At 53.5% G+C, this 235,537-nt stretch overlaps 5 protein-coding genes and 1 long non-coding RNA gene across 25 annotated transcripts; 2 read left to right on the top strand and 4 right to left on the bottom strand.

The window, feature by feature from the left end:
• Positions 1-2,817: 2,817 nt before the first annotated feature.
• BOK (BCL2 family apoptosis regulator BOK) lies at positions 2,818-12,365 on the bottom strand. Of its 2 annotated transcripts, none has more exons than XM_072797075.1 (5): positions 12,211-12,365; positions 11,433-11,684; positions 9,277-9,405; positions 5,345-5,508; positions 2,818-4,622 (listed from the first exon to the last, which is right to left on the bottom strand). In XM_072797075.1, exons 2-5 carry the CDS (start codon positions 11,653-11,655, stop codon positions 4,497-4,499), a joined length of 642 nt encoding a protein of 213 aa, XP_072653176.1. In that variant the 5' UTR covers positions 11,656-11,684; positions 12,211-12,365; the 3' UTR covers positions 2,818-4,496. The 2 variants fall into 2 exon arrangements, with proteins under 2 accessions (XP_072653176.1, XP_072653177.1); XM_072797076.1 differs by lacking the exon at positions 12,211-12,365 and adding an exon at positions 11,942-12,101.
• Positions 12,366-25,109: 12,744 nt separating this feature from the next.
• LOC140616357 (uncharacterized) lies at positions 25,110-27,638 on the bottom strand. Its single transcript, XR_012016880.1, has 2 exons — positions 27,303-27,638; positions 25,110-25,585 (listed from the first exon to the last, which is right to left on the bottom strand). It is a non-coding gene; the product is annotated as an uncharacterized lncRNA (long non-coding RNA).
• Positions 27,639-27,902: 264 nt separating this feature from the next.
• Positions 27,903-36,753, top strand: STK25 (serine/threonine kinase 25). 2 transcript variants are annotated; one of them, XM_072797065.1, is made up of 12 exons: positions 27,903-28,036; positions 28,316-28,431; positions 31,490-31,720; positions 32,473-32,529; positions 33,002-33,110; positions 33,579-33,736; positions 33,823-34,008; positions 34,203-34,348; positions 34,529-34,643; positions 34,807-34,878; positions 36,072-36,208; positions 36,331-36,753. In XM_072797065.1, exons 2-12 carry the CDS (start codon positions 28,402-28,404, stop codon positions 36,368-36,370), a joined length of 1,281 nt encoding a protein of 426 aa, XP_072653166.1. In that variant the 5' UTR covers positions 27,903-28,036; positions 28,316-28,401; the 3' UTR covers positions 36,371-36,753. The 2 variants fall into 2 exon arrangements, with proteins under 2 accessions (XP_072653166.1, XP_072653167.1); XM_072797066.1 differs by lacking the exons at positions 27,903-28,036; positions 28,316-28,431 and adding an exon at positions 28,791-28,929.
• On the bottom strand, positions 35,122-130,489 carry FARP2 (FERM, ARH/RhoGEF and pleckstrin domain protein 2). Of its 10 annotated transcripts, none has more exons than XM_072797054.1 (29): positions 130,393-130,474; positions 122,127-122,315; positions 117,122-117,351; positions 89,585-89,689; positions 88,608-88,650; positions 87,753-87,831; positions 85,493-85,590; positions 83,594-83,708; positions 77,708-77,855; positions 70,814-70,909; positions 68,982-69,145; positions 68,368-68,436; positions 67,872-67,929; positions 65,590-65,842; positions 55,445-55,623; positions 54,229-54,318; positions 53,830-53,963; positions 53,338-53,419; positions 50,796-51,033; positions 48,274-48,404; positions 43,197-43,265; positions 42,308-42,397; positions 39,818-39,838; positions 39,531-39,613; positions 38,847-38,965; positions 38,328-38,488; positions 37,622-37,729; positions 37,394-37,545; positions 35,122-37,210 (listed from the first exon to the last, which is right to left on the bottom strand). In XM_072797054.1, the coding sequence occupies exons 3-29, from the start codon at positions 117,323-117,325 to the stop codon at positions 37,141-37,143; spliced, it is 3,159 nt and encodes a 1,052-aa protein (XP_072653155.1). In that variant the 5' UTR covers positions 117,326-117,351; positions 122,127-122,315; positions 130,393-130,474; the 3' UTR covers positions 35,122-37,140. The 10 variants fall into 10 exon arrangements, with proteins under 10 accessions (XP_072653155.1, XP_072653161.1, XP_072653156.1 ...); XM_072797060.1 differs by having other exon boundaries at positions 70,820-70,909; XM_072797055.1 differs by lacking the exon at positions 130,393-130,474 and adding an exon at positions 129,342-129,833.
• A 1,339-nt stretch (positions 130,490-131,828) lies between these two features.
• On the bottom strand, positions 131,829-166,831 carry SEPTIN2 (septin 2). 3 transcript variants are annotated; one of them, XM_072797053.1, is made up of 13 exons: positions 166,729-166,831; positions 158,189-158,218; positions 156,687-156,807; positions 146,887-146,973; positions 145,981-146,104; positions 145,046-145,180; positions 144,744-144,861; positions 140,743-140,844; positions 140,208-140,353; positions 138,721-138,804; positions 136,932-136,989; positions 135,439-135,547; positions 131,829-133,835 (listed from the first exon to the last, which is right to left on the bottom strand). In XM_072797053.1, exons 2-12 carry the CDS (start codon positions 158,195-158,197, stop codon positions 135,446-135,448), a joined length of 1,086 nt encoding a protein of 361 aa, XP_072653154.1. In that variant the 5' UTR covers positions 158,198-158,218; positions 166,729-166,831; the 3' UTR covers positions 131,829-133,835; positions 135,439-135,445. The 3 variants fall into 3 exon arrangements, with proteins under 3 accessions (XP_072653154.1, XP_072653153.1, XP_072653152.1); XM_072797052.1 differs by lacking the exon at positions 166,729-166,831 and adding an exon at positions 165,715-165,931; XM_072797051.1 differs by lacking the exon at positions 166,729-166,831 and adding an exon at positions 165,341-165,443.
• HDLBP (high density lipoprotein binding protein) lies at positions 165,543-234,607 on the top strand. Of its 7 annotated transcripts, none has more exons than XM_072797037.1 (28): positions 165,545-165,755; positions 201,541-201,605; positions 203,122-203,234; positions 204,794-204,951; positions 206,008-206,223; positions 211,602-211,808; positions 211,895-212,110; positions 212,428-212,634; positions 212,804-212,911; positions 214,140-214,244; positions 214,589-214,667; positions 217,744-217,883; positions 219,439-219,543; positions 219,672-219,785; positions 220,626-220,712; positions 220,852-220,983; positions 223,364-223,582; positions 226,036-226,257; positions 226,339-226,557; positions 227,270-227,408; positions 228,934-229,088; positions 230,141-230,245; positions 230,398-230,532; positions 231,501-231,644; positions 232,969-233,154; positions 233,555-233,671; positions 233,908-234,036; positions 234,148-234,607. In XM_072797037.1, exons 3-28 carry the CDS (start codon positions 203,159-203,161, stop codon positions 234,232-234,234), a joined length of 3,807 nt encoding a protein of 1,268 aa, XP_072653138.1. In that variant the 5' UTR covers positions 165,545-165,755; positions 201,541-201,605; positions 203,122-203,158; the 3' UTR covers positions 234,235-234,607. The 7 variants fall into 7 exon arrangements, with proteins under 7 accessions (XP_072653137.1, XP_072653138.1, XP_072653142.1 ...); XM_072797041.1 differs by lacking the exon at positions 165,545-165,755 and adding an exon at positions 166,373-166,450; XM_072797040.1 differs by lacking the exon at positions 165,545-165,755 and adding an exon at positions 169,394-169,548.
• The last annotated feature ends 930 nt before the right edge of the window (positions 234,608-235,537 follow it).

The following is a 235,537-nucleotide window of genomic DNA, read 5'->3' as shown; positions in this document are numbered from 1 at the left end:
TCGCTTCACAGTTTGTGAAGCTGACGGTCTCGGGCCGTGTCCACACGGATGAAGGGCGTCCCCAAGGCCAGAGGCGGTGTGAGCGGGTCCTCGCCCACGCCCCGCAGCCCACGGCCCTGCAGCAGAACGCGGCCCGTCTCCCAGAGGCACACGAACCCTCCTGCCGTCACCACCCCCCTGGTTTCCCTCTAGCAGCTCCTCCTCGTCTGTTCTCCCTTCTATTTGCTGCCATATTTTTAAACAAATCCCAAGCATTTATCCCCAACGGCTTGTAAAAACAAAGCCGCTTTCTTCTTCCCAACACAGCAGCAGGTCTGGAGCCACACGGGGAACGTGGACGCTGCAGCGGGGTGAAGCCGCGGGGCAGCTGCAGCCACCCCCGCCCACCCGGGGCTTGGGGACCCACAGCATTACAGGGCTGGGGTCGCCAGGGCCAAGTCCCCTGCAGCTGGGATCCCCAGGGAACACCATGGTGGGTGGATGCTCCTGGGCAGCCCCGCCTGCGGGCGGCAAGCACGGCTCTGGCTCCCTGTCTGCACCCCGGACCCCACGGCCTCCCGGACGCCGTCCCGCGGGGCAGCGCAGTTCTCTGGGGCTGCGGCCCGGGTCCGCTCAGGAGGGGCGAGGGGTGCAGGCCGCTGCCAGGTCGAGGCCGAGCCTCGGGGCCGCTTCGCCCTCGGGCTGGAGGCAGCAGAGCCCCCGCGGCTAGGATTTCCGCAGGTGGGCCTGGGGGGAAACGGGCCTCTGCGCTCGCAGCCCAGGGGTCCGGGAGGGCAGCACCCAGAGCCCGGGGCAGGCAGCAGATGCCCGGCGCGACCACCTGGCCGCCGCCTCCCGGGAGGCTCGTGGGGAAGCGGTCCCGTCCCGGCTGGGTGCTGGGGGGTCCATCCTGGCGCTGTCCCGTCTGCTCCCTGCGGACGCTCTTCTGGGGGCCTCCCGAGCGCCTGTCGCGCCCCAGGAGCCTCGCGGGTCCGCCGGCCGCCCTTCACTGTTGCTAAAATGAAGGGGCCCCGCGGCGGGAATGTGGTTTCCTCAGCACCCACAGGGACGGTGCCTCCACGTTGTCCCCTCCCCACGGCTGAGGGCTGGTCCGTGCCACAGCCCGGGGCCCGTCTGAGCAGGGGGTGGCGCCCCAGGTGCGGGGACGGGCGGCGGAGAGCCATGAATTTCCTACAGCAGGTGCGTCAGGAAGGGGGTGGGGAGCGCCCCTCATACTGTGCGCGCCCGGCTCGTTCAGCCGCTGCAGTGTGGCCCCGGGGTAGGGCGGGTGTGGCCCCCAGACTACGGCCCCGCGCTCTCGGGGAGCCAGGTGACCCGGTCACCTGGCTGCATGGACCGACATTCTCGTCCTGTGGCCGGGGGGGGGGGGCGCTCATCAGAGACAGGGGGGCCTACAGAGGCCCCCAGAGACCCCCACGGAGACCCCGCACAGCCAAGGGCCGGGCCTCCTCTCACGGTGCTTAAAGCCAGGCCCCGAGATCAGGAGTGATGTGCTGTACTGGCAAAGCCAGCCGGGCGCCCCCGACCCTGGTCACATCAGCATTTGGGGACAAGTGCCCACAGGAGTCCCCGTCATGTGCAGCCGTGGGCCCTGGAACCACTTCCAGCAGGAAGCTGGCAGGAAAGAGCCGGCCTTCAATCGTCCGCAGTCTGCGCCCTGCTGTCCCCGGACACGCCACTAGGCCAGGGCGGCGGCCCTCCTGGGTGGGTGGCCCCCGCGTGCGGCCCGACCGGGAACGGCTCCACACCTACCGTGGCTGTGCCACCCGGCCGTGGCCCTTCCCTCACCGCGTAGCCTGGGAGCCCCTTCTGTGCTCAGACACAAGACACGATGCATCCGTGCCATTTCCAGCTCACATCTTGGGATCACAGAAGGTTTGACTTAAATTCTTTGATTTTAACTCTTCTGAGATGATAAGCCTTGGTTCTTCGCAAGACTAATGTCATTTGCTTTATCCTACAGATACCTGCAGTGTTTGCAGGATGATCAGACTGGGGTTAACAGCAGGACCACGCCTGAAGTTTGCAGTTTTTTCCTCTTTTTTTTGCACCTTTCCCAGCAAAGAGATAAGTCAAAATATAATGTAATGGGGGCAGCCCCCGTGGTGCAGCGGTTTAGCACCACCTTCAGCCCTGGGCATGACCCTGGGGTCCCAGGATCGAGTCACACGTCGGGCTCCCTGCATGGAGCCTGCTTCTCCCTCTGCCTGTTTCTGCCTCTCTCTGTCTCTCATGAATAAATAAAATCTAAAAAAAAGTTTAAAAAAATAGATTCTGTAGGCTTAAAGATTTCAACGTAAACTTAAAAATTGTAAAAATAAAAATATATATATATATAGTATAACGGGAATAATTCGTTTTCCCGGGTGCTCATCTCACCGACCTGACCTACATGCTCGTTTCTTTACTTAAACTCCCACAAATCAAGGGTTCTCGTGTTGGCTTTGCTTATGTGAAACCTCCCATGTGACTCCGTCAAAACTGTAAAATCAGGCCGACTTTGCTGGGGCGCGGGGGGGTGGGGGGCGCAGATGGTGCACTGGGCAGGTCCCCTCGTGCCGCACACCTGGCGCTTCCGGTCCCCGGCTGCTCAGATGATGTCACGATGACCCACCTGGCGTCCGGGGCTCTGCCGGCGGGGGCGGGGCAGGGGCCCGTCCTCACCGACCGGCCGCTGTGGTCAGCGCTGGGGCCTGCCAGCCTCCCGGGCGGGGAGACGGAACTGCCGCGTTGGGGTTTGCATTCCTCTTTTTTTCTTTTTCTCGTGGATTTTTGTAGCTGATGAGCTCTTTTGAATTAGGAACATTAATCCTGATATTCTTAATGTTCGGTTACAGCTTTTTTATTGAGGTACAATGCACTGTTACGACATAAAGTTCACCATTTTCACCATCGTAAAGTGTGTAAGAGCTAGTGTACAGTCCAGTGGCTTTCGGTATGTTCACAGTGTTGTGCGACCGTCACCTGTGTCCCCCCCCAAACGCTGTCGCCCAGGAGACCCGTGACCCGCGAGGCTCAGCCAGGCCCAGCCTGGCGACCGCGCCTGTTCTGTCTCAAGTCAAAACATTTTCGAAAAATGTTGAATGTGATAAACATTTCGATCCAGTACGTGTTCTGTCTTTTATTGTGGCTGAACGATGAATCCTCCGCAGGAGTCCGGCCCACTCCCCGGCTACGGAGGACGGCCCCCACCGCGGGCGCGCCGCGGGGATCGCCCGGCCCGCGTCCGTGAGCGCAGTGACCGGCCGTCTGCCTGTACGTGTCAGCAGGCCGCCGCCGCGTCTGGCCGGGGCTCGCGTGGCCCAGCGCCCGGGCCCCCCTCACCTCCCCTTTCCAGGTTCTTCCTGGCTATTCTTTGCTTTTTTAAAAGAATCTCCTTCCATGAACTTTTATGATCAGTTTGTTTAGATCCAGAAAAACCCCACTGCGCTGAGTTTACAGGGAGGGCACTAAGTTTATAAACGGACTCAGGGAGAGTTGTCTTCGGGTTTCGGCTCCGGACCGTGGCGGTTCTGGCTTGTGCTCACGGCCCCGGGGCAGAAGGCGCCGAGTGTGTTGTCACCCAGGCTTGCACTCGTGCGGGTGGTGCACCGACCCATGTCGTCCCTGCTGGTGAGGGCACGGGGTGGCGGGGGGCCAGGAGCTGATGACAGCCTGGTGGTCGGGGTCCCTGCTGGGCTGTGAGGCTGGGTGCGAGGGCAGGACCCCGATGCGTCACCCGGGAAGGGGCACGGCCCTGCACCCGACCCACCACGCCCCCGGCCTGAGCGGGGCAGCCCAGGAAGGGAGTGGGAACTGCGGTCGGCACAGAACCTGCCTCCCGCCCTGCAGGCTCGAGCGTGACGTGCGTGTGGCCGTGAGGCAGCAGGCCCTGGGGGGACGCCGGGCCACGTCTGTGCTTGTGCTCGTCCTGGGGGATGGCGTGCCGTCCCGGCCCTGGCAGTGCCCAGGACAGGCCCAGGCAGCGGACATGACCCTAGCGGGACCCGCACACACCAACCTGGTTCGGGTGCGTGCGTTGCCGGCCTGTCCCTGCCACACAGGGACCCGCCGGGAGGGGACACGTTGCCCCGCCAGAGCGGATTAAGCAGCTGGTGTGTGGGCCCCGTGTGCTGCGGGCGAGCTCGCTGAGATCCCACAGCTCCTGCCGCCCGGGCCAGGCCAGCGTCCCCTTCTGCCCCACGAGGCCCGAGCCCACTCCGCCCTGCCGTGGGCGCTTCCCGGAGGGGCCCCGGGCATGCGGGGGTGGGGGGGATGCCTGGTGTTCCCCACGCCCTGCCCTTTGGACCCGGGAGCGACCTTGACTTCTGGCTCCAGGAACGGGACAAGCGGTTCCGAAGGCCGGGGCCTGGGGACGTGGGCTCAGGGCAGGGCCTCCAGCCCCGAGGTGGGGCCCCGACGGCCGGCGCACTCCCAGGCCGGGCGAGGAGGCCGAGGCCGTGCGCGGGGCCCCGGGCTCGGGGGGCCTGGCTTCAGCCCGAGCGCGCTCCGGCCGCTCATCTCTCTGGCAGCAGCACGAGGAAGGCGGCCTTCAGGAAGCGGCCGAAGCTGCAGAGCGCGGCCACCAGCCAGTGCGAGCGGAAGCCGGGCTCCGTGCTCACCACACACTTGAGGACGTCGGTCTGGAGGGGAGAGGGCGGGTTAGAGACGAGTGGGGGCCGCCGAGGCCTTAGGGGAGGTCCCCGTGGGGCAGCCCAACCCGGGAGGACAGGGAGGACGGGGAGCCCGAGGCGGCCGCGGGCCCGGCAGGAGAGAAGCCCGCTGTGCCCGTGTCCCCGCAGCCACCTGCTCCTGCCCCCGGGGCTGCAGACGCCCCCGCAGCCCCCGCCTGGGGAGCACCATGGCGCACTGCCCCCCAGAACGGGTGGGACCGGCTCCCCACAAGCCCGAGCAGCAGGCCCAGTTCTTTCTCCTGCTGGGAATGAAATCTGCCCTGCGCTCTGGACCTCGACCGCGGAGCCCACTGGCGTCCATAGCAGAGGCCGCGCGGCAGGCAGGAGGCAGCGGCGTCGGGTCTGTGCTGAGGACTGGCCGCAGCCCGGGTCCCGGGGGCAGCCCCGGCCCGAGCTCCAGCGCCCTCGGCCGCCACCCATAGGGGTGAGCTCTCCTGTGGGGGCTGCGCCCGAGGCCCGGCCGGGGTGGGCGGGCGGCTGCGGGCTCGGAGGCCGTGGTGGGGGCGCCCGGCGCGGGGCCTGGGCAGTGACGGGCGATCCCTCCCGGGCAGCTCCTGCCCCGCGGGGCCTGGGCTCGGGGGAGCGGAGGGCAGGTCGGCAGGGAGCCGGGCAGTGCGAGCAGCCGAGCCCCAGCACCCCCCCGCAGCAGCGCACCCCCCCGCACCCCTCACCCATCCTCCGCGCCTCCGCAGCCAGGGCGCCAGGGTCTTGCGCACGAACTCCCCGAGGCAGTCGACAAGCGCGTGGACCAGGGCGGGCTGGGCCTGCCGCACACAGTCCACCGCCAGCCCTGCGGCCACGGAGTACAGCGACACCACCTTGCCCCATGTGATGCCTGCGGGGAGACAGACGGACGCTGGTCAGCGGGGCCACAGCAAGGGCCTGGGGCCCGGCCACCTCCCCCTGCGCCCACTCCGCCTCCCCTCGGCCCCCCTGCCCCCCACCCCCGGTGGTTCTCAGCGGCGATCTCCAAGCCCCCGACACACAGCCGCGCGCCGGGCCAGCCCTGCCCTGCCCGGCGGCCACTGGAGGACGCGAGGGGACAGCGAGAACCCTCAGCAGGAAGGGGGCTGAAAAAAAAAAAAAAAAAAAAAAAGGAAGGGGGCTGAGGCCGGGGCTGCGGGGACCCATAGGACGCCGCACGCACGCACAGGAGGGGCCCCACGGAGCGCCCGCCCCTGGCCCGGCCCTTCTCCTCGAGCCCAGACCCGGGTGCAGCCCCTGGGGGGAGGGTGCGGGCGCAGGGACCCATCACACGCCAGCGAGAACAGAAACCGTCCAGAAGTGTGCAGGGGGTGTCCGCGCACCCGGGGGAGAGGATGCAGGGGCAGCACCGCAGGAAGGGATGGGACACCTGCCACCGCGCGGGGAGCACGGAGCCTGGGCCACGGCACTCAACAGGCCACGTGGGCGCATGGGCCCAGAACAGGAACCCAGGGTGACACGGGGGGCAGGGGTCGCGGGGGGCTGGGTGAGGGGGTGTCCTTCCAGGGCGAGGAGACCGGGGGGCGGTGGCCCAGGGGCCGCTGAACGGCACGTTTCACGGTGCTTCACCGCGATGAAAGTTTCATCCCAATAAAAGAAAGACTGTAGAAGCCCCGGACCGCGTCCCTCCTGCGCCGGCCACTTCCCGACTCTTCCAAAATAAACCCAAGTTCTGGGGCACCCGCTGGCTCCGCCGGGGCGGCCCGTGACCCTCTCCACGCGCCACGCTGGGGCCGCAGCCTCCTTAGAGAGTGAAACCCCACCGGAGCCCCGGGCGCCTCGGGCCTGTCCACCACCTGGGTCCCCGAGCCCTCCAGGTGCCGTCCTGGTGGCCTGTCCCGGCCCCGCGCCAGGGGGCAGGTGAGCCCCAGGGGGCCGGGGCCCCGCGCTCTGCTCGCGTTGGGCAGGCGGCGGGTGGTTCGGCCTCCGTGGCCGCCCGGGGGGCGCTGCCCGCGGCTGCGCCGTCCTTGTGCGGGGTCACCCCGGTGGCTGAGGCTCGACGGCATCCCAGGCGGCGCCTGGCCAGACGCTCGTCCTCCCCGGAGAACCGTCTCTTCTGATCCTTTGCTCATTTTTGGTATTGGTTTCTGAGACTTGTTTATCTTTTGTATTTTCTGATCTTTCTGCGGTAAAATATTTTGCTCTTGTAATAAAAAACAAAACAAAAAAGCCTCCTGCCAGCTTCCACTCAGGGAGGGGAAAATCCCTTCGTCCCCGAAGGGGGCTGAGCAGCCACAGGGTCACAGCTGCCACGAGCGGCACCGGCGGCGTCTCCCCCACGGGCACGGCCGCTCGGAGACGCCCCCAGACCCGGCCCGCGGCCCCCAAGACGCCCCGTCACCGCCAGAGCCGGACTCAGGCCCGGCCTGCACCTCGGGGTGGGGAGCTGCCAGGAGGACGAGCGCGGGGCACCGCGTGGGGGTCGCCGTGTGCTCGGCCACCCGGGGGCCGCGGGGACGGGACCAAGGTCGGCAGATGCCACGTGGCTGGGCCGACGTGGGGCGGACGCGGGGCGCGGGGAGGCCTGGCAGCCGGGGGGGGGGGGGGGGGGGGGAGTGGCTGGAGGCACTGCGCACGGAGGGGACGTTCTCTCCCGCCTGGATGAAGACCCCGACTTTAACCGAAGCCCCCAAGTGGACGGAGCGGCAGCAGCCTGTGCCCGCCCTGCCCTAGCCCTCCCCTATCTTCCCCTCCCCTTCCCCCTGCCCAGGCCCTCCCCCATTCCCTTCCCCATCTGTCCCCTCCGCCCTCCCCCTGCGCCCTCCCCCTGCCTCCTCCCCTGCCCCTCCCCCACCATCCCCCCCCAGCGCCTCTCTGAACCTCTCAGGCCTGTACCGCCCTGAGCAAGGCCAGGCAGCTGGGGGGTGCTGCATCGGTCCCCTCGGTGTGGGGTCCTGTCCCGTGCCCCGCCCGTCCCACCCCCCCAGGGGCCTCCCCCGCCCAGCAGGCCGCTGCGTTCTCACAGATAAGCCTTCCTTTTAAAGGCAGACCTCAGCTCCGGAGACAGACACAGGGCGGCCACCCACGCGCCAGCAGCGGCGGGGACAACGAGCCCCGGAGGCCTGAGGGTGGTCCTGGCCCACATGCCCTGCACCCCACCTGCTGCCCCCTCCCCTAGGCGCCGTCCCAGGTCACCCTCGCAAGGTCGCCTGGGACCCAGGTCACCACCCAGGACACGCTGGAGGAAACCGGGCCCCCCCACTGCCCACCAGGCACCCCCGTCACGGGGTCCTAGCCTTGCTGGCCTCTGCTAGGAGGTCAGTGCTGACCTGGCCGCGGCCTGGAGACGGCCGGAGGCTACAGCTGGCAGCCCCATGTCCCTGGCCGTCCCGTGTCCCCAGCACACTGGCCACAGCTGAGGGAAGCCGGTCCCGTCAAGCGCGGCTCTGACCCTGCTTGTCCTCCCACCCAGGGGTCAGTGGAGCTTCCATGGGAAGGTGCTGGAGGTCAACACGGGCCCCCCCCGGGGGCTGGGGTCTGCCTCCGATGGGCTGAGGCGGCTCCTCTAGTCCATCTCCTCTCCCCGGGGGGGTCTGGGGGGGCCTCCGGCAGACTACAGGCTCCCTGCAGGGGTGGGGACTGTGGCTCCCGCCCGGCCCGCACCCTCACGCCCTGCCCTGCTGCTGCCCTGGTCTCCTAGGGACAAGGACACCAAGGCCCAAGTCGGGCTGGCCGGCCACAGGCCCAGAGCTGCCTCCCGGAGGAGGGGGTGTGAGGCCTCCCTGCCCCCCCGGGGCCCTTCCAGGAAGCCCCAGCAGGAGGCTGGCCCGACGCCCATCGGGAACACTCCAGCTCTGCGGCCCTCAAGCTCTCCGCCCCTGAGGGCTGGGACTGGCCGTCCCCTCATCACAGGGTCCCCTGGCTCAGAGCAGCGCCGAGAGGCACGATCGCGGGCAGGGGGCGGGGCCAGCACCTGTTATACAAGGGGATACAGGACGTGCGTGTGCCAGGATGGGACACGAGGCCGCGGGTGGGGCGGTATGGTCTGTGGACCACAGAGAGGGGACAAGGAGGGGAACACGGGGACAGGACAAGGTTCAGGGGGATGAGTCAGCCTGGGGGCGGGTGTACACACAGGAGGAGCAGGAGCAGACGTCACCTGCTCCGAGGACACAGACGGGCCACCAGGGGGTTCCCAGGTGAGTGTGGGCCAGCCAGGGGGACAGGTGAGGCAGTCCTCCCCGGACGCTCCCCAGCAAGCCACTGCACCCGGGCTCCTGCCCTCAACGTCCTGCCCTGACGCGAGGTCCCCCCGAGATGAGCCTCTGACCCAACAGAATGGGGCCGAGTGAGTGACGCTGTAACGTCTGAGGTGACATCACAAGAGCCTAGCGGTGGCCACCCAGGCTGGGACACTGCTGCCCGGGACCTGCTGCCAGGTTCCCCCGGGGCCAGGACGTGCGGGACCCACTCAGGACAGCCTGGCCCCGCAGCCACCAGGCAGCAGCACCAACGGGCTACGTGGCACGTGCAGCCCAGCTCCGCCCAGTCCCCGCGCAAGAGGCCGGCCGGGTCCCCCCAGTCCGCAGAACCCGGGGTGCCGCACGTCACGGTCCGAGTCGGCCCAGGCTGCTCTGTGCTGGTGGCTCTGGGGCCGGAGGCGCAGGGCCAGGCCTACCTCCAGAGAAGATCTGAGATGCCACCGCCAGGAAGGCGTCAGTCACCACGCTCTCGGACTGCAGGGAGATGTTCAGCTGGCGCGCCACGTTGCGGTAGACGCTGGGCCGGATCAGCTCCAGCTCATCCCCTGGGCAGGCGCACGGTGGGGTCAGGGAGGCCCGGGCCTGCGTGACCCCAGCCCCGCCCCCCCGCCCCAGGCCTGGGGCCACCCACTGCTCAGGGTCCCGGCAGCACCCGGCACCCGACTGGCCTGACCCCTGACCCCTGACCCCGCTCAGCCTGTTGGATGCCCACCCCCGCTTGACCCCACCGTGGCCCGGGGACAAGAGCGAGTGGGCACAGCGGGCACCCCCGACCTGCCCCGCGGCCCGCCCCCCCCCCCACAAGCCAGCCCCCCGCCCCCACCCAGAGCCAAGCCAGCCGGGCCGGTGGGGCGGGATCCCTGGGACAAGCCGGGCCGTGCCTGACGGTGACTCACAGCCGCTGAGCGCTCGGGGCAGGCGGGCGGGGCAGCAGCCAGGGCCACGCGGGCAGGGGCCGTGCCAGCGCCCCCACGCAGGTGGGGCTGCCTTGGGGGGCGTCCTTGCTGGGCGCGGGCACCGCTGCGACCCAGGAGTGAAGGCCTCGCCCGGGGCCCCAGGCGCCGCCCAGACCCGGGCTCCCCGAGCCGCGTGGGCGTGTGTCGCGGCCCTGCCCGCTGCCCACTCGCCAAGGAATTCCACGCGCCCGGGCGCCGCCGCTGGTGCAGCCAAGCAAACGGAAGCGCCGTGGACCGGCGGGGCCGATGAGGGCGTCTGTGCCATCACGGGCCGGGCCGCATGCCACGCAGGCAGCCCGGGGTGGATGCGGAGCAGACCGGCCAGGCTGCGGGCGCAGGGGGGCATGGGAATTCCCAGGGCGGCCGTTCCCACGCAGACCTCGGGCCCGGGTGCCGGGGCACGCTGGGGGCACGGGGGCTCACGTGGAGGGCCAAGAGCAGAGTGCAGCAGGTGGGCATGTGCAGGAGGACTCGGGGGCCCGGGGGTCCCCCTCCTTGGCCACTGGCAGGGCTGAGTGCCAGCGACCGCAGAGCCAGGGCCGCCCCTGCTCCCCACGACCAGGCCCTAGGTGTCGGGGTGCCCGAGCAGGGCTCTCCAGACAAGTTTCAACAACAGGGACTCTGGCCTGGAACAGAGGCAGCGCCGGGTGCTGCTCGCGGACTAGGACGCGGGGCGACTGGGCCCGGGCAGGACGTCCCGCTGGTCCCCGGGCGCCGGCGGCTCTTGGGACGCCATCCTCTCCAGGGCCCAGAAGGTCCCCCAGCATCACACCCACAGCCCAGCCGAGCACACGGCCGTCGGTGGCCGACCTCAGGGGAGTCCAGGCCCTCCGACCCCTGGGGGTCCCCAGGCCCACCGGCCGTCCGCACCTAGGAGCCTCTCCCCTCCCGAGGCCCTGGGGGTGAGCACCCCTCTCGGCGGGCTTCTGACGGCCCCCCCTGCCCTCCACCCCCTCCTGGGCAGCTGGGTCTACGCAGCCCTGCTCTCAGGGTCCACGCGAAACAGGAACACGGTCAGCCTGAGAGGCAGGGTGTCCCCCTTCACGGAGCCCCCCTCCAACCCTGCCCACACGCCATCGGGGCTCGTGTTTGCTCCCCACTGCCCACTCTGAACAACCTCAGCCCTGGGCCGGCGGGGGGGTCACCTACTCTGCGGGGCTGGCCCCACCCCTCTGAGGTCCAGACCCCCCAGAACGTGATAATGGTTACTGTGCTACGGGTGACCTCACTGCAACCAAGTACCCCCAGGCGTCCACACAGGCCAGCTGGGGTTCCGGCTGCCGCGACCGACCCTCGGCGAGCCCGTTTCCAACGCTAGCAGCCTCCAAGCAAGAAGCAGGCAGCGGGATTTCAGGCAGGAGACAGACTTTCCAAAACAAACATGGGGACACGTGGTCCCACAAAGGGTTCCTGTGCCCAGCTCAGTACAAGGGTCACTCGGGAGTCTAGCCTTCCGCCTGGAATCTGGGCCCCGCAGGCATCGCGGGGGCTGGGCCCGCGGGCAGGGGCCTAGGGGCAGGGAGGGGCGGGGGGTGCCCTGCAGGCTGACCCCGGCCCTCGCCCTCGCCCTCGCCCTCGCCCTCGCCCTCTCCCTCTCGGGGCCTCCCCGCACTCACCCAGGCGCAGCAGCACCGCGCACACCTCGGCCAGGCGGCCCCCGGGGGCGGGAGCGGCGCGCTCGGGCGCGGTCCAGGCCAGGCCGGCGCGCAGCAGCCGCGCGTGCACGAACTCCCGGCCCAGCGCCTTGGCCTGGGCCACCAGCTCCTTGTCGCTGGGCGAGCGGTCAAAGGCGTCCATGATCTCCGCGGCGAGGACCGAGGAGCGCCGCAGCACCTCCATGGCGGGGACGCGGGCCAGGGGCGCGGCACCTGCGGGCGGACAGGCTCAGCGGCCCGGCCCGGCTGGCGCTGGGGAGCCCGCCCCGGCAGGAGGGCGCCCCGGGGCGCGGGGAGGGGGCGCGGGGAGGGGGCGCGGGGAGGGGGGCGCAGGGCGCGCGGGGAGGGGGGCGCAGGGCGCGCGGGGAGGAGGCCCCGGGGCGCGGGGAGGGCGCGGGGCGGGGGGCGCAGGGCGCGGGGAGGGGGGCGCGGGGAGGGAGGAGCAGGGCGCGGGGCGGAAGGACCCTTGCCTTGGGGACCCCGGATCTTTAAAAATATGGTGTCACATCCGTTCGGGTCCCGAGTTAAATCGCAAAGCTCCCCGCGGCCGGGATCGGAGGGACCGCGGGGAGAGGGCGCGGGCTCTGGGGCCGCGTGCCCGCGCTCGAAGACGAGTGCGCGGCGGCGGAGGCGCGGGCGGGGGCCGGGCGAGGCCGGGGCCGGGGCCGGGGCCGGGGGCGGGGGCGGCCGGCCTTGCGCCCCAGGACGGGCCCGGTTCCCGCGCGGCGGCCCTGCTCACCTCTGCCGCGGCATGTCGCGGGCGCGGGGCCGGGAGGGGCGCTGGCCTCGGGTGTCCGTCCCGAGCGATGAGGACGCGCCCGCCCGTCGCCAGCCCGTGCGCCCGGGGCCCCGCGGAGTGCGCCGGCCTGTGCGCCCTGGGGCGGCGGCGAGGGGCGCGGGGCGCGGGGCGCGGGCTCCGCGGGCGGGAGGCGAGGCTTGGGGCTTCGCCTTCTAAGGAAAAGGCAGCCCCCGGGGCGGAGCCGCGGCCGAGCTTCCCGCCGCCTCCCCGCCCCGCTTAAGGAGGCCCGAGCGAGTTCCCGGCGCAGCTCCGGAGGCCACCGGCCGCCGCCGTCCCCGCGACCCCGGGCGTTGCCGCCTGGCGCCGGCCCGCAGCTCGCTGCGCTCATTGTTTCCTAGAGGTTCTTTACATAGTGTGGATGCGCGCCCGGGCCTGCCGCGGGCCTCCGAGGGGGGCCCCGACCCGGTCCTCCTGCAGGCGCTGCACAGAGCTCCTTGCAGTGGGGGGCGATCCTGAGTAAAGTCCAATTTATTTGTCGTTTCTCTTATGATTAGTGATTTTTCAGTAGGATAGTCTCCGTTTTCTTTTAGAAGCTTAAATGTTGGGGATCCCTGGGGGGCTCAGCGGTTGAGCATCTGCCTTCAGCCCAGGGCGTGATCCGAGGTCCTGGGATCGAGTCCCCATAGGGCTCCCCGCAGGGAGCTGCTTCTCCTTCTGCCTGGGTCTCTGCCTCTGTGTGTGTGTTTCTCTCTCATGAATAAATAAATAAAAATCTTTTTAAAAAATAAAAGCTTAAATGTTTTCCCACTGACATTTAAATCTATGATGGGTCACCGTTCTTCTGAATAGTATCTAAGGCTCTCTCTCTCTCTCTGTAAAATATGTATTTTAATATGAATATCCAGTTGACCCCACATCATTTATTGTAAAAGACCATCATTTCCCCCCTCCAACCGGGAAAGAGCCTCCATCATAAAAAGTAACTGTATATGTGACCTGCTCTGGACTCTTCCATCTCAGTGGCCAATCCCTCTTTCCATGAACCAGCACACGGTTAACCAGCTGCTCTGATTCACATTCATGCAGGTTCTTCCCATGGGCACATAGAATGTTAATCAAAATAGGGGCGCCTGGGGGCGCCTGGGTGGCTCAGTCCCTTAAGCATCTGCCTCGGGCTCCAGTCATGAGCCCACAGTCCTGGGATCCACCTGCATGCGGCCCCCTGCTCCCGACTCAGCCCACAGTCTGCTTCTCTCTCTCCATCTCCTCCTCCCCCGCTTCTCATGCTCATGCTCAAATAAATAAATAAATCTTGGGGTTTTTTTTAATATTTATTTATTTATTTATTCAGAGAGGCAGAGACACAGGCAGAGGGAGAAGCAGGCTCCATGCAGGAACCCCAATGCAGGACTCGATCCCAGGTCCCCAGGATCACACCCCGGGCTGCAGGTGGCGCTAAACTGCTGCACCACCGGGGCTGCCCTAAATAAATAAATCTTAAAGGTGGGGCAACTGGCTGGTTCCACTGATAGAGCATCTGACCCTTGATCTCAGGTGTGAGTATGAGCCCCATGTTGGGGCTTTTTTTTTTTTAACTTAACAATAAAATCTTTTTAAAAATGTTATTCAGGGCAGCCCCAGTGGCTCAGCAGTTTAGCACCGCCTTTGGCCCAGGGTGTGATCCTGGAGACCTGGGATCGAGTCCCACATTGGGCTCCCTGCACGGAGCCTGCTTCTCCCTCTGCCTGTGTCTCTGCTTCTCTCTCTCTGTGTCTCTCATGAATAAATAAAATCTTTTTAAAAATGTTATTCAGGGGATCCCTGGGTGGCTCGGCGGTTTAGCGCCTGCCTTTGGCCCAGGGTGCAGTCCTGGAGTCCTGGGATCGAGCCCCACGTTGGGCTTGCTGCATGGAGCCTGCTGCTCCCTCTGCCTGTGTCTCTGCCTCTCTCTCTAGGTCTATCATGAATAAATAAATAAAAATATTTTTTTAGATGTTATTCATTTTTTAAAAGATTTTATTCATTTAGGAGAGAGAGAAAGCAAGAAAGCACAAGCAGGGGGGAGGGGCAAAGGGAGAGAGAGAAGCAGGCTTCTCTCCCCGCCCCCCACCATTGATCAGGAAGCCCCATGTGGGGCTCAATCCCAGGACTTCTGAGCTCACAACCTGAGCTGAAGGCAGACACTCAACTGACTAAGCCATCCAGGCACCCCCCCAAAAAAATGTTATTCAAAATAGACCATATCCTGAGCCATAAAATCTCAACAAATTTCAAAGGATGAAATCATACAAGTGTGTCTTCTCTGAATTAATTAAAGTTTAATGTCAAAAAAAACTATTAGAAAGCCTCCAAGTGCTTGGAATTTAAACATCACACTTCTAAATACTTAAGAGTCCAATAGTAAACCACAAGGGAAATTGTAAAATATTTTGCAGTGAACAATAGTGAAAATATGACATCAAACACTGTGGGATGCAGAGAAAGCTGTGCTTAGAGGGAACTTTATAGCTTTAGAAGAAAGGCTGATGATTAATGTTCTATGTTCCAATTCAAGCACTAGAAAAAGAACAAATTTAACCCAACAGTGAAAGGAAATAATGAAAACAAGAGCAAAAATTACAGAAAATCAACAAAGCCAAAAGTTGGTTCTTTGAATAGATTAAGAGGATTCATCAACTCCTGGAAATATCGATTAAGAAAAAGAAAACGGGGGATCCCTGGGTGGCTCAGCGGTTTGGTGCCTACCTTTGGCCCAGGGCGCAATCCTGGAGTCCCGGAATCGAGTCTCACGTCGGACTCCCAGCATGGAGCCTGCTTCTCCCTCCTCCTGTGTCTCTGCCTCTCTCTCTCTCTCTCTCTCTCTCTCTCTGTCTCTTTCTCTCTCTATGTATATCATAAATAAATAAATAAATAAATAAATAAATAAATCATTCAAAAAGAAAAAAGAAAAAGAAAACGTATCAGGAATAAAAAAGAGGACATCAACCGATACTACAAACATTAAAAGGGTAATAAGGGGCATCTGACTGGCTCAGTCGGTGCAGCATGGGACTCTTGATCTTGGGGTTTGAGCCCCACACTGGGCATAGAGATTACTTAAAAATTAATGGGATCCCTGGGTGGCGCAGCGGTTTAGCGCCTGTCTTTGGCCCAGGGCACGATCCTGGAGACTTGGGATCGAATCCCACATCGGGCTCCCGGTGCATGGAGCCTGCTTCTCCCTCTGCCTGTGTCTCTGCCTCTCTCTCTCTCTCTCTCTCTGTGACTATCATAAATAAATAAATAAATAAATAAATAAATAAATAATTTTAAAAAAATTAAAATTCAAAGGGGCACCTGGGTATCTCAGTTAAGCATCTGACTCTTGATCTCAGCCCAGGTCTTGATCTCAGATCTGTGAGTTCAAGCTCTGCATTGGACTCCATGCTGGGTGTGGAGGCTACATAAAATCAATTAGTTAATTAATTAAAAATTTCAAAGAGGATAATGAGAGTATAATATGAACAACTATGACAGTAAATGTGAAATTTAAATGAAACACAATTTACCAAAATTGACATTAGAAGAAATAGAATATCTGGGTAGTCCTATACCAATTAAGTAAAATTAATCCATAATTTAAAATCTTCCCACATGTGCTCGCTTCGGCAGCACATATACTAAAATCTTCCCACAGCGTGCGCACCCCACAGCCGTGCGCTGCGGGCCCGGCTCTGGGCCGGCGGCTCCTTCCGGGTCTGCGGCTCCTCCCGGGCGGCAGCTGCCCTGGAGCTGGCAGGGCGCGCTGCCGGCCGGGTTTCCTTAGGAGGCACGTGCAGAGCAAAGGCAGTCCTGGCTGCAGAGGCGGAAAGCATTACTTCTTGAAAGCGTATTTGCAAAGATTTTATTTTGAAAATCAAAATACGCAAGAGTGGGCAGTATGATGAACCCTCCATACCATGGTTAGTACACCATTAGGATTTCTTGGTTTTGAATCAATATTGTGCCTTTTAATAATCAAAAAATGCCCCTTTAAGGGACGCCCGGGGGCTCAGCAGTGGAGCGTCTGCCTTGGGCTCAGGTCATGACCCCAGGGTCCTGGGATCGAGTCCCACGTCGGGCTCCCTGCAGGGAGCCTGCTTCTCCTTCTGCCTGTGTCTCTGCCTCTCTCTCTCTGTGTCTCTCATGAATAAATAAATAAAATCTTAAAAAAAAAAAAAAGGAAGATCACCAACCATACACAACAAACGTGCCCAGAGACTAAGAAGGGAGCAGATGTTCACCACTTTATTTTGCGAGGCCAACAAAGCACTGGAGGCCAAACCTACCAAGAACATGAATAGAATCTAGGAAAGCTGTTCAACCTCTAGCTGCCTTGGCTTCTCCGTCCGTAGATACAGAAAAGAGCAATACCTGCCTTCTACGGTTGAGGAGAGGACTGAACCGGTGAATCCATGTGAAAATGTGCTTGTCACCTAGTGGGGCTCAGGAACTGATAGCTGTTTAGGCAGAAAAGCTTCTAGGCCTGCAAAGTGTGAGTGTGCGTGTGAACGTACTCTTCAGCTCAGGAGCCAGAGCATCAGGACAGAGTCTGCCTCTGGCACGTCTTTCTTTCTTAGATTTTATTTATTTATTTATTTATTTATTTATTTATTTATTTATTTACTTACTTACTTACTTACCTACTTACTTACTTATTTACTTATTTTAGAGAGAAGGTAGGGGGAGGAGCAGAGGGAAAGGGACAAGCGGACTCTGCAGCAAGCCTGCCCTGGCGCTCACCCGCAGGGCTCAAGCCCACCACCAGAGATCATGACCTGAGCCAAAATGACAAGTTGGATGCTGGGACGCCTGGGTGGCTCGGCCTTTGAACCTTTGAGCACCTGCCTTCCGCTCAGGGAGTGACCCCGGGGTCCCAGCATCGAGTCCCACGTCGGGCTCCCTGCATGGAGCCTGCTTCTCCCTCTGCCTGTGTGTGTGTCTCTCTGTCTCTCTCTCGATCTCATTCTCTCTCTCGCTCTCTCTCTGTCTCATAAATAAATAAAATCTTAAAAAAACAATAGCAGTCAATGCTTAGTGAACGGAGGCTCCCAGGCGCCCCGCCTCTGGCTCTGCTGCAGAGCACTCAGCTTGGGCTTCTCTGTACTTTACAGACGGAAGTAAGGGACTTGCCCAAGGACTTGCTGTAGAACCAGGCACACACTGTGTACTTTGGAGCCTGACCCTGGGGTCCCTGTACTTCTGGCAAAGAAATTAAAAAAAAAACCCAAAAAACAAAAAACAAAAAAACGATGTTTGCGGACAGGAGACGGGGCAGGGCGGGGCGGGGTGGGGGGGGCTCCCTCCTGCTGCCTTCCCAGCATGTGGCCTCAGGCGACATCCTGCCCCACTCAGCCTCCTACACACAGCGGGACCCCGTCCGGCTGCCGCCTCTCCTGGGCCGTGTGGGTGGGTGCAGAGCGGCTCTGGACTGGCTCCAGGCCGGAAGCCAGGGGACTTCTCCCAGGACAGGTCAGACCAAAGCCACGTCTGAGAATGTTCAAAACCAACGAGGGCACAGGAGCTGGAAATGCCCACGTGTTTACCAGGAGAGGAGGTTATGCCAATCATGAGTGGTTCGAGCGCAGACCCGCATCCCGACCTTAGAAAGGCTGCGTCACGCTGGAAATAGCTGAGGTCTTCCAGTCCCTCGAGGCACGGAGGAAGCTGGCCTGTCCCTGGGGTGGGCCTGATGCTGCACAGAGACGCTGCTGAGCTCCTCTGTGCGCGGGCCGGGGGCGTGGTGCCCGTGGGCCAGAGACCCAGGACCCAGGGGTGGGGTGGGTCTCCCCGCCCTCCTTGTTCTCCTTTCAAAATGCCTCCTAACAGAACATGAAAGACTCCTAACTGTGGGAAACGAACTAGGGGTGGTGGAAGGGGAGGATGGCGGGGGGTGGGGGTGAATGGGTGACGGGCACTGAGGGGGGCACTTGACAGGATGAGCACTGGGTGTTATTCTGTATGTTGACAAATTGAACACCAATAAAAATAAATTTATTTAAAAATGCGTCCTAAGAGCTACTTCTGCCCCTTTGCTGCTGCCCCCCCATGCAGGCCAGCACCCCTCCTCCGGGTGGCCTCTCGGCTCCGCGCTGCGCGGGGGGACACCGTCCCTTTCCAGAACCAGCCGATTGCATTGCTGCCCAGCTCCCCAGCACCTGGCTTCACCCTCCTCAACCTCCCCGCTTCCTGTGCCCCCTTCTGCCTCGCTCTCAAGGCTCCGCCACCCAGTCCTTGCAGGTCATCAATGCGCCCCACACACGTGAGTCTCAGGGCCACTGTGCCTTCCTCCCTGTCACCCTCGCAGCTGTGCTCACGCATCGTTCCGCGAGAGATTTCCCTCTCCTGCCTCCCGCCTCGCCCCCGGCCCCTGTGAAAGTCTTTTGCACGCCCACATCCTCTGTGCAACCCGGGGCCCAACCGGCGTGGCCCAACCGGCGTGGCCAAGGCTAGAGTGGGCCCGGAGTCCCCAAGAGTGTGACAGAGCCTGCCACTCACACAGCAGGTCTGTCCTCGGGACAGTCCACGCTGCCACTGAGGCACACACCACGATCTAGCCTCACTTTGTGTGGGTTCCCCTGCACAGCTCACGCTTCCTCCCCGGGGCCTCGCCCCCCCCGCACCCCCCCCCCCCGGCCCCGCTCCTGCCTTGCCCAGGTGCTCCGCTGCTCCTCCTGGACCCCGGGCACTGGGCCCAGACTGGGGCTGCTGGGACGGTGGCCCTCTCCCTTTCGGTGTGTTCGCTGGGTCATCCGTTTTTAGGGGTTCATGTCCAACCCCACGGCCTTCTAGCCCCTCTTCTCGTGAGGTCCAGGACAGGCCCCTGGCCTGGGGTCCTTGCCGTGGTGATGGGGTGCCCCCGAGCTTCTCTGACAGGAGAGGAATTTATGTGCTGACCATCTGGAAGGCGGGCAGGAGCCTCCAGGAAAGACAGAGGAGGGGAAGGAGCCCCCCAGACCCCGGCCTCTCTGGGGGTCCTGCACAGGGCCCACCTCACCCTGTGAGGCTGCCGGGAACTGGAGCAGAAAGGACACAGGATCCCGACCAGAAATCCATGGCACCCTTGAACCCTGGAGCCATGTGAAGAGTCTGGAAGCAGAAGCTGTCAAGTGGACAAGTGGGCATCAACCTGCGAGGCCTTGGCGTGGCCCGGGCACCGTCCCCAGGAGGGCCCTGGGAGGCGGGTGCGCGGTCGGCCATGGGCACCCCCAGCGCCCCGGGAGCACGGTGGGCAGGTGGGTGCACGACCATGAGGGGCTGGGCAACCCTCACTGGCGGCCGAGGCCCCGCTGCAGCTGGCCGGTCCTGCAGCGCTCGGGGTGGCACCTGGGGCTCGGCTCACAGGGGCGGCCCGAAGCCCGGGGCTGAGGTCTGGGGGCACTGGGGGCCCCTCCCAGCCTGCGGCCTAAACACGCGGGGGCTCCACTCCGCCTTCTGCTGTGGCATTTAGGATCCATTTTTGTGGATGTTAGGAAGAAAGATGGTGATTTTCTTTTTTTCTTCTCTAAACTGGGTTGCCAGTTTGTCCAGCACAGTCTGGTGCTTTTCCAGGACTTTTAAACTCCACGCTGAGTCCAAGTCCATAAGGCCTCCACGCAGGCCTGCCTGGGGTCCTCCTCCTTCAGGGGGGCGGCCAGGATGGGCCCGGGGGCGTACCTGTCCCCAAGAGCCGGTGTCGTATGGAAGTGATGCATCTGCCACACCGTACGCCTAAACCTAATATTACACCGTGTGTTAACTAAAATTTAAATTGCTTTTTAAAGATTTTATTTATTTATTCATGAGAGACACAGAGAGAGGCAGAGACACAGGCAGAGCAAGAAGCAGGCTCCCTGCGGGGAGCCCGATGTGGGACTCGATCCCAGGACCCCGGGGTTATGCCCCGAGCTGAAGGTCCCCCGAGGCATTCCCCCTAACTAGAACTTAAATTTAAATAAAACCGAAACATTAAAAAAATTAATTAGGCCTTTTTAATTTTGTAAATTTTCTTTATAGATTTTATTTTTATTTTATTTTATTTTATTTTATTTTATTTTATTTTATTTTATTTTTTTCTTTATAGATTTTAGCATAGAAGTCTTCCAGATCTTTGGTTAGTTTACCCTTCACATTTTTATGTTTAAGGTAAAAAATGCTGTTTTTTTCTCTATGTGGAGTTTTTCTTTTCATATTTTGATGAATATTTATGGATGCAGAATTGACTTTTTTTTTTACACCAAGTGAAGTGGATAGCACACTTACGAACTCAATAATTAACTTACTAAATAAACAGTCTGTAAATTCTGCTGGACCTTTTATGGGCATAATGATGCCATCCACCGGGACTGGCAATCTTCTTTCCCCCTTTCCAACACTCTATTCATTGGCGCACTCCTCTTCCTCTGTGGCTTTCTTGCACTGAGTAGGATCCCCTTGTAATGCTCAGCAGAAGTGGTGGTTTGGGGCCGTGTTTCTTATCCCTCATCTCTTTTCATCTTAAGATGAAAGCAATTTCTTTTCCCCTGCGTGTGTGATGACTTACAATGTTTAGCTTTTCCGATGTTAACATCAACTTACATTCCCATAATAAAAATAACTTATTCGAAGCTCCTGGGTGGCTCGTCGGATAAGCATCTGCTCAGGTCATGATCCCAGGGTCCTGCTCCTGTTCTCTCTCTCTCTCTCAAATAAATAAATAAATAGGGATCCCGGTGGCGCAGCGGTTTGGCGCCTGCCTTTGGCCCAGGGCACGATCCTGGAGACCCGGGATCGAATCCCACATCAGGCTCCCGGTGCATGGAGCCCGCCTCTCCCTCTGCCTATGTCTCTGCCTCTCTCTCTCTCTCCCTTTCTCTCTCTGTGACTATCATAAAAAAAAAATAAATAAATAAATAAATAAATAAATAAATAAATAAAGTCTTTTAAAAATTTTATTCACAACATATTAAATAAAATTGGATCCAATTGCAACAAAAAATTCCTCCTATTTCTAATTATATTTCTAATTCTGCGACGCTTGGCGCAGTGCATTCCACATTTTGGGGGCATTGATTGTGCACTTTAATTATGTACGTCCGTGGGCAGCCCGGGTGGCTCAGTGGTTTAATGCCACCTTCAGCCCAGGGTATGATCCTGGAGACCTGGGATCGAGACCCACATCGGGCTCCCTGCATGGAGCCTGCTTCTCCCTCTGCCTGTGTCTCTGCCTCTCTCTCTCTGTGTATCTCTTGTGAATAAATAGATTAAATCTTAAAAAAAAAAAAGCACTTCCGTGATTTAAAGAGTTGAGCAGCCCTACGAGGTCAGATGAAGGGCAGCCGCCCGGGGCCTCCCCAGAAGCACCATCTCGGTCCTGGGTGAGCCCGGCGGGGGGCTGCCGTGCAGGCTGAGACCCCGCACCCGCCTCCCGGCTGCTCGGCCCTCCTGCTCCAGTGTCCTGGCCCTTCCTTCCCCTGGACCGCTCCCTCCTGCCTCCATCCCCGATCCGGTCACAGCCCCGACCGTGGCCCATCCGCCCAGGGGGTTCACCCCCGATGGGGCCTAGGCTGCCTCCACCCTCCGAGTGCCGAGTGCTAGGTCGGCAGACACCGTGCGGCCCGTCACCATCATGGGTCACTGTCCCAGCTGTGTCAGCGGCTGTCCTCCCCTGGAGGCCTCCCTCTCGTCATCTTGTCTCTGTGCGTGGGGCTCACCCTGAGTGCAGGTGGTGCCAATGGCCTGGGGCCTGTGCCAGCTTCCGGGGTGCCTCCCCCTCCCCCCACTGGTCCATACTGGTATTTGGCTCTGGTTTCTGGGAGAGTTCCTTACTTTTTTTTTTTACTTATTTTTTAAAAATTTTTATTTATTCATGAGAGACACAGACAGAGAGAGAGAGAGAGGCAGAGACACAGGCAGAGGGAGAAGCAGGCTCCATGCCGGGAGCCTGACGTGGGACTCAATCCCAGGACCCGGGGTCACACCCTGGGCCGACGGCAGGCGCTCCACCGCTGAGCCCCCGGGCGCCCCAAATACGTGTTGTTTTAAGCCGTTCAGTGTGTGGCACCTTGTTTGGGCAGCCACGGGAAAGGCGTGAGCTCGGCACCCTTGGGTGCCGAGCTCACCTGTGTGTAGGCTCCGTCAGAGGCTGCTCGGGGAGTGCGGGGCCAGTTGGGGAGCTGACCTCCCCCCACCCCAGGGGGGATCATAGTCGAAGACTAACAGCTCGGCATCGTCAGAGGCCGGAAAGTATTGAAAACAAGTACAAGGATTTGCACGAGAGATTCATAATCCGGCTCCCAGGCCACGCTGCGGAACGTTCCGTACATTTCTCTCCGGCCTCAGGGGAGGACAGGGAAGGAGAGAGGCGCAGAGGGTGGAGTGGGGGCGGTCGCGAGAGCAGAGTGTAGACATTCTCCTGCTCTCCCTTTCCCCGAGTCGGGGCGCGTGTCACCCGCCGCAGCTGGACGACTCTGCCTCTGCCCAGGTTCCCGGGCTTCCGGGGCTATGAACTGCTACCACCGCTGGGTGTGTGCGGTGCTTGCGCTTGTACCTCTAGTGAGCAAAATCGCACCCACTGTCCTTAGCGCTCACGCCTGGAAGCGGTTGCTGGCTCAGCAGCGGGGGTGGGGGGGCATGGGGGACACCGCTGTCCCCACGGAACCCCACTACCAGGGCCCGGACACAAAACAGGGCCAGGGCTCTGAGCTCGTCAGTGCGCACCGGGCAGAGCGGGCGTTTGGTCTGGAGCCCGATGCCGCCTCGTCTCTGTCCGGGGGGCCGCCGGGAAGCCGCTCGGGGGGCGGAGGCCGGGCCCCTTGGGAAGCTCCTGAAGGCGCCAGCCTCACCAAACTGGGGTTGAGTGTTTCCCCAACTTACATTCAGTCTTAGAAGGTGGAGACGTAGCGTCTGTGGGGCCACAGAGGACCTGACCCAGGCCTGGCCTCGCGGGCACCTCCAGGGGATCCCCCCGAGGCTGCAGGGGTGGGGGGCGGCCGGGACCCCCGCAGCCCAGGTGGGACGGGAGCGGGCGCCAGCTGCCCCAGCTGTGCTCCGGGCAGGAGGGGGACCTGGGCTCCGGGGTCCTTCTGCCGCCCAGTGTTTCTTTCTCCTACCTTCTCAGCACCTCCTGAGGCCCGAGGCCCACCTTCCTCCTGCCTATGTTGTTTTGAAGCAACCCTCGTTGTTCTGAGGTTTCAAAGTCATGGCAGCAGCCACAGGCCAGCTGTTTTTCTGAGTACAGAGTGAGACCTGGTCACTGAAGTACACTTGGAAGACCAGAAAAGCAAATAAAAATAAAATTGAAGATCCACGTCGCCGTGTATGGTCCCCAAAGTCCTCTCAGGTCAAAACACTCTGCACACGCGTACAAAATTGGGATGTGGTTCTACAACCTGGTCTTTCACTCACTGGCAAGCCTCCCTCCCTTCAGGGAAGGCCTGTGCCCCCCCCCCCCCCCGGCTCCCACAGACAGCTGCCTGGGGAAGTCCCGTCCTCCTCAGTTGCTGGCCTGGCTTGGGAGCGGGCTGCCTCAGCTCGAGCTGGACCCTGAGGCCTCCCTGGGGTTGCACACAGGCTCCCTCCGCTCAGGAGACAGGCCTGGCGCCCCACTGAGCCTCCCAGTCCTGGGGACCCCCGGGGACAATTAGAGCGCAGCTGGGGTTTTAGTCACAACCCGCAGAGGGCCCTGGTCTCCCCAGGATGGAGGAGACGCTGAGGCCCAGGAGGGCCGCGCCTGTCCTGCACAAAGCTACTGAGTGGAGAGCGGGATCGAAGGTCAGGGACCTTAGGCAGAGACCCCGGGGAGCCCAGGGGGGGTGAGCGGGGTGCTCACCTCCCAGGTCCGTCCCACACCTGAGCCCAGCGGCCTCAAGACCTCCTCGCGCAGGATTCCCTCCCTGCGGTCTCTCAGTTGCCCGGACGTCCCAGGGCGCCCCTTGAGGCCCTGTGACACCTGCTGTCTGAGGGCTGCCTCCACCCACGGTCACCGGTGGTCAGCATCGTCCTGAGCTGCCAGCGCCCTCCCCTCCTCCATTCTCTTCAATGCTGGGTTTCAGGGTCCAGGCTGATGGGCACCCACCGTGTGACAAGGGGGCCCCTAGGGGCAGGTTCGGCCACCTGCACCCCTCCCTCCGGTGCAGCCTGTGTCCCAGGGAGGGGGAGCAGCGCTGTCCCCTGCTGTCCGCCCTCAGTAGCCGCCGCACGCTCATATCCCTGCCTGGTTTAAGGTCTGACAGGCCTGGGGACACCCCCTGGGACCTGCTCCAGGGGGCAAGGTGGATCCAAACACTGCTCACCCCCAGGGAGGCGGTTCCGGCTCCCCTCCCGGCCCCGGCCCCACAGCCCCCCGAGCTCCAGTGGCCCCCCGAGCTCCTGTGGCCCCCCAAGCTCCCGTGGCCCCCCGAGACGAGTCGGCCTGCGGAGCCCGCGGCTCAGGGCAGAGGCTTCCGGCTCACCTCCCCCAGCCCCGGGGCCCTGACGGAGGGGGCCCCCAAATTCTGGCCCCGCACCTGCCCCCCTGGGCCAGTGGGGTGGGCCGAGGCCCCAGAGGGCACATCGGGGCCTGGAAGTGCCCGAGAGCGTGTGCCCGAGGCACTCGCGTCCCCATCTTTCTGTGAGGCTGACTCTCCAGTTCTCCGGGATGAACACCCGGGATTGGGGGGCCGGGCCATAGGCCGGGCGCACGGGCCACGGAAGCGGCCAGGTGTCTGGCGCGGTGTCCGGCGCGGCTGCAGCATTTTCAGACCGTGGCGACCTGTGAGGCTTCCAGGTTCTGCACCCTTGCCCCGAGGGAACAGCCTTTCTCCGCCGCCCAGGGCCACAGGGTGTCGGGGACGCAGGACTCGGCGCTAGAACTGCAGCTCCCGGGAGAGCTGGGGTGCTGGCCACCGTCGCGACTCTTTATTTCAGCCATTGTCACATGCAGGTAGGTAGTACCTCGCTGTGGTTTTATTTATTTATTTAAATATTTAAATATTTTATTTATTCATTCATAGAGACACAGAGAGAGAGGAGCAGAGACACGGGCAGAGGGAGAAGCAGGCTCCGTGCAGGGAGCCGGACGCCGGACTCGATCCCGGGACCCCAGGACCACACCCTGGGCTGAAGGCGGCGCTAAACCGCTGAGCCACGCGGCTGCCCACTCACTGTGGTTTTAATTTGCATTTCCCAGAGAGTTCCCTGACGGCCAGCACCTGTTCATGGGCTGTCTGGCATTGATTTATCCTCCTCAGCGAAGCGTCTATTCAAGTCTGGTCTCATTTTGTTTCTTTAATTGGGTTGTTTTCTGTTAAGTTTGGCGAGCTCTAGACACACACACGTATATATAGTTGGATGTGTGATCCGCGGTATTTTTTTCTCCCAGGCTGGTAGCATGTCTTTTCATTTTCTTAGCAATGTCTTTCTGAAAGCAAAATTTAAAAATTTGTTGAAGTCCACTTTATCACTGCTTTTTTGGATTTGTGGTAAAATGCATGTAACAGGGTTGCCTGGGCGGCTCAGTCAGTCAAGCGTCTGCCTTCGGTTCAGGATGTGATCCCTGGGGCCTGGGATCGAGCCCTATAGGGCTCCCTGCTCTGCGGGGAGCCTGCTTGTCCCTCTCCCTCTGCTGCTCCCCCTGCTTCTCTCTCTCAAAAATAAATATTTTCAAAAAAATATTTTATTTATTCATAAGACAGAGAGAGAGGCAGAGACACAGGCAGAGGGAGAAGCAGGCTCCATGCAGGGAGCCCGACAGGGGACTTGATCCCAGACTCTGGGATCAGGCCCTGAGTCAAAGGCAGACACTAAACCGTTGAGCCACCCAGACATCCCACAAATAAACAAAATCTCTTTTTTAAAATAAAATCTTTAAAAAATACACATAACATAAAATATGGAGTGTACAGTTCAGTGACATTAAGTAAATATGATGTTTTACGATCATCACTACTTTTCTTTTATCACCCCAAACAGAAACTCTGTCTCAATAACTAATAATTCCCCATTCCCTTCCCCAACCCGTGGAAACCTCTATTCTTTCTGTGTTTTGAATTGGCCTGTTTTGGATGCCTCATACATGTGCAACCATATAGCATTTGCCTCTTTGTGAATGGTGTATGTCCCCTGGCATGATTTTTTTAAAAGATTTATTGGGATCCCTGGGTGGCGCAGCGGTTTGGCGCCTGCCTTTGGCCCAGGGCGCGATCCTGGAGACCCGAGATCGAATCCCACGTCGGGCTCCCGGTGCATGGAGCCTGCTTCTCTCTCTGCCTGTGTCTCTGCCTCTCTCTCTCACTGTGTGCCTATCATAAATAAATAATAAAAAACAATTAAAAAAAAAGATTTATTCATTTACGAGAGAGAGAGAGAGAGAGAGAGAGAGAGAGAGAGAGAATGGGGGGAGGAGAGGAGGGAGAGAATCCCCGACCATGAGATCATTACTGGAGCTGAAACCAAGAGTCAGATGCTTAATGGGTGGAGCCACCCAGGTGCCCCAGGCATAGTGGGATTTAAAAAAAATTATTCACTTAAAACTTAGAGAAAAAAAGATGTATTTATTTGAGGGAGAGGGAGGGAGGGAGAGCGTGAGCTCTGCACAGGCGTTGCGGGAGGGGCAGAGTCTCCAGCAGGCTCCCTGCTGAGCGCGGCTCCATCCCGCTGACACCAAGGCCTGAGCTGGGGCCAACAGTCGGTCGCTCAACCCACGGAGGCCCCAGGTGCCCCAGCATAGAGTTTTTGTTTTTTATTCTTATTTTTTAAAGATTTTATTTATTCGTGAGAGAGAGAGGGGGAGAGGCAGGCCCCGTGCAGGGAGCCCGACGTGGGGCTCGATCCGGTCTCCGGGTCACACCGGGGCTGAAGGCGGCGCTGAACGCTGGGCCCCCCGGGCTGCATGGTTTTGAAGGCTCGTGTTGTAACGCGTGTCAGAACTCAGTTCCTTTTCTGTTTCATCGCATTTCGCGTAACTTACAACACGCAAACGATTACCCGCGTCAGCAGTTCTGAGGACTGAGCGCCCGGCGTCCAGGGCCCTCGCCTCGCGGAGAAGCCGCGGCGCCGATCGCTGACCCCCAGGCCCGGTGCCCGCCCCCGCCCCGGTCCCGGCTCCCTGCAAAGCCGACCCCGCGGGGCTTCCCCACCTGCGCCGTGGCGTCGCCCGCCCTGTCCGCTGGTCTCCCCCAGCCCGTCCCCAGGCCGTCCCGCGGCTCCAGGCCACAGGGTCCCTCCTTCCCCAGGCTGGTGCTCCCCGGCCTGCGCGCAGCACCGCTCGCTCCTCGCTCCTCCATCAGCCGCCGCGGAGATGGCCGGGCCGCGCGGCCGGGCAGGGCCTGGGAACAGGCGGCACCTCCCAAGGCGGCGGAGGGGACGGAAGGGAGGAGGGGGGTCGGGTGGGGGTCGCGGGGCGGGGGGAGGGGAGGGGCCGCGGGAGGACGCTCGGCCGGGGGCCGCCCCAACCCCGGGCTGCACGCCCCGCCCCGGCCCCGCCCCGGCCCCGCCCCCGGCCCCGCCCCGCCCCGCGGCCTGCTGGGAGACGTGGTCCGCGGCCGCTCAGGAAGCCCGACTCCGAGTCCCGGCGAGCCCCGCGACACCGCCCTGCCGCGAGGCTTACCGGGACTTGTAGTCCAGCGCCCGCGGGCACCGGGACGCGCGGCGAGCGGCGGAACTCGGTGTCCCAGAGACCCCCGCGCTGGGCCACGACGTCGCGCGCCCTCTCGCCGTCGCCGCCGCTGGGCTTTCTCCGGCCGCCGCCGTCACTGCCGCTGCTCCGGGGCTGGAGGGCCCGGGCGTCCCCGGGCGCGAGGAGGCTGCGGGTGGGAGCCTTCGCGGGCGCTGAGGAGCGGGCCGGGGGAGGCCGGGATGGAGCCCCCCGGAGGTGGGCGCGCTGCCGGGTGGGCCCGCGCCTGGGGCGGTTGGGCGGGGGCCGGGCGGTGGTCGGCGGCGGGGCGGGCGGCGGGGGCCGGGGGCGAGCGGGGGGCGCCGGGGCCGGGGCGGGGCTCGCGGGGGGCGGGGCCGGGGTCGGGGCGGGGGGCGGGGCCTGCCGGGGGCTCGCGGGGGGCGGCGGGGTCGGGGCGGGGTCGGGGCCGGGGCCGGGGTCGGGGCGGGGCGGGGCGGGCGGGGCGTGGGCGTGGGCGTGAGCGCGCGGTCCTTGCAGCGGCCTAGGCGGGCGGCCGGGCTCCGGAGCGGCGGGCGGGGTCTCGGGCCGCCGGAGGCCGCGGACGGTCGGAGGGCGTCGCGGACATGGCTCACCTGCGGGGATTCGCCAACCAGGTAGGAGGCCGGGCCGGGCCGGGCGGGGCGGGCGGGGCGGGCGGGGCCGGGCGCGCCCCGGAGGACGGCGGCTCGCGGGGCCGGGCGAGGCGGGTCCTGCCTGTGCCCGAGCCGCCCCCCGGCCTGGAGCCGCGCCTCCACCTGCTCCCGGTGCCGGTGCCGCGAGCTGCGACGCCCCGGGAAGGACACCCGCCGCCCGCGCCGCCGGCCCCGAGCAGACGCGCCCGTTTGGAAAAGAATCATCGGGTTGAAGGAGACGAGCTCGCTTCCGTGGCGGCCGCTCCCCGCCTGGGCCGCGGCGACCCGCTGCCCTGCCCCGTGACCAGAAGCGCGGCCGGCCCTGCCCGCAGCCCGGGGCCGCCCGGAACCAAGCACCGCGTCTTGCCGAAGCGGACAAGCTCTCCTAGCCCGAGAGGAAAGAGGGCCGCTGGCGGAGGCGCTCCCGGGCCCCAGAAGCAGCCGTCGGGGCGAGGGGTCTCTGTGCCCGGGCTGACCGCGGTGGGCGGCCGGGCCACCCCTGCTGCGGGGCGCAGGGCTGGGGGCGCGGGGCAGGGCCCCAAGGGGGAAGCCGTCGTCCTTTAGAGGCCAGCACACGTGGCCTTTGTTCGGGGCGGGAAGCCTGATTTTCTCAAGACACTTGTGCTGTGACCCCGTGGGGCGCCCCTGCCTAGCCCGAGGGTCCCCGCCAGCTGGTTCCCGCCCTGCCTGCTGCCTGGTGGTGGGAGTGGCCTCGCTCCCTTCATCTTGTGGGGCCACAGACCTGGCTGCTGCAGGGCTGGGGGACGAGGGTCTCAAGTCTCAGGTCACTCAAGCCTTGAGGGATCGTCCAGACCGTGTGCTGTGCGTGGCCTAGAAAAGCAGCCGAGACGCAGGAGCTACGCACCTTCAGCCAGGGGGCTGGAGCGGGTGGTCCCTGTGATGCGCTTGTGCTATCGGGCCTCGGGGCGAGGGTTGGGGTCGAGGCCTGGAGCTGCGGCTCAGGGCTCCGCGTGTGCTCCCCCGGGCCAGGGGGGTCCAAGCGCCCCGTGTGGGGTCTCCCTGGTTGGGCTGTCGTGGTGAACCGACCCAGCTCTGGGCCCTCCTGGACAGTGACATAGTGTCCTCAGCAGGGCTGACGGGAGCAGAGGCACGGGACGCGTCGCCCACGGAGGCCTGAGGGTGCAGAGGGGACCCCAAGGCACAGCGGTGCTGACTGGTGCTGCCAGGTTTTCTTAGGACAGAGAACACAGCGCCACGGCACCAGCTGGACCACAATCCCTGGGCAGCCCCCACGCCCACGCCTGGGGCGCTGAACACATGGGCCCAGGTGGCCAGGTCCCCTGTGACGTCCAGGACTGAGCAGGGGATCGCGAGCTTCCCCCCAGAGGCGGAGGGCGCTCTCCCGGCAGACGGCCTTTTCCTGCTGCCCAGGAGTTGCTGGCAGGCCCCAGCCAGGCCTCTGAGGTCGGGGTGGGTGCTAATCGTGGGATCCACGTCCCCGTCCGCACACTGCAGACAGCCAAGCAGCTGTGACTCACGGCCACGTGCCTAAGTGGCCTTGGGTTTCTCCAGAGCGTGTGCAGCAGGAACAGGTGCGTGGTGGGTGGTCCCCACGCCCGCTCCGGGCTGGTCTCGGCTCTGCTGAGGACGGAAGACAGCGCCTCACCGGCCCGGCGGGAGGCCCGCACGTCCATCGGCCCTGCCCCGAAGGCTGTGCTGCAGCACAGCCCACGGCCCGTGACCCGGAGTCCCAGCCGGGAGTCCCCGCCCCCGGCTCCCGCAGGTGCCCGGCGCGGGCGGCCCTCAGTCCTCTGCCTGGAGCTCAGCCACAGTGGGGAAGGGGCCGTGCGTGCCGCGTGGGCCTGCGCACCGTGGGCGAGGCCGCTGGAGTCCCCGAGCTCTGGCTGGCGGGGAGCCGAGGGGGCTCGTGTGCGTGGAGGACCCTCCTCGGCGCTGTGGGCACCCAGCAACCCCGGGCGGGCCTTCCCTCACAGGGCCCACGGCAGTCGGGGCCGATGGGGCTCGGGGAGCTGGATTTGATTCCTTTTCACGCGTGGCTGCTTTAGACGCCCTCCTGTGACAGGCGCGTGGGCTGTGGGAGCAGGGCCTTCTGGCGGAGGCGCCTCCTGCGGGATGGGAGTCGCGGAGCCTCAGGAAGGCCCTTCTGCCCCCGTCTGGGCAGGACGCCAGGCCCCAGCCTCGGCTCCCACACTCGGCCCCGGGCCTCGGCCCTGCGGGGCTGGGGGCTCCCAGGGACCCCGTGGGTTGCCTCAGGGCCAGTAGTGGCCTGCGCCCTGGAGCCCGGGGCGTCAGCGCCCCTCTCGGAGACCCCGTGGAGCTCTGTTCCCCGTGTCCCGGTGCCCAGGCCGCAGGGTGCTCGCTGGGCCTCAGTTTCCATCTGAGGCCCGAGTGCGGTAGTCTCCCGAGATCCAGGGTTAAGCACCCGGAAAGCCTTGGTTTGCAGCTCGTGGCCCAGGGGTCTGAGGGCCGCAAAGGGAAGCCCCTCCTGGGCCGTGGCCTCCTGGCACCACCACACGGGCCGGCTTCATATTCTGATTGATACTTTGCTGTTTAAGGGTTCTCCCGGGGTTCGGGAAGGCGGGCGCCGGTCCGCCTCTCGGCCCTGGGCTCCCCCTGCCGCTAGCATCCTGAGTCCTGCTTTGTGCCGTGTGTGGGTTCCAGGCGGGTGGCAGCGTGGGGTGTTCTCAGCCGCCGGACCCGTGGTCCACGAGGGGCTCTGGGTGCCGTCCCGCTGTCACGGGGTGGCCTCGCGGCCCCAAGTGCCCACTCCCTGCCCGCTCCCCCGTCATGTGGTCAGTGAGCGGCACCTGGTCCTCTCCACGGTGGGCTGTGGGTGGGGGAGCCGTCCTGTCTGCCTGGGCCTGCGTGTCTCGGAGGCTCTTTTCTCTGGGCGGAGGATACGTTTAGTTTTTCTGAACAAAAGGTGAAAAAAGAAGAAAGGAGAAGAGAACGTGGTGAGCTCCCCGGCTCCTCGTTTTGGGATCGCCACCTCCCAGCCGCAGGGTCCCCGCAGCCTGTGCTGCCGCTCTGCTGACGGCCCGCCCCCGTGTCCCCGCAGCACCCACGCGTGGACCCTGAGGAGCTCTTCACCAAGCTGGACCGCATCGGCAAGGGCTCCTTTGGGGAGGTTTACAAGGGCATCGACAACCGTACCAAGGAGGTGGTGGCCATCAAGATCATCGACCTGGAGGAGGCCGAGGACGAGATCGAGGACATTCAGCAGGAAATCACCGTGCTGAGCCAGTGCGACAGCCCCTACATCACCCGCTACTTCGGCTCCTACCTGAAGGTGCCCGCAGGGAGGGGGCTTGCTCTGTGCTGGGCTGCGCTTGGGTACGTGCCGCGCCCCGCCGTGCCTGGCCCCCCCCCCCGCCCCCTGAGAGGACAGTGCTGATGCCTAGTGTTCCGCAGGGTCAGAAAATCCTGCTCAGAGCCTGGGCTGGCGACCCCCCGGGGGCCAGTGGGGAGCAGAGGTCTGGTCTGAGGGGCGGGAGGCCTAGGCAGTTGAGCGCAGACCCAGCTTCACAGCTGCCCCCAGAAAACAGCCCTGAGGCCCAGGTGGGCGTGTGGGTCAGGAGTGGGGTCTAATTGCTCTGAAGTGGCCAGTGACCCATTGCTGGCTGGCGGCATCTCTCCCGGAGCTGGGGCAGCCCCCGTGGGGCAGGCGCTGGGGAGCCGTGCCAGGGCCACTCTGGGACCCCTGCAGCCGGAGCCTGAGGCCAGCTCCTGGGGGGCTGCCCAGGGGAAGGGGGCTGCCTGGGGTGCAGGTCCACAGAAGCCGAGGGCCACCTGGGCCTCCCATCTTCCCGGTCTGGTTTTTGATGGGGTCTCGGCACAGTGGACCCGGCCCCTGGACCATCTGCAAAGTGGCTGCGTGGGGGTGTGATGGGAGGGGGCTGGATGAGGCTGCTGGGCCCTTGCATGGGGGTCCCTGAGGGGCCAGGGGCCCGAGTCCGCCCTGCTGGGGAGAGTGTGCCCTGGGGGCCCGGCCGTGCCCCTTTGCTCTCCGCCACGTGCTGATAGGTGTTTTTCTGGTCCTAGAGCACGAAGCTGTGGATCATCATGGAGTACCTGGGCGGCGGCTCCGCGCTGGACCTGGTGAGGTGTAGGCCGCAGCGGGGGGCAGCTTGCCGTGGGCAGGAGCGGACCGAAGGAGGTTGCTGTGGGCGCTGTGCCGCGGCAGCCCTGGACCCGAGGACCCCTGGGTGCCTCTCCTCTGCTGTCTTGGCGTATCACGTATTAGTTAGGAGCCATCTAAGCCAGACGATGTGTGTTTGTGGTCCTGGGCCCACGGGCTGGTTGGCGCCCCCAGGCAAACAGGCCGGGTGCTGCGGCTGGGACCCCGCTTTGCAATGAAGAAGCAAGTCGCGTACGCGCTCCCCGCTCAGTGTGTGAAGCTCCATTTATTTCAGGAGTTGAGGGAACAGGAGGCCCCTGCACGCGGCAGGGCCCCTGCCCCTGGTAGAGCGGGGTCAGGTCAGGGCCCGGGCGAGGAACGTGGAACAGCGCAGGAGAAGGGCCGGGGTGTGTCGGTGGGGGTGCTGAGCCTGCCCCCCCGCTCTGCCCGCAGCTTAAACCTGGCCCCCTGGAGGAGACCTACATCGCCACCATCCTGCGGGAGATCTTGAAGGGTCTGGACTACTTGCACTCAGAGCGCAAGATCCACCGAGACATCAAAGGTCCCTGTGCCCCCCATCCTGCCCCTAGAGTGTCACGGCGTGAGGTGGCAGGGAGGGGGGGTGCTGGGCGCTGAGGGCCTCCTGTCCCCGTGCGATGAGAACACTAGCCTTGCACCTTGTGGGAGAGGGGACCTCTTTAAACCGGAAGTGTGGACCTGGGGAGGCGTGGGGGGGCGTGAGGGCAGGGGTCACGGTCCCCTCTGCTGGCCATGCTGTGGCTCTGCTCTTGGGTTTGTCATAGAAGGCAAACGCCGGGAAGGCCCTGGAACCCTGCCGGGGGTGCCCACGGGGGCTCCTCGCACTGGCGGCTGCCCGCCTGCAGCGCCTGTGGCCCCGGGTCTCTGGCCCGTCGGCTGGAGAGGAAAGCCAAGGTCCCGGGAAGAGACGGCCACGCTTCCTCAGGCAGCCGTGTGCGGGCCGGGGCCTGCGTGGTCCTGAGGGTGACATGTGCTGTCCTGTGTTGAGCAGCTGCCAACGTGCTGCTCTCGGAGCAGGGGGACGTGAAGCTTGCAGACTTCGGGGTGGCGGGGCAGCTCACGGACACGCAGATCAAGAGGAACACGTTTGTGGGCACGCCTTTCTGGATGGCACCCGAGGTCATCAAGCAGTCGGCCTATGACTTCAAGGTGGGTGTGGTGGCGGGTGGGAGGGTGGCCGCGGCACGGCTCGGGGAGCTCCGGGTAGCAACGGTGCCGCATGGCTCTCTGTCCAGGCCGACATCTGGTCGCTGGGGATCACAGCCATCGAGCTGGCCAAGGGCGAGCCTCCGAACTCGGACCTGCACCCCATGCGCGTCCTGTTCCTCATCCCCAAGAACAGCCCGCCCACCCTGGAGGGCCACCACAGCAAGCCCTTCAAGGAGTTCGTGGAAGCCTGTCTCAACAAAGACCCTCGATTCGTAAGCCCTGCTCCCCGGGCCGGCTGGGAGGCGGCTCTGCGGCGGGGCTCCGGGGGACAGCCCCACGGGGTTCCCCGAGCCCCGCCTCACAGGGCGTGGGGCCTGCACGTGGAGCACGGTCGCGGGGGAAGGGCCCCGGGAGCAGCGGGTGCGGCCGTCCCTGGCGCCTGGTGACCGCATCCTCTCCCCGGCAGCGGCCCACCGCCAAGGAGCTCCTGAAGCACAAGTTCATCACGCGCTACACCAGGAAGACCTCCTTCCTCACCGAGCTCATCGACCGCTACAAGCGCTGGAAGTCGGAGGGGCACGGCGAGGAGTCGAGCTCCGAGGACTCTGACATGTAGGGGCCCCTACGGCGGGCACGCCCCCGCAGCCCTGGGTGTTGTGCCGTGGGCACCAGGCGGGCCTCCTTGGCTGAGGGCCGTGAGGTTGCCTCCGAGACGCAGGCTGAGCGGGTGTGGGCCTCGGGCTCCCCCGGTCCCAGCCCCGTGGCCCTCAGGCCCTTCACCTTCCACCGTAGCGATGCAGATGCCGAGGACGGGGAGCAAGGTCCCATCTGGACGTTCCCCCCCACCATCCGGCCAAGCCCCCACAGCAAGCTGCACAAGGGGACGGCCCTGCACGGCCCCCAGAAGGTCTGACCTGGCGCGGGGAGGTGGGGGGGCTGCGTTCGGGGGGTGGCAGGCACCCTGGCGTGTGTGCTTCCACAGGGGGCACAGGTGGGGAGGGAGCACGCCTGCCGCCTGGGCGCGCTCTGCCCTCTCCCCTGCCCACCCTGCCGTGGCTTTGACTTCACAGTCCGCGGAGCCTGTCAAGAGGCAGCCGAGGTCCCAGTGCCTGTCCACGCTGGTCCGGCCTGTCTTCGGAGAGGTGAGGGCCGGCGTGGGGGTCGCCGGGGCAGAGGGCAGTGGTGCTTCTCTGCAGGTACTCCCCTCGGTGTCCCCTCAAGGGTCACGGTGACGTGCGCCGGCCAGCACCCCTCGGGGCCCACGGTGGTCAGGCCGGGATCTGGGGGCCAGGCCTTCTGAGCAAGGGAGCAGAAGGGGTTGCGACCACCCCGAGTGCTCAGCCTCCTGGGGGCCGGTGGGGGTCTCAGGATGACTGAACAAAAACTGTGTTTTGTGACCTTTTATTTTGAATTGCAGACACACGGGATGGTCCTGTTTAGGGAGCCTGGGAGGTTGAGTTCTTGGAGTTGGGTATCAGGCCCAGGGCGGGGAGGCCCCGAGGGTGACTCCCCTACGTGCCCCCTGCTGATGGGTGCTTGCTGACGCCCCAGGAATACAATGTAGCCAGGTGCCCGCACTCCCCACCCCAGGTGATGGCAGCCCCTGGAGCCCCAGGAGGGAAGATGGGACACTGAGTGCCTTTCCGAGACACGGGGTGGGGGGATCTGGGTTCAGGCAGGAGAGCTCCCACCTCTGGGGGCCTGTGGGGCGAGGGAGGAGGTCAGAGGGGAGCAGGTGACGAGCTGGACTGTCAGGGGGCTCAGCTGTGTGCTTCAATGGCCTGGGGCAGGTGCCCACGCCAGGATGCTCTGGGACAGGTGGGGGGATGGCTTCATCCCGCTTGTCGGGTGCACCCGCTGTGGCCTCTGTGGGCTGGGCCTGCAGTTGAGGCTGCTGGGGGGCGTCCTAGGGGCCTCCTGGAGATGCACAGGCTCTTTCCCCTTTTGTTTCTGGAGTGTGACACGGGCTTGACCTGACTGCTACCTGTCAGGTCAGCTGGAGGGCGTGGACCCTCCGTGGGCTTCTCGAGGCCCGGGTGGTGGGGAGGCCGAGCCTGACCTGGCTGTGGGGACCTCAGGGCTTCTGGGAGGGTTTCTCGAGCAGCGGACCTCCGCCGTGGCCTCTGCGGCCCGCAGTTGGGAGGAAGCCTGGGTGGCCCGGCCCGCCACTAACAGGCCGCCCTGCCATGGGGACAGGTGGGACTCGGCCAGCCCAGCTTTGTGGTGGGAGGGCTGTTAGGGCCCCTGGCGCCTGGGCTCCTGCACATGCAGCACATGCACGTGGCGGCGAGGGCCCGTGGGCGGAGCTCACGGGAGGCGGGTGCTGTCTTTGCAGCTCAAGGAGAAGCACAAGCAGAGCGGCGGGGGCGTGGGGGCACTGGAAGAGCTGGAGAATGCCTTCAGCCTGGCGGAGGAGTCCTGTCCTGGCATCTCGGACAAGCTGATGGCGCACCTGGTGGAGCGCGTGCAGAGGTGAGGCCTGGGGCGGCCGTGGGGGTCCGTCCCCAGAGGCCGGGCTCAGGGAGTGGCGCCCGGACCCCCACGCCGGCTGCCTCCCACCCGGCCAACTCTCCAGGCCTCCGTCCTCTCCGCAGGTTTTCCCACAACAGAAACCACCTGACGTCAACCCGCTGAGGCCTGCCGCTGCCTGAGGAGAGCCGGGAGGAGGGGCTGGCGTGGAGCTCCGCGGTCCGGCTGCCTCGGCCCCAGTCCCCGCTCCTGCGCTCGGCCACCCCTGCCTCCTGCAGCACAGCGTCGGGGGAGCCACCGCCGGACGGAGCAGCGGAGGCTGTCGGGCCCATCTGTCCCCCGGGCCCGCGGCGGCCGTGCTGGCCGTAGGTTTGCCTTGTGTCAATCAGGTACCGTGTCTCCTCCTAAGTACTCGGATCAGCCAGGACTTTTTTTTTTTTTTTTTTTTAAAGAAAACGGACTTCTCGCTTCCCCGACGTTCTGAGGTTGAGGTGTTTTCATAGAACATGGAGAGGCTCCTGCCACCTTCAATAAAGACCTGAATCGGAGCGATGCTGGCGGCGGGTGGGGCCCAGTTCCTGGCTTGAGTCCTCGTCGTGGCCCGCAGCGACCGCGTGGCCCGCGGGCAGGAGGGCGGGGAGGAGCCCTGTCTCGGGCTGCACAGCCGGCCGTTAGCAAACAAATAACAGTGTGTGTGTCCGTTTACGTCAGTTTATTAGGAAACCCTGGGGAGCCAGAACTGAGAGGCCCGCGGGGTGCGGCCGGCACCGCATGGCTCCTGTTGTCTGTCCTCCGCGGGCGCCGCCCCGGGAGAGGGGAGGGCGTGGCTCGGACACTCCCTGGCCGGTGCCTCCGTGGCCCTTAGGACACGCAGTCAGGGACGCGCTGACCCCGCTCTGCTTGCTCGTCTGGGTCCTCGTCGGGCAGGACGGGCTTCATGCTGCTGCCTCGGAAGGCCCGGCCCGCGCAGGCGAGCTACTGGCGCGCTCGATCACCTCCATCCACCTGGGGAAGGGGTCGGACGTCAGAGCTCCCGAGGCGCTCACGTGGAGTCGGGGACGCGCTGGGCGGCCAGTGGCCAGCTGCCAGTTTCTTCCCAAGGACACCCCCAAACATGGGGAGAACCCTGGAAGCAGCGCCGTCCTCCCGCGCCCTCGGCAGCAGACCCCGCCGCCGGCCCAGGCTTACCTCTCAAACGTGTACTTGCTCTCAGCCCGGAAGAAGTAGACGTGGGACTTGAACTGGAGCTTGAAGACGTGCTCCTTGTGGACGCCGTCGGCCTCCTCAGGGACGCTGACGCTGTAGCCCAGCAGCGGGAGGCTGGCCAGGGGGTGGTCGTCCTGCGAGGTGGCATGGGGCTGTGCAGCTGCTCCCCCGCCCCCAGCCCGGCCCGGGGAGCCCGCGGAGCACCCCTACCTGATGAGTCTTGTAGAAGAACAAACAGAAGTTGGTAAAGACCACCCAGAGCTTCTGCCAGCCGCTACTGTTCTTGAATTTTCTCAGCAGATAGCCCGAAAGCTGATTCTACAGGGAAAGAAAAAGCCGCTGACTCAGGTGCCACAGCCGCTCTGCTCCCAGGATGCGCAGCGGCCGCCAGACGCTGGCACTGAAGGCCAGGCTCTAAGTACGAGGAGCTACGTTTGTTTTCTGGATTTATACACAATCGGCCACGACTATGGCAGACCGCGTGGGGCCGAGCGAACGCAGCTCTGTCGACCACCCCCCTCCCATGCAGACAGGGTCAGCGGTGTGGGGCCCGCTCTCCTTGGGACCCTCCCTGGGACCAGGCTCATGGGCCCGTGTCCGTGCTGATGCCCACGAGTGGCCTGGTGAGCCCGCGGCTCTGACGGCCTCCTCCCCTGGCTCTGTGGCTTCATTCCGGGCCATCGCCGGCGCGCAGACACCACGCAGTGGCAGCAGCCCGAGGGCCAAAGGCCCGGAGCCCAAAGTGGCTCCTTCAGGTGATAGAGGAGTGGACTCCCAGGGTCCCGGCACCTCTGCACATGCTTCAGGGCTCCTGGCGGCCCCTGGGCTGCGCTGCTCGAGGGGACTTGCCTGACTGGTGTCCCCCACCCCCCGCCCGCCCCAGGGACCCTCAGGAGGGCGTGCATGGCGGCCGTACCTCGACAGCCGCGCTGTGGTCGGCTCTGGAGACGCTGGTGTTGCGGTACCAGCACACGTGGACCGTGGTGTTGGCCCGGCGCTGGCCCTGCCCCTCCAGAGAGCCGTGGGGGCCGCCAGCCTCTTCTGCCTCTTGCTCCAGAGAGGCCTCCTCCGAGGACCCTGGGAGGAGTGAGGCCTCTGCTCAGAGGTGGCGGCGCCCTGGGCACCAGGTCAGCGGATAGCAAACCCCCCGCTGCGGCTGCAGAGGAGGGCGCAGGCCCTCCCGCCCCCCAGGGCCCAGGACGTTCCTTGTGTTGGGGACCACGCGGCCGGAGGCAGCCTGGGACCCAGGACACGGGTTTGTGGGGGTGCCCGGTGGCTCAGGCCCTGGTCTCAGGCTGTGCTCCCTGAGGAGTCGGGGATTCCTGAATTCGCCCCCTGCCCCTCCCCACTCGCTCCCCCCCAAAAACAGGATTGGTAGAGAAGCTTGCTTAGGTGCAGTCGGGGTGCCCTCGGGGGTGCCTTGGCCAGAACTCACTGTAGGGGGGCGCGCACAGCACGCTGCCCGGCAGCACCAGGGAGAGGTCACTCCCGCGCTTGGCCATGTCGATGGCGTCGTTCAGGTCACGCATCCACTTCTCCTTTTCCAGGCGGGTGCTGGGGGGAGGGCCGAGGCTCAGAGGCGGCTCCGCGGGGCCCGGGCCCCCAGGGGCTCCTTGCTGTGCCCGCGCCCGGTCGGAGTGCCTGGTCCAGCCCCCAAGGCCCCTCCGCCGGAACGGGACGTCTGTGAGGGTGGCTGACGCCGAGCGAGGACTTAAGGGGCAGGGCTGAGATGCAGGGCTGGTTCCTGTCTGTCCTGCTGCCCCGGGGCGCTCGTGTCCGCATGCTCTGCCCTCAGCTGGGACGCGGCAGGATGGGAGGCGAGGGCCAGACGCCCACCCAGGAGGCCCCCAGCTCCCACGGGAGAGCCGTGGAGCCGCGGCGCACCCTGGAGCTCAGGCCCCTTTCCCACCTGCTGTGACCTGGGGAAAGTGGTTGCTGCGCAGTTACAGCCCCGCTGGGGGGCAGGGTGCCGGGGGGCAGCGGCGGCACCCTGGCTGCGCCTGGGGACGTTCTCAACGGTCACAAGCCGCCCACCAAAGGAGAAGCTGCTCCCGCGGTCCCGCCGCTGAAGCCCGGGGCTGGCACGCCCGGGGCCGGGGCGGACGGGGAAGGCTCTTACCTGGCTGCCACCACGATTGTTTTCTGAGCCGCACAGATGGTGAAACAGTGTGGAACAGAGCGTTCACGCTCGCCTTCTTCTACCTGTGGTGAGAAGAGGCGAGCGTCGGGGCGAGGGCGAGGGCGGGGCCAGCGCGACCGCCGCTGGCAGCACGACACGGGTCCCTGGGAGCCCTGTGCAGGTCTACGCTGACTACGAGGGGCTACCAGAGGCACGGGGACCCCCACGCCGTGGCACCTGCCACCCGGGGGGGTGAGCCCTGGGCCTCAGGGCACCCCACTACTCACCGGTGGGTCCAGCACTATTAGCTGAAAGTCAAGCACAGGAAAAAATATTGAGCATTTTCATTATTGAAAAGAGAACTGGACAATTCACTTTATAAACCTGTACTGGAACTTCCGAGCCAAAAACACCCTACGCGACGGATCGAGGTGAACTGAGGGGACTCCCAGGAAAACGCTGCCTAAGCAAGCCCGCAGCCAGCCGAGGGGGGCCTAGGACCACGGCCCCGCCTGCCCCGGGCCTCGGGTGAGCGCGGCGTCTCCACGTGCGGCCGCGCCTTCCCGCAACACTGGGGACGTCTGCCCGCAGCTCCAGGGGGGGCCGGAGGCGCGGCGGGTGTGCTGCTGCCCTGCGGAGTTCGGGGTGAGGCCAACGGACGCCCCCGCAGAGGGTCGGCCTGCGCGGAGCCTCACGGACACAGAAGACCAGAGATGAGCGGGAGCGTGGGCGGTGAGACCAGGTCGTGCAGACGTTCCCCTTCGTCACCCCAAGGTAGCACGTGACCCCAACGTGACCGCAGGAGTCCAGGCGGGTTTGAGGGGATCTGTCCCAGTGATGCCTGAGTTTATATGGAAGAACTAAACGCTAGAGCGTAGCAAGGGGCCTTCTACGGAGGACGACGGCTCAGGGACGTGCCGCAGCAGCCACACGGCGACTCGACAGGAGACACGGCCCCGGGCGGCTGCTGCTGCTGCCTGGTGCAGGGGAATGGAACGGGAGGCCAGAAGGGGCCCCACGCGTCGGCAGGAGTCCAGCCACCCCCACGGGGCCTCGTGGAGGCGGCTCGTGAATTGGAAAGTGGAACCGGGGCCAACGCGACGGTGCGCTGGCAGGGAGACCCATACTCAGGACGGGCACCCCGGGCAGCAGCACATGCTGAATTCACCCCGTCCCCAGGCGCCAGCCCAGGGGCACCTGTCCGGTGCCGTGTCAATCCCACAAGGTAAAACTGAACTGCGGGAGAAGTAAAAAGGAATCGCTAACCGGGGAACGTACCCGTGGCCCCGAGCGCGGCTGGCACCTACAAACGGGCATCGGTAGAGGCCAGGCGACAGGCACACTTGTGCCATCGCAGGGGCGGCCCCGTCAGCCTCCCGGACGTCCCTGGCTGTGCCCCTCATGGGGCCACGGGGGGGAGGTGGGTAGAGGCTCCACTGGGCGTGTGCCCTACCCAGAGCCCTAGAGGCACGTGTGCCCGGCCCCTGGGCGCTGTGCTGGGTGCAGGGAGGAGTGTAGGACGAGGTCCCGTGGGGATGCTCCTGACTCTGAAAAACGAAATGGAGCCAAAGTGTCCGGTGCAGGGAAACTGAGGAAAGCTGGTGTGTGCCCTGCCTGCCCACCGTGCGTCTCTGTGTCGCAAGGGGTGGCAGGGATTGGGGGCCGACCTGAGCAGCAGCAGCAGCAGCGCAGTGAACGGGAGGCCCGAGGAGTCCCGCCCCCAGTCTAATATCTGGGAGGCCAGAAGGGCGCGGTGCGAAGTGCCCACAGCATGTGTTACTGGGGGCGACAGTCATGGATGACTTTTATTTTATGTTTTCAGTGTTTTCTACAATGAAAATACAGTTTGTAAAAGTATTTCAAACCAGCGGGGTGTGCTTCCGGTGTGGCAGGTGCGGTCACGCAAACAGGCCCCTTTGTGCCGATGGCTCAGGTGCCCAGTGGAAGGTGGGATGGCCCCGAGAACGTAGCAGGGGGCGAGAATGGAAGGGGTGGAAATTGAGGAAGACTGGCCTGGCCAAGTGTGACAGCAGAGTGGGGTCCGACCCCCTGACACCCGGACAGGAGGCTGTCCCGACACGTCCTGGACCCACAGCACGTTCCTGTGGCAAAAACCTGGCCGCCTGTCTTTGCTGCTGTGGCAGGTGGGCCCAGGCCGAGCGCGGGCTTACAGTCGAGGGCACACGCAGGGTGAGTCAGTGTGTGGAGCAGGGTCCACGACCTCCAGCGGGGTCTGCGGGGCCGTGCAAACTGGCCGCAGGGGTGAGGCTGGAGGGACTGAGGCTGTGATGGGGGCCGTGAGCGTGCTGACAGCATGTGGTGTGGACAGAGGGCGCGCCGAGCGACAGGGCCGCGGAGGGCCCGGGCCTGCTACGGTGACGGTGGTGCCGACGCAAGGTGACCCTCCCGCAGCCAGCTCACAGCACAGGGGAGGCCCCGAGCCTGGCTCTGGACCGTAACCAGCGGCTCGTCAGTGGTGGCGCCGTCCTACCGTTGGAAGGTGTGCGTGTGTGTGCATGTGCAACGGCGGGGAGGCTGATGTGAGGGGAACATGACTGCGGGGATGAGTCAGGTACGAGCCCAGGAACAGAAAGGCTCTGCAGTCTTTAGTGGTTCGGGTTTCACTTTCAAGAGCTGTGTCCGCTCCCTCCCGCAGGCGCCCAGCTGGGGTCTTTACACGCAGGGTGGGTCGGGCCTGACGCCTGAGAGGGCGCCACCCGCTGCAGGCGGGGTGTGGACACCAAGAACGGTGACCGCGACGGCGCCCAAGCACTCACCAGCATGCCGCGGAGTGGGAGGCGGCCCCGGATCCGGAAGCGGCTGGTGCCCGTGACTCCTCTGCTCGTGTACAGCAGCACGTCTGAGAACTAGACGGGAGGCCTGATCACACACAGTTCACAAACAGGTGACACGTGTCCGTGTCCAACGGTCGTTGGTTTCAGCTCAGGTCATGATCTCAGGGGCGTGAGACTGAGTCCCATGTGGCTCAGCACGGAGCGCTTAGGTTTGTCTCTCCGTCTCCCTCTGTCCCTCCGCTCCATGCTCTCCCCCTCTGCCTCTCAAATAAATACATACATCTTTTTTAAAAATTTAAGGTATCCCTGGGAGGGCTCAGTGGTTTAGCGCCACCTTTAGCCCAGGGCATGACCCAGGGTCCTGGGATCGAGTCCCATGTTGGGGCCCCTGCAGGGAGCCTGCTTCTCCAGCTCTGCCTGTGTCTCTGCTTCTCTCTCTCTTTCTCTGTGTGTCTCATGAGTAAATAAATAAAATCTTAAAAAAAGAAAAAAAAAGCAAAAAAAAATTTTGATGGCAGGGAGCTAGTAACCCAGGAGCGGCTGGTCTCCAGGGCCAGTGCCCAGCGCCCACCAGGGCGAGGCGGTGGGGCATCGTGGCTGACGGCTCAGGCACGAGGAAGGGAACTGATGCCGGGAGGGCCTCCGCGCTCCGCGGCACAGCCAGTGCCCAGCACGACGTTCCTGCAGCGGCAGGGACTCAGGCTCTCTTGTCTCCTGGCTGACGGTTCTGCAGACCGTGCCCGGGATGCCGAGGCAGGGGGTGCCTCACCCAACTGCTTTCTGGGGTCCCCTCGGGCTCCTCTCTGATGTGGGGCTGCTCGCTGGACCCCAGCACCGGCTCCCCCAACAGAGCCACACCCGCACCACATACCAGAAAGAACATCCTCTGCTGCAGGCCCTTCTTGGTGAGCTTGTGAAGGCACCCCTCGCGGATGAACTCCTGCAACAGAGCGACGAGGCCCTTTGGTGCCAGTCCAAGGCCGCGTCCACGGGTGGCGTGCGGGCGGGGCTGAGGGCCAGGCTCACGTCACCATTTCTGCTTCTCTGAGCCCCTCAGACGAACCCCTCGCAGGCCCCATGCAACCCTCCGACGGCGCCCCCCCGCCCAGAACGCTCCATGCCCTGCCAGCCTCTTCCCTCCTGCTGGCTCCCGAGTCCGTCCACAGTCGCTCCATGTCGCTGTAGGCCTGCTGAGAACCTTCTGGTGAAGCAGCCCTGAGGTTCGGGCACGGGGATCTCTGAGCTCAGCTTTGAGAAAACCTGGGCAAGAGCAGCTGGAGAACGGCAGGGAGAAGGGTGCACGGGTCCTCATAATCCCTGACGGCAGTTCGCGTGGGCCGCGCCCCTGGCGCTGGCACGCAGTCCCTCCCGGAGCCAGAGGCTTCGCAGCCCTGCGATGACGTGGGGGCGGGGCTCCAGGAGGCGCAGGAGCTTCATACCCTGAGGACTCGCCAGAGGACACCCCCCATCAAGTGGACCGAGTGAAGGCATCTAAAGGAGAACTTCACAGAAGCCTGCGGGCAAGGCGGAGATGGGGGCGCGCTCCAGCACGAGGCACCGAGGTCGCCCCCTGATGGGCCGGGCCCGCACTAGCTCGTGGTGTCTGTGGCTTCGGTGCCAGACCCTGCTCTTTGGCCGAGGGTGAGTGGGTAACCCGGGCCCTTCCCGCGGCCGCAAATCTTATTTGCGGGGGTTCCTGCCCTTGCAGAGCCAGCTCCACCCACCCCCCAGACCCGAGGACCGGGGTCAGCAGCCCTGTCTCCAGGGGAGCATGTCCCGGGCCTGTGGGTGCCCCCTGCCCCCTGCCATGCCGTGGGCCCCCCTTGGCAGCACCTGCACTGTGCCCCAGCTGTTTCCTGGTTCTTATGCTTTGGTACCTCATCATCAGCTTCCTTCCTAGTTAGCAGCCCTCGTTCTTAAATTCCTCTGCTCCCGTAACTAGCGTGGTTCCTGTCTCGGCCTGACGCACGTATTTAACAGGGAGCCCGGGGGCCCTGGGTTATAAAGATGGGACTTTAGAGAGTTCAGCTAAAAACAACGAAGGCAGCAAGTGTCATACCAGCTACTTCATGCAAGCACTGGGCCAGGCCGCTGATGCCAGTCCTCTTGTTGCCCCAAGACCATCTATGTCACGGAGGTGGAGCCACCTGCCCGGGCCACACGGAGAGCCCACTGAACCCTGCTCTGTGGCTACTCTCCTTGTCCCCTTTGTGACAATTCCCTGGGGCCGCCATCTACAACACGGGGTGGGACGCTAGGAGAAGCCTCCTGCACGAGAGCCCTGCCGATCTCCGGGGGCTCCCGGCCAGCAGCTCCACTCCGAGCCCCATGGTCAAGGAGGGGAATGAAATGGAGCTATCCTGGCACCCAACTAAAGCCCTAACTCCGGGAGGTCAGAACCTTCCTGTACATCTCAGTGGAGCTCACTTCTTTGAGCTCACGACCCTCACTCTGTAACAAGGCTAACGTGGAAACACGACTTACACAGCCATGTTCTAATACATGTATGTTTGTGTTGAAACAGGAAACATCCCCATGCAACCCTTAAAATGGTTTCCTAATGTTGACAGTACTGAGTTCAAAGCAAAAGGCATTAGTGACAAAGTAAGCAGCGTAGACGTGTAGATCCGTGGAATAGGATTGAGAGTCGAAAACCTTGCACATCTGTGTCTGTGACAGTTCAACAAATGGTGCTGGGAACACAGGATATCACGTGGGACAAAATGAAGTGGAAGCCCTACCTCACTCCACACAAGAATGAACTACAAAGGGACCAAATCTAAACATGAGAGCTGAAACATACGAAGTTTCTAGAAGAAAACACAGACGTAAATTGTCATTCCATGGACCAGGCAGTGGCATGTCAGCTGTGACACCTAAAGCACAAGCAACCCAAGAGAAAATAGGTAAATTTGACTTCATAAAAAAAAAAAACAAAAAAACCCACAAACTTGTGTTGTCAATGATACCATTGAGAAAATGAAAAAACAAGAAACTAAAAACAAAAATGAAGGGAGATGCCTGGGTGGCTCAGTGGTTGAGCATCTGCTTTTGGGCTCAGGGTGTGATCCTGGGATCCAGGATCGAGTCCCACATCAGGCTCCCTGCATGGAGGCTGCTCCCTCTGCCTATGTCTCTGCCTCTCTCTCTGTGTCTCTCATGAATAAATAAAATCTTAAAAGAAAAAGAATGGAAAAAAAAGTGAAAAAATGACTCACAAAATGGGAGGACCTATTTACGAATCCTGTTCTGGTAAGTGGTGTCCAGGAAAGAAAGAATCTCACAACAGCAAAAAAGGCAACAATTAAAAGGTGGGCAAAGGATCTAAATAGGCAATTCTCCAAAGAAGGCTCCAAGTGGCTGATAAACACACGACAAAAAACATGCCGTTGGCCATCTGAGAAGTGCAAATCACGGCCACACTGAGATACCACTGACCACCACCGCCACGATGGCTCAAAGGGATAAGATATGGAGGAACCAGAATCCCAACGCGCTCCTGGTGGGAATGTACAATTACCTAGTAACTTTGGAAAACTGGCAGTTTCTCAAAATGTCAAACTTCATTACCCTGTGACCCAGCAGTTCCAGTCCATCTACCAGGAGACCTGAAAGCACACATTCACTTAAGGACCCGTGGACAGATGCGCACAGCAGCACTGCGCACAATCACATCAAAGGGGAGCAGCCCCAGCGTACGTTCGCCAGCAGATGGCCGGATACACAGAGTCTGGTGTATGTATCTAAGCACGAGAGCTGAACATAGAAAGTTCCTGGAAGAAAACAGCACAGAGGTAAATCGTCCTACTGTGGACCAGGCAGTGGCGTGTCAGCTGTGACACCTACAGCACCAGCGACCCAAGAGAAAATAGATACATGTGACTTCATAAAAATAAAACTTCTATGTTGTCAACGATACCACCAAGAGAGTGAAAAAACCCACAACATGGGAGGACGTATTGGCAAATCCTGTTCTGAGAAGTGAATAGGATGGAACAGATTCAGCCACAAAAAGGAGGTGCTGACCTATACAGCATGGATCTGGAAAGCGATGCTCAGCGAAAGAAGCCAGACACGAAAGGCCACATCGTGATTCCGCTTACAGGAAAGGCCCAGAGGAGGCAAATCCGCCGGCAGTGGACTAGTAGCTGCCATAGACCGGGGAGGGGGACGGGGAGCGGTTTAAGAGAGAAAGGGGGGATCCCTGGGTGGTGCAGCGGTTTAGCGCCTGCCTTTGGCCCAGGGTGCGATCCTGGAGACCCGGGATCGATTCCCACGTCGGGCTCCCGGTGCATGGAGCCTGCTTCTCCCTCTGCCTGTGTCTCTGCCTCTCTCTCTCTCACTGTGTGCCTATCATAAATTAAAAAAATAAAATAAAAAAAAATAGAGAGAGAGAAAGGGTTTCTTTCTGGGGGACTGAAAACCCCCGTCATTACTGGTGATGATGGCACAGCCTTGTGGATGCACTGGAGACCACCAACGGCGCCGTGAATCCTGTGCTAGGTCACTAAGGTCTCAGTTACAAGCAATGACACGAACGAGAACAAGGCCGGAGGCAGCACGACCCCAGGTTGCGAGCTACACCGCAGCGCCGCGGTGATCAGTGTGGCCCGGCCGCGGAGACGGCCACAGACAGCAACGGAGCACAACCGAAAACCCAGAAATAATCCCACAGTTGTATGGTCAACTACTCTTTGACAACAGAAGCAAGAATGTGCGATGCGATGAAGAGTCTCTTCAACAAATGTGCTGGGAACCTGGACGGCCACGTGCAGGAGAATGGACCGGGGCGGGGCCACTTTCTTACACAAACAGAAAAATAAATTCAAAGTGTATTAAAGACCTACATGTGAGACCCGAGCCATAAAAATCCTAGAAGAGAACGCAGGCTGCATCCTCTCTGACGTCAGCCTTAGCAGCATCTTTCTAGATGGCTCTCTTGAGGCGAGGGAGACAGAAGCAAAAAGAAACTTCTGGGACTTCATCAGCACAGGCTTCCACACAGGGAAGGGAACGGCCGGGGGGCAGGGGAGGGGGTAGCAAGTGACCCGTCTGATAAAGGGTCGGCATCCAGGTGCACAAAGAACTTCTGCAACCCCACACCGAAAAACCCAATAATCCGATTAAAGATGGCCAAAAGACAGAAGAGACGTTTCTCCGAAGAAGACCTCCAGAAGGCCAACAGACGCCCGAGAAGATGCTCAGCATCGCTCAGCATCAGGGACGCAGACCGAGACCATATGAGCCATCGCTCCGCACCTGTCAGGACGGCTAAAGTCCCAACACGAGAGGCGACAGGTGCCGGCGAGGATGTGGAGAAGGGGAGCCCTCGGGCGTGTTGGGGGTACGCAGCCTGGTGCAGCCTCCTGGAGAAAGGGTGGGTGTTCCTCAAAAAGTTCAAAATAGAAGGACTGCGTGATCCGGTGATCACCCTGCCAGTATTTCCCCCCCAACCTTGAAAAAACCACTGATTTGAAAAGGCCCCTGCACCCCTACGTTTACGGCCGCGTTACCCCCAGCAGCCGGGCGTCCGGCGGGAGGAGGGGAGGAAGGTGTGCAGTGTGCCCGGTGGAACACTGTTCAGCCGTTAGACGGCGCCTCGCCACCTGCATCACCACCGACGGATCCGGAGGGCGACGCCAAGGGACATAAGCCAGTCAGAGAAAGACACGTGCCATGTGACCTCACTCACGTGTGGACTTGAGAAATGAAACAAACGAACCAAGGAAGAAAAGAGGCCAAGAAACAGACGCTAAACTCTGGAGGACACACTGAGGTCACGGGGTTGGGTGGGGTGGGGTGACACAGGTGGTGGGATTAGATGGCGCAGGGTCACGTACAGGTGCTGAGCCGCGACCCCGGACACCAGAAACCGACAGCACACCTCGTCCACACCAGCACCAAGCGATGAAGCGACCGTCTCACAAAACTCTCTTCAAGTCACTCACCCTGCCCGGGGTGACGAGGTTGTCTACACCGACCAAGTCCCGCTGCAGCTCCGTCAGCTTCTGGAGGTTCTCCAGCCGGGCGAGGCTGTGCTGGAGTGCGGACGTCACCTCTGTGATGGCCTGGAGGGCGTCTGTGGGGAGAGGCCCCTCAGCACAGGCGCGGGCAGGTGGGCACGGGCAACCCCACCCACGCCTCTGTGACAGGAACTGTCCTCTTACTTATTCAAAGGTTTTATCTGAGAGAGCGAGTGAACCTGGGCAGGGGTGAGGGAGAAAGTCACCCCCACCGAGCCGGGAGCCCAACACGGGGCTCGACCCCAGGACCCGGAGACTGTAACCTAAGCCGAAGGCAGATGCTCCACCACGGAGCCAGCCAGCTGCCTTGGGAACCGGCGTTTTAAAAGGCAGTTTTAGGGATCCCTGGGTGGCGCAGCGGTTTGGCGCCTGCCTTTGGCCCAGGGCGCGATCCTGGAGACCCAGGATCGAATCCCACATCGGGCTCCTGGTGCATGGAGCCTGCTTCTCTCTCTGCCTGTGTCTCTGCCTCTCTCTCTCTGTCTGTGACTTAAATAAATAATAAAAAAAAAATAAATAAATAAAAGGCAGTTTTAATTCAAGGAACGTGGGACACCGGGTGGCCCAGTGGTTGAACGTCTGTCTTTGGCTCAAGGCATGACCCCGGGGTCCCGGGATCAAGTCCCACGTCGGGCTCCCTGCACGGAGCCTGCTTCTCCCTCTGCCTGTGTCTCTGTATCTCTCATGAATAAATAAAATCTTTAAAAAAAAATTCAAAGAACATTCTAGGGACGCCTGGGTGGCCCAGTGGTCGAGCATCTGCCTTCCGCTCAGATCATGGATCGAGGCCTGCGTCGGGCTCCCCACAGGGAGCCTGCTTCTCCCTCCGTGTCTCTCATGAATAAATAAAATCTTTGAAAAAAAAAAAAAATTCCAGGCCCGTTCTCAGCCTGGCTCCCCCGGGACGGCCATCTCCGGTTTGCTGCTGCCGCTGCAGCAAGTGCTCCCTGCAGGTGACCTGAACCCCGGGCTTGCTCGGCGCATGCTGCGGTCACTCGTGGACGCTCACAGCTGCTAGAGAGGGGGACGGTCTCTGGGTAGCTCCGGGCCGGGCTGCAGCCCCGTTGGTTCTGTGGGAGGAACCACCTACTGCCGTGAAGGGCCCAGCCAGCCGCGTCTCGGGACATCTGTCCTTCCCGCCGAGTGGAGGGGCGGGTGCTGACCTGGCGGGCCCGGGGTGCCCATGAAGGTTCACCCCGGGAAGGGGGATGCGCCGCGACGGGCCACCCGGGCAGCTGCTGACCGGCGTGCTCTGAGCGCACCTTGTCTCCTTGCTAGAACACTCAAAATCTGCGCTCCTCCTGCCAGGACCCACGGACGCCCCGGACCCGGGGCTCGCAGGAGGCGCAGCGGGGAAGCCCGCCCCCTCGGCTCTGCCCCCGCGGCTGGTTGCTCCCGGCAGGGCGAGGACGCCTGCCTCCTCTCAGCCTCGGGAGGACAGTCAGATAGGAAAGCACGTGCTTTGACGAGTCATTCCCCTGTAGATGACGTGTGGCACGGTGGCCACCATCGGGGCCACAGGGCTGCCCCCACACGACTGGCGCCCACGCGCTGCCCTTGGGAAGCCTACCAGAGGACAAGACCCCTTCTCTGGGCCCCAACTCGAGGTGCGGCCTCCTGCCCGGAGCTTCCAGCTCCAGCCCCCAAGGCCCCGGGTTGCGGAGCGGGAGGCCCCCGAGCCCCCTGGGCCCTCCCGGCGCTCTGCGGACGCCGGCTCGGACGCGAACCCCTCTGGGCCACGGGGCCGAACGAGGTTGCGTGAACGATGTCCCCGGCACATTGAGGAACCACCTTGCGGGGGCTTTCAGCGGCCTGCGGGGAACCCAGGCGAGCGCCACGCCCAGCCTTCTGCCCCCGCTGCGCCCTCCCGCCGCCAGCCGGAGCCTGGGGAGCCCGGGGACCGGGCAGGCGTCTCTGACAAGCCCGTCCTCCTCCAGCAACCAGAAAACACCCGCGTCTAGAGCGAGGAGGAGGACGGAGGAGGACGTCACCGCGAGACGGCCCGCCACGAACCCCGCTGCTCCCTTCCGGGCCTGGGGGACCAGCTGGGGGGGGGGCTCAGCAGGAGCCTCCGGCACAGGCGGACGCAGCCAGGCCCCATCTGTCCCTTCACCGCAGGTGACGACCGAGGCCATCAGTGTGACGATGGCCCGACAGGCCGTCCCGGCCCGAGGGTTTGTTTTAGAGGCGAGGCTCTGAGGACAGAAATGTCTGCGGCCAGCAGGTCGCTCTGAGCCACTGCCCTCGCCCGGTGCGGGGGGGCAGCGGGAGGACACTCCCGGGACCTCCCAGGGCGGCACACGCGGCCCGGCCGGGAGTGCCGGAGCGAAGGACAGACCGACCGGCCCCGCGCCGGCCCGAGCACGGCCGCGCTGGGGCCCAGCCTCGCACTCCTGCTCCCCGCGCCGGGCGCCTCCTGACCCAGGGCCCCGGGCGCCCACGCTCACCCCGGCAGTCCGCGGAGTCGGGGTGCGCGGGCGCGTACAGTCCGCACAGCCGGCTGAGCAGCAGGCGGTAGTGCAGCAGGCGCTGGACGGGCTTCAGCAGGAAGGCGTTCAGGGGCAGGTAGCAGACCCTCTGGAGCTCGAAGGCCCTGCACGCGGCCGCCAGCTTCCCGCCGCGCCGGGCCGCCTTCTCCAGCTCGCTCAGGACCTCGTCGTGCCTCTGGAAGCAGCTGGTGAAGTCCTGCGGGCGCACACGGGGCCTCAGCGGCGTCCCCGCGGGGATGTCACGCGCCAGCCCGAGAGCCCAAGGGGCACAGCACCCGGGCTGGAGCGGCCCTCGTGAGGCGGAGGCGGGACCGCGGCGCCCCCCCCCCCGCCCCCCCCGCGTTCCTGTGGCCCGGCTCGGGGCGCACGACTCCGCACACCCCACGGACGCCGAGCGCCCAGCCCCTCCCCACCTCCCGGGGCTTTCGACGTGAAGTCCTTTGTTTTACAAACATCACGCACGACATCTGGGGACGACAATCGCCAACACTTGGGTGGATTTTGATTTTAAATCGCGCAGCCGCCGTGGAGATAGAAGGGCTGACCTGCCACCTGGCTGAGAAGGCCGAGGAGCCTGGGCTCCGGCTCGCGCTTCTGGGGGCGGGGCCTGCACCCGCGGGAGGTGGCACAGGCCCGGCGGGGGCGCGAGGCCTTGGGAAGCCAGAGTCCGCGCGGGGCCGGCGGGGCTGCCCGGGACGCCCAGCCACAGCCAGCCCCCTCGTTGGCGACCCCCGTGACGCCCGGTCCTAACGAGAGGCCAGCCTGCTTCCGCCGCGCTGCCGACTCGGCTCCCACGGCCCCTCTCCCTGAGGAGCCCGCAGGGGTGCGGACACAAACCCCAACACCAGCTCAGGCTCTGCGCATCCCGCGCGGCTGCTGAGCCCGGCAAGGGCGGCAGCAACTGCACGCGGAGTGGGCGGCGCAGGCTGACGTCCCACCGCGGCTCCCGGAGGAGCAGGCGTCGGGAGTGTGAGCCCGCCACATGCTACCTCCTCTCACGCTGTCCTGAGGGAAATGCTGTCCTGAGGGGGAGGCTCCGCCGAGGGGAACCCTGTCTTGACGGTTTACAGTCTAGTTGGAACGCAGTCCTCAGGGAAAAGCTGTCCCCTTAGGAGCGGTGACCTGCGGGGAACCCTGAGCTGAGGAGAAGCGAACCCTACGCTGTACGTTGTTCCTAGGAGAACACTGTCCCGGAGGAAAGGCCACTGTCCTGAGCAGAATGCTGCTCTGAGGGGAACACCGCTGTGAGGGTAAGACTGTCTTTGGGGGAATGCTCTTGGGAGGAGGACCCTGTCCTTTGGAGAAAAACTGCTCTGGGGGAGCACTGCTGTCCTGCAGGTAACACTATCCTGAGGGAGACCCTGACCTGAGGGGGGATGCTGTCCTGAGTGGAATGCTGTGCTGAGGAGAAAAATGCTCCGGGGGAGCAGTGCTAACCTGAGGGGGACACTGTCCTGATGGGGATGTTGCTCAGGGAATGCTGTCCTGAAGAGAAAACTGCTCTGATGGAAACGCTATCCTGAGGGGAATGTTGTCCTAGGGGGGACACCGTCCTGAGGGTAGTGCTGTCCTGAGGTGAAAAATTGCTCTGGGGGAGCAACGGGGTCCTGAGGGGAACACTGTCCTGAGGAGAAAACTGTTCTGGGGGAGTAACGCTGTCTGAGGGGGACACGGTTCTGAGGGGGATGCTGTCCTGAGGAGAAAACTGCTCTGGGGGAGCAACGCTAATCCTGGGGGGAACACTGTCCTGAGGGGTATTGCTGTCCTGAGAGGAATGCTGTCCTGAGGAGAAAACTACTCTGGGAGATCAATGCTGTCTGAGGGGGATATTGTCCTGAGGGGGACATTTCTTGGGGGATGCTGTCCTGAGGAGGATGTTGTCCCAAGGAGGACACCATCCTGAGGAGAAAACTGTTCTGGGGGAGCAACGCTATCCTGAAGGGAACACTGTCCTGAGGGGGATGCTGTCCTGAAGAGAAAACTGCTCTGAACATCACACTGTCCTGAGGGGGACACTCCTCCTGAAGAGAAAACTGCTCTGATGGAAATGCTACCCTGAGGGGAATGTTGTCCTGGGGGGAACACTGTCCTGAGGGAAAAAAAATGCTCTGGTGGAGCAATGCTGTCCTGCAGGTAAGGCTGTCCTGAGGGAGGTGCTGACCTGATGGGGCACATTGTCCTGAGGAGAAAACTGCTCTGGAGAGCAATGCTATCCTGAGGGGGACGCTGTCCTGAGGGGAGACACCGTCCTGAGGAGAAAACTGCTCTGGGGACAACGCTATCCTGAGGGGGACACTGTCCTGGGGTGGGATGCTGTCCTGAGCATCAGTGCTCTGAGGGGGACAGTGTCCTGAGGGGGAACACTGTCCTAAAGAGAAAAAATGCTCTGGGGGAGCAACGCTGTCCTGAGGGTAACGCTATCCTGACGGGGGCCGCTGTCCTGAGGGGAATGCTGAGGTTGCACTGTCAGCTGTGGAGTCATCGCACCAACCCACACTACCTTTAACTGATGCATGTTCCTGAGCAGGATGTCCCCGATTCGTTGGTGACCGGCTGTGGCATGGGTGTTGGAAGACCCTTCCCTGGAGCAGAAAGGGAGACTACGGTCAAAACCTTATGTAAGCGCGTGCGCCGTGCTCTGAGGGATGCTCACGTGCCTGGCTGCCCTAGCCACGGCCACAGAGGCAGGACATGGTTGAGGGGCAGGGCCCGCATCTGACAGGAACAGTGGTAACACCCGGACCACCTGACAGATGGCAGAGGCGACAGCGACAGCAAAAAGAGGGGTCCCCTGCTTTAACTTACTTCTCTCTCCCGGGATAGGATGAACTAAGCGCTCTTACAGGCTTACTCCTCCCACAAGATTAAAAAATAGACCTGAGTGGAACAATGGTGCTTGCGAATTAGTTTCTGGAGCTGGAAGTTCCTGGGGACGGGGACAGCGGCCGGGCGTGACGGGGCGGAGCTCCTGGGGCCCGGGGCGGGGTGTTACCAGAGCGCCAGCCTCTGCTCCACCTCGCGCAGGAAGCGTCTGTGGAACTCGTAGATGGGGTCTATGTTGGAGAAGAGCAGGGTCATCAGGTCCGCGGGCATGGCGTCCTCCCTGACCACAGCGCTGCGGAACCACTGCGGGGAGAGCGGACGGTGACCGGGGCCCGGTCCCTGCGGGCCTGCGCCACACTGTGCCCCCGCGGACCACAAATGCTCTTGTCACAACGGAGGAAGCAATCCGGGGCGGAGGCTTCCCACGGACGCTCGTGGCGACCGCAGCGCCCCGGCCTTGGCCACGCGGTGAGGAGGCCAGAGAGGCGCCTGGGCTGCTCGGGAGGGGCCTGTGGCTGCCGCGGAGATCCCCGAGCGTGGGGCCGCATCAAGGGCTGAGCTTTCATACCACGGTGAGAACTTCCAAGTCCTTCAGGTACGTCCGTTCTGTGGCGAGCATCTCCTTCGCTATGAAGTAGGCCTCGTCGGCTGCCGGGCCCTGCAAGAAGCACAGACGTGAGCGCCCGCGGGCACCGCCGACCTCCCCGCGCTCTCCCCGAGGGGTTTCCTTCCGAGTAAAACCAGAAACCCGGTCGGAGCCGCCTCACGAGGGTTTCTCATGTTATTTTTTTATTTTTTTAAGAAAGATTTTACGTGCGGCTTGTGAGGTGGGCTGTGCGAGCGCATCCGCGGGCCGGGCCGGGGCCACCGCGGGACTCAGCCCTGGACGCCGGGCCCCTGAGCCCGAGGCAGCCGCTCCGCCACCGGAGTCCCCAGGCGCCCTACGTTCCTCTTTGTGAAGGAATCGTCCTGCGAACGTCAGCCTGTGCTGCAGCTCTTGGGCTTTCGCAGCGCCCCCGCCGTCGCCGCAGCTCGCCCGCCCCGTCTGCGCCCTCGGCTCCCCTCGTGGGCGGCCCCTTCAGGAGACCCACACAGGCCAACGTGTTCCCCCATCTGCCAGTGGCCCGCTCGCTGCTCGGGGACCCCCGTCCACGCAGGGGGACCGCCGCCGCCGGGTCACCGCAGCCCGCAGCCCGTTATTCCAACCACGCTGGTCCCCAGGCGTCGGGGAGCCTGCCCCTTGGTCCTACCTGGGGAGCGGAGGTGGCCGCGTGATGGGCGCCATCCTCCCCGCCAGCCTCCGTGCTGCCGTCGCTCCCGACCCTGAGCGCGTGGAGGAGCCTGCGGGCCTCGCCTCCCCTCTCCCCCCTAGACACACACGCCTCACTCGTCCCCTTCCCCCTACGACAGCCCCAGCACGGACCCCGGCCCACCCGAACCTCCTTCCAGACCCACTCAGCCGTGAGCCCCCAGATGGGGGCCCTGGGCACCCCCCTCAGCACCCAGGCCTCCCCCCAACGAGGGGGGGAGGGAGGGAGGGCGGAGGCCGAGGACGCTCCAAGGCCCACGTGCCCGCTTGAAACCCCAGGTGCCAGGAGCCGCCGCTATGTGAACCAGGAAGCCCACCCTTGCGCCAAGGCAGCGGGGAGTCCCAGGTGGCGGTGGCTCTGCGGGCAGATCCCACTGGGGGCCAGCGCCACCCGCGCACACGAGGCCCTGCCCGCTCAGGCTCCCCTGCAGACCAGGCCCACCAGCAGCAAGCCGCCTGCTGGGGCGGTGCCCACCTTGTGTCTCGGCTCCTCCTCGCCGTCCGTCCTGACTCCACCGGCGTCGCTAAGGGCAGGGCTCAGGAGGGGGGACGAGCCCTGCCCGGTCAGGCCCAGAGTCACCCGAGACGCGGGGCTCAGGCTCGGTGGGCTCTTCCGGGTGGAGGGAGAAGGCTGAGGACTCTCCGCGGAAAGGCCTGGAATCAAACAGGGCAGGGGATGGAGCAAGAAATGAGAAAGGGCCGCCACGCTGGCCAGAGACCAGTGCTCATGGCGCCCTACTATCAGCTGACTGCCTGCCGGGAGGCGTGGTGGCAAAGCCTTGGTCACGCCAAGTCTCAGTGCGACACGCAGTGAGATGGACAGGCTGGCGGCTGGCCAGTCGGCTCCCGGGTCCCACCAGGGCGGTCGGACACCCGGGCTCCGTGTCTAAGGGTTCTCCTCTGTCCACGGAAGATGCGACTGTGACAGACACGAGCGGCACGAGGCCCGTGAGGCAGAGGGCACGGTCACAGGGTGCTTCCCGCACCGTCACGGAGCAGTGGAGCGTGGGGGGGGACGTGGGGCGGGATGCGGGGTGACACCCCCGGAACACAGGAGAGCACTTAGCACACTCGCTCCTCGTCTGCTGAAAAAGACTCCCTCATGTGAACTCACCATACTGTTTTCTACTTCTCTGTTTTTTTTTCAATTTTTTATTAATGAGAGTTTTGTATTCGTTTTCTAGAATTATGTCGCGTAACAAATACTTTTTTTTTCTTCTTAAAACAATGTTGGGTTTTGACCAGTCAGAAGCCAGAACTCGGGCTGGTTCTAAGGCGGCTGCTGCGGAGGCCAAGTCCGTCACACGTTTCCCAGCAGAGGGATTCTCTCATCAAGAGTTAAGTCTTAAAGGGTCACTTCTTACGCGTTTCTTTGGGGCATCGGTCACCCATATGGCAAGTTTTAAAGATATCTTTGTAGCAGAGTTTGGAACAAGAAATTTAACTGGCTTAGAAGCTACCTGTGATGGAAGTCCACGCCAGGTTTACCACCATGTAGCGTCACGATGCCCACTGCCATGACCTGTGACCGCGGCTGAGGGAGCTCACACACGGCTGGCACAGCAGTAACTGGACCGGAGCCCCTGGCGCCTCCCCACGACCTGCCGCCGGCTTCCGCACGATCCCCTGACACTGTGGTGGAACTTGGGTGCAGTTGCCCACGGTGACAGTTTATGGAACCAACATTTGGCTTATTTGACCTAAAACGTGTACGCGTGGGGGCTGGCAGGTCAGTGCTGAGGAGCTCCTCGAGGGACACCGCCATGCCAGGCAGCGGCTCAGCAGGCGGGCACAAGCGCTGGTGCCAAGCAGCCCGCAGCACGGTCAGGGGGCCACACGGAGGGTCCTTATTTTCACATTGACAAACCGGGAGCTCCGGGGGCTGCTGGGAGCCGTCGGCGGTCCCGCCCAGACGGCAGAGCTTCCCCGTGGGATTGCTCACCACACAGGCTGGAACACAGGCGAACACTCGCCGACAGTGATAACCTGGACAAGGTCGAGTATGGAATTATTAACAACCAGTTTATTAGAATTTGCTTTTATTACATGTTTATTTAAAATATGCTAAGCAACCTTAGCATCACGAGGCACTCATCTCCCCGGCCCCACACGGCATGCAGGGGCCCGGTCACTCCGGACGGGATCAACTGGGGGACGGCTCCGCTGGTCCCCGCAGCAGGGAGGACGCCCTGCGCGGGGCTCGGGTGGGTTTCCAAAGATGAGCTACGTAGGATTCATACTCCAAACCCCCTTTTGCCCAGAATAGGCCCAGAATTGTGTAACGAGGTATTTTCTCACACAGAGAGAATTCAGAAAAAAGTCTAGAGGCTACTTTAGCGACAGCTCTCGTGTTTCCAGTGTACCGCTCGGAGCGAGACCCGACGTGTCACGCGGAACTAAGTTCGCCGTTCCAGCCTGTCCCCAGCGCCCCATGCAGTGCCTCCTTGAAGACGGGCAGCCCCCCGGCCGCGGCTGCGAGGCCGACTATGTCTACGGAGCAGAAGGGAGGGCTCGAGGCGGCGGTCCCCGCAGAGGTGTCGCGGCCAGGCTCCACGGGCCGACGGGCCGGTGCACGCTCATCGGGCCATCGAACTAGAGAACACGGCTCCCGACAACGGCCCTCGGTGATGAGCCTGTGAAGGGGGCTGCGCCGGGGCAGAGGCGGCTCATTTGGAATGAACTACTGCGGGTCCTGGAGCTCGAGTCACCTTTGGTATTTTCACTGCAGACACTTCACAAAAATCATCAACTCACAACTTCGTGAATAGACGAGAAAGTACCACAAACTACCATTGAACATTTGCTTTTATTAAATCCATCAGCTACGGTAAAAGTAAAACATCGTAAACAGACCGACCGCACGTCAGGTTCGCTCAAGTCCTACCACAGCAAACCCACGGGGAGGGGTTTCCGGGCAAGCGGCGTGGCGTGGACCTGTCTACGCTGGAGGCCGTGCGGGAGCACCACGGGCTGCGGCCTGTCCCACGCGGGCCTGCACACCGTGCGAGAGGTCAGCTGCGCACGCTCACGCGGCGAGCTCAGGCAGGGGGCACTGACCCGTCTTCAGGGCTTTTAAAATGCTAACATCTGGGGACGCCTGGGGGGCTCAGTGCCTGCCTTCAGATCAGGGCGTGACCCCGGGGTCCCAGGATCGAGTCCCATGTCGGGCTCCCCGCATGGGGCCTGCTTCTCCCTCCGCCTGTGTCTCTGCCTCTCTCTCTGTGTCTCTCGTGAATAATTAAAATATTAAAAAAAAAAAAACATAAAATGCTAACATTGTTTTGGAGACCACAGAAGACACGAAGCCTTAACTGTTGCAGAAAGAATCTTAAACGTTTGTAAAAACAGACTCCTGCGCCCTATGTCCTCCACTGAAAACCTGCAAGAATATTTTCCTGAGGGCAGCCCGGGTGGCTCAGCAGTTTAGCGCCAGCCTTTGGCCCAGGGCGTGACCCTGGAGACCCGGGATTGAGTCCCACGTCAGGCTCCCTGCATGGAGCCTGCTTCTCCCTCTGCCTGGGTCTCTGTCCCTCTCTCTCTCTGGGTCTCACGAATAAATAAATAAAATCTTAAAAAAAAAGGAATATTTTCCTGAGTCACGAGAGTCCCTTCCATCAAATCCACTTAGACACGGAGGTGGGACTCTACTGACCCCGCAGATCAAGAATGACCCATTCCTGTACCCGTGGACAAGGGATTTTGGGAAATTATTTAGTTTCTAGCATCAAATTCTTTGAAACAGACAAACACGCACGGCAGTTCTGTACTCCTGTCTCCACACTGGCACGGGGGCGAGTCCGCACCGTCCAACCCGTGGTCCGAGCCAGGCTCTGCGCGCAGAGGGGCAGGTCAGAGGCTGGTCATCTTCAAGAACCACACTCACAACACTGCAAGCTGCCAACAGTAAGCAACTCGACAGGTGACCTTATTTCCAAAAATTTCTAAATATTTGTCTTATAATTTTTGAAATATTTTAAAGAGCACAGGATCATCCATCCGTGGTCACCTTCGGTTATTCACCTAATGAGGTAATGAAGATCAATATCAATATCACAGAGCAAAATTTAAGCTTATTCTCATTTCATTCCTTTAAATTCGTTTTCAAAACCCTGTAAAATAAACAATCTTGAAGATTTTGCCTAAGGTGGAAGAAGAACCAGCTTCGGTTTGGAAAATTCAAGGCCAAGTTTGAAGGTTAACACGATAGCAGGAGATTAAGATCTAGAAATTCCCTATTTGGCTTGAATAATGGATTAATTCCTAAAAGAAAAAACCTAAGCTGTACAAAGAATACAGGTAAATCTCCCATTTGGGGCGAGGACATCACGAGTCCCTTTTACTCAAAAATACCAGCGGGAGGAGACAGATGGCCGGTAGGCAGGGAACGGGCATTAGTGCGTCCCTGCCTTCTCGGGGCGCCCTCCCCGCGGCCACACCCCAAGGCGGAGGGCAGGGGTCTGGATCGCGGGGGCCTGGGGTGAGTGTGCTGCCATCGACCACGGAGCCCCCGAGAAGCGTTTTCAGAGTCTGGTTCTGTTCTTAACAAACAGGACTCTTCCGTGGTAAGGAAAACCCGTGGCCCAGCCCCCGCCCAGCCCCGGGGCCGCCCGCCCCCCCGCATGTGGTTCTGCTAGACGATGCGTCCTGTCCACGGTCTCCTGAGCTAGCGGAGCGCCAGGGGTGAGGGACCCAAAACAGACCGCCCCGAGCCCCACAGAGCCTGCAGGGGATGCTCATCAGGAAAAAAACGTGGTGGGCATCAGCATAATCCAAAAATAAAGGCCACACAGTTTACACCTTCGTAAGCAGACACGGGATGGAAGAGACGCTTCTGGGCAGTTCCTTGGAATCTGGGTTTGTCGATGAAATCCTCCTGTTCACCCCGAGCGGGGGCCCTGGGGGGCGGGCGCGGACAGGCTGCCGCCCAGCTCCAGGAGCCCCCTGCGGTGGCCACCACCCAGGCCCCGGGCCCCGAGGGGTCTGGAGGCAGCCAGAGCTCGTGCTGGCCACGTGGAACCTCAAGTGAAGACTGGGTCAGGATCTGAGCGGCGGCTCGCTGTGGCCGGGGGCCTACGGGGAAGATTCCAGGCGGCTGGGGAGGAAGGGCTACGCGTTCTCACCTTCGGAGTCAGGACGCCCACCGCAGGGGTTCTGCGCACTACGACCTTACGGACCCCGTGTTCGTCCCCGATGCTGCAAACAGCGCGGCCCCGAGTCCAGGTCCGCAGGCCGGCTGCAGCCGTCTGGCCCGAGCCGAAGGCCCGAGAGCGCCACCACCACGCCGCACGGCCGCCCCCTTCGGTCACCTGCACTCCCGAGGACGGGCCGCAGGGCCTCATGGTGCCCGCCTGCTGCTCGGAAGCCCAGGAGGTGAAGGGGTCAGTGAAGAGGTAAAAACAAAACGTAGCTGTTTCAGGGATTCATTTAATACGTGAGACAATCTTTAACATGCGTCGATCAGAACTATGAACGCGGAGAGGAAAAGGAAGCTAAAAGGCCCATTTAAAAGTTCATAGTAAATATTTCCTTATTTTATTGAATAAACAATTAAGTTCTGAATTAGTACATATCTGCAGACTTATATGGCCATTTCAGTGAAAACAAATTTTGTAAGTACCACAACCAGGCAACACGGTGTTCTGTGGAGAATGAATAAATTAAGTGCATAAGGAAGTGCGAGTTGCTTTTCCCACATTTCCGAGGGGAGGGCGGATGCCTGCAGGTAGGAGGCGCACCCGGCACCCGCACACCAGCTGCGACAAGCCCTGTGACTCTGAAACCCCGGGGGGGGGGGGGGGGCCACAGCCTGGAGAGCACCGACTCGTCTCAACCGCAAGTGCCCAAAGGACGTTCACATTTTCATCTGTGCAGGGACTGTTCTAGAACCGGATTTTGTTTTTGAGGCTCCATGAGGCGGGAGGGAATACGCGGACCAGAGACACGGGCCCTGGGATCCAAGGTGGCGCGTGTGGCACACACGCACACACGCGCCCGGCGCACCGGGACTGCGCTGCAGCAGAGGCCGGAGGAGCTGCTACTGAAAATCAGAGGGCGACCACAGGACGCGCAACTCAAACAGGACTCTGTGAGCGACCGACGGGATCGGCTTAGCCACAGACCTACACTGAGAATTTCCCCATAACTGTCCAAAGTCTTGCGTTTAGTGTCTGTCCATCTGCATCGTTACTGCTTTTAAAATGGGCGCTGTCACAGGGAAGCAGGGGGCGGCGTGGGGAGCACCGTCAATGGCCTGGGGACGAGGCCGCGTGGGGTCACAGCACCTGCCAACCAGACCTGCTGCAGTGCTGTGGGGCGGCCAACGCCACGGGGATACCGTGCGCGGATCCTCCAATCACGCTGTGCGAGACCGAGGGGGCGCCACCCTGACTCCATCCTCGAGAGCTCCCCTGCCACACGGAGGAGGCGCAGAGCCACAGCCACAGCCACTGACTAGAGGGCACGCGGTACCGTCACCTGGCAGAGCGCGGCCGACCTCACTCACCTGAGACCCACCCTACTGCTGTTAGACTTCAATATTCGTACGTCGGCATGCGTGACCTACCTGGACTTTGGAGACTTAGATACAAAAACAGACTTGATAACTAATAAAAATAGTGGGCCTGGCGCAGGTGTACGGGAGGCGGACTTGTCAGGGGCAGTGGGCATGTGTGTGGCAGGGTGCCGTCAGGCGGGCGTCCTCCTGGCGGAGGTAGGGCTGCGTCTGGCCAAAGAGAACTGTCAACACTCTGCAGGCGCTTTTCAATTACACACTCTGCAAACTGGTCCTGCTCTAAGAAGCGCGGCCTCCCCCTCCGCGCGTCTCACTCAGATGCAAACACTCACCCCATAATCCAGGGGCGCGGGGCCACCCTCGCAGGGTGGCATCCCTGCCCAGCACGGGGCTTCCGCAGAAAAGGCAACGTCATCGACAGCCGTGAGTGAACGGAAGACAGACTTGACGCTGCTTCGGGGGTACGGAGCCTCCATCCATCAGAACTGTTCCAGATACTCCACTGTTTCTGATAAAGCCGCTCTCGCTAGGGCAAGACAGGAGGCCCAGGTCGCTGCCTGAGCTGCCCGCGACACGCAGAGTGACCGTCTGCAGCAGGCCGTGTCCTCTGGGCTCTCCCCCCAGGTCTCTAAAGAATTCCCTCAGGGCGGGGGTTTACAACTCACCCGGACACGGGGGGTGGGGGGGCGCCTCCAAGCAGGGCTTCCCGACAAATGGAAATCTGCCAACTCAACCACATCAGGAACACCCCGCGAGAGAAGCTCCCACAAATGTCTCCAGATCTTGCTAAAAAGCTCAACTTGAATCTCAACAGCCCACCCGCGGCGATGCCCACAGAGCGCCTGGGCCCCGCGCCGCCTCGTCATGCGTGTAGCGGTGGCTGGTGTGGGGGGGCGGCGTGCGCCTCCGGGGGAGCAGGGGAGGGGCGGGCGGGCGACGGCACAGGCGGGGACACGTCCCACGAGTCACTGGCACCAAGCGGGGGTCTTGTCAGCGAGGAGGGGGAGGCAGTCCCGGCCACGTGCGGCGAGCTGACTGCGTGTGGGGCCCAGGCTGAGCAACCCGGGTGTCAGCAGGCACTTCCGGCGTCAGAGGACAGCAAGGGGCCACCGATCCCGTGACCGATCGTGGTGCCACGCGAGGACGGGTCCTCCGGCCGCCCAGGTGCAGGCGGAGGTGTGGGGGCGCTGCCTGCACGTCAGGGCCCGGAAGCACCGACGGGCGGCGGGTGCTTACTCCCCTGCCTGCTTTGGTCTATTCTGAAAACTTTCTAAATAAAAAGCTAAAAACTCAGCTCCAGAAGATGAAGTTTCATTGAGGAAACCACGCGCCTCTCCAGGAAGGCCCACGAGCAGCTGCCGAGAGCGGCACGTACCCACAGGTGTGTCGAGGCGCCGCCGCCGCTGCCGTGCGGGGAGGGGGGCTCTAACCCGCCCCGGAGGGGCCCGCGGCCACACGCCCGCACCGGGACAGCGCGGCTGGCTGAGCGCACGGTCGTCAGAGGGGAGGCCGTCGGGACGAGCTCTAGGAAGAGCACTTTCCGTGGGACCGACGGCATGTCTGCGCCACAGGTCCAAGGCTGGCCTTCTGAGTGACGCAGGGCGAGCGCAGAGTCCGGGACACGCTCTTCCACCCCGCGGTTCCCATGGCTGCCGCCCTCCCGCCCAGGTCGGGGTGTCTCTTCGCAGCCCCGCAGCTGGTGTGAAGCGGCCGCAGGCCCTCGGCGTGCGGGGGGATGGGGGGCAGGCCTCGGCTCTAAGGGGCGTCACAAGCGAGGAGGATGCGCCCAGCGCTGGTCTCTGCACGGCGGCGAGACACAGCGGAGGTCAAGGCAGCTGCAGAAACGGGGAATCTATACACGTTTAGCAAAACGCCCCTGCCAGGCTTCGGTCAATGCTGATGACCAAAGGCCATCCCCCGGCCCCAGACAGTTGGCTACTCGGTGCGCACAGGCCCCCGGGAGCAGGGACAGATGGGAAGCCTGCAGTTGGCACGGGACATTTAGGAAACTTCGCCCTGAACGTGGCATCGCTCTACTGGCCGAGACCAGAAGGAAGAACTACAGAAACCCAAAGAACAAAACCCAACCTGCAGACCCACCTACAAAGGCAACTGTCCTTCCAGATGGCCACGGTCTGCGCCGTGGGCAGCGGCCCTGACCTCACAGACGCACAGGCCACGGCACTCGCGGCTGCGCCCACCCGGTGGGCACGGCCACCTCAGCCTGCCTGCTCACGTGATCTCTCCCGCAGCCTTGGAGACGGACACTGTCCAGGACGCGGCCTGTTAGGGGCAGCCGGCGACGGCGTGTCATAGGCCACCTGACCTGAAGGAAACGCCCGGGCCACAGGCAGAGTGAGCATCTGAGCCCCCGGGGTGCGGACAGCGAGCCACCCAGCCCGTGGGTCTGAGGGAGACAGCTCTGCTGAGAGCCTGCACACCCCCCTCAGGCGCACGGGTACGTCGGTTCTGCTTTTTCTGCACCAAGTACCTGATATTCCAATTAAGCTCGATAGGAGAAAACAGTTCAAACTTACGTTGCGTTTTAAACCCAAGCTCCCACGAGCGCACTATCTACACACGGCGCTGTTTCTGGTCTGAGTCAGTGGGCGAAGCCTTTGGCCAGGGGCGCCCCGGGCAGTGCCAGGGACCCCGCCACGTGCAGCCGGAGCACCTCACTGCCCTTCCCAGGATCTGGGCTCTGCAGGGCTCGCTCGGGCTCCCGTGCGGTGGCAGGACGCACCAAGCCACACCTCCGTCCTAAGGACGCCGGAGCAGCGTCCTTCATCTTAAAAAGCAGCCAAAGGCATGAAACACAGATTCCGTTAAAGATCAGTGTGAAGCAGGACCGTGTGACACCCAAAGTGTAGAGCAGCAGGTTGTAGGCGAACCCAAGCCTCTGCCAGGAAAAACCACGCTGTAAAGACTAACCCATCAGCCCCTAGCCGGAAACACGTCTCTATCTTAAGCCTTTTCCCATCATTCTAAGCAAAGTTGTATCCTTTGCTATTCAAACACAGAACCGTCAATCAGAGAATTAGGAAGAAGCGGAACATCTAGCCGTGAACACAGAATCACCTCCTACGTCTAAAAGCCAACAATCTGCACTCTCCCTGCACCTGAGTGGGCAGGTGGGTCGTCCTGGACGGAGCCCGGGGCCCGTCAGGCTGGGCTTTTATCTACCCGCTCTCCTGGAGTCAAATTCTTTATACTCTGCAAATCGAAAATGACTCTCTCTCCGCCTGTCTGTGCAAAAGGGTTGCTGAAGAAAAGGCTCATGTCTAGGGGGGCCCCAGCCTCGGCGCCCCAGGAATCTGTGTCTGTGCTGCTGGAGTCCTCGGCCGCCGTGGGAGGGTAGCTGAGCTGCTCTAACTGGTCGATGATGTCACAGAGCTGGAAGGCCGAGCTGGCCTCGGAGCGCACCGAGCAGGCTGGGAAGTTGGCCATGGAGCTGGCCTCGGACTGATTGGCAGAGCTGGGCGTGCGCACAGACAGGCCGCCGGGCAGGGGCACGTTGCTGAGGGAGCTGTTCTCAGACTGGTTGTTCCTCAGCGAGCTGGTCTCTGAGGCGCTCAGCAGGCTCTGCATCAGGCTGGCTTGTGCCTTCACCTCAAACAGCTCAGAGGTGTCTGAGGGGTGCACGTCGCCGCCAAAGCCGCCCTCCCCCTCAAACTCAAAACTGTGCTCTACGTGCACGTGCATGGCCTCAGTGGGGGACCTGTGTGGGCTGGACGGGGCGGAGCCTGGTTGACCACAGGACGGGGCCTGAGGGGCTAAGGCACAGTAAGGGAAGGAAAAGGCCTCCGAGCCTCCAGCAAAGAAAGAGATGTCTGCTGGGTCATCATCTATGAACTCCTCAGACACCTGCAGCCGGGTGTTTGTCAATGTGAAAACAGGCCCCCCCGCGCCGCCCTGCCGGCCCTGCGGGTGCTCCCCCTCGGGGGGCGGCACGGCCCCGGTCAAGCCACCGCCACCCCCACGGTCGCCTTTCCCAGCGGCTCTGCGCTCTCTGCCAGTACCCCCTGCTTCTAGGTCTACGGTGCTGTCGTGACTCTGCCCCACAGGACGACTGGGGCTGCCACTCCTGACAACACGACAAAACCCAACACCTTGGCAAGGCTGCGGTGCAGGGGGTCCAGGGGACTGGGCCCGTCTGGCGTCGCCGTCGGCTGCTGCTCCGCCGCTCCTCTCTGCAGCTGGCCTCTTGGCGTCGGGAGCCTGGGGCTCTGTGAGGGAGCCACTGCTGTCTTTGAAATCACACGGGCCTCGGGGGGCCAGCGGGGAGGTAGGAACTGAATAGAAGGAGGCGTTTGTTGAAGCTGGGGACGCGGAAGTCCTCATGCCCTCGGTGAATGAGATGCTCTGGGGATCACAAGCGAAGAAGAAAAAAGGAACACATAAAATTACAAATTAGCATTAGCAGGCCGCAGAGCTACCTGGAGCCGGCCCAGTACGTCCACACATTTCTATCCCAGCCTTTGCAAAGAAGGGCAATTGACCAGACTGCCCCGAACGAAGATTTGCAAATGCAGACAGGATTCCAAAAGGACCCAGGTCGCCTGTTTTAAATCCCTTATAATTTCATTTTTTTCTCCAATGCTACTGATGTCTACAAGGAAGAAAATCTCCATCATGAAGGCCTAGCCACGTGCACTCACGTCTCCTGGGTGTCCCTGTCACCCTGAAGTTGCATGAGGACGTGTTCTGAGGGCAAATGACAGTGAGACGGTGTGAGCTACACCTGTCAGCTAACAAGACCCCACGTGACACACACATCTAACTGCTGCACTTGGCGCTCACTGCCCAGCGGGTCACTGCCAGCGCCAGCGGCACAGGAGCCCGGCGCATCTCAGAAGTGCTGGCGTAGCCCCCAGCCTGAGTGAGAAGAGGCTCATGGGCAGGGGAGCCCGGTCCTCACTCAGGTCCCTCACAGGAGGACGCGGGCCGACCCCTCGCTACATGTTGTGTCACTTCTCACGCGTCACAAGACAGAGTTGTGCCTCCAGGAGGCTCCAGATGACACACACACACACACGCAACACTATCGAGACGGTGTTGAGACCAAAATATCACCAAGCAGTCCTGAGTAACCGCGTGTGCGAGGAGCAGCGTGCTGTGCAGGCAAATGCCAAGGTGGAAGCCACAGTGGAAACCCAGCAAGAAACAAAACGGTAGCTCTCAGGCCACAGGTTAATCTGCTCAGATGCTCACCACATCACCTTTCCGTCATCCTTCAACCACACTCAGCCTTCTCTTGTGGTTGTTGAAAGAGAATATCAAAACTGAAAGTCTAAATGCAATTTTTACACTATTTATGCTATTTATTTTCTGAATAGGCTCCATACCCAACGGGGCTCGAACTCCAGATCAAGAGATGCACGGCCCTCCCCGCTGAGCCGGCCAGGTGCCCCCATGTGTACTCTTTTAGACTATTCACAAAGCTGAACTTTGTTAGAAAAACAAAAGTTAATTCTTTTAGTTTCAACTGATTTAGAAAAAAGACTCCTAAATATCAAACATACTGAGAGAAGCTAATGAATGTTTTTATTTAAAAGACAGAGTTAATGGACGCCTGGGTGGCTCAGCGGTTGAGCGCCTGCCTTCAGCTCAGGGTGAGATCCCAGGTCCCGGGATCAAGTCCCACATCGGGTTCCCCGCATGGAGCCTGCTTCTCCCTCTGCCTTTGTCTCTCTTTCTCTCTGTCATGAATAAATAAATAAAATCTTTAAAAATAAAATAAAATAAGTTTGTTTTCTGCTTTTCACCCTCATCCTATCAGCAAAAAATTTCACTCTGTGAATATAGTTTAATTAAGTAAACTAGTTCCCAAAGCTGGCATCCTCCACCGTTTCAAGCTTTTATAAAGGTAATAGTCATTCAGTTGTTTTTCTGAATTCTGAAGGCAGAGGGAGCCCAATGCAGAAAACTAAAAGTACAAAGAGAAGATAAACTTGCCCGGAGCCCTGTCACTCAGAGGTCACGGCACACGGAGGCCTCTGCCTCCAGCCCGGCGCTCTGAGAACCTTTCTACCCCGGGCCACTTGGCCACCTGCTAGCGTCCCCTGCTAACCTATTCTGTGCGCGCCCCTTGCACCCACTGCTCTCCTCAAACAAGCACCCCTCCTCGAGTGGGCGCAGCCGAGACGGCGCTAGGGAGTCGTCCTGCACAGGTGGGGGCTCCGGATTCCTGGCGTCACACACACCATAACGCGCGGCCCAACGCACAACGCCTTCTCCTGACTTCGGCCTCCTCTTCTGCAAACAGCCCCAGGACTGGAGCGTCCCCGTGAACAGCAGGGCTGATTCTACGACGCCCGTTGTGGCAATGCCAGCTTATCTTCCCAAAGAGCAGGTGATTAATGTCATGTGTGTTTCGACCGGAAGCACTAACCTGCCTTGGCAAGTCTGCAGTCAGAGCACGAAGAGACGCCCGCGTCTTGCTGTGTCTTCTGCAAACAGAGAACAAAGTGTGAGCCACCACGCCGACGTGCCGGCTCCCGGGGCCTGCGGGGCAGGGCAATGTTCTCAGAACACGCCTCAGGCTGTCCGGCCGGAAACAGGCAGGGACTCAAACAGAAAATGGATGTCGCAGAAGAAGTACAACTGCCCCCCACACCGAAGAGAAATCTCACCCGCAAAGGAACAACATGAATTTCCAGAGTGAAAACCAACCACACTGAGCAAAGGCTCGCATGCGAGAGGACCCGTGCCCGCACGCACTACCAGGATGTTCATCCGTGATTGTTGGAAGAGAAGAGAAACAGGACTCAAGTGTCAAAATACATGTCTTTGTGTGTGAGATGATTTCTGTTCAAATAAAGGCTAAAGTATATAAAATACTGATTTTTAAAGCATATATCTTGCAGCATGAAGACCACGGGGCTTACCTTTCATATGGAACTCTCTTCACCCCACTGTCCCTGACGTAATCCACCAGCTGTTTCTGAGTTCTTCCACTGTGAATAAAGGTTCGGATTTTAGAGAAAAGAACCAATTGAGATTCACAGCATTAATTTTCCACAAAGACAAGGTAACACTTGCCGACCCTCAAAGTTCACACATACGTTTTATTTATTTTTTTAAAAAGATTTTTAAAATTTATTCATGAGAGACAGAGAGAGAGAGAGAGAGAGAGAGGCCGAGGCACAGGCAGAGGGAGAAGCAGGCTCCACGCAGGGAGCCCGACGTGGGACTCGATCCCGGCGCCCCCGGGTCACGCCCAGGGCTGCAGGCGGCGCTAACCCGCTGGGCCCCCCCCGGGCTGCCCACACGCACATACGTTTTAAAGTTACACTTTGTAGTAAGCGTAACTGAATCTCTTCAGTTTTTAATCAAAGCCATTTCCCCACGGATTCACTTGATGTGCTTCCGCCAGTCCTGCTAGCTGCCTTCTGCGTGCAATTCTCGGACACATTTCACAGCCCTGTTTCCTGACAAGAACGCTACAGCGTCAGTCCCACAAAGCCCCCAGCGCCCCGCCCGGCGTGCAGGGCTGCCCCACCTGTATCTGAAGGACGAGCCCCTGCTGAAGAAGACGGCTTTAGCTTTGGCCTTAGGTTGATCGAAGAGCCTAAAGAAGGTGTGGTACTCCACACAGATCTTCCAGAAGTTCTTACATTCATCTCTACTGCCCAACAAGAACTCCAGCGTGTCCTGGTAAGGTCCCTAGAAACAAAACACAAAGATTCAAGGAACTAATTCAAGAAGAAAATTTAGGAAGCATTCAGCATTTTACTTCTGAAACTTATCCATAAAGACTTCTGGCACCATTTACATTCAAGAGAAGGAAAACGATATGTACACATTCACTGCAGAAATTACCAGAAAAACACAGTCAGCCACGATCACACAACTGCTGACATTTCCAAGTGTATCCTTGTGACACACTCTACCCTGCAAACCAGGGCATCGTCTCTGCCGGGGAATATCTGCTGCTGCTCAATCATCTCCCTGTGGGGTCCCGGGGGTGTTCTGGTGTCCAGGACACACAGTTTCAAAGGCTCACACGCGTCCTCCTGAAGACACAATGGCGTTCTCTCTCACAGTTATTGCTCAGGATAAATTCTTAGAAATGCTATACTGACCCTAAATTATGAACATTAAAAAAAAAAATTTAAGTAATCTCTACCCCCAACATGGGGCTCGAACTCATGACCCCAGGATCAAGAGTCGCACACTTTTCCGACAGAGCCAGCCAGGTGCCCCAATAATGCACATTTTTGAGCCTTGTGACATATTTCCGAATTACCTTCCAGAGACACTATACTACCTGGACTCCTATACTCAGTCTTTGAAATCTAAGTGCCGCGGGATATAAGCTGCAGCTCTGCACGGGCAGGTGTGGTGGCCCCTTGGAGCCCCGAGCACCACGCTGCTCCGGCACGCTGCGCACGGAGTCCTCTCCATCCCGAGCTTGTAGGAACAGCCCCGGAAACAGTGCTCACACTCAGCAAAAAGCAGCCCTTTGCCCGCATTCTGTGTATGTTTTTAGCATTCCTTAGACTTTCCTTCCACCCCTACAACAGATGCTTGAGTAAGAGGCAAGCCACCCTTTCACGCTTCTACAGACAGTAGACGCACACGCAGCCCATGCACCTGCTGCGAGGCTCAGGTGGAGCCGCTCTGCCCACCGCTCACCCTCTGCGCTCAGACAGCCCCTCAGCCTCCTCCCCCAGCCGTGCGGCTAATCCACTCACAGTTCCTGACCTCCTCTGTGCACTGGAAATTGTACACCTTCGAATCGCTTCAAGTACTGGATTTTTCCTATCAGACTGCATAGATATTTACATTTTTCCACCTTTACCCATTTTCAGTAAATTCACATATAATGATGATTTTATTGATTGACAATCTCAAAAGGAAGGAGTATTTATTTTCTGAGAATCAAGGCTTCTCCAATCGGAGCCAGCGTAAGGTCAGTTTCTGAATGCACGAGAATACTGGGAACGTCCCTTACTCTAGACAGAAGCTCTGACGCTAATCTGCTGTAGGGCTTCGGATCACAGTGAAATACCTCGTGTCTCAGCCTCCTCACCTAGACGACCAAGAGGCTGCAATCGGCAGATTGTTCTAGCAGCCCCTGCAAGCTTCTCTCTCTCAGCCCAGACCTGCTGAACCTGAAAGCTGGCCCGGCCAAGAGTGGTGTGTGCAGCCCCACCCTCAGGAGCAAGGCCTGCTGGCAGGTTACCCGAGGCCCTTCCACAGCCCAATTCCAAACCCATCCTTAAATTCTTGTGGGCATGACGCTGAAGTGATTCATAAAATAATTAACGAGTCATTATCTAGCAGAAGAAATTCTCCTGGAATTCAGAAAGTCCTCAAAATCATACTTACACGGACCTCTGGGTGCAGTTTGATGAGAAACCTTTTCCTTTTGAAGCTGAGTTTTCGGACCCTGGACCAGTTGAAAGTGTTAATTTTGGTGGTGCCCTGAAATTCAAGAGATGGACACTCAGACACATTTGTAATCCAGACACACACCCATATACTTTTCATACAAGAGACAACATTTAAATTACAGCCTTGCCAGATGGCACAGCAATGCCCCCGACGTTCTATGATTGTATCTGGAATGACTCTGAATTAGAGATGTCAATACTAAGCATAGGAATTTACTTGTTTTAGAAGGGTGACTTGATGTCTTTGGCTTTCTTACAAATTATTTTTTATCCGTGCAATAGTAGACACTAGTAAACACTTCTCGAACCCCATTTCTGCAGAGGTGGTCAGGAAAGAGCGATGGTGCTGGCCAGGCAGTGGCGGGAGCAGAGCCAGATTCTCACTGCCGGGAGGGAGATGCCGGGCTGGGCCGTGCTGTGCCGTCCCGAGGGAGCTGACGGCGGGAACTCCTGACACGCCAAGAAGCAACGGGCACACTGAGTGTACCGGGTCTTGGCTTTTAATTACGACGTTCCAATGGAAAGACCAGGGCTCTTTGGTCTTTGGGGTGAAGTGGGCAAGGCACAAACCGTTCCTGGAATGTCTTGCTAAGATAGTAAATAAGTGCTCTAGGGAAGGGATGTGCCAACCGGACACGAGAGCCTGCGCGGAGGGACGTCCGAGGGCCAACGTGGGGCAACTCACAATCAAGACAAAGACAGCAGCACATTATCAAGTGTCGGATGATAACCCGAACTGTGTAATTCAAATTCTGATGCGACTAGAATTCAAATCCACGAGTCCACGGTGATGTGAAGTAAGCAAACGCAGAGAAAACCCTTCCAGAAGCACAAAAGATGGAATTTATAAAAACCATCATTTGGCAGCCATCAGAGTAATCCAACCAGGCGGGTGGGTGAGGTACAGACCTCTACAGGGCCCCAAAGTCTCTCCACAAAAGGCTTATTAATCACAAAAGACAACAAGTAACTTTAGTAGAGCAGCTTGTCAAATGCCATTCAGTGCTGACACTGCCAGCAACGGGACAGACGGCACCATGGGCCACCTCGCAGGCCGTACCAGGATCGTCGTCACTCCTGTGATTGGGCCAAGAAGCTCAGCCTAGGGTCCGATCATCAGCAAGTACTCGATGAGCCCATATTATGGTCATCACAGACTGGCCGGCCTGTAATCATGAGAATCAGGGAAAAAAGGAAGAATGTTCCAGACTGGAGAGAGCAGATGATCGGGCATGGTGCTTCATCTTAGATCAGATCTCTTGCAATAAACAAGATTAGGACAACTGGCGAAATCTGGATGGAGGGCTCGGGTGAAGGAGTTCTTTGTACTGTACTTTCCTGTACGCTGTGGGTTGTTTCAGAACAAAAACTCAGTGTCTTGAGACCCCCTTCCTGGTATTTTCCCCCTTCTCTTGACCACCATGATCGCTTACTCTTCTCTGCAAACTTGAGATAGAGCAGCAAGGTAGGGATTGAAGTTTCCCCTCAGAAAATCCAAAAACCCTTCAACCTTAGAAGGGGATAGGACGTGATACGTGTCAGCACGTGGACCGGTTCTGCAGACGCGGGAAGAGGCCCGGCGTGAGGACCTGGTTTAGGTGCGGTGCGTGGCAGGAGAGCCCGACGCAGGGTGGGCAGTGGGAGGTTAAAATCACTCTGGGTTACGCAGGCTGATGGCTGCGTGATTCCATAAACACGCTAAGAAAGGCGAACGCATCCTGGAAAGTGGTGAACTTTATCGCCTGCGAATCACATCTCCGTGAAAACAGTTCCCGCAAGCCCGGATAGCGATGTTTGGGTCTATGTGAGGACGGAAGCACCCAGATTTCCAAATATTGTGCGAACATCTTACTCTCATTTTTGCTCAAATTAAAATACTGGCAAATTTTCAACTATATTCTCAAAAAAAAGCAAGCAAAACGAAAAAAACCCAAACACCTAACAACAAGGGAACAGAAGCCTCTGTCCCTCCCCACCACTGTCTTTAACTCCAGACATGGTTTAGGTGCCTGGGCAGGGGCTGCGCGCGAGGCAGACACCGTGCGTCCCCCCAAGACAGACGCGGGGCAGCTGACAGGTCTCACGTGCTGGTTCCACCGGTCCGCTACCTTTCCGCTTTCTCTTCCGGTCAAAATAAAAAAATGTTATATTCCAGAGTTTTAAGTATTGTCATAAGTCAAAAGAAAAACCCGATGGTGACTGCTGGAGCGATCCTGGGCTGTACCACCTTGACAGACTGCGGCTTTTCAACTTTTAAAACTGAACGGCTGGCTGTAAACACTCAGAGCTACCGCTTTCATCTTAACTTTTATCCAGTAATCCATGGCGTAATTATACACGTCAAGGAGGGCTTGAGACAAAACCCAGCCATTCGGGCCCTCCTGCCGCAACTCCCATCAGCAGCCCTGGCCCTGCTGGAACTCGGCCTCCTGAGCCCTCCTACACCCCCTCTGCAGTAGCTGAATTTTGAATTTTTTTTTTAAAGATTTATTTATTTACTTATTTATGATAGACATAGAGAGAAAGAGAGAGGCAGAGACACAGGAGGAGGGAGAAGCAGGCTCCATGCCGGGAGCCCGACGTGGGACTCAATCCCGGGACTCCAGGATCGCGCCCTGGGCCAAAGGCAGGTGTCAAACCGCTGCGCCACCCAGGGGTCCCCATTGAATTTGGTTTTTACATAATTGATCATTCGAGTACTTCTCACAGGTTGAGCCATGGTGAATCATAAGTCTATTTTGCTTCTTTATTGTCAACCCTCCCTGAGACACTAAGCACCTCTTCCATTTACTTAATTTTCCGTGTTCCTATCACTAATTCAGCCCGAACTCCCCCTGCAGAATTTTTATTTTTGAGAGCGAGAGAGAGAGAGAAAGAGAGAGGGAGAGAGGGAGGGAACACACACACACACACACACACACACAAATGGGAGGGGCGGAAGGAGAGGGAGCGAGAACCCCAAGCAGACTCTGCACTGAGCACAGAGCTCCTGACCTTCCAAGATCAAGACCCGAGCTGAGACCTAGAGTCGGACGCTCAACCAGCTGGGCCTCGCGGGCGCCCTGTCCCTACAGGGTTTAAAACTCTTCAGTGGCTGTGACCCAGGAAGCCCTTCTCCCCATGCTGCTCGCATGCTGACGGGGGCTCCCTGCCCGCCGCTCCTGGTCTGCTCTTTCCTCTGCGCGTGTGCTTTTCAGGGTGCTCAGGAGTCAAACCTTTGAAAAATTGTGTATCTGGAGGATTATTTTCTTTTCTCTGCACAGAAGTCACATTGGGTGGGGCAAAGGGCCCCGGGTGGGAAGGATTTCCTTTCTCGTCTGCACCACTGCACGCCTCATCGTCTCATAGCTGCCGGTGTTGGCCCTGACGAGCCCGGTACCGTTTCCTTCGCTCTCGCCCTGGGAGCTCTCTGGGCCTCTCCCCATCCTGACATTTCCTGCTGGTGTGTCCCGCGGGGATCTCTGCTCGTCGGCTGTACTAGGAATGTGGACACACTTCCCATATGGACACTCGTGCCTTAAGTTCCGTACACGCTCCTCATGTGATTTCTGTAACGGTCTCCTCGCTGCTCTGGGCTGTGGCCTCTGGGCCTCCCGCAACGTGAATCCTCGATCTGGAGGGTTTCCTCCACTTCACCTTCCAGACAGCCTCCCCCGCCAGCGTGGTCCTCTCTGCGACCACGTTTCTAGATCTGCAAGCACCCCTGTCCTCCCTGTGTCTCCTGTTTCACAGATGCAGGTTTTCTCTTCTGTGAGGCTTTCCGGAAAATGTAAGGCAGTAATACGTCGGCGAGGTTCAAAGGCGCAGGATGCCAGGGTGAGCCAGCAGGGAAAAGCCCCCTCTCGCCCGCTGCCAAAGCCTGCAGCTGCCTCCCCAGTGGCTCCAAGCGCCACCTGTTTACTTTGTACGGCTTAGGTAGTGTGTGATCCTCCCTCTTGCCCCACGAGCAGCAGCAGACGGAGCGCTCCACACGCCACGGCCCAGGAAGCCTCCCCAGTCTCTGCACAGTTGCCTGATGTTCCAGAATATGGACGAGCCAGCCTCCTGGTGGTCAATTACCAATAGTTTACTACTACAAATAGGGCTAAAATCTAAAATTATAAGACCAAAAAATCTTACACTTCTGATCCCTACACCTCACGAGCATGACACAGTGTAAAAGCACTTTTCTGGGTCTTGCCCGTCGGACAGATAAAAGACGGAATCCCCTGTGGATCCTATACGGTTTGTTTCTGCATTCCTTCCATTCCTGGCACAGGCTGTTTCTTCTGAGCACTACTTTGGTATCTGTCCTTGAAGAGATAGATTTCCTCAAATTTCTGGTGATCCTTGGTTATCGGCCTGAGTTTGAAAGTGAGGCCCCAGGACTGCACGAGTCTGGGGCCATCTGGTGCAGAGGGTGTGAAATCTAGGGGCAGCCTGGTGAGAGGATAACTGTAAGGTCTCAAGGTGTCTCTCACCAACTGCTTACCGACTGAAAGAGAAAAACCAGTAACCATAATAAATAAGAATAGTAACTAAGACTAGTAAGAACTAGAAAGCTGGAATCAAGAATTCACACCGCCAGTGAGGCTGGATGGTGTCCCCATCGTGACCCCGCAAGGACGTGACACCACCTGGGTGGCAGTCCAGCTGGGAGTGTGTCCTCTGAACCTAATCCCAGGAAAACTGCCAACAAACCACACATGGAGAACATCCTATTAAAAATAAAAAGGACTGTGCTCTTCAACACTGTCAATGCCATAAAAGATGAGGAAAAACGAAATGCTCCAGCTCCAAGGACCCAACAGGCGAGACAGCTAAATGCCGTGTCCGGTCCTAGACTGGGACAACAGCAAGGAGGACATCGCCTGGCTGGCTGACAGGACCAGAGTACGACCAAGCACCAGCTGCCTCCGTGATAAGGGTAAGGAGTATTCCAGTCTTAGCAATACACGCCTTCAGGGTCAAGGGCTCTGGAGTCTGCAACTCACCCTCAGATGCTTCAGAAGGCCTGCGTGCGCCTGCGTGTTCACGTGTGCTTGTGCGTGCACACGGAGCGGGGGTGAGGAAGCAGGCCAGAGGGAAGCACCAACCACAAAGCGCGTGTGTGAAATGCTGTAACGGGTGCAATCTAGTTAGGGCACACGGGGGTAGGGGGGGTCTAGGTGCTGTTCTCAGTCCTACAGCTTTGCTGTGAGTTTGAAAGTGTTTCTGAAAGGAAGTCTGGAGAAGGCTCTGAAATGCTGGCTGGAGGCCCCATGTGGGCTGGGGGGAGCCACCACGTCCACACCTGCCGGGCTCCCGTAAGGCCAGGTGGACTTCTGGACAGTCTCCTGTCTCCACGAGGTCAGCCTGGCCACCTCTCCAGGGGAGCAGAGACAGGCAGGGCCCGTGGCAACACGGAGGTTAGAGGCTTTCCCTCGCCCTCCGCGTTGAGCGGGGCACTTCATCGCTCATCCGAGCCGCCCCAGGACAGGGAGTCCCGTACCTGCCCCTCCGGGACGCAGTCAGGCTGTTTCCAGCCCCAGTTGCCATCAGGGCTGCCCCACATTCCCATCTGGGGACACAGCAGCCTGCCCCCCGCTCCCTTTCCAGCAGGCCCTGGGGTTTCAGCCTTCCCCACTCATCTGCCCGTTTTCCAACTCCTGAAACGTAGCTGACACTCGCCTTCTGTGGTTTCCTTCTCCAGTCTTTGCTCTTACTAGTTTAAACTTAAAAAAAAAAAAAAAAAAAAATTCCTTCATCGTCCTACTGGTGGGGGTTTGAAGGAGCAAAAATGAATACCATCTACTGTGTTTAATCTGAAGTCTCCAATCCCTGCTTTTAACCTCTTCCAGTTATAAGTATTTATCCTTTTCTGGAAAAATCACCCAGCCGATTGGGACGGATGTGTGATTTTTATCTCTGCACGATACAGGAGTGGTCATGGGAGTGAGCAGGTGTGGGAGGCCCTGGCTCCATGAGCTCACTGGGTGCTCCTGACGTGGTCTCCCCCCCCAGTAGAGGAGAACGCAAACAACATCTTGTTTACAGAATTAGATTCCTTCTTTCCCAATAGGCAATTGAAATCCGATGCCCGGGTTAAAAAAAGGAAAAGACAAAGAGGACACGTGTGGCTTGACTATGGGGGCCTGGATCAGCGAGCCATCTCAGGCGACCCCAGGTTAAGGGCAGCCCACAGCAGAAGGAGCCGCTAACGCAGCCCCCGACTCCCAGACACCCCGCCCGCGGCGGTCAGCGCGGAGCAGGCCTTTGCAGGGCGTCTACAAGCAACTGGGGCCCGACAGCTTCGCAAGGGCCAGCCCGGGGGGCTCCCAGGAGGGGCAACTGCAGCAGCAAGGGGGCCCCTGGGCCCGGGCAAGAGGGCGAGGCGAGCCCTTCCAGCATCTCTAGGGTGCGGAGGGCCTGCGCTCTGGCAGCTGCCTTCAGTCCTTCCACGCCACACGCACGCTTCCCTGCAGGCAGGACACAGTGGCCCCTTCTGGAACCATCTGCCCCTCCATACACAACTAACGCAGATTCCCGAAGACCATTCTGACGGTCATCACGCGCCTCAGCCTCAGAGTTGCCAGTCGGCCCTATTTCGTGTGCTGACACGACGACCGCAGACTCCTCGCGGCACAGCACGTCCAGGGCTGCCGCGCGGAGACGGCAGGTGACCAGGTGCCCGGGGGCGGGGGGCAGGGGCCCTGCAGCAGTGGGGCGGGGGAGAGGAAGCAACCGCTCAGCTCCACGGGGTGAGGCGAGATCAGACGATACGCAGAGTTCCTCCTCCAAGTCCAAGACCTCACGCGTCAGGACCGAAGCTCAGCCCGCGTGTAAGGTCGCGGCGCGCCGCCCTCCCTACCTGGAACACGAGGACGCCCATGTGCGAGACAGCCAGGTTAATCCTGGCCCCCTCCCTGTCCGAGGCTGGGTGAAATCTGATGCCGTACATTTCCAACTTCCGGGCAATTTCAAGCACCTGGAAATCTGACTCGGCAGGCGTCTGGCCCCTGTAAGAAAGGACGGCATGGTCACAGCACCGAAAGCAACTTCGGGTCTTAAAAAGCCAAAACAGAGCAAAATTATCAGGACTGCTCGCTGTGGGCTTCTCCACCCACGAGAAGCGCAGCGTACCCGCGCCCCGCACGTTTCCTCCGGTCCTGCTGGTCCTGCGCTGCATTTCCTGACGGGGAGGGTGGTTTGTGTGCATTCGCGGGATGCTCAGCCGAGCACCTCATCCTAAATACTGACACGGTCGCAAACATCACATGCAGGAAGCCCCACAGAAAACGCTAGCATCTCATTCAACCCATTTCCATACTTTAATAAAAAAAATTTCATAATGTACAATTCCTACCGCTAGAACATACTTTTATAAGGATAAAATCATGAAACTGAATAAGCACGTTTCTCAAGTCCACAGTCCAGCCCCGCTCCCAGGGAGGAGCCCGTGACCTGTGTCACACGGACCAGCGTCCAGGAGGGCGCTGCTCAGACAGGGCACGGACGCCCCGAGGGGAGAGGGCTCTGGTCAGGGCCCCCACCCCCACCCGCACCCAAGGCCTGAGCCTGGCCCCTGGGGTTCTCCAGCAGCAGCAGCCCTTCTCCTGCTTCCGGATACCTCAGCTTCTGGATCTTTTTTTTTTTCTTTTTTCTTTTTTTTAAGATTGACTGACTTGGGTGGGGGCAGCACACCGTGGGGGGTGGAGGGTGCCTGAGATCATGACCTGAGCCGGTACCAAGCGTCCAAGGCTTATCCGGCCGTGCCACCCAGGGGGGCTCCCGGTGTTTGGATCTGTAAGGAACGTGGCTGTCTGGGTCGTGCCATTTCCATGGTTTCTATTCTTGGCCTAAAATCTCCATACTTTAAGTTTGAAAGGGACACCCGACATCAGCTTCCATTTTATAAATCAAGAGGGAATACCAGGGACGCCCAGGGGCTCCGTGGGTGAGCGTCTGCCTTGGGCTCAGGCCGTGACCCCGAGGGCCTGGGATCGAGTCCCACGTCGGGCTCCCTGCAGGGAGCCTGCTCCTCCCTCGGCCTATGTCTCTGCCTCTCTCTCTCTCTCTCTCTCTGTCTCTCATGAATAAATACAAGAATCTTTAAAAGAAGGGATGCCCAGTGTGTGCAATGGTGTCCTAATGGGGAAGATTTGCTTATTCCTTTTATTTTTTAAAATTCTTGGTAGGCTCCGTGCCCTCTGTGGGGCTTGAACTCCCGACCCTGAGATAGGAGTCGCGTGGGCTACTGACCGAGGCGGCCAGGTTCCCCAAGACCTGCTCGCGCCTAACACCTCCACTGCGGCAGCTTCGGAGGAGGGCGCCAGGCAGAGGCTGGGCGAGTTCTGAGGTGAAGCTAAGGGGAGTCGCGGAGGCCTGGGAAGAAAGAGAGCAGAGGGGAAGCCTTTCTTCTCAGGGAAGCCCCAGACCCTCGTGAACAGAACGTGGAGACGCGAGGAGGGTAGAGGCCGTTCTGGCGAGATCTCAGACGGAAGTGAGGAAAGTGAGATGGGCTGATCCTTCTTACGAAGCGGCACATCGGGCTGCCTTGTGTTTCTGTCCGTGTCTTGGGGGGGGCAGAACTTGCCGACAAGGGGACTGGACGTGTAGCGGAACGATCCCTAAGCCAAGTCCAGAAGGTGCGGCTGGGCTCCTCCAACTCTGGCGGTAAAGCGCCCGAGAGAAGCAAGTGTGAAGCAGAGAGGAAGCGGAATTTCAGATCAGAAAAACGCTCAGGCACACGTACCGCCGAGAACGAGGCCACGAAGGGTGCGGGCGGCCAAGTGGCTGAGATATGGGGGGGGGCAGCCGCTGGGTCAGGGCCGCCCCGCCCACCACGGGCCGCAGGGCAGAGGGTGGGGGCCCACGGCCTCCATCAGGCTTCCACGGAGCCAAAGAGGATTACTCCCGAGCCTTAAGGCCTAAGGCCACTTGCCCCGGTGGCTGTGGGCTGGCCCTGCACCTGTCACCCGCCTTCTTCCAGTTTCTCCCTTCGAAGGGGAGAGCCGAGCCCAGGCTGCCGCCCAGTGGGATGCCCTGATTCCATGGGTTCGCGGCCGCAGGACGGGCCACCGCCGGAGCCCCAGCCAGACCTCATCGGGCAGACAGGCTGCGGGCTCGGGAGGGCCTGGACGTCGGAGCTGCTGGCGTGTGTCGTGCATGTGAGGACGATGTGAACTGTGTGGCGGATGTTACAGGCTCAACGTGTGTCCTCCCAACTTCCCAGGCGCAGCCTGACCCCCAGGGTGACGGTTGGGGGAGGAGGGTGTGGGAAGGGGGCTGCGCAGAGCCCTGGCAGAGGCTCCTGGGAGCTCCCCGACGCTCCTGCCCTGTGAGGACAGAGGGAGAGATGCCACCCGTGAGGCAGGAAGCAGGCCTCCGGGGCGGGCGTCCCCCCTCCAGGGCCGTGAGAAACCAAGGTCGTGGGCGACAAGCCACCTGCCGGGGTGCTCGGAGACAGCGGCCCCGAAGAACTGAGACGCCAGCTTTCAAATTTTTTTCTTCAATCTCAAAGATCCAAAAGAACTGTGATAAAAGTAAAAAAACCTATTTCTTCAATATCTGATTCAGTGACTACAAGTGTGATCACTTCCAGGGGCCCAAGGAAGGTGTCACACACTATGTAAGAAAGTTCTCTTGGTTAAAATGAAGCTACCACGTTCTCTTTAATAATCCACCAGTTCACATTCCCACCAACAGTGCAAGAGGGTTCCCTTTTCTCCGCATCCTCTCCAACATCTGTTGTTTCCTGCCTTGTTAATTTTCCCCATTCTCACTGGTGTGAGGTGGGATCTCATTGTGGTTTTGATCTGTATTTCCCTGATGGCAAGTGATGCGGAGCATTTTCTCATGTGCGTGTTGGCCATGTCTATGTCTTCCTCTGTGAGATTTCTCTTCATGTCTCCTGCACGTTTTATGATTGGATTGTTTGTTTCTTTGCTGTTGAGTTTAAGAAGTTCTTTATAGATCTTGGAAACTAGCCCTTTATCTGATACGTCATTTGCAAATCTCTTCTCCCATTCTGTAGGTTGTCTTCTAGTTTTGTTGACTGTTTCTTTTGCTGTGCAAAACCTTCTTATCTTGATGAAGTCACAACAGTTCATTTTTGCTTTTGTTTCTTTTGCCTTCGTGGATGAATTTGCAAGAAGTTACTGTGGCCAAATTCAAAAAGGGTGTTGCCTGTGTTCTCCTCCAGGATTTTGATGGAATCTTGTCTCACATTTAGCGCTTTCATCCATTTTGAGTTTACCTTTGTGTCTGGTGCAAGGGAGTGGTCTAGTTTCATTCTTCTGCATGTGGATGTCCAATTTTCCCAGATCCATTTATTGAAGAGACTGTCTTTCTTCCAGTGGATAGTATTTCCTCCTTTATCGAATATTAGTTGACCATACAATGGAATATTCCTCAGCCATTAGAAACGACAAATACCCACCGTTTGCTTCAACGTGGATGGACCTGGAGGGTATTATGCTGAGTGAAATGAGTCAACCGGAGAAGGACAAACATTATATCTTCTCATTCATTTGGGGAATATAAAAAATAGTGAAAGGGGGGGATCCCTGGGTGGCGCAGCGGTTTGGCGCCTGCCTTTGGCCCAGGGCGCGATCCTGGAGACCCGGGATCGAATCCCACATCGGGCTCCCGGTGCATGGAGCCTGCTTCTCCCTCTGCCTGTGTCTCTGCCTCTCTCTCTCTCTCTCTGTGACTATCATAAATAAATAAAATATTTAAAAAAAAAAATTGTGAAAGGGAATAGAAGGGAAGGGAGAGGAAATGGGTAGGAAATATCAGAAAGGGAGACAACATGAAAGACTCCTAACTCTGGGAAACGAACTAGGGGTGGTGGAAGGGGAGGAGGGCAGGGGGTGGGGGTGACTGGGTGACAGGCACTGAGGGGGGCACTTGAGGGGACGAGCACTGGGTGTTATTCTGTATGTTGGCAAACTGAACACCAATAAAAAATAAGTTTATTATTAGAAAAAAAAAATAATCCACCACTAAGGGCAGCCCGGGTGGCTCAGTGGTTTAGCGCCGCCTACAGCCAGAGCGTGACCCCAGGGTCCCGGGATCAAGTCCCGCATCGGGCTCCCTGCATGGAGCCTGCTTCTCCCTCTGCCTCTCTCTCTCTCTCTCCTCTCTGTGTATTCTCAGGAATAAATAAGTAAAATCTTAAAAAAAAAAAAAATCCACCACAAAGAACAATTAAAAGAACTAAAGTAAGTGCAATAATCATCTAATGACCGTGGAAGACAGAGTCAGCACCGTGAGGGGGGCCGGCGGGCTCCGTCGCTGGGGGCGCGGCTCCTGATCTCAGGGTTGGGTCTCACCCGGTTTCTCCTCTAACGGCCACCACCCGCCCACACACCTAACACGCGCGCACACGCCCCGCCCAGGGCCCCGGAGCCCCTCGGCCCGCTCTCGCGCCTGCAGCATTCGCTCCTCGCGGTCGCCAGGCCCGGCGGCGAGCCTCGACCCAAGGGGCCGTGCCCCGTCCGGACACACGCCCTCGGCACGGGCCTGGCCCCGCTCTCTTCCCGCCGGCTCTGCCCTGTCCTCCGACGGGACGCGCAGCCTGCTGGCCTCCAGCCGCATCCCGACCCTCGTGCCCGTCGGCACCACGGCCGCGGGGGACGGTGACAGGGCGGTGCCCCGGCCCAGCTGCAGCGCTGCTCCCGCGGGCGGCCGTCGCCTCTGGGCGGGCCGGTGACTCAGGCCGCGCTGGGAGACGGCCTGCTCCCTCGGCCTGGCGTGCTCGGACACCAAGAGTGGCCCGAAGCGGGACGCGGAGGTCAGGCAGGCCTGCGCGCCCGAGAGTGCGGGGACCCGCGGCCTCCTGTCCCAGCAGCACTGTCCCCCGCCCCGCCCCCCGGCCGCCGCCTCCGCCAGGGACCCCCCGCAGCAACCGTCTGAGGCTAATTCCTCAAAGCCACCCACTGTCCTCTCGTCTGTCCTGTGGCGCACACGGCGCAGCACACGCCCCCTTGTCAGGCCAGCGCCTGCCCTCCCCCCCCACCCCCCCCCCGCGCCAGGCACAGCACAGGGACTCCCTGGGACCTGGGGGTGGCCAAAGGCAGGAGAAGCCCACGGCCGCACAGGGGTGACGTCCTCCCGTGGGAGCTTGGCCCGTGTTGTTCAACCTGCCCGTCCCCCGGTGCGCACAGCAGTGGCTGACTCCCAGGTGGCACCCAAACCTTAGATGAAGACAGGGGAGGGCCCCCGGGGAGCTTCCCCACAGGGCTATCCGACCACAGCAACCCCCACGTCAGCAGGCCCCTTCTCCAGGCTGGGCCAAGCCGTCCCACCCCCTCCCGCCCGCCTCCCCTTGCTGGGTTCCAGATCGCGACTCAGGCCCCTGGCCCCGGCCCTCCCTCCACCTCTCTTCACCCCAAAAGAGCATTCGGTGTCCAGTCTTGGAGAAGCCCGAGCGAGCGGGGACAGAGCAGGGAGCCGGGCCTGCTACCCTGGCACCCACCAGCCGCAGCCCACCTCGCAGCAGGGCGCCGGGGCCCAGCACACGGCTTGGCTAAGCACGCTCCCGCACGGCTCCCTGATGCCCTGCCCCCGGGTCACTCCTGTCAGGGCGCCACGTCCTGTCTCGCCTCCCGCCGCGTGGCACTGTGCCCCCAGGAGCCGGGGTAGGGACCCCGCTCAGGCGTGCTGGAGCCTCGGCGGCGGCGGCTCCCACAGAAGCCCGCTCGTTCATCGTACGGTGTGGCGACGGGGGCCGGCGGCGGCCTCTGACACTCACGTGTGCTTCCGGTGGAATTCTAGAATCTTCTCAAGAAAGCGCTCCTGACTGGGCAGGTACTCATTGGCTTTGAGGTGCTCTCGGTCCAGGGTTTCATCATAATCTCCTATTTCCGCTGAAACGAGACCGTACCAGCCCGTGACTCTAACTGGCAAATGAAAGCACAAGCATTCGTACGTACAGATACGTGAACAGAGGCAGAGGAAATCCCAATCTGTAGTAGAAGAACACAGCCCTCAAGCGAGATCTTGCTCCTCACGTTTCCACATACCTTAAGCTATTAAAAGGCAAACCTAAAGGCAGGTAAAGAAGTTTTTTCCTGAGTTTTGAAGAACAAGGACGCTGGTGAAGGACCCCAGGGCGGCCAACGCGGAGCCACCAGCTTATCCTGAGGGATTTGTTGGGTCTTAGACCACTTTACCCGTCTGCGGCCTCAGGGCTGTGGTGACCTGTGGTGACAGGTAGCCTATTTTGTTTCAGGATAATGTGTTTTAAATCATTTTTTTCCCCTCAGGGCCCCTCAAATTCTTGAGGAACAATGTCTCTAATTTCCTGAACCTTGAGGCCACTGATGTTTCAAGAGTCAGAGTTACGGCCCAATAATCCTAAACAGCACACTGCTTTTTTGTTTTGCGACCACCTCCAATTCACAGGAGAGCTGCCCGCACGCTGCCAGAGCCAAGGGCGAGTTGCGCACCGACCAGGACTGTCCCGCCCCCAGCGCAGCACGGCCCCGCAGCAGGACGGCTCGGCTCGGCTCGGCTCGGCTCGGCGGTGTCTGAGCCTCACGCCCTCTGCGCTTCACCAGCCGCCCCGTGCTGCCTTCCACCGGCAGACGACCCGGCACAGAGTCACAGCTGGCGGCCCTGTCGCTGCGGGTCCCTGCAGTGGGAACGCGACAGTCCCACGGGTTATCATAACTACCCTGCACAGCCGTGGAGCGGGCGGCACTGCCAAACACGCGCTGGCCCTGGAAACTCCCGTCCGAGAAGACGTCAGACCCAACAAAAAAACGTCACTTTGGGCAGCCCCGGTGGCGCAGCGGTTTAGCGCCGCCTGCAGCCCAGGGCGTGATCTGGAGACCCGGGATCAAGTCCCATGTCAGGCTCCCTGCATGGATCCTGCTTCTCACTCTGCCTTTCTCTGTGTCTGTATGAATAAATAAATAAAATCTTAAAAAAGTCACTTTGAGATCTTACGTTAACAAGAGGCGACACGGCCCCTCGTGCGGGATGGCAAATCTGTGATCACACTTGCTACCTACAGAGGTGTGTGGGGACCAAGTGAATCACAAATTAACCACATACTTATTAGCTGCTACGACTCCCCAAACTTTCTACATCCTGTGCTCAAAATTTCAGAAACTTTAGTTCTGCGCAGGGGCACTGTTTCCACCTCCTCCGTCAGCTGGGGCTCCGGAAAGCCCCGGCAGGCCGCCACCCGCGCTAGGACCTCCTGCACCGTGTTCCTTCCCGCTCTTCTGAGCCATCCCTTGCTGCGTGGGACATACTGAGGCAGGTGTTCTCTCTCCCCAGGGTCTGATGCCTAACTCATCGCCAGACGACGGCCTTCACCCCAGGGAGGTCTCTCTCCAGGGGTGCCGAGGGTCGGCTCCCGGACTGAAGGCACGTAGGGGAGCTCGGGGACAGGCACAGCGGAGACGTTCCCAAAGAAGGCGGTGGCTGCACATCTCGGCCTTCAGCCTTTCTTTCCTGGGCGGAGACCGTCTGCCTCAAGGACTCCCACCTTGTAGACGTTGATCTTCAGAGAAAACGGGCAAACCGGAGGCCCGACCTCCCACCACACGCACCAACCGTGAGGGCGCATCAGGTGCCGGAGGTCAGGGGCGTGGGCCCCTGCGGAATCGTACGTGCCTCGGCGGGGCAGGGAGATACTAACACTGCAGAAGGTGGGATGCCAGCAGCGCCGCCGTGGTGTCCGCGCAGGGCAGACGCTCCTCCAGGAGGTCTCTCTTAAGTTGCAAGGCAAACAAGTATCTAGAAGGGAGTTGAAAACACCACAGGCGTCAACTCCAAAGGCTCTAGAGCACACCCCCATGCCTCCCTCGCAGGAGAGCACAGAGCCCCAGGAAAGAGCAGAGGCAAAGCAGCAGGAGGCCCGCGGCAGGCAGCTCAGTGGGCGGGGTCACGCACAGCAGAGGCACACGCCTCCCAGACACACCACGCCTTCGGGGGGAGCTCACAAATTCACGTTACTTCTGTCATACACACAAAACTGCACGCTGCGATTGCGCTGCGAAAGAGCAGAAATATCCAATTACGATATAATTTAAAACGCAGCTATGACAGTTTTAGACCGACCGAGGATTTTGGTCTCGGCTAGGACCTGAGGGACGGGCACCCCTGGAGGGAAGACCGTACCCAGAGAAGGTAACCTGAATGGAGTCGCACATTCGCTCCACCGACAAGGAACCACTGAGCACGCACTACATCCCAGGTACGACCCCGGGGCTGGGGTATGAAGCGACACTAACTCCCCGCTGGCATCCACGCTCTAGAGGCAGCGAGCTGTGTATTCTCCTACAGTGTAAATGTGCTTACCCTCAAACTCAGTGATTTCATGTTTATGAAACTTTTCTGGAGAAATATTTTCCAGAGCTTACAGAGATATGTGGGCGAGGCTGTTTACTGGCAGCGACACCGTAGAGAAACCCTGGAAATAATTTAAGTATGCGCGGAGTTCAATGAGGGAGATGACAGCCACAAACTGCCGAGGAAAGACATCCGGGCCACGCTCTGGACATGCGGGCACAAAACAAAACAAGAAAGAACCGACCTACAGTTCTGTCTGATTGGTGGGCCTGCTTTGTGAAGTCATCTCTCTGGAGACCTGGCCCACTGGTATGTTGCTATGAATTCATCTGGAAGACACACTTCTGGGGACAGTGCGGCGGGCAGGGAGCGAAGGGGTACATTCGCTTTTTACATAGCTTTATGTTGAAGTTTCTCTTATCATAAACAGTGTATTTCTTATAAATTAAAAAAAAAAAAAGGAAGTTCTGCAGACACATGATGTGCAGCCAGGACCCAGAATTAGCTAAAAGCCTCCTATTTCATGTTATTTTCCAGGTATATTTATTTAAGAGTTATTCCTTCAAAGAGGACTTTTTGCTAAATCAGGGGCTTGATACACAATGACGATGAGTTCTGTGTTCACTCTTAAAAAACACTTTTTGCTGTCCTTGGGGTTCAGTCTCCTTACCCACAAAATGGGGGCCGGGCTAATGGGATCCCAACATCTCAGGGCAGCTGACAGCCTGTGATTCTGTGATGTTATACTGCTCTACAGAAACCTTCCAAAAAGAGGTTTGTGACATGCCTGTGATTCAGGGATGGATCCATCTGCAGCTGGAAGGGCTGTTACTACTACAGCGATATCACAGTTCTCTTTCATCTTACATCTGACCTTGGGTTTTGAGTCAGTTCATAAAACACACAGAAGAAAACTTCCATAATCTTTTGTCCAGATGAAACAACTGTAATTGTTTCTGCCACAAAAGAAATCACCTAAAATATTTCTGCTCCATATATTCACAAAGACACTTCTCCCAGCTGGGTGTATTCTGTGCATTTATGATGGGTGAGTCCTGAGAACTTCATGCACTTGCATGACCCTGTGCTCAGCTGGAGACTATAGTTCATCAGTAAACAGCACACCAACACATACCCCATCTCTGTCCCCGGATGTGCACCATATACCCTCTTCCAAGCTCTACTGGTATTTGTGTTTGTGCAGGAGTCAACTGCTCTTTTAATATGTGATCACACCTTCCATGTGTGTCACAGCATCATTCGTTCTTAGACCACACATACCTGAGGCCCTGAAGAGCCAGGTAATGTGGGAGGCACAGGTGAGTTCCAGGCCCGGCTGATGGCAGCTTCAGGTTCAGGAGGGCTGCGTTTTTTTTTTTTTTAAAGATTTCATGTATTTGACAGAAAGAGAGAAAAGACAGAAGACAAAAAGAGAGAGAGAAAGACAGCGTGCACACGCAGGGGGAACAGCAGAGGGACAGGGAGCAGCAGACTCTGGCAGTGAGCAGGGAGCCGGATGTGGGGCTTGATCCCAGGACCCTGAGACCACGGCCTGAGCCGAAGGGCCCAGACTGAGCCACCCGGGGGCCCCAGGAAGGGCTCTTTACCTTGTAAATTCTTCCTGCAACTGACCCGGATCAGGAGGGAAAAATTTCACTGCTAGACGAAGCAATGTGTTCTTTGGCCCTATGAAAAGAAACATTTTCAACTTCAAGTGTAAGGTCAATTCCACCGTTTTTTGAGATCTTTATATACTTGAGTGGAAGAAAAACGTCATCACTCACTATATTGAACCAGAACCTGATTCCTGTAAAGAAAAAGCACAAGATGCTGGCTCATCTGAGCATCTCAGTTTACTGGAATTTGGTAACAGCAGAGCTATGTAATTTTCACCATGCAGAAAAGAGGTGGTGGTGTGCTATGGAGCCACAAAGACCTAAACGGCCCTAGGTCACCAGTGACTAATGAAGCTACTGGCACCCATCCTTCTCTCCTCTAGGGGACCAAACAGATTGCAGGTGAATCTGGACCCCTGGGCACAGCCAGTAGAGTATGCGCTCCAATTTTAAAAATTTAATGGAGACTAACAAAAATAATTATGCTTATAATTACAAAACAGTATTAACTATTTTATTAAATAATGTCATTAAATTGTGTGTCAACTATACTCAAAAAATAACACTACAAAAAATAAAGTTTTCAAAATTGTTAAAAAAAATTAAGGAGCTAATTAAAGGAAGCACCTCAATGCCTTTTTATTTCAGGGGAGATGCTTAGTTTTGCATATTGACCAAAAGTTACAGTGACCCATCCAAGAGCATATCCTGTTACCGCGCAGCCGGCAGTCACTGCACTGCTCCCCAGAACGGGGACAACAAAGCTCTGAACAGAGCCGCAGTTTGAACAGTCAAGAAAAAGCAGCATAAATGAACAGAATTGTAAGAGTTAAAAAAAGGACTTACTTCGTACTTGCCTAATGATGGGCTTCATAGGTTCCAGCCAAATCTGGAGAGGATTTAAGAAAAGAGATCAAATCCATTCAATGATTTCTCTATTTAATAACTACATTACAAAACACAGAACTGTTTATAAGCAGGAGAGAGAGTTGAGGCGGGCCTGTTTGCCCTCGGCTCACACCCCGTCAAATCCTGACAGACACCTGGGAGAGGAAGAGGAGTGCCCGCCCCGGGAAGCGTGGGGGGTGGTAGGATGCCACGTAGGACAGGAGCCCTCCGCTGCTCACACGCTGGTGGTGCAGCACGGGTGCCAATAAGTACTTCGGGGCATCTGTTAAGGCCAAACAAATCTTTGGTACTCGCTGCACTTGTACACAACCACCAGACGGGAGCGCCGCTGCACGGAGGGGTGGACGGAGCCCTGCAACGCTGACACGTCCACTCAGTCGGCTGATTCTGGGTTCTTTCTTTAAGTGGATTCCACACCAGTGTAGAGCCCAATGTGGGGCCTGAACTCACAACTGTGAGCTCAAGACGTGAGCTGGAATCAGGAGTCAGACTGCACTGATGGAGCCGCCCAGGCGCCCCTGATTCTGGTTTCTTTAAAACAGTTCTACGTGTAAATATTAAAGCTCCACGCTTTTTAAGGCTGATTTCGTCTGCCAAGTAGCACGAGGGATAACCAATTAATTTAGTAAAATGGTTTGCTCAAAATAATTTTCATGCAGACGTACTAGAGGTTGTTTCTGGGGTTCCCTGGCACGTGCTGGTGGGGAGAACAAATATAGGGAGGATGGGAACTCAGCTCAGCTCAGCTCAAAGGCAAACACAGTCCCCGTCTCCGCAGTCGAGCTCTGATACACGTGACAGGGTGTCGTGCCTGCACGCGCGGCAGGTTCTCGAGGGCTCTCCGTGGCCGTGCGCGCTGTCCGCACCCAGGGCGCACCTGGAGCCCGCTTGCAAGATAAGGCAAGGACACGTACCCAGTAGGACCGGGGGTGCTGCAACTCCAGCCCGAAGTAGTCACACTCCGTCAGGTTCAAGTGCCGCCACACCTGCGTCAGCAACGCCTGGCCATCGCGCTTAGGCTGTGGGGCGGGGGGGGGGGGGGGGCACAGGAGGGTCAGGTGCTTTCCCACCACGAGGGTTTGTGAAACACTGTGTGTGCCCCGCCTCCCGCAGGGAAAGGCCCACCCTGCTGGACCCCACCTCCCTCGGCCCTCTCTACGGCTTATGGCCATCACCAAGGAACCAGAGAGCCTAAGCTCGGAACCTGGCACCCCGCGAGGCCAGACACCCCCTCAGTCACGTGCCCAGCCGTGTCCTGAGCCCTTTCCCGTGTAACCCGAAGCACTCTCAGGACGCGGAACCCATTTTCGGCCTCGGTAAACAGTTTATCAAACAATTTGATATTTACTAAAACGGTGGGGCTCGTGCTCCACCCGCGCCTGAGACCGCAGCGAATCCTTTATTATCCGGTAAGACGTCAGCGAGAACACGCGGGCTGTTCAAGCAGGAGGGGCAAGCGGCTCTCTAGAAGGAAATGCGGTTAGACCCCTGGTCTGCTGCTCACGAGAACGAATTCCAGTGGACAAAGGATAGAACAAAGCAGAGGAGAGCATTTCTCCCACCTGGGGTAAGTCAAGTCTCCCTAGTAGCATAAAGAGGGATTTGATTGAACAAAGAGAAGAATCTTCTGAGTAGAGAAACGGTGAACAACGTTACAGTGATGCTCTCTCTCTTGAATTAGATAAAGAAATACAGGGGCAGCCTGGGGGGCGCAGCGGCTTAGCGCCGCCTTCGGCCCAGGGCGTGACGTGACCCTCGGGTCCCGGATCGAGTCCCACGTCGGGCTCCCTGCACGGAGCCTGCTTCTCCCTCTGCCTGTGTCTCTGCCTCTCTCTGTGTCTCTCATGAATAAATAAATAAAATCTTAAAAAAAATACATTTAATTACACGTTTCTGTATGAACACACACACAGACACGCACCTACGGATACGCGTACATCCGCACACACACATACAGATACGAGACCCCCCTCCACCCCTACAGATACACCTACACTCCTGCAGATACGTGCACACCCATACACACATACACTCAGCTACAGATACACGCAAACCCACATACACACACCCACACCCCTGCAGATACACATACACTCGCACACACATATACACATGTATGTATGCATGTGTTTAACTCCTAAATGGGAGGACATTTTACTAAAGTAAAAAAGCTTTCTCGACTCAGTTATCCTATGTTCAGGCAACAAAAAGGAACTCTGTATTCCCCACGTCACCAGAAATACATACTGAACTTCTACAAAACTCAGCAGAATCAGGTGTTTTCACAAACCATCTAGGGACACAGATTTCCAGACCAGCTATTTATTTATTATTTAAAAAAATTTATTTATTTATTCATGAGACTGAGAGAGAGAGAGAGAGAGAGGCAGAAACCCAGGCAGAGGGAGAAGCAGGCTCCATGCAGGGAGCCCGACGTGGGACTCGATCCCAGAGCCCGGGGTCACGCCCTGGGCCAAAGGCAGACGGTCACCCACGGAGCCACCCAGGCATCCCTCCAGAACTATTTAAATTGGTCCAAAGCGTGGTGGGTGCTACTAGTGGTCTCTTCTAAATCTGCTTCACACAAACACATTTCAGAGAGAAAAATCCCAAGTTATAGGTATCAGTGAAAATATCCTGAGAAAGGGGCGCTGGGGCCTCAGTGTTGAGTGTCCGACTCTTGGTTCTAGCTCAGGTCATGAGCTCAGAGCCCTGGGATCGAGCCCCATGTCAGGCTCTGTGCTGGGTGTGGAGCCTGCTGGAGATTCTCTCTGCTTTTCCCTCTGCACCCTCCCACCTCTCTCAAAAAAAAAAAAAAAAAAATCCTGAGTAAAATATTAGCAAACATAATCCAGCCACAGCTAAGACTAATATTAACCAAGTAAAATTAATAAAAAAACAGGATAATTCAATATAGTATCAGCACATTTATTAACATATCAACAGATCTCTCAGAAAAAAAATCCTAGGATTATTCTCAGAATCAAAAACCTGAGAAGATACCTGATAAAATTCAATTTCTACTCTTCATATAAATTCTCTTTCTTTTTTAAAGATTTACTTACTTGAGAGAATGAGCAACTGAAAGAAAGCACAAGTTGAGGGGAGAGGGAGAGGGAGAAGCAGACTTCTTGCTGTGCAGGGGGCCCGATGTGAGGCTCCATCCCAGGACTCTGGTTTCCTGACCTGAGCCGGAGGCAGATGCTTCACCAACAGAGCCACCCAGGTGTGCACCCCCCTCCTTTTTTTTTTTTTTTAAAGATTTACTGATATAAATTTTTTTTTAATATTTATTTATTCATGAGAGACACAGAGAGAGAGAGAGGCAGAAACACAGGCAGAGGGAGAAGCAGGCTCCACAGGGAGCCTGATGTGGGACTCGATCCCAGGACCCCAGGATCACACCCCGGGCCGAAGGCGGATGCTCAACTGCTGAGCTACCCAGGGATCCCTAAATTCTTAATAAAAGAGGAAGTAAATGTGATTCTTTAACATTTCACAAGATGAGGAGGCCACTCCCAACAATACATTCAATCACTACTATGTGACACCAACATGAAAATGAGAGGTAAAAAAAAAACCAGAAAGAAAATAAAACTGTCATCTGTAGATAGGATAATTTACTTTGAAAACATAAGAACATCAACTAGGAAACCATAATGACTACACATACATCAAAACAGCCTTCATCTACACAGAATTCCCACCATTTTCAGGACAGAAAGGAAGACAGTCACATTTGTAGCTGCCACAAAAGAGTTGAAATATCTTGGAATCAACTTAACACAAGAAAGCTTCATGGGGAAAATTTTAAAAACACTACGATGATAGAAAAAGGGGAGCAGAGAAGGGGCGTGCAGAGGCGTCGGTCACACCATTTCCCTGCACACAAACACCTTCACAGAAGTGCCAGTGCTCCTTGAATTCAGCCAGATTCCACGTTGTCCTCATAAAAGGATTAAAAGGATTCTCGGAGGAACCTGATAGGCTAACTCTATGGTTGGTGTTTTTTTAATGCAAGCATGCCAAAGAAAAAGAAAATAGGAGAGGTCTATTCAACCTGCTGAAAAATCACAGTAATTGAAACGATCGGTACGGGTGCCTGTCCATAGAGACAAACCAGAACAGATGAGGCGGCGAAGAGATATAGCCAAATATGGAAAGTACTAGAGCGTCTGATAAACATGATGTTTCAGGTCAATCAGTGGAAGGAATGTACATTATCCAATACATACCACTTGGTGTCCCTCTGGATAGAACAAGCCTGTACCCTAACCTCACACAGTAATTTTAAGACGAGTAAGACCTCTAAACACAAAAACATCCACTCATCAAAGTTCTGCAATGAGACCGTTTTGTTTCATACTCTGGGGAGAGTTCAGGACACACCACAAGCTCAGAGCCCTAACAGGAGGCTCGTGAAACAGGGGACACCAAATAAATGTCTGCACAAGCAGCAGCTGTTGTGGGCGCCCGGCTGGCTCGGGCTGTGAGTTAGAGCCCCACACCGGGTGGCTCAGTCGGTTGAGCGGCCAGCCGACTCTCGATTTCGGCTCAGGTCATGGTCTCAGGGTCATGGGACTGAGCCCTGCGTCAGACTGCACGCTCAGTAGGGAGTCTCTTTGAGGATTCTCTCTCCTCCCTCTGCCCCTCACAACTCTTTCTCTCAAATAAATAAATCTTAACAACAAACCAATCTTAAAAAAAAAAAAGAAAAAAAACCTGTCCAGTCAAAGGCACAGAGGGAGGAAATGGCTCACGTTATATAGCAAAGTGTGAATTTCTTTAAAACACATCAGACTGGGCAGCCCCACTGGCGCAGCGGTTTAGTGCCGCCTGCAGCCCAGGGCGTGATCCTGGAGACCCTGGATCGAGTCCCACGTCGGGCTCTCTGCATGGAGCCTGCTTCTCCCTCTGCCTGTGTCTCTGCCTCTCTCTCTGCATCTCTATGAATAAATAAATACATAAAAAGTCTTAAAACACATCAGACTGCAAGGGCGTCTGGGAAGCTCAGTCAGTGAGGCAGCTGCTTTTGGCTCAGGTCATGATCCCAGGGTCCTGAGATCGAGCCCTGCGTTGTGCTTCCTCCTCAGTGGGGAACCTGCTTCTCCCTCTGCCTCTGCCCATCCCCACCCTGCTTGCTCTTTCTCAAGTAAAAAATAAAATCTTAAAACACACACACACACCAGACTGCAAACATCAGTAAGTAAAAAAGATTACGAGCTGAGGAGAACAATGGGCAAGAGGACAGGCTGTTCACCAGCACATGAGCCTGAGTGATGCTCACACACACAGACAGGCTCGCTGCAACTCATGACCAGAGATGCGTGGGTCAGAGTCAGGCTCCATCGAGCTGAGAGTCTGACATACCGTGTGGGCAAGCGTGGGCCAGGTGCTCCCACATGGGGCTGTGGGCAAACTGGCGCCAGCGCTGTGCAAGCCAGGTTGGAGTTACCTACCAAAATCTAAACGTCCACACCATTCTCTGAAAAATCTCACCCTAAGAAGGATTTCACAGGTGCAAACTCGTGTGCATAAAACAGTATTCGTTAAAATAATGCTTCTAATAGCAAATGATAAAACTACCTTAAATCTACCCGGACAGGACAGGTTAATAAACCGTGGCACATCCAGGGTTGCACTGAAATGGAAAGACCTCCAAGACACATTGTTGAGAGAACACAGAAAGGTGCAAGGCGATGTGTATGCCGCCATCCATGCGGGGCATGCACACAAAGATGTAAACACACACACACACACACACACACACACACGGTAAATGCCCTGGAAGGAGCACAGTAACTAGGAATGGTGGTTGATTCCAGAGAACTAACCTGTGTGATTGCATATCCTTCCATGTATTTTAAAATTTGTATCATGAGCATTTACTAACCTATTTTTTAAAAAGTCTATGTGATTTTTTAAAAAATAAAAACATGGGCTCAACATGGGTTAGGGAGGTGGGCTGTTTGTACACAAGGGCCAAGTGCAGGATACGGAAGTGGAGGTGGGGTGAGCGGTCGCCCCTTAGTGAGGTGGAGGCAGTAAGAGCTGCACAAGACAGCAGCCCAGGGTAGGACGGGGAGCAGCAACAGGGACTACTTCTCCGTGGGAGGGCGGGCTGGCACGGAGAGCCCCAGCCCCTGGCTCTGCCCACTGACAGGTCCTGGAGGAGCAAGACTCGGAAGGTCAGGAGCACACTCCAACACAAGTCTCCCTTGGAGAACGGGCTGATGCCGGGTCTGCGGCAGCGAGAGCAGGATGAGTCCAGAGTGAACAATGCCAGAAACCAGATGAACTGCAACCGCACAGCACGCAGGCGAATGCAGTGAGGGCCCAGCACCCCATCCGAGCTTCCCTTGTATCTTAGTCATCCAGGCTGCGATGCCACAGACTGAGTGGCCCAAACAACAGACACTAATTTCTCAAGTTCTGGAGGCTGGAGTCCAAGATCACCACTGGCAGATTAGGTGTCGGGGGCAGACCCGCTTTTGGCTTCATAGATGGCTGTCTTTCAGCTGTGTCCTCATGTGATGGAAGGGGCTGGGCACCAATCCCGTTTGTGAGGGCTCCACCTTCATGATCTAATTCCCTCCCGAAGACCCTGCCTCCAAATAACCATCACAGTGGGGGTTAGGTTTCAACATATGAATTTTGACACAAACATTCAGTAGGTAACACCCTGCCAAAGATGCACGACCCAAAGCCAGACATGGGCTACCAGCAAGGTCCATCTGAGACTAATCTACAAACCAACTACTGTGATCTTTTGTCGTGAAGGTCACAGGCTGGAGACCAGAGACGGGACTGGACACTGGGTCATTTGTTGAAAAGGACAGTAGTGGGATCCACAGGGGAACCTAAACGGGGCCTGGGGACCTGAGGGTAGTGAGGGATCCGTATTAATGTCCTGAACGGTAATGATGAAGAACCTTCTTGTTTGTAGGAAATACATTTGAAGTGCGAGAGTGTTGGGGCATGATGTTGGCAACTTGCTCTCAGATAATTCAGAAAAGAAAAAAATCTTTGTACTATTTTTTTGCATCTTTTGTTTGAGACTGCTTAAGTTTGAGACTGCTTCAAAATAAAAGCCTAAGAGAAATTTAAAATCCAGAAATTTAGTTAGCAGCTGAAAACAAAAGAACCTATATTATTACACTATTAGAATTAATAAAAGAACTTAGCAAGGTCACAGAATGTAAAGTCAATGCACAAAAAGCAATTCTATTTCTGTAAACTGATAATAAACAGCCAGAAAGTGAAATCTAAGACATGCCATTTATGGTGGAAAGACACAGAAGTCTGCTCTACCAAAAATTTTAAAACAAAAGCTAAAGTCCATCTACGAATGTGCACATTGCTCCACATAAGACATCAGTGCTCCCCATGTAATCCATACATTCAATGCCATTCCAGAGAAAATCCCAGCAGCTTGCGTTCATAGAAACTAACAAGTAGATTAATATATATATATATAAATACCAAAGCCTGGTAAGTAAAGACAACCTGAAAGAAGAGCAAAGTTGTAGGGCTCACACTGTCAGATATCAAGACTTACTCTAAAGCTGTAGTAATTAAGACAATATGGTATTGGTGCAGAAACCGACCTATGGAGCACAGGAGAGCCCAGAAACAGACCCCTGTGTGCACAGTCATTCGACTTACAGCAAAGTCACTAGTGTAATTCGGTGCAGGAGCTGAGGGAAGTGAATAACCAAATGGGGGAAAAAAATGAACAATGACCCCTACCTCACACCATACACAAATATTAATTTAACATGAATTATGGAGAGGCAAACCTTAATAAAGCTTGAGGTAAGCATGTTCTGCTCCTAAGGTCCGGCAGTGCACCACCACGTGGACTGGAGGACCCATACCCACTGCATATCCCCAGAGTAGTACAGGAAAGGAGACTCTCTCTGAACTCTACTGGAAAGGCCTTACAGACAGTGAAAGCACCGGCATCATCAACAGATACAACGGAAGAAAAACTTCCTTCACGACCCATTTCCCACTGAGATACACAGCCACCCAAATCAGAACTGTATTTCAACACTAGGCTGGAGGAGAAATGTCATTAAAAACATAATAGACAAAATACAGATTAAAAACCAGAATGTTTTCTTCAGTGTTCCCATTTTCCAGTTGGCCACAGTGTTATAGTTCTTCTCCCAGTTTAGACATAAAGCATATTGTTAAACATTTACATAGACAAAAGTACCATTAAAGATTTTGTCTGGATGGAAATGGGCTACAAAATCTCAGCTAACAAAGTACTTCTTTATTCTTTGTCTTAAGCACTGTGGGAAAATTCTGGAAAAAGCCTGATTTAGTCCTTCGACTTGTTTCATATGCCCATTTACAGCCCATTTGCCAAATTATAACTCCTTCAACTACCCAGATGCCTACTCCTATTATGTAATTCATATGTCTACCATTTCATTACTTAAATTTTTTGCCTAATAATTAGATCAACGTCAAATTTTCTTTTATAATATTATGTTGTATAATGAAAATAATCTTGAGAGCTCACAGGAAACTGTAGCTACATTCATTCTAGATTCTTTGAAAGGTCACCAACATTTTTGATAGGAATTTCAATCCCACTCTGGCACACTTTCAAATCTTAGGCTCTCACATATCCCTAAAATGCTGTGCACCAGAGATACTCAAACTGCACTGAAAGCCATAAGGACTTGCATTGAATTTGAGAGCCTGAAGATACAACTGCCACTTCTGCTTATCAGAGAGGGGACTCTATATCCTGAAAGGAGAAATGTATCCCTATGCATCCGGTGTTCCTAGATCAAAGAGATGATCTTGCACACAAATTATCTCTACCATAGGACACGGGCATAGCATGAGAGCTTATTTATCAACAGATCCACTGGTACCCAACTCTTTCTACAACAGTTTCTCTAAAAGTACTAGGAAACAGGACAATTTAAAATTCCCAAACTTGAACCTGCTAATACGGGTGAGCTAGGTATCTAATTAATGCTTCTCTGCTCCAGATCTACTCTTCTTTGCCTTGCTTTGCGACACTGGGGCAGGCCTCTGTAGACATCTCTCTTTTATAAGCTGCCCTGTCAGGAAAGGGAGTTGGGGAATACAAGAAGAAGGAGCTTCTCTCCCTGATTCTGGGGCTCTGGGCTTCCTTGCTGCTCGGGCCAGGAGGCAGCTTCCTTGCTAGCTGCGCGCAGGAGACTCCATGGCTGCACCTTCCTGGGACTTCCTCTTCTACTCCAGTCCTGTCAGGGGGCAGTTTCCTGCCTGCCACCCCGTTCCCGTGGCACCTTTGCCAATACCTCCACCATCTGGTAGGTCTGAACCTTGACCTTGGGGGAGGAGACCTCTTCCAAGCTTGTGTTGGTAGCTGTTCACTGCATCTCCTATTCTGTTTTCTTCAGGATTCTCTCTTCCCCAGTAGTTAATCCCTGTTACTAGTTAATAATCACTTTTATCACATTCCCCAGTTCAAATTACTGGTATATTTTGCCTCCTGACTAGACCCTGAGTAATTCAGCAGGGAGACCCTGGAAAATGCCCATGGTTGGCACAGCTTTAACATTTTTAGCCTGGAAAGAAGAGTTCTAAAATTGGGGAGAAAAAAGTCAGATCTACAGTGGCCCTGCTGTACTTTGTCCAAGCTCGAGTCGTAGTTAGCACACGTGCTGCACGATCATGGTAGCAGAAGCTCAGTAGGACCAGGTGAGACTTCCTAGCACCAGAGTAATAGTTAAACTGGGGTTTACTTAGGTACCTGTTCTGCTTGTTCTCCACTTAAATCCCCAAATTCATCGGGAAAAGAAAAAATCTGTGCCTTCAAGCGGCTCTCATAAATGGGGGAAGGTAGGTTTCAGTCTGAGAACAGAGAATCAGTAATAAGCTTAACAGAGGAACAGGTAGGAGTGCACAAAGGGGACCGACACAGGAGCCAGAAGGGGATGAATGTGAAAGACTCTCCCGTTTCAGGGAAGGACTGTTAAAGTCTCTTCACAGCAAAGCCAGGGCACCTCAAAAAGGATACACGCCGAGTGAATGAGGCCCAGTTGTGTGACATTCACTGTTTCCCCGCCGCATTTGCACCCAGTATACGTTATATACCAGTAGCCAAAGAAGGAAAGTGCTATTTCTGATAAGCTTTAGAAATTGGGTCAACTCATTATTTATTTATTTTTTTAACTATTTGTCTTTAACTTAGCATCAGGGAAAAAAACAAAATGAAGGAAGGGTATCTCAGGTTGGCAGTAAATCTCTTAGAGCACTCAGCCTCTTGGGTAATTCCTTTCTTTTTTTCCTCATCAACAGAAGGGTTCTGGGTGGCTTGCCTGCCCTTACTTGTGTGTACTTGTAAAAGCTCATACACAAAAAGGAAACCTGTCTGTCAGCGTGTCCTACCCACTCACCCAGCCAGGAACTTGGTCACTCCCATGGCCCTGCAGCCAGGCAACTCTCATTTTCAGAAAGGAAGCCTGTCTGGGAAAATCAACCTGTGGCCATTGCAAAGGTCAATGAAAACAATACCGGTAAGTCTGGAACCTCACATGGACAACCAAAAAGGAGCAGACCCTGGGAACCAAACTCCTGAAACAGAGATATTAACATGAAAAGCCAAGAAACTGACCCCAATGAACAGAGTGGAGTATATGAAAGAAAATGCAGTAAGAAAAATTAAGGTCCTCAAAAAGGTCAATGTAATAGGCCACAGCATTCGTGAAATGAGATTTTGGGGAAAAGAGAAGCAACTCATGAATTCAAAGGAGACATACAAAGATAACTACAGAGATGAAACCCCAGCAGCAGGCCTGAAAAACAAAATGAATAAAGTGTGAATCTGAACCAGAAGCATGAAAAACAGAGGCAAATTTCTGGAGATATAAGTAATGAGAGAACAGTTCAAATTCAGAAATCTGTCTGAGAGGAATTGCAGGATGGAGATGGTAAAGAGACTAGGGGTGTGGCGGGTGCTGCAACAATCCAGAAAACACGTGAGTGGCTTGTCTTTTGAAGATGGTACTGTAAGTTGTCATTTCCTCAATCTCTTGCTAGAATCATTCAAAATAAAAAAATAACAAAAATGTAAACCCTATTTCAGCAAAAGTAGGAAAACCGCTACATCCCGAATCAAAAAACTTGGCGGGAGGAATGTCACTAGCCAGAGCCAGAGGATGTTTGTTGGTATATATGGGAAGGCAGAAACAAGGGATGAAATTTGCCAAGAAGCAAATTTCAGCAGAAGTCTCAAAGAGCACTGATCAACAGTGAAAGGTGGAACCTGCGGAATAAAACCTAAACCCTTTGTTTGCAAAAAGAGGGGTAAGAGACATTGGTAGCACAGTCCAATCTTGGGCTTGTCTGACTTGGAGAAGCACAGGAGACAGAACCAAATAAAAAACCAGAAGTAATCTCTAAGAGTGAGACGTAGTGTGAAAGATGGCTCTGTGAAACACCCCACTGCCAGCTACTATCACTGGCTAAGATGAAGTAAAGGTTTGTGCAAGTAGCCCATGCACAAACCTCAGGTCACTGGATAAACTTCAAATTTCAAGTAGGCTATAACCAGCCACCCACAGAAGACCTCCTGAAAACAGTCATCCAGAAACAACTTATCTTCCCCAATCACGGGTAGTCAAATTAGAACCAACCATCACTGCAAATATTCAAAAAAGGAAGAAACAAAATATGAAACAAGTGTAAGATGAATGCTCAATAGACAAATGTTGCCTCTTAGCAGATGAAGTTGTGACCAAAATTTTATCATGACATTTAAAGAAGTTAATAAAGCAGCTGCCTCTGTAAATCAAGAGCACAAAGCAGAGATAAAAGAGCTCTAGAGAAGATAGTATCTATCAGAAATAAAAGGATCACTTAGGTGACAGTTCCTCTGCACCTGTTTTCTACTTGTGTGACCTTGGGCAATATTTTAACTTGGGTCATTTGTCTTTTTTTTTTTAAATTTATTTATTCATGAGAAACACAGAGAGGCAGAGAGATAGGCAGAGGGAAAAGTAGTGTCCCTGTGGGGAGCCTGATGCAGGACTTGATCCCAGGACCCCAGGATCATGACCCAAGCCAAAGGCAGATGCTCAACCACTGAGCCACCTACATACCCTGGGTCATTTGTCTTTATTATTGAGTTGTAAGTTATTATAAATTCCTTCTCAGATACAAAATTTGCAAATATTTTCTCTATTCTTTTTACCTTCTCAATAGTACTATTTCTAGCACAATTTTAAACATTTATTTTAATGAAGTCCAATCAATCCTTTTTTTTCTTTGTCATCTCTGATTTTGGTATCATACCTAAGTAACCACTGTCTTGTCTGGGGTCATGAAAATTTACTCCTACGTTTTCCTCTGAGAGTTTTAAAAGTTTTAGCTCAACATTTAGGACACTGATTCACTTTGAGCTAGTTTTTGTGTGTGGCGTTAGGCAGCGTTCAGCTTCATTCTCATTTCTGTGGAACTGGCTTAGCACTCTTTTTATGGCACTTTCTTGAACTGACCATAAATGTAAGGACTTATTTCTGGACTTTCAGTTCTATTCTATTGATATCTACATTTATATTTATGTCAGTACCACTATGAATTGACTACTGTAGCATTATAGTAAGTTTTAAGTATGAGTCCTTCAATTTTCTTTTTCAAAATTATTTTAGGCTATTCTGGATCTGCTGCATTTCCATATAAATTTTAAAATCAGCTTATTAATTTCTGCAAAAAAGCCAGCTGGGATTTTGATGGGGATCACATTAAATCTATAGATTCAATATCCATTGAGGAGTACTCAATCCATTGAGGAGTGCTGCCATGTTAACAAGGCTTCTCATCCACAAACATGGGATGTCTTTCCACTTACTTAGATCTTTAATTTCTCGCAACAGTTTAAATTATAAAACATAATTTATAGTTATCAGTGTACAATTTTTATAAAAGCTGACAGTTTCATGGGAGCTCACAGTATTTCTTTTTGGAATTCTGTTGGTTTCTCATGATCATTGGAATCTGGGCTGTCCTAAATAGGGTATGAGGAAGTGGAGTGATAAAATGCAAAGCATAACTCCTGGACCTTTACAGCTGTGCTTTAGGTTTAATTTTTATTGCCTTTTGCTAGAAGCACCAGAAGTAGCTGCAAATAAGCATTTATTATATTTTGGTAAATAATCATCCTAAAATAGGAACTAATAATATATGTTCTCTGAGCCAAATCTTTGCCTTTAATCTTTAGTATTTATTGAAGAAAAAAAAATCTCAGTGTCTTCTGACGTTTGGTTCTGGTGTTTAAAATTTCTCTTTAAAGATCATGTTTTTTTCTCGAAAGTTATGAGGATGTATCCACAAGCACTGCCTCTGGGGAATGAAGCAGAAGTCACCATGAGACATACCAGCTCCTTTCATTGTACTTTCCTAGAACATTTGAGTGGTTTTGTAAGGCTTCTGTACTTCTTCCAAAATAAACAAACTTGTTTCACTTAAAAAAAAAATAAAGATCATGTTTTTCATAAATACAGAGTTATTGAGATTATTTTTAGTAGCATGTAGGTTTTTTTTTTTTTTTTTTTTTTTTTTTTATTCCCTAAGTAATGGATCTTTTCAGAGAACACAAAATTGGGTTCTATATCAGTACTTCTACTAGACAGGCCAAATGTAAATGCAGAATCAAACAGAGATTCAATTATTTTAGGACTTTACATATATTACTGTGTTTAGTTTTTAGGAAAACAATACTGAAAAAGGTTTGAAAGAATTAAATGGGTAAGATGATCAAAATGTCAAACAGGTTATTTCTGGGTGTAAGAGAATAAGAAATTAAATATTTTTCTCTGTAGTCTTTTTTTTTTTTTTTTAAGATTTTATTTATTTATTCATGAGAGACAGAGACAGAGAGAGAGACCCAGAGAGAGAGAGAGGCAGAGACACAGGCAGAGGGAGAAGCAGGCTCCATGTAGGGAGCCCGATGTGGGGCTTGATCCCAGGACCCCAGGATCAGGCCCTGGGCCGAAGGTGGTGCTAACACGCTGAGCCACCCAGGGATCCCTCTATAGTCTGCTTTTTAAAAAAGATTTATTTATTTGAGAGAGAGAGAGTATGTGCACAAGTGGGAGGAGGAGGGAGAGGGAGAGAAACTCCAGCAGACTCTGCAATGAGCGCAGATACTGACACAGGGCTCGATCTCATTACCCTGAAATCATTACTGTGGCAGAAACCGAGCGTCGGATGCCTCGCTGACTGACTGCACCATCCAGGTGCCTCGCCTCTGTACTTTTATATTGACTGAATTTTTTTACTGTGAGAATATATTAATTTTATTATTAAAAAATATTAAAAACTTCCTAGGGCAGAAAATACAAAAGACCACAAAAAACAACATAACAACATAAAACACTATTTTATGAATCAAATTGTATAATTAAAAGTGGCATTTATTTCTAAACTGCAAAAATTTACAGCAAAAAAAATTTTTGTTTTTCCAGAGCTTTATGGAAACAATTTTCCAAAACAAGTTTGCCCTCTTCTAGTGCTCTCAGGTCTCTCTACATTTGATTCCACTGAATGAGAAAAAAAAAAATGGACCCATGGTAAAGCCTGTGTTCTTCGTAATTGTCTGTCAGTCTTGCAAGACGTAATATACTAACAAGTTTAATTTTATATGAGGTTACTACTTCTATATAATATATAATTTCATTTCATAACACAATTTGGATTCATTTAGGTCATGTTTTTATTATTTTGCATGATTTTAAAGATGTAAGATTGGTGTAAATTAAAGCCAGAAACAAGCAACTGGAGAGCTGAATGGTCTTCATTTAATAGAAGTTTGATTTAAAAGAGCTCACTGTGTATTTTCAACATGTATGTTCCAACACATTTTTCCAGGGGGATAGCACTATCTAGAGCCTTAAAGTCATACTGAGGTGTCTTAACAAAAATTGCTTTAGTAGGAAAAAACTGGTTTTTATTCTGCTATAAAAATTTGACTTCACCAGTTTCAAGTACCAACTCATGCCAAAAAAAAAAAAAAAAAAAAGAAAAGCAAGAAAGAAGGAAGGAAGGAAAGAAAGAACAAGCAAATGAACGAACATACTATCACATATAAGGACCAAACAAATCCAAAAAGTAAAATCATGAAGATATTAAGAAATATCATGAATATTTTAATACAGAATGTTAAAAAAGTATTTTTCATAATTAGGAACATGTGATTTATTTTATAAAACATATTTTTGAGTCATCAAATGAACTTATTTTTTAGAAGGCTAAATGGAAGCTTTTGAGAAGGTTATTAGTTCCAGGCAGGTGTTTAAGATTGTGGATTGAAGAAGAAAATAAAATATTTCTCTTTTTTTCAGTGTCATCAGAAAAAGCCCTTAAGTACGGGCTGGGATCCTCTCTGCCACTGTGGCAAAATGAAGCTGTGTTATATAAACTATAAAATTATACACATAAAAGCATAAGATGTGTGCACAAGAAAATTCCAGAACATTCCAATAACAGCGGTTTGGAAGCACTAACAGATGTTTTCATGTTTTTCTTTAACGACTAGTCAAAGTCTCTAAAAATAAAAGTCCACAATTACTGCCACCCAGGCACCAAGGACGGAGGATGATGCAAAGGGCTGCCTCCCTGGCCAGCGCGTCACACTTGGACACTCGCGCTTCGCCGTGCGCCAGGACGGCCAGAATCGGGGCAGCGGAGGCGCAGCGCCAGCGCCGTGGAGGGCCGCGGCCACCGGCCCGGGCAGGGGAGGCGGCCCGTCCGCTCGCACGTGCTCAGGCCCCCGCCCGCCCCGCGCCCCGCCTCGGCCCGGCGCGGCGCCCGGCTCTCCGGTTCCCAGAGCACGCCTTTTGCGCACGGCCAACCCAGGCCAACCCACCGGCTCCAGCTTCGGAAGCCTCGGGCCCAGCCGGGCGGTGAGCCCCTCCCGCCGCCCCTGCGGCCTCGCTCTGCGCTGCCCCGAGCGGCCTGGGGACCTTGCCTCCTGCCGGGCGCCCACGGGAGGACGGGGAGGACGGGAGGACGGGGAGGACGGGGAGGACGGGCACGGCCCGCCCCGCTCGCCTGCGCTCGCAGCTCCCAGAGGGCAGCCTCCGGGGCACCCGACCCGGCCAGCGCACGGCCCCAGCCACGGCCCAGCCCGCCCCCTGGGCTGCACGTCCTACGCGCCGCTTCCGTAACCTTCCTGCCCTTTTCCTCACCGGGACTGCGACCTTCTGTGGGGCCCCAGCACTCCCTCTCATTTCCCTCTTGCTTTTTTCACTTCAAACACGACGGCGCATATTCGTGGACCCTACACCTGGTCGGGCAAATACCCAGAGCCTATGGGGAACCCTGGAAACTCAGCAGCAAAACCCCAAACCACCCAATTTAAAAGTGGGCCAAGGACCTGAACAGACGTTTCCGCACACAAGATCACAAGTGGCCCAGACACGCAGACGCCGGGCAGCACGGATCGCGAGAACCTCACGGCCATCGGCGCGGCGGCCGTCACGAACGGACAAGTCGCGTCGGGAGAGGCTGCGGAAGACCGGAGCCCTCGGCACTCGTGGTAGGAACGCGGTGTCGGCCACGCACGGGGGAAATCGGCCCGGGGAAGCCGCAAAAATTAACAGTAGAACTGCCACGCGACCCAGCAGGGCCACCCGGGAGACACCCCGGGCAAGCGGAGGCGGCGTCCCCACGACTCACTCGCCCCGTGGTCAGGGCGCCGTCACCCCCACGGCTCACGGGCGGGAGCACCCCGAGCTCGCCGCAGACGAACGGGCCGCGGTCGGGCCACGGCGTGGACCTGGCTCGGCCTCGCAGAGGAAGCCAAGAGGGACCCCTGCCGCGAGCCCCGTGGCCGCGACACGCCGTGAGGGACCCAGGCCCCGGGCACGACCGCGGAGGGTCCCGCTGACACGGGGCCGGGCTGTGGTCCGCGGCGCGGGCAGGCCAGCAGGCGGTGGGCGCCGGGGGCTGGGGCCTCCACGTGTCACGGGGCCGAGCTTCAGTCCGACGGGACGAAGGGAGCCATGGAGGAGGCGACGCGCGAGCCTATTTCCGCGCCTGAGCCACGTGGTGAAGGCGGCGAAGAGGCTGCACTTCCTGTCGGGTTTTCTCACCACAAGAAAGAAACAAAACATGCTGGGGATCAAACACCAGAAAAAACCTCCCTAAACCCACAAAACAAAGAGCAACAAGTCTAATAAAACTGTAAAAAGCCGAAGCTCTTGCCTACGAAAGTGGAGATTTCATTAACAACTATTACGTGAAGAACCGACGAAGGGGGAGCAACGCGCCACGGCATGCTCGGGTGACAGAGCGGGTGTGCCCGGGTGTGCCCAGGTCTGCAGGAGCGACTCCTCCACACTAGTCACAGGCCTCAAAGGCCACACATCACCCTCGGACGCGGCATTGCCGCTTGTACGTATTTATCTGAAGGACACAATCAAGAATGTGTATAAAGATTACAGAGAAATTCAAAATACAAAACTGTGCAGCCATTAAAAACTTTAAAAAAGGAATTACAGGGGGGTCCCTGGGGGGCTCAGCGGTTTAGCACCTGCCTTTGGCCCAGGGTGTGATCCCGGGGTCCCAGGATCGAGTCCCACGTCGGGCTCCCTGCATGGAGCCTGCTTCTCCCTCCTCCTGTGTCTCTGCCTCTCTCTCTCTCTCTCTCTAGGTCTATCATAAATAAATAAATCTTTTAAAAAATAAATAAAAATAAAAATAAAAAAGGAATTACATAGAAAAATATTCATAATGTGTTAAGTTTAAAAATAAATTTTAACTATGCATGTAAGTCTGGTTCCAATTTTACTTAGCATACGTGGTAGATAAAAGGCAAAAGCAGGGTATGCAGAAAAATGTGAATGGCTGTTCCCTCTGGGAAGTTATCCTGTCATGGGCCATGTAAGTTTTTCTATTTTTCTGCAACAAGTAAACCCTATTTTTTTTTTTAAACCCTATTTGTATAATGGGAATTCAATCACCTCGCAGCTCAGCAACGCCCAGTGAGAGCGCGGTGAGCAGCAGAGCGGACCGTGGTCCGCGGAGGGACCTGAGGAGGGCGCAGCTTCACCGCGGGCGCCGACGTGCTGCCCACCAGGTGCTGCCCTGTGAACGCGTCGCTGTGAGGACAACAGGACAGCTACGCACACTCTACGGAGGTGAAAACGCAGGGGCACCCGGCTGGCTCCATCGGAAGTGTGTGGCTCTTGAACTTGGGGTCCTGAGTTTAAGCCCCGCGTTGGGCACAGAGATTAGTAAAAGAAAGAAATAAACTAAAACAAACAAACAAAAAACCCTGAAAAAGCCGAATACTCTCTTTGAAAAAAAAAGAGAGAATTCTAGTTCTACAATTACTTTCCTGGAGGACTGGTTGCTTTCTATGACTGAGAGGGATCTGTTTCCTAGAATCCCGTTCTTCACACTGCTAACGTGGGGCTGCTGTGACCTAGAAACGCTCCAGAAAAATGAAGCTCAGACGGGGCTCTGACGACGGGGGGTCATCTGTCTTGTCCAAGGAGATGAACTAACGAATGAACGGAAGAGCAGGCCCAGGAAAACAGTGTCCACAAAGGCGCTGACGGGAGTGGCGGTGGGCGGGGTAGATTCCAGGATGCACCAGCTCTTCTCCGAGCCACAGGCCGTGGTCCTGCCTGCATCTCCAAGGACCTGCTCGAGGACACAGCACGCCTGGCAGGCGCCCTGGGGCCCGAGTCTGCAGCCGGGCGTGGAAGGCCCCAGAGGCTGGAGCAGCAGCAGAAGGGAGGACTGTGATGGCCCAGCTGGTGGCGGCAGTCGGCCAGGCCCCATGACAGGCCCCGCACAGGCAGCAGCGCCTGTACAAGGGCGAGGTGAGGAGACGGCAGAAAGGCCAAAGGCTGCAGAAGCCCAGGGGATGGCTGGACAGGAGGACAGGATGGCTGGACAGGCAAACGCTCCGGGGAGGGCACCGCGCGGAAGGAGGGAACATACGACGGTATGGCCAGCTGGGAGGGCACTCCTGCGCGATCCGGGCTGGGCTACGATGGGTGCATCTCACGCCCACAGGGTCCACGCCAGGAACACCCCGGAGAAACCCACACGTGTGCCCACGACACATACAGCAGCCTCGGCATTCACCAATGGACCGAGAGCGGATTCTAGTACATTCAGAAAGCACTGGAATGAGCCAGGGCCACGAGGACCAGGGTGTGTGCCGGGCAGCTGAGGAAAGGCCCACAGAGGACGCCTGGCTTCACCTGCCACCCACAGGTGCGTCGTCCCACAGTCCCGATGGGGCACCTGACCAAAGCCGTTCCCAGACCCCACGGCACTTCACATGCCATCAAGCAGCTAAGGGCTGAGATTTAAAACTTGGTCCTAACTGGCCCCACGTGGTGATTCTTTTTTTTTTTTCCCACGTGGTGATTCTTTAGGGGCAGAGAGACGGGGCCGCTGTGGAAAGAAGAGCGAGCATGCGGGGCTTGGGGCCCCAAAGACAAGCTCCGCAGGCAAGCAGCACCCCCGAGGGGGCCAGCCGCTGTGGGAGCCGGGGTCACGGGCCAAGTCGGTAAATCAGGTCTAAGCTCAGCGCCCTGGCCCCCTGGGAACAAAGCCCACCAGGACCCAGCTCCTCCAGGTGAGGCACGGGAGCATCCGCGGGGTGAGAAGAGGGGGCGGCTCACGGCGCACCCGGGGCTCGCGCCATCCCTGCATCCCCACTCCCTGCCGGGGTCCACGATCACAGGAGAGCAAGCCAAGAGCCGCCACGCGGGGCCCTCAAAGCGGCACCCCACGTCCGGCTGGCCCATGTCCGCGGCCGCCCCGAGAACCCCGGTGGCTCTCGGGTACGGCGGTCAGGAGGACCTCGGCAGAGGCCGGGCTCGCTGCCGGCGTGCTGCGCGTGCTGGGCTGCCTGGGGAAGCCTGCGCCGGGGCTCTGAGCCGCACCCCTGCCCGGTACCACCTGCCACACGCCTGCGCACCGGGGGCAAAGCAGCGCGCCAGCTTTCTCGGACGAAATGACAGGCCCCGCGGGCGCGGACAGCCGCGTAATGGCTGCGTACACTAGACATACGGGAGAGCTTCTGTATAAAGCCTGTATTATCCTCAAATTCAGATGCCGAATTACTAACTTTTCTTCTGAGATCAGACCAAAATAAGTCCTGAGGCGGTTTATTTGCCATATTTAGGATGTTCATGTGGGAGCAATGACAAACATCTGGCTATGATACTTTCTGGAATTTTGACTATTTCTTCCTGGCCAGAAGGAAAACATTAAGTTTTTACTAGAATAGCAACTATCATGGAACTTCACGACTGAGATTTTGTCCTCCCACTTGTCACATATTTAACTAAAGCTTTTCCAATTCTTAAAAACAAGAAACAAGCCCACTCCCCAAATCCTAAGTACGATAAAAAGGGGAATGTGAGCAAACAGCTGGATAATCAAGAAAAACTTCACCCCCCACTTGCCAGCAAAGGCACAGGGTGTCCACTTCCATGGGTGAGGGCTCGCACACCCAGCCTACATCCCAGACTGCTCTGTTAATCACTAAATATCATCTCTTCCACATTATTAGCTTCCAGATAATAGAAAAGCTAGTTCACATTAGTTCTTAAACCTGGTGGTGAACCATCAATTACTACGGGTCTCTCTGTTCCAGAAATCGAGCAGACCTCACTGCACCAGGGATAACGTGCACACGCTTTCTGCGCTTACCACGGCGCGGAGCCGAAGGCATTTCCACTCCGTGACTTTGCACACAGGACAAGACAAGCTGACACATGGCTTCCAGATGGTTTCTTTTATGGTTCAGAAAAAAAAAAAAAAAGACTTTCTAGAGCTGAGGCCAGATTTCTATTTTCAAGACCACAGAATTCATTCAATCAATTGAAAACAAATCAAGACTTTACTAGATCAGAAAACCGGCCACTGGCCTATGGGCAGCTAAAACTCCCATCGGTAAATGTAAAATGTCACTTAAAATGAGATGCTACTGAAGCCGCGGCAGCAGCCCCCCATCCTCCACCACGCGGGCCTCTCTCCCTTCCTCGCACCATTAGATAAATGCTCTTCTACACAAAAAGTATCTCAATTTCGTTAGTCGTCAATACAGAGAACCCCAAGGTGTAGGTTACCTCACTATCTTACGAAGTCCTGCTAAGTGTAAGGTGGTGGCAGCGCACGATTCATATGCACGAGAGTAATCGAAGGTACTGGGAGCGGTTTCTTACAAAGGAGAGAAATAACTGATTTAAAACTGGTGTCGGGGCACCTGGGGCTCAGTCAGTGAAGCGTCTGCCTTCAGCTCAGGTCATGATCCCAGGGTCCTGGGACTGAGCCCCGCGTCAGGCCCCATCCCCTTAGCAGAGAGCTTACTTCTCCCTCTGTCTGCCGCTCCCCCTACCTGTGCTCCGTCTCTTAAATAGATAAATAAAATCTTTAAAAAAATTGCAATGTCAATAAAAGTTCCTAGTTCAATAAATTTACGTGGAGACTCCAGGAAACGTTGAGCTTCTGCTCTGGGCCAGCGTCATGCCGTCAGGTGCACTGTGGCCGGTCCTCGGCTGTGCTTCCTCCGTGGTCCCCGCGACCCCGGGACGCAGAGAGGTTCGTCCCGTAGGTGTACTGGGCTGTGCGACGGGGCTACTTCGTACCTACTCACAACCTACCCGAGGAACCGCCCTAGATGACCGCTTACTGCTCCAATTCTGATTGGCTCAAAATGGTTCTCTAGCCACTAAACAGAACTCAGAATCTCACCTCAAGCCATAATGAGCTACCGCCTCATGCCCACCAGGCCGAGGAGAATTAGAAAGCAGGTAATACAAACGTAGGTGAGAACGTGGGCAGAACGGAGCCCTCAGGCACAGAGGTGGGATCCACAGCCCGCTGCTTTGGAAAAACTGTCTGGCGGGTCCCCCCAAAATTGAGCATAGTGACCACATGGCCCAGCGATTCCACTCCTAGGTTTACACTCGAGAGCCACCGACACACGTCCATACAGACCCTTGCATGTGAAGGCTCACAGCCGTGTTATTCCTAACAGCCAAGAGGTGCAGAGCCCACCAGCTAGTGATCGGATAAACTTGCGGCTCATCCACACACCCGAGTGCTACTGAGGCACAAAAAAGAAGGCAGCCCTGATGCACTCCGCAACAGGGATCAACCTCTGAATTGTGATGCTCGGGGAAAGAAGCCGGTCATGCAAGACCACATACACCCCCCCCATGAGAAATGTCCAGAGCGGCGTGACCTGCGGAGGCAGAGTACACTGCTGCTGCTTACTGCTGAGAGGGACGGGACGGGGCAGGGCGGGGCAGCTGAAGGCTAAGAGGTTTCCTTTTTTTTCTTTCTCGGAGAGGAAGGGGGAGGCTTGCTGGGGGCTAAGCAGAGGGAGAGGGCCCAGCGGGGAGCCCGACGCAGGGCTCGATCACATGACCCTGAAATCAAGAGTGGCCTCCTTGGGGTGCCTGCGTGGCTCAGCCGGTCAAGCGTCCGACTCTTGACATGCACGCATGCACGTGCGCACACACAACGGGGCAGGGGCACTGGAAGAGAATCCTGAAGCAGGGTCCCTGCCCACACGGGGCTCAGCTCCATCCCAGGACCCTGACATCATGGCCTGAGCCAAAACCAAGAGTTGGACACCTAACTGATGGAGCCACCCAGGCACCCAGCATCCATCCGACTCTTGCTTTTGACTCACCACGATATTGGGTCACGGGATGGAGCCCTGCTTTGGGCTCCACGCTCAGTGGGGAGTCTGCTTAAGACTCTCCCTCTCCCCCTCCCCCCCGTGTGTGCTTACACACACTCGCACGCGTGCTCCGTCTTGAGTAAATAAATCTTAAAAAAAAGAGTTGCACACTCTACCAACGGAGCCAGCTAGGCGCCCCATGTTTCTTTTCAAGGCAACGAAGATGGGTTCAAACTGCTGTCCGTGCACAAATGAAAACTCGCAGAGGTGTACACTTCAGATGGGTGAATTGGACGGTATGCGGACTTTATCTTGAGATTGAATTTTTATCTCAAACACCCTCGAGAAGACTGCTAAAAAGTTTCAGCTCAACTTTATTAACACTTTAAACACTATTAAATTTTGTTTGGAAAAGAGCAGACCCCTGCTTCTGGCTTTAAGCTCTCCTGACTCATGGGCAGCAAGAATGAGACAAGGTCCTGTGATCCAGCCTTAGAAGGCAGGAGCTGAAACGAAATCCTCCCACATCCAGGGGACCCCCTGCCCCCCCAGCTCCTGTTTGGCAGTTTTAGCACAGTTTTAGCACTGGAAATACTGCCATTATCGTGGCGGTCTCACCGATGTCAGACTCTGGGAGACGGGCTACAGAAATAAAACTGCGGACTTGCAGCTCACCGATCTGAGGAAAATCTAATGAGGATGGCCAAGGCTGTCTTACTTGTTGAAGACCAACACGAAACAACACGCTGCACGGAAAGAGGCGTGGGCACCAGCAGGGAGGTCTTCAGGCTGAGCTGCTCTGTATTTTCACTGAAGCAAAATATAAGCATTTCAAAAATAACTAAATGTCCTATTCTTCCCTAGGTTAAGAAGGTCCCTCAGTACCAACCAGGGATTCTACACGACAGTGACCTGAACTCTGTGTACGCAGACGCCAGTGTTTTGCCAGGCTGGATGAGTGCGTCAACCCTGCAAGGTCACGGACACGACTGCCCAGGACTTCAGTAAAAAAACAGCCAAGTAAGCAGACCGTCAGATCCGTGTAACGCCCAAGCCCCCACACAGACCAAGCCACACACTCCCATCTGAGATCAGGAAACTCTGAGACGAGGGACAAATTCAAAACAGTCTTAAAGAAGGGTGTTACCCCAATCCACCTTTTGCTTTCCTTCATTTGACACATATTTACCGAGCAAGGAGCTGTTCCAAACACCGATGAGTCAGCGGTGCATCCAACAAAGCCTCGTCTCCTGGAACTTGCCTTCTAGGAGAGAGACCACGGGCAAGCTCTGGGACGGGAGGGTCTTCATCAAGACTCGCCTTCTGTGCTGCCCACAGAGACCCAGGCAGCGGCCTCGGAGCTCTGCACGCCCACCACCCCACACCACGAGCGTGCACCATCCCACATCAGCCAACACCACCAGACCACGGCCTGCGCCTCTTAGTTCAAATATAAAGGCCAGAGGGTGGCAGAGCCAGTGTCACCAGGTAGACCCCAGCACCTGACCTGGACCGCCCACCAGCGTGCACCCGCTGACCTCCCTCCCACATTCTTCCTGAAGCTCTTCTTTCCGGCTGGTCTCTTAACTCGGGCAAAGACCCGGCAGGTGCCGCATCCCGGGACGGACACTGAACTGGCCCCCCTGTCCCCCGCAATAACCTCGGCCCGGAGTAAGGGCTCTGGGGGCCCGACCGCCCGGACCTGCGGGAGCCGCACCCCCGACTCACTGTGCAGATGGACCACGGGGCACGGGCGACCACACAGTCGCCCTGACCTCGTATAACACTAAGACCCCTGCCCTGGGAGGACACGAGCCGCACAGACATCACACACGACGACTACGTTTCGGCAGGTTTCCTTAAGACACACACGTGACTTTACGCCTCTACAGACAATGACAAGGCTCCCCTTCCTGAATGGTCCTCCTGACCCTACATAAAAGGAAGCCATCCACCCTGGCTCGGGAGTTGGGACAAGGTATTCCCCTCGATCCCCTTACTGGCTGCAACCCAAGCTTCCTTTGTGTGACAGCTCACCTGGTGCTGCTTCTGTGTGGGACTCACCGAGGAGGGAGCTCACGGCAGCTCAGTTACCAGAGGTCAGGGGACAAGTGGTGGTGGATCAGTGGGGGGCCCCAGGGGCACGAGGCTCCATCTCCAGATCCTTTAAATCTTTGGAGCCATGGCTCACGGGAGACAGTGGGGAGAAAGAAGCAGAGCAAACCCACCTTCTTAGGCCAGCCTCTTGGAGGGCTATGGGGCAAGCACGTCCCCGCAGAGAAGGCCAGGTGGCTTGCTCTGGGACAGGCCTCACATAGCAGGTCGCCCGACAAAGGAGACCAGCCCACTGACAGGAGATACCAGAGCTTCAGAGACAGTCTCTTCCCAGAGACTACGTTCCCGATCCACTGGCAACAGCCGTTGCGTAGACTAAAAAAGGGCCACAAGTTGCTTGGCACCCACCATCAAGATAGCTTTGCTGCTCCCCACTCCTGAATCTGGGTTTGCCTGCAGCTCGGCTGGCTTTGACCCGTTAAGGTGGGAGCTACGATGCTTGAATCCCAAGCCTCCAGGCACCGCACAGCCTTCACTCCTGAGAAAGTTTTCCTTACCGTGCAGATAAGGCCGAGCTAGCTCCCTGGAAGGGTGACACTCCACACAGAAAGAGGTGCCAGCCGGGGTACCAGGCACGGAAGACAAGCCATCCTAGACCACCAAGCCCCTTCAGGCCGGCCCACACCAGAAGACCCTCCCAGGCCAACACCCCAACACGCATTCAACATTTGTTGTTCTAAGCTACAAGGTTTTAGTGGTTACTTAGCAAAACCAACTGATATGATTGTAGAGAACAGGGTGCTTGGAAGACGAACACAACTAACTTACAAAAATATACTGAATTTTAACTCTTCCTAAAAGGTATGCATCGGGGGTAACACAAGTCAAAAAGCAGCCCACCCAACTCAGGCATGTGGTCACAACGCGCTTTCATCTCTGGCGACCTGCGAGGCCTACCGAAACAGCACAGCCGCATGGAAAGGAACGTGGTGGTTACCTGTGATTAACGGAAGCCACACAGAGGCCAAGACCAGCCACCCCAGGTGGGCCACTGGGGCATGAACTCATTTTGAGTTAACAGCAATCAAAACCCAGCAGATTCAGGAAACGCTCTTTACTGCCCCATGACCTGCCTGCCCACCCGGGAGGGAGCTATGAACAGACGCTTCCCTTCACACAGGCAGCCCCTGTTCCCAGGCCTGTCCTCCCCCTGCAGCTAGTGGTCTGTCTCCCCTTCGTGTCCCAGACTCAAACCCTCTCCTGAGCTCAGACGAGCCTCCTGTTGCCCGACCACGTTTGGAGTTTCCTTGTCGGTGGATTCCCCGTAGGTACGCCACCAGGTTTGATTCTCTCCTGCAAATCTGTCTCATGTCAGTTCGATTCCTAGTCCGGCCGGAAGGACCTGGAAGGGCCAAGGAGATTCCTCCTCCCTGACACACGTCTCTACTTACTGCAATTCTGAGAATCTCTAAATAGGTTAAAACCTTTACAAAATGCTACTTCTGAGTTCCTGATGTATGATGCGACCCAGACACTTAGTAATGGTGTGTATGTGGGAGGCGGCTTACGTCTTATTTATGACTCGACAATGAATGCAAGCTTTCTTCTTTCTCGGTCCCAGGGTTAGCTCATAAAGACTAGTAAGCAGGATAAAGAAAAAGATGCTTTGAAAGCAAGCTCTCAGTAGTTCGGTTTTTCCCGTTCTTTTCTCCCCGCCCACTCCTCCTTCTCTTTCTTTCTTTTGAGAACTCTGAACCTGTTGCAAGCCTAGACCGTAGTGGGTGTGTTTATCAAAGGATGGCTCCATGGTGGAAAGTCTCATGAGCGTTTGGCTGGAAGAGATTTGGGAGCCCAGCTCACCTCCCAGACCTTTCACCCGTTTCCTGCAGGCGACTCACCACCGAGCGCCGAGCAGAGCTGGGAGCTGCTGCCACCGTGAGCCAACAGCCGACTGCCGGCTCTCTCGGGGGCAGAGGCTGTCTGTTCTGTTCTACCTTCCTGCCAAGGGCTGCCTCTGGCACCACAGGAATGACTTGGGAAGTTGGGAGAGACAGGTCCTACCAGTTTTGATTACTACTGCCCTGATGAGATGGTATTTGATTTCCTCTTCAAATAAGACGTAAAAGAAGCATTCAGGGTCCCCGGAGTTCAGATACGATGAATTTATGCACTAGTACTTAGCATCCAACGTTCACTCGAGCAAGAGAGGCGAGAGAGGACAGTGTGCCTGGAGCCCCAGGCAAGGCCTGGAGGGCAGCCCTGACCTCCAGCCCCCTCACCCCTGCACCCCCTTCCCTTCTCCCACGCACTGCATTTGCCATTAGGCCCCCTGGAGCCCAGAGGAGGCTTCCTATAGGCTCCTCTCAGCCTGGCCCCCAGCTCAACCATCTCATTTTCTGTGTAGCATCCTGACTTGACAGGTAACTCTAAGCACACATAAACGTAATGTCCTGCTAAAGTTTAATTCATTCTCTTGTCCTTTTTATGACATTAAGAACAGAAAAAAACCTTTAAAAATATTACTTTCAACCACTATGAAAATATTAGAGAAAAGAGAACATATCTATGAATTACATATAAAATAAATAATTTTTAAAAAATCACACTCATTCTAATACTATTTAGAAAAATCAGTGTTTTCTAAAGTACTATGTAGGTCTAAAAAGCATTACTTTTATATATATACACTTATATACTGTTACACTTTTTTGCTATATTTAACTGTTTTTGCCAACATTATCAGTGCGATCTATTAGGGAATTTTCAATATAAATATGTCAATACTGCTGATACAGAAAAACAAATCCTACACTAATACCGTGCAACACTGCTTGTATATGCGCCGGGCCCCCTGCATGGTGAGGACCGCGGCCACCCTGAGAAGGGAGGACTATATTCGCCCCGACGCTTCAGATGAGGAGCTAACACACAGAGGCTAACTGCCCCCCCGGCATCCAGGTACAATGGGGCAGAGGCCGTGTGGGCCCAGTCTGTGCTCTATAGCATTCAGCCAACCTCTCAGAAAAAGAATGGAAAGACCATGTTATATCAGAATTTTATTCTAAATTTTAAAAAAGATTATTTTTTTTAAAAGATTTTATTCATTTATCCATGAGAGACACCGAGAGATGCAGAGAGAGAGGCAGAGACACAGGCAGAGGGAGAAGCAGGCTGCGTGCAGGGAGCCCGACGTAGGACTCGATCCCGGGTCTCCAGGATCAGGCCCTGAGCCCAAGGCAGGCGCTAAACCGCTGAGCCACCCGGGCTGCCCAAAAAAGATTATTTTTTTTAGAAGATTTATTTTATTTGAGAGAGAGACAGAGAGAGAGCACACAGGTACATGCGCACATGTGCGGGGCCTGGGGTGTGGGGGACAGACAGAGGGAGAGAAGCAGATTCCCCGCTGAACGCAGAGCTGACTCGGGGCTCAATCCCACAACCCTGAGATCATGACCTGAGCTGAAATCAAGAGTCGAACACTGAACTGACAGAGCCACCCAGGTGCCCCCGTATCAGAATTTTACGAGAGAAACAGGAGAATACCACTTTCCAAAAAAAAGGAGAAACGCAGACTCACTGTTTCCAAGGGTCTGAGGGTTACCAAAGCCACCCTCGGTCAGCTTGATAAATAGGCAAAGTCTGATCAGCAGCATGGAACGTGGTGCGTTATACTGGACTTTTAGAAAGTAGAAGGAAATATTCTTTCGAACATTACACTTCTTACCTCGACGTCAAAGATTTCCACAGTGTTGTCCAGCAGCTTCACCCGGATGTGAAGGTGCTTCTCCTGCATCTTGGCTGACGCCCGTGTCGCTGCTCCCGACAGAGTCTGCCCAGGCTCGAGGGTGCTCACCCCCGCCAGGGTCTGGGCGCCCAAGCGTGTCCCTGGAGTCTGCAGGACTCTGTACGTTCCTTCTATCTCCCCCATTCTTCACCAGCTAACAAGGAAGAGTCCTTTAAAACAAAACAAAAAAACCCCAGAGACATCAATAGTTATTTAGATATCTAAACAATGTAAAAGAATGATCAGACTCACAGAAATTCTCTATTTCTGCAACCTCTACGAATCTTAGAGGTTATATCAAAACAAAGAGTTAAGGAAGATTACCTTCTACTCATACACAGATTGGCGGGGCATAAAATAACAAGCACCGTTCCCAAAGACCGTATATCCTGGTGCTTCTGCGAGCCAGCAGTGCGTCACCTCACCGAACTCACAAAACCGGATCCAACAGCGGCCTGTCCCTTTGTCCGGCTGCCTAGAGTCCCCTGCACAGCCTCCCTCCACCAGCCCAGAGAGTCACTGCGCTGACAACACGCGGTTATGTGCCACATGGAACATTTCAGCAAAGAGGAGCAGGTGCCACACACACCAGGCAGCGCCCAGCAGCCCACTCCCCTGTGCCGGGGGGTGGTGGTAAGTGCCGAGAACAGTAGGTGAGGACAGCCAGGCTGCTCTTGGCCGGCTTCGCACTCCCTGGATTTTTCAGTGGTGTCTTACCAGGTTGGACAGGCGCCATCAGTGACATGAGGCCTGCACACCTGGTGTGAAGGGCACTTGCCCCAGCATCACTTACCTGTCCTCACCATGTCCTTGTTCCCCTCACCACCCACTGCCCTCTGGATGCATGACAACACCAACGGCCCAGCGAGGCATCAGGCCCTTTTCACTCCTTATGCTGGGGTCACAGGAAAGGTCTCTAGTTTTAAGCCACTAAGCTCAACAGGGCTAATCTCGTCACTGTTTTTAACAAAGAAAGATGAGGGTAAGTATCAGCTAAAATCCAGTAATACTGGCTCGCTTTTCTTTGTATTAATATAGTTATCTTCTATTTATGGCAAATTTCCTTCTTAAATGTGTGTATTTTTTTTTTTAACGATTTTATTTATTTATTCATGAGAGAGACAGAGAGAGAGGCAGAGACACGGGCAGAGCGCAAAGCAGTTCCCTGCACGGAGCCCGACATGGGACTCGATCCCGGGATGGCTTGTCCTTGCTGGGCAGGCTCTTAAGTACGCAGCACAGGTTGTGTGGTGGTGACTGAGCAGCTTTTAAACTTAATTCAAGAGACAGAAGGTTCGGGGCTCCTGGGTGGCTCAGTTGGTCAAGTGTCTGCCTTAGGCTCGGGTCATGGCCTCAGGGTCCTGGGATCGAGCCCTGCATCGGGCTCCCTGCTCAGCTGGGGGTGTGCTGTTCCCTCAGTTCTCTCTCAGTCTCTAATAAATAAAATCTTTTTTTTTTTAATTTTTTTTTAAGATTTTATATATTTATTCATGAGAGTCACAGAGAGAGAGAGAGAGAGAGAGAGAGAGAGAGAGGGGCAGAGACACAGGCAGAGGGAGAAGCAGGCTCCATGCAGGGAGCCCGATGTGGGACTTGATCCCAGGACCCCAGGATCACACCCTGGGCCAAAGACAGGCACTAAACCACTGAGCCACCCAGGGATTCCCAATAAATAAAATCTTTAAAAAAAAGAGACAAAGTTCACAAGATGGTTCTTCTTGGTATCAAAATAAGCATGAAAAAAAAAAAAAAAATGAAAGGGCCAGAAGACCCAGCAGTTATGCTGGCACACAAGGGACTGGATTGGAAATTAGTGAGATTAATTCTTTATGAAATTTACTACAAATTAGTAGAAGGTTTACCAAAGGCAGATAGATAAAATAGTTTTTGTTCCATTCTTTCTTGAATAAAAATCTGACATTTGTTTTTTTGACACACTGTGTTTTACTGCTACATTTTCCTTAGGGATGCCTGGGTGGCTCAGTGGTTGAGCATCGCCTTCAGCTCAGGGCGTGATCCTAGAGTCCCAGGATCGAGTCCCACGTCAGGCTCCCCGCAGTGAGCTGCTTCTCCCTCTGCCTGTGTCTCTGCCTCTCTCTCTCTCTCTCTCTCTCTCTCTCTCATGGATACATAAACACAAAACAAAACGGAACAAACTAAAAGTTCGTTAATATTCATGCCACTAATATTAAACTTGGGACATATGAGGTTCTGAGAAGGAGAAGTATGAGACTTTTCATTTCCATTTCACAAATGTGAATAGTTAATGCAAAAGTGAAGGGATGTGAGTGAAGACCACCCACATGTAAGGTGTCTCCAACGTGCAGATGAGCGTGAGTCCTTGGTCTGCTCACAGCATTTACCCAAGACTGAGGCACCAGGAGCAAGTCCTTCTGAACCAACTACGGGACGTCTTACCCTGGGCACCAAAGTGATCCTTCCCCTTTAAGTAAAGCTACAATTCTGAAAATATATACACACAACCAAAACCTCTTTTAAGAAGTCACTTCTCTTATTTACTCCACTGTATTTTCTTATTCAGACTTTTTCTTAATAATTTTGGATGGAAAAAATTTCTTCAGGTTCTTCCTCTTCTACTCATTATAAGAAAGTCCTAAGCACATACTTCTAAAACAAAATGGGCAAAACTCACCCGTAGCGCCCAGAGGCCACAGGTGGGTGTGCATGCTCTAAGAGCACGCAAGGAGACTCCGACTAGAAAACTCAGGGGAGTGGTCCCCCTGGGTGGGAGGGGTTCTGTCTCTGAGATGGGGTACTGGGAAGGGCCCTCTGGCGTGGCTGGCATGGTTTTATCAATTGACCAGACTGTGTTCACTTTATAATCCATTAAGCTGTATATATGGTTTGTGCAGTTTTTCTAAATCTGTGTTTATTTGATAATAAACATATTTAAAACCACGTACTTTTAACGTATGTTTCTCTCCTAAGAATAAGAGAAATACTAGACAAATGAAAACCGCCTCTTGGTCCGCGAGAGGCGTGCCTTCTCAGCAGCAAATGGACCTCCTGGCGACTGTCATCAGGTCCAGCGACCTCACGGTGGCTGAAGCCGACTCAGGGCTGTGAGACACCCTGACTCTGGAGGCTCATCGAGGAACTGACCCCACGGCCCCTACTGCTGATGTTCCAAAGAAAAGCCACTTGCTATTGCATAATGGTGACGTGGCATCCGTCACACATTTAATAAGTACTTGGCTTTAAGTTTAAGAAATCTAGGTAAGTAAGGAACTTGATAGAAAACTGTCACGGAACCCCAATGCCAACAGAGTTAGCCCTGCTCTCAGCGTCTATCAATCTGCTTTACAACAAGCAGCAGAGCTGGGCTCTTCGGGAGAAACAGGAGGCCACTCACTCAGCAGTCATTCGTGGCAGCCTGGCTGCTTATTCCAGCTGGCCATGGGACAAAATGAAAGGAAAAACGTATGCACCGAATGAATCTGTTTTACGTAAATTATGACCTAACAGAAATTAGTTTTGCCTCGTGTGCTCACACATAAATATTATAAGTCCAAGAGTATGCAAGACAGACTAGAAACATGGCAAAGCCACTAAGAGCCCTCGACACAGGAGCTGTTCTGTGGTCCCGGGAGCCCTACGTGTAGATACTAGGCCCTGCTCACTCCTCCTGCCGCCAGAGAACCTCTCCAGAAATCCAGGGGGGAGCAGTGCCGTGAAGAATCAGGGCCCTACAGGGGACTCCAGCTTGTTTTCCCATCTTCCCTCTGTGTGAATGAAGTGCTTTGCTCTGCACTCTTCATTCCTAAAAATATTTCTGTAGCTGGATACAATTCCACTACTGACATTTAGTGCTACCTACTACAAACTCAGTTCCTAAACTAATTGAATGAAAAAAATTTAAAACTACCTGGTCACATATTTCCATCTTGAAGTCGGAAAAAAATTCAGCTCAAAAGCCAGTGAAGGCTTTGGGGGATGATAGGTCAATGTAGGTTGTAACAAAGGTGCTACTCTGGGGGGAGGGGGGGTGTTGGCAGTGGGAGAGACTGTATACAAGAGGGACGGGGGCATCTGGACATCTCTGTACCTGCACCTCGACTTTGCTGTAAACTCCACACTGCTCTAAAAAATAAAGGCAACTAAAAAAAATAAAAAAAAGTCTGCCACGGAACACATAACTCAGAAGTGACAGAGCCAGGACTCCAGTCCAGCCTGGACTTGGCCACGAAGCCTCCTCCCTCTCCACTGGAAAATCTGGCTCCCCAGACAAAAGCACAGTGCTCAGTCTGCAGTAAAGGGAGTGGGCTAAAGATGCTGTTGTGCAAAAAAACTCCCACCTTCCCTGAAATATTTTCAGTTGCCTCTTTCAGGAGGAATATAAACATGTTTATACTGACCGACTAAGGAAGCAGAACACAATGCTTATTTTCACTGCATTTTTCTAATGTACCTACAACGCACAGCAGCTTCGGCAATGAGGGTCAGATGGAGTTGTCACCCGGCTCCTGGCCCTGGGCTGCCTCTCCTCTTCACATTGCACGGCAAGAGATAGGTCCTTTTATTCTCTAACTAGCATGACTGGTAGTTTTTGGAACAAGCAACGAAGTATTCAATCAACATAAGAAATTAAAGACAAAAACGTCAGAACTGGTGCCATAAGGCAGTGCCTCCAAGAGCTGACAAGGAAGAGCGGGCCCGATGGAGGGCAGGCAGGGCATCCACAGCCATGCGCACACGTGCTGGCCGCACAAACACACCTCTCCCCCAGGACACAGCTCTGCTGGAAGGCGCCACGGCCGGAGCACCACAGAAATCGCGTTGGGCACTGGAAGCCTGGGGAGGAGGGTGCTGTAGAGCTCACTTGCACTCGCTGCTCCAGCAGGTGCTCTGGGATGCGGCATCACCTGTGGGAAGCCCAAGGACCGATGAGGACCTCCCTCAAACCTGAGGAAGGGCGGTCACCCACCTCGAGGAGCTCTGGTGTTGGAAGGGCAGCCCACACTGGCAGCAAAGTGTCCCCCGAACCGGGATACACTGTAGGCCCTGTGGGAAACCAGGAAGCGTGCAACCGCAGCCTGGGGGCAGAAGCTGGAAGGCAGCACAGCTGGGATCTAGCTCCAACTCTCACTTCCCCACTCCTGGCCCAGCGTGTATTCTGCAAAATGACAGGAGAAGAGTACGGTCAGATTCTCTTCACTCTAGGAATCTGTGAATCTGGGAAAGACAGCTCCAGGTGAAAGCAGAAGGGAAGGAGATATGCTCTTGACTCCAACGAATTAATTTTATTTGGTGGCCCAAAGCTAAGTACCTCCTAAAATCCTGTTATCCCATCTTTCCCAGCTAACCATGTGAAATAGACGCCACGTGTATGCAAGGAACGTCATTTTCAGACAAATTCAACACAGTATAAACATAGATTATTGGTTTAGAGATGACTCTGGACAGAACCAATATTTACAAACGTTTCCATTTTACTTTTACTCCCTAAGTTTTTAAAGGAATTGCCTTAACAATAAACAGATGTCAATAATTCAGACCATCAGTCTTCTGACTTGGTTGTTGTTGTTTTTTAAAAAAGGTTTTATTTATTCATGAGACACAGAGAGAGAGAGAGGCAGAGAGAGAAGCAGGCTCCTCACAGGGAGCCCGATGTGGGACTTGATCCCTGGAAAGGGATCACGCCCTGAGCTGAAGGCAGGCACTCAACTGCTGAGCTACCCAGGCGTTTTTTTTTTTTATGACTATTTTTTAGGTTTTAGTATTTTTTTTTTAAAGATTTTAAAATTTATTCATGAGAGATACAGAGAGAGAGAGAGAGAGAGAGGCAGAGACACAGGCAGAGGGAGAAGCAGGCTCCATGCAGGGAGCCCGATGCGGGACTCGATCCCAGGACCCCGGGATCACGCCCTGAGCCTAAGGCAGACATTCAACCACTGAGCCACCCCAGCGTCCCTGACTTGGTGTTAAACAAAAATCTATTGGCTGAAAAATAAAGTGGTTTTTTTTTGTTTGGTTTTGTTTGTTTTAAATAGGCTCCATGCCCAGAGTTGAGCCCAACTGGGGGCTTGAACTCACCGTCCTGAGATCAAGACCTGAGCTGAGGTCAAGAATTGTATGCTCAACCAACTGAGCCACCCAGGTGCCCTTCAAAAATAAGTTTTAAGAGCTGAAACGAATCTGGACTGATTCTCAACACTTTTTTCCTTTGGTATGAAGCTGCCTAACTGAACACCAAAATCTTCACAGACAAAAAGCAAGATTTCTATGCTGCTGCTTTTTTTTTTTTTTTTTTTAAGATTTTATGTTTTTATTTATTAGGGGGAGAGACTGCATGCGGGAGGAGGAAGGGGGGAGGGCATAAAGGGAGAGGAGAGGCAGAGGCAGACTCCGTACTGAGCTGGGGGCTCTATCCCAGGGCCCTGGGATCATGACCCGAGCTGCAGGCAGATGCTTGATGGACTGAGCCACCCAGGTGCCCTGATCTCTACGCATCTTTAGTGTGAAGGGAATGAAAGAGCTGGATTAGAAACACATGCATGTGCTTATGTTCCAACAATGGAGGATAAACCAAGCCTACAGACGGCGGCTGGAGGGAAGGCTCTGGGGACAGAGCACCGGAGACCCCTTCTTCCAGGGTGCAGGGCTTCCTTGGGTTGACCTGGGAACCTCTTGGATGTTTTCCATGATTAGAGAGCAACATGACATCAATGTCTTAGAAAACTCAAACTAAATGAAACATATGATCCTACTGTACATTAAGACAACAGCTAAGCGACAACGGGAATTACTTCAACTGACTTTCAAACTCAGAACCTCACTACCCATCACTAGTGAAATACATCCTCAGGATTAAAAAAACTGTAATACCACAATATAACATATTCTATAAGAAAAAAGATCTCATTTTAATAAATGGCACACATACAAAAAAAAAAAAAAAAGAAAAGGGGGGGTGATAAAAACTGGTAAAAGATGTTGTCTGCCACCAACGCCCTGTGGACCTTGTTTGAACCCTGAATCAAGTATCCGTGGGACAATCAGGGAAATGTGGGCACTTCCTGGACATCGGGTGATTTAACAAGTACTGCTAATTTCCTATGTTTTAATGGTATCGTGTGTAGACGAAGGGGGAAAGTGTCTCTTAGAGACATTCGCTAAAGTACTTACAGATGAAGTAGAATAATGCCTAGGTCTACTTTAAGATAATCCACGGAGGTGGCGATCGCTAAAGGGGATAATAGGTCCCCCCCCCCAAAAAAACCAATTGCCCATATGTTGACTAACGGAGTTGGTTTTGATATACGAACTTCTGTGAACGTTCGGAGTTTTCCGTGAGGCAAGAAAGAAATAAACAATTTTCAGAGTAGGTAAGGACCCAGAAAACCCTGGGGACAGTTGACAGGTGAGAGGAGCAGCGTGTCCACCGTGAAGGCCACAGATCCAACCCATGGAGACAGGCCGAGCACCCAGTGGCAGATTCTTTACGATTAAAAGACAAAACAGTTTGACACTAAAACAAACTGCACATCTCCGCATGAGCTCACTCTGTCCTATGTCACCTCCACTTTGTTATTGTATTTTTCAGTTCAGTTCTAAAATTCCTACAGGTTTCTTCTTACATCTTTTTTTTTTTTTTTTGCTATCTTTCCATTTGTTTCAAGAGTACCCTTACTTCTCAGGACATTTTAATAACCGTTGTTTTAGTTTTCATTGCAGCCTTTAACAACTTAGCAGCTTAAGGAAAAGCCTCGCATCCTCTCAGCGTCTGAGGGGCAGAAGTCCGGGTCAGTGTAAACCAGCAGAACACTCGACCTCGGGGCTCACGAGGCCTGCCCAACGGGACAGCTGGATGCTCAGCTGTCTGGGTGTAGGACTGAGGCCCCCGTCCCTGCTGGCCCAGCTGCTCTAACATCCCCTGTTCCTAGAAGCAGCACCTGGGGGTGAAGGTCACAGGAGCCAAGATTCTGCTACCCCAAGTCTGTCAGAGACCGCAACCTCTGCACCACCTTGGGCTTAGCCTGTCTTCTGAGCCGTGCTGTCCTGGTTCCGTGGGACAGCTTAATGCTGTGTTAGGGGACGCTGGGCCTTGTTTAAATCCCATGGCGAATGCTGCTGTGCCTGCTTCAGCAGCCGGGGGCCGGCCTGGGATCCGCCGCAGGCCGTGCACTCAAGCGTCAGCCCCACGCCCAGAGGCTCCTGCCTGTGCGCCATCACCTCGGGGCCAGTCTCTGGCTAGCGTTCAGGGTCAGAGCCACACGTGCACGGCCCAGTGCTGAGGTCACTTTCTTGAGCAATTCTTCTCCCCAGTCTCTGCCTGGAGCACCCGTCTCTCAGTCCTCCAGCCGGAGACCTAGGGCTTTACCGGCTCTGCTCTGCCAGGCCTGTGCCTGCACCCTTGCCTGGGACCGGGGCCCAGGAAAAGAAAAAAAAAGCAACAGGGTTTCCTGACTCGCTCTGGGTTTTAGGTGCCTGACCCGAGGAAGGAAGAGGAAGGGGAGAGGAGAACAGCGGCCTTCTCCCGGTCTCTACTACGGCCCAGAGTAGAGGCTTCTCCGCAGCACCGTCTGCTTGCACCTGTGGCCCCCTCCGGCTCCCAGATGCCTCAGACCAGCCTAGGGAACCCCGGAGGGAAGCCAGGAGACTCCTCGCTGGTGCAGTGGCCTTTGTCCCCAAGCCCCCGTCACTACTTGTCAGAGTTTTCCAATCCGGGCTGCATGCAGCCGTGCAGGCTTTACAGCTGTGCTCAGTGGGGGAGACAGTGTGGACTGGGCTTATTCCAGCTTCCAGGAACCAAACTTGACATTCATGCATTTTAAAACGTGTTTATAGTGGTTATTTTTGGGAGAGAGAATAGGGCTGATTTTTTTCTTTCTTTTTCCAATGTCCTGTATTTTTCAAATTGCCTTTAGTAACGAGTATGCATTACTTCTGAAATCAGATGGCTTCTCTGCAGACTCCTGCAGGAGTACCACCTGCTTTAGAAGCCGTAACTGGCAGGGTCACCCATGGTACATCACTGCTCCCCGCCCACGAGAAAGCGGCAACGACTACGGTCTCTCCTCTAGGAGCTGGGCTTGTCTTTCTAAAACAGTTCGGTAAAATAAAAACGGTTTTAAGCACTTGCTGGAATCGGTATCTTGTTAAGTTATTGGGACTTGTTTCCCCAACACACACCTTATTAACTACTACTGGGACTTTAATTATGGAAGCGACAAGACAACTTGTAAAATTCCGTAGTGTTGCTTCTTCCTTCCCAGACACACTCGCCGTCGGTGCCTGGAGATGCCGGGAGCGCCTCACCCCGTCTCTGCTGTGTTACCTGGCATCCAGCAACGGGCCAGAACTGCCCCTGCAGAAGCCTCATGATGCTGAAGCTGTTCTGCTTTTGGCTTCCGGGCCCCCGACGCACACTGGGCCCTTCCATGGGCCTCGGAAAGGCCCCAAGAAAGTGTGCCTGGGGCTGTAGCCTTAGAATTTACGGAACACACTCTAGTTGCCATCAACTAGGGCTGCCACCTCTTTCCACAATGTTCTTCCCTTTAGGTCAGGCAGGTGAGGAGGGCCTTCAGCATTTTGGGGATGCAGCTAAGGGCACAGTGAGCTGGAGATACGTTCAGTCGGATGCATTATGTTTGCAATTACTTCTTGTACACTTATCCCCAGCACCTCAGGGCAGGGAGGGCTTCTAGAACACTGGTGTCACCCACCCTGCCTGCCCACGGCTGTACGAAACGACGGTGCAGGCCTGGGGTTCTGCGACAACCTTACAGATCCAGCGGCGCCGAGCATGGGGAGCGTGGGGGCTATGGGAGAGAAATAAGGTCTGAAATGTGGGGAGCCAGATGCTCCTCTGTGGGAAAATGATCATCAGATGTGTTACACTGTTAAGTGGCCAAAATTGCAGTTCTTGTCAGAAGAATAACTTATTGTACTAGTATTTTTTTAACTTTTTTGAATGGAATTGTACAAAATAGAATTTACCAGAACCTGTGCTTCTCTGACACACGAACCTGTAGCTGCATTAGAAACAGAAATGTACATTATGTATACGTGGAATCGCGTTCTATGCATCCTAACTATCAAAAAATATTTGGTCAACTATGCTAGAGGGATCACTGAACTCTTTCTCTTCTCTCTCACATGAAGAGGCGATCTGAAAATACACAAGCCGCTGATGAACAAACAGGCTATTTAGTGATGTTTTCATTATTAGCTTTTTCAAATGTAGCACTTTTCCGCATTCTAAATACTTTCCAATTATTATAACATTGTATTCTTTTTTTAAAAAAAGACTTATTTAGGGGATCCATGGGTGGCTTGGCAGTTTAGCTCCTGCCTTCCGCCCAGGTCATGATCCCGAGGTCCTGGGATCAAGTCCCACAGCAGGCTCCATGCCTAAGTTTCTCTATGTCTCATGAATAAATAGAGTCCTTAAAAAAATTATTTATTTAAGAGACAGAGAGCATGTGAGGGAGCAGGGGGGCGGGGGAGAGTCAGAGCCCAACTCAGGGGTCGACCTCCTGACCCTGAGATCACAACCTGGGCCGAACGCCCAAGCCATATTCTTTTTCTTAACGAGACTCCCCCCCCCCCCCCAGCTGCATAAGCTTCAGGTGCTATAAAAGCTGGCACCTGCCCTTGCTTCAAATGAAATCTGACTAATTTACAAACATTTCTTGAGCACCTACTCAGTATCAAAAAAGTCTAAGTATGTAAGAACATGGGAGTTTACAGGCAAGAAGCCTAGTCACAGTGGGAGAAGACAGAAGTGTGTTCAATGGCGGCAGCACCACTGAGAAAGGACAGTGGGGCTGGCAGACAGGAATCTGGGGGTGGCAGGGAGGGAGAAGGCCTCCACAGCAGGGCACCTGGGTCAGGCCTCAAGACGGTCCTGCTGCGCCCCGCAACAGCCACAGGGTCGCACAGGTCGCGCTGCTAGGAGGCCACGCCACGCCCACATCGTCTCATTTGACCCTCAGGACCCCCGTCGCGTATATCCAGGAACTCAGGCTCAGAAGGGTTAGTGACTTGCTGATGCGCACGCAGCTCTGCAAGGGGCCTCAACCCGACCCGAGTCCGCGGTGTGCGGTCTCCTCCCGCCGTAGGGCACCCTGCAAGCCAACCGGGGAGCTCTGCATCTGTCTACCTGGAGTGAACGAACCCATTACAATCCGCGGATGCTCTGGACACACAGACCTCAGAGCACGACCCAAGTGACCTCGGCTGCACAAACTTCATAGCAGGGTTTTCCGGCATGTTCACCGCCACCTCTGCGTACGCGATGCTCATGACCCTCTGAGTGAAAGGGGCAGCTGGTCAGCTGACAAGAAAGTGGGTAAAGGAACAACAGGGACAAACTGGAAAGGCAAGGAGCAGAAAGAGAACTGTTACTGTCTGACTACCGAGGGGGGAGTGGTGACCAGAAGCCACGACGTGTGGACAGAAGGGACGATGCCCGCCTCAGTCTTCACTTTGTCAATCAGGTCCTATCCTTCCCCAAAGCAGCAGGACCCTCTTACGTCCTGCTGCTCCACTCCACTGTCCACTCAGGTTATCCTTCGGCCTGAGGACACACCGGCTAACGGTAGGTAAGCACCTGCTGTGGACCAGAGTCTGAGGAGCAGCTCACCACAGACACGGAGCCCTCGCAACAACCATGCGCCGGAGCTGAATTTTAACCCCATTTTATTGATAAGGAAGAGAGATGACTGAACGTATCGCACACACTTCCTTTTTTGGGAAACAAATTAGGACAGAAGGACGCTGAAGCCCACTCTGAAAGGACGGTCACATGCACCAACGCGCCTGCAAACTTGCGCAGTTTGGAACCTGCACGTCTGCATCCAGTCCGGAGGCCGAGTGCAAACCGCGCAGTGGGAATCTGCAATAAGGCGCGGGCACGGCAGCGGCACGGCAGCGGCACGGCAGCGGCACGGCCAGGGCGCGATCCTAAACGGGTCTCTCCACCTCCTCTGCTCCCGCGCGGGGCTAAGCGACCGGCCAGGTCTCCCTCTAGACTGTCAGGGAGAGGGCCAATGGCATAAGCAGCGTGAAGCGCTTCACAACCCTTCACACACAGTTCTCTCTCGTGCAGGAACTCACACGAATTTCAAAAAACAGCAGATGCAGAAAATTAAAATCCCATTTGGTCTACAAGTAAAGGTCAGTCCACGCCGCCTACCTCGAACGTCCTGCCCCGTCTCTCTGGCAGAGAGAAAATCTGTGTTGTCCGCCCTGACGCAGTCGGCCCAAAACCAGTGCTCTACCCCGATGCCCCTGATGGTACCAAACGTCTCCACGTGGTCCAGCAGAAGCGCCCGTGGAAAGAGAAACGAAGAGAGCAAAACCAGCCTTTAAAGATTCAGCCCTGGGTTTTAAATCTTCCATCCTCTTCTCACCCTGGGTGCTGACACTATTTCCTTCAACGCATGATTAAATGTCTGTTTTCCCAGCCCTTACTGCCCAGCACGCCGGGGAGCCGCGGGGACCCATGACCTGGGGAGACCAGGGGACGTGCACTCCCTGGGCCATGCTCTGGACGCCTCCCCCAGGCCTTAGCCCCATTCCTAGACCTCAGTGCCCTAAAAACACTGACACCTAACGTCTAGTTCCCACCTGTAAGACACGCCGTGAGGCTGGGGCCACAGCCAGCCCCAGCTTCCACCTGTGGCTCTGCCAGGGCTGACCCTCCTCTCCCCCCCCCTTACTCCAGACGCCCCAACGGACCCTCCCCTGCACCCCGGCCCCTCGCCACCCCTGCCCCGGCTGCCCCCCCACCTCAGGGCCGACTCTCCCCTGCACCCCCCACCCTCCCCTGCACCCTGGCCCCCTCCCCGGATGCCACCCCCACTCTCCCTGGCCACCTCAAGGGCCCACCCTCTCCCACTCCCCCTCCCCCACCCTCCCCCACTCCCCCCTCCCGTGCTGACCCTCCCTGCTCCCCCTTACCCCCTCCCCCACCCTCCCCTACTCCCTCCTCCCCTCCCCTGCTCCCCCCTCGCTGACCCTCCCCTGCTCCCCATCCCCCCCGCCGACCCTCCAAGGCCTCCGCGCAGGATCCCGCCCGCCCCGGGCCTCCACGCGGCCGCCGGCTCCGCAGCCCCGGGCCCTCCTCGCACGGGGCCCGCCGACCGCAAGGCCTCCGGAGCCGGGCCCGGAATCCGCCGGGGTCCGCGTCCCGAGCCCCCGCCCCGCCGCCCCGCCCGCGCCCGCGCCCGCGCCCGCGTCCTCACCCGCCGGCCCGGCCCTCGCCGTCGCGCCGCGGCCTCCGGGTCCCGCCCGCTCCGCCGCTCCCCGCCGCGCCCGACTGCCCGCGGCCGCCTCCGCGCCTGGCCCCGCCCCGCGCCGCGCGCCCCGCCTGGCCCCGCCCCCGCCCCCGCGGACGCGCCTCCGATTGGCCGGCGGACCTCCGGGCGGGGCCGCCACGGCACGCGGGGCTCTGATTGGCCGGCGGACGGCGCGGGGCGGGGCGAGGGGCCTCGGCGGAGTCGAATGCAAACCGGCCAGGCTCGCCTCGCGGGGCGGAGCCCAGTCCTGGGGGCGGGGCCTCGGCTCCTCCCTCCGCCTCCGCCCAGCCCCCTCCCCCGAGCGCTCCCCGGGCCGCCCGGCGCGGCCTCGGCCACGGCCACCGACGCCCCAACCAGGCCCCGCGGAGGCCCCGGGGAGGCCCGGAGGAGGCGGTGCCGCGGTGGAGGGTGGAGACCGGCCCCTGGGGGGGTCGCCCTTTAGCTCTCGACTCCTGGGCCCCCAGGCCCGCGACCACCGGGAGCACACACCCCTTCCTCCAAGGACTCAGCGAACTCCTACACATCCTTCAAGACCCTTCTCAACTTGCCCTCAGGGCCAGATCTGGAGGTCGGAGAACTGGCGGTCCCCAGGCACAAGGGGACCGGGGCTCAGCTTCACCTCCAGTCCCCTTGTCCCCCACCACTCCCTTGAGACCCTTCCTCTGACTGGCCCCCAGCCCCATGAGCCCACAGGGCTGTCCTGCTGCCCCCAGGGGGGCACACACACGTCTCCGGGCTGGACCCCGCCCCCCAAAGGTGTGCAGGGCTGCTGGGGGCGAGGAGAGCCCCGTCAGCGGGGAGGGACTCCCTGGAGGCTGCAGGGCCCCCACTGGCACCAAACAGGAGAGTACAGGCTGGGAGGCCAGAGAGGGTGGTTCAGGAAGCACGGCAGGGGCAGCCAAAGGGCCACCCAGCCACGGAGACCAGGCTAGCGGTCCAAGCGTTCAGCATGTCCCCTCCTAAGTCCTAGAGCGCTCACATCCCTCTCTTCTTAGAAGTGATGTCCTAGATCTTTTCCAGGCAATAGGTGCAGCTATTCCTACATCTATTCCAGTCGTTTATGCTTCTAGGTGTTGAGTAGTTACTGCTACGGTGAACAAGATCCCTCTTCCCGCTCCATTCTCTAATTTGTGAGTAGACATCACTGAACTCTGACTAGTGCTAATTTTTAGCACACGTCTCACTTTAAGTAGACGGTCAGATCCCCGCATCTCTCCCTAGGCTTTATGGCTCTCTTCTGAGCTGGGATCGCCAATGCAAAGTTGGGTACTGAGGTTATTGGTGCAAATAATTCTTCCTGATTTCATGCACAGTTGTTCTGCAGGGCTTTGAACCTTTCCCAGAAGATTTCACACCCTCATAAAGAACCACCAACTATCCACTTAATAGCCAAACAATAGTGCTTTATTGATAAAAGGTTAGTTTCAGTGAATACAAAATCGTCGTGTAAAGTAAGTTTTCAAAATACATTTCTATAAGTAAAGATGATCTCTTAGTAAAAGCAATTATCAGTAAAAGTATTTATTTAGATTTGGGCAGCAAAACAAAGGGGGATTTAGAAGTGAGACAGTGTGGGTCCACCCACCCCTGCACTACACTTACCAGGTGGCAGCTGGCCCTAGTAGTTTTACTCAAACACACACAGGGCCTTTTACGAGTGTACTTAAAGGCAAAATAACCCAACGACTGGCTTTGTACGGAGGTGCCCTAACGTCAGCGAACACTTCCTCCTGTTAGAACTTTGTACACCTGTGCCTAAGCCTAAGGCTGGTGCAACAGTGAGAAGACGAAGTTCCTGGGACACCTGATTGCTGTCTGTAGCCCACCTCCGTGACAAACGTTTCGACCATGTCACTTTATTTTGTCTGACTCAAACAAAAACCCTTCCCATCCTCGGGGGGAGACAGGGTGTTTTCTGCATCTCTATTCCTCCTGTTAGAGCAAACTGAAAACACCGCCAGCACCTGCTCCCTTCAGCTCTCCTTTCACCCATCACTTTCTGGGGACCAGTTTCCCATTGTCAGTATAAATGCTGAAAATAACAAGCCCTGGGGCCTCAGTGCCCCTTGGACGGAAGGGGAGGGCCAAGGGCACAGAGCACAGAAGACAGGTCTGATGGGTGGCGTCTAAGCAGTTGGACCATGGGGCAGATTTGAAAGGTCTCTTAGTTTCACCTGGCAGATGGGCAGGTTTGTAGGACATATAGGGAAGGACACGACAATGGCTAAAAACGGACAACAGTTTCCATATAAAATGATCGCTATTTGCCTCCTTTCAGAAAACTATTAAAAATTTTAAAGAACCAGTTAAAGGAAAGCCAAATCAGGAAAACCTGGTTGGCATTCAGGCATCATGGGGCCATGAGCCTCAGGCCAGGTCTGGGTTCAGAGGGCTTTCCACCAAGGACCCCGACGCTCACGGCTCAGGAAGATCTCGTACACCTGTAGTTACAGAAAGCACATCAGAGTGCTGTAAAAAAGCATAAAAAAGCTGGTTTCTAAATTTTCCTTAAAAAAGTAATTTTTCATGTTAGTTGAGTAAAAATCATCTATTGGCGCTCTCTGTATGGGTAAGAACGTTGTAACATGAAAACTGGAGTTCACAGACTCTTGCTGTCCACGGCGGAGTATAACCAGCATCAGTGGGGAACGCGACAAAACGTGGTTTGTGGCAGGTTCTCTGCAGAGCAGTTTAAAAAATGACCTAGCATCAGAATCCAGAGACGTCTTAAATTTTGAAGCAAACCGCCTGTTTTTAAAAGAGCTATTTTAGTATACACATATTAGATAATTCTGTTGTTTTACTTGGTAAAAAAAGTAAGTGTGCAGGAGTTAACAGTATTGGATTATAGCAGCAAAACTGGTTTCAGATGTTGTGCTCAAAGCAAAGCAAAGCAAGAGAGAATCTCCATGTTGGTGACCTGGTAAGTAAATGCCCTGCAGATGCCAGCTCACCTCTCTCTATCACTGGGGCCACATCACTAGCACCCAGGCACATGCTGGCTAAATCTGAATGTTCTAGAAATGAAATCAAGAGTGCTCCTCGACAATTATTCAGTTAGGCCAGCCAAATCAAAGAAATTCAATGTTAATTATACATACGGACTGATCCTGGAAATCAGTTCCAACATCAGTGGTTAGTTAAGGTGGAAGAAAAATGAAAATGGAAGGTTCACCTCACAAAATATAAAGTATAACAAAGCAATGAAATAGAAATGTTAAAAGTACTTCATACAAAACACATAGAAAGTTTAAAAAAAACTAAATTCTCAGGCACAGGTACTGTAAAATGTGGATGGGCACCCCCCCTCCAATGATCGCTCGGAAACACGCAGTCGTGATACTCATGCGGAATGTTCTCTGTATCTTCTGTATCTTGCAAAGCGTCTTCTGGAAAAGCAAAACACAACATAGTTCAATGGAAGTGGTGCAACAATGCTCACTGCTAAGACCATTAACATCAGTGTTCTCTGTATTAACGAAGGGCAAACACAGAGCAGAGGGTTGGCTCCTGTGACCAGAATTATTAAAATCTAAAAGTCATTTATGAGGCTCTTGGGAACCAGAGTACCAGCAAATTGCAGAGTATGCAAAAAAATAACTTCATTGTATCTACCTAAAGTGGAATCTTCATAATTTCAGGGTTGAAGTTTTCAAAAGAGAAGCAGTGAGATCAGAGAAAATGAGCAAACATCTGTCACTCCCTCCTGCCTCAAAGGAGCCCCACTGCTCAGGAGTCCTGTCTCTTTCTAATTCACCAGCCTTTCCCTGCCAGGCGCCTAATCTGCTCCTGCAGAATCAGCCTCATGGGCAGGATCAGCCTCATGGGGTCAGGAGGTACTGACATTTCACCAGTTATACGAGTACAGGCAAATAATTTCACACCCTGACACACCATAGCGTCATTAGTGCTGTGTGGACTCAGCACACAATCATCAGGACTGCTCTAAGGTGTTCACATGATGCTGAAAGTAAACCATGAACACTAGCCTGGGTAGGAGGTTATGTGGACACTTCCGTTCCAGTAACTACTGGTGACACGGAACGTATGTATTTGAAACCTTTCCCCATAAGCCACAAGGGCAGGGGCTTTGTTTGGGCGGCCAACGCTCCCAGCACAGCCCTGCAGATCCTTCCTCTACCCTCGTGTGTCTGTATGGTGCACTCCTGACAGATGCTCCAGCCTCCTTACCCTCTGTCTCCTCGATCCTGCCCTGTGGCAGCTAAGCCCCAGCTCACTCATGTCCCCATGCCACCTTCCTCCTTTTACAAACATTCTCCTGCCTTTAGGACCAGGCCCCCGCCTGTAGTGGGCTCTGCACCTGCACCCCCAGCTCCCCGGCCCCAGATCTGTGCCTGTGGCCAGTACCGCCTTGGTCTGCCTAGCCCCAAGCGACTCTCTTCCACACAGAGCCATGGGCCTCTGCCCCAGCCCCATGTAGCTGCTTCCTCTTCTGGGAGATGGTGACAGCAGTCACCTAGGGGGCTCTGAATGCACACCTGTCCACAGGACAGAGGGAAGTAGACATTGCTCTTTTCCTGGTCCCAGGTCTCTGGTGTCTGCAGATTCCCTTCAAACAAGAGGGCCTGTGCACACCAGGCCAGACATCTCCATGATCCACTGACTGTGGAGGGGACAAGCACAGCTGTGGCGAACGGTGGGAAGTCAGCAGTCCCCTTGAGGTCCCTGGCCCATCTTTGGTCTGCATAACCCGTTTTAAATAACACTTGCAAAATTCTCTCAATTGCATGACTAATAAATTTAATTTGTCTTCATTAATCGTACTTGTAAGCTCAGGGAAAAAAAGAAAGTCTTTACTAGACAGGCAGAGCTGAGAAGCTTCAATTTTATAAATGCCCAGTCTCCTTAAATGCTAGTGATAGATAGTGATAGAGTTAAAGAGCTTCAAAATGTAAGATGTTAGACTGAAGGAAGTGCCTGTCGTGACGTTACGCTGGGGCGTCTATGAGCACCCTGCCTCCTAGGCCTTACCGTTATCTTACACGTGGTGCCCGTGGACCCCACCGTCAGCATCCCCACCCTGCATCTGCAGCTGCATCTGAGCCTGCATCCTTGCGATCATCTCTTGCATGCGGCGGAGCTGTGGGCACAGGACACAGGGACACGTTACTGGGTCTCTTTCTGGGTGTTCTTTGAGTCCCAAAACTTCCATACTTTCCCAAAACATGACAAAGAGTTAACACACAAAGAACTCCTACGAATCAGTAAAAGAACAAATAGAAAAACTAAGCAAATGATAAAATACAATTCAAATAAGAAACAGAAATTACCAACAAACAGAAGAATTAGGAAAGAGAATAGGAGATGCTGTTTAGCCTAAAAGGTGGGAAAGAGGCTGCCACTCCCTGGTGGGGAGGGGGCCTGGGGCTTCTCCACGAGGCAGCAAGGCCCCCGCTGTTCCACATGGTGGATGCACCTCCTCTGCTACCCTCTTCAGTTTTCATCACTACAGTTTCCACTCGTTTGGAACAGCCTCCAGGCACACGTTATAAAAAATACTGACCTCAATTTTCTTCAAATAACTTTGTGGTCATGCTTTTTTAACATTTAAGTACTTTAATCCATATTGAATTAATTTGTCCGAAGAAGTGAGTTTTATTTTTGTTTCTAAAAGACTGGCCTATTTGAGGATTTCCCAGATATGCTTGGATTCCTCAGCTCTAACAGACCCCAATGCCACCTCTACCAGATGCTTTTCCATATTTCGGACCCACTTTTGGACGTGGATTTTATCAGCCCGTCACGCTTGTGCCACACTCTGGATTTCTTTTTTTAAAGATTTTATTTATTTATTCATGAGAAACATAAAGAGAGAGGCAGAAGCAGGCCCCTCGCAGGGAGATCAATGCGGGACTCGATCCCAGGACCCAGGACCATGCCCTGAGCCAGATCTCAACCACTGAGCCACCCAGGCGCCCCACACCCTCTGGATTTCTATGAGCTAACCCTCACTCTCCCCTAGAAGAACTTTGCAAACCAGACCACTGTGCAGGAATGGAATTCAGTTCAGAGGGAACTGTGAGCTCTGCAATTAAATTCTTGCCTACAGTCATGTGTCCATTTGCATTTTGAAAATTGTTTTCAGTAGGGTTTTCTAGTTTCTTCTCCATATAAGTCCCACACATTTCTTAAATTTTTATTAATGAATGTAAATGGCAGTTTCTTCGTTTATATTTTCCAATTCATGATTGTCTATGTATGGGAAAACGACCGTATTTTGAATACTTTACTAAATTAGTAAATTCACTAGACTTCTAGGACTAACATCACTAAATGTGCACTAGCCCAAGTTCTTCCCACTAAATGGCTGGACAGCAAATGGTAATACATGGAAAGCAATATCCATACTATACACAGTATATACAAAATAAAATAGATTCTGAGTAATATATTTCTTAAAAATATAAGAAAGGAAAACTGTAATGCTCTGTGCACGTACACCACCAATATGCCTCTCTACCTACCTCTGCTTCCTTCTCCAGCAGGATCTGATCTTTATTCATGTCCTCATTTTCTACTTTTCTAGAAGTTAAAAGGAATTACAATTACAATATTGTAACAAATTTAGGTGGTTATTTCTGATGACAAATATCCAAAGTAAAACTGGACTTCACATTTCTGAGAAAAATATTTAAAATTACATATCTATCACTTTTCGGATTAACATGAATAAATAAGAAAGAAAGATGAAAAAAAGCACATCACAAGATGGTGAATTTGAGAAACTTCTCTAACTCCAAACGGGGACTGACACTCTCGTCTTCACTTACTGGAGGAGTAGCAGCTGCCATCAGGAAAACACTGTTTTAATTTAAGTCCTTCTTAATGGACACAGGCTGTGACGAGCACACTTGAACAAGGAGCAGGGCCTGAGCGTCCAGGCTGAGGAGGCCGCTGAGCAGTGAGGACACAGCTCTTCATGAGCGCATGCTTTGCTTCCTCATCGGCCTCTAAAACCTTACTTAATATCTGGTCCCCAAGTAAACAACACAGTAAAGCAAGCCTTAACGTTCCCCCGTATATATACACAAATCCACCAGACTTCAAAAATGTGAGTATTGTAACACACTGTAGTACAGCCAGGCCCCTTGTGTGTGGTTTCAGGGACCTGTGCTCGGCCGTGGTCCGAAGGCACATGATCCTCCTGAAGTGCCGCCAGAAGGTCAGCAGGAACCGCGCTCTGCATCACAGTGCCTACGTCACTGCCCTCACTTCACCTCACCATGTGGGCATTCTAACATCTCACATCATCACAGGAAGAGGGGTGAATGCAGGGCAAGAAGAGATTTTGAGAGAGACAGACCACAATCACGTGACTCTGATTATACTCTATCGCTGTAACTGTTTCCTTTTATTATTGCTGCTGTTAACCCCTTACCTGTTCCTGATTTATAAATGCAACTTTATTGGAGACATGTATATACAGGAAATGGGTGTGTGTGTGTGTGTGTGTGTGTATAAAGTTGGACACCCTCGCCTCTTCCAAGCCACCCACTGAGGGTCACTCCTCGGAGCACTCCTGTGGATCAGGTGTGTGGAATCAACTGCTGTACAGAAAATTCTTGCTATAAATGATGCAGGAGGTCACTTATCTGATCCCTAAGCTAAGCAGAGATGTGGTGTGATCAGACATAAATCAGGTCACAAAACACAGATCTCAAATAAAACCTGTAAGATGGTGACGGAGGAAAGGCAAGGGCAGCAGGGTGCATCCGTGCTGACCAGAGAGCTGCATTTCTTTCTTCTTTCTTTTTTCTTTCTTTTTCTTTCCTTCCTTCCTCTCTCTCTCTCTCTTTTCTTCTTTCTTTCTTTTTCTTTCTTCTTTCTTTCTCTCTCTCTCTCTCTTTCTTTTTCTTCTTTCCTCCCTTCCTCCCTTCCCTTCCCCTTCCTTCCTTCCTTTTCTTTTCTTTCTCTCTTTCTTTCTTTCTCTTTTTTTTTTTTTTGAAACCTGCATTTCTTAATGCCAGGTAAGTCTGTCCTCATTTAGACAGAGCGATGCGCTTGAGACCAGTCTCTGGTCTTTACACCTAGGGCTGTTCTCTGCATGCAGATGGTCAAAGCTACGTTCAACAGGTTAAAAAAAGCACGACACAATTACATTAGCAGCAAGTACCTGGTAACAGCTTCTGAGTAGGAAACCAAATCATGTGGCTTACAGTCAAGAAGGGCCAGTAGGACAGGAAGAAGGAGGGACAGTGTGGCTCTGTGACACAACACGGACAGAGGGGGACTGCACGAGGTGGGGGCAACAACCTGCCGCCTCTCTTGAGCCTCTCAGAACGGAAGTTTTCGTAGTGAAGGTCCTGGGTCACCTCCTGGAGATCCTGCATGTGGGTGCTGAAAGACAGAAGGGCACGGCAAGGCCAGCTGTGTGTGGGAGCCTCTGCAGGGAGAAGCACCAGTACCCCCAACCCTACCCGAGACCTGCGCAATTGTCCACAAAGTTGCTGGAGTTTCAGCTACAGGGCTGAAGCTGTGCAGCCGTCTGTCTCCTCCCTCCCACAGCCAACAAGCAGAAGCCCAGCCCACAGCACCAGGCACTGCCAAGCTCCGCATGAGGCCGTCACCAGTGCACAGAGGTACAGATTTCAGCGGGTCCTTTTAGGTAAACAATGTCTGTTTTAGGTAAACGAGAACATACTTTTCTCAGAGAGCTTATGAAAAACATGCAATTTAAATACTCTTGACTTCTCAAGATGAAAGAATTGAGTAGTTTAAGCCATGGAAAAGACCATCAAAGTATTAATATTTTGGATAAACTAGAAATAGCACTTTGAATCTTCTAATCATATCAGAAAACATTCCTAATTTTCTTGGCTCAGCTTTTTCAAATACTTAAATAGCCAAGAATGAGTACAGATAACACATTCCTGTTTGCTCAGAATGTAGGGAAACGGAGTGATGGCTGAGGGCTGGTGTGCTGTCCCCCACCCTAAGAAACACCACGCACAGGAGGGGCTCCATCTGTACCTCCGAGACAGCAGCGGGACCATAAGGACCCATCCCTAGGCTCCTGTGAGGTGAAGGAATTCTATTTGATAAAGCTTAGTTAATTGTAGCTCCTGTGCTTTCTGTTCACTAAAAATTGCTAAACTAAGACATACACTTCAATTAGCTTATACATCAACTTTTAGTTACTCAAAATTTACCTAGATTGTCCATTCTTTGATGGATTAAAGGGCTTTTAGGTTTTAGCAATACCCTTTCTTCTAGCCTCCTGATTAAAGAATAACAGCAACTGCACTTATGTCACTAAATATGAACTTTACTTTTTAGAGGAAAACGTGGGTTTCTGCAGTGAGGTCTGTTGCAGGTGCTAAGAATGCACTGAAGAACGTCAGCGCAGCCCGGGGCAGACCTGGAGCGGTAGCGTGTTTCAGCCGGGAGTGCAGAAGCTGCCCTGCAGCCAGCCTGAACACCTGCCCCCAGAGCAGGAGGCGTCCCATGTTTGGTGCGGCCGTTCCACAGTTTAGACCCGGTCTATGTTCAGTGTCAAGAGAGCTGGGAGACTGGGGAGGAGGGTGTGCTAACCTCGTGAGGGACAGGCGGATTCAGCAATGTAAGTCACCGAGAGCCCCCGGGAGGGTCCCCGCGGGGAGGGCCCGCCTCAACGGGCTGCAGCAGCCCTGCTATGCAAGTACCACGGCACTGGCAGCTGTCCTGAGGCTGGGCACACCCTGCTGTCCGAAAGCTCTGCTCTTGGCGCCAGGCTCCCCGACAGGAATGCACGGGGGTCTTACATGAGCATTGTCCGCAGCTTCAGGAAGTCGTTGTGCTCCGGGTTCTCCACCTCCACAACACCCCACGGGTACAGGCGGCCTCTGACCTTCTTGCCCTTGGCTTCAATCAGCTGATTGGATCCAACCACAGAGAACGGTATACTGGCCTAGAAAGAGACACACAAGGTAGAGAGGCTCCACACAAGGAACTCGACTTTCGCTGTGAACACGAGAACCCAGGCACAGACTGTGTGCACTGCTGCGTACTACGTGCCTCCCTGGAAAGCTAACGGTATCGAACATTTTATTAAGAAGTAACAGGTATTTTTTGCATGGAAACAAGGATATGAAAGCAAATTAAACATGTAATACGATTTCTAAACCTTAGGGGACAGCTATGTCCAAATATATTTTTAGCAAAAATACGATTGTAACTGAACCTACCAGATGATCTCTCAAAGGCCAGCCTTCCAAGATGGGACCTTTGCCAACTCTTTCTACGGTGCTGATGACAGCAACAGGTGACTGGTGCTGGGTACCCGGCGACTGCTCTTACCTTGAGAAGTCTGGTTTGCTCTTTAAAGTCCTCATCTTCATCTGATTCTGCATCAGGTAAGTGGTAGATTTTGATGTTATGTTCTTCAATTTCATCCAGAATCTGAAAGAATGACAAACCAGGAGCAACCTTACCAAACCACATGATATTTCAATCAAACCCAACTATTAAAAATATATCAGAATTATCCAAATGTCAATACAGAATGAAATTGATTACTGATTTTCAAATAATTTTAGAAACTATTAGAGAAGTATTTATGCTTGCATCGAGGGGTCCACTGTCCAGAGTAAACAGCAGTGCACCACCTTTCACGTATAACGTGGCAGATGAACAACTCCAGGAGCGCCACTGAGAAAGCACACCACAAGCAGCCTCGGAACACCACATGCCAGATGCTGCAGGCGCCAGGAGAGCCACAAGCATCACCCGAGGAGTCAGGCATCTTCCAAGGACTGAGGAGGGAGAGGTACTTGGGGACCAATGCTGTTGAGGCTCAGAGGAGAGGACACCCAGAGTATGTTTCAGGAATAAGAAATAAAGGATGGCTAGAAAGTGAGCCTTCCAGCTGGGTAAGACGGAGGGACACCTGGAGTTACCAAGGGGAGCGTTCTCTGAACGCCAGGCTGGGCTCTGGGTTTTATTCAATAGGCAAAAGGTGTCAGCAGTAGAGCCACACGCTCCAACTAACCAGGTACGAGAGTAACCCAAAATCTGGGCTCAAACTGAAGGAAGCAGTGGTGCAGCAGCTGTGCCCAGCCCCCAAGCACCCTCCGCACTGGGCACTCCAGCAGGTACAGGCAGGCTGGGGCTGCACGTCCTCTGCGGGGTCCTGGACCCCAAGGACATACCCCAAGTCAGCACAAATATCCCTGCTTTAAACCCTCATCTGGCAATGGTTCTTCCTAATGGGAACTCTCAGGCCTTCAAGATCAAGGATGTCAGACTTAACATGCTGTGGGCATTAATCCGGGATTCATGAAGAGGTCCTTCTCCCTCTTCCTAATATCCCTTACCTTCCAACCTGACCATGTCCTCTCAACATTCCCATTCACAGCGGAGGCTAGGAGCCATCTCACCCGTGGGGAAGTTAGGCAGTAAAGCAGGAACCTGCTGCATCTCTTTCCCTTTCCGGCCCGTTACCCATCCCTGCTAGCCACATTTCCTCCACTCTGGCCCCATGTGCAGGGCTTACATTGAGGATGAGAATCGAGCTGAGAATGAGTCATATATAGGCTACTTTGAATTGGAAAAGAAGAAAAACAAAGTGATGAATCAAAACAACCACACATTTCTTTGGGCGACGGCACCAAAGATGGGCCCAGGTAAGGAGCCAGAGAAGCTGGGAGACAAGCTCAGGAGTGGGGAAGAGGAGACACTTGTTTACACACAGAATTCACATGCAAAAGAAGATTATCAGAGGGATAGAAGAAGCCACAGGAGTTGATATGATCAAAACAAGAACAAGTATGCTGACATTCAGGGGCTAGGCAGACAAGTGATACAACAGGCAGAAAGACAAGTCTTCCAAAAGTACAGCAAACCCCACTGCTGACGCCTGAGGTTGGTGGAGGGCCCGCTGCCTAAGCCCCAGAGAGGACAGCTGCTGCTGGACAAGGAGTCAGAGATGAAGGAGAGGGCAGGAAATGACGCCAGGAAGCATAGGACCAAAGCGGATCTGCCAGAGGTTCAGATTAGGGAGTGGGGGTATACAGGAGGCACAGGGGAGAAACCAGATAACGAGACGGGAGGAAAGAGGCCCAAGATGAACGTGGCAAGGGCAACACAGGATCTCAATTCATCTCAGACTGTGAGTTCCAGACACAGGATTAGAGATGAGCGTACAAAACCTTCTGGCTCTGACCCCAGCTCCCCTGCCTTTCTGAAACCCAGCGTAGAGTTCCCGTAAGTGGGCTTTACTAAAATACGTCCTGTCAAGCACAAACATGTCCAAGCTTTCGGGGGCTCTCCCAAAGGCCTGGGTATCTCCTAAAAGGCTGGCAGGCACTGAGACAACAGGGGAAAAGGCTGAGAAACATGCATGCATAGAACTGAAGAACTCGGGATCCCTGGGTGGCGCAGCGGTTTGGCGCCTGCCTTTGGCCCAGGGCGCGATCCTGGAGACCCGGGATCGAGTCCCACGTCGGGCTCCCGGTGCATGGAGCCTGCTTCTCCCTCTGCCTGTGTCTCTGCCTCTCTCTCTCTCTCTATCATAAATAAATATTAAAAAAAAAAAAAAAAAGAACTGAAGAACTCTACCAGGACAGGAGACATCAAGGACAATGTGGAAACGTGAAAATCAAAACTAGGTCTAAAAACATAATGCCCGGGCAGCCCCGGTGGCTCAGCGGTTTAGCACCGCCTTCAGCCCAGGGCGTGATCCTGGAGACCCGGGATCGAGTCCCACATTGGGCTCCCTGCAAGGAGCCTGCTTCTCCCTCTGCCTATGTCTTTACCCCTGCCCCCCCACCCCGTCTCTCATGGGTGAATAAATAAAATCTTAAAAAAACAAAACAAAAAAACATAATGCCCATAAGTCAATAAAAAAGCAACAAATGCAATAGCACAGGCTCAGAAACCTCAGAGAACACACTAACGGGGACCAAGCACCAGGCCACCTCTGCACTCACATCAGCAACCGGGAAACACAAACAGAAACCAGACACCACGTCCCACTTCTAGATGAGAGATGCTCCAGAAACCGGGTGACACACCCAGGTTGGTTCCAGGGGGCACAGCACGGAAGCTCACAACACTGCTTTGAGAATGTAAGTCACAAACTTGTCTTGAGAGAAATTCCAACTTTAAATGCCCACCTTTCAACACTTAAGATGCCCATCAATTTCCTTTCTAGGAACCTGTCTGACTTAAACAACAATGAGAAGACAGACAGGTGCCTACTCTGCGCCAGGTAGTGTTCTAAACTCTTGGAACATACAAGTGAGCTAAGCAAAGATCCTGATGCCAGGAATTGAGGGGCGGGGGTGGGAGGACCAACAGACACACTGAAGAAACATTCTGTGTGTGCTGGGAGTGCTCCTAGCTGAGAGTATGTGTGTGTGTTGCTCTGAGCTGAGTAAGTGTGTGGGGGTGTTTTCTGTGTGGCTGGGAATTCTTAGAAAGTCAAATGGCAGAGTAAGATGTATGCTATGGTCCCATTCTATAAAAACAACATAAACAGACTCTGCTCTAGAAGGGTAAGTACATAACTTTTAATAACTACTGCTTTTACGGATAATGAAAAGAACTTTTGGGGTGCCTGGGTGGGTTAGACAGTTCAGGGTTGGATTCTTGATTTCAGCTCAGGTTGTGATCCTTCAGGGTTGTAGGATCGAGCCGTGTTGGGCTCCACGCTGGGCATGGGGTCTGCCTGGGATTCTGGGTCTACCTGCTGCCCCTGTTCATGCTCTCTCTCAGAAACATAAACAACTTTTATTTGTAGTATTTAGCACATGAGCTTGGACTTTCTTAATAAGCATACAAATAAAAACAGGCAAATAATTAAAAAAAAAATATGTAACAAAGAGCCCACAAAGAAGCTTTATAGGATAGCAGAGAAAAAAAGCACCGGAGACCAACAGCAGCATATGGCTGCTGGGAGGTGGGGGCACTCAGGCTGGCGGATGGACGAGGGAACCTCTGAATGGTCAAAACACAGGCCCTTTATAGGAGGAGTACAACTAAAACATATTCCTAAATGGATTGTTTGTAGTAACATGTTTTGATAAACAGAACTTCACCGAGACGATCACACTCTCCCACACTCACGTTATTCACCTAGCACGTGCGGTCCCCTCTCCTCATTGAGGGTGTTCTTGGGGAGGGAGAATTACTAAGAGTAAGACCTCGATACCTTTGTACAGGGAGCAGATCAACAACCTACAAGCATTAGGTGTTCTTGAGAAACCATCAAGACTCGCCGCCTGCTCCCCCACATCTCAGACACACGTGTCCTCTTGCCGGCGCCCGGCCCTCTGCTGCCCCGAGTAGAAAGCACGTACTCTTTTCTTCAAGCGCTCCCGCTCCTTCAGGGTGAGGGTGTCAGCTTTGGCAATGACGGGCACGATGTTCACCTTATTGTGTATTGCTTTCATGAATGCGACGTCTAAGGGCTTAAGTCTGAAAGGAATGAGACAATGCCAGGAATTCAGGGGAAGAACGGGGAAATCACACATTTCTGTTCTCTCAAAATTACCTCGCTTCTTACGTTAAAATATGCAATCTGGGGGAAGCAATCAACCCATCAAGTAAAAAGGAAATTCTAAGTATGTGTGGGTTTCCATGGCGAGCGGTCCACACTTACCCATGTCCGAAGGGTGAGATGAAGTAAAAGCAGCAGTGCACCCTGTTATCGATGATGTGCCGCCGGTTCAAACCACTCTCGTCATGCAGGTACCGTTCAAACTGCTCGTCGATGTAGGAGATGATTGTCTTGAAACTGTGAGAAACATAAACACTGCTAACGATGGAACACAAAAGGCCGATAGCGCATAGCTTCAAAGACCAGCGTTTCTTCTGTTCCCTGCCTCCTTACCAAATATAATCTGATAACTCATTTATAAGATGGGCTGGAAAACGGACTCCTACGCTTGGGAAGATGGAGGTTTCTGGAAGCGTGCCAAGCATCACTTCCCCCACAAGGCGGGGGGAGTGTGTCAAAGGCCTGAACGGAACCGTTCAAAGCACCTGAGGTGACTGAGCGGACAGAGGGCCGCCAGCTCACACAAGGACCGTGACTGACTGCACAGAGGACGGGGTGGCAGGAGAGCACTGGGCGGGGAAGGAAGGAGACGGGAGGCCTTCCCCAGCCTCCCCTTTCTTCCTCACGTGCTGGCAAGCTGGTGCTCTCCGCTGAGGTAAGAGCCCACAGTGCCTCCATGACCGAGGTCCTCTCTGCGGTACAGGGGGCACAGTGCTCTTCTACCTGTAGGTCCCCTTACTTGGGCTAATGATGTCAAGGACCAAGTCTCTAAGAGAAAGGACTACGTCATAATCCTCTCCATTGGCCACGGTTCTTTCAGATCAAAGTGTTTCACTTATACCAGCAGTTGAAGGATAGTTGGTTCTAAACAGAAAAAATACCCGTTCTGTGTGAGACTCCTCACTGAAGATGTTATAGTTTCACTGCCTTATTACACAGCTGCCTCAGACCCACTCATCACCCGTAACGCTGTGGATCGTGAATGCGTCAGAACGACCACCAGCACTTGCGGGGCTGCATGTCCCCGGAGGCCATACCAGTCCCTGCAGTTGATGGCATCCCCGTAGCCGGGCGTGTCCACCACTGTCAAGCGCAGCTTGACCCCTCGCTCCTCGATCTCCACAGTCGAAGCCTCAATCTGGACAGTTCTTTCAATTTTCTCTAAAAAAGAAACAAACTTCATAAGAAAATATACCTAGTAATTAACCCAGTTTTCAAAGACGAGAGATGACCTGTTACTTTCTTACTCAGAAACAAATGACTGAGAACTTCATGACCTTCTTGGAGGATGGTTCTCAGAGGTTCACACAAGGACTGTGTACAAACGATCCCCGACCTGGCAAGGAAACCTGGCAGCTAAGATTAAATGCTGGCTTGGGAGGGCTAAAATGCCAATATTGAAAATTATGACCTCCGTTGCTAAGATAAAGAGCAATTTATGAATTTATTTAAAAACTGAATTCAAAGTTCCTGTGAGCGGGCTCCACATGCCAGCTGTGGCGGCCCAGGGCCTGGGCTCCGACCACGTGTGCTAACCCATGCACCCCAGGAACGTCCCTGGATGCACCGCAGCGCTCCCACCACAGGCGAGGAGGGCACACACCTGCTCCCACAGCAATCAGCTACGTAGACAACTCTTTTCAGGAGAAAACATTTTGCCTTGATCCTCCCATCAAACATAATACAGGCAGAAACTACTTCTATTACTTGATAGCAAAAGGAAACCAGCTCGGAGAGGATGGCCCTGCGGATTCATGCTCAGGGTCCACAAGCAGGATCCTAGGGCTGCAGGTGCAACCCCTTTCCCGACCAGAAGAACGCTGTGCTTGTGTTTACAGCAGAACAGAAGCACAAGGCTGAGGCTGAGGCAAAAACATCAATGCTGTGTTCTCAGCAGCGGTCCCGCAGAGAACTACGCGTACAGCACGATAGGGCTCTTGTACCTGCGGCTCCAGGTATGATTCTTTCTGGGTAGAGATCAGTCAGGAATAGGCTGTTTATGAGAGTTGATTTTCCTAGACCCGATTCACCTTTAAATGAAAATGAAAACATTGTCACAACATGACCCATAGGACATGGTAACCTACTGATTCACGGGAGGCCTAGCTCGGGGCTAAGTGCCTCACACACGTCATCGTCTACACTCCACACGACCCCTACCACTTTGGTATGACTCTCCTCACTTCATCAATGGGGAAATGGGTGTTCCAAGGTTAGCAACTTGCCTTTGCTCAGAGAGCTATCCAGAGCACGGCCTTGATTTGAACCCAGGCCTATCAGTCTCCAGAATTCCCACACAGTAAGACCAGAAACGCCCTCTTAGTTCTTCACGAAGGCGTGGAATGGACTTTAGCAGTGGGTCTTTATTTTTTGATGAATAGAATACAAAGTTTTCAGTGATGATTTTTGCTAACCGTGAAAGTAAGCACATTTTCAGAAAACTGTATGTGCTGCTGAAGCAAGCGCCATTTTCAGAAAACTGAACACATCAAACCATGTCAACAGCACTCTGACTTGCCAAACCGTGGGAAGTGGAAACGGAACAGATGCCCAACATTGCCCTCTAGTCTGCAGCCTCCCTCCTGTCACTGAGGCGAAGCAGGCCACCTCTCCCCCTCTCCTGCTCGCACACACACGACCCGCCACTGCTGTCTCATGTCAGACAACCTGCCCGCTCAACACTGTTGAGTGTGTAGGACCAATTAAGAAAACACATACTCATTGCAGAATGTGATGAGTTAAGAATTCTTCAACTACTGGGGCACCCGGGTGGCTCAGTGATTGAGCGCCTGCCTTCAGCTCAGGGTGGGACCCCAGGGGCCCGGGGTCAAGTCTTGCGTGGGGTTCCCCGCGGGGAGCCTGCTTCTCCCTCTGCCTGCGTCTCTGCCTCTCCCCAGGTCTTATACATTCTAGGAAGCATGCACAGATTCCACCGTTTCACTGCAGGCCATTTACTAAGGCCAAGTTCTGCAAGGAGAAGTGCTTCTGCACTTAGTGCCTGACTGTCCCCTGGTCCCCTCGGTTTTAATCTCCCTCTGCCCAGTCCTGCACCGCATGTGGAAGGGACACACATCTGTTTTAAATATCATTATTTCTGGGAAAATGAAGAACAAGAGTGAATTCGAAATGTGTAGACATACAGAATGAGGACTCTGCTTTAATTAGATCGTAACTTTCCTATGTGGAAAGGAGTATCAAAAGGACAAAACCAGAATTACACGTTGAACATGTCCAAATAGGAGGACACCAAATTATCCTTTTAATAAACTGCCTAGCAACGTCCCCTTACGTTTTTATCACACAATGAGGAGATTTTAACAAATAAGTGCTCAGTCCTTTTGTGTGCCTGGCCCAGGTCCAGGCTCTAGGACATGAGAAAGACCAGAGTAGCTAAATCCCTGCTCCCGTGCAGCCTGTGGGTCCAGTGGGAGAGGACAAGTAAGCAAAATCACTCTGTCAAGGACAAGGTGGTGACAGATGTGGGTGATGAAGCTGAAAGGGACCAGGGCACAGAAGACACCTCAACAGAGGTATATGAGTTTCTTTTTAAAAAGTAGGGATACTCCAGTGATTGATTCTAAATTATAAATCTTCATTTAAAAGGTGGAAGTATCTTCACTTGGAATGACTTTCAGACATCTATAAGTAATAAACTCATTAACTCAGAACGTGCTGCTATACTTGGGCTGAATCTGTGGGCGGCTGGCTTTGTGACTGCACGTTACCAGTACCTCCGTCCCACGGGAGTGTCTCAGGTGCCTTTACATGGGGGACACAGGACTCAAGAGATCTGGAGCGTCAGGCCCACGGCACGGGACACACCAGGCTCAGCACCCTTCCGCAGCAGTCCCGCGGAGGTGGTGACAGCGAAGGCTGACTGGCCTGGGAGGGATCCGGGTTTACAAAATGGCTCATGTTTCCACCAACCAGGGAGAAAAGACCAGGCATCAAGCACAAGGTGGCGCCACCATATGAAAAACACGTGCAGGTGACAAAGGTGAGCTTCATTTTACAACTGTATTCTCAAATCCTATTAGGCAAAAGGTCCCAGAAGCTTCCAATTAAAACAGGCTAAACTCCCCTCGCTCCCCGCCCCAAACGTAGGCCTTACCAAAACAAAACAAAACCCACGACTCTCTAACACGGGGCCCTTCACATCTTTACTTCTGAATTTTATCCAATACAACAACGTGCTCTCTCACACACGGTGCAGCCAGAGCCATTTGGGGGGGGAGGGGGCCCAGGGGGTAGCATCCGACGCGGTTCGCAGAGCCGGGCGCCGCTGAGGAGGTGCCACTTCATGGGAAAAGGACGCTCAGGCAGGCCCTGCGCAGCTCACAGTGCCCGTCCCAGGTGCAGGCGCCCTCAGGAAGCGGTGCCCAGAACGCGACTGCGCAGTTTCAGAGCACGTGAACCTGTGATGACATGGGCATATTTTTGCTGGAAGGAAGGTCAGTTTTCATTTTCTTAGCTTAGTTCCCAAGTTCTCAGTGTTCACTCCGTAGGCCCTTGTGAATTTGGCCACCCTAACCGACCTATGGACTTTCTACGAGGGCATGTATTTCCACGATACATTTTCTAATTTTAACCTTGCTTTTCTTGTGAATAGAGCCATCACCCCACATAATGGTGGGAGACTGGAAACCTGTTATAAACCACCACCAACTACGACCATTTGACCAGACTTCAGCAGCATCATGTTCCCTCACAAGTAACCCACCACCTGACCTCTGTCCTTGAAGTCTTTTTCTTTCTTTTTTTTCTTTAAGATTTTATTTATTTATTCATGAGAGACTCGGAGACACAGGCAGAGGGAGAAGCAGGCTCCATACAGGGAGCCCGACGTGGGACTGGATCCCGGGACTCCAGGATCACACCCTGGGCCGAAGGCAGGCGCTAAACCGCTGAGCTACCTGGGGATCCGCCCTTGAGGTCTAAAGAACGTATTTATGATTCTAAAATTCTTGCAAACTGTTGCCCAAACACTTAAAAGTTTTTGTTTTTAAAAAGATTTTACTTGAGACAGCAAGAGCACACATGTACAAGTGCGGGGAGGGGCAGAGGCAGAGACTGAAGCAGACTCCATACTGAGCACGGAGTGAGCCCAGGGCCCTGGAGCTCCATCTCAGGACCTGAGCTGAAACCGAGAGTCAGACACTTAATGCACTACTCAGGCTCCCCAATACTTGTCGTTTTTCATTTGCATATGATTGTTTTGTAAAATTTATTTCCTTAGAAGCATGCCACAGTTTTAAAAACAATGCCTTTTCTCTTCAATAGTCTCTGACTTACAAGTTAGGTGCACTGGCCCTTTCCCGATATAGATTTTCCCTCTACCCAAAAGTAGAGTGTTCCCAAGCATAAATGGTGGACAGCAAAAAAGCAAATACCACTAACTGGTATGGAAGCATTTTTTGACATTCTTAGATTACCCCCTCCCCCCCCCCAAAAAAATCACATCTCAGGCTTTTCTTTTTCTGATACCTTAGAATATATCTTAACAGAGATGCAAAATTAATCGAGGTGAACCCCAGATGCCTGCAGACACAGTTCAGAACTCTGGCCGCGGATGCAGAGATGCTGAGAGTGGGAAGGAGCTCTGGGGGTGTGCTATCTCTAACTGCTCATGGCAAAACCCACGCCGAGCTCTTTTGCTTGTCTTTCGGTTAGTGAAAATGGGCACTATTGTTAGGTCTTCCATAAAAGGCATAATGTGAACTTTCAGAAAGCAGGGGATACCTGTATACCATTTTTCTTAAGCTGCTAATAGTTACAATTTGCAAGTTGAGGGTTCGTGTGGTTAAGTTACTAGTTGTTTTTATTATTATTTTTTTAAATTTTTATTTATTTATGATAGGCACACAGTGAGAGAGAGAGGCAGAGACACAGGCAGAGGGAGAAGCAGGCTTCATGCACCGGGAGCCTGACGTGGGATTTGATCCTGGGTCTCCAGGATCACGCCCTGGGCCAAAGGCAGGTGCTAAACCGCTGCGCCACCCAGGGATCCCTGTTTTTATTATTTTTTAAAGATTTTATTTATTTATTCACGAGAGACACACACACAGAGGGGGCAGAAACACAGGCAGAGGGAGAAGCAGGCTCCCTGCGAGGAGCCCGACGTGGGATTCGATCCCAGGACCCTGGGGTCACACCCTGGGCTGAAGGCAGACGCTCAACCACTGAGCCCCCTGGGTGTCCCAAGTTACTGTTAGTCACTATCCAGCTCACCCTTAATCCCCTATCTGCTTTACTTCCATCCCACATTACTGAGGTGTAACTTACACACACCTCAGCTCAAGGGTTACTTGGACTCATGCGAACTGTACTGATGGGTTAGTTTGCCAAAGTACCACTCAGGTAAACTCCACCCAAGACAAAGACCTCTGTGCCACCAGAGCGCCTCTGCAGAAGTCCGTCAGCTTTACCCCTCTGGCATCACGTACCAACCTTTCTGTCCCTACAGATTGGTTTTGATTATCCTAGAACTTCATATACACAGGATCACGCAGCATGCCTTCTTGTGTCTGGCTGCTTCTGCTCAGCCAATTAGCTCTGGAGATTCATCCACGCTGCTGCACCTAGCAGCAGCCCGGTTTCTTTGGATGCCTAGCACTTTTCCCTGATACAGACACACCACAATGTGCTGATCCACCTCCTGCTGGACACCTGCTTTAAGTCCAACTGGAGCTACTGCAGGAAGAGTGGCGATGAACATCCATCAACAGTCTCTTGGACATGCTATCATTTCTCCTGGGTGACCACGTAGAATGGGAACTGTCAAGTTACACGGGAATTGACAAGAAAGCACCAAACTGGTTTCCAAAGTGGCTGCATCACTTTATATCCTCACCAACCAGCAGGAGAGTTGTTGCCCATAACCTTGCTACCACGTGGGCTGCCAGACTCTGAGTGTGTGAGGGCATCTCGTGGGGCAGTGTACATTTTCCCTGATGACTGAGGATGCCGTGTGTGTCCTGGCCACTCAGCATCTCCTTGTGGCCCTTTTCTGTCACTGGGGAGTTGCCTATCTGACTAAACTTCCTCCTAGAATTCGGACAGCTCTAGTTAGGCCAACAACCCACCTAGAGGGAACTGTGGTGGAGAGGGTGAAGGAGGGCTTCATGGTCACCATCTGCCACATGACCATCTCCGTTACAGTGCTAGCTGCAAAACGACCCAGCTTTCCCCCTCTGCATCACCTTGGCACCTCTGCCAACTCAGCTGACCGTGTGCACGTGGGTCTACTTTGGGCTGTTGTTCTCGTCAGTGGATTTCGATGTCTACCCTTACCACACCGAGGTTCCTGCTGGTATGTCTTGAAATCAGACAGCAACAGTCCTCTACGTGGTTTTGTCTATTCCAGGCCCTCTGCACTCACTGCTTACACTTCAGAATCAGATTGTCCATCTCCATTTTTAAAAAGCCTGGTGTGGGGTGTCTGGATGGATCAGTTGCTGAAGTGTCTGCCTTCAGCACAGGTCATGATCTCGGGGTCCTGGGATCCAGCCCACATCAGACTCCCTGCTCTGCCTCTGCCTCCTGCTTGTACTTGCTCTCTCTCTCAAATAAATATTAAAAAATAAAACAAATCAATTAAAAAAAACCCATGTGACGTTGGCTGGCATTGTGTTGACTCTACCATCGCTCTCAGGGCACAAGGACACCATCATGGGCACTCCCGGCACACTGGCAGCTCTCACGGCTTACATGACCTTGTTTCTCTCAGCCATGTTGTCCTGCTGTCAGTGAAGGTCACACACACATTTTGCTACCTTACCCTCAGCAGTGCACACTTCTTATGTTACGATAAATGGTACTGTTTTTTACAGTGTTTTTATTACTATTGTTTTTGATAGTCTTGTCAAGGTCATTTAAAAATAACCTGTTGGTAATAAATAGAAATCAACCTTATTTTTGTGTACTGATCAGAACCTATAATCTTGATAAAATTCACTTTATTAGACCTAGTAGTTTGGGAATTCCTTAGAAGTAACATACACAAGTCATTACACTTGTAATTAAGAATGTTCTACTTTCTTTTTTCATGTGAAAGAGTAACATTAACTATAGGTTTTTAGAATATACTCAATCAAGTTGAGAAAACTTCCTTTTATTTGTAGATTACTAATTTTTAGAATCTTTAATGGGTTATGAATTGTTACAACTGTATGTTTTAGATGACCGCATGAATTTCCCCTTTAGAACCATGGGAACTGGGGTGCCTGAGTGGCTCAGTTAGTTATGCGTCTGCCTTTGGCTCAGGTCATGGTCCCAGGGTCCTGGGATCGAATCCCACATTGGGTTCTCTGCTCCGTGGGGAGTCTGCTTCTCCCTCACCCTCCTCTCCCTGCCCCCTGCTCATGCTGTCTCTCTCTCCAAAAAAAAAAAAAAAAAAAAAGCACCACTGAAATTGGAGATTCCAATGTTAAACCACACGCTCTTGAGATAAACCCCACTTGTTAGGACATATAGTCAGCTTTATCCCAAACATGTGCCTCGAAGGTGAGAATTTGTTCCAACACAACTGATATGTTAAGAGAACAATTTCAACATAAGAGTAACGTTGCATCTCCCTATGTGTGATCTCGCTCATGACCAAACAGGTGAACACGAAGACCAGACCCAGCAGAACCAAGCCATGGAAGCATACTCCCGTAGGTGCACCCCTTGGCTCCCAGCAACCTCAGTTAATCGGGTACCATGGGCCACACCCACTCACCTCTCCCGACACAGCTTCCCATCCGTCTGCACCCAGCCCTCCTTCCACCATTTCCTGCACTCACCCACTCTGACAAACTTTAGGGACTAGTCAACCCACAATGCTTCTACTTGGCATAGTATATGGTATTTTAACCAATTAACACGTTAGAATCATTTTTATTCCGTTCCTCTCTCCCTTCCAAATGTGCCACTGAAGCAGCTTTAGAGTCTTGTGCCCCCATTTTCTTCAGAAGCCAGTGGTTTCAACTGCATTGTTGCATAATGTTTTTAAGGAACATATGTACATTGTATGATAGCAGAACTGACTGTATTAAGCATTTTTATATATTGCTGGCCTTGCCAAAATTTTATTGAGATGTCTGTGTCTATGCTCATTAAGATTTAGCCTGTATTTTTCTCATTACTGAGTCCAGGATAATGCTGGCCTATAAAACACTCTCTCCATGAAGAGTAGCTTTGGTGAATGTTCCACATGCACTTGAAAAGAATGTGTTATCTTGCAGTTTCTCAGCCTAGTGCTCTCAATGCCAATTAGGTCATACTGGTTGATAGTGTTACTTTAACACTCTGCAACGTTACTGATTTTGTTTCATAAATTACTATGCAGAATGTTAAAAACCCATTCTTAGAGATTGATCTTTCTCCTTTCTGATTGTGCACTGTGCATTGTGGAGCTCTGTGATTAAGTATGTGCACATACAGCTGCGATGAGGTCATCCTGAACTGATTCCTACATCTTTCCGATACATACTTTTTCACTTTGGGAGTACCCAGGTAGTAGACCACAAGTCCACTCCATCTGGTATGAATACAACCACTTCAGGTTCTCATGGGGGGCTTTGCTTGAGGATTTTCCACCCTGGTGTCCAGGCTCACAACTGCCTGCCTGACTGTCACGGTCACGGCTGTGTCCCTTCTGCCAGGGTGCTGCCTCATCTCTTCTTTCTCTTTCTGCCTTCTTTTGGATTAAACAGAGGTTTTTGTGTTCTTGTTTATCAAACCTACTTGCTTTCAGCCAAACCCTTGCTTTACTTTTCTAGTGTCTGCTCCAGAGGTGCAAACAGGCAATGTTAACCTCCCCTATGGAATATCCCACCAGGTCAACGCATCACAGCAGCTCCTCTACGCACCTTCCTATCTATGCTATCCTGGCTCACCGTACTCCAACATCATATGGTGTCAGCTTCGTTTAAAAGGCAATTATCATTAAAAGAAATGAAAAACCAAGAAAAGTGTTTATATTTACTGACACACTTGCCATTTCCAGGGTTCTATCCCTTCTGTCAATCTAAGAAACCTTGTTTAATAATCTTTCTTTTGGGGCACCTGGGGGGGGGCTCAGTGGTTGAGGTCCTGCCTTTGGTTCAGGTCATGACTCCGAGGTCCCAGGATACAGTCCCCCACTGGGCTCCCTGTGGGGAGCCTCTTTCTCTCTCATGAATAAATAATTAAAAAAAAAAAAAAACACAACTTTCTTCTGGTGCAGATCTGACAGTGATAAATTCTCTCGGCTTTTATCTAAAAATGCTTGTATTTCATTTTTTTAAGTATCCATTTTTCAAGGTTATTTTTGATGAATTCAGAATTCTAAGCTGATGGTTTTATTCTTTTAGTACTTTGAACTGTCATTTCACATGGCTTATATGATTCCTGGTAAGTCGGTGGTTCTTTTCACCTTCAAACCTCTGTATGCAATGTGCTTGTTTCCCACCACCCACAGCCTTACTTGTAAGACTTTTCTGTTTATCAGTGCTTTTCACCAACTGGTTATTGTGTGCCATGGAGTGTTCTTCATATTTATTCTACTTGGTATCTGGATTATTTATTTATTTATTTATGATACTTTCTATTGAACTTTTCTCTTCTGCAGTGCAAAATTTGCTGTTAGGTCAGAAAAATTTCCATCTCAGTTGTTGTAATTTCTATTTTTTTTAACCTCTAGTTCTTTCTGTTAAGTCTTTTCTGGTTATCTTGTACTTCCTTATTGTATTGCTATTCTCCTTTACGAACCAAGAGTGTATTTAATTAAAATAGTAAATATTCTCTTTTACCAATTCTATCACCTGTCACTTCTGGACCTATTTCTATTGCCTGATTTCTCTCCTGGTTATGTGCTACATTGTTTTGTTTCTTTGCATAAACAGTACTTTATTACTGGATGCTAGCAAGTATCAATGTTACACTGTAAACTAGATTTTCTTTTTTTTTTTTTAAAGATTTTTTTTTTTTTACTTATTCAAGAGAGACACACAGAGGGGCAGAGACATAGGCAGAAGGAGAAACAGGCTTCCTGCTGGGAGCCCAATGCAGGACTCGATCCCAGAACGCCAGCATCATGACCTGAGCCAAAGGCAGACACTCAATCACTGAGCCATCCAGGCATCCCATGTAAACTGGATTTTGACAACCTTTATAAACGAATGATGACTTTTACCCTGAAAAGTAATTTGTCAATCAGCTTGATTCTTCAAGACTTGTTTATAACTTTGTTAAGTGAAGGTCTAGAACAGCTTCCACACAGCTACTGGCAGGTCTCAGCTCCCTGCCTTGTGGAACTTTTATATAAAGCTGCTGGAGGGTCCTCACAACCCAGCAGCTGGCATCCCCAATAGTGATTTGAGAGAAGACAGGGGCATGCCACCATCTCTTTTATGACCTAGTCTCAAAGTCACACACCTTCATTTCTGCTGTGTCCTACTGACTACATGTATAAGTGCTACTCAGTGAGGAGGGGATACAAAGTATCACAAATACCAGGAGGCAAGAATCAGTGAGGCCATTTTGGAGGCTCACTGGCACAAGGAGTGAAATCTTGCACACGTACAAACAAGGAAGCCACAAAAATATGAGATTTTATTCATCAGCAAAATTTTCTAAAGATTTTTTTCCCCCAAATTCCCAGTTACTTGAATCTGACAATAAAGGAATTTTCCCACTGACTTCATACTATTACACCCTAAAGGTTGGGAAGGAGAAATAGGCACATATTTAATAAGCCTGAAGGTGTAAGTTAATTTCTTACCGACCACCATTAGTGTGAACTCAAAACCTTTTTTCACTGATTTTCGGTGAACTTGATTGGGAAGATTCGCAAATCCGACATAGCCAGGAGTTTCTGGATTTATAAACTGAGTTGGTTGTTGCTAAAATAAGAACAAATAAATACCCTGTTAGTTGCTATTAAGATATAATCAAACCTGTGACAAAGGTGTCATTAGTTCTCACACACACACACGCAAAATACATATATCCACTATTCAAAAAGGCATCTCTATCAGAAAACTAATGGTATTCACTTAAGAACATTTTTTTTCAAAGAAAAACTAATTCAGTATCATTCCACGCCTAAGTGCTAATCTAAAATTACATCTTTGTTAAGGAATTAAGCAACACATAAGACAAAATCATCTTTGTACAATTCAAATTTCGACTTCGGAAATTATCTATAGAGTTCCAGGAAAATCAGTCAAAATTTACAAAGTAATGCCGCAATCGAAAGTGGTTTCACTGAACAAATTTAGCAGAATGGCTTCCAAAAGTAAATCCTTCTAGGTATCAGATATGATGCATTTGTGAAACATATCCAGGAACAAGCCATAAGCTATGTCTCTTATTTATTTCTAGCTTTATGGGACAGTGCCACCAAGGGTGAAGCAGGCAACTTAGGGGTGGGATGTGAACATCTAGCTTCAGACCAAAGAGTAGACGGGAATGAGAAACGGAACATAGCTGATGACCGTACAGGGAAGCATCAATATTCCTCAACAGGTGGAAGGACCGATGGAGACGCAATAAAGCAAGTACAAGTACAGTAAAGCTGTAGAATCTAGGTAGTAGCACACTAAAAATGTGAGGAAATCAAAGATACACCAACTGATTTATTAATTTAGAAATAATATTTCATTTAGGATTACCTTTTAGAAATGCATATTCAAATACACAGATGTAAAAAGAATATTCACAAAATGTTGCTAGTGGTTATTTCCAAGTGATAGAATTACAATTAATATTTGCTTTTTTGCTCATCAGTGTTCCACATTAATACTTGCATAAAAGTTAAAACTAGTATAAATGATTATGTATAACACCCAAACACTCAAAAATAAAAGCAAAGTAATAATCTTGCAATCATAAAACAAGTTCTGCTTTTCTCAGCATGTCTTTTAGAGGTAATTTATTTTCAGGGCTCTGGGCTAATTTGCAAGCTGATATAAGCCAATTTATCAAATATAAGAGCCCTATAGATTTCATGATGATAAATTATTAGAATTTGAAATTATTACTTGATTGGTCTCCTGGGAATGATGTAAAGGAGCTTAAACGGATTGTTACTGATTTATTTAGAAACAAGAAATTGGAAATCTGAAAAAGGAAAGCTCAAAGTTTTTAGAATGTCAAATTAGAACTGTCTCAATGAATCAAATATATCAGTTGTATTAAAAATGAGTCACATAAGTCTTGAGTATAAGCAGCTTGAAAACATAAAGCAGTTTCTCTTTATGCATGAGAAGTGAGATCTCTTACCTTAGACATCTTCAGTGAAGATTTCTCAATCTGTTAAAAAAGAAATACATACACATATATCCATGTATGCATGCACACACATTAGATTTAGCATGAACTGACACGTAAAGACTTACACATAAAGCATAAACAGCTTCTGTTTCACTTACCTTGTCAATTGCGTCAAATTACAGAAATGAAGAGATTATCTCATTTTAAATTAGGTATTAAAAAAGTAGGTCAATTCAATCACCCATAAATACATACATATATAGATATATATAGATATATATATATATATATATATATATATAGACATTCTGAAATTCCAATAACATGCAAACTTTCTTTAGTACTGATGATATGCTAAGCACCAGGGACACAACAGGAGAAAAAGACATTCTCATGACCCCTGGAATTTCGATTTCCTTCCTCTCTCTGAAACCTGTCCAGAGGAAAGGGTGCTTGTAGAGCACTATGTGCTATTGGAGGTTCTTTGAGATCCTGAGAACTGGTTTTCGACAATGGGGCACACAGAGCAACATTTATAAGTAAAAGAAAAAGGACCTGAACACCCTGGAGTGCTGGAGGAGTGTGACAATAGCTTCAGAGACATTTGGAATTTTAATATGAATTTTAGAAAACTTGGAACATGGAGGGAACATGGAGTCTATTGGCTAACCTTTGGTAACAAAGTCAAAAGATATGAATGCAGTCAGATTTGATTCCCTTTAGAGCTTAGAAACCTATTAGGAAGTTTCATGTTCTTGCCTTCTCAGCCCCCAAACCTTAACATTCCTCAGAACTGTATACTCTCTTCCCCTCCTGAATGGAAATGTTCCCAACCACCTCTGAAGACAGGAGGCTCCTGCACCTCACGCACGGTATGGTTAGCTAAGGCTGACCGCAGTAGGGTTTATAGAATTCCACCAAAAACAAGCATCAGAGAGAGCCTTGGTTCTCCTTCTAGCGGCTCCCTGGAAGTCTTACTGGCATCTACCTGGCAGGAGAAGGGAGGCAGAAGAGAGCAGAGGACTCAGTGCAATCTGCAAACTGCTCACTGCTACCACCTGGGCTGAGAATGGAGCATGCTGGAAGGCTGGGCCACGGGGAAGAGCCACCAACTGAGGAGGTGTGGGAAGCTCCAAGCCCAGGTGGTGGAATGAAGGCAATCTGAGAGGAAAGAAGGAATGTTAGGCAACAACAGAGGCAGGAGATGAATTCTGAAGAACCTTTTGGCAAGGAAAGGAATCCAGAGGATGCTGGAAAAGCCTGGAGAACAGAGGTCTGGAGCGTGAGTACTCCAGGAGTAAGATGACAGTCTTACTCTCTTATATCTCCCTGCCTCCAACAAGAGCTCAACAGGCAAGCACCAGGAAGAGGAAGGCCATAATTTGAAGCAAAAAAACAATATCACTGAGAAGAAGATGGAAGTGCACTATTTAAAAGAAACAAAACTGGGGGCACCTGGGCGGCTCCACGGTTGAGCATCTTCCTTCTGCTCAGGTCACGATCCCAGGGTCCTGGATGGACCCCGCATTGCACTCCCTGCTCAGCAAGGAGTCTGCTTCGCCCTCTGCCTCTGTCCCCCACCCTGCTCTTGCTCTTTTTCTCTCTAATAAATAAAATCAAATAAATAAAATCTTAATTTAAAAAAATAAAATGAAAGAAATAAGACTTATTGGACCCTAAAAACCATGATTTTCAAACTTAAAGTCTGGTAACTCGAATTGAACAAATGGTCACAGTTAAGACTCGAACTGTGACTCGGAAGACCAAATACAAAAAATCTTAATGCACAGGCAGTAATACAGAGAAGGAAATCATGGGTAAAAGATAGTCTTGGAAGAACAATCCAGGCCACCTACCATGTTAACAATAAGAGTTCTCATTAAGTGAACGGACAGAGGGAGGAAAAGAATAGCAACAGAAGAACAGAGTCCACACATTACCCGACTATCTGGAGTCAATGAAGGTCTCTTGAATAGAAAGGACACCCTAGGAAAGTTCTATGAATAATACAGGATCAGTATTAAACTACCTCTGTGAAACCTAAGAGTTGAGGACAAGAGTGAGAGCGCAAAAGTAAAACACTCCAAAGGGTGAGGTGAGGGTCAGATGGAACACAGATGGTTCTGACAGAAGGAAGAGCAAACGACCTTTTTTAAATAGAGATTCAGTGTGACTATAAAAGAAAAGGTAACCATTAAAAAAAAAAAAAAGGACAGCGGAACTTCCAAATTAAGAGAAAGATACAGAATAGCAACTTGATGAACTCAGCAAAATCATGGAAACAAGAGAAAAAATAATAAAATCAATCATTAAGTGCAAGGATATACTTAAAACAAAGTAACAAAAGTTTTGAAAACAAAGGGACAGCCTAAAAGACACCAGGCTGGCCAAACACAAAGAAAGTAGGACGGAAAATAACATCAGCCCAGGTGAGATTTAAGGTAAAAATGTGATCCTGATAAAAAGAACGATTTATAGGGAAGATACAACATTCCCAAATTTGCACATACAAATCATTACAGCAGATAAATAACATAAAGCAAAGACTAGAAAAAATGCCAGGTGAACTTGATAAAAATACAAGTATAAGACTTTACTAGCATCCCTCAGAATTACAAATTCAGTAAACAGAATATGAGCAAGCAGAGGATTGAGTAATACAACCAATAAATTAGAATCTACAGACACAGAGAATCTTGAGTTAATAGCATAAAGAGAAGCAGTTAAAGAAAAAAAATCATGTAATTACTATAAAAACTTTAAGTGAATCTTAAAATATATTTTTACAATTGATGTTTTCAACTTGTGATCTGTTAAAACTAGGAGAAAAAAAAATACAACTCCCAATTATTTGGAACACTCTTGGATATCCCTTGGAGCAATGAGAGTAACAACAAAAGCAAAACCCACAAGCTATCTAGAAAGTGATGGAACACAGTAAAAGCTTCATAGACTGATAAGAATTTGAGTTTTAATTATTTTCATTAAAGAATACTGAAAATAAAGAAATTTGGTTCTCAAATTGACAAAGTTAACTCAATAGAAGGATAAATGGATTTAAAAACTACTTCTCTGAAATAAATTCCTCACAAATCCCACTAAGGGAAAAAAAAAAAAGCAACTATAGAAAAGAAGGTATAATCACAGACTCAGGAGACTCCACATATCAAGATGGCCAGAGATTTGAAAATCTGGAAGAAATGGATGATTTCCCAGACACTGTAAATTACCAAAATGGAACAAGAACTGAAAACATTGACCAGAACAAATACTACCGAACAGCTGAATAAAATCTACCAATGAAGACGGGACCAAGACCGGACGGAATTAGAGCTGTGTTCCATCCAACCCAGAACGAATAACACTTAAACCAATTCTATGAGGACACTACAACTTTAACAACAAACCCAGACAGAAACCTAAGAAAGCTGGTTAGGTAGCGCTATGTCAAATCTCACTCATGAATATAAATGCAAACATTCTCAATGAAATATTTTCAGCTATTAGGTTCCATAAATATACTAAAAGCATCCATCCACCTATATGAAGCCATTACAAAAAAATTAAAAGAGATAATCCTATACGAATTGATGCTGAAGAACCTATGATAAAATTTAGCAACCACCTCTAATGAAAACACTAAGGAAACTGCTTAAATCAAATGGACACCGAACACCAATGACAAATGTTATTTTCTCAACAATGGAATACTAAATTTATTTAAATTCTAATCATTAATTAGGCATGTATGTCCATTACCACTGTAATTATTTTATTTTTTTTTTAAGTTTTTTATTTATTTATTTATTTTATTTATTTATGATAGTCACACAGAGAGAGAGAGAGGCAGAGACATAGGCAGAGGGAGAAGCAGGCTCCACGCACCGGGAGCCTGACGTGGGATTCGATCCCAGGTCTTCAGGATCGCGCCCTGGGCCAAAGGCAGGCGCTAAACCGCTGCGCCACCCAGGGATCCCTGTAATTATTTTAAAACACTTATTCTGGGGGCGCCTGGGCGGCTCAGCGGGTTAAGTGTCTGGCTTCAACACAGGTCATGATCCCAGGGTCCTGGGATGGAGCCCCTGCTTCTCCCTCTTCCTCTGCTGTTCCCTGCTTATGTGCCACATTCATGCCCTGTCTCAAATAAATAAAATCTCTAAAAAAAAAAAACAAACAAAAAACACTTATTCTTGGATGGTCTCATTTTTTGGGTTGTTCATTTGAATAAAGAACCAAACAAGATCTTCATACTGCAACCTCACTATTGAAATTCATTGATAAGACTGAATACACAGAAAACACAAATAGTTCAGTTAAAAAGAATTCTAGGGGTGCCTGGGTGGCTAAGTCAGTTGAATATCCAATTCTTGATTTTGGCTCAGGTCATGGATCTTGGGGTCCTAGGAATGAGCCCCAAGTCTGGCTCTGTGCTCAGTGGGGAGTCTGCTCAAGATTCTCTCTCTCTGCCCCTCCCCACCCCCACTCAAATAAATAAATAAATAAATCTTTTTAAAAATTCTAGAATAAGGTAGTTTAGTAAGATGGCTGGATAAAAGCCAGATGCAAAATAATTCCCTTCTGTACTAGTAATATAAAGGAACAGAAATAAGGATAAAATGCGTTCTACAACAGAATTAAAACAAAAAACAACCAAACACGTAAGAACAATTTCAGAAGAAAGCAGAGCCTGGTTGAACCAAATCATTTTTATTTCTCCCAAATAAGTATATAATGTGGTCCAACCCCAGGTGGAATCCTAATACGAGTTTTTTCTAAAAGGACTGGATAAAGTGACCTTCAAGTTTACGTGAAGAATAAATGCCTAAGGATAGAAAAAGAGTGGGAATGAATAAATAAATGAATGAATGAATGAACGAACGAATGAAAAAGAGTGGGCACTTGCCTTACAAGCTATCACACTATCTTATTTCAAACAAACCCAAGAGGACTCAGGACTAACTTGGAGGTCTCTCCTGAATTCCAGACTTGCTTCTCCTCACTGAACCCTGGGCCTCTGCCTAGGTTCTGATCAACTTCTTTTGAGCACCCTGAGAACGCTATACCTGGAGCCCACCTGTGTTCACCTCATCCTGTTCAGCAGGACTGGGTTGTTTTTCAGGAGAGAAAGGGAACTTTCACTGCTCCCTATCAGTTTCCCGCTGAAAGGAAAGCAGGAAGACCTACTGGATACACACGTAGGGGAAAATGGAGAATACCATTACTGGAACAGGCTATGAATTATTTTAATTTAGCAAGCTTTTCTTGCCATATCCTATTTCTTTCACATTCAGGTTTTTTCCTGAAATATAATTTGGATCCACTATGACTTTCTAACAACATAAGCTACTAGCTAATTAATGTAAAATGAAGCTGAAAGAGGACCAAACCACGGAACTTTTGAAGCACCTGGTTTTCACTAAGAAAGCCTGCAACACGGGATGCCAAGCTCTGTGATTTACACCATGACTGCAGACCATTTGGATCCCCCACACTCAATGTGGTCAAACAAAAACTTCATTCTTTCATTTCAGGTTGTGCTCATTCTAGACGCTGGCAATTTAGACGTCTGTCTTTTCCTGAGCATGGCTTCCTTCTTCCACAGGGCAACACTCCCATCCCAATTCACACAGAACAAGGCAACTTTTCCAAAACAAAAGATGAAAAACAGATGGATAAAACTAGATTCTTGGCAATACGTGTAAATGTATTTCGCTAGTGGTATTTCTACCAGCGGATTGCCCTAACTACCCATCACGGTCGTGTTATTCCTGCATTTACACACACGGCCCCAACCCACACAGCGACGCTGAAGAGGACCCCGAGAGTCCGTTATCCCTAATCCAAAGCTCTTGAGACACTCGACCTTCAGATTCTCTGGATCTGAGGGAGGCACGACTCCTACACAGCGTGAGCTCAGCGGCTACCGGGGCAGCGCGTCACAGACACCGACACGTGTGACCACCAGCACGACGTGGTGTAAACACAGAAGGTAAAAGGCCTTCGGCCCAATGCTGCAGCAGGTTCTGGTGCGCCCTTCTCTTAGCTTACGCCTTCGGAGTCGGTCTAGAAAGGAGCCTGAAGCGCACTCATGAGCGAGGACGAGGGCAGCCGCGCCCCCCGCTTCCCTGGGTCGCCCTGCCAGCTCCAAAGCAGTCCGTGCACATCTGACCTGACCCGGCAGCCCCGGTCGTCACCCGGGCTGCTGTGCCAGGGGGCAGGTCAGGATGCAAAAGGGGAAAAGCATGAGGATCCCCTGGGCGGCCGAGTGCTCCCGGCCAGCGTCCGGGCCGAGCCGGGCCCCGGGAGCGACAGGCGGCCTGCGGGGAGCGGACACACACGGCCCGCCCGGGCCGCACCCGCACCTCCCGGGGACCCCGCACGGCCGCGTCGGAGCAGCTCGTCCCGGCGCGGGGCACGTGCCCGGTGCGCCCAGGGCAGGGCCGGACCCCAGCCCCAGAGCAGCGCGGGGCGGGGCGCGCGGGGCGAGGCCGCAACCGGGACGAGACCCCGCGCCGGAGCACTCGCCGGACCCCGCAGGCCCCGCCCGGTTCCCCTCCCCCGCCGCCCAGGCCTGCCGCGCCGGGTTCTTCCGGCCACGTCCCGCCGCGAGCGACGAGGACCCCGGGGCGGAGGAGGGGGAGGGGCAGGGGCAGGGACGGACCAGGATCCCGGGGAGGAGGGGCCCCCGGGGTGGAGGAGGGCCCCCGGGGCGGAGGAGGACCCCCGGGGCGGAGGAGGACCCCCGGGGCGGAGGAGGGGCCAGCGGGAGGACGAGGACCCCGGACGGAGGAGAGACCTCCGGGGCGGAGGAGGGGCCTGCAGCGAACCAGGATCCCGGGCGGACCAGGGACCTCCGGGGCGGAGGAGGGGCCTGCAGCGAACCAGGATCCCGGGCGGACCAGGGACCCCCGGGGCGGAGGAGGGACCCCGAGGCGCAGGAGAGCCCCCGAGGCGGAGGAGGGGCCCCGGGGCGGAGCACGGACCCGGGGGCAGAGGAGAGCCCGGGCCTGCGCCCCTCCCCCACACCCAGCGGGCCGCCGCCCGCGCCCCCTCCGCCCGCCGCCCTCCGCCTGCCGCCCTCCGCCCGCCGGCCTCCGCCGCGCCCGCCTACAGCCCGCACCCCCCCACCCCGCGACGGCGGGGCCCCGGCGAGCCACTCACCGCCGACCAGACGAGCGGAGAAGCAGGCGCCCACCGACCGCGCCGCGGACCGCCCAGAGCCCGCCGCCCACCCCGCCCCGCGCGCGTGGCGTCATCACGTCGGCCCGCCCCGCCCCGCGCGCGTGGCGTCACCACGTCGGCCCGCCCCCTCGCCCGCGCTCCCTGCCCCGGCGCGACCCGGCCTCCTCCCCGCCCCCGCCCCCGCCCGCCGCGTCCGAGAGCGCAGGCCCGTCCGCGCTGGCCGCCTCTGCGCAGGCGCCGCGCCCCTCCCACGGCGGTTGGCCATATAGAGGCTGGGGGCGGGGGGAGGTCAAGCGGAGCCTCTTCTCCTTTACCAAGATGGCGGCTCGTCCCTGCTCCGCCACGGCGCCCACCTTATGAGCTCGGCTTCCTGGCGCCGACCAGAGCGGAACAGGTAGCGCGGGTCCTTGCCTCGCGGGTGCGCGGCGTGGGAGGGAGGGCGTTTGCTTAGCGCGAGCCGGGGGGCCGCCGAGGGGAAGACGGGCGGCCGGGGTGCGGCGCGGCCGCGGCCGGGAGCCTCCGCCTCCGCCTCCGCGCTCTCCTCCGGGAAGATGGCGGCAGCGCCGAGCGGGCAGCGCCGGAGCGGGGCCGGGGGCTGCGGCGGGCGGCCGGGCGGGCCGCTCTAGCCCCGGGCCGCCCGCGTCTCGCTGGTGCGGGGGCTTCGGCCCCATTGGCCGCCGCGGGTCACGTGGGCCGGGGCCTGTGCGCGAACCGGAGAGCGCGGCGGCCGTCCCCGGGGACTCGGGCTCCGGCCTGGGGCGGGGCGGGCCCGGGGTGCGCCGCCCGGGCGCCCCTTCCCCGCCCCGGGACCTCGGCGCGCTCGCACCCGCAGGTCGTGGCCGGGAGCGCGGCCCCTCGCCCTTGTGCGCCCGCGTCCTTGGCCCCCGCTGGACCCCGAGCCCCGCGACCCCGGCCGCCCCGACCTGGCGGGGAAGCCTGCGGCCGCGCTCGGCCCCGGGGCGCAGAGGGCAGAGGACGCGCGCTGGTTTTTCTCTTCCCGAAGCAGCTCGTGGCCTGGCACGGGGGATTCGCCCGCGGGGATGCGCGGGCTGCAGTGTTTTGAGGGCAGCAGCGCACACACGGCCCCAGGTACGGAGATAGGAAGGAGGCGGCGCTGCGGTTCCACCCGGCGTGGTTCTCGGTTCTCGGACTGGATTCGGAGGAGGAGTCTCCCCAGAACGGGGGGTTGTGATCGGGAAGACGAGCTTCTGCCAAGGGGACGCGACGGGCGGGAGGTCGAGCGGCTGGCCCGGCCCTGACTGTCCCGCCGCTCCCGTCCTGCAGGCCTTCGCGCCCTCTCTGTCCTCCAGGACGGCCCGGTTAGGGCAGGCTCTCCCGGGATTGCAGCGTCCCCCTGGGTGACTTACCCGCGTGACTCGCGACTCGATGCCATAGGTTCTGCACTCATGCTTCCCAAACAAAACTTGCGCATTTGCCAGGGTGGTGTGAGCAGAGAACACACTCCTCGGAGTCCCGAAGGGTGCTTCTGTTGGGTGCGGTCCATTGAGCCTACATCCACCCCCCACCTCCCCCCCCCCCAGGGCCCGCGCTCAGAGGAAGCTTTGCCCTTTCTCATTAGGAAGAAATAACTAAGCTCCTGGAAGAAACAGCGCACAACTGAGTTGAGTTGCCAAGCTGCTGGCAAGAGGTCCAGCTCCTCGCATATTGAAAAGCTTTTGACCAAGTGGAAACCCAGAGAGCATCAGCGTGTCACAGTGCCTTTTCCTTTTAGTTATAAAAGCACCACAAGGTTCGACATTTGAAGACCAAGAAAATCAAACGGTCTTCATCTCTATGACCTTTTAGAAATTGAGTACACGAGTTATTTTGTGCCTAAGTTCTTTTTGTGTGTGTGTGTGTGTTTCTAAAATCAGACATTTTACAAGTGACAATCCCTAGTGGGCTGTTTGACCAGGCATGCTAATGTTCCTTAAGTACTGCTAGAGACGAGCCAGGCGTGTTGTTCCAGACGTGTCATCTTGATGGCTGCAATTAATTTCATAACAGTACATTGACCATGTGTGCTCTTCCTTAATACATTTTATTGGCATTCATGTGGATTTTAAAATTAAGACCTAATTTTATTTCAAATCAAGGTTGTATCTTCAAGTAGTTTTTTAAAGGAATACTAAATGTAGGAAGGCTTTCAAGGAGACCCTGAATTGCCTTCCCCAGTCCTGTCAATTCTCCTGCAGAGCAGACACGTCCCCCTCTTGGTGGGCTCCTTTGGTCTCTGCCTCCAACTCTGAGCGGCACATGCGCTCGCCTGCTGGTTCATGGCTTTCCTCTTGTTGCACGCCTTGTCTCCTCACTTAACCCTGAGAAGGAATGTGATGTCTGTAGCTTCCTTTTACCTTCCCTGCGTGCACACACGGCCGCCTGAAGCCCGTGCACCTTTACCTTGCTTAGTCCAGGTTTGAGTGTTCATGTTCTGACTCCATGGGGCCATTCACAGCTAGGCAGATGGTGTGCTGCGATTACTTTACCTTTTCCACGTCATCAGATTTTGTTTCTCCTGGTGTTCTTGTGAGTCTTGTTTTTTGTTTGCTTTTTCTGTGTATTTATCATTACGGTCCCAAATTGACCAGTTGTCTAAATCAGCTTTCAAGAAACAGAGTCCTTTTTTTTGTCTGATGAAATTCAGTATTTTATTAATCTCTTCTTGGATATACATCCTCCAGGTTCCCACCTGCTGTATTCTTCTTGCAGGTCCCCAACCCCTTGGTTCATAGGGTCCTTGGTTTCCAGGACACACCAGTGTCCCTTTCTCTGGACTTGGCTACCCTCATTGTGGTGGAACGCTTCGCTTCCTTAAGGCGTTGCCCGGGGGCAGATGAAGGGGAGATAAAGTTTCGTGTCGAAAGTGCTTTGTTTCTCCCCGTGTGTCTGGGTGAGAGACACCATTTTGCTCTGACTTCTGTCTTGAGGGTTATTGTTGAAGGCTTCTGACATTTTGATTTTTCGGCCTCTATACGTGGATATTTCTGTTCTGAAGCTTAAAGGATTTTCCTCCCTGAAATGCACAACACGCAGCGCAGTGATGTCCCTCGGAGTCTGTTTCCATGTAGTGTCCTGCCTACTTTTTAGGCCCCTCTTACGTGGAAAGTCCCGTTCTTCAACACTAGACATTTTTAATTTATTGCTTTGATCTCTTCCCATTCACCTTCTTTTTGTGGAATTCAACTGTTGGGCCTTCTGGATGGACACTGATTTTGCTTGGGTTGTCCACTTTCTGGAAGGCGTTCTCAACTTTATGTGGGCCGTATTGTTGAGCTGTGCTCCATGCATGTCCCTGAGACTGTCCTCCTGCCCCCTCTGTTCCAGCCTTCTCACATCCTGGTTTGGTTTTGGTTCGTAGCTTGTTGTTGTACCTCCCCTTATCTCTGAGGACGTTCCTAAGTTTGGGGGGTTTTCTTTCTTTGAAGTCACAGTTTGCTTCAGGCTACTTTATGTTTGTTTGGGATTTTTGGCTTTCGTTTCAGGGCTTTTCTGTACTATCTGGTGATATTTTCCCATCTGTTCAAATGTCAGTAGTTGGGACTTGTCAGCTGTGGTGTTCACTGCAGAGATACCTGCTTGGGCCATTTCCTAAGACACCCTGTCACCGTCTTCCTGTCTCTTGAGTTTCTGCACAAAAATATCTTCCTGCCTCTTGCCTTTGTCCAGCGGGCTAAGTGAAGGAGAAGACTATAATCTTAGCAGTTACCATGGACGGACTTCCTCCTCTTTCTCCAGAATGATATCTCACCCTGCACTGTAATGAGTGTCCCCAGTCCAAAGATTCTGTTTCCCTTTCCAGCGGCAAAAAACACAGCCTTTGACCCGGCCTGTGAAAGGGACAAAACAAAACAAAACGTCCTTTTTAATAGTATTTTCTCCTCACTTTTCTGAGTGCCCACTGGGTGTGTTATTTTTAGCTTGCAACATGAATTTCACTTAAATTTGTGATTCTTTTATTCTTTGCTAGTCCTGTGTAGCCCAGCTGTCGATTTTGTTTTTGTCCTACACATGTGCTGAAACACCCTAGTAAAAAAGAGATGAACAGGTCAGTCTTCGTGGTCAAGAAATTCGAATGGCCAAGAAGCAAAGCAAGATTTCAGTTTTGCTGATGATCAGAGAATTGACATTGAAATCCTGTTTCCCCTACAAACTGGAAGAAACTAACACGACTATTTTAGTTACCAAAGGTGAGGGGGACACGTACAGTCAGATGTTGCGGGGTGTAAGTAGTTGAGCTCATTGGGAGGGTAATTATGCCTCTGCAGTGACTATCCCTACACCCCGTCTAATCATATAATTGTATTTCTAGGAACCCTTCCTGTAAGAGCTACTGGTTCTAGTGAGGAGAGGTTATTTTTTTCAACAGTGTTTGTAAAATCACACACACAAGAAGCATATGACCTCTGTAGAGAAGTTACTAACTTATGTTTATTTGATTCACCACGCACTGTTAATAAATGAGGTAAAATTGCAAGTGAACCATAGACGGCCATGATGCATTTTAAATGGAATTACGTGCAGCAAGTGGTGAAGCAATGCCAACAACATGATCTTATTCTTTCTTATTTATGCCAAGGACTAATACATCCAAGGAAAACCTTGGATAAAACAATTTTAGAGATACTTCCTGAGGAAGAATCATGAGGGATTTACTGATTTTTACATTGTTTTGTTGTGTTTTATAGTATTTTTATGCTGGAAGTCCTATTCCTTGGACTATAGCAGACTTGCTATAGTGTTAATAAAGCCAGTATTAATGCAGCCTTCACAGCCCCTGCCCATTCCATCCCAGGCTTTGTCATGGGGGCGGGGAGGGTCTTCCCAGAGGCTGAGCTGTGCCCCGAGGCCCCACCCCAGGGACTGCAGGCCTCACCCAGAGTAATAATGAGAGGCGGGAGCCAGTGTTTAGTTAGCAGGGGCCATTGAGCAATCAGTATGAATGTTTTCCAAATAAGCATTATGAAGTGGTACCTTTAGACATTCCTGAAGGTGGATCTTGTGAGGCATGCAGCCGTGCCTGTCCCTCAGTGTAGACCGCCAGGCATTGGTTCATTCTGCCAGACTTGACAAAGGGTCACGATGCCTGTGCAGGTGAGGAAGGCGGTCCTCGCCGTGGCCAGGAGTCAGGAAACCTGGACTTCACTTTGGGGCCTGTGCTTAATCGGGGTGATTCAGGGTGTTTCTTGACCTGTAGGACTTTAGCTCCTTCCTTTTAAAGATAAGAAAGCCGAATCTCTGAGATTTGGCTCTTCTTTTTATTCCTCTGGTAGCACAGAACACTTGGTCACCTCAGTTTATCGGAAATTGAGTTTTCAAGTTTGGAAGGATGGCACTTGGAGCTGATAATCACTCATGTAGCATCCCATTTTGTGATCCATTTCAAGGATGTGCAAGTGATGCGAAACACTTTGCGTAGTAAAGCTTTAATTTGTTGATTCTTGCATAACAGGCACCATGCCCTTTATTTCCAGCAATGGTTCAACCAGGCCATCTTGCCCCCCAGAGAACATCTGGCGGTGTCTGGAGACCTCTTTGGTTGTCGTGACTCAGGGGTGCTGCTGGCATCTAGTGGTTAGAGGCCAGAGGTGCTCCTCATCCTCTGGTGCCCAGTTCAGCTCATGACAAAGAATTGTCAAAAGGTCAGCAGCGCTGAAGGTTAGAAGCCCTGGGTGGCGCAGCGGTTTAGCGCCTGCCTTTGGCCCAGGGCGCGATCCTGGAGACCCAGGATCGAATCCCACGTCGGGCTCCTGGTGCATGGAGCCTGCTTCTCCCTCTGCCTATGTCTCTGCCTCTCTCTCTTTCTCTGTGACTATCATAAATAAATAAAAATTTAAAAAAAAAAAAAAAAAAAAAGAAGCCCTTGGGGAGCCCGGGTGGCTCAGCGGTTTAGCGCCGCCTTCAGCCCAGGGCATCATCCTGGAGACCCGGGATCGAGTCCCACGTCAGGCTCCCTGCATGGAGCCTGCTTCTCCCTCTGCCTGTGTCTCTGCCCCTCTTCTCTCTCTGTGTATTTCCTGAATAAATAAATAAAATCTTTTTTTTTTTTTTTTTTTTAAAAAGAAGCCTTACTTGGCAGGGTCAGTCCTTAAAAGGGCCCTGGAGTGTGGCTGTCACAGGCCTCATTTTTCAGTTGAGGATAGTAGAGACTGGCTGGGCAAAGCTCCTTGCAGGACTGTTGCCTGCAGTATTGGTCTTCCCTGAGCTGTTTCTGTGCCGTCTCTTGTGAAGCACTGCACGTGAGCTCACTTGGTCCTCACAGTGATACCACAGTGGATTTCAATTCCTTCTTACGGGCAGGAGACGGAGCACAGTCAAGATCTATTAACGATTTCATTCTTATCCTTGTTTTCAGTTTTAGAAGTTTCGTATGTTGACACACTGACGTAGTGTTTCCTCGCTGTCTCAGGGCTGCTCTAAAGCTTGGGGTCAAGAAGCCGATATCCTGTCCATGCAGCCTTTCCTGAGTCTTTTCCAAGAGTGGAGCCAACCAAACTTTTGGAGCAAGATATTCTGCTCTGAGATACATACTGAAACTATCCTGCATCCTTTAGAATTTTGAATCTTTTTCCTTTATTCAGTCATTAAGCATTCATTTCTCACCAAGTACATATCCATCAGTACATTTTGGGTAAGGAAGTGAACTAATGAAACCCCAAAAAAAGGGCAGGCCCAAAGTCAACAAGCACGCAGGGCCCATGTGTGGGGTGACTTGCGGACAGCTGCTGTCAGCTGTCATCCATCTGGGGCTGCCCCAAGGGATCAGCTTTCTTCTCAGGACTCTTGCTGGACTGGTGTTTCCATCACCCCATCAGAGCACCCAGCACCAGCATCTCCCTGGCGACATCTTACCGGCATGCCTGTCTCTCTCCGTGTCCCTGGCCCCTGGCTCCATGTGGGTTTCAGGAGGAGCCCTTGGTGGGTGTCTGCTTGTTTGGGGGCCCTGTAGTACAGCAGATATTCTGAACACTTGTCTTTTACTGACTTTTGGCGAGTTATAATGGGCTGCTGAATCCAGGACAGCTTTCTAGACTCAGCGACTTGCTGGACATAGTGATAAGTCAGTCCGATGGTCAGGTCTCCACACGTTGCTCTTGTGTTCTTCCACCACTGTTGAATTTGTGGCCTCAACCAACCAAGGAGCAACTTTTTCCTGAGCTTTGGACGTGCTTGGATCAACAAAGTGTTGTGATCTCCAAGAGCATCCTTTGCATGTGCCTTATGCAGTGGCGAGGCACAGCGTTTAGGGGCCGCTGCTGCTTGGCCCGGTGTTCTGGCATAAAGCCACCTGCTATGCTTGTCTTGAATGCTGTTCCCCTTTATCAGCATCAATCACACACCCCCTTTGTGTGATCTTCAAGTATCCCACCTTAGGTGTGTGGGTTGAGCTGGGGACCACATTCGTGAAGCAGAGCGGTAATTCTTGGCATTGCAGTGCTGGGTCAGAGGGCACCCTATGGATGCTACTGGGCTCTCACCTGAGAACTCCCGAGCAGGACACACTGTATCCCAGCCGTAAGCTTCATGATGTTGGTGCTTGAAGCTTCTAGGTAGAGTGCAGGCTGGACCAGGGCTACTTCTGGTTTCTTTCTGGAGAGGGAAGATAACTTCAGCACGTGTTCCCACCTCTGCCGCAGAAACTGTCGTGCCGTCGGAGGGAAGTTCTGTGCTGTGAACTTGGTGGTGGTACAGCGAGTTAGGTCTGCACGTTACTGGGCCTGGGCGCTGCCATTAAGTCAAAGGGGCTGGGAGGGAGGGCACTGCTGTGAGGGAGAGCCAAGAATCTTTTTGACTCTTCCCAGGGTCGGGCACAGGAGGGCGTGATGGCTGAATTTCCCTGGTTACTGGTTCTGCGGCATTCTGCAAAGCTCTGGGTGTGTGTGTTTCCTGGGGGAGGGAAAACAGTCTTCTCCGCAGGTGCTTTGATGGCTGCTATCTGCATGGCAACCGCTCCCAGCCTCCAGGAGGTTACATCTGGAGGCTCTGGAGAGAGCCAGACTCCTAAAGAGGTTGCCACAACAGACGACCTCAGGAGAGATGGCGAGGCTAGAGAGAACGCCCTTATCCCGGAAAAGACCAGAGCCTTTGGTCTGGTCTTCAAGTGAAGGTACGAGAGAGAAGGGAAACAACAGAATTGTGGAATTAGAAGGAATACTTTTGGAAAGGAGGTCATGTATCTGGCTTTGTTTTGCTGTTTTTAAAATTTGGTTAAGGTGAGTGACTCGTTGAGAAGTGTTTCTGCTTCTCAGGGCTCCCCCAATACAAAACGTGCGGTCTCTGACTCCTCGTTACATAGAGTCGAGAACTTTTGGTCCTCTCTTTAACTCTTTCTTTGGAAATTAAATTTAGAAAAATGAAAATAAGGGGAAAGGATGGCCCTTTTCTTTTGCACCGTTCTGACAGTCGTGAACTGTGTTACTCGACGGTGTCCCGTAACTGACAGAAGGCCCTGGAGTGTGTCTGAGTGGGGCTCGCCGTGTGTCCTTCCTGGTGGCGATAGCACACTGACTCCCGGACGTCGTGTGTGGACAAGTAGGGACATTTGCCAGCTCTTGTGGACGAAATCAGATGTGTAGTGTTGCTCTTCATTTTACTTTTATGTGATATGCTTTCTGATTTTATTAATACTTGGCTCACTTGGAAATATCTTTCAAGTGGAATTTCTGAATTATGTGTACTGTTTTGACTTTTTCTGACAAGTGGAAGATCAGCTAGGTGGTCCTGTAGTAGTGGCTTAAAGCAGTGTGTGTGAGATCAATTTGAAGAATATTTTTTTTCTTTTGAAACAAGGCTTCTATTTTGATACATTTGCTTATGCTCAGAGCTGACTCGCCAGCCCATGAGACCAAAGTTGTGTGTCGCCTTTGTCGCCCGCCAGTGAGCTCAGCAGTGCTGCCAGGCTGCCTGTGCACAGAGCCCCTTGGCTCCCAGTGCTCAGCGTGGTGGTGTCTGGGATGTGCAGACGAGAGCCAGCTGCAGCCAGGGTGACCCGTCGGACTTGGTGGTGTCAGGGTCCATCTTTAGTTTATGCAGATGCTGGAGATGATCACCGTGTCCCCTTGAGATTTGTAAGTGCAATTCTTCTCTGAAAGATTGGGCAAACAGAAAAAGACGGTGTTACTCGGGGAGCATCAGCAGTCGATCTGTAAATCGTGGGTAGGCTCACCATTGGCTTTCCTTACGTTGTCTCCCCCAACTCTCACCATGTTGTCCTTGGTTGGCTGGGGCTTCGGGTTCCCTCCAGTCCTGAGGGTGCTGCTGAGCCGGAGACAGTGGGTGTACCTCTAGCCCGTCCATTTTTTTCCAACACGGACTTGATGGTTTCAGGTTCTACCATTAGTTTTAGGACTAAATCTTCCAGGAGGAAATGGCCTGCGAAGCACACAGTGGTGACGGGTGGGTCTTTCTCTTCCATCGGATCTCGTGGCATTTGACTTGAAATTCAGCGTCGGCTGTCAGTCTGGCATACGGCTTTATGGAAGGCTGTTTTCAATTTAGTCTATTTAGCACTGATTTCGTGTGCACTAAGAGGCTTCTTAGAGGAATATTTTAATTCCGGAATGTACTTTTTGTCTGTCTTCTCTCTTCACCCCATCCTGAAGTGGTGGTGGGGGCTGCTTTCCTTTCTCTTAAACCTGGTGCTGATTGACGTGGTCGCCGTCCTCCCCCCACCTAGATACTGCTCCCCTCGTCGTGGGCGGTGCTCCTCTCACCATGTCTCATGACATGGCTTGCCCCATCTGCCAGTGTCTCTGGGTCTTGCTCAGAGAACGGTCTGATTGGGCTTTACATTGTTTTTCCCTTGTGGGTGTGGTGTCTAAAAAAGCCGAGGAGCATTGAGGGGCCCTCCCAGGGGGAGTTGGTGGGGGTCCGTGCTGACACTGCTGCTGTTTCGGGTGAGCAGCTGGGCAGGTCTTAGTGCTGCCAGTGACTTCCTTGACACTTTCTCATGGTTTGAAAATCTGCTTTTATGAACTCTGAGAAGATGATTATAACAGACTTTAGTGATTAAAATTTTATTATGCTACATGGAAAGTGAGTGAAATATGCATTGATCTAAATAGATTATAATCACGTGTGTTTTGACTTTGAAGGATCACTGCCATTTGCCACCCCCTCTGCTATATTATATCAATATATTCATTTCCAATAGAAGGCATTTATTTATTTGTGTTATAATTTGTTTCTCAGACAGAATGAGTGAGACCATGTGCACAAGCAGGTGAGGGTGGGAGGGACAGAGGGAGAGGGAGAGAATCCTAAGCAGGATCTGCACTCAGCACGGAGCCCGACGGCAGGCTCGATCTCTCAGGACCCTGAGATCATGACCTGAATCAAAATCAAGAGTCAGACCCACAACCCAATGAGCCACGCAGGTGCTCAGGGATTCGTTCATTCGTTATTTTACTAACTAAAAAGTAGTACTATTCTCCATTTAATTTTATTAGGTGTCTTACCGAGGAGTTACAAGTATGGTACAAAGCATCTTTTCTGAACCATTTGAGAATAAGCTGGGCATATGAAACTTTATCATCCTTAGATATTTTTATGTATTTCCTACAAACAAGACTCTCCCCTCCTTAACCACAATACAACCATCAAAATCAGGAAGTTAAGGAGGATGCTCTTTGCTACCTTGAGGCCCATTCACATTTCACCAGAAGGATCCAGTTCCGAATCACATGGCAACATTTCATTGCCAGGTCTCTGTAGTTGTCTTCAAGCTGCAGTGTTTACGCCTCTTACCTTGGCTTTCTTGATCTTGACTCTCGAAATGATTATAGGTGCTTACTTTGTAAAATGTCTGTCGGTGTGGGTTTTGTTTGGTGTTTCCTTTCTATTAGATTCAGCCTTTGCATCTGTGGCCGGAACGGCACAGAAGGAATGCCAGGTTTTCTCTGCGTTCCGTGGGGTGGCTCACAAATTCAGTGTGTCCCGTTACTGGTGATGTTCACTTTGGTCGAGGATTAATGTGGTGTCTGCCAAACTTCTCTCCTGTGGAGTCTCTGTCATTTTAAGTGTGTGTGGGGGGCGGGTGGGGGGTAACTTGTGAAACTAAATATTTGTCAGACTTTCATTTTTGTCACATTCCTGTATCAGCCTAGGCTCACTGCTTCCCGTTGTATTTGATGCACCCTCCCTCGTTATCTGTTGTAATGTTCATAGCCCTTAAAGCTGGCTCCCAGGTCCTTCTGATGCATCCCCCTTTTTCATTTAGAACATCTTGCTTTTTTTAGTACAGCAAGACACTCTGGGCTTTTCGTGTGCTTCCCCTGTCCCAGACAGGGAATCAGCCTTTTCTTCAAAGATGCCTGCTTCCTTTTGATGGCAGGTGGTGCTCAGAGAAGCAGACTCTGGACACCAGGTAGGCGGTTGTTGATGTGTTACTGACCCGGGCCCTCTCAGTGGATAGAGCCGCAGAGTATGTGTGTGTGTGTACATCTGTGCATGTACACACTCACAGGTGCACACATGCACACACGTGTATGTTTATAAAAACACAGTCGTGTGTATTCTCTCTCTCTGTTGGAAAACAAGGGTTCATTCCAGGACTTCTGATTCCAGTCAGATACCCCAGTGTGCATTCCAGTTTTTTCCTTTTAAATTGGTAGCAGTCTTTCCGACAGAGCTAGTAGTCCCTAATGTATTTGCTTGTTTGAGGAGCCAGCGCTGTGTTACGAGTCTCCCCTGCCCACTTCACCTGGGTGCTGATAACACCAGAGAGGTGGGCATCCTCTTACATGGAAGCCCACATCCCAATTTTAAATATTTTTTTTAAATTTTTTATTTATTTATGATAGTCACACACACAGAGAGAGAGAGAGAGAGAGAGAGGCAGAGACACAGGCAGAGGGAGAAGCACGCTCCATGCACCAGGAGCCCGACATGGGATTCGATCCCGGATCTCCAGGATCGCGCCCTGAGCCAAAGGCAGGCGCCAAACCCCTGCGCCACCCAGGGATCCCACATCCCAATTTTAAAAAAGTTCTATCCTCGGTCTTTCCACTCCAGGCCATTACCTGAACCATCGCTTCACTGTTTGTGACAGCACACCTATTGTGGTTGGACGTGGCGCTATATAGTTAACCGCTTGTTCGCTGATGCTCACTCGTGTTCTTTCTAATTCCTTGCCTGCGAGCCTTCTTAGAGGAGTTGCACCTCTGCGTTCTGGGTTCTTCTTCGGCACTTCTGGGAAGGAGCTTCTTTGAAATGTGGTCGCTGAATTGGCGTGTGTCTGCTGTTGGTGAGGTGTTCTAGTTTTACACGTCTCAGTAGTGCCTTGCCGGTTTCTCCCGACCATTTCAAACATTGCATCACTTCTGTACATCTTTGTTGATCTCCTAAAGGAAGGGGTGACTGAAATTGAATGTCTGTTCATGTCTGTTTGCAGTTTGTGTGAATTTTCTGTGAACTGTGTGACCACAGGTCCTAGCCTATTGAGATATCTGCCAAACAGAAAAATTATTTGTATCCTAACTTCTCTATTAGATAGTCTATGCTGAGATTCCTAACCTCTTACAGGGTCAGATGAGTCAATACTTGCTGTGACGGTGTCTACAGCCTATATCCTCAGTAGGTCTTTGCACCCCCAAATCACAGGTTTTTCTCCTCAATATTCTAGCTCCTTAAGGCTTGATTTTTTTTTTTTTTTTTTTTTTTTTTAACTGTCAGATCTTCAAGCCAGCTAGAATTTATTTTGGAGTGTGGTGTGAGGCAGGAATCCATTTTTATACTTTTTTCAAAATGGAAATTTGTTATTGGCCCGCTTCTGTTTGTTGCTATCCTTCCTTACTAATTTGAAAGGGACTTGTATCAAATGATAAACTCCTGGATACTCACACATCAGTCTGTTTTGTTCGTACTTTTTCCTCTTATTTGGTGAGTACCGAGTCTAGTTACTATTGGCTTTGTAGTGCGTTTTGTTAATTTTAGGTGAATACTAACTTTTTGGGCCAATAATTTAGGCAGACTTTATTTTCAGGTGAATCTGGGAAATTTTTTTGTAGTTACAAAAGAAAAAATCCAACTGGGATGTTGGGTTAGTCTCTTAGGGCTGCAGTAATAAATCACCGCAAACTTAGTACCTTCAGACAACAGAAATTTATTCTCAGTTCTGGAGCCTCGAAATCTGAAATCTGGCAGGGCCACACACTCCCTCTGCAGCACTGAGCGAGAAACCGTTCTTTGTCTCTTCTGGTTTTTGATGGCTGCACCCGCACTCCTTGGCTCGTGACCACATCACTCCAACCTCACTCCTTGGCTTGTGGCCACATCACTCCAACCTCAGCTTTTGTCTTCATATAGCTTTCTCCTCTGTGATGTCTCCGCTGCCTGTGCACACTGTGTATTGCTGACATGCTGAACTTTCCTTCAGTTTTCTTAGCTTTTTGTTATTTTGGAGAGGATTTCTAGACAGACGGTCATCTGCAAATAGTGACATTTGTGTCTTTGCTTAGTTATATCTTAAGTTGCATGTTTGACAATCTGTGGCAATAGTAGACATCCGTGCCATTTTGTTCTGTATTTTAATAGGATACTTTCAGTTTTATGCTAATTATATTTTACTTCTGGGAAATACCCTTCATGTAACCATTTCCTTCTACTGGTATTAAATTCCATAGGAAACAAGGAATGCATATTGACTTTCTTCATTCTTTTGGGCATTTTTTTTTTAATTTTTTTATTTATTTATGATAGGGGGGGGGGGGGCAGAGACATAGGCAGAGGGAGAAGCAGGCTCCATGCACCGGGAGCCCGACGTGGGATTCGATCTCGGGTCTCCAGGATCGCACCCCGGGCCAAAGGCAGGCGCCAAACCGCTGCGCCACCCAGGGATCCCCGGGCATTTTTAAAGGGCCAACTATCAGTCATTTGTTATCTATCCTCTGAGCTACAAATTTGAAATGCATACATTTCCTAATATTGAATCCTTACTGTATCCCTAGAACAGAGCCTATACCTATTCATGGTATCTTATTCTATAAGTTAAATGCTGATGGGTGCCTGGGTGGTTCAGTCTGTGAAGCGTCTGCCTCCGGCTCAGGTCATGATCCCAGAGTACTGGGATCAAGTCCCACATCAGGCTTCCTGCTCAGCGGGGAGCCTTTCTCTCTCTCTCTCTCTGCCTCTCATGAATAAATAAATCTCTTTTTTTAAAATGCTGGATTTATTGGTTAGGTGTTTTGTTTGAAACTTTCCATGTTTGGGACGCCTGGGTGGCTCAGTGGCTCAGTGGTTTAGCGCCGCCTTCGGCCCAGGGCGTGATCCTGGAGACCCTGGATTGAGTCCCACGTCGGGCTCCCTGCATGGAGCCTGCTTCTCCGTCTGCCTGTGTCTCTGCCCCTCTCTCTCTCTCTCTCTCTCTGTGTCTCTCATGAATAAATAAATAAAATATTAAAAAAAAAAAACTTTCCATGTTTGGGGCACCTGGGTGGCTCGGTCGGTTAAGCATCCGACTCTTGATTTTTGCTCAGGTCATGATCTTGGGAGTCCTGAGACTGACCCTGCTGGAGATTCTCCCTCTGCCTCTCCCCACCCCACTCATACACTCATATTCTCTGTCTCTTAAAACAAACTCCGAACTTTCCATGTTTGTAAAGTAGTTTGCCGTGAAGAATCTCTTCTCTGCAGCACCCACTCATTGTTTGGGGAAGCAAACAGTGCCTTGATTTGCCTCTGGGGGCCACCCTTTCCACCAGGTACAAACTGTGTGTTTTGGATGAAACAGCCCAGCTGCATGGATGGATTCTGATTGGCTATGGCTATTAGATATATCCCATCTCCTTGGTCCCTTGACTATAGTTACCGGTCCCCTGGTAGGCTTAGAACCCAATTAATGCCAGTGAGATACAAAAATAATTTGTGAGGGCCCCATGGGGCAAAGAAGCTCATATTTCTTTGGAGCCACCTGAAGATATAATTACTGCCATTTGTGGTAGTTTTTATTTCAAAACCAAGCAAGGATAGTATTGTATCATTGAGCTTGTATTCTCTGTGTTTCTTTCCTTGGTCAGACTAGAAGGAGTTAATTGCTCTTTGTTATTTTCAGAGAAAATGATTTTGGTTTTGATTGATTGAGTCAGCTATTTTTGTTTTTATTTTCTATCCAATTTTTATTTTATTTTATTTTTATTTTTAAGTAGGCTGCCTTCGGGGCGTGAAGCGCAACATGAGGCTTGAACTCAAGACCCTGAGATCAAGACCTGAGCTGAGGTTAAGAGTCGGGCACTTGGGCAGCTCCTGTGGCTCAGCAGTTTAGGGCCGCCTGCAGCCCAAGGTGTGATCCTGGAGACCCGGGATCGAGTCCCACGTCGGGCTCCCTGCATGGAGCCTGCTTCTCCCTCTGCCTGTGTCTCTGCATCTCTCTCTCTCTCTCTCTCTCTCTCTCTCTGTGTCTCTCATGAATAAATAAATAAAATCTTTAACAACAACAACAAAAAAGAGTTGGACACCTAATGAACTGAGCTACCCAGGCGCCCCTTACCAATTCTTTTATTATTTCTGCTTTGATTTTTCTATTTGACATGAATGTTTAGCTCATTTATCTTCACTCTTTATGATAAAAGTTAAAAGTGTGATTCACCCTCTGAGCGTAGCTTTGCCAGCATCCTTATAGGTTTTGATAAGTATTTCTCTTTGATTCTATTTTTAAAGGCTTTTATTAGGAAAATGTTCAAACCTACCCCTAGACAGAAGAGAGTACTGATGACTCACATACCCGTAAACCAGTTTTAACAGTTCCTACGTTTTGCCATTTTGGTTTTGTCTTCCTCTGCACTCCCCAAACTTTGTTAGTTTTGAGTATTTTATTTTAAGCAGGTTTCAGATTTTGTGTCACTTGTAAATACTTTAGCATATATCTTTAACAGAGGAGGGCTTAAAGAAAACCATCCCTATGGGATCCCTGGGTGGCGCAGCGGTTTGGCGCCTGCCTTTGGCCCAGGGCGCGATCCTGGAGACCCGGAATTGAATCCCACATCAGGCTCCTGGTGCATGGAGCCTGCTTCTCCCTCTGCCTGTGTCTCTGCCTCTCTCTCTCTCTCTCTCTCTCTCTCTCTCTCTGACTATCATAAAAAATAAATAAATAAATATTAAAAAAAAAAAAAAGAAAACCATCCCTGACAAAATTAACTGTACATTGTTAATATCCAATATCTATCCTGTGTTCAGTTTTCTCCAAAGGTCACATAAGGTTTGTTTGAATCAAAACCCAAAGAAGGTCTCTCCACACTGCATTTGGTTGATGCCTCTTTTGTCTCTTCTTTTCCTTTTCCCTTTTTCCAGAGGGAGAGTGCATGTGTGCACACGCAAGCAGGACAGGGAAGGGCAGAGGGAGGGGAGAGGGAGAATGTTAAGCAAACTCTCACTGAGCACAGAGCCCTACATGACCCTGGCATGGCAACATGCCTCGTGACTTCGATCTCACAACCCTAACATCATGACCTGAGCCAAAAATCAAAAGTTGGACATAACCCTCTGAGCCACGTAGGTGCCCCTCTTTTGTCTCTTTTCAAGTCTTTTTTTGTTTTTGTTTTTAAGATTTAATTTATCCATGAGAGACACAGAGAGAGAGGCAGAGACACAGGCAGAAGGAGAAGCAGGCTCCATGCAGGGAGCCCGATTGGGACTCAGTCCCAGGGCCCCGGGGTCACGCCCTGAGCCCAAGGCAGACACTCAACCGCTGAGCCACCCAGGCATCCCATCTTTTCAAATCTATAACAGTTTTTTTCTTTTTTTGCTTTTATTGTCATTTATGAAAGCTGCAGGGCTGTTGGTGCTGTGGAATTCCACACGTGGTGGATTGGGTTGATTGTATTGGGGTAGGTAGTGCATTTTTATGATCCTCATAGTTCCTGTAAACTGGTAGCTGTGTTTAGATGCTTAATTTGTTTCAGGTTTGATTCCCTCCCCCCCGCCACCCAGAGGTATGTGGGGTGGGAAGTAGGGGCGGTGCCAAGAATATATCCTGGATTTTGCTGTGTACCCTATTGCAGTATACCAGGAGGCATGATATGTAGCTGTCATTTTGTGATGTTAACATCTGATCAAGGGTATGATGTCAGCAAGGCCACCACTGTCCCCTATAGAGCTTTCTATCAACCAGTCCTCTGCTTGGCTTTGGGTTATGAAACCCGTGGCCATTTTGCTTGTGTCCGTTATTTCATCCGTGTGTTAGTGTACTTTTGCTGCTATACTAGATTACCGCAGATTTGGCTGAAGTGAGTCTCACTGGGTAAGGCATGGTGTCGGCAGGGTCTACTTCAGAAGCTCCAGGAGAGAATCCATATCTTGCCTTTGCCAGCTTCTTGAGGCTGCCTGCATTCCTTGTGGACCCTCTCTCATTAAAGTACACAATTTTAAGAATACTTGTGATTCCATTTAGGTCTCACCTGTATAATCCAAGATAATCTCCCCATCTCAGTAATCTCTTTTAAAAAAAAAAAAGATTTTATTTATTTATTCATGAGAGACACAGGCAGAGGGAGAAGCAAGCTCCATGCAGGGAGCCCGAGGCGGCACCCGAAACGGGGTCTCCAGGATCAGGCCCTCGGCTCCAGGTGGCGCTAAACCGCTGAGCCACCTGGGCTGCCCTCCCCATCTCAGTATTCTTAATTCCTCTGTAACATTCACAGGCTCCAGGAATAATGACCTGGATATCTTTGGGGACAGTGAGTTAGCATCCAGTTGGCAATTTGCAAAATGAAGAACTGTTTCTTTTTTTTTTTTTTTTAAGATTTTATTTATTAGAGAGCAAACACGTGCATAAGCAGAGAGGGGCGGGGAGAAGAGAGACTCTGAAGCAGACTGTAATGTAAAGCCCAACTGTGGGATCATGACCTGAGCTGAAACCAAAAGTCCGACGCTTAACCAACTGCGCCACCCAGGTGCCCGAGATTTTTCTTTCTGTCTAGGTTTTTTAGTTGGCATTGTCCTATAAAGAATGTTTCTCTTCTCATTCTGATTACCCTGAAGTGGGGCTCCTCATCTCCTTTATTGGTGTCCAGAATGCACTGGGACTAGCAACTTCCAAAGTGAAAATGCATTTTTGTAGCTTTTTTTCTCCTAGTATCATCAACTCATGGGTATATATATAATTGTGTTTCAACCCACTTAAGACATTTTTTGAAGGTCCTGTTATTTCCCGAAGTTGGCTTCTGTGTCCTCTGGATGTGATCCCCATTAGTCTGTGACTCCTTCCTTTCTGTCACAGCTAGGTGCCCCACCTTGTCCCTATTGTGTTCAGCATCTGAGATCAGCCATTTTTCTGAGGAGCCCCTGGGTCCTTTTAGTGGGGAATGGTGTTTGGATGCCACAGTCCTTGTGCTAGGTAGGGATGCTCACTGCCACTGTGTTGTGTTAACCATAGAAATAAAGCAGTTATTCTACCAAGAAAAATGGATTTATTCAAGAATAACAGAATTGCATGCAATTCCATACATGCAGGATATGTATGGCCAAGTGGTAGGCAAGTCCAACAGAGAAGAGGAACGTTATTTTCTAGAGAAGGAGGAAGATGTTGGGAGAGGTTATTTTGAAGCAATGTCACTGGGGAGGATTAGGATGTCAGTTCCTCACTGGCTTCGTTGCCGAGGTTGCTGGTTTCTTACTGGAGCCAGAGCACATGTCTTTCCCTGTTGGGGCCTGTAAAAGACGATTCTTCCTGTGATTGACCTTGAGTGGTTAAAGTGGCTCCCCTTTATCGTCCCTACTCCAGTTTACTGGGGTTTCCCTTTATTGATTTTCACAGTTGGTTCTCATAGTAGATTTAGGAAATAATCAGGAGTATGATCATTTCTGGTTCAAATGAATATTTATATGATTTTTACTTCAGTGTGTATCTTACACCAAAAATCTTCATTCTTAAGGTTGTTAACCTGATAACTGGACCTTAAAACACATAACATACTTAGAATAACAATGCTAACATTATCAGGATATATCACTTGGAATATGCTGTCAAATTACGGCATATTAGTTACTTTCCTCTGATGTTTATGCCACCAATGTGACATTGTTAGATTTGTTTCCGTATTTTTTGAATTTTTTTCTTCAATTATAATAAACATAGAGAACTATGCAAATCTTTAGTGTTGTGGCTCAGTGGATTATCAGTAACTGAACCCATCCATAGAACCAGCATCAAGATAAGGAAATAGGGCATATTTTATTTATTTCTAGGGTTTGTACTTCTCTGATTTATGGTACTAAAAAAAATGGTGAATCATGGTATATTCAGATGAATGTGGCTTCCATCCCTTCTCTCTCCTTTATACGTTGTTTTCTTCTATCATTTCTTTTCCAGAAGGCAAACAGATATGTATGTTATCTACACCTATAGGTGTATACTCACTGGGCGTGTGTGTAGACCTACCACATTTCTGATTCTTTCTTAGGGGAAGGTAGCATACCCTGCACCTTCTGTCCTGCTCCCTGGAGACCACACGTACTAGTGTGTGGAGGTCTCTCCTGTGCCTTGTAGGCCACATGTTGCTTTAGTTGCATGGATATGGCATGATTTGTTCAATCTGCCGCCGCCTCAATAAAGTTGTGGTTGTTTCCAGACTTTACCTTTTTATTGCTTACAGTTTCTGCTGCTTCCCTACTGTGTTCCCAATCCCCTCCTTCGCACAGTAGGTGGAGTCCGTTCCAAGTGGCTGCTTAATGTCTGCTTGGAGTTGGCCTCAGCCCCTGAGTGTGGGGCTTCCATGCTGCTGCTGTTGGACCCTGCCGCCCTCCTGCTTCTCTTGGCTCCCTGTGGAGCCATAAACAGCTGGTCTTTGCCACATATCCCTCTTTGCTTGGCGCTGATTTTCTAACAGTGGGGTCAACAGTTTGTTCTTGCCCTGCCCACCCTTCACTGCAGGCAGGCCAAGTGCCTCAGCGGCCGCTCCCCAGATGCACTTACAGCTTGCTGGCCTGCTCTGAGTCCACGATGGAGAGTAAAAAATACATGTCCAACAGAAAGGTGCACTTTATGCACCTTTATGTTGAATTAGTTTGTTCTTTGAGGGGACAACTATACCAGAAATTCTTGAAATCTAGAGGTGAGGTTCACTCCCTAGAGCAGACTCAGAAAGTACTGGAAGAGATGACGGAGTCCCACCTGCTGATTTGGCAAATGAGAAGACGGGCCAGGGGAAGAGATGTGACATGTCCAGTGTCACCTGCTTGGTGTCTACCTGGGCTTAATAACCCGGGCAGGAGAGAATCTGAAGACTTGATTTTTCTGATGTTTGTGTCTTTGTGAGAGAAGCATTACGTTTCTGTTTGGATAGGACTGATGCCAGTTCCCAGGTATTTCTACCCATGGCTTCAGCTAACTTTGTGTCTCTAGCATAATGATTTTGTTTGTTTTTAAACGTTTACTTTATTTATTCGTGAGAGACACACAGAGAGAGAGGCAGAGACACAGGCAGAAGGAGAAGCAGGCTCCAAGCTAGGAGCCCGACATGGGACTCGATCCCGGGACCCCAGGATCGCGCCCTGGGCCAAAGGCAGGTGCCAAACCGCTGAGCCACCCAGGGATCCCCTGTTTGTTTGTTTTTTTAAAGATTTTCTTTATTTATTCATGAGAGACACATAGAGACACGGGCCGAGGGAGAAGCAGGCTCCCCACGGGGAGCCTGATACGGGCCTCGATCCCAGGACCCTGGGATCAGCCCTGAGCTGAAGGCAGATGCTCAACCGCTGAGCCACCCAGGTGTCCCTCTAGCATAATGTTTTATAAACGAGCTAAGTTCAGTCCAGCTCATAGACTTCCCTATGTACTTGTAGGAAGAACATTTTTTAAGTATAAGTTGTTGCCCTAAGAATTCTTTTGTTTCTTAGAGTTTAAATGGAATTTACAGTCAGAAGATCAAAAGTATTTTTTTGATTGTGGGACTTGGTGGGGGTGGGGTGGAGGTACTGCCCAAGGCGTCCTATGCTGGTGTCTCGTCTCCGGCCGGCCCTTGCTGTCCTCTTCTCACGCCACCATTGCCTTGAGGTGGGACTTGCTGTGGCCCCCAGTCTGTTACTGCTCTGAAACCTGTTCCCATGGCATTCAGAGACACAGATGGCCCAAGGGTCACAAGATCCATTTCACCTGGAAGCAGTGAGTGGTTGGCTCTTGTAAGGAAACAAACCATTTTATGTGTGGAGGAGACCACGGCCGCGCTGCAAGCGTGTGGTGGCCGTGCGCGGGGGTGCCGGGGGAGAGCCGCTCGGCCCGGCTTGCTCAGTGCAATCCTGGGGGCTTGCTTACTACGCTCACGGGCGTTTTTCTTTATGCTGAGGCGAGACAAACCCCTTCTGTACCGCCCTGCAGGTACATAAAGACAGTCTTGGGTGTCTTCCAATTCCCAGGGGCTTTCAGGGTGCGTGCAACCTCTGTAATCAGCAGTCCCTCCCAAGGAAATGAACAACACAGAAGTCTTACTTCAGACGTCTTGCTTGTACCATGGTCTAATAAACCAGTGAAGAAAATAATTCTTGTGACCCTGCCTTTTGCTGATCTGTGGTAGCAAATGCTGTTTAATAGTACGTCTTTGTTTCCCTCTCCAAACAGAAGGATCCATGGACAAAGTAAGAGCGCCCTATAAAACAGAGCTATCCTTCTGCAGCGGACTCTCAGGAGCGCTTAGCCTAGCTCTATCAGTAATTTCTAAACCTGTTAACACACACCTTTTTTTGGGTAAGTGGTATAAGACATATATGCTATTTTTACATGTGCTCACCTCTCAATACAGTTGCTGCTTTTTCCAGTCCGTCCTCCCTTACCAGCCCCCACGCGCTGCTCCCCAGTGCCTGGTTCTGTGCTCCCTCTTGGAGTCTCAGCAGCTTAGACGGCCTACAAGTAAGGCATAGGCGTTTTATGCACACGCAAACACGTTTCCTCGCAGAGCTGCCCGTCTCTCGTGAGTTGACCTGGACCCTGGCTGTATGGTTGAGGGAGGGACACTCGTTCACTCCCCCACCATCTGTACAGGGCTGAGACCTTGTATCTGAGGGGCTGCTGACTGGATTCTAATAATCTCTTCTTACAGAAACCAAACTCCCACTGTGTTATCTAGGGCATTCAGCATCAATTTCTTTTAAGTGGATCAAGAACTTAAGACAAAGCAATTAGAATGTCAGATTCCTTGAGGTTTTTAAGAATTTTTCACCTAAGTGACACAATTTTTTTTTAAAGCAATCTGTCCTCACTGAGAATTTCCGTGTGATAAGTTTAATATTCTAGGAACATTTCACTCTTCTTTCCTTATTTTGCATCATTTTTAAGTTGTGTAGTTACATTAACAAGAGGTTTGGGAGCAAGTGCAGCGTCGCAGGTGGGCACTGCAGTTGGGGCACACGGAGGCGGTCTGTGAGTGGAGGGTGGCCTGCCTTCTCGGTTTGCCGGTGGGAGGAGACTTGCTCGCTCAGTAGGTCCGGTAGGAGACTTTGTGTCCCGCCATCATTGGTTTACCCAGCACCCTGCTAGAAACAACACAAGCATCCAGTCTTTTGCTCCTGTGAAAAAGCCACAGTACGTTTGTTTCTCGGCACCTACGTGAGCACACATGGGAGAGGCTCTAGGAATTACCGGGTCAAAGCACATTTGTGCTTTTTTAAGTTGCAGTGTGTAATCAGATTGCTCTCCAAAGAGGTCACGTCAGCTATTCCTCCAGCCACACCAGTTTTCCTGTACCTTCTCTGATGCTCATCAGACCTCATACTTACCGAACTGAGAAGTGTGATGTAGGATCTCTCCCACTTTCAAAGTGCATTTTCTTTTGTACAAGTCAAATGTTTTCTTCATTTCTATAAAAGATGTTTTTATTTTTTGCTTCTGTTTGGGTTGTTAATGGATTTTTTGGAGTCCCTGGAAGGAATGAAAGCTGTCCACTAAACTTGGTCACTTCTTCCCGGAAGCCTTTGAGACAGCTCTCTGTGCCACACACTCCTGGGCGTCTGTGGCAGAGGAGACACTCAGGACGGACACAGTACCCGTTTTGTATTCCTTCTCGTCCTCTAAATTTATTTTAAACAAGAAATTCATAGTAAATTGATTTGGGTCTTGTAAAAAGAGTTATATAAAGTTTATTAATAAGAAAAACCTTTTTGTCAAATTCCATTTCTGCTTTGGTTTGGAAAACCCAACTCTAGCAAATAAGAGTTTCCTATAGAATTTCAAAATTTTTACTATCTACCTTAAAAATTTAAAAAGGAACAAATGACATTAAGTTCAATAATATAATTTTGTTTACTCCTGTCTAGAGCATTGTTTCATTGTGAATTCAGTACAAAGTCATCAGCAAGGTGTTTTTTTGCATGAAGTCTTCAAAATCCAGTGTGTTCTTTAGACTCAGAGCATGCATCGGGTGGAACTAGCCGTGTCTCAAGTATCGGTAGCCACATGTCACCAGTATATGCTGGCCAGCATGGCTCAGGAGCAGTTTTCCTTTCATTTCTATGGAAACCCATTAACTTACATTTTTGAACCTAACCTTGTGCCATTTGCTTTTTAAAAAGAGTTTTACAAGGTCTGGGGTGCCTGGATCGCTCAGTTGGTTGAACATCCTGCTCTTGGTTTCTGCTTGGGTTGTGATCTCGGGGTCATGAGATCAAGCCCCACATCAGGCTCTGCACTTAGCGGGGCGTCTGTTTGGGGTTCTCTCTCTCTCCCCCTCCCCCCTCCACCCCGCTCATGTGTGCTCTCTTGCACGCTCTTTCTGTCGAATAATAAATCTTTTAAAAATTTACTTTTAAAAAAGTTACAAGGTGTGTTTATCTGACACATGTTCTTGAATTTGGCTCTAAATAAATGCTATTCTTTCCTCATCTGTATAAAGATACGTTAATTCAGTATTCATGAAATTAGTGGAGTACTACATTAAATGTATTCATTTAGTGGAATTAAATGTTAATATTCCCATATAGTGATATGGCTACTGTAGGGCAGTTTACCTTCTTTGATTTTTAACAATTTCCAAAGGCCCCAAGGGTTTACAAATGGGCAACTTTTAAAAGTTGAGAGCTTAAACAACTCACCCGGGTGACCCAAAGAGGATCCGAGCAAGACACTGAACTTCCTTGTGCTGACCACAGGTGTGGTGTTCTTCATTCGGTCTGTCTGTCCTCACTGTAGATGCCTGTGATGACTTAGCTGACACTTAGGTGAAAGAAATACACGACGACATCTGGGAGCAGGGTCACCGAAGAACGCTTGGTCCCCTTTTCTGTCTGTCGCTTCCTCAAGAGAAATGAACATGGATGCAGTGCAGACCGACCCACCGCCGTCTGGTTCCCTCCCGTCTGGACCGGGACGGCTGTCCTCTAGGGACCACGGTGCCAAGCTGGATGTCCCACGGTAATATAATTTCTGAGCCAAAGAAAAGGAACCCAGTTTTAATGTGTTCAGTATTAGAATATGCTCCCAGCCAGCCTGCCGCCACAGGTTACAGCTGGCCAGGCATAAATAAGCTGAATCATAAAGGAGTTCGTAGTATATTTTTCAGCTATCAGGAGAGATGGAAACACACTCCTAGCCCCGACCCGACCACCACACAGTGTGGGAGAGCAAACCCTGGGGACGCTCCTGCCCCTCGTCGCCTGCTGCTCCCAGGATGGCAGGGCAGGGCCTCTGAGCCGCCGTCAGACCTGGGCGGCTCCGTGGTGATCCGCCGACGGGGAGTTGGCCGTTGCCCGCACCGCGCTGGGAGGACACCATCCTCGCACACCGCTTCCCTGGACTCCGCGGGAGAGTAGACTCGAAAAGTGAGCCTGTCCCGGCGCCCGGCTGGCCCAGTCCTTAGAGCCTGCGACTCTTGATCTCAGGGTTGCAGTTGGAGCCCCGTGTTAGATGTAGAGATTACTTCAAAATAAAACCTTCGGAAAACGTTTCAAGTGGGATCGCAGTCTCGCGGTAGTTGTACCTTTAGCCTGACTAGGCTTTGTGAGTGGTGCAAAGGAAGGCCCTAGGCTTTCGCCTCCCTGAGATAACCAGTTTCCACACAGGCCTCAATTGTACCGCATCTAGAGGTTCACCTCGGGAAGCGTGACGGCTGTGTGAGGGAGGACGTGGGTGTTGGGCGCCTCTCGCCTGCCCCGTGGCTCTCCGTGCCTGTCCCTCTCCAGCACCACATGTCTGAATTACTGAGCCTGTAAAATCTTGGTATTGGGAAGGGCAAGTTCTCCCGACTTTGTTTTCCTCAGAGCTGTAATTGGCTATTCATGGCCTTTGATCTTTTGTATAAGATTTGTCGAATAAATATAATCATATACGTAAATATTCTAAACATTGTACATGGAAATATTATCTAAAAATTGCATAAAATCTGGTTGCAAGATTCCATACGCACACGCACACACACCTGCAGACTGCTTTCGAGGTTTAAGCTGCGTTTGCATGGATTTCGAGTCTGGTTAGGGAAGATGTATATAGTCTTTATGCCTAAGTCTTCCTAGATAGGTGAACATGTCATTTATTTTTTTAGATCTCTTCTGTATTTTGACAAAAGTTTTTAGAATGTTCTCTATAAACCTATTATTTTCTTATTAGATTGATTCCTGACATTTGTTGCTGGTGTTTTGGAACATGATTGTGTGTACTCATTTGGTTCTAAAAAAACTTGGCGTTCTAATGGTGTATCCATGGCTCCTCCTAGATCTTTTGTACGTGGACAGTTGTACTGCTTGGGAGCACCCCGATTTACCACTTCCAGTTCTCATACTTCTTGCCTTCCTGCCCAGGCTGGCATCTCGGGTATACCTAAGAATAGAGAAAGCACTCAGTTGCAGCCTGTTGTCTTCATGATCCTAAAGTGAATGCTTCTAATGAGGGCCTCTGGTAGGCACCTGACATCTAGTTAGGGAAATGTCCTTGTAATTGTCCTTTTTTGGAGAATGGGCAGGTTATATCACATTCTTTATTTGAATATTGTTAGGTGATAACATCATTCTTGCCCTGGTGTAAAAATGTAGTGAATTACTTTTTCTGTCCTCCTTTTCGTTCTTTTTTTTTAATTTTTAAGTGAGGCCAAAACTCACAAGCCTCCAGTGTGAGGCTTGAACTCACACACAACCCTGAGATCAAGACCTGAGCTGAGGTCAGTAGTTGGACGCTTAACCGACTGAGCCACCCAGGCGCCCCTACCTACTAGTCTTTCTAATATCGCATCACTTTGCGTTATTGGAATAGAATGGACATCATCATTATATATTGTTTTGACTTTCTAGATCAGTTTCCTAGATTATTAAGTATCTAGATGAAATTTATACATTGCTTTCTCCTGTTATCCTTGTCTGGGAAATACTAAAGTCTCCTAGCTTTGTAAGTTGGGAAGATAATTTCTCAGGGCTTCCTTACAAAAGCATCTGGGTCTCTCGGTTGAGATCTTTATATTTGTTTCTTTGAAAATTGGGGAGGCCTGTGTCTCTGCCTCTCTCTCTCTCTGTGTGACTATCATAAATAAATAAAAATTGAAAAAAAAAATATTTAAAAAAAATGGGATCCCTGGGTGGCGCAGCGGTTTGGCGCCTGCCTTTGGCCCAGGGCGCGATCCTGGAGACCCGGGATCGAATCCCACATCGGGCTCCCGGTGCATGGAGCCTGCTTCTCCCTCAGCCTGTGTCTCTGCCTCTCTCTCTCTCTCTGTGACTATCATAAATAAATAAAAATTGAAAAAAAAATATTTAAAAAGAAAATTGGGGAGGATTGGTTACATAAACTTTCCATTTCTAACAGACGCTGTTTAGGTGACTTGTTTTTCTGAAGTTGCCGGTTTCCTCTGTCTTCAGGCTGTGTGTGTGTGTGTGTGTGTGTGTGTGTGTGTGTGTGGTGGTGGTGGTGGTGGTCAAGTTTTTGATAATACTTGTCTCAGTAGAGTTCTTATGTGATTTTTCAGAATCTCTACTCTGGCTGTAGTTTTGATACTCTTGAAGTCTCAGTATTGCCTGTTTATATCTGTTCTTATTTTTTTCCATTGGTCATTTTTTTGCCAGAGATCTAACTGGTCTTTTAAAAGACTCAGCTGTAAGTTATATTTATTCTCTCTAGTAGGTATATTTTCACTTCATTAATTTCTTATCTGTGTTTCTTTTAACTTTTTAAAGATTTATTCTGTCCTTCTAATTTCAGGAATGAATGATTAAATTTTTACTTTTTCCTTTTCACTAATATGATGATGGCCTAAGGGTATAAAGTTGTCTCCAAGCAACACTCTGGCTTGATCTCACAAGTTTGGATATCTGACTGCTTATTGTGCTAATTATTTTCAGATTTCTTCTTTGACCCATGAGTTATCTAGAAGCAAGTTTTTATATTTCCAGGCTTCTTAAAATTCTAAGTTGGCTCCTAATTGATTGTGTTGTTTTTAGAGAATGTTACACTATTAGTTCTTCGCCATTTGTTTCTGTTTTGCCCTAGCTGCTAGCCAGTGTCTATAAAAATTCCATTATGATTGAATGTGTCATTTCTAATAATTGGGTGAAGGATTACATAAATCCAATAAAGTTTTATTAACTACATTGTTTTAGTATTCTGTACAGTTTTAATCTTCACAATCTGTGTTCCCAAAAAAGCTGAATCTGTCTTCATTTGTAATCCCAGATACGTCAACTTCTCATAACCTTCCTGTTTTTACTTTATGTATTTTATAGCCAGGTTATGAGAGATGTATATGATCAGAGTTGATTGGGGCTTTTTATTCTTGACAGTCTGTGTGAAATCAATATGGCTAGCTCAGCTTTCACCGGTTCGGATTTGCCTGAACTGATCTTCCATCTCCTTACTTTCAGCGTCTCTGTCCCCGCCGTTTAGGTGGCTGAATTAGCTCAGAGCTGGATTTTGTATTTACATTAGGTTATCACCACATTTGGATTCATTTTTTCCATCATATTTTGTGCTTCATTTGCCTTGCTTTTCCATCACTTGTCTTTTCCTCCTTCTGCTTCCTGTTGTTTTCTTTTTCCTCAATTTTCCTTAGTAATTACTAACACAAGGCAACGTAACTGATAAAGTAATCGTGTGTACTGTAATGAATACTTCTGAACCTACCACCGAATCCAAGATTTTAGAGTATTGCCAATAACTTGTTTGAATGGGAGTTTGGTTTTTTGGTTTGAAAGTTACAAATTGTGCTTTAACTATCACTAGATCATCTTTAAGTTTGTATCATTAATTCAACAAGGGCTGATACTAGTATTTCCAGCCTTCCCTCAAATAATGATCTGAAATATTGCAACTTCAGTTTCTTCCTTCCACCTTACATTTATTGCTGCTTACAATTTTAATTATATTTTAATTTCTTCCAGATTGTATTGTTGTTAGTATGTGGTCAGTGCTTGTCTCACTTAATCTGGGTTACTGGTTTCTTTGTCAGTATTCCTTCTGGCAGCGCTCTGGCTCTCATTTTCTGGCTGGAGTGTGCCCTTCAGTGGTCATTTTAGCAGCCATCCATCAGTAGTAATAGCTTTCTCTCCATCTAAATGTCTCTCTTGCTCTTGTCCTTAATGAGAGAATTCTGAGTTGACAGGTACTTCCTTCAACATAGGTTACAGGTGTTAGTTCATTGTCCCCTGGTAGGCATTGTGACGTCTCTGTAGCTAACCTGTCTCTCCTGTAGTCGCTTTTAGGTTCTACTCTTGTCTTTGGCATTCTGCGGTTTCACTACAGGGTGTTTTGGGGTGGTGGATTAGTTGAAACGATGCTGCTAGGTTCTGTCTCTTGATGTGGGGAGAGGGTATCTTTACATTCTAGGATTTTCTCTGTTATTTTTCCAAAACTGCTTCTCTGTTCCTTGTAATTGCTTCGTTAAGAACTTCTATTAGACATATGTTGGACTTCCTCATTCTCTTTTCTGTAGTTCTTTTTTAAAAAATTTTTTAGAGATTTTATTTATTTGAGAGACAGCAAGCACATGCAAGGGGGTGGAGTGCAGAGAGAGAGGGAGGGAGAATCTCAAGCTGACTGCCTGCTGAGCGTGGATCCTGGTACTGGGCTTGATCCCATGGCTCTGAGATACGGCCTGAGCCAAATGATTTTGTCAGACGCATAACAGAATGAGCCACCCCGGTGCTCCTCTTACCATGTGGTTGGTTGGTTAGTTGGTTTTGGAGAGAAAGGGAGAGAGACTGCCAGAGAGGGAGCCTGCTGAGCTGAGAGCCTGACTGAGCCACCCAGGTGCTCCTTATCTCTAGTTCTTAACCCATTTGTTCCGTCAATTGAATTTTTTTAAGGCCACTTTCTTATGCCTGACATCTCTAATCACTTCAGGAATTTTTTACATTTTCAGTCTGATAGTTCTGTCATCTAAAGTTCTTGAGTCAAATCCAATTTCAGTCTTCTTTTTTGAATTTTGGACTTCAGCCTCCCTACAGTGTGGGTAGATTTGTGGATATCATTTGTAGCCTGGTGTGACGTTTGTTTTCTGCTGAGTGGGGTTTATCTCTGTTTTGGTAATTCGTAGATTCGGGCTAGGGCATCTTGGGAAAATGGGGTTGTAAGGATTGAGCCCTGAACCTTTATTGAGTGTTTGTTCATGGTTGCTAGTGCTCAAGAAGAGTTCTCACCACCTAGTACAAGCTGACTGGAAAGTCTCTAGGCTGGTGGGCTTGTTGTCCCCCCCTCCCCTCAATGAAATAGCCTACCTTCTATTGAGAGTTAGTCCTATTGAGGGTCATGGTTCTAAGGGGCCGGGGGATTCTGTTCTAACCTGCGCAGGCCCACATCTTCTCCCCTGTCCACTCGAGGGCTGAAAACCCAAATGTCACAGACTGATGTTCACTTTTTGAGGTAGCCATAGGGGGTTCACACATTATCTGTTGTGACTGTTGCTGCTGGACTTAGGCCTCTGAAAATCTGCCTCTACAAACTAGTAGTTTCAATGCACTGAAGCTTGTTGGGATGAAACACAGAGAAGCGTCCTGGGATGGTTTGTAGCACAAACTCAGCATCTGATTTTACAATATCTTTTGTTAACTGTATGTCTTTTACCGTCTTTTAAGGCCTTCTGTGCGAGCCTCTGACTGGGGTGACTTCCAAGCTCTATTGGAAGTTCCTCGACAGTCAACCCGCCAACTGTTGGAGAATCCCTCCCTTCTTCCTCGCTCTTTACCCCCCACCCCCAGCCACACACACGGTACTGAGACTTCAAAAACAAAACACTCGTCTGAGTTGCTGGTTACTTAGTCCCCAGGGATGGACGGAGTAACTACAAATACTAATAACCTAGTAGGGGAGGCTAGAGAGCTTGGTGCTTCCAAGTCTAAGGATATGCTACCTGTCGGGGTCCCATCCTAGGGAAATAATGGCACTGCTTCAACAATGATGTCCTTGGCTGGAAGGGATGGATTTTTGACTGCTTTCCATGGATTTCTCTCCCCCAGTGATCTCCTGAGGGTTTCCTGTGGGCTGAGCTGAGCTTCTCCCCTGGCCTTCAGCTCGCATATAGAGTTGCCTTCTTGACACCCGCACTTGGCCATCCCATGGGCATCTCTTGTCACACTCTGTGCCCTTTCCTGCAGGTCATCTTCAGACTCCCAATCTTGGTGTGGGCAGCCAAGAACCTCCCTGCCATTCTTAGCTCTTGTCATGCTCTGCCTCCACTTATGGGGACCTCTTGGTGCTACTTCCAAATCTGGCCACCTGGTTGATCGCCAGCCCCACCGGAAAGCTGGCGTCCTCTTCAGACTGAATGGTTGCAGCGGCCCAACCTCTTCCCCTCCCCCACATACTTTGTGTTCCCCTGAGGAAAGTACATCTGGTCCTGCCTTCTGCCCCTTCAAACTCCCCATCATCCTCCCATCCCAAGTACCACTGTAGGACTACAGGTGGTGCTGACAAGGCTCAGGCCTTCCTGCCTGCTGTTGCCATGGTCCCTTCCGCTTACCCTCTGTGGCCCAGGCTGTGCACCACCCTCACTCATGCAGGATCCTGTGGGGGCTCTGGACCCTTGGTTTATTTTTTAAGATTTATTTATTTATGATAGAGAGAGAGGCAGAGACACAGGAGGAGGGAGAAGCAGGCTCCATGCCAGAAACCCGATGTGGGCCTGGATTCCAGGACCCCAGGATCATGCCCTGGGCCAAAGGCAGGCGCCAAACCGCTGAGCCACTCAGGGATCCCCCGACCCTTGATTTAAAAATGAAACAGGGCAGTGATCGATTATGCAGGGATGCACACCTGGTGAGCCACTGTCCTGCTCTAGGGCCCGAGCCCCCGAGGGCAGGGCTTCCCTCTCCTGCTGGCTCTATGGTGGGACACGCAGTAGGCGCCCCTGCTCTTCCCTTCCTGCGGAAGTCATGCCCTCTTGACGGGCAAGGGTGGCCCCTTTTTGAAGGGGAGTCACCTGGACGCCAGGGAGCGGAGGAGGGCCCCAAGGCTGGGAACCACAGGGGAGGAGGGGGAGGAAGGTGCTCTGAACTTCGGGCCCTGGGTCAGGCTGCAGCCAGCCCGCGGCGTCCTGGGGAGCTGTGCGTGGGGAGGGGGCCGCGGGGCGCCTTGGTGTCGTCCTCCGCGGTCTCGGTCCCTCAGGGGTGGGCTGTCCGGCCCGGGGTGCGCTGGGGGTGCGGTGGGGGTGCGCGTCCCCTGCCCCCTCCCCCGCCCGGGGCTCTGGGGCTCTCCCGGCCCGGGGTGCGGGCCCTGCGCGGCGAGTGGGGACCCCGCGGGGGGCGGGGCGGGGCCGCGGGGGCGGGGCCTCGGCGCGGGGCGGGGCCTCGGCGCGGGGCGGGGCGGCCGCCGCCTGACGTGTCTCGGCGGGATTGGAGCCGCCGCCCTATATAGCCGCGGGGGCCCGGGCGCCGGCCTCGGAGCGCGGCCCGGCTTCTCCCGGCGGCCGGCGAGCGGGCGGAGACCCCCGACCCCGGCGAGTGAGCGCGGGAGTGAGCGGGGAGTGAGCGGGGCCGCGGGGCGGGGGCGGGGGTTGGGGCGCGGGCGGGCGGGCGGGCGGGGCTGCCGACGTGGAGCCCGGCGGGGGAGGGGACGTGGCCGCTGCCCCCTCCCCTTCCTCCCTCCTCCTCCTCCTCCCCCTCCCTCCCCCTCCCTCCCCTCCCCCACGCGGCCCCCTCCCCTCCCCCTCCCCTCTCCTCTCCACCCCCACCCGCCCGGACCCGGACCCGGACCCGGCCCGGGCTACGTGTCCCAGTGCGCATGGGCCGCGGCGCCGGCCGGGAGAGTGAGAAACTTTCCCGAGTCCGCGGCTCCGGGCGCCCTCCCCGCCGCCCCCCTCCGCCCCGCGGCGCCCCCCGAGCCCCAGCCCCCGCTCCCCAGCCCCAGGCCCCGCTCCCCGCTCCCCCAGCCCCCGGCTGCCCCGGCCCGGCGGCGCGCGCGGGGGAGGGGCGGCCGACCTGGGGCTCGGCTCGGGCGCTGACGTGGGCGTCCGGCGGGGAGAGCGGGCGGGGGGCGGGGGCCGGGCGGGGGCGGGCAGGGCCGGGCGGGTCGGGTCGGGCCGGGGCGCGGGCCGCCGCACCTCCACCTGCTGCCCCTGCCCGCCGCCCGGCCCGGGGCGCCTGCTGTGCCGGGGGCCGCGGCCGACTTGGACGCACCCCAGGTCCGCGCACGACAAACACATTACGGAAAAATACCGAATTTGGACGAACGGCGGGGAGGCCGCGCGCCGCTGCCCCTTTAAGCCTGTCCCCGCCCGCGGGCTCCGTGGCCTGTGGGAGGGCCTGCTGAGGTGGCATCTGCGGGAGCGCCTGCCGCCTGCGGGCCGGGGCCGGGGACGGGGCCGGGGACGGGGACGACGGGGACGGGACCGGGACCGGAGGGGGCACCTGGCTCACCCCGCGGCCCGGGCTGCCTGCTGAGGTGGCATCTGCGGGAGCTCCTCCTGGCCGGGCCGGGGCGGGGCGGGGCGGGGGCGGCCGCCAGCACAGGCTCACCTGGCCCCGGGGCCTGGCTCACACGGCCGCGGCGCGAACTCGGGCTCCCGATCACGCGTGGGTCTTGGCAGGGATGTGGGGGAAAGTTCTGCAGGACGACTGTAGGGGTGAAAGCAAGTAGCTGTAGTTTGCAGACAAAAGAGAAGTGCTGGTCTCCACTGGAGGCGCCGGGTACCCTGTTGCTCAGTCCTGCCCAGGGCCCAGGGCCCAGATAAAGTTCTCCCGGCACTGTTAACTGCTTGCAGAGACTTTTCCTTTTTGCAGAGAAGTTAAAATTCTTCGTGTACGGGTTTCCCTGTGGTTTGTGTGGGGACCAGGTTTCTGTCGTGGTCCACAGTCGCTGGGACGTGACATTTCTCCCGGTGGTGGTCAGGCATGCTAGATGGTTCCCCGGGGTGGGAGAGGGCAGTCTCTGGTCCTGTCCATCCTCTTTCCTTTGGGTCTAGTTCTGTTCTGAGATGTTGCCCCCCCCCCCCCCACACACACACACCTGGACTTTCACACTCTGCAAACTAACGGCAAAGTCTAGCGTGAGAGGATTGTGAGATTGGTGTTGAGCAAGTGGATCCAAATGCTTCCTGCACAAACTGGTTGAGAGCAAGCCACACAAAGGCAGAACTGGAGCGGTCCTGGGAAGAGCTGGAGGAGAAAGGGCTCCACGTGTCTGAGGTGGTCTCGTAGAAAAAAATGGACTTGTTCTCCACGGCAACAGCGAGGAGAAGTTGCAGGTCTTGGCACTGCAGGAGGCAGACCGCTGTGACAGCTGTGTATGTAGAAGCGAGCAGGGCGCCCCTGGAAGACCACGCAGCTCTGGTCTGCTGGTGCTCACAGACTGCAGTAGAGCCTTGCCTCGGGTCCCTTTCAAGCCCGATTTGAGCGGCGTTATTAGATTCAGGGAGGGGCTGTGATAGCCTGTGTTTGGCCTCTATTCCTTGATAATGGGGCCTGTGTAAGGTGTCCTCAGAACTTTAGATAGCAGTGATCACTGGCGAGGTCGCCCAAGGCCTCAGTGAAGTGGGAGTTGTCTTGCTGGGTGTTGTCTGGGAGGGTGGAGTGCTGGTGGGGAGCACGTTTGGGTGGGCAGAGAGCTGTGGGTTCGGTTTCTTAGTGCTGCTTTGTTGAGGTTGAGGCAGGTAGACAGTCATGCTGAGCATGTTAGGAGGACCAAGATTGGCCTTTTATAAAATCTCACCCCGGAGCCTCACGTGGAGGGAGGTCTGTATTTACATATGGATCATAAGGTCTGTGCTTAAAGCGAGTTCTAAAAAAAAAATGGGCTTTTTTGAGAAGTTTATAAGAAAAAAAGAAACCTTATTTGATGATATCAGAGCCCCAGATGTTAACTCTGCTGCTCCTTGCAATCTATTCATTTACTGCCGCTGGAAATCTGAGGACTAGAGACCCAGTGTATCCTGTCAAACAAGTCTCGATTTTTTTTTTTTTTTTTTTTTGAGGTCCACTCTGTCCTCTTGCTGCCCAAGGGTCTGTGCACACGTGGGGGTGTTAGAGATTCTGGGACAGACTCTCCAACACATTGGTAGGTTCAGCTGGGTCGGTGATCCTTCCTTGAGCAGCCTGGACTAAGGGGTTTTATAGAAGATCAAACTGGAATTGACTTCTGAAAGGTGCATGAGCTACCTCAGACCTTCAGGAATTTGTCCCATCTCGTGTGACAGTAGGTGCACAGTGGGAATTGCTCGTCACAGACCTCTAGCTGGAGGGACGCAGACAGTGATCACACTTGGCACGTTTATTGAATGGCTGTCACTGGGCACTGAAGATATGTCCTGTCTAGGAAGGCAGGAGGGCTGGTCCGTGGGAGCCCAGAGAAGAGGGTGTGAACATAGTCCTCGTGGGGAACCTGGGTTATTAGGGGGGTGGATGTCTGTGGGTTTTAGGAGGTGACGTGGCATGACCTGGAGTGGGAGGCTGTGGAAATGCAAGGTCGGTAGGTAAAAGAGCAGGTGCAGCCCAAGTAGGAGTTCTGAGTGAGGAGGGCAGGGTAGACGCTTGGATCCTGGCTTCACTGTTGGCACTTTGACCTAGAACACCTCCATCTCATGCCTAGGCTGGCCAAGTGTGCACTGGTCAGACCCTCGGAATTCCAGGGAGTTCTCACCTTTTACACCCGGTCAGAATCTACGTGTGGATGTGCTACTTTGATAATGTGATTTAATGGAAAAGTCTTAATCTTTAGATCTTGTGGGTTACAAGTTATTGAAGACAGATTCTCAAAACTATCTGGGTCAGTTTGCTTTCACTTTTCTCCCTCTGTCTTGCTACATACGAGTGTCCGGTGGGACTTGGGGCCCCAGACAGGCTCTGACCCATGTGGCTGAAACCCTGCATTTAGAGATTTTTTTTTTTTTTTTAAGTCCTAAAATGCTGCTGGACAATGAGACCCTTTTACATCTGGAGTCTGCTGGTACATCCCTGACGACCATGAACTGTCCTCCTAGCTCCTGAAATAGTCGTATTATGGGCAAGGATTTGGGATGTTACTCTCCAGTTAGGTGGGAGATAGGATTACTGTTGAGTCCTCAACATGACACCTACCTCATTGCACTTGACTGAGTGTGTGTGGTGTTCTGTGTAAAGTGGCAGGTCACCGACCTGGAAGCCTCACTATCCCAGAGTCCCCAAGGCAAGATGACCCACACCCTCTTACTTCACAGAGAACTTCTTGGTCTTCCTCAGCAGGCCTTTGAAGGTTCCTTCCAACCCTGCTATTTTATGGCCTGGTTTCTAAATCCCGGTGAATTAGAAGGGACCGAAGGCCTTTTACAGGATGACAGTGAGAACAAAGTAACTACAAAACACACAGCGAGCTCATAAAGATGGTGGATCTCCGTCACCATCAAGAGCTCAGGACCCCAAAGGTCCACGTACTGTTCTGTGTCATAGCACAAGGTCACAGGGTCTGCTGCTTCTGGCTCAGCAGTCAGAGATTAAGAGGAGTGCAGGAGAAATTACTCAACCATGCAGGAAAGCAAGCCACCAGTTTTATAAGGATTTTACTTCAGAATGGTTAAATTGAAAAGTTTTGGCATTACGATGTCACTCCCTCGAGTCCAGGGGACAGTTGCCCTCTAAAAGTTGTGGAAGCTTTAGATTTTACTGTATATACTAGGTTTTGTTTGACGCTAATAGCCCAGGGGCAGAGCTTCCCTTTTTTTCCCAAGGAACTTGTCTAAATGTTAGTGTTGGTAAGCAAAGCAGTAGATGATGTTTTGCCCTCTTCTGGTTGGGATGTGAAAGAAAGGGTCTGGGTTCCAGAATGCAGATAAGTAACTTTGGTCTCCTTGTCTTCTTGCCGCCCCCTTCCTGTCCCACACCAGCACAACCTGGCAGGCTGGCACTCACCGCCTGAGGACGGACTCTCTGGCTACTGACCGTTTTGCTGGTAAGTGTGACTGCTCCTTCGGAAGGCTTCCCATCCCTGGGCCGCATGTGTGCCTTCTTTCCTTATGGTTTTTTTTTTTTTTCTTTCTTTCTTTCTTTCCTTATGTTTTATTAAGTTTCTAGTGGCTCAGAAAGACTTGCTGTAACTACACCTCCCAAGAGGAGCCCTTCACATGTGTCCTCTGGTTTCTACCTATTTTTAAGCCTTTTCTTTCTTTTTTTTCTTTTTTTAAGATTTTAATTATTTGTTTACTTATTTATGAGAGAGAGAGAGAGAGAGAGAGAGAGAGAGAGACAGCACAATTTGGGGTGGGGAGAGGGAGAAGCAGACTGCTCGCTGAGCAGGGAGCCCAACCCTTGGCTCAATCCCAAGACCCCGAGATCATGCCCTGAGCCGAAGGCGATGCTTAACGGACTGAGCCACCCAGGCGCCCCCAAGCCTTTTTTTTTTTTTCCTGAAATGTGAATAATGTTTGTTCATGATTATTTGAATTTGGATCCTCCTTCTCTTGAGGAATGCAGAGCTTAATTTTCTTGAACTTGGGAAGAAGTCTCCCAGAGCTGTGAAAATTATGCAAAAACTCCCCTTTATTCCATCACTTGGCTCTCTTAATACTTTTTTGCCATGGTGGTAGAAAAAGACACTTTGGTGCAGAATGGTGTGGAAAGAGTGGGTTCTTGTCATCACAGTCGCATGGAGCTCACCTAAAGGAAGGTGAAGGGAGGAAGCGAACACCCCTGCCTCAAAGCTGAATGAGCCCCTTTTCCAGATAAGGGGCTGTGGCTTTCAGAGCCCACAGTCCCCCCTGAGTACCTGGCACCCAGGAGTGGGATCTGGAGGCACACACTGCTTGGTTCCTTCCCTGAACTGAGGAACTCTGCCCTTGGGTTGGTTCCAGCTGCCCTGAGTCCCCTCTGGCCCCTGAGAGCTAGGACATCAGAGAATAACCAGCCAGCACAAGTCAGAGGCACTTAACCACCCTGCTTCTTGCCGTTACATTGTTGCCACGGAGCACCGAAGGAAGGATCTCGCCAGCAGCAGCATCCCAGGCCGGCTGCGGTGTGCTGGGCCTGGCTGACCGTGGCCACGGTGCCCGCCGTCCTTGCAGGGGCCATCTGATGGCTCCTTGTAGCAACTGTCACGTGATGGATTTTATAAGCATCAGGAGGCATGTGGATGAACAAATTAACAAAATAACTGAGATAGCTGTTAGGAGAACCATCCAGATGTTGATCTGCAGGCCGTCTCTGCAGCCCCTGGACATCGTGGGACTGGAGTTCTCAGCTGGAGCCTCTGGCTCCTCACTTAGAGGATAACTTTTGAGGGGAACTTCACTTGAATTTTCCTTCCTTTCATCATTTGGTGAAAGTTAGGGTGCTATTTTACATCAGGGGTTGTAAGGAAAATGATGTGGTTTGCTGATGAAACTGAATTAAAACCTTGGCTAAAATCCTAAGCCTAACAGTTTGGCTGTACCTTGACTGTCTTCTCTCTGACTCACTCCCTCCTGCTTCAGTGGCTCACCCGGATTGTGTGTAGGCGCGAGATCCACCATGAGCTCCGTTGCAGTTTTGACCCAAGAGAGCTTTGCTGAACACCGAAGTGGGCTGGTTCCGCAACAGATCAAAGGTGACCGCCCTTTTGTGCTCGTCTTCTCACTTTGAGACACTACTCTTTCCAAATCTTTGTCAAACCTTATGGCCTCTTAGAAGTGCCTTCTGGGACTGTAGCCGTGGGGTAGAGCCTAGGCTCCTGCTTCTTACCTGCTCTGTGTTGCACTGCCAGCCCGGCACTGCCCCTGCGTGCAGGGTGGAATTGGGCAGGAGCGACAGATATTTCTGGACACAGAAAGATTGGATGTGTGGACTACTTTCTGGAAAGCCAGTGATTTTGATCCTTGGTAATCAAAATGAGATTCTTTTGCAAAATTGCTGTTCCCCAGTGGTGTTGAATCCTTCAAAATCTGGTATGTATTTACAAAAACAGGATAACTTGATTCGAATGCTCAATTCTTATCTGTAATCATTCAACTGTGTGTAGATGATGAAATTTTCAGGAGGAAAAGTAGATTAACTGAGTCGACTATCAGTTCTTAAGTTTAATTAAAACTAAAAATTCACTCTGACACCATTGACACTGGCTGTGTGCTTTAAGTGCTTGTTTCTGGGGCAGTGGAGACCCAAACAGTGCAGTGCCTGCCGGGCTGAATCCTTGTACTTAATCCAAGACCCTGTAGGGTCTGCATTTCAGATGAGGGAAGCAAGGCATTGACAGGTTCCAGCTGCCTGTCCGCGCCATGTCTTGATTGGTGTCCCGGGATAGCACAGCCATGTGGCCAGAAGTGGTGAACCCAGACTTGGACGTAGGCCTGTCTGATTCCAAAGGTCATCTCCCTGCACTGTGGGCACATCCATTCAGAATGGTTTTGATTGGGCCCTGCCATTGCCAGGGCATTTGGGGTGATCCAAAACAGTCACGCTCCTGTTTTCACGGAGCTGTGGTTAATGGGACAAGAACGTGAATGATTAGGGCGCTGTGGGGAATGGAAGCAATTAATGCTCTGGGGGCCTGGTTTCCACAAGGCTTGTTGCTCCTGAGGATTGGAGCGAGGTGGCTAGGGATGGCAGCTCCCAAAAGGGTGATTTCCAGTGCTGTATACTATAGTGGGAAACGGCTGGAGTCGGGCTCAGAGGCAGTTCTGACAGGCAGTGCTGAGCAACAACATTATTTTATTCTGCAAATTTAAGGGCTGGTTATGTGCCAAACATTGTCATAGCTGTGATTTTTTTTTTTTTTTTTTTAAGCACAGGATCAGAAGACTCGGGCTTAAATTCTTTGTGGCAAGGCCTGTTTTCAAGGGGCTCACCCCATTCAGGGGGGAGCAGGGCACCCGGTGTCTGAGCTGACCACTCAGCACAGAGGCTACATGCAAGGGCAGGGTACTTGCCAGTAGGTCAGAGGCTGCCTCTCAGGCCATATGCGGCACCCGAGGGTGCTGGGCCTGGTGACCTCCTGGGGCTCTTGCCCATCACTTCAAGGAAGAGATCGGGTAGGCGGGGGTGGTGGGGTGCTCAAACAGTTGTCACTCAAACAGTTAACGTTGTTTTGACGTTAAAACTTACCAAATCTTTTTTTGGTCTAATGTTGAAAGCACTGTGCTTCCTTTTAATCTATGTTGGCCGGTCCAGTTGCTACTTTAAATTCGGAAGAGGAGAGCGACCCTCCAACCTACAAAGATGCCTTTCCTCCGCTCCCAGAGAAATCAGCTTGCTTGGAGAACGCCCAGGAGCCTGCTGGCGCCTGGAGTAACAAGATCCGGCCCATCAAAGCTTCCGTCATCACTCAGGTAGAAACTCCATTCTTTACCTGTTTCTCCCAAGTAGGAAGTGGTAGCACCTGAGAGAATGGTTTTTGAATGCACCACCGTGAGCGTGCTTTGGGCGTGTAAGGGGAAGAGGCTGTCAGAGTGAATCAGCCCCCCTGCTTCCCCCCAGCCCCGTTCCTGGGGAGCCTGTCGTCATGCCCACCTGTGTAGCCCCAGCACTCAGAAGGTTCTTCAGCCTGCTGCAAGCGGCCTGCCACCTCACCAGCCCCACAAGAACTTGTCTTCTCTGCCTTCTGTCCCACCGTGTCAAAGCGAGTTATCTTTTCTTGGCTTCTTTCCTCTCACAAGTCTATCCCTGTGCTGCCTTAATGTGGGGTATCGGCAGACATAGCACTTCTCTCTGACCTCGTGTTGGGTCGTGGGTGCTAATTACCCACCACCCATGTGCTGAGGAGTCCCCTTCCCTGAGCCCCCGCAACCAGTTGCATTCTGGAACTTGGCACCTTTCAGGCTCTCTGAGATGGGACTGATGTCTCCCCAGTCTTCCTCTCTGTTAACTGCACTATGTTCTACTGAGGGGTTCAGGCCCAAGGCCAGGATCATTTTGGTTCCTCCTGCATCTGCCTCCCTTGAGGAGCAGCTAGGGCAAAGCTGAGTCATCAGTCAGCCTGTACCCTTCGGCTTGAGCCCTTTGTCACCTTCTCCGCTTGGATTGCACCCCACCATGCTCACGCTGCTCCCCTGCCTACCCTTTTCCATTGCCCTCACCATTTTGCTCTTCTCGGTGGTCTTGGGTCTCCCGTCTCCCAGCTGTTTTCCCCACCCCCTGAGGGTGTCCTCTGCCGCTCTTCCTCACTGTCCATTGTGTCCATTTGTGAGAGTACTTCTCTTCCCTGCAGTGCCAGCTCCCTTACCCTCAGGCACTCTCTGCGTGGGCCTCCACCCCTGCTGCTCTGGCCTTGGAGTGTGGACGGGGAGGAGGTGGAGATACTTGGGAGTGAACGAAATGCCTAAACATTTACACGCCCTCCCAGCTCTTGATCTCTTTACCTTCCCTTTCTGACCTTTCCTGAGTAGGTGTTCCATGTACCCCTGGAAGAGAGAAAATACAAGGACATGAACCAATTTGGAGAAGGTGAGCAAGCAAAAATCTGCCTAGAGATCATGCAGAGGACCGGTGCCCATCTGGAGCTGTCTCTCGCCAAAGACCAGGGCCTCTCCATCATGGTGTCAGGGAAGCTGGACGCTGTCATGAAAGCCCGGAAGGACATTGTCGCTAGGCTGCAGACTCAGGTGGGTATCCCCAGCCTCATCCCCCTGAGCGGATGTGCTCCAGCCCCTGTACCACGGGCTGCAGCAGGTACGGTCGGGCTTTGTCACAAGCTGTGGCAGAAAGTCCAGAGTTCAGAGGTAGGCCAGCAACATTTGGAGTCTCGTAGCATTTTTAGTTGGAAAGCCCCAAAATCAGTGACAGAAGGAGGACACCTACTGATTTTGCTGTTTGAGTGAATGTACAGGAAGATTAAGGCTTGTCCCAGAGGTTGGGACACTCCGAGAAGCCAGGCTTGCTGGATGGTATAGTGAAGATGCCACCGTGGGTCACTCATTCCCAGGGCGCGGCTCAGGACTCAGCATATTGCTGTGTTACGTACACATTTCCAGGTCCTGTGTTGGGAGAGTGCGAGTTCAGGTGTGTATTTTAAGCCAATTCCCATAGTCCTTAGCAGTTTGATAGCATTACTCGGAATTTATTGGGGGAACTGTTGTAATAAATAAGTAAACCTATGATGTATTTCTCCATACATGGCATCACTTGAAGATCAGGGTAAACACAGAATCTTAGTAAAGCGTCTTAGGACAGGTGCCTGGGTGGCGCAGTTAGTTGAGCATCCAACTCTTGGTTTCAGCTCATGTCTTGATCTCAGGGTCCTAAGATCAAGCCCCACATTGGGTTCTGTGCTGGGTTGCAGAGCCTGCTTGGAATCCTCTCTGCCCGTCCCCCCGGTGTGTGCTTGCCTATGTGTGCTCTCTCTAAAATAAGTAAATTTTTAAAAAAGTCTTGTGACAGGTACAACTTTAGATGGGTTTACTTAGAAATATGGAGGCCCATGGATTCCTGGCTGGCTCAGTCAGTAGTAGAGTGTAAGTCTCGATCTTGCTTGTAAGTTTGAGCCCAATGTTGGGTATAGAGACTACTTAAAACTATAATCTTTTATAAAATGAGAGAAGAAATAGGGGTCCTCTCCACCTGACCCTGATGGTCTGTGAGCTCATCGGGGAGCTGGCTCCAGAATGTGGTGGCTAGAAGATGATGTGCCGTGGGGCAGGGGCCGGGGACTCGGCACAGAGGAGGGGATTGGCCCTGTGCTGCCCAGCCTCTCTCACTTGGACGTGCTGGGCCCTGGAACAGTCAGTCCCTAACCCCCACTAGCTTCAGGAATGAACTCATTAAGTGTAGGCAATTGAAAATGTGTGTCGATTGCTTCACTTTGTGGCTGGTGTGTAGTAAGCTCTCAGACTTGGGCTGTTTACTGGTTGGTGAATATTTGAGTATTTAGTGATTGAGCACTGAGCCCGGAGATCTGAACCAGTGCCCCCGCCCCCATTACTTTAAAGCAAGTCCCAGATACATTATTTGCTTATAAATAACTCAGTGTGCCCCCCTCTTAATGTAATCTACTAGGCTATTAACTTATTAAAACTAATAGTAATTTCTGAATATGTCCATTCACCCGTGTCTATTTAATGGGCTTCTCTCATTATCTGCAGGTGTCTTTCTGAGTTGACTTGTTGAAACCGGCACCTGAACCAGGCCTGCCTGCCATGCTCGTTCATTCCTCAGTACAGCCCTCTTCTCCTGTTCTTGATGCCTTTGATTTTTCAGGATAAGCAAGTGTTTGCTTTGTCCCACTCTCCATCACTGTTTCCTGTAAACTGGTGGTTAGATGCAGGGGCTTGGTTTCCTTCACGTTCAGCTTACTTATGTGGCAAGAAAACTTGTGGGTGGTCCTGTGTAGCTGCTGTTGATTCCAAGATGGATCACTAGACTTGGGAGTCTTCAGCAAATCCATCCATTAATAAAGTTCCCATTCGTTCTTTGGCATAGCAGTTGTATCCTGTCCCGCTGATGACAGCCTAAATTCATCGCCGTGTGGATGTGGCTTGCTACCCCCGCTCTCCACCTGCGTTAGTTGGTGTCCTTGGGAAGAACTTCCCTCTGCCAGCTGCTTAGTCAGTGTTCAAGCTGCATTGGCGCTCTGGCATGTCCAGTAGGGATCCGGGAATCTTCTCCTTGTCGTTATGAACTTTGGATGTGTTTATTAGTCGTTAAGGTGAAATTGCATCATCTTTGGACAGTGGGACACCTTCAGGTTGGTACCCTGCGGCTTTATGGGGTGACCGTTCATGTCCACCATTTCCTACTCTCTAACCTGGAGACGAGCGGCCCAGCTGCGGCCACAGATCTGATGGCAGCTGTTCATCCAGGAACTCCACGCCTTTTTAGTAGGAAGTTGCAGGAGTTCATCCTGGTAGTTCTAATGAAGATGAAAGATGAGAGGGCTTTAAAATCGCTTGAAGGAATTTGTGCTCTCATCTTGAGCTGTAGTCAAGGTTGGTACACAGAGTAGTATAATAAGGTTCAGTCAGACACAGCCTCTGCACCCTGTCCCTCCCTCCCTCCCTTGCTGACTGGCTGTTCTTAGTCTTTGATGGACCCCTTCCCTCCTTCAGATTTGAAAATAGAAGTACAAGACGACTTGTCATAGTAAACCCTCTTCTGCACCTTGTCTTTTCCCGCATATTTTCTGGAGGTGTCTACATATCAGCAAATAGTGGCTCTGCTCCTTTCTTTGTACAGCTGCGAGATGCTCTGTGGGTGTGTTGTAATTTATTCAGGCATTCCTGTTGATGGGCATTTGGGTGTCTTCCCAACTTTCCTGTTACAAACTGTGTCTCAATAAAAACCTTGTGCATATGGGATTTCCTGTTTCACGAAGTGTGTCTCAAGATCCATTTCCTAGCAGTGAGGTGGCTGGGCCAGAGGACAAGCGCGTATTGTTATTCTGTAGGAGCTGCGAGCCCTGTCCCTCAGGTGCTGGGCATTGTTTGTGTTCCCGAGAGCCTCCCCCAGAGCCCTGCTGCACCCAGCAGAGGCTTGGGCTTTTTTGTCACTCTGAAAAGTAGCAGAGTATACTTTTAATTTGTTTTTTTCAGATGAGCAGAATTCAGTGTATCTTTTTTTATTTATTTATTCCTGAGAGACACAGAGAGAGATGCAGAGACACAGGCAGAGGGAGACGCAGGCCCCCTGCGGGGAGCCCGATGCGGGACTGGATTCGGGGACCCTGGGATCCTGCCCTGAGCTGAAGGCAGCTGCTCAACCACTGAGCCCCCCAGGCGTCCTTCAGTGTGTCTTTATTAATACCTGAGGGCTGTGTGCGTGTTGTCTCTGCAGTGTCTTGTCTTTGCCCTCATCTATCAACTTTATTTTTTTTTTTTTTTTTTTTTTAATTTTTATTTATTTATGAGAGTCACACAGAGAGAGAGAGAGAGAGAGAGGCAGAGACATAGGCAGAGGGAGAAGCAGGCTCCATGCACCGGGAGCCCGACGTGGGATTCGATCCCGGGTCTCCAGGATCGCGCCCTGGGCCAAAGGCAGGCGCTAAACCACTGCGCCACCCAGGGATCCCTCATCTATCAACTTTAGAGTTGTCCACCTTGCTTGGTGTAGTTGAGCCTTCAAACCCTACATGCCTTACAAACCACCTTTCCCACTTCACCATTTGTTTTTTGATTTGGGTATGTTTTGCTATTTGGCTTTTTATTCTAGTGCAGTTACGTGTCCTTACGCTTTTGTTCTTTTGAGCTATTGTTAGGAAAGTTTGTTTCACTTCCGAGTTGTAAGAAACCTAGTCTTTTCTCTGGTGCATGGAAGGGCAGGGGGTTGAGTTTCGGATTTCTTGTGAGCAGTGCAACATGCAGACCAACTTTCATCTTCTCCAGATGTCTGTTAGGTAGCCAACACCAGTTATAAAAGTTTTCCCCCAGTGATTTGAGTGTGGTTTTTTGAAGTCCTAAATTTTCGTATTAACTTGGTTGTGTGTGTGGATTTTCAGTCCCAGCCCGGGGGCCTTCCCCTCTGTACTCGTGTTCTGTCCTCATGGTCATGGTCTTGGATTTCTATCTAGTACAGTTATCACCACCCCTCGTCGACAGTCCAGGGTTTTCCTGCCCTGCTCTTTTTCATTGTGCCACACAAGCTTGATAATCTACATTTTGCTCAGAATGGCATTAGATCTTTTAAGGAGTGTTTTGTAGTTTCTAATGCACATATCCCACCCTTTCTGTTGGGTCGTGTCCAGTCGCTTTGTCTCTCCCCCACTCCGCATCCGTGGGCACGGCCATCCTTCCCCGTTGCGTCTGCTAACTGGTTATAGTTAATAGGAGTTAAAACCTGTTGATGCTGGGTTCTGATTTCCTTCTCCCCATTACAGACATCAAAAATTCTAGAAAGTTGTCGGTTTCTGGGGGTGCAGGCCTTTGCTCTCTTCCTTATCCGGTAATACTTGGGCCTCCTCTGCTTCCTCAGCTCGGCTCCCGTGGGGGTCGGGCCTCAGCAGGTGCTCCACTTGAGCACAGCTCTGAGTACAGGCTGCGCTGGGTGCATGTTGTGTCACATTAAGTAAATAACATTTGTATTTTCTTGCACGTTTTTAATCGTGAATGGATTTAAATTTTGTGAAGGTGGTCGCTTGGTTTTTTTTCTCACATGTCACAATATGAATTATGTAAATTGATTTCTGAATACTGAACCATTTTTGAAGTAAACATTTGATCAGTGTGTTTGAGTTGGTGGCCTGTTTTCCTACACTAGTTGGGAAGTGAGAACCTTCTATATCGCTTCCATGACACAATTTAACATTTTCGTTTTGAATGTTAAGTAGGCGGCTATAAGCTTGTATTCCTGGCTGGTCTGCGAGTCTCTGCTCTACCGGTGTTGGGAGTGCTAACACTTTGCCCTTTTTTTTTTTTTTTTTAAGTCTTCTTGGCAGCTGTTTTCTGCACAGTCAAGAAGACTAGGAGTCTCTGTGACTTTGGGAAGTTACTTGATTTCTAGCAATTGGACTGTCATTGGATTAAGGGTTTGGATTCTTTCTATTGTATCTCCTCAGATAAGTTGTCTATTTTAACTGGTTGTGAAAGAGATAGGAAGAAGAGTTTATTACAGGATGTCGGGCTTCCCTCTGGGAAAAAAAAAATAGCCTATGCCTCGAAAAACAAATTAGTATGTACCTGCTTTCCTGCCATGTCCTAGGATGTGTTAGCAATCATCATAGTGGAAAACAAGACCGCATTCTTGAATATTCCTGTTCTCATGATGGCTTACTGGGCTGAGAAGATGTTGAACAAATAATCACCACTAAATCCTTACGACAAGTTCAGGGTGGTCGCATGGGGCCATCTGAATGTATCGCGCTTGAACTTTTCTAGCCTGGGGGTCAAGGTACGCTTCCCCAAGAACATGATGTTTAACTTGAGACTGTTCTGAGGGATGGATTGAGGTTGGCTAGGCAAGAACAGCCTTTCAGCCAGAGACAATGTCGTGGAGAAATACATGTTTTCAGAACCTACAAAGACAGCTACCATCTTTGGTTCTTTACCTGTTTTAGGCCTCAGCGACTGTTGCCATTCCCAAAGAGCACCACCGCTTTGTTATTGGCAAAAATGGAGAGAAGCTGCAAGACCTGGAGCTGAAAACTGCAACCAAAATCCAGATCCCGCGCCCAGATGACGCCAGCAATCAGATCCGGATCACCGGCACCAAAGAAGGCATCGAGAAAGCTCGCCACGAGGTCCTGCTCATCTCTGCTGAGCAGGTGGGGCCAGCTGAGGGCTTGGTGTGTGTGTGTGCCGGCCTCAGCCCCACAGCCGTGCCCTCATGCTTGTGGCCTGTCCTTTCCAGGACAAACGTGCTGTCGAGAGGCTGGAGGTGGAGAAGGCATTCCACCCTTTCATCGCCGGGCCTTATAACCGACTGGTTGGCGAGATCATGCAGGAGACAGGGACGCGCATCAACATCCCCCCGCCCAGCGTCAACCGGACAGAAATCGTCTTCACTGGAGAGAAGGAGCAGTTGGCTCAGGCTGTGGCTCGCATCAAGAAGATTTATGAGGAGAAGGTAACAATGGGGAAGAGAGCATAGCTCACTCTGGCGGGCTGTGGGGTCTGAACCTCGTTCTTTGAGGTATGGAGGGGACTCGGGGGTCTTCACCTCTTGGAAGCTGCCATCTTCATCTGGGCATGACTAAATTCTGAGGTGATTCTTAGGAGGAGAAACCCAGTCCTTCTTGATCAGAGGAGTTTCTGCACATGAGCTCTTCCCCTTCTTCACTTTGTGGGGCTCAGAGGTGCGGTCGAGGGCTCTGCATCCTGTTCCCTCCCCTTTTGGTCCTCATGGGCCCTTCCCTCTAATGCCCTTATCGTGCTCTTACTTAGAAAAAGAAGACCACCACCATCGCTGTGGAGGTGAAGAAATCCCAGCACAAGTATGTCATCGGGCCCAAAGGCAATTCGTTACAGGAGATCCTGGAAAGAACAGGAGTTTCGGTGGAGATCCCACCCTCAGATAGCATCTCGGAGACTGTGATACTGCGAGGCGAGCCTGAAAAGCTAGGGCAGGCCCTGACTGAAGTCTATGCCAAGGTAACTGCTCCAGGAGTGGGTCCCAGCTCTGCGTGAAGGGCCGGACTCCATACTTGCCCTTCTGGGAGCGCTCACGCACCTCGGGGTCCTAGCGGGCGGCCCAGCTCTGGGGGACACACGCACACAACCGCGACCGCGCAGCCCCACCTTCTGCTTCCTCGTTTCCTAGGCCAACAGTTTTACAGTGTCCTCCGTCTCTGCTCCTTCCTGGCTTCACCGATTCATCATTGGCAAGAAAGGGCAGAACCTGGCCAAAATCACTCAGCAGATGCCCAAGGTGAGGAGGCATCGGGAATTAGTTGCTGAGTCCTTCTTGCTTTTGTCATCACGTTTCTGAGGTTTCTGTTCTGGGCGTGGCCTGGGCGTGGCACGTTGTGTGTGTGTCACGGTTTCCACAGTGGGCTGAGGAAGATGAAGATGAATTCCTAAAACTACCTCTGCCGTTCTTTCAACCTTTTTAACCAGAGATTGTGTGTGTTGTTGGGTTTCGTGACTACCCTAGCACTCGTCCCCATTGTCTGTTAGGGCAGGGTAACTTCCTGCTAGTTATGGGTGCGCAGCTCGTGTGAAGCTTGGAGTTACGGCCTCTTGATGCTTTCCACCTCCGTCCTTGATGCCCTCCCAGTTTTCCAGCAACCACTGCAGCTCCCAGTGAACATGTGTGGGATGGCTGGCCAGAGGACACGTCCGCTGGACTGTCCTCCTACTCACACTTGGTTTCCAAGTGACTTCTTAGTCCTTCCGCTTTCCTGGGCTCCGAGCCCTGGTGCTCGCACATGCAGTGGCTTCATGGGGCCACTCTCCTTACCACCCTTGTCCCATGTCACTGTCTTGCCTGGTGTGTTATAAATGAGGACAGGGCTGGCCTTGCCCATGGACCACCTTTGGGCAGCTAGCTGTACGCAGATTAAAATTCCATCCCTGATCCTTGTCTCATTTGTTTTGCAAGCAAAGAAGAGTGGCCCCAGGGGGCGCCTGAGTGGTTCATGAACCACTTGTTGATTGCCGGTCAGACCTTTGATTTCAGCTCAGGTCTCAGGGTCATGGGATCGAGCCCCGCTTCAGACTGTACCCAGGGTGGGGTCTTCTCCCTCCCCCTCTGCCCATCCCCCTAATGGGGTGCATGTGCTTGCACACTCTTTCTCTCTCTCTCTCTCTTAAAAAAAAAAAAAAAAAAAAAGGCCCCATAATAGTGGAAGTGGTACAGGGAATGGGGATGACAGTTGGTGTTGATGCGGTTTTATTCTGTGGCACATCATGGAGGATTTCACAGTTCCCATAGCTAGTGAACAGAAGAAGATTAGACCGTAATATTTAGTACCCGAATAACAGGTGTCCCCCCCCCCCCCAGCTGCCCTCTTCAGCTTTCTGCGGGTCTGTGGACATGCATTTGTATGAAGCAGGGGGGATTGGCCACTGCCTCAGCAAAGCACGCATGGTTCTTGGAGGGCACTGCCCCGTGCCATGCTGTCTTGACTGTCTCTTCCCTTATTTTGGTGTGGTAGGTTCACATTGAGTTCACAGAGGGTGAGGACAAGATCACCCTGGAAGGTCCCACAGAGGATGTAAACGTGGCTCAGGAACAGATCGAAGCCATGGTCAAAGACTTGGTAAGGTGCCCCTTTGCACGTCCTGGGTGCTGGTGCAGTAGGGACATATCCAGGTTGTCATTGCTTGGCCTGTGAGATGTCACATGGGTGGGCCAGCCTGGGGACGACCCCCGCCCCCCCAGGAGTGAATCATGAGTTGTGAAACCGTTCAAGTGGGCAAAGTCGGAAGAGTCATAGGTATAGGAGGTTTTGTTTTAGAGAAGGATCTTCCAGTGGGGCCAGAATGATTGTCTTGGAACAGAGACTGCCAGTTAAGTGACAAAAGGGGCAACAGCTGCCAGGTTGCAGGCTTTGGTGTGGCCTCAAGAGCTTGTCTGTGGACACATTGTGTTCTCTCCTTGCAGATCAACCGGATGGACTATGTAGAGATCAACGTGGACCACAAGTTCCACAGACACCTCATCGGGAAGAGCGGGGCCAACAGTGAGTGAGGGTGACCGTGGTGGGAGAAAGGCTCATGGTTTCTGACTGGGTGTCCTCATCTGCCCCTCGGGCTCTGTTTGGTCTGGAGGCAACCTTGACCGGCCTGGTCAGAGGCCACAGTGAAGGCGCCCCTGAGCCTGGTGGGGCGACATCCCTAGTTTTGCTGTCCTTCTGGAATCGCTGTTGAACGCCCCCCTGGCGGGGCTCCCCCAGGAGGAGGAAAGGTCCAGGCTCACGGGCGTGTCTCTCGGTGCACAGGAGGGTTCCTTGGGGGCACTTGGGAACACTGCGTCCCCGGTGAGCCCTGTCAGACCAGGAGTGTGAGAGTGGTTTGCTGGAAGCGTGCTGAGTGAGTGCTCTGCCCAGGTTGAGAGCGTTATCTGAGACACACCCAGGGCCCTGCTTGCCTGTGAGGCCAGCCTGCACGCCACGGTGCACTCCCTGTCCGCTGTCTCAGCTGCAGCGGGAGGTAGGTGAGAGGATAGCACACCTCCCAGCCTGCATCCGTCCAGGGGGCAGGGAACCCAGCTGTCTACACAGAATGCCCTGTGACTGGGCCCTCTTTGGTTTTTGCCTTAGTCCTGTGATTGTTCGTAGTAAGCGTAAGCTTGTCAGCTCTGCTGTATTTGGTGTCAGTCTTGAGTTCCTGGCTGCTTTACCCTATGGTAGTGAGAGTCCACAGAAGCTGCTGGTGCTTCCTTGCACGCACTGTAGCTTGCTTTTGTTTTTGTCTTAATTAACTGGACGGTGTCTTCCTAAAAGACCATAAGGAAGTGTGGTTCTGAAGTTCATTTCTGGTGTCTGCTCCCTAGGAGTGTGGGGGTTTAGAATAGATCTGTTTTCTGGTTCCACCCCCCTTTCCTTCATGATCTGAAGTCTCCTGCTCGCTTCTGACTCCTTGGCTTTGGCTGTCTCTGCATGTGCTCATGACTCTCCTCGGCGACCCCGGCAGATCTTGGGCAGAGTGCTTCCCTTATTTCCTGGGATGAGGCCTCTCCAGGGAGTGGGGAATGGTTCTCTAACCACAGACCCTGGGCTCTGTCCAAAAGTGGCAGAAAAGGGGTTTCTCATTCCTCTTGTTTTGCAAAGACAGTGAAGTACTTGATTTGGATCTGGGCTGATAGTGGACTTTCTCTAGGCAGCAGTATGGTCTCCATGGAGTTAAGTAAATGTAAAGTTAATGTAAAGCCTTGTGATTTTCACTGGTTTTACTTTTGGTTTTTGAGAGTAGTTTTGTGACTTGGGAATAGTGGTTCGGTTCCCAAACTTGTTGCCACATTAGAAACACCTGGGATCTTTATCAGTGGAACAGAATAGAGAACCCAGAAATAGGCCCTCAACTCTATTGTCAATTCGACAGGAAAGAACATCTAGTGGGAAAAAAACGGTCTCTTCAACAAATGGTGTTGGGAGAATTCAGTCACATGCAGAAGAATGACACTTTCTGACGCATACACAACAAGAAACCATCAAAATCCTAGAGGAAAACATAGGCAGGCACCTCTCTGACCTCAGCCACAGCAACTTCTTGCTAGACACGTCTCCAAAGACAAGGGAAACAAAGGCAAAAATGAACTATTGGGACTTCATTAAGGCAAAAAGCTTCTGCAGCAACGGAAACTGTGGACAAAACCCAGAGGCAGCCTGCGGAACAGAAGATATTTGCAAATGACACATCTTTGATAAAGGGCTGGTATCCAAGATCTTCACAGAACTGACCAAACTCAACACCCAAAAACCAAACAATCCAGTCAAGAAATGGGCAGAAGACATGAACAGACATTTCTCCAAAGCAGACCTGCACATGGCCAACAGACACACGAAACAATGCTCCACATCACTGGGCATCAGGGAAATACACATCAGAACCACCGTGAAATACCACCTCACACGAGTGAGAATGGCTAAAACTAAGACGGGAAACAAGTGTTAGGGAGGCTGCAGAGAAAGGGGATCCTCCTTATACTGTGGGTGGGAACGCAAGCTGGTGCAACCATTCTGGAGAACAGTGTGCAGAAGTTCCTCAAAGAGTTGAAAATAGAGCTACGCTATGACCCAATTGCACTGCTGGGGATTTACCCCAAAGATACAGATGCAGTGAAACGCCGGGACACCTGCACCCCCATGTTCATAGCAGCAATGTCCAGAATAGCCACACAGTGGAAGGAGCCACGATGTCCCTCAGCAGTTGAAGGGATAAAGGAGATGTGGTTTATATATGATGGAATATCACTGAGCCATTAGAAAGGATGAATACCCACCATTTGGTTCAACGTGGATGGAACTGCTGGAGGGCATCATGCTGAGTGACATACGTCAGAGAAAGTTACATGATCTCACTCCTATTTGGAATTTAGGAAGCCAAACAGGAGCATAGAGGAAGGGAGGAAAAATAAAGACGAAATCAGAGACAGGCAAACCATGGGAGACCCTTACATAGGAAACATACTGACGGTCACTGGAGGGAGGGGGTGGGGGGACACGGTCACTAGGGGATGGGCATTAGGAGGGCATGTGATGGGATGAGCACTTGGGTGTCATATAAGACCGATGAATCACTGACCTCTAGCTCTGAAATTAATGTACTGTATGTTAATTAATTGAATTCAAATTTTAAAAAGCTTTCTAATACTTTCTCTACTGATGAAAAAGGTAGTATCAGTGAATAATTCTTTGAAATGTGTCAACTACACGTTGTGTTATTTCCCAGGTGATCAGTACATGAGTAAAAGTTCCAAAGTAAAAAAAAAAAAGAAAGAAAGAAATACCTGTGATCTTTTAAGTATTTTAAAGCCCCCACCATACCCCAGACTAGCTAAGCCCCCCACACTGAGGGGTCCTCACCATCCGCCGCAGGATAATGTCAGGGTGACACTGGTGTGGTTGATCCAGGTGGAGACCATAAGCAGCTCATTTGAGAGAATCAAAAGTCTTGCTGTGGAGGCCTAATCACCCTCTGCTTGTGGGGTGACTGGTAGGGTTGTTTGGGGTTCGGCCCTGTTCTGCTAGGTTGTTAGTCAGTGGTGGAACACAGTAGAAACTGAGTCCAAAATGTGTTTCTTTTTATATTCTTCAGTAAACAGAATCAAAGACCAGTACAAGGTGTCGGTGCGCATCCCTCCTGACAGTGAGAAGAGCAACCTGATTCGCATCGAGGGGGACCCACAGGGTGTGCAGCAGGCCAAGCGAGAGCTGCTGGAGCTCGCCTCTCGAATGGTAAGACGTGTGGCCGGGTACTGCCGGGAAGGAGCGTGCGTACCTCTCTCTGTTGGGTGCATCTGTGGAGTAGCATTATTTTCACCCCCGGTTCTCAAGAATGGGTCTCACTCGGGAGCGTCTCTAACTCGCTGGGGCCCAGGTGCTATACAGAGGGAGGGTGGGGGGTGTTCAGCCTTGGCCCAACCCGAGTCTGTGAGGCCAATTGAAATGCCAATTCTTAAAAGTACCCAGGAGACTCCCATGTGCAGCTAAGGTTAAAAATCCCGGCTGTGTGGTTGTCTGCAGCTCTGGGGGTGGAGATGGGTGGGCCTTGCCCCCGCTGCCAGACTGAAGCACTCCACTCCCCTGGGCTAAGCTGCCCACACTGCTGTGCCTTTCGTGATTGTGTGACTCAGGCGCAGATCACGAGCAGTGACTCTCTACTTGGGCTGCATGTAAGGGTCTCAGGGGCGCCTTTCAGAATCCAGAGGAGTTCCATGCTGCCCGAGTGACTGTAGCTTAGTGTAGACTTGTGCAGAGTATCAGGAAAGCCTCGGGCAGGGCAGGGCAAAGCACGTGCTTCTTGGGGCAAGGAGGGAGGCCCTTGTGTCTGCTGCCACCTTTTCACCACCTGGCACAGGTGCCCAAGCCTGGAGCCGCTCCTCAAGGCCCCCTTCTTGTTTGTTTGTTTTTTAATTTTATTTATTTCTCCATGAGAGGCCGAGAGAGACACACACACAGGCAGAGGGAGAAGCAGGCTCCCTGCAGGGAACCCAATGTGGGACTCGATCCAGGCATTCCAGGATCACACCCTGAGCCGAAGCCCAACTGCTGAGCCACCCAGGCGTCCCAAGGCCCCCTTTTGACAGTAGGCTTTTCCCTGTGCTCTGCTGCAGGCCAGCGCAGGTGGCCGGCCTCCATTGTCTGGCCAGAGCCCCTTGGTCTGGAGTGTCCTGCACCTGTGTTGAATTACTGAGCCCTTATTGCTCTGTCAGCCTGGTGCCAGTCTTTTTTTTTTTTTCTTTGCCTGGTGCCAGTCTAATCCAGGATCTCCTGAATCCTTTCACATGGTTGGCTTGTAGTGTTTTTTCCTTTATGCCAGGTCTGTTTATTCCTTTGTAGGTCTTGTGACATTTTAGTGAGACCTGGAGGAGGGTGAGAACCATGCAAGTTTAGTGCCCGGTGTTCAATTAGTCTTTCTTAAGTATCCATATAGAGCAGTGGTCTGAACCACGCTGTGTGGAGCAAGGATCACTGCCTGTTCTGTGAGTGTTAGGTCTCAAGGTCTCTTGTTCTTGTCAACACAGAAGCACTAGGTGAGCTGCTGGGGTGATGAAGGCTACTTGCTGTAGCACTTTCAGTTGAAGAGTCGGTCCTATGCTTGTTGAATTGCACCTCATTCAGGAGAATAACGCTCAGCCTGTGTTGTTGGGGAAACAGGTGTCCTCTAGTGGGTGCTCTCCACTAGCCGGTGACTCCTGGGAATACTTCAGAGCAGTGCTGTGCTGCCCGGGCTCCCCGGGCTCCTGGGAGCCCCTCGCTCTAATGTCATATACTTGAATTTTGTTTTTAGGAAAACGAGCGCACCAAGGACCTGATCATTGAGCAGAGATTCCATCGCACAATCATTGGGCAGAAGGGTGAACGGATCCGTGAAATTCGTGACAAATTCCCAGAGGTAAAGATCTCCCGGTGGAATTCTTCAGGCCCTCTAGAGGGGATTAATTGGCACTTGGAGAGATTCAGGATTTTGGAATCTAGTCGTTACCAGTAACCGAAGTTGAATTTGTGATGGTTTTTTTGCAGGTTATCATCAACTTTCCAGACCCAGCACAAAAAAGTGATATTGTTCAACTCAGAGGGCCCAAGAATGAGGTGGAAAAATGCACAAAATACATGCAGAAGATGGTGGCAGATCTGGTAGGGGGATGTTTTCCATCCTCTGTTGTGATGGCGTTACCGGTGGCAGAGAGGCATGGGGCTCGTGTCCCATCAGAACCCCTGCTGCAGGGAGCACCCTGGGGCACTGCAGTGGTCTGCCGTCGACGTAGTGGTGCCATCCCTCTTTACCCCAGGTGTTTAGACTGGCAGAAACTGTTAGGACTTGAGTGTGCCGTGGAATTAAAGCGGGGTGCCAGGTTCCTTGTTTCCTCGAGGGCTCTTCAGCCATCTGGATAAATTGTCCCATCCCGTCAGGAGGGGGATTTGCATAGGCAGTGTGGAGAGCCATTCGTTGATTTGTTACCTTCTTAAGAAGCTGGGATGGGAACAAGCAGTTTGGAAAGTGCTGAGGGTGGTTATGGATGAGAAGGCTGCAGATGGGCTCATGCTTCTGTGGTTTCTCGTGGGGCTCGGGCCGAGCTCACAACTGCCCCAGAGCGGCGGGGTCTGTGTGCCACCTCGATGCGTGTAGTGGGCTCACTTGTCTCAGCATGGTGGCCAGGACTCCCTCCTACCCAGATGTCAGGTGGGCACTGGCACGTTCTAACCCACTGCTTCTGGGTTACGGAGCTTGCGTTGAGCCGGTGGCAAGTTCCATTGGGAGCCACTTTTTATAAAGGTGGCTTTGCGTCAGTCGACAGCAGCCCACCAGGTTAGCTAGTTGTCGGGTAAGCTGTCCTCCCGTGGGAAGGTCAGAGGTCCTAGTGGGAGACAAGCGTGTGTGTTGTAATAGCGAGTCCTGTCATACTCCCTTCCGGATGAAGGGACACTTTGCTGACCAGCATGATGGCTAATTGTGTCACCTCTTTTGTTTTTAAGGTGGAAAATAGCTATTCAATTTCTGTTCCGATCTTCAAACAATTTCACAAGAACATCATTGGGAAAGGAGGCGCAAACATTAAGAAGGTGACCCCTGAATCCTGGCTCCCCTCGCCCTGTGCCATTCTGGCTCAGCATCGCAGGAGGGGAGCCTTACTTTCCAGCCCTGGGCTCCCAAGTGTCTCAGCTGGGAAGCCGCTTCTCATGTTTCTCCGTCTCCTTGTAGATTCGGGAAGAAAGCAACACTAAGATTGACCTTCCAGCTGAGAACAGCAATTCAGAGACCATTATCATCACAGGCAAGCGGGCCAACTGTGAGGCCGCCCGGAGCCGCATCCTGTCCATCCAAAAAGACCTGGTAATGGGGTGTTGGGTGACCGGGCACGCACCGGGCTCCCCAGCCCCCGAGGTTGATAGCCTGGGGGTTCGGGCAAGCGGGGTGGGGGAGGCCAGCTCTCCCCACGGCAGTGCCAGGCCCGTGGCGGTGCTCACTATCAGGCCTGACCAGTAGCACTGCACATGGGTGCTTGGAAGTCATCTGCTCCGCGAGGCAGAACAGTAAATTTCTTTTCAATTTTTGAAAAATTAATGTGCAAGGAACTGCTTGTTTACTAACGTGTACAGCTGGACGAGTTTTGACAGATGTTGTACCTCCATGGGCTCTCCGTAGTCCAGCTAGTGAGCACATCCCCCACCCGGAGATGGCCTCCTGCCCCTTCGGTACCTCCCTCTGTCCTGCCCGCCCCTGGCCCCCCTCTGCCTGTCCAGTCCTTCGACTGCTTTCTGCCACGGGGGATTAGGTCCAGCTGCCTACATCGTTGTACAGAAGAAATCGTGGTGTTTGCTCTCAGAGCTCTAGGTGCTTTCACCTGGAGAAGTGTTGGGATGCGTCTGTGTTGTCTTGTGTGTCTGTACTGTTTTGTTTCGTCGCTGGGTGATAGGTCCCTATGTGGACATATCACGTTGCTTTTCGCCTAAGACTTACAGGTTTTCTTTCAAGAGATTTTTATTTACGATGTCAAGGTTTTTAGCATAGAATTTTTCATAATACTCCCCAGATTGTGCTTTCACTGTGGTGAGGTCTTTCATGTTCCTGATATAGAGAACTTACGTCATTATAAAATTAACCTTTTTCCACTTCTGGTAGTGGTCTTTGTTCTGAGATACACTTCTTTTCATTAAAGTAGGTTTCTTTTAGGCATCTTGCTTTTTTTATTCAATCTGATAATTTCTGCTTTTTAAAGACCTTATTTATTAGCGGGAGGAGGAGCAGTGAGAAAGGGACAAGCCGACTCTGCTGAACACAATGCCCCACGCAGGGCTTAATCTCATGACCCTAAGATCATGACCTGAGCCAAAATCAACACGGAGACCTTAACCTACTGAGCTACCCAGGCGCCCCAGTCTCTGCCTTTTAAATAGAGGTGTTTGCATTTAATTACATTAGTAATTCTTCGTATCATGTGTTATGCGGTACATGTTTCGCTACATATATGTAGTAAGTGTGGTTAGATGTCAGTTTTTAGCTTTTAGAACTGTGGAAAATGTAACAAAATTTACCACCTTAGTGTACACCGAGGGGCATCAAATGCATTCACTGTTGTGTGACTGTCACCGTCATCTCCAGCACGTTCTCATCTCCTCAAACAGAAAACGTACATGTAAACACCTCCCTGACCCACTGGTCACCTTGACGTGGTAGTTTTATGGAGCTGGGTTTTGGTGCACCGTCTTGCATTTGTTTTCTATTTGTTCGATCTACTTTGCTCTCTTTTTCTGCCTGCTTTAGGATTTAAAACGATAATCTTATTCCTTTTATCTCCTTTTGTGGCTTATTGGACGTGGCTTTTATTGTAGTGATCGTATTAGGGTTTCTAGTGTCTATCCTCCCCCTAGACCCTGTCTCCAAGTGACTGTGCTGGTTGCAGGGCAGCCTGAGAGGCTGCAAGACCTGTGCCCTCACCCCCGCACGTCCCCTTCATCACCCAAGTCTCTCTGTCTGCATCCCCAGCCTCCAGGCCCCACAGCGTGTCGCTGCTTCACACTGGCTGCTTGCACTCAGTATAAAGTAGTAAGTGGGGTCATGCAGTCGCAGTGTGTTTAGCTTTGTAACGAAGTGCTAGACCGTCTTCCAGTGAGACTGTGCCTTTGAGATACTTTGCTCCTTTTCGGGCTCGCTCTTAAGACACGTGAGGTGTGGGGGTCACAGCAGTGCCTGGTTTTGAGCATCCCTGCCCACCCCCAAGCTGAGGCCCTCCTGCTCCCAGTGGCTCAGTGTTGATGGTGCTGTGCCCTGTGGTCCCTTCTCACGTGACGCCGGGCTCTTCCCATCCCACGCACAGGTCAGCCTGGGAGCAGTCTTCCACTCCCGGGGCTTCTGCCAGCCTGGTCTCGCCAGGCCGTCGGGTCCCCTTGCTTGCTTCCTGTCCCCAGTGTCAACACCCCTGGTTCTTGTGGAGGGTAAATTTGCTCCCTGTTGTTTCACCTTAATGGAGGCAGGGTTTTAATAGGAGAGGCTCACGATCCGTGGGCATCTGGGTGGTGTCTCCTTGGGCACTGAGAGGACTAAAAAAGTGAAGCTGCTCCCTGGTGGGACCTGGAGACTTTCCTTGTATGCGGTGTGAACCGCTTGTGCCCCCAGCCCACGTCCACCCACACACGTGCCCACAAGGGCTCCAGGCCCCTCTGCATGGGCGTGCCATCCCGTGTCCCACACCTCACAGACTGTGTCCTTTCAGGCCAACATAGCTGAGCTGGAGGTCTCGATTCCTGCCAAGCTGCATAACTCCCTCATCGGCACGAAGGGCCGCTTGATCCGCTCCATCATGGAGGAGTGCGGCGGGGTGCACATTCACTTCCCTGTGGAGGGCTCGGGAAGTGACACAGTTGTCATCAGGGGCCCCGCCTCGGACGTGGAGAAGGCCAAGAAGCAGCTCCTGCACCTGGCCGAGGAAAAGGTGAGCCTCACGCCTGGGGGCGGTGACGCTGTGTCTGTCCCTTGTTAGAAATCCTTGCCTTGTCCTGGTGGCAGGTCAGGAACTTGCTTCAGATACCTTTGTGTGTCTTTGATTTTGCTGCTGCAGAACAGAGGGCCTTGGCAGGTCGAATGCCTACCTCATGTGATAGGGAAAACTGGTTTGGCTTACGGGGTTTTGTTTTGTTAACGTATATGAGAGCGAGCGAGAGCTCACAAGCAAGGGGAGAGGGAGGGGCAGGCTCAGTCTCCCCCCACCAGAGCAGGGAGTCCAGTGTGGGACTCGATCCCAGGCCCCAGAGATAATGGCCTGAGCTGAAGACAGACGCTTAAACAATTGAGCCACCTAGGCGCCCTTGTTTTTTTTTAAAGTATGGTTTATAGACGCTAAAACCTCCCTTTCCTTGGCATATACACCTGACGTTGGTAAGCATACACAAACTCACGTGACCATCCCTGCAGTGGCAGTGTTTTGGCCATCACCCCCTAAAATTCTGCATGGAATCACCTTTGCCTCCTTGTCAGGACCCACGTGTGGGTCTGTTTCTGGACTCTGCTGTGTCCCCGAAACGGCACAGGGAGGGGATGGCTGGCAGAGCCCTTCAGCTTCGTGCTCTGGCTCTTGTACATCTTTGCCTTTCTGTGCGGATTGGGAGCCAGCTTCACGGTTTCCGGGGGCGGGGGTGGTGGTGGTCCTGCTTGATTTCGGCTGGGACTGTGTTGCATCTAAAGATCAGACTGGGGAGAGTCGACAGCTCAAGAATTCAAGGTTTTCCAGTCTGCATTCTTCAAGTTTAAGTCTTTGATTTTTCATAGGGGTTTTGTAGTTTTCTAGCATGAGGGTCTCATTCATATTTTGTTTGATTTAAATCCTCAGTTTTGCATTCCATCGCTGTCCTGAATGGTACTTTGTCATTCACTTTAATTTCCGGTTTCTATAGCATGTAGAAACACGTTCGACTTTTTTATATTGGCCTTGTCTTACGCATCTGGGTTAAAGTTCAGTAACCCAGTCACTTTTCAGTTCCAGTAACTTTTTTTGGTAGATTCTTGTGAGTTTTCTGAGTAAAATATATCTTCTCTGATTAGACAGCTGATGTTTCTCTTGCTGACCCGTATGCCTGCAGGTGTGGCCTTACTGTGTTGCCTGGGCCTCTGGCACGGTGGAGTAGCAGCAGGGAGAGGGGACAGCCGTGCCTCGTTGGTGAACTTGGGGGAAAGTGCTCAGTCCCTCACTTGAGTGGGAAGTGAGCTGTGGGTCTCCGTCAGGTTGAGGAAGTTTCCTCTTCTGCCACAAGTTTGCTGAGAGCTCCTGTGGGAACGGGGGTGGGACTTTGTAGGAGCTTCTCTGTATCTGTCCACACGATAACCTGGTTTCCGTTTTTTTAAGCACATGTATTAGATTTTTTTTTAAGCGTTTTTTGTTTGTTTAACACTTAAGCAAACTTGCGTTTCTGGGATGACCCCACTTGGTTTAAGTGTGCTGTCCTTCATCATGTTGCTGGGCTGGGCTGACCTAGCTCGTTAACTTTTTATTTATTTTTTAAATTTTCTTTAGATTTTTATTTATTCATGAGAGACACACAGAAGGATAGAGGCAGAGACACAGGCAGAGGGAGAAGCAGGCTCCATGCAGGGACCTCCAGGATCAGGCCCCTTGGGCTGAAGGCGGCGCTAAACCGCTGAGCCACCCGGGCTGCCCCGTTCATTAACTTTTTAACACGCTGCTGTTTGCCAGTGTCTGTGTCTGAAGATGAGTCGATTTTCTCGAGGGTGTTTGGAAAAGCGGCATTTGAAAGATAACAAAATTCATTTGTTTATTACTGTTGAGCATGCTGCAGACCCTCTTTTCTTTTCCTTTGTGTTTCCTCATGCCGTGGGCCAGGTTGCAGGACACAAGGAAGGAGAGGAAAGGGTGTCGTGTGGGTCTGAGTCCGCCTGGAGGCGCATGTGCTCTTCCTGCTGAATCTGCCGGAGGAGCTGGCGTCCTCAAAGGGTGTCCTGTCGGGGTCTTTGCTGAGCCTTGGCCTTTTGGTGTCAGATGAGGGCCTTGGCTGCCTTGCGTCTCTGCACGGCTGGCCTTGGGCTGCGCTGCAGCACGAGCAGTGGAAGGGCTGGACTCGGGGAGGAGCCGGAGTGCCGTGGGCTTAGCCACTGTGCAGATGCGCCCCCTCTCCCCAGCACCCCGAGGCTGCACTCGCCGGTCCTCCCTGTGGACGGGAGTGGCCTGTGAGGGCTGGACCGCTGCGGGTGGTGGCCAGCCTGGGCTCTGCGTGCACAAGCTCTGAGCCATCTCGGTGTCTCTGGACGGCAGAGGGGGCTTTACTTCCCGTCTGGGTTTCGGTGAGGCCGTTGTTGTCTGGGCCTCCGTATTCACCTGCTCAGTGTACCAGGCAGGTAGCATCAGGCCGGTGTACCCGGGGTTGGTCTCCACAGCAAACCAAGAGCTTCACCGTTGACATCCGCGCGAAGCCAGAATACCACAAGTTCCTCATTGGCAAAGGGGGTGGCAAGATCCGCAAGGTACGTGACAACACTGGAGCCCGCATCATATTCCCGACGGCCGAGGACAAGGACCAGGACCTCATCACCATCATAGGGAAGGAGGACGCTGTCAGGGAGGCCCAGAAGGAGCTGGAGGCCCTCATTCAGAACCTGGTAAGGCCCGTGGAGCCGTGCCGTGGCGGTCCTCAGGCAGGGTCGGCGGGTCCCTTACTCTCCCTGCCCTCGATGCCATAGGACAACGTGGTGGAAGACTGCATGCTAGTGGACCCCAAGCACCACCGCCATTTCGTCATCCGGAGAGGCCAGGTCTTGCGGGAGATCGCCGAAGAGTATGGTGGGGTGATGGTGAGCTTCCCGCGCTCTGGCACACAGAGCGATAAAGTCACCCTCAAGGGTGCCAAGGACTGTGTGGAGGCGGCCAAGAAGCGCATCCAGGAGATCATCGAGGACCTGGTAGGTGTCTGGGAGGGTGGCGGGGCTCTCGGCCTCAACACCCAGGGGCAAACAGAGGGAGTGGCTGGGGCTCTTCGGTTCTCAGCCTCTGGCCTCCGTCTACTGCCCCTGAACAGCAGCTTTTTAAAACACATGATGGAATCCAATCTGCACGAGGAACCAGTCTCTCCCTGCAAGGGAAGAAGGGAGATGGAGGGGGCGGGCCTGTCAGTGAACCCACCTGTTTGGGGTTTTCTACATCAGCCCTGAGGGAGCTTCCCTCTCCTGGCGCCCCCTTGCTGTGGCCTTAGACCTACTTTCCCGACCGTCAGGCCCAGCGCCTCCTCGTGGAGTCACAGCCACAGCAGTCAGGTCACTGGCCCACGTAGCCACCCTTGAGGGGCGGCACCCAACGGTGATGTGTGCCGGGGGGCTCTGTGTCCAGAGACAGGAAAGGGCTGTACTCGCACTCTGGGTGGCGGCCAGCCTTGCTGCCATTTGCCGACAGTTGTCAGTACTTCCTTAGTCTCTGAGCAACATGGCACCAGGAGGCCTCCCCGTTGGGTCCTGCCCCCCGCCCCTCCTCGGTCCACCCTGTCGTTCTGGAGCACTGGAGGTGTCTGTAGAGAGGACTGAGTGGGTGCAGATGTGACTGGCCCTCAGCCATTAACCTTTGCCTTTATTTTTTCCTTTCTTGCTGTGCCCACCCCACCCCACTCCACCCCACCCCCAGGAAGCCCAGGTGACCATAGAATGTGCCATACCCCAGAAGTTTCATCGCTCTGTCATGGGCCCCAAAGGTTCCAGAATCCAGCAGATTACTCGGGACTATAATGTTCAGATTAAGTTCCCAGACAGAGAGGAGAACCCAGGTGGGTCCCAGCGGTGAGCTCTGTGCTGAGTGGGGAAGCAGGTGTGTGCCTGAGCCCCGCCTGGGGCTGCGTCCTGCCCTGTGCTGCAGTGCGGTGGGCTGCGCGGGACTTGTTCCACAGGTTCTCTAAGGGGTGGGCTCTATCAGCTCCTGCAGGGCGATGGGTGCCCTTCCGGTGTCCACAGGCTCGCAGCTAGTGACCAGGCAAAAGGAGGGCAAAGCACCTGTGGCCCCAGAGACAGCGAACCCGCCCCCCACCCCCGACCCCCCACTCAGCCACCGCCTTGAGTTTGGTTCTGAGTTTTCCCACAGGTCCCGAGTAACGTGTGTGATGTGCTGCTTCTGCTGCAGCTGCCTGTCCCCCTGCATCCCTCCTTGGCAGGCCTCGTGCCTTGTGAGGCAGGCAGCCCCATCGGCCCCAGCGTTGGCTTGGTTCTGTGTGCCCCAGAGACGGGGTGGGGTGGTAGGCAGTCCCGAGGCGACGTTCTGAGAGCCATCTCCCACTCGGTGGCAACCAAGTGTGTCTTTGTTGGCCGGTCACTGTTGACGTGTGCAGTCCAGTTGGTGACCATGCGGCCTCCTGGGTCCACTCCACGTGCTCCGTCCTCTCCGGAGCTTGTCGTGGCCATAGAAGCTCCTCTGTTCCCCTGAGTACAGATGCTCTTGGGTAGGTATGAAGGATATCGCATAGGGTAGAGATCTCAGTATCCAGACTGTGTTCTCTCCCCGTACACCCTTCACACGGTCACTCGCTCTGAGTCATTTGCATGTACTTTTTTTTTTTTTTTTAAGTCTTTTTATTTATTCACGAGAGACACAGAGAGAGGCAGAGACACACACAGGCAGAGGGAGAAGCAGGCTCCATGCAGGGAGCCCGACGAGGGACTCGATCCCGGGTCTCCAGGATCACGCCCTGGGCCGAAGGTGGCGCCAAAGCCACCCGGGCTGCCCCATTTGCGTGTACTTTTAACCCTTGTTTGGGAGAACTGGCACGCGCCTCAGAATCCGATCTGACCGCATGTGATCCTGTTCGCGAATTCTGTTGGTGTTGAAATTCTGTCTGGAATGCGTCTGCAGAGCCCGACCCTCCCCCAGCCGCGTGCAGGACCGATGGCTTAGGCCATCCTCTTTTGCTTGCTCGCTCTTGTTCCTGAACCTTGCTTTTGTGTTCAGGTGCACACTGGTCCCCACCAGCCGGCCGCGGCGGCCCATTTCATGTCCCTTCTCTCTCGAGGCTTGCTCTCTCGCTTCCTGGCACCAGAGGCTCCCCTCTTCCCTCCCAGCCTGTGTCACAGGCCCCTCTGTGCAGCCGTGTCCCAACCCTGGGGCTTGGTCTGTAGTCTCTGTGCCCTGCAGACACACTGGCCACCATGCAGCACACTTCCCCTGTGCCAGCCTCCCAGGTAGCCTGGGCATTCGGGTCTTCCCTCCCCCACCTGCCAGCACGTGGCGGGTGCTCCACAGGTGTTGGCATTGAGCGTGCCGAGTCAGCACCTTGAGCTGGCCCCCTCCCCCCGTCTCCCCAGTTCACAGCGTCGAGCCGCCAGTCCAGGAGAACGGTGACGATGCCGGAGACGGGAGGGATGCCAAAGAGGCCGACCCCGGCTCCCCTAGGAGGTGTGACATCATCATCATCTCTGGCCGGAAAGAAAAGTGTGAGGCCGCCAAGGAAGCCCTTGAGGTGGGTGCGGCCTGCTGCCCTCGTGGAGGCATGGGCCTGGACCTTGTGCGCTGATGCTGCCCTGAGAGCACCTGGGCTCGCACTCTGGGGGGCATAGCGCCCGCCACCCACCCCGGGGGGTGTGGACTGGCACGGAACTGACAGGTTTCGGTGACAGCAGGGGGGAGTGTGGTCTCCAGCCTCGGTTCCCTTTTCCATAGCGTTGTGACCCCAATCTGGCTCAGGCTTGTGAGGATGAGCAAGTGCTTACCTGAGTGCCACTTACCTGTTGGGCACTGTTTTAAGTGTTACAGGACCTCGGTGTGGAAGATCGTGCTTATGTGGGGTGGACGGAGGAGCAAAATAATCTCGGGTGTCAAGTGATGGTTAAACGGGACTGTGGAAGTGAAGGGTGGGTGGGGGGCGGGAAGCAGTGGGGCCGGAGCGGAGGCAGAACAGGGGAGCCGGTGTCCCCTGCTGTCGTCCCTGCAGCCCACCTGGCTTGGCCACAGGCTGTCCTTGCCGTCAGTGAGGCCGGGAGTCAGGGCCAGCTTCAGTGTGTGAGCCCCCTGTTCCCACCCTGGGCCTCGGGGTGCTCTGTGCTTCTTGGGTTTGGTTTGTTCTGTTTCTGGCTATGGCCTGCCACATTTAAGAGCAGAGGCTTGGGGCGATGGTCTGAAAGTTTGCTCTGTTGGCATTAATCTTACATAATGGATTCCATGGGGTTTTTCATTTGTTTGAGAGAGAGCTTGTCTAGGATCGGGGGTGGGGGAGGCAGAGGGGGAGAGAGAACCCCAAGCCGACCCCGCAAGTGTGGAGCCTGCTGCGGGACTCGATCCCAGGACCGAGATCGAGACCTGAGCCGAAATCGAGTCCGATGTTAACCAAGTGAGCCACCCAGGGAGCCCCGCGTTCCATGCTCTTTTCTTCTGTTTTCCTTGAGTTAAAACCTGGGGGGCGTCCTGAGCCTAGGTGAGCAGCAGGGAAGGTTCCAGGAAGCTCTCTGTAATTCTCACGGGGTCGCTGTGCTCCGAGCTTGCTTTCAGGCCTGCCCCTGACTGTCTTCCCTGCAGGCGCTGGTTCCTGTCACCATCGAAGTGGAGGTGCCCTTTGACCTTCACCGGTACATCATTGGGCAGAAGGGGAGCGGGATCCGAAAGATGATGGACGAGTTCGAGGTACGGCAGTTTGCGGCTCTTCCTTGGAGCCCCGCTGGCAGCTGGCGCCCTTGGCCGTGTGCCCTGTTCCTGCTCTTAGCGCCGCAGCACGGTGCCCCCCTTTCTTCTCGCGGGACCCTGTCTGCATCAGGTCTGCCCCTGTCTCCGTGTAGGTGAACATCCACGTGCCGGCGCCGGAACTGCAGTCCGACATCATCGCCATCACCGGCCTCGCCGCCAATTTGGACCGGGCCAAGGCTGGGTTGCTGGAGCGCGTGAAGGAGCTGCAGGCCGAGCAGGAAGACCGGGTGGGTGTCCGTCGGCTGCGGGGGCGTCCTCCAGAGCCGTGGCCCTCAGCCCGAGCCCCACCAGCACCCTGGTCACGCCGCAGCCGGGTGGCAGGAGGCACACCTGGCCAGCCTGCCACGGTTTGCGTCCAGAGGCCTTGCTGTCAGGGGAGCTTTTCTTCAGACGCAGTGTTACGGGCGTGGCACTTTCCTCTTCCGTGTAACCGCAGCAGAGTTAGATTTCCTCTTAATTAGCGCTTTTTTTCCCAAAGTAAACGTGCCATGTTGTGGTGCTTCCAACCGCACAGGAAAGGTAAGGTTGGAGAGGCCCGGGAGCCGTTGCTGCGAAAGACCCCAAACGTGAGTGGTGTGGTCCAGGGCGGGCGTCAGCGGGCCCACGTGGACCTTCCCACTGCACGGTTTCCCTGCCCTGAGGAGGGTTTGAGACCCACCTCCCCCCTGTAGGGCTGGTGTTTGAAGGGTTTCCTGCGTGGTGCACGGTGAGGCTGGGTGTCGTGACCGCCTGAAGCCCTGTCACAGGCGATGCGGGTGACGGGCTCCTGCAGGGCAGACTCCCTGGAGTCGTGAAGGGATGGGGCCCGCACAGCTGCGTGTGTTTCCCGGTCTCAGCATCTGGCCTGCTCTTGTACCCCAGCCTTGAAAGACGCCCCGGAACACGCTCCTACTTACTCATCAGATCCCTGCTAAACCAGCCCGAAAGTTGAGCTTAGAGCTCGCCATGTGCCGGCCTTGTCCGTGCCCAGGGGTCCTTTTCCGAAGGGTCTGCGTACTTGGTCACAGTGGGTCCTTGAACTGGGGGTACAGGGTGGCCCAGTGGCCAACAGGAAAGCTGTGTCTTTTGTTCTGTCACTGAGGATACCTGGGTGGTCCAGGACCAAGCGGAGGGGGCGGTGGCCTGTGGCTGCGCGTGCCGGTGAAGGTCATCCTTCGGGGGTAGTTGGACAACTCTGCTCTTGTCTCGTCTGTAGGCTTTAAGGAGCTTTAAACTGAGCGTCACGGTGGACCCCAAATACCATCCCAAAATTATTGGGAGAAAAGGGGCGGTGATTACGCAGATCCGCTTGGAGCATGACGTGAACATCCAGTTTCCCGATAAGGACGATGGGAGCCAGGTGAGGATGACTGCTTGGGGCAGAAGGACTCTTGGAGCCTCCTCCTGACCCGGGAGCAGGGAGCGGGCAGCGGAGGGTGTGCCCAGGTGCGTGGGGAGTAGCAGGTCTCTGAGGAGCTGGTTTTGGCTCAGGCCTTGGGCCGCGTCTTGGGCCGCGTCAGCTGGGTGAGGTGTCCCTGTCCCACACCCCCTGGTCATTCCTGGTGGCAGGTGGGGCTCCAGCTGGGGCCTTCCCCCACAGTTGTCCTCACAGGTGGAGTCCCTCGGGGAGCACCACAGCCCCCGCCTCTCCACTCTGCCCTCTGCCCCCGGCCTGGCCCTGACCGTGCCCGCGGGCGTCCTTCTGTCTGCCTCTGCATCTCACCAACGTGTTTCCCCTGCTGCTGTTTTTTATTCCTTACTCTGGGCGTGAGCGAGCTGTACGCCCGACGCGGGGCTCGAACCATGACCCTGAGGTTGAGTGGCCTGCTCTGCCGCCTGAGCCAGCCAGGCGCCCTCTGACTTTAATTTTTAATGTTTTTAATTCTGAGGATTTAGCTCTTCCAGCCTCTCGCCTTTGCTGTGTTTCTTTCTTTCAACTTTTCTACTTAAGTAGCACGTTTTTAGTTGTTATTTGGTGCTCAGGCCCCTGCGGTTGATGTTCCGCGAGCCAGAGAGGGTCAGGCGGCCTCATTTTCTTCATACGCTCTTCTCTATGAAGATGACTTTGTTGGCAAAGGGTCGTGGTCGGTGTCTGGGGAGGTGCCCGTGGGGAGACCGGCTGCTGCTCCGTCTCCTGGAGTCTTCGCTGCCTGTTCTGGGCAGGTCTCGAGGCTTCTGCTCTTCTGTTTTGTTCTCTGGTCCTTTGGCCCCACTGTCCTGCAGGTGCACTGGTCTCCTGCCTTAAAGAATGTGGCTGACGGGCGTGATTCTGTTCTCACGTTTTCTTTATGCCTCGAGTCGCATCTGTGCTCACACTGTGCACGCGTCTGTGGGAGGGAGGCCGTGGGCTGGGCGCGCTGGGGCTGTGGGGCGCCGGCCACGGGGCCTGGGACCCTGTGTCCAGGGAGGCGCCTCCAGGTGCAGGGCCCGGGGTCCCCTCCTGTGCCTCGTGTCGGCCCCGGCGCTCTGCCCCCACCCGCAGCTTTCGTTTCCCGTGCGCGTCCTTAGTAGGGGCGGGGCGGGGCGGGAACCGACGGGCTCCGTGGGCCCGGCACTCTTTGCGCCTGCCTCGCGCGGCCAGTGGCGCCTCTCGTCACCTCGCAGAGCTGCGTCTGCGGTGGTGGGGCTCCCAGCCTGGGATCCCTAGGAGCGTCCCCTCTCCTGACGGGTTTTTCCTTTCTCAGCCCCAGGACCAAATTACGATCACAGGGTATGAAAAGAACACGGAAGCGGCCCGGGACGCCATTTTGAAAATTGTGGGTGAACTTGAACAGATGGTTTCTGAGGACGTCCCGCTGGACCACCGCGTTCACGCCCGCATCATCGGCGCCCGCGGCAAAGCCATCCGCAAAATCATGGATGAGTTCAAGGTGGGTCCCGGCCAAACGTGAAGGGCGTCCTCGAGTCCTGGAAGCCTGGTGGGTGGACGGTGCCTGCTTCCCGCTTCCCGCTCTGCCAGGTTCTTCCTTCCACGTGACGGTTGCCGGGTCCCCGGGGACTGCCGGGCTGCAGGCGCCCGGCTCTAGGTAGGCGAGGCGGCGTCCTGCACAGGCCTGCAGGGTGCACGCCCCCGCGTGGATCGGCGGCGGCTGTAGCTGGCCTGGTGTGCGCAGCTCTGACTCATGACCTTTGTCTCCTGAGAAAACAAGGCTAACTTGGGAAAACTTACTAAAGATCCATTTCCAGCCACACATAACCCTGAGCCTTTGGTCCAGAGACCCCAGACGGAGTGCTCAGAGCCACCTCAGCGGCTGTGTGTGCTCCTTCCAGGTGGACATTCGCTTCCCGCAGACTGGAGCCCCAGACCCCAACTGTGTCACCGTGACGGGGCTCCCAGAGAACGTGGAAGAAGCCATCGACCACATCCTCAACCTAGAGGAGGAATATGTGAGTTGTCGCTGGGCCACAGGCCTGTTCGCGGGACGCCCTGCCTCTCACTGGCCTGGGCCGGCTGGCAGAGGCCATGTGCGTCTGCTCCCAGAGGCAGGCCAGGCGCGGGGGATCCCCCGAGCAAGCCCTCGTGCTCAGGGCTTGCTCAGGGGACCCCCGAGTACGTGAGCCTAAGCGAGCATGGCCGCGTGCGCCCGTGCAGACTGACGCCCCCTCCCCACCTGTGCCCACAGCTGGCCGACGTGGTGGACAGCGAGTCACTGCAGGTGTACATGAAGCCACCGGCCCACGAGGAGTCCAAGGCACCATCCAAGGGCTTTGTGGTGCGGGACGCTCCCTGGACCGCTAACAGCAGCGAGAAGGTCAGCCGTGCCCTGCGTGGTGGGAGCGCCTGTGGGCGGTGCTTGGCCCTCCGCTGGGGAAGCTGCTCGGGCAGGAGTCCTTACTAAAGCTGTGCCCTCCTTCCCCTGCAGGCTCCGGATATGAGCAGCTCTGAAGAGTTTCCTAGCTTTGGGGCTCAGGTGGCCCCCAAGACCCTCCCATGGGGCCCCAAACGATAATGATCAAAAAGCAGAAAGCTCTCCAGCCTGCTGACCCAAACCCCACCACACATGGTTTGTTTCGATCTGACCCAGCGGCTGGACCCTCCATACATTGACGCTTCCCCCTCCCCGAGGTCTCGCAGTGAAGCCGGGCGCGCCAGCACCACGCGTGCGCTCAGGATCTGCTCCCTGACACCTTTGCTCTGGGACGGCTCGCCACTGTTGTGAACACTAACGAGGTAATTGGACATTTCCCGATAAGCGTCCTGGCTCATCCAGCATGTCAGTAAGGCTCGGGCCTCCGCGATGAGAGCTGCACAGCTGTGGCTGAGTCTACTTCCTGTGTCATGACCTCAGGAAATAAATTTCCTTGACTTTATAAAAGCCAAAATGTTTGCCCTCTTCCTTTCCCGCTGCCTTTCCTCCCTCTGCCTGCCGTCCAGACCCTCCTTGTTGAATGCAGTCCACCTTCCAGCTGCCAAAAAGCCCTCTTAGCGCAGACGCAGGGTGGGGAGGAGGACCAGTGTGCACGCTGGGAGCGCCCACACCCAAAGGAGAGCTGCAGAGGGTGACCCAGGTTCTCGGGCGGTCGTGGCTTTACACGCGTTGGGGCCTGAAAGCACCAAGTGTCCCCACTGCTGCACCACACGGCACTGGAGACCCCAAGCCTGGTGAGCGACGCCTGGAGGCGGGTCTGCCGTGGCTGCCACGGTGGCCCCGTTGGCCCGAGAGACACGACACGGCGGGGTGGCCCCCAGGGCAGAGGCGCAGCCCCCGCTGCTCCCCCGGGCCCACCCGCACACATGCCAGGGGGCAGTCCCCTCCCTCCTACCTCAGCCCGCGCGGCGTGGTCCCTGGCGCTCAGCCTCTCGGCTTAGCGGTTCCTGCTGGCGGCACGTCGGCTGCGCACTGGGGCCCCCGGGCTGCCCTCGGACTCGCGCCCCGTGCCGTGAGCGGCTCCCGGGACGTGGCTCGGAGAGGCAGGCTGCGTGGCCCCGGGGCAGAGAGGGGCCCCGTCGGCGGGGCCGGAGGAGCGGGTGCGGATCTGGGAGGCTCTGCCCTTCGGGGCTGCGCGGCGGGCGACGTTGGGGTCAGACCCGTGCCCCGAGGCCGCTGTGTCCGCTCGGAGAGGAGAGGCCCGGGCGGCGCCGAGGCACTCGTGTGCCCTGTCGTGTGGGAAGGACGACGGGCCGTCTGCCCGGGCCGCATCGCGTTGTCCCCCCCGTGGTGCTGGTGTTCCCGGCACACAGGCTGCGCCGCAGCCACACCCCGACCCTGACGTGGAGCAGACGGACCGCTGCTTGACAGGTGTCCCTCGAGC

The sequence above is a fragment of the Canis lupus genome, chromosome 24 (genome assembly GCF_048164855.1).
Source record: "Canis lupus baileyi chromosome 24, mCanLup2.hap1, whole genome shotgun sequence".
Lineage (NCBI taxonomy): Eukaryota > Metazoa > Chordata > Mammalia > Carnivora > Canidae > Canis > Canis lupus.
Note: the sequence above shows the minus strand (reverse complement) of the source record. Positions and strands in the feature narration are given on the sequence as shown.

Excerpts from the sequence above, each read along its gene's own strand:
- BOK (XM_072797075.1), bottom strand. The coding sequence starts at position 11,655 with ATGGAGGTGCTGCGGCGCTCCTCGGTCCTCGCCGCGGAGATCATGGAC. Across the intron at positions 9,406-11,432 it reads CGCGGTGCTGCTGCGCCTGG|GGGATGAGCTGGAGCTGATC; the intron begins GTGAGTGCGGGG and ends GCGCCTGCCCAG. Across the intron at positions 4,623-5,344 it reads TGCGGAGGCGCGGAGGATGG|ACCGACGTCCTCAAGTGTGT; the intron begins GTGAGGGGTGCG and ends TCTCCCCTCCAG.
- STK25 (XM_072797065.1), top strand. The coding sequence starts at position 28,402 with ATGGCTCACCTGCGGGGATTCGCCAACCAG. Across the intron at positions 28,432-31,489 it reads TGCGGGGATTCGCCAACCAG|CACCCACGCGTGGACCCTGA; the intron begins GTAGGAGGCCGG and ends GTGTCCCCGCAG. Across the intron at positions 33,111-33,578 it reads GATCCACCGAGACATCAAAG|CTGCCAACGTGCTGCTCTCG; the intron begins GTCCCTGTGCCC and ends TGTGTTGAGCAG.
- FARP2 (XM_072797056.1), bottom strand. The coding sequence starts at position 117,325 with ATGGGGGAGATAGAAGGAACGTACAGAGTCCTGCAGACTCCAGGGACA. Across the intron at positions 68,437-68,981 it reads GGCTCGTCCTTCAGATACAG|TGGAAGAACTCAGAAACAGC; the intron begins GTGGGGCAGCCC and ends CTTTATTCACAG. Across the intron at positions 51,034-53,337 it reads GGAACATGCATCAGTTAAAG|GACTTCACCAGCTGCTTCCA; the intron begins GTAGTGTGGGTT and ends GTGCGCCCGCAG.
- SEPTIN2 (XM_072797053.1), bottom strand. Across the intron at positions 146,974-156,686 it reads GTTCACACTAATGGTGGTCG|GTGAATCGGGTCTAGGAAAA; the intron begins GTAAGAAATTAA and ends TTTCATTTAAAG. Across the intron at positions 140,354-140,742 it reads AGCAAACCAGACTTCTCAAG|GCCAGTATACCGTTCTCTGT; the intron begins GTAAGAGCAGTC and ends GTCTCTTTCTAG.
- HDLBP (XM_072797036.1), top strand. The coding sequence starts at position 165,718 with ATGAGCTCGGCTTCCTGGCGCCGACCAGAGCGGAACAG. Across the intron at positions 211,809-211,894 it reads TGCTCATCTCTGCTGAGCAG|GACAAACGTGCTGTCGAGAG; the intron begins GTGGGGCCAGCT and ends TGTCCTTTCCAG. Across the intron at positions 219,786-220,625 it reads AGAAGATGGTGGCAGATCTG|GTGGAAAATAGCTATTCAAT; the intron begins GTAGGGGGATGT and ends TTTGTTTTTAAG.